Genomic DNA, 230,003 nt, shown 5'->3' with positions numbered 1-230,003 from the left:
TTATTCCGGCCACATGCTCTGTCCTGGAGCCACGAGCTGCTGCGACACCCCATTAAGTATGAACTAGGCACATTAACGTTCTTGAATAAGTCAATGAATGTTTATCTCTGACCTTATGTGATAAAGGTTATTTGAATTTAATAATACAGGTGCAATTGAATAATACAGGGGATACAGTACCTACCTCTCTTTTCCTTCTCGTTCAGTGCTCATAGGGTTTGGTTTTGGGCCAATTGCTTTTGGATTTCAGTTAAACCAGACAGATTACTTTTGGAAATGATGCTTATTCAAGTCTGGGATCAGATTCAATTTGGGGGTTTGATTTACCGTGGGCGTGTGTTTTCCCAATCCTCTAACAGTAATGGCTAAGATTTGGTGAGGGTATGATGATCCTGGATCTGAGAAAAAGGACAACTTCTACCCAGAGCTTTCCAGTCGATCACGAAGTAGAAAGACCAGTAGGATAGACAGAGGTAGAGCAACCATGACCACGCAGTTTACAATCTGTCGACTTCAGCTCTATCTGGTGGCCATACACAGGAAGTCCAGGGAAGAGTACATCTCTCACATCTCAAATCAAATTGTATTTGTCACATGCGCTGAACACAACAGGTGAAATATTTACTTACAAGCCCTTAACAAACAATGCAGTTCAAGAAATAGAGTTAATAAAATATTTATTAAATAAACTAGTTAAAAAAAATAGAATCAATCAAAAAGTAACACAATAAATGTACATAACAATAACGTGGCTATATACAGGGGGTACTGGCACCGAGTCAGGGTACTGGCACCGAGTCAATGCGCAGGGGTACAAAGTGACTATGCATCTCTCACTGACTTTAACTTATTTTTAGCCAGACTGAACATCTCAACCTGCAAGTTATTATGGCTGTCACTCTGCAAACCAAAAACAACACAATCATAAACATAAACACTAACATAAACACACATGCAATATCTTCATGTTCTAATCAACAGACAACAAGTCAAGTATACATTAATTAACTATAAATCACCAACTTATTGAATTCACAGTCGTCTATTTGTCCGTAACTGTACTATCATGACCTACATAAACACGCTTGTCAGGGAAAACAACAACATTTATTTACAAAGTAGAGGTGATAAAGTACCATGTTCAACACCAGAAAATGTTGATAGTTGTTTGCTACCATATTGTATAACCTTGTACATACGAAATGTAAGCTATGACATTTTTATTGTGCCCATTGATTTAATATTGCGGTCACCATTGCATTCCACGTGCTTTAGCACTGTCTTCCATGTGGTTTAGCCTGATGCCAGAAAGGGTTTAAACATATAAGACAATATGTTCTGAACATACTGGGCGAGATGTGAGGAAAACCACAACATTACTGTGGGGTGAATCAGGGCATCCCTTCGGGAATAGAAACAATGACAGAAAGCTTGGCAGCTCCACAATGCTTGATGTATTCACAGACACCTCATCAACATGCTGTTACTGACATGGGCTTGGGTCAGATGTCAAGCATGGTGTATAATAGGTTTAGTGTTTCATCGTTTTTGTTTATTTACTTGCTTGTTTTTTTCCATGTATGCTTATATGTCCCCTTTACATGAACTTCTCACACCTGCCCTTACATACAGTGGGGCAAAAAAGTATTTAGTCAGCCACCAATTGTGCAAGTTCTCCCACTTAAAAAGATGAGAGATGCCTGTAATTTTCAAGTGTACCACTTCAACTATGACAGACAAAATGAGTTTTAAAAAATCCAGAAAATCACATTGTAGGATTTTTAATGAATTTATTTGCAAATTATGGTGGAAAATAAGTATTTGGTCACCTACAAACAAGCAAGATTTCTGGCTCTCACAGACCTGTAACTTCTTCTTTAAGAGGCTCCTCTGTCCTCCACTCGTTACCTGTATTAATGGCACCTGTTTGAAGTTGTTATCAGTATAAAAGAAACCTGTCCACAAGCTCAAACAGTCACACTCCAAACTCCACTATGGCCAAGACCAAAGAGCTGTCAAAGGACACCAGAAACAAAATTGTAGACCTGCAACAGGCTGGGAAGACTGAATCTGCAATAGCTAAGCATCTTGGTTTGAATAAATCAACTGTGGGAGCAATTATTAGGAAATGGAAGACATACAAGACCACTGATAATCTCCCTCGATCTGGGGCTCCACGCAAGATCTCACCCCGTGGGGTCAAAATGATCACAAGAACGGTGAGCAAAAATCCCAGAACCACACGGGGGGACCTAGTGAATGACCTGCAGAGAGCTGGGACTAAAGTAACAAAGCCTACCATCAGTAACACACTACGCCGCCAGGGACTCAAATCCTGCAGTGCCAGACGTGTCCCCCTGCTTAAGCCAGTACATGTCCAGGCCCGTCTGAAGTTTGCTAGAGAGCATTTGGATGATCCAGAAGAAGATTGGGAGAATGCCATATGGTCAGATGAAACCAAAATATAACTTTTTGGTAAAAACTCAACTTGTCGTGTTTGGAGGACAAAGAATGCTGAGTTGCATCCAAAGAACACCATACCTACTGTGAAGCATGGGGGTGGAAACATCATGCTTTGGGACTGTTTTTCTTCAAAGGGACCAGGATGACTGATCCGTGTAAAGGAAAGAATGAATGGGGCCATGTATTGTGAGATTTTGAGTGAAAACCTCCTTCCATCAGCAAGGGCATTGAAGATTAAACGTGGCTGGGTCTTTCAGCATGACAATGATCCCAAACACACCGCCCGGGCAACGAAGGAGTGGCTTCGTAAGAAGCATTTCAAGGTCTTGGAGTGGGCTAGCCAGTCTCCAGATCTCAACCCCATAGAAAATCTTTGGAGGGAGTTGAAAGTCCGTGTTGCCCAGCAGCAGCCCCAAAACATCACTGCTCTAGAGGAGATCTGCATGGAGGAATGGGCCAAAATACCAGCAACAGTGTGTGAAAACCTTGTGAAGACTTATAGAAAAAGTTTGACCTCTGTCATTGCCAACAAAGGGTATATAACAAAGTATTGAGATAAACTTTTGTTATTGACCAAATACTTATTTTCCACCATAATTTGCAAATAAATTCATTAAAAATCCTACGATGTGATTTTCTGGAATTTTTTTCTCATTTTGTCTGTCATAGTTGAAGTGTACCTATGATGAAAATTACAGGCCTCTCATCTTTTTAGGTGGGAGAACTTGCACAATTGGTGGCTGACTAAATACTTTTTTGCCCCACTGTACCTGAGACGGGGTAAAAGTCAGCTGACTGCTCCCAATGGCCAGGTAAGTAGGGCTCGGCCGCCTCTTTACCTTATCAGTCCTACAAACACAAGTATGAGAATCTCTGACATGGTATACCTTACCAAAGCATACTTTACCAGGATGAAATGTCAGTGTGGCTGCCAAAACTATTCATACCCCTTGGATTTCTTCACATTTTTACAAAGTGGGATTAATAAAAAAGGTATACAGGTGAAGTCGGAAGTTTACATACACTTAGGTTGTTTTTCAACCACTCTACAAATTTCTTGTCAACAAACTTTAGTTTTGGCAAGTCGGTTAGGACATCTACTTTGTGCATTACATAAGTAATTTTTCCAACAGTAGTTTACAGACAGATTATTTCACTTATAATTCCCTATATTACAATTCCAGTGGGTCAGAAGTTTACATACACTCAGTTGACTGTGCCTTTAAACAACTTGAAAAATTCCAGAAAACGATGTCATGGCTTTAGACGCTTCTGATGGGCTAATTGACATAATTTGAGTCAATTGGAGGTGTACCTGTGGCTGTATTTCAAGGCCTACCTTCAAACTCAGTGCCTCTTTGCTTGACATCATGGGAAAATCAAAAGAAATCAGCTAAGACCTCAGGAAATAAAATTGTAGATCTCCATAAGTCTGGTTCATCCATGGGAGCAATTTTCAAATGCCTGAAGGTACCATGTTTATCTGTATAAACAATAGTATGCAAGTATAAACACCATGGGACCACACAGCCGTCATAGCGCTCAGGAAGGAGACGCATTCTGTCTCCTAGAGATGAATGTACTTTGGTGTGAAAAGCGCAAATCAATCCCAGAAAAACAGCAAAGGACCTTCGAAAGATGCTGGAAGAAATGTACACAAGTATCTATATCCAGAGTAAAACGCGTCCTATATTGACATAACCTGAAAGGCCACTCAGCAAGGAAGAAGCCACTGCTCTAAAACCGCCATAAAAAAAGCCAGACTACGGTTTGCAACTGCTCATGGGGACAAAGATCGTACGTTTGGGAGAAATGTCCTCTGGTCTGATAAAACAAAAATAGAACTGTTTGGCCATAATGACCATCATTATGTTTGGAGGAAAAAGGGAGAGGCTTGCAAGCCTGGGGAACACCATCCCAACTATGAAGAACGGGTGTGGCAGCATCATGTTGTGGGGGTGCTTTGCTGCAGGAGGGACTGGTGCACTTCACAAAATAGATGGCGTCATGAGGATGGAAAATTATGTGGATATATTGAAGCAACATCTCAAGACATCAGACAAGAAGTTAAAGCTTGGTCGCAAATGGGTCTTCCAAATGGACAATGACCCCAAGCATACTTCCAAAGTTGTGGTAAAATGGCTTAAGGACAACAAAGTCAAGGCATTGGAGTGGCCATCACAAAGCCCTGACCTCAATCCTATACAATATGTGTGGGCAGAACTGAAAGCGTGTGCGAGCAAGGAGGCCTAGAAACCTGACTCAGTTACACCATGTAACGATTCTGACGAAGAGGAGTAGTAGGAAGGATCGGAGGACCAATGCGCAGCGTGGTAAGTGTTTATTTGCCTGAACACTAAAATACAAAATAACAACGTGAACAAACAAAACAGTCCTGTGTGGAACTGACACGGAAAATAATCACCCACAACTCAAAAATGAAACCAGGCTACCTAAGTATGGTTCTCAATCAAGAATAACGATTGACACCTCTGATTGAGAACCATACCAGGCCAAACACAGAAATCCCAAAACATAGAAAAAGGAACATAGACAACCCACCCAACTCACGCCCTGACCATACTAAAACAAAGACATAACAAAAAAAACAAGGTCAGAACGTGACACACCAACTCTGTCAGGAGGAATGGGACAAAATTTATTGTGGGAACCTTGTGGAAGGCTATCCGAAACGTTTGACCCTATCAAGGGCCCGATCAAGACAAAACATGCAATTGTGTGTCAATTTACTGTACTTAGTTTTACCGTACACACACTTTAATGACAGTCAATGGGTGAACTGAAAGCAGCCATTACATAACAGAGAATAGAAGGGGAGCCATCATTCCATAAGGTCCTCTCATTCCATAATCCAATTATGACCATCACACATTCAGGAGTAAAACAACACCACTATAATGAGATAGTAGCTGTACAAACACATAGCTTCCCTTCTGATTAGCACTGATAGACAGTACATGGCACTGGTTACATCCCCTGCACTCAGTGTGGTGGCAGCCATCACAGCACTATGGAGTGTAATGAATCATTAGGGTGACACACAGAGTGTTGTAAATAGCTTTTTTAGTCTGCTGGGAGGACGAGTTCTGTCCACAGACAGCTGATGGAGACCTCTTCACGTCCCTACCTACCTGCCACTGTGGCTATTGGCTTCCATCTTCACTGACACGCTGCCATTAGCGCCCTCCAGAGAGCCACTCTCAGCGGAGACAGAGAGGAACACACTGGGGCTGATTAGAGAGTCAAATAGCCTTAGTATCCCGTTCCACCACAGAGGTTTAATAAACCACAGATTGAACCTGATAAAAGACTAATATGGAGGGGACCACTTCTCTCTCTCTCACAGTACTAGGCCTTTGTATCTCCACCAGCTTAGTTATCCCAATGAAAGCACCGAAGGAAAAAACAACAACAGTAATGTTCTCTCGATGCCCTCTATTTAGCTTGCGTTTATGTCCAGGTCCAAAATGTCAAAAGGATCTTTGGGCTTTTCCTTGTGTAGGCATGGGTAAAAGACTGAATGGCACAGTTGAGTTCAGCGTTGGTTTGTTTGTCGCTGCTGGCCAGGGATTGAATCAAGTTTATTTATAGAGTGAAGCCAATTGTCCCTCTCTGCCCCCTTGATAAGCCACAAAGCCACATATGATGTAAATCTGTTGAGCATCATGAGAATAACTAATTCATCGGGGAGCCAGGAAAAAAATGAGGATGCGTCCCAAATAGCACCTTTTTCTCTAGTGCACTACATTTGACCAGAACGGGCAAAAGAGAATAGGGTGCCATTTGGGAGGCAGACTTACACTGCCTTTTTGCCACTGCGTGACCTACTTTTCAACAATGGTGAAATCCTAGCAGGCTTGTTGCCCTATTGATATCAGAAAAGCTTTGGGTTATCTGTGCTCCCTTGGAAGAATGGACAACAGTTTGATTAAGCCAGTGTGTAGTCAGTTATTTGAAATACATCCACAACATTAGAGGCATCAGATGTTATCAAGTCCACATTTCCAAACATCGATGCCCACACATTTACATTTTAGTAATATTTTAGTAGCAGACAATCTTTTTCAGATTAATTTACAGTTAGTGCAATCATCTAAAGCTAGAATCCTTAAACCAAGAAACCAAAAGCTGATTTACCAAGCTAACTCAGTAAGTCAGAGACCAAAGGAATTTCCAGTTTGCCATCCCTTAACCCATTCCTATACGCTTACTATCTATAGTGCCCCTTGACAATAGTATCTTCTGGCCAGTAAAACACATGGCTTTTATTACGGTTTTGGAAACATAAGGTATATTTCATAACAGTGAGAAACCATTAAAAAACAGAAGTTTAAATTACCACACACCTTTATAGGTTTAGGGTTTTTTACATGTTACAGCGCTTGATTACTGAAAACACAGTGGAATATCTGTGTTAATTATCTATCATTGTCTCTTAACACCTGGTTGTAAACGCACGAAGGACGCCATACATGTGTTATCGAAGAATACTGTTGGCTGTAACTGCGTTAAAACAGTGAGTAAGTGTTACAGTAAGTGTATATACAGCATTTGTACTATTATTTTGATGTGATATGAAAGTAAAGGGCTTTACGTTTCTATAACTGGACCCCAATTCAAAATCGATTTTAGGTTTACATGGAATATTTGGCTGTTTTGGCTTCCAGAACCAATTTGCCTCTGAACAGAACATGTAAGGTCCATGGACTATAAGGAGTAACATAGGCTCCTTTGGCCATTTATTGGGCTAGACATCCCTGAGACCTGGTGTGACAACCCATATGTCTAAAGGTTTGAATACTAACCAAGTTAAGGTGTCGTAGAAATTGCATGCAGTGTTCACATTTTGGGAAAAGTGTGTTCATTTGATGACATTTACACCGCGCATCGAGAAAGTGCACTGTTCCAATCCAATGTCCTTGCGGTTTCCCCCCTGTGGAGGTACATGACGTCACTGTAGTTGTGTCGAGAAGAAGAGAAAAGCACAGACGAAAGATTTACCCCTTAATAACACCGTTTCGATAGATTTGTATGACCAAAGTATACGTTCTTACGCTTTGAATCATGTCTACTCCCGCTAGAAGACGACTTATGAGAGATTTCAAAAGGTAATGCAGTGTTTTAGCTCTGCGTTTTTTTGTATTTAGCTAGCTAACGTTATCTAACTACAGTAACGCTTGCTGGAAGCTAGCTAGCCACTTGGCTCTAGTTAGCTAACAGTACCGTTCATTTGAGGCGTGTACAGTGCAGAGTTGGCTGTAGCTAGCTATCAATGAGCCAGTCATTAATTTAATACCTAGCCACGTTGTACTGTCTGGTACCTAGCTAGCTAGAGTAAGATGTAACAATGTTGCTTCAGTTAGCCAGCATGCTAGAGCCACACAGATGTGCTACTAGCCAGTTAACTTGTTTTTATTCATCAACATGTGTAGCTAGCTAGCTAAATATACTTGTATTTAGCTAGCTATCTAAGTTAAAGGAGTAGTTACCAATTTTACAACTTGATGTTATATGGTTCCTCACCCTGAATGTAGTCTATGGGCCAGGATAAACTGTAGTCCATGATTTCGTTATTTAATAACGGAAGTTTGGAATGGCATTTAACTTCTGCCACCACTAACTGAAATACTGAATCCTAGGAGTCGAGTCCAAACTGAATCTTGACACTCAGAAATGTCCGACGACACCGGGAGTTGACTCTCCACGTATGTGTCATTGTTGTTAATAACAGTAAGGACAAATGGCAGAGAACGGCAAGCGACCGCAGTGAAGTCCTGTATTGCAATACTTTGAGAAGGAAATACAAACTTTGCGAGGTCGAATTGAGGTACAGGTGCAATGCTTAACCATCTGAAAGGGACACCGTGAGACCCAAGCCGTTGCTGGCAGGTGTATTGTGAATTCACATGGATGTTTTGCTATCGTTTTAACGGAAAACATATTTTTTTAAATGGCAGTTTAAACTTTCAGAATTGTATCATTTGTCACATCTCTATTCCTACTCTACCTGGCTTCCTCTGCTATCAACTGTTCTTGTGTGTAAACTAGACCAATGGAGCATTTCTTGATAAGCATTGTGACTTTGGTAAATGCTTAGTTTAATTCAGTCTCACACAACACCTATTTTTAGACATGCATTGTTCATAAGATATTTTATTAGTTCGTCTATTTGTAGTCTACGTCACACAGCAAGTATCTGGTTGGCAACATCAATATTTCCTTACAGAGAACTGTAAGCTATAAAGACAAAGAGTCGCACACTCCATATTAGAGGTCGGCCGATTAATCGGAATGGCCGATTTAATTAGGGCCGATTTCAAGTCTTCATAACAATCGGTATAAAAAAAAAAACAATTTTATTTAATCTTTATTTAACTAGGCAAGTCAGTTAAGAACACATTCTTATTTTCAATGACGGCCTAGGAATGGTGGGTTAACTGCCTCGTTCAGGGGCAGAACGACACATTTTCACCTTGTCAGCTCGGGGGATTCAATCTTGCATTATTTAAACCAAATTGAACATGTTTCATTATTTATTTGAGGCTAAAGTAATTTTGATGTATTATATTAAGTTAAAATAAGTGTTAATTCAGTATTGTTGGCATTATTACAAATAAATAAAAAATATTGGCCGATTTAATCGGTATCGGCTTTTTTGGTCCTCCAATAATCGGTATCGATATCGGCATTGAAAAATCATAATCGGTCGACCTCTACTCCATATATACACTACTCAAAACAATAAAGGGAACACTTAAACAACACAATGTAACTCCAAGTCAATCACACTTCTGTGAAATCAAAATGTCCACTTAGGAAGCAACACTGATTGACAATAAATTTCACATGCAGTTGTACAAATGGAATAGACAACAGGTGGAAATTATAGGCAATTAGCAAGACACCCCCAATAAAGGAGTGGTTCTGCAGGTGGTGACCACAGACCACTTCTCAGTTCCTATGCTTCCTGGCGGATGTTTTGGTCACTTTTGAATGCTGACGGTGCTTTCACTCTAGTGGTAGCATGAGACGTAGTCTACAACCCACACAAGTGGCTCAGGTAGTGCAGCTCATCCAGGATGGCACATCAATGCGAGCTGTGGCAAGAAGGTTTGCTGTGTCTGTCAGCGTAGTGTCCAGAGCATGGAGGCGCTACCAGGAGACAGGCCAGTACATCAGGAGACGTGGAGGAGGCCGTAGGAGGGCAACAACCCAGCAGCAGGACCGCTACCGCCGCTTTTGTGCAAGGAGGAGCACTGCCAGAGCCCTGCAAAATGACCTCCAGCAGGCCAGAAATGTGCATGTGTCTGCTCAAACGGTCAGAAACAGACTCCATGAGGGTGGTATGAGGGCCTGACGTCCGCAGGTGGGGGTTGTGCTTACAGCCCAACACCGTGCAGGACGTTTGGCATTTGCCAGAGAACACCAAGATTGGCAAATTCGCCACTGGCGCCCTGTGCTCTTCACAGATGAAAGCAGGTTCACACTGAGCACATGTGACAGACGTGACAGAGTCTGGAGACGCCGTGGAGAACGTTCTGCCTGCAACATCCTCCAGCATGACTGGTTTGGCGGTGGGTCAATCATGGTGTGGGGTGGCAGTTCTTTGGGGGGCCGCACAGCCCTCCATGTGCTCGCCAGAGGTAGCCTGACTGCCATTAGGTACCGAGATGAGATCCTCAGACCCCTTGTGAGACCATATGCTGGTGCGGCTGGCCCTGGCTTCCTCCTAATGCAAGACAATGCTAGACCTCATGTGGCTGGAGTGTGTCAGCAGTTCCTGCAAGAGGAAGGCATTGATGCTATGGACTGGCCCGTCCGTTCCCCAGACCTGAATCCAATTGAGCACATCTGGGACATCATGTCTCGCTCCATCCATCAACGCCACATTACACCACAGACTGTCCAGGAGTTGGCGGATGCTTTAGTCCAGGTTTGGGAGGAGATCCCTCAGGAGACCATGCGCCACCTCATCAGGAGCATGCCCAGGCGTTGTAGGGAGGTCATACAGGCACGTGGAGGCCACACACACTACTGAGCCTAATTTTGACTTGTTTAAAGGACATTACATCAAAGTTGGATCAGCCTGTAGTGTGGTTTTCCACTTTAATTTTGAGTGTGACTCCAAATCCAGACCTACATGGATTGATAAATTTGATTTCCATTAATAATTTGTGTGATTTTGTTGTCGGCACATTCAACTATGTAAAGAAAAAAGTATTTAATAAGAATATTTCATTCATTCAGATCTAGGATGTGTTATTTTAGTGTTCCCTTTATTTTTTGAGCAGTGTATATACCTTCAGTCATTTATTGGTTAAAAAAACACCAATGTTTCAGCATCACTAGGTTATGTAGACAAACAGTGCAATTAGTAGATTGTTTGTCTACATAACCTGGTTCAAGCATTCATGACATTACCCTGACGAAGGCACAGTTTGGTTTTTACCAAACAAATTACTTTGAGGTTATACATATGGAGTGTGCAACTCTTTGTTTTTATAGCTTACAGTTTATTCGCAGTTAGTCAGAACATCTAAATAATGTTCTCTGGGTGTGCACCAGCTCACCAGTGCGTGAAGGTAAGCTGTTGAAGTTCGTTTTTTAAATGTATTGCGGTGCGCTTTGGAATGGTACTGCTGGATTTAGAGTTACCAGAGAACACTGGGGTTTGGTGATAATAAGCGGCAAGGAGGACCGATATTTAAGGTTGTAATAATGCCGTTTGGGTTGTTTTGTATGTTGAAGCCCACAATGGACACAATGGACAATAGAGTGATTGTCATGCATGGCTGTTGTTTTGCAAACAAGCAATAACACTTCTTTCAGTTTAATAGGATGCACACTTGTCGTCTTGTTTGCTCCAAAATATTTTTGATGTTTAGAAAACCAGTCGTTGGGCCAGGGTTTAGGTTTCATTCTATTGTTTCCTCTCGGTTTTTCTGTCCTCAGACTTCAAGAAGACCCCCCAACTGGCGTGAGTGGTGCTCCATCAGAGAATAACATCATGATGTGGAATGCTGTTATTTTTGGGTGAGTGTTCTAAAGCCACCCTTGTTATTTTGCCAGCAGCATACCACCCTGCATACCACTGTTGGCTTGCTTATGAAGCTAAGCAGGGTTGGTCCTGGTCAGTCCCTGGATGGGAGACCAGATGGTGTTGGAGGGCCAGTAGGAGGCACTCTTTCATCTGGTCTAAAAAAATATATCCCAATGCCCCAGGGCAGTGATTGGGGACACTGCCCTGTGTAGGGCGCCGTCTTTCGGATGGGACGCTAAACGGGTGTCCTGACTTTCTGAGGTCATTAAAGATCCCATGGCACTTATCGTAAGAGTAGGGGTGTTAACCCTGGTGTCCTGGCTAAATTCCCAATCTGGCACTCAAACCATCACGGTCACCTAATAATCCCCAGTTTACAATTGTCTCATTCATCCCACCCTCCTCTCCCCTGTAACTATTCCCCAGATCGTTGCTGCAAATAAGAACATGTTCCCAGTCAACTTACCTGGTAAAATAACGCATAAATAAAAAAAAATAAAAGTTATTGTGCCAGTGTGATCATCCTGGCATGGGCATCAGGACCATGTGGATATGGGCAAATTGAGCTGTGGTTTTAGGCTACAGTCAGAGTGGGAGCCAGAGGTGTGTGTTGGCTGGGGGTTAGTTTAGATGGTGACATGTAATTGTTGAACTGTGGAGGCTATTTGCCACACAAATATTCCCATTTCCAATTAACAAAATAAATGTATCTGAAACCTGGAATGTATTGCATAGTCATACTCATTATTTGTATTTATTAGGGTCCTTGGGGTCCAAACAGGATTAAAACAACCATCACAACGTAACAGCCACATCATATATTAAACTTCTTTGTAATGCAATGTGCTATTTAATAGTCTGTATCAACATTCTATTTGTTATAAGGAGGGTGTAAAGAGCATCTCCTGGTGAACAAAAGTGAGAGCAGGCCTTGATCATATCAATCAAAATAATTTACATTTATTACAATAATTCAGGGAGACCATCTCCAGAGCAGAGGCTGACAATTGTCTAATTTGCCTTCTTTAAAGGGATGCTTTTGGCAATGAGGCCTTTAATCTGACTCTGGGGAAGTAGATAAACTCATGGATACTGTTATTTTGTGTCTGCTTGCAGTATGAAGGAAGCCCTTATATTCTAATATCACAGCACCAATGTTCTCTAAACAACAGCTGGGAGGGGGGGAATAAAAATAAATAAATCTCTGCCTTTTTTTGTTGAGTGCTCCAACTCCTTTCAGCCTCAAATTAGTCCTTTTGGAAGTTTTTCTTGGTAAGCCATTCTCAACTGCCAGAGAGGCTTGTTCAAAGTCACAACAAAATACAGACTTTTTGCCAGCAGCTACAGAATCACACAATGTTCATACGGTCATCAATATCAGTGTACCTCCAGTCTGACGTCAATCACTATCAACAAATATGAGTTTAATACATAACATACAGCATCAAGTATGAGTTTAATAAACAAGCAAAGTGTCAATACAGGATTAAGATTGAATCCTACTACACTGGCTCTGACACTTGTCGTATGTGGCAGGGCTTGAAAACTATTACGGACTACAGAGGGAAACCCAGACGTGAGCTGCCCAGTGACGTGAGCCTACCAGACGAGCTAAATGCCTTTCATGCTAGCTTCGAGGCAAGCAACACTGAAGCATGCAGGAGAGCACCATATGTTCTGGATGACTGTGTGATAACGCTCTCGGTAGCCGATGTGAACAAAACCTTTAAACAGATCAACATTCACAAAGCCGCTGGGCCAGACGGATTACCAGGACGTGTACTCAAAGCATGCGCGGACCAACTGTCAAGTGTCTTCACTGACACTTCCTGACTGAGTCTGTAATCCCTGCATGTTTCAAGTAGACCACCATAGTACCTGTGCCCAAGGAAGAGAAGGTAACCTGCCTAATTGATTACCGCCCTGTGGCACTCACGAATGAAGTGTTTTGAAAGGCCGGTCATAGCTCACATCAACAGCATCCTCTTGGAAACCCTAAACCCACTCCAATTTGCATTCCACCCCAACAGATCCGCAGATGACGCAATCTCAATCATACTCCACAATGCCCTTTCTCACCTGGACAAAAGGAACACCTATGTGAGAATGCTGTTCATTTGACTACAGCTCAGTATTAAACACCATAGTGCCCACGAAGCTCATCACTAAGCTAAGGACTCTGGGACTAAACGCCCCTCTCTGCAACTGGATCCTGGACATCCTGACGGGCTGCCCCCAGGTGGTAACAGTAGGCAACAACGCACTGCCACGCTGATCCTTAACACTGGGGCCCCTCAGGGGTGTGTACGTTGTCCCCTCCTGTGTGCCCTGTTCACCCATGACTGCATGGCCAAACGCGACTCCCAACACTATCATTAAGTTTGCTGATGACAACAGTGATAGGCCTGATCACTGACAACGATGAGATGGCCTATAGGGAGGAGGTCAGAGAACTGTCAGTGTGGTGCCAGGACAACAACCTCTCCCTCAGGCCCCCATTAACATCGACAGGGCTGTAGTGGAGCGGGTCGAGAGATTCAAGTAGAGGTCGACTGATTAATCGGCATGGCCGATTTTAATTAGGGCCGATTTTCAAGTTTTCATAACAATCGGTAATTGGCATTTTTGGACGCTGATTGTGACCGATTACATCACAATCCACGAGGAGACTGCGTGGCAGGCTGACCACCTGTTACACGAGTGCAGCAAGGAGCCAAGGTAAGTTGCTAGCTAGCATTAAACTTATCTTATAAAAACAATCTTAACATAATCACTAGTTAAAACTTCTTGTGACTCTCAAACCCGGATCCGGGAGCGTAATCATCGCCTGACACTAATTAGCATAATGCAACGGACATAAATTTTCCTAGAAAATCTTCCTATTCATGAAAATCCCAAGTGAAATATATTGGAACACAGCTTAGCCTTTAGTTAATCACCCTGTCATCTCAGATTTTCAAAATATGCTTTACAGCCAACGCTAGACAAGCATTTGTGTAAGTTTATTGATAGCCTAGCATAGCATTATGCCTTGATAGCAGCAGGCAACCTTGTCACGGAAATCAGAAAAGCAATCAAATTAAATAGTTTACCTTTGATGAACTTCGGATGTTTTCACTCACGAGACTCCCAGGTAGACAGCCAAAGTTCATTTTTTTCCCAAAATATTATTTTTGTAGGTGAAATAGCTCCGTTTGTTCTTCACGTTTGGCTGAGAAATCGCCCGGAAATTGTAGTCACGAAAACTGCAAAAAATATTCAAAATTAGCTCCATAATATCGACAGAAACATGGCAAACGTTGTTTATAATCAATCCTCAAGGTGTTTTTCTAATATCTATTCGATAATATATCCGTCGGGACAATTCGTTTTTCCTTAGGACCGATTGGAATAATGGCTACCTCTGTATTTTATGCGAGAATCTCTCTCGGAGCCACCATGTGACCACTTACGCAATGTGGCCGCCTACGGCTATTCTTCAACATAGATGCGTAAAACTACGTCACAATGCTGTAGACACCTTGCGTAAGCTCGTTGATGGCACATTCACAGCTCAATAGGGACTCATTGGAACGCAGCGCTTTCAAAACCTGGGGCACTTCCGGATTGGATTTTTCGCCTGCAACATCAGTTCTGTTATACTCACAGACAATATCTTTACAGTTTTGGAAACTTTAGAGTGTTTTCTATCCAAATTATCAATTATATGCATATTCTAGCATCTTGTCCTGACCAAATATCCCGTTTAAAACGGGAACGTTTTTTTTATTTAAATACTGCCCCCAGAGTCGCAACAGGTTAACTACACATGGTTGATATTACTAGTTTAACTAGCTTGTCCTGCGTTGCATATAATCAACGCAGTGCCAGTTAATTTATCATCGAATCACAGCCTACTTCGCCAAATGGGTGATGATTTAACAAAGGCACATTCGTGAAAAAAGCACATTCGTTGCACCAATAAACATAACCATAAACATCAGTGCCTTTCTTAAAATCAATACACAAGTATATATTTTTATAAACCTGCATATTTAGTAAAAATAAATTCATATTAACTAGGGACATTTGTTTCTTCTCTTGCATTCAGTGCAAGCAGAGTCAGGGTATATGCAACAGTTTGGGCTGCCTGGCTCGTTGCGAACTGTGTGAAGACCATTTCTTCCTTAACAAAGACCGTAATTAATTTGCCAGAATTTGACATAACATTGAAGGTTGTGCAATGAACAGCAATATTTAGATTTAGGGTTGCCACCCATTCGAATAAAATACTTAACCTCTCTGGGATCGTTCGGGACTCTAGCGTCCCACCACTCCAACAGCCAGTGAAATTACAGGGCGTCTGTGAGTATAACAGAACCCATATGGCAGGCGTAAACCTGAGACAAATCCAACCAGGAAGTGGGAAATCTGAGGTTTGTAGTTTTATTTAAGTGATTGCCTATCCAATATGACTCCAGTCACCCAAGTTATAGACTTTCCTCTGCTACTGGACAGCAAGTGGTACCGGAGCTCCAAGTCTAGGACCAAAAGTCTCCTCAACAGCTTTTACACCCAAGCCATTAGACTGCTGAACAATTCATAAAATCGCCACCGGACAATTTACATTGACCCCTTCCTTTTGTACACTGCTGCTACTCGCTGTTCGTTTGTTATTTATGCATAGTCACTACGCCCCCACCTACATGTACAGGTTACCTCAACTAACCTGTTCCCATGCGCACTGGCTCGGTACCGGTGCCCCCTGTATATAGCCTCATTATTCTTATTGTGTTGCTTTTTATTGTAGTCTACTTGGTAAATCATTTCTTATTTTTGAACTGCATTGTTGGTTAAGGGCTTGTAAGTAAGCATTTCACGGTGTAGTCTACACTTGTTGTATTCGGCACATGTGACATATAAAGTTCAATTTAATACATAACATATAGCATCAAGTATGAGCTTAATACATAACATACAGCATCAAGTATGCATAGTGACCATCAACTCTTGATGCAAATGTTTCACAAATAGAACACTTGAAATCATATGTATTACATAAAGGGGAAACACATAAATATGCTAAGCATTGTGTTAAATAAAGTTAATTTCAGTTAAGAGTAATTATCTTTAAATATTCCCCATTGGGGCAATATGTTTGTTTTGTTAGTCGGGGTCTAATTACTAGATATGAGCTTGTTACAGTACAAGTAATTGTTCCTCTCTTTATTTGCAGGCCTGTGGGTACACCATTTGAGGATGGTAAGATAAAAAAAAATGTCTAATTCAGTTTGAGTTGGCTTACAGGAATGTAAATCATCAGTTTATCATAACACTACTGTAACCCATGAACTGGTTGAAAACAATAAACTTGGCTTTCTTACTTTTCCCAGTCATGCTAGCCAAGAGCAAAGACAGTCTTGGTATTCCGAAGTGTGATCAGTTTGAACAGGTGCATGACTCCGCCTCCTTTAATTATGCTGTGTGGAATCTGGAGAAAGTGCTGAGTCAGCCTTCATATTCAGGCTTATATTAGTCATGTGACAGACTGTTAGCTGTGGGGTGGACCACTTTTCTTTCTCCCCTCCATAAAGGTTTAGTTTGATTAATGAGGAACGGATGTTTCTTTTTAGTAACACTAATTGTCTCTCTCTCTCTGCAGGAACTTTTAAACTTGTGATAGAATTTTCAGAAGAGTACCCTAACAAGCCACCCACGGTTCGATTTATCTCCAAAATGTTTCACCCAAATGGTAAGAGAGTCCCTATGGACACATTTGAGATGTCCTAAATACTTTGGTCACGTTATTGATGGGAAAGTGAACTTGGTATGAACTTTTCAGCATTTAGCTCTTCCAGCGAGTAAGCTATTCTGTGTCATGTGATTGTGTATACATCTTTCTTTGAAATTAAAGCAATCCTTTTGATCTTGCAGTCTATGCAGATGGAAGTATATGTTTAGACATCCTTCAGAATCGTTGGAGCCCCACGTATGATGTGTCGTCCATTTTGACGTCTATCCAGGTAGGTTTGTAATCCTCTCCTCCATCAGTCTGACATCATGAGACTACTTTGTCTGTGTGCATATTACAAATGCAACACAGGTTCTTTATGTAGTGTACTTAATTTGTGTTTTGCAGTATGCTCTGTATGACCTTTGTTGTAATGTAGCATTGTCGTGTTATTTCTGCTCCTGGATATACTGTATGTAAGACTCAGACACCTCACTAAAAGTGTAGTCGAAGAACTACACACGTTCATACCGGTACATTCAATCACAACTTCTTTTTTTTGTGTTCACAGTCCCTGTTGGATGAGCCGAATCCTAACAGTCCAGCCAACAGCCAGGCTGCACAGCTCTATCAAGAAAACAAGCGGGAGTACGAGAAGAGAGTTTCTGCCATCGTGGAGCAGAGCTGGGTAGACTCCTAACACATCTCCCCCACCCCCCCATCACTCCTATCAAATGCTTCAATCGGTCATTTACCTCATCAAGAAAATAAGCCGACATCAGAAGAACTTAAGTGCCACCAGAAAGAGAAAGTAGGGACTTTTACTTGCTTGCCAACACATTTGAAGAAAATCAATCTGATACTTGTGTTCTTGTTCCAATTTTTTTGTATTGCATGATGTGAAATAAGTTATTGCTAACAGAATCTGTAATATATATTTTTTTGTTGGATTGATGCTGTTATTGCTTAGTTTCTACAGAATAGTTTATTTTTTAACATCTCTTGGTTTAAACCATTTGAGAGTATTTTGTCATATCGGCAAATTAGTAGAAATCCATAAAACATGACGACTTGGTTAAAATAATGTATTTTCTGGGAAATTCTACAGTCTGTTGTGTAGCATAAATGTAAGATCAATTGACCAGCTATAAAGCAGACATATTCTTTTGCACCCATCCTGGCAGTAGTTTCAAATTACCGCCCTGAATGGAGTCAGTACTATTGATGAGTGATCAAGGTAACTATGGCATTCTGCTTGTCGATTAAAAAAATTTAAAAGAAGAAAAAAAAGACAAGTTACAAACACAAAAGATGTCTCATGTCATGTGTTAATTGTATGAACTTTAAGTACAGTGGCACTCGTAATAAGAGGATAATTTGTCTCATCTAGGAAAATGGACAGATAGTAGGCTGACTCCAACAAAATCCTACTGTTTGGATCTATAATTGAACAACACATCTGCTAAGCCTTTTTCACATTTTGTTAGCCTTATTCTACAATTTTTACATTTATTTTAAAATTCTCTCCAATGCCCCATAATGACAAAGCGAAAACGGGTTTAGACATTTTAGCAAATGTATTTAAAAGAAAACAACATACCTATTTACATATGTAGTTCAGACCCTTTGCTATGAGACTCGTAATTGAGCTCAGGTGCATCCTGTTTCCATTGCTCATCCTTGAGATGTTTCTACAACTTGATTGGAGTCCACCTGTGGTAAATTCAATTGATTGGAAAGTATTTGGAAAGGCACACCTGTCTGTATAAGGTCCCACAGTTGACAGTGCATGTACGAGCAAAAAGGAATTATCCATAGAGCTCCGAGACAGGATTGTGTCGAGGCACAGATCTGGGGGAAGGGTACCAAAACATTTATGCAGCATTGAAGGTCCCCAAGAACATAGTGGCCTTTTTTGGAACCACCAAGACTTCCTATAAACTGAGCAACTAGGGGAGACAAGCCTTGGTCAGGGAGGTGACCAAGAACCCGATGGTCACTCTGACAGAGCTCCAGAGTTCCTCTGTGGAGATGGAAGAACCTTCCAGAAGGACAACCATCTTTGCAGCACTCCACCAATCGGGCCTTTATGGTAGATTGGCCAGACAGAAGCCACTCAGTAAAAGGCACATGACCGCCCGCTTGGAGTTTGCCAAAAGGTACCTGAAGGACTCTCAGACCATGAAAAACAAGATTCTCTGGTCTGATGAAACCAAGATTCTTGGGCCTGAATGCCAAGCGCCACATCTGAAGGAAACCTGGCACAATCCCTACGGTGAGGCATGGTGGCAGCATCACGCTGTGGGGATGTTTTTCAATGGGACTGGGAGACTAGTCCGGATCGAGGCAAAGATGAACGACGCAAAGTACAGAGAGATCCTTGATGAAAACCTGCTCAGGACCTCAGACTGGGGGCGAAGGTTCACCTTCCAAAAGGACAATGACCCTAAGCACACAGCCAAGTGGCCGAGTGGCTTCGGGACAAGTCTCTGAACGTCCTTGCGTGGCCCAGCCAGAGACGGGACTTGATCCCGATCGAACATCTCTGGAGAGACCAGAAAATAACTGTGTAGCGACGATCCCCATCCAACCTGACAGATCTTGAGAGGCTCTGTATCACCAAATACAGCTGTGCCAAGCTTGTTGTTTCATACCCAATAAGACTCGAGTTTGTAATCTCTGCCAAAGGTACTTCATCAAAGTACTGAGTAAAGGGTCTGAATACTTATGCAACTCTTTATTTTTTAATTTTTTTAATTTACATATACATTTGCAAAAATGTCATCTGTTTTTGCTTTGTCATTATTGGGGTGTTGTGTGTAGATTGAGGTGGAAAAAGTCAAAGGGTCTGATTACTTTCCGAATGCACTGTATTAACGAGTACACTGTCCATATCCAACATTATTATGGAAGTCATTTTTCATATTTACTAGGGTAAATAACATCTGCTGAATATGTGTATGTGATAAATAACATTTGATTTGCTATATATATATTTTTTACAGGATGGGTCATATTGTGGCAAGTGGTTCATTTAACCTTATATGGAGAAGGGATATGTTATACATTTTTGTGAATTCACTCAATGTATATGCTGTGTAAACAAAATAAAACATTTTTCAGACTTTGAGATGATTTTGATTTCAGCTCTTCTGTGAAGAGTGCAGCTGTGGCATGTATAATTGTTTTGTCTTTGATTGTATTATGGACTAGGGTAAATAATCCTCATCCGCTGCAACCTCGATGGGTAGTAGCAGGCAACTGGGGGAGAATCTCATTTGGGGGAAAAGACAGTCCTCTGTGACCATAAGTTAGGTAAACGGAGGAGTGTCCTCGCCTCCCCCCGAGAAAGCACGAGTATCCTACCGGAGTCCTTTGCTGAAGAATTTTGAGATCTGTCCACCCCTCTGAATGAGCGGTTTTCTCAAAGGAGAAAAGCATGCACACATTTAAACGATACCCTACTTATCCTTTTATCTATAAAATGTATTGCACAACTATACTGAACAAAAATAAACACAAAACGCAACAATTTCCCAAGATCTTACTGAGTTAGTTCATATGAGGAAATCAGTCAATGAAATTAATTCATTAGGCCCTAATCTATGGATTTCACATGACTGGGAATACAGATGTTGATCAGATAGCTTAAAAATGGGCCTCAGGATCTCGTCACGGTATTTCTGTGCATTCAAATTGCCATCAATAAAATGCAATTGTGTTTGTTGTCCGTAGCTTATGTCTGCACATACCATAACCCCACTGTCACCATGGGGCACTCTTTTCACAACGTTGACATCGGCCACCCGCTTCGACTACACAACGCCATACATGCTGTCGGCCATCTGCCCGTATCAGTTGAAACCGGGATTCATCCGTGAAGAGCACACTTCTCCAGTGTGCCAGTGGTCATCGAAGGTGAGCATTTGCCCACTGAAGTCGGTTACGACACCAAACGGCAGTCAGGTCAAGACCCTGGTAAGGACGATGAGCACCCAGATGTGCTTCCCTGAGACGGTTTCTGACAGTTTGTGCAGAAATATTTTGTGCAAACCCAGTTTCATCAGCTGTCCAGGTGGCTAGTCTCAGACGATCCTGCAGGTGAAGAAGCTGGATATGAAGGTCCTGGGCTGGCGTGGTTACACGTGGTCTGCGGTTGTGAGGCTGGTTGGACGTACTGCCAAGTGATCTAAAACGACATTGGAGGCAGCTTATGGTAGAGAAATTAACATTCAACTCTCAGGTAATAGCTCTGGTGGACATTCCTGCAGTCAGCATGTCAATTTGCACGCTCCCTCAAAACTTGAGACATCTGTGGCATTGTGTGACAACTTCACATTTTAGAGTGACCTTTTATTGTCCCCTGCACAAGACGCACCTATATAATGATTGTGCTGTTTAATCAGCTTCTTGATGACACACCTGTCAGGTGGATGGATTACCTTGGCAAAGGAGAAATGCTCACTAACAGCGATGGAAACAAGTTTGAGAGAAATAAGCTGTTTGTGCGTATGGGACATTTCTGGGATTTTCTATTTCAGCTCATGAAACATGGGACCAACACTTTACATGTTGCGTTTATATTTTAGTAGTAGAGTAGACTGGTCTGGATCATCCCTGGCAGACAGGGGGCAGTGTTCCCCTTACTGCTCAGTGGGCAAGCACCAGGGCCATATACCAGCATAGACTTCAGAAAGCACATTGGAGCAGAAGATCTGAGGTTCTGAGAAGGAGGCAAGGCATGGAATCAAGGATAGTTCACTCTGGGATAATTAGGGAGAACTGAGGAATGTGTGAAGACCACGTGGAAAGCCCTTTTCTGTACCCCTCCCGTAAATCATCACATGGCATATTTCTGGCCTTACAATGTTTATTCTTGCAACATGTTCTCAGCCATGGTATTCAGATAATGGCCATTGTCAAGTACATTAGATATTGAAGCAGGCCAATCAACTACAATTATTTTAATGTATAAAATGTTTCAGAAGTTATTGCTCATGTTACATTTGTTGTAATACCCAATTAAAAAACAATAAGCTTGCATGTTAAGAAAACAATCCTATGCATCTGGTAAAAGGAAAGTTGGACAGTAAGGTAATCCATCCATAACAGACCAGGTCCTCCAATCATCGTTTCTGAAGGAGAGGGAGAGAGAGAATAGTTATTGTGGTGTGTCCTAACAGTGTTACCTTGCCTCTGTGTCTGCGATCACTGACCTGAATGAAGCGGATAGGAGGAAGTGATATGTTGGAAGGACTAGTCTAAGACATGACAAAAAGATGAGGAATTATTTTGGGATGAAATAGAATTTACCTGTTTGTTCATGATCTCATCTCTGGTTTTGAAAATAGGGGCATCCTCCACCACAATTCCTTCAGCCATTTCCTTCATTTTCTCCAGGAGGTCTGGACTGTATCTGAGAGAGCATGCAGAAACAAAAGTTAGTTACATTGCATGCCATACATTAGTTACATGATGCTATGCTAGAAGGCATTTTAGCTAAATAACATTTCAAGTACCGGTAGTCAATGCACATTAAGTGTATTATTGTTTACTCACCGACAGCCAAGAAACACGTTGTTGGCCCATACCATGGACAATGCTAGCAGCTGGTCAATGTGTGGGTCCTCAAAGTCGTTTATATTTCTGAATAGGAATTCCCTCCTGGCCTTCCAGTGTTTTTCACTCTCTGAGATGCCACGATATGTATCTACAAGCGTGGCCAAATGCCTGTTTTGATCAATGAATTCCTCGATTTCCACCTCGGCCATGTCGACAAGTAACGCACGCTTCCGTACTACAAAATTGCGTCTTGCAGAGCGGAAGGCAGGAAGCTCATGCGAAAGTCCCAGCAAAGACAGTACAGTATGAAGATCAGCTAAGACTTGTTTTTATTATTTATTATTATTAAACAGTAACATGCAAAACACAAAAACCAGAACAGCCAGAGGGATTACACAGAGAAATAATATAGACATGTAGCGAATAATTTGTTTAGACGTTTTATTTTTTTATGATTCTAAATAGTTTTCCAAATCAGATTTTTTATTCTTTTAAAAGGCCTTTTTTTTCATAAATGTTGGTTTGTGTATAAGAATGTTTCCTACTAAAATAAATACATGTATGACATACTGGAGTTCAATTGTGGAATCAGTGTAGTGAACTAATATGTCAAACTTTCAAAATTGGCCATTGGAATGCATTTTGTTGCCAAGATATATTTTTTTACATCAGTCCAGAACACATCACTATGTAAACAAATACACAATATGTGTTCAATAGATTAATTCACTTGTAACATCAGGTATATATTTAGAAATCAAGCTATTACATGGGTAGAGTCTATGGATAATCTTAAAGGAGAGCCAAGAGTGAGCCAAGCATGGCTCCAGTTCACATCAAATGATGAAGCCTAACTAAATATAGCATTTATAGAATAAATATTTTATCCCACTAGGTATAGCTTTTATTCGTGTCATTTTCCTTGCTTGAAACCTTAAAGTTGTATCTTTCCATAAATTATCTAAGTGTAAATAGATTCCCACTAATTCTATCTAATTGGCTGACAAGGATAATGTTTTTCGAGAACCAGTTACGGTAAAATAACATCTTGTTTCTATCGAATATCGACCCATTATTCCATATAAAACATTTATGAGGTGAAAAGTTGTGTTTATACAGCACGACCCAGCACGTCAAAGCCTGCTTGAAGATCGGCTAAAACTCAGTCTCCAATAGAAATGCCCTTCTTCTATGGGTTTTATGGCAGATTACAACCCCAAAACGTGTATTACCGCCACCAACTGGACGGGGTTGAAAAAAACAAGGTACAAATAAAACCCATACGTGATAGGGAAAACTAACTTAATCCACCCAAAATAAAACTATCAAAAAAACACATTGATAAAACCAAAACCTCCCACTTTTTCCTTCCTTCAAATCTCCATATCTCCCTTCTCAGGCTCCATGACCTGAGAGGGTGGTACGGTTTGTGACAATTTTTTATTTATTTTACCTTTATCCTCCATGCAACTCCTCCACTGAGAAGTCAACAGTCCCAGGAGCCGTTCCGCCACATCCATAATTATATCCATTCCCCACATTGACAGTGCCATTCATCACCATAGCTATAAAGACCACCTTCTTAACCTTTAACATATCTGGGTCCTGTGTTGAATGGCAACCCCTGTTAAAAGGGATGAAGGTTCGAATGGTGCTCCTGACGAGTCACTGAAGGCCTATACACCACAATTTGACTCTTCAGGAGCACCATTCGACCCTTCATCCCTTTTAACATTCCCAAAGACATGGCTTCATGGTTCCCACCATAATTGCAACATGTCACATTTTCATCACTTTTAAAACACATGCTATGATCTTTTCCACTGGTTGAACATCTCGGCTTCTCCCTTCTGCAAACACTTGAAACATTTCCAAAAGCTTTACAATGATCAACACTGCATTGGTCATGGAATAAATGCTCTGACTCTGTAGTTTGCACTTGAGAGACTCCATATAAAAACACAAAAGAACAGATAGGCTCTTCACTTTTTATTCGTTCAACACACGATTCATCCGATGAGCGTCAATCACTCCAGGAATATTTTTAATCTCTGCAACAACGACTTCCCACGAAACGCCAGATATTACCCTCGAGGGGTGCCATGTTCCGAAGAGACACATCAAACTTCTCAAATCGGGTGAGACTCATCACAACCTCAAACTGACCCACAGAAGAACAACAGCAAAAAGCCCACTTCTCGTGATAATAGAAATCCTTGACCATACTTGTTGGCGATGTCATGGCGACGTTGGATAGCAAAACTCATGCGTAGAACGGTCGTCTCGCACCAAACTGCGCATGTGCAAACTGTCAAATCAAAGGCACTCCTTCGATATAAAGTAGTTTTTTACGAAAATGAAAACGTGTCACTTTGTCACTTTTACGAGGTTGAAGTAATAATATATTTAAATAGTTAATACATTGGCTCGAAACTAGGTTGTGCCTTTAGATTTCGAGGAAATTAACAACTAAGGAAGAATTTGTCACTTCTCTCATTGACTTCTCGAACGCCAAACCCCGTTTGGTCTGTTTCGCAAGCGTCCCCGGAAGTTTCGCGATGTTGCGCCTCTGGGTTTAGAAACTCTGTGGTACCAGTATTTATTACAGCGCCATCCTGTGACCGAACAGAGAACAACATTTTCCAAATGTCTGCACTACTATTGATTACTGGATGATTTTTGGGGGAAATCATTATATTGACACCCGACTCTGTGTACAAATATACCCATAATCATGGTAGCATCCACATTAATGTAGAAGTGTTCAGAAACATTAATTATATTCTTATTTACAGTAACACTGACTCCAAAATGACACAATAGATTTTTGACCATTTCTATTTGGCACAACATAATCTGAAACACAACCAAAACAAACTGAAATGCAGTTTTAGAAAAAAGGGTTCCAAAAGTTTGGTCGACTGACCCCATAGAAGAACCCATTTTGGTTCTAGGTAGAACTCTTTTGGGTTCCATGTAGAACCCTCTGTGTAAAAGAGTTCTACCTAGAACCAAAATGGGTTCTTCTATGGGGTCAGTCGACGAACTCAAAAAGGTTCTTCAAAGGTTTTATCCTATGGGGACAGCCGAAGAACCCTTTTAGGTTCTAGAAAGCACCTTTTTTCTAAGAGAGTTGGAATATAGGACAACATACAAAACATTTGTCTACTTTAATACACTAAAAAATGAGTTTGTCCAAATACTTATGGCACCTTCAAATGGGGGGGGGGGGGGGGGGGACTAGATACATTAAGTGCTTTAATTTCTAAACAGTAAAACAGATATGTACGGATATACCCTAAAATAAAAGGCTGAAATTCTGTACTGTCGCCTCATACAATAATTGATCTAAAATCCAAAATGCTGGAGTAGAGCACAATTAAAAGTTTTAGTTTAACTGACCAAATAAATATGTAGGGGGGTGTACCTGGTATGACAATCTATGCCACCTAAAGCATTTTGTTTGGACTGCGAGTCTGTGACCTATATACAGTATCACTCTTACATCACTCCTTTACCCATTTGCCAAAAAAACATCAGATACAGTAAGAACCTATATTCTATTTTGTCACTTGACCTTAGAGAAAGAAAGCCTTTATAAATGAACATTGTGACATATCAAAAATAAATGATATCTTCCCAACCCCAAACTCAGGTTACAGGTTTACTACCAGGCTACAGGCCAAAATAAATAAAGGCCTTTTTTTTCAAAGGCAGGGTTGAATGGAAACCATCCAAGAACATACTGACACATCCTTGGCTGCCTCTTCATGTGATCAGGGCCCCCCTTACAGACATGCCAGGAACTAGATCAGAAAGAAATACTTTACAATTCCGTCAGTTCTGAGGGAGACCACCCTACCTCACTCTGTCTATATGAACAGGTTGGGACAGCATCCTGACAGGTATGAATGAAACAAGACAGGGGATGAAGGCAAAAGTGTAATAGAACATGTAGGTAGGTCTTCCCCTTCAATTGTTATGAGGAGGGTGTCACTTCACTTGACATCTCGAGAAGTCTCCCCTTCACAGTGTCAAATATTTTATATTAATTGGTCATTTTTGGTTATTCTCCGTGATCACGCTCTCCGTAGCCGACGGGAACAAGACGTTTAAACAGGTCAACATTCACAAGGCCGCAGGGGCAGACGGATTACCAGGACGTGTACTCAGAGCATGCGGGGACCAACTGGCAAGTGTCTTCTTTGACATTTTCAACCTCTCCCTGACTGAGTCTGTAATACATACATATTTCAAGAGGACCACCAAAGTCCTTATGCCCAAGAAAGTGAAGGTAACCTGCCTAAATGTCTACCTCCCCGTAGCACTCACATCGGTAGCCATGAAGTGATTTGAAAGGCTGGTCATGGCTCATATCAACACCATCATCCTGGAAACGCTAGACCTACTCCAATTCGCATTCCACCCCAACAGATCCACAGATGACGCAATCTCAATCACACTGCCCTTTCCCACCTGGACAAAAGGAACCTATGTGAGAATGCTGTTCATTGACTAGAGCTCAGCGTTCAACACCATAGTGCCAAGAAAGCTCATCTCGAAGCTAAGGACCCTGGGACTAAACACCTCCCTCTTCAACTGGATCCTGGACTTCCTGACAGGCCGCCCTCAGATGACAAGGGTAGGCAACAACACATCTGCTACGTTGATCCTCAACACTGGGGCCCCTCAGGGGTGCGTTCTTAGTCCCCTCCTGTACTCACTGTTCACCCATGACTGCGTGGCCAAGCACGACTCCAACACCATGATCACTGACAACGATGAGACAACCTATAGGGAGGAGGTCAGAGACCTGGCAGTGTGGTGCCATGACAACAACCTCTCCCTCAATGTGAGCAAGACAAAGGAGATGATCGTGGACTAAAGGAAAAGGAGGGCCAAACACGCCCCCATTCACATCAACGGGGCCGTAGTGGAGCGGGTCGAGAGTTTCAAATCCCTTGGTGTCCACATCACCAACAAACTATCGTGGTCCAAACACATCAAGAAAGTCATGAAGTGGCCATGACAATGCCTTTTCCCCCTCAGGAGACTTAGTATGGGATTTGGTATTGGTCCCCAGATCCTCAAAAAGTTCTACAGCTGCACCATCCTGACAGGTTGCGTCACCACCTGGTATGGCAACTGCTCAGCATCCGATCGTAAAGCGCTCCTCTGCCACTTCTGCTTGTAGGTGTGTGTGCACTCATTAGAAGGGGGAATCCCAGTGGTTAAAATACAATGAGGTGCACACATTCCTATCTCAATCTCCATCAAAAATATCTGCAATCTTGATTATGTTAAATATGGGCAGGTTACAACCCATTTGATCCCCATTCTGTTTATAGCCACATAGCACACCTCTTCACTCAGCATAAAATACACAATGATGCTGAAATAATACACTGTTCCAAGAGGCTTGGCAACACATATTTTTGATGAGTCATCTAATGTATGCTTAGTCAAGAGAAAACTGTAATTGGGAGACATGGAGACAACAGGTAGCCTTTTCAGCAGCATGCTGGGAATGAGCCAAGGAAGAAGTACCCCCACTCCAATATCACATGGGCCCTGGTCAAAAGTAGTGCAGCATATAAGGGAATAGGGAGCCATTTGGGACGCAACCTGAGAAGGTCACTGCCTCACAAATGGGACAAGTATGAGAGAAGTAAAGGAAAACACATGATGACTTGAATACAGATGGAGATAGTAGATCTCAATCATCGGTTTCTGACTCAGGAGACAATGATTACATCTTCATACCTCGGTTTAAAACATTGTACCCTTTTAAATCACTGTTATTTTTAAAGGCTGTACTATATCATTATACAATACTGCTGTGCTGATGATCTCTATAGGGATTTAAAGCATGAAAGGGCTGTAATGTAAAAAATCAACGGATGGCCTAGATAATTCTAGGAGTCTAGACCATAATGAAACAAATTTGAGGATCTGTCTTTCTTTCTGCAGGTGTTTCAGTCTGACAGTCTCCCAGGTTTGTCAGGCTGCACTAGAATAACCTCTGAACTATCAGAAATGGCACCAATTCTCCAGTCCCGACAAGCAGTTTGTTGTAATATTATCAATCATAAGATACAGTGGCATTGATGTAGGTAGCTGACATTTGGATGCCCTGGCCTGGCCTAATCAAAAGCCTATTGGATGCCACAATCAAACCGAAAGGACATACAGTACCTTGAATGAAAGAGAACCACAACGTACACTTACACAGGCCCTTCTAATGAGAGGAGGGTTGCGTCCCATTTGGCACCATATTCCCTTTAAAGTGTATATAGGGAATAGATTGGCATTTGGGACAGACATGATATATGTTGCAGCATGGATGAATTTTCTGCTAAATAAACGATGAGTCCAGCAGACAGTAAATTAACGGTCAGTACAATCAAATACCCATGGAGTGGCATTGTGTGTTTTCTCAAGGGACTTAATCCACCTGTGGTGCGGGGCAGGCTGCTACAGCAATTTTGAATCTGTGCCAGAAAAAGCTAGTGTGTCTATCATTTCACTTGGGGGAGGGGGGGGGGGGTATTGGTACACTAATACAGAACAATTAAATGCCCAGGGCACTACTTATGTGAAAAAAATATTTATTTCCAAAATACCTGTTTTTTTCCCCCTCAGATTTTTTCAGAGGGTGCACCCTCACTTCCCGCGGTTATGTGAGATGGGTAAAGAAAAGCCTGCCCCGCTTGTATATATATATATATATATATATATATATTTTTTTTTTAGAAATGCGTGCCAAGGGTGCAAATATATGATGTCAGAAACACAACAACAATCATTGATATAGAAAAAAAATACTGCCATGCATCATTGGCTGGGTGGCCACGCGCATTTACATGAAGGTGCGTGCGATTACTACCAGATACACAGTAACCCTCACCGGAAAATATACTAAGGTTAAGACAATCCAATAATTCCATGCAGAGCGTTTGATGTCGAACTTTCTGTAATGGTATTCACTTCTATTCAATTTCGCTCCGGCCCAGGTCCAATGATTTTGTTTATTTTCGAACGCTTCTGCATGGGAATTGTACAATGTCCCTTTTTTTAATCTTCAACCTAGACTGGTGGAGATCCGGCAAAATACAGATCACTCCTAATAGAAAGTAGCAAATGCTGTGGAATTGATATCACTTGTCTGTGTGAACTAACAGCATGGCTTGGCGTGGATTGAAATAGGCTATGAAAAACGTTTGAAAGTAAGCCTAACGTTATTTCCACGTTTCTTCAATGTCTTTCTTATTACGAAAGGAAATATGAATAGCCCATTTTTTTTCTCGGTAAATGCCCAATTATTGAGCAGATATTACCCGATTTAACAAACCGCTTACACTAAACGGTGGCGTTCACTTTCAAACGAGTGATAGGTGAAGAATATAATTCCATTTGATTTCCATGTCAGGTTTTTGGCGAAATGAACCCATCGTAAAGACATTTGAATCGGCTTTCAGTAACGGCAAAATGTAAAGTACGTCATTAATATGGCGCCAAAAGAGTTTAAAGTAGGAGCTTATTTTTGTTGTGAGGTTGCAGAACCCTCGCACAAGAGGGAGAACATGAGCGGGCAAGAGGGGAAACGAATGGGCAGGCGACTGGGTTTTTCCGGCAGAACGTCTCGAAACTAGCTTGCAACATTTCATTCCATGAAAATGAAGCACATATATATATTTTTTCTTCTCCCCTACTGGATCTGAAAACACACTCACGTGACAAATCGGGACCTGGGGGATATATCACATTGGACTATTTTCAAATGCGACATGGCTTTGAAAATTAGATTTGTTAGCTTACCTTGCTATACCCGGCATAGCTTTAGCTTACATTAGAACTGACTTGCTGGCTGCAGCTCGAGGCTATCTTGCAAGCCGTTAGACAATTTGGATTTACGGATGATACTCCAAAAGTCTGCTAAAGGTAGCTAACAGTTAGCTACATTTAACTGTATTTAGCTGATAACTGCGAAGGCGGCCATCGCAGTTTTGTGTAATAATGTTATGCTGCCGGATAGACTTTATAATGGATTAAATTAGTAAATTGCTACTTTTTATTTGGACTCTCTTGGGAGAGCATCTGATCGACGTGCTGTCACCACAGCCTCGCAGGCACGTCCTGTCACCAACGTGGATAGTCGGTGGGCTAACGTTAACTAGCTAACTAGCTAGGGTAGTTGCACTGGAATTTGACCACCGTGAAATTCACTGTCACTACATGTGGTTAACTTCAAATGATTTCGTGATTTCTCATCGTCCAGAGTCGAGGACGTTTTCGCCATCGGAAGCTGACTGCAATCAAGGTAAAAAGGTAGGTTCGATTTTGGTTTCTTCCCCCAAGAAGTACAGTAGTAGCATGTAACGTTAGCACAGGGGGGAAAAAGCACACTTCCAGAGCTGGTAGTGAAATGTGTAACGTTAGTGCATGTGGGTCAGATGGTTGTGATAGCCACACAAATAGTTAACGAGAAGAACGTTCAACTGCAACTTCTTATTTTCGAAAATATGAAAATGTCAGGTCCCAGTTCACAAGCAATGTTAGCAACGCCAACTACGCAGCGAGTATTATTTACAGGCGGGCGGTCATAGCTATGTTCACCGCTGTTATGAAATAATTACGGTAGCGGGATTTTCCTGAGGTGCTCTTGCGTAACATGCTTCAGTGAAACAAATGGCTAATTAATTATTTTGTTGAATTCGAAGCAATTATTGACAACTTATGCATGAGTCGTGCAAGTGTGTGTGACGCGAGGGACCGCGTCTCGCCAACATATGGCGCTGAAAATGCACATGCTGGGCTAATGACGAGTGATCGGATATTATCTGCCCGTTGAAAATATCAAATGAGCAGAATTTTTGGTAATAACGATTGCGCTATAAAACTGGATTTGTCTAAAGTTACTGTCGCCATCCAGTGTCGCTCGCTTGTGGGTTTGAAATCGCACGTGAATGCCAATTGCGTTCCCAAGAAGTGGAGTGTGTATTTCGGAAGGCTAAGCACGCACCTATCTAAGAATTAGAACAAGCTTGTTAACTCTCCTCTCCCTCTCCCCTCCCTGGCTCTCGCTGTGCAGTTCTAACTGTAGGGGGAGTGGCTATTGTTTACCTTCAGAAACTCTGTGCTCATAGATCGGTGGGGGGGGGGGGGGGGGGGGGTGTTGGTGCTGCGCATGGCGAGTAGAGGGGACAGAGCAGCATCTTGATGTTCCCATTTTAAGAAACGAGAACTGTTCATAATCAGATGTATTTGGGGTCAAGATATTTTCAGTGTTTTGAATTACACATTGAGACTCTCGTAAGTGCCACGCGCTGAAATCTTTGATAGTTGTGGGGGGGCTCACATTTTATATTTTCAGTTCTAATTGGGAGAGGGGTTTTGGTTTGTTATGGGGGGTGCCAATGTATGTGAAGTTTACTTTACAGCACATAACCTCGAGTACATCCAAATGTTATTATGTATTCATGGTCCTCTTTAACAACAAACAAAGAAGTAAACATTTCTTACAATCCATTACCTCCAGTGATTTAGAGTAGTAGACTGCGCAATCCATCCTGCTCCTCTTATTGCACACATGTAATTGAACTGGTCCCTTCCTTGAATCAATTAAGTCTGAATCATGTTGGGACCCCCCCCCCCCCATGAAACAGGAGATGAGTCATGGTGTGGGGGCATAAGAGCGCTCTCTCAATTAAATTTAAATTCAAAGGGCTTTATTTGCATGGGGAAACATGTTTACATTGCCAAAGCAATTGAAATAGATAATAAACAAAACTGAAATGAACAGTAAACATTACACTCACAAGTTTCAAACTAATAGACATTTCAAATATTATATTATGGCTATGTACAGTGTTGTAACAATGTGAAAATAGTTGAAGTACAAAAGGGGAAATAAATAAACTGATAAATATAGGTTCTATTTACAATGGAGTTTATTCTTCGCTGGTAGCTCATTTCTTGTGGCAAGATGTCACATCTTGCTGCTGTGATGGCACACTGTGGTAGTAGATATGAGTTTATCAAAATTTGAGTTGTGTTTCGAATTCTTTGTGGGTCTGTGTAATCTGAGGGAAATACTTTTGGTCATGTAGTGTATGTGGGCACCTGGTCGTCGAACATCTAATTCCAAATTATGGGTATTTAATATTGAGTTGCCCCCCCCCCCCCCATTTCCGCTATAACAGCCTCCTCTATTCTGGGAAAGCTTTCCACTAGATATTGGAAAATTGCTTCCATTCAGCCACGAGCATTTGTTAGGTCGCACTGATGTTGGGCGATTAGGCCTGGCTCACAGTCGGCGTTCTAATTCATCCCAAAGGTGTTTGATGCGGGTCAGGGCTCTGTGCAGGCCAGTCAAGTTCTTCCACATCGATCTTGAAAAAACAGTTCTGTATGGACCTTGCTTTGTGCACGGGGGCATTGTCATGCTGAAACAGGGAAAGGTGGCATCCTATGATTGTGCCACGCTGAAGGTCATTGATCTCTTCAGTAAGGCAATTCTACTGCCAATGTCTGTCTATGGAGTTTGCACGGCTGTGTGCTCGATTTTTATACACCTGTAAGCAACAGGTGTGGCTGAAATAGCCGAATCCACTGATTTATACGGGGTGTCCACATACTTTTGTGTGTGTGTATATAGTTTACGTGTCTAATATAGTCATACATTTGGCAGGAAGTTAGGAAGTGCATCTCTCTCTCTCGGTCAGATACTCTTACCTAGAAAAACACAGTTGATTACATAGAGGGGGGAGGTGGGGGTCGCTCGGTTGAGTGTGTACATGTGTGTTAGTAATCTATGTTACAGGTGCATGTGTGGGCGGGCTCCTAATCTGCGTATGTGTGTGTTAGTAGCACTCTCTGATTGAAAAAAGGGGGCAAGTACCTCACATGATCTGCAGTATGGTATTAACAGCTACTCCACAGGGGTTTCATGAATGGAGTCACTGACTGCTGCTCATGTCATTTTAACATCTCTCCAACTGTACACACACACTCGCCTCAGTAACCTCCCCAAGCAGTGTGTGTGTGTTACTGCTACGTGTCAAGGGAGGGAAATGACATCCACGCAGGGGGAAAGGAATAGGAAGGGTAAGAGTCTAGGTGGGCATTTGCGCTTCAGCAAAGGAAGAGGAAGTGATTTATTTATGTTCCACTTTTTTTAAACCTTTATTTAACTAGGCAAGTCAGTTCAGAACTAATTCTTATTTTCAATGAAGGCCTAGGAACAGTGGGTTAACTGCCTTGTTCAGTGGCAGAACGACAGATGTTTACCTTCTCAGCTCGGGGATTCGATCTTGCAACCTTTCGGTTACTAGTCAAACGCTAATCCATTGTATACGATGCGAACAGGTGACTGACGTTTCCACGACAAACTGCCGTCAACGTCAGTCACCTGTTCACCTTTTTGTTGTTGTGTGGTGCTCCAACTCCTTTTTTACCTCGAATTGGTCCCTATTTTGTACGTTTTTGTTCTCTCTTGGTAAGGCATTCTCGTGAATAGGGATGGTTGTTGGCTTGAGCTCATTTCATCGTCCTTGGCTGTTTTTCTCCTTACATGTGTAGCGGTGTGTGTTGTAGCCTGTGCGTGTGTGACCATGTACTTGCATGCTTGTTTGTGTGTAAGCGTGTGCATGCATCATGTTTATGTAAGAACGTTTGTGTGTGCTTTCATGTCTCTGTGTGTGTGTGTGTGTGTTCTCTGTTGCGGATGGCCCTGCTGTGGCCTGGAATGGATGCTCATTAACTGAGCCTGTCAAGGTCTCAGTGGGAGCCTGCTGTTCAGTGGGCAGAGGGCGGATGAAATCTCTGGAAACGCCAGGAGATGAATGTCTTTCACCCGGCCCGGTGACTCACGAATTGTTATTGAAATATAATTGCGGAGCAGGGTATGATGCAGGAGGAATGGAAAATGTAGTTTTATTATTTTTTTTCTCTTTTCCCCTCGGCTGTGATGCAGGACTGGAACACAAAACACACAAGCTAAACAAACATACATGCAACACATTTCAAAAGGCTTTTTTGGAATAACAGCTTTTCATGCTTTCTTTGACACTGTCCTTCTGAATAAGGGAAATAATAAAGCCCAGCTCCTGTGGCAGTCAGTGGTACTGAACAAATGACACTTGTCAAACTACTGGTTCTGTCCCAAATGGTACCATATTCCCTACATAGTGCACTACTTTTGACCAGAGCCCTATGGGCCCTTTATATAAAAATACAAAAAAGTAGTGCGCTATAAATTGATGCCATTGGGGACGCAAACTGTGTACCAGACCTTGGGATAGAACGCAAGTCCCCAGCCTGTTCAAGAAGGTAATCGGAGGCTTTGCTGATGGTGATACAGTCGGTGGTTGTCAGGTGGCTGTCTTTTTCCCCCTGCCCTTTTCACCTTGCATCAAAGCCAGGTAAATTACCCAGCATCTCTAGTTTCCCGGCACATGAAAAGGCTTGAAAAACGGTCCATTTTTATGTCTGCCGGCAGTGCCTGATTACACCAGTCAGTAGCCTCTGTAAAGCAAGGCGTCTTTAAAAAGCACCAAGCTTTGGGTTGGTATCTGTATTTACTGCTGTCCGCTAATAATCAACACAACACCAACCCTTTTACAAGGATACACATCCAAAAAGCAGCGTTCATTCTCTGATTGCAACAAATGGTAAAGGCCACAATTTGGGAATGAAAGGAAACGATAAACAACAGTCGGTCCCCTAGGTTTTAACTCTTTATTCACCTCAAGGTAACACAAGTGTCCAGCCAGGAAACTTAAATGGTTGGACATATGCTTGCTTGGGCCCCTGTTGTAAATGAGGGGTAGGGGGGGTAAACAGGGTGGTGGTGGTGGGAGGAGGAAGATAAACAGGGAGGTAGCCAGGCCCGTGTTAGTGTGAGTGAAGGGCAATGTGCACTCCTCCATCCCTCACTGGGGCTAATGAACTCCTGATGGCAGGGGAGGTGAGAGCAGGGGGATTAATCTCCTCTTTTCCTCCTGCAACAGCCCTCCTCTCCCTCTTCCCTTGTTTTGGCACTCAGGTCCCTTTCATTGTTTGTCAGCACTGTCAGGAGAGGGAGCGAGAGAGAGACTGTAGAAAATGATTTGGTTCTGCCCCCCCCCCCACCCCCCTTCCTGCTTCCACCTCTTTACTTATGTTATTTTTTTCCCCCCATAATGCAGCAGCGTCAATAAATATTGTCTTAATACCTGTGGCTGGACCGGAGCCGTGAAGGTGATGTTAAAGGAAATCCGTGATATTTTTGTTGTTCATATGTTGGGCTGGTCCCCTAGGGTCGCTGCTGAGGTCATTCCGTGAGGGAATGGTTGTGTCCCAACATGGCATCCTATTAGTTAGGGTCAAAATTAGTGCACTGAATAGTGATAAGTGTGCCATTTTGAAACCGCAGCAGAATCCTCATGGGAGAGTAGCCTACGACTATGCCACACAATGTAGCCATGGAAGGGCCACAGACCAAATGCACCCTCGGGAGCAGGCAGCAAGCAAAATGAGCAACAAACATATCATGGATTTAGAGGCTAAGTACACACGGCTGTGTCTCAATAGCAATAAAACACCGGTCTCATGAACAATCTTTTAAGCACCACAAGCCCACATGCTAGTGAGCGACCAGCAAATTTTCACATTTTATATTTTATGTATGTATGTATGTGCTAACAAGGGAGAACATTTGGAACTGTTATGAGTAGACCCTCCTGTCTTTCTCCAACTGTTTGAACAGCGTGTTACTGTCCACTTTGTTCAGATGTTGAAATCAAGTGGTCTACCTTATTTCTCAGAATGAGAATTAGTTGGCAATTCCTTATAATTGTTTCATGCTTATTGCACGTTTTTATAATACACAGCCTAGCTAGTTAGTATTAGAGGTCGACCGATTTAATCCGAATGGACGATTTTAATTAGGGCCAATTTCAAGTTTTCATAACAATCGGAAATAGGTATTTTTGGGCGCCGATTTACGATTTTATATAAAAAATAAAAAAAAACTTTATTTAACTAGGCAAGTCAGTTAAGAACACGTTCTTATTTTCAATGACTGCCTAGGAACTGTGGGTTAACTGCCTTCTTCAGGGGCAGAACGACAGATTTTCACCTTGTCAGCTCAGGGGTTTCAATCTTGCAACCGCACAGTTAACTAGTCCAACGCTCTAACCATTGCACTCCAAGAGCCTGTTATGCAAATGCAGTAAGCCAAGGTAAATTGCTAGCTAGCATTAAACTTATTTTATAAAAAACCATCAATCATAATCACTAGTTATAACTACTGATCCAATTTAGCAGGCAATATTAACCAGGTGAAATTGTCATTTCTCTTGCGTTCATTGCACGCAGAGTCAGGGTATATGCAACAGTTTGGGCTGCCTGGCTCATTGCGAACTAATTTACAATAATTTTATGTAATTATGACATACATGAAGGTTGTGCAATGTAACAAGAATATTTAGACTTAGGGATGCCACCCGTTAGATAAAATACCGAACGGTTCCGTATTTCACTGAAATAATAAACGTTTTGTTTTCGAAATGATAGTTTCCGGATTCGATCATATTAATGACCAAAGGCTCGTATTTCTGTGTGTTATTATCTTATAATAAGTCTGATTTGATAGAGCAGTCTGACTGAGCAGCAGCAGGCCCGTAGTCATTCATTCAAACAGCACTTTCGTGCGTTTTGCCAGCAGCTCTTCGCAAGCACAGTGCTGTTTATGACTTCAAGCCTATCAGCCTAATGTCTGGTGTAACCGATGTGAAATGGCTAGCTAGTTAGCTGGGTGTGCGCTAATACTGTTTCAAATGTCACTCGCTTTTAGATTTGGAGTAGTTATTCCCCTTGCTCTGGAAGGGCCGCGGCTTTTGTGGAGCGATGGGTAACTATGCTTCGAGTGTGGCTGTTGTCGATGTGTTCCTGGTTCGAGCCCAGGTAGGGGAGAGGAGAGGGACGGAAGCCATACTGTTACACTGGCAATAATAAAGTGCCTATAAGAACATCCAATAGTCAAAGCTATATGAAATACATATGGTATAGAGAGAAATAGTCCTATAAATACTATATTAACTAAAACATCTTACCTTGGAATATTGAAGACTCATGTTAAAAGGAACCACCAACTTTCATATGTTCTCATGTTCTGAGCAAGGAACTTAAACGTTAGCTTTTTTACATGGCACATATTGCACTTTCTTCTCCAACACTGTGTTTTTGCATTATTTAAACCAAATTGAACATGTTTCATTATTTATTTGAGGCTAAATTGATTTTATTTATGTTTTATATTAAGTTAAAATAAGTGTTAATTCAGTATTGTTGTAATTGTCATTATTACAAATAAAAAAATCGGCCGATTTTAATCTGTATCGGTGTTGAACAATCATAATCGGTCGACCTCTAGTTAGTGTAACAGTCTTTTGGCTAAAATATAGCTAGCGGTAGAGCAGTGCTGCACGCAACAAACTGAGCAGACATTTTCCAGAATGAATGTCCGTTGATACTCCTGTTTTAGTAGTGTCTGCTCTGCATGCAGTTTGAGGAGTTGAGACATAAAAAGGGTAACTTCTCTATTTCAGTAAAATAATGTTTGTCTTTCGGTGTCCATATGATTGATTTCGTTGGACAGAATCTCAAATACAAATAAGTTGAAACCGCTTGTCAGAGAGGAGGAAGTGATCACGTGTGTGTGTGTGTGTGTGTGAAAGAATGGGAAGGTGCACAATCGCAGCCGACGGAGACGAGACCAAAAAGACAACATGAGAAGAAGTGGACATAAATGCTCATGAAAATACCAACTTGATTCTGCCTCCCGAGTGGCGCAGTGGACTAAGGAACATCCCTGCCGGCCAAACCCTCCCCTAACCCGGACTGCGCTGGGCCAAACGTGCGCCGCCCCATGGGTCTCCCGGTCGCGGTTGGCTGCGACAGAGCCTGGACTCGAGCCAGGTTCTCTAGTAGTACAGCTAACACTGCGATGCAGGCTCTGTCGCAGCCAACCGCGACCGGGAGACCCATGGGGCGGCGCACATTTGGCCCAGCGCAGTCCGGGTTAGGGGAGGGTTTGGCCGGCAGGGATGTTCCTGTCCCATCGCACACTCCTGTGGAGGGCCGGGTGCAATGCACGCTGACATGGTCAAATCAAATTGTATTAGACACATGCGCCGAATACAACAGGCGTTGGTAGACCTTACAGTGAAATGCTTACTCACGAGCCCCTAACCAACAGTGCAGTTTAAAAACAAATATGGACAAGAAGAAAAGTAATTTTAAAGAGCAGCAGTAAAAAACAACTACATATACAGGGGGGTGCTGGTACAGAGTCAATGTGCTGGGGTACCGGTGAGTTGAGGTAGTATGTACATGTAGGTAGAGTTATTAGTGACTATGCATAGATGACCACAGAGAGTGGCAGTGGTGTGGGGGGGGGATGCAAATAGTCTGGGTAGCCGTTTGACTAGATGGTCGCCAGGTGTACGGTGTTTCCTCCGACACATTGGTGCGGCTGGCTTCCGGGTTAAGTGGACGTTGTGTCAAGAAGCAGTGTGGCCTGGCCGGGTTGCGTTTCGGAGGACGCACGGCTCTCGACCTTCGCCTCTCCCGTAACGGGAGTTGCAGCGATGAGACAAGACTGTAACTACCAATTTGGATACTATGAGATTGGGGAGGAAAAAGGATTTATAATAAAGTAACTTGATTCTTGCGATCCAGGCATTTGGAAAGTATTCAGACCACTTTACTTTTTCCACATTTACACGTTACATTACAGCCTTATTCTAAAAAGGGATAAAATACAAATCTCCAGCAATCTACACATTACCAAATAATGATGAATAATGATGACGAAAAACAGGTTTTTAGATTTTTTTTTGCAAATGTGTTAAAAACAGATACCTTATTTACATAAGTATTCCGACTCTTTGCTATGAGACTCGAAATTGAGCTATGTTGCATCCTGTATCCATTGATCATCCTTATGATGTTCCTACAACATGATTGGAGTCCACCTGTGATAAATTCAATTGATTGGACACGATTTGGAAAGGCACACACCTGTCTATACAAGGTCCCACAGTTGACAGTGCATGTACAAGTAAAAACTAAGGCATGAGGTCAAATGAATTGTCTCTAGAGCATCGAGACAGGATTGTGCCGAGGCACAGATCTGGTGAAGGGTACCAAAACATTTCTGCAGCGTTGAATGTCCCCAAGAACAGTTGCCTCCATCGTTCTTAAATGGAATAAGTTTGGAACCACCAAGACTCTTCCTATAGCTGGCCGCCCGGACAAACTGAGCAATCGGGGGAGAAGGGCCTTGGTCAGGGAGGTGACCAAGGACCCGATGGTCACTCTGACAGAGCTCTAGAGTTCCTCTGTGGAGATGGGAGAACCTTCCAGAAGAACAACCATCTCAGCAGCACTCCACCAATCAGGCCTTTATGGTAGGGTGGCCAGACGGAAGCCACATGACAGCCCGCTTGGAGTTTGCCAAAAGGCACCTAAGGACTCTCAGACCATAAGAAACAAGATTCTTTGGTCTGATGAAACCAAGATTGAACTCTTTGGCCTGAATGCCAAATATAACGTCTGTAGGAAACCTGACACCATCCCTACGGTGAAACATGGTGGTGGCAGCATCATGCTTTGGGGATGTGTTTCAGTGGCAGGGCCTGGGAGACTAGTCAGGATCAAGGGAAAGATGAACGGAGCAAAATACAGAGGGATCCATGATGAAAACCTGCTCCAGAGCCCTCAAGAACTCAAACTGGGGGCGACGGTTCACCTTCCAACAGGACAATGACCCTAAGCACACAGCCAAGACAACGCAGGAGTGGCTTCGGGACAAGTCTCTGAATGTCTTTGAGTGGCCCAGCCAGAGCCCGGACTTGAACCCGATCGAACATCTCTGGAGAGACCAGAAAATAGCTGTGCAGCAACGCTCCCCATCCAACCTGACAGAATTTGAGAGGATCTGCAGAGAAGAAGGGGAGAAACTCCACAAATACAGGTATGCCAAGCTTGTAGCGTCATACCCAAGAAGACTTGAGGCTGTAATCGCTGCCACAGATGCTTCAGCAAAGTACTGAGTAAAGGGTCTGAATACTTATGTAAATGTAATATTTTTATTTTTTTATAAATTAGCTAAAGTTTCTCATCCAGTTTTTGCTTTGTCATTATGGGGTATTGTTTGTAGATTGATGGGGGGGGGGGGGTGAGAAGTAATGTAACAATGTGGTAAAAGTTAAGGGGTCTGAATACTTTCTGAAGGCACTGGATCGCGCCAAAACAAATTCAAATGAATATGCTGGCACGGAGCTCTTGTACCGTCTCAGTTCCTCTTCTGCCGTGTGTACCAGTAATAGAGTGTGCATTTTCTTGTTCTAAGACCTCTTATTTTGTGTTCCCCCCCATACGACAGGTGTGCTGGATGCTCTCTGAATGAGACCCCCACCCCCCCTCCCTTAGGCTTTTTTCCTCCTTCTAGGTTTTCGTTGGTGTGTGGAGAGGAGAGATGAGGGTTTTTAGATAAATTCTAGATCATATCTTTAATTCATGTTCGTGTGTGTGTACCGTGTGCAACTTGTGCACTGTATGTGTGTTTGTCTGTATGCTTTTGTGTGTTATTTTTTTGTTGCCTTTCTCTCTGTGTGTTCTAGCTGGGGTAAAGACTCCATGACTCTGCACAGCTGTGCCTGTGATCATGTCATTCAGAGCCATAGCTGCCTCATTCAGAGGCTCCCAGAGCATCACAACCCCTGCTGGGCTACAGGGTGGTTTACGCCACAACTACTACGAACACACTGCTCTCTTCCTCTCCTCTGACATGCGCGCGCGCTCTCTCTCTCTCAACCTCTGCCATCCCTCTCTCACGCTCGCTTTCTCTCTGCTAGAACTCCCCATCTGTCCTCACTACACCCCTCTCCTTCTCCAAAAATAGCCGACTTGCCGTTTCGTTGCGTTCCGGGGAGGCAGAGGCGGGCGGGGGATCGGTCTCCCAGGGGTACTGCAGTGATACACTGCTCCCTCTTCGCCTGCCTTGTTGCTGCCTTGTTTTGTACACACAGCATTAACACTGCACAATGCACCCAACACTCATGTTGCATACACCCTCCTCTCCCCTCCCCTCTGCTTTTTCCATAGAGGGAGAGAGGAGGAAAAGGACTGTCAGTAAAATAAGAACGAGGGAGAGTGGAGCTTGGTTGCCTGGCTCTCTGGCAGTTTTGCCAGTGGCTCTTTTTACACATTGGCATCTTGTTTAAACCAGCCTAATGACACTGCTGCATCTCCCCTTCATACACACACACACACACACACACACACACTGGCTGTCACAAACCAGCCTCAGAAACAGTCAGCCCCAGAGAGATGTTTATGAAGCAATTTAAATGCAGGGATTCTTCATCAAACAGCCTGACCTACTGGATTCTGAACAAATGCTTGGTCATTCTGTGTGTGTGTGTGGTAATTGCAGATTGGTGCCTGTTATTAATGACATATCAGCTGCCTGACTGTTAGTGCTGTAAATGCCAAGGCATCCTCTCCCTCTATCCTGGGACCTGAAAGTGGCTTGTTGATGGACAGAAAGGGCAGACTGGACAGGCTAGGCAGGCAGGCAGAATGGACAGGCAAGGCAGGCAGGCAGACTGGACAGGCAAGGCAGGCAGGCAGACTGGACAGGCAAGGCAGGCAGGCAGACTGGACAGGCAAGGCAGGCAGGCAAGGCAGTCAGGCATACTGGGCAGGCAAGGCAGTCAGGCATACTGGGCAGGCAAGGCAGGCAGGCAGGCAGACTGGGCAGGCAAGGCAGGCAGACGGGGCAGGCAAGGCAGGCAGACGGGGCAGGCGGGGCAAGGCAGGCAAGGCAGGCAGACGGGGCAGGCAGGACAGGCGGGCAGTAACTGTATCCATTTCAGAGGCTCGGTGTCAGAATTAGCCATCTAATGGGCTTGGCAGTCATCTCTCAGCACTCTGAAAGACCAAGCACACACACACACACACACAGAAATGACCGGGCAGCCCCCTTTGGCACTGGCAGACAGTTTTGGGATGCAGCCTTTTTAGCCTGCGGCCTCTCCATCCATGCAGCTCAGTCATCACACAGCCCTCCCCAGTGAGTGAGTCAGAGGTTTGTGTGTGAGGGTCTGGAGAGTGGGCGCCTCTGTGCCACACACACACACACACACACACACCACCGGGGCAGCAGAGCTAAGGGCCACAGCCCTGTGTGGTGACTCCATGGAAGGACTCTGTGTTGTGGGAAGGACCCGGCGTTGTTTTGGCCCGTCTGCTCTCCTCTCTGTGTAGCAAGAGCAGGCATGAGTACACAATACTATCACTTCTACTCCCATTACCACTACAGATGGAGTGGCACTGCCAGTTTTGCTATGCCGTGCCGCCATTCGGAAGTTGGTGATTTGAGGCATGCGTGAAAAGGGGGGGAGTTGTGATGTCACAGGGCAGTAATGTAATCCATCTTGGCCACTGCAAGGCATGGTATGCCAACGAGTTCTCCAGCTGCACCATCGAGAGCATCCTGACCGGTTGCATCACCGCCTGGTATGGCAACTGCTCGACATCTGACCATAAGGCGCTACAATATTTACACAAGAAGCAATCTAATATCACACAGTCAAAACTCTCCGTCGTTTAGTTAAGTTCACCATTCTGCGACTCTCACTGTTAATAAACATCACTGGGGCCAAGTTTCCTGCAATCTAGGACCTATATAATAGGTGGTGTCAGAGGAAAGCCCATAAAATTGTCAGACTCCAGTCACCCAAGTCATGGACTGTTCTCCCTGCTACCACACAGCAAGCGGTACCTGATCATTAAATCTAGGTCCAAAAGGCTTCTTAACAGATTCTACCCCCAAGCCATAAGACTGCGGAACAATAATAAAATTAATACAATTGTAAATAAACTATTACATTGCCCCCCCCCCCCCCCCATTTGTTTTTACACTGCTGCAACTCGCTGTTCATTATCTATGCATAGTCACTTCACCCTTACCTACATGTACAAATGACCTCTAACCTGTACCCCCGCACATTGACTCGTTACCGGTACCCCCTGTATATAGCCTCGCTATTGTGTTATTTTTTTCATTTATTTGTTAAATATTTTCTTAACTCTTCTTGAACTGCACTGTCGGTTAAGGGCTTGTTAAGTAAGCATTTCACGGATTGTCTACACTTGTTGTATTTGCAGCGTGTGACATACAGTTTGATTTAGATCTCTCTGTGCTGTGGAGCACTTCGTTTGTTTTATGGTGCGAAGTCGTCACCAAGGGGACGCCTCCTGCAGGACTGTTCCTCCATTCCTACAGTACAGCACCTCTGGGGGAATCCTGCTCTGCATTTTAAGAGTTTTAACTGAAAATGGATCTCACACTGGATAAAAAAAAAAAATGTTGAAGTGGAAAATGCATTCTTTATACATCTGTTATTCCTCTTTGGCACCTAGCACAGACTTCTTCCTCTCCATGGCCATGGAAATGTCTCAATCTTAACAAGGATTTTGTTTGATGGAGAAAAATAGGGGGGGGGGGGGGGGGGGAAAGGGAAAATCACACAGGTTTTCTTCCCCGTTGAAAAGCTGTCGGTCAGGCACGCCAGTGTTTTTCCCCTCTGATGTGGAGGGGAGGCGATGAGTCGCTGTCTTCAACCTACAGTATGAAACATGACTCCCACCACCCACTTTTATTGCTTTCTCTATGTCTTTGATATGACACTGAGGGTAAAACAATAAAGGAAAAACAACACATCCCTGAGGGATACCTCGGTCACTGAACCTCCAGCGAAGCCAGACAGAGGAAGTCCATTATGTACTCACCACTACGTAGCAAGTTATTCTAAAGCACAGGGAGTATGAGAGGCAGCTCTATTTCGAAGTCTAAATGTCACTAGTAAAGTTTACGGCAGGCTGAGCAAGGCAACAGGAAGAGCCCAATATAAGAGGGAAAAGCCCTGTTTTATGGCCACATAAATCTGCGCTCAGTCATTGAAGGCCATAACCCGCTTTTTCCTCTAGTTGTCTTTTGCTGGCTCACTGTACTCTTTCTGTGGATTGATGGGGGAATCAGACATGCATATCTACAGAGCAGATATCCTCATAAAGTCTCGCCCTTCCCCTGTGTTATAACCACCGCTCTGTCTCTCGCGTGCGCTCTCTCTCTCTCTGCTGCTTTCTCTCTTTGCTCATCTCTGCTTCTTTTTCTCTCTCTAGTTCAGACTCACTCACTCACTCACTCTGTGGTCTAGTTTGACTCTCGCAGTATAGTAACTGTAGCCTGTACTGTGATTGCTGCTGTATACTGATGTGTCTCTTCTTCTCTTCCCTAACAGATGGAGAGTGAGAAGAAGAGAAGAAAATACTCCACCAGCAGCAATGACTCGGACACCACTGACAGTGAGCTGAAACTTGTGTAGTTAGAGATGATAAAAAGGGCTGGAGAGTGAGGGTAGTGGGTGGGGGGGATACCGGGGGGAGGTTAATGGAGAGCTAGAAGGGCGGGATTGTCACCATTGGAGACAAATTAGTTAGGAGTGAGTCATGAAAGCTGTACTCCGACTAAACGGGAGAGATTAGGACAGGGCCGACGCGCGCTCTGCAGCCAAACACCAAACAAACAGGCGGAATAAACTACAGAGCAGCTTGGCAGAACATTCTCAGCGGCAGGACCCGTCACTAGTCTGGCCTCGGTTCTGTCCCTAATGGCACCCTATGAGCCCTGGTCGAAAGTAGTTCTCTGTAGGGAATAAGATGCCATTTGCAACACTGCCGATGCCTGGAACAGTCAGTAGCCTGGCCTCCTCTCTACTACTCTGACAATCTGCTGCTTGTCATCTTGTTTTCTCCGCTCGCTGCATCCCTGACTCTTTGTAGTGGCCTGTGCTCCGATTGAAGACCCAGGCAGTGTCTAGATGTTTACGCCTGCATCACCACAACGGCTACTTCCATTAACTGACTGACTGATCACTGTGAGCCACAATGTTGGTGGCCAAGTGATGGACATATGTATGCTTGTGAAGAAGTAGGATGAAATTACCACAAGTCTCTGATCTAAGGTCAGATTAGCTTTTTTTATTTTCTTCAATTTGATTAATTAATGATTGGGGGAGGAAATCTGATCTGAGATGTGTGCCTACGGGCAACTCCTACCGCTGGACCAGTGGCCTTAGCTCTGGGCCATGTGCCGGGGGCTACGCCGCTTGATGCTCCCTAAACCAGTGCTTCTGAGTCCCGGTAACACGCCAGTGTCCCGGGCTCGCCTGCATCTGTTCCACATGGGTTTGGGTTATCATGTTTCTAATTGAAGGATCCCAATGATCATTTTTGTCCCTGTGCTACCCCTGGGGCTTGTCATTAAAACAGGCCTTGATGGGTAGCTCTGATTTGCGGTCGCTCTGCAATGTGTGGAGGTACCACACCACAGCCATATCATGTGGACCACTCATAGCCATCCCAACACACACACACACTGAGATTACATCATGACGTGGCTCCGAACTCCCTCCTGGTAGTTGGAACAGCACACATTTAAAATAACAACCTGTCACCGTGTACAAATGGAAATGTCAGTTATTGAGGAGATTAGTGTCTCTCCCTTCTCTCCTGTGTTGCTACAAGGGACTTTGTGGCTGGCTGAGGTGTGATCTTGGTCTATAAATACAATGACTTGATGACGACCACCTCTCTCCACCTGCCTGCTCGTCTTGACTCGTGGACACACACAGCACAGCCAAGCGGAGGATTCATTCTAGGCCTTTGACTTAAACCCACTCATCACAGAGTGACTCTGAAGACTGGGATGACGAGGTCTGCCTCCAGCCCTGTTTAACTCCATCCCTAGATATTGGCTGCTTTCCAAACGGCACCCTATCCCGTTATGCACTTGGGCCCTTGTCAAAAGTAATGCACTATAGGGCATTTGGGACGTTACCCACCACTAGCATGTTGGCTATGGAGGGATTAGGAATATGTTTATCACAAATCAAGTTTCTTCTGATGGCTTAAATGTCTCCTGTTTTGTTAATTACCATTCGGTTCTGGGGTGATGTGGAGGGAAACAAGAATGGACTAGTTGGTGGGAACTGATTATCATTTCACCCGTAGGCTATCAAATGTAAATCATATATATGACCTAAAATACAATAATATCAGTACTTCTATTCCTTCTAGTAAGTGATACTGACTCGTCGTTGAAAGGTTCTTCAACCCATTAGTGGCTATGACCTTGTGCCTCTCTGTTCTCAGTCTTCTCTGCTTGTATCACCATCTCTATCCATCCACCTGTCAGTTGTTACTGAACCAAACTAATTATGATATCGAGGCAAGTCAGTCAGACTTTCGGAGCTCCTAAGTTGTGCTCAGTGATTTGAAAATGGCAGTCTCCTCTGACTGTAAGTCACTCTGGGTAAGTTAAATGGATGCTCGATGACCAACATGTAAATCTGAACCGTAACTGTTGCCGTGTCATTGTTTGCAGGTCAAGTGACATCCTGGTCCAGGTCCTCCAAGAACACCGGGACCAGCAGCACCTGGGTCAGACTGGAGCACAAGAAACCATCTGAGGTAAGTCACTGCCAACTCCATGCTATGCACAACTCACTGGTGAGTCTCAAATGGCACCTTATTTCCTTTATAGTGCACTTCTTCTTTTCTCCAGGGTTAGAAATAGTGCACTATATAGGGAATAATGGGCCCTGGTTTATAGTGTGCCACTTGGGATGCAGACACAGACTAATAATAAATAATACATGGGATTTAAAGTGCCTTTTTAAGAAATCCAAGGCGATTTGTACAGCAAGAGAGTAAAAAACAAAACGAGGATAAAACTCTAGAATTAAAAAGAAATAAAAGTTACACAGGATTTTTTTCTGGATCAAAAATATGCTTAAGTGGTGTCTGGGGGCGTGGCAAGGGGCGTGGCAATGGGCGTGGTCGGCCTGTTGCATGGATGAATTTGAGGCCCTCATCTTGGCGGTGTGGAGTGTTGCATTTTTAAAGCACATTTTCTGCAATATCACATATTCTGCGATGGAGCTGAGAAAATCTATTTCATGCATTTGTCTAATGCTGTGTTTTGCTCAAACATAACAAAATCAATACTGCGAAATGAATTATTTTTGAGAATTTTTAAATCTCCCTGACTGTCTAGCTTTTATTTTGGGGATTGTTAATTCTCAGTATAATATTTTCAAGTATTAAGGGTCCATTATCATTTCTACATACTTTAAATATCGGTTTTAGTCGTTTTAAGTTTACACTGAAAGCGTTTTTCCAACCCGAAAACACATTTCTTAGGAGTATAGACAGATATTTTACACCCTTAGGTGGCCCGCCCAAGGATTTCAATGGCAGAAAAATCCTTGGCTACTTAACTTAAGCTAAAGCTGAGTAAGGGCTGAGGGGAAAGCCAGACTGAACTAGTCGGTTTTTAGTCAATCACACTTATTTATTAAGCCCTTTTTACACCAGCGGTTGTCAAAGTGCTTATATAGAGACCCAGGATGGGTCGAGGGATACTGTGGCTGGCTGGGGGCAGAGAGTTGCAGAGTTTGGGGGCAGCAGCGCTGAAAGCCCGGACCCCATGGTGTGCAGTCTTGTTTTTCGGGGAGGGGGAGTATTCCAGCAGGTCAGAGGTATGAGGGGCAAGGCCATGGAGTGCCTTGTAGGTGTGGAGTAGGATCTTGTAGGTAATGTGGAATTTGACAGGGAGCCAGTGAAGGTGGTGGGGCTGATGTGTTCCCAGGGTTTGATGTATGTGTTGACCCCCGGCAGTGGAGTTCTGGACGTACTGAAGCTTATATAGGGCTTTGCCCGGACACCCCGAATAGGACTCCAATGCAGTAGTCCAGACATGATGTAACAAAGGCATGTATGAGGGTCTCCACTACCTGGTCCGTGAGGGATGGTCAGAGTCGGGAGATGTTGATGAGGTGGTAGAAGGCTTATTTTGGTGATGGACTTGATGTGTGACTCGAAGGAGAGAGTGGGGTCCAGGATGACACCCATGTTTCAGACCTCTGTTGATGGGCAGATGGAGCAGCTGTCAATCGACATCATGACACACTTTCTTGAGGGGAGTCTTTGGAGCCATCAGCATGACCTTGGTTTTTATTGCTGTTGAGTTTGAGTAGTTTGGATGTCATCCAGTTTTTGGTATCCTGGGGAGGGAGGTGAGAGGTGGGTTTAGTTTGGGTGTCATCCACATAGCAGTGGAAGTTGAGAACATGGCAGCGGATGATGTGGCCCAGGGGAAGCATGTATATGATGAACAGCAGGGGTCCAAGCACAGAACCCTGAGGCGGGGGATTTGGAGTCTCCAAAGGACAAGTACTGTTTTCGGTAGCCGGGTAGGACTGGAACCAGTTGAGTGGCGTTCGGACCGTATCCATGCGGTTGTGGAGGATGCAGAAGCTGTCAAAAGCAGCAGAGAGGTAGAGTAGGATAAGGATATTGAAGTGGTGAGAGTTGGCTCTAATTAGGATGTTGTTGAACACTTTTACCAGTGCAGTCTCTGTGCTGTGCTTGGCCCGGAACCCTGAGTTGAAGAGGTTCATGCATGTCATGGCTGGTAATTGTTCTAGTTATCGGGGTCCAATCCTTGTTTCTTTAGGATGGGGGTGGGGGGAGATAACTGAAGCTGCTGGTAAATGGAATATATTTTTTGACTGAAAAAGGTCCAGAAACATATTGCACACCTCAAGAGAGCCATTGATGGAGGAGTAATCCAGGGGCTGGAGTAGTCTGATAGTTGAGAAAAGGGTTCCAGGATTGCCTTGGCCGTTATTGATGAGGTTGTAGTATACTGATTTTGCCTGGGAGAGAGCATCCTTGTAGTCCTTGACATGCTCCCTGTAAGCCTCTAAGTGATCTTTGAGACCAGATTCTTTATAGACCGTCTCCAGTTGTCGGCCAGTGGACTTCAAACAACACAGCTCAGGGGTAAACCCTCGGGGGGCAGATAAGGAGACAGTCCTAGTTTCCAGATGGGCAACGGCGTCAAAGCTGGAGGAGAAGAGCGTGTCATAGTGAGACACGAGCTCCACGGCAGAGGACGGAAGAGGATCGGGGCTGTTGTGTTTTTGAGGCCTGTTTCCTAGGACGGATGTGCTGACAGTTTTATTGTTCCTGTATGTAATGTTCCGTTATTGCCGCAGCTTGGAAAGATCCAGGCCACGCAGGTTGGAGGGTGTAAAGCCTGTCGAACACGAGGTCCAGAACATGGCCTTTTGTCAATGTGTTGAAACCTGTACATGCAGTGTAATGTTGAAACAGTCCAGGAGAGACAGGAACTTGGCAGAAAAGCCACTATTGTTGGCGTTGACATGGATGTTGAAGTCACCCAACAGTAGGGTAGAAGGTGACATGGCGCAGACGGACATGAGGACCTCTGAGAGTAACACAGAGGAGCGTTTTGGGAGGGCGGGAGATGAGCACAACTTGCTGAGGTTGAGGAGCAGCCATGCGAAATGCCAGACGTTCAAAATATGTGGCATTCGGTATGGGAAGCACTTTGAAGTCTGTACCATGAATAACAGCAAGCTCCCCGCCCGCCCGACCCACAGAGCGAGGTTTTTGTAGGTACACACAGCCTGGTGGAGTAGCTTGATTAAGCACCAGAAAGTCATTTGGCTGCTGCCAGGTTTCTGTTAAGCACATCACGTCGATATCTTTATCCACGATGGCGTCATAAACCAACAGTCATTTGTTATTGGAGAGAGCGAAAGTTGAACAGCGCAATCAAGCTGTATTGGGTAGGAGAGGAGGAGGCATGGTGAACAGAGCTGGCCACAGCTTAGATTTGCACCAGGGCAGTTCATGTTACAGTTCATTTGACTCACTGTGTGTGTGTTTCCTGTGTGGTGTGTGTATTTCCTGTGTGGTGTGTGTATTTCCTGCGTGGTGTGTGTATTTTCTGCGCGAGCACTATGGCAGTAGGCATTTTTAAAAATATATTTTTAATTTATTCATTTTTTAAAAACATTTATTTAACTAGGCAAGTCAGTTAAGAACCCAAATTCTTATTGAAAATAATTGTTAACTGCCTGTTCAGGGGCAGAACGACAGAATTGTACCTTGTCAGCTCGGGGATTTGAACTTGCAACCTTCCAGTTACTAGTCCAACACTTTAGCCACTAGGCTACCCTGCCGCCCTCGGCATCCCGACACACAATCCCTTGGTCGTGGTGCGCCCGTAGGGAAAACAGGCCTTTAATCCGGGTAGACAAAGTGGTAGAGTTCGGCAAGGAGTACCTTATCCGTGTCATGATGGCATCCCCATCCAGGCATGGGGCAGGCCAGTGAAAGGTCCTGGGGTACAGTAGATCCCCCCCCCCCCACAGCAGCCAAGGCAGTAGTAGTAGAATCCACATCACTGTACAAAAACGGGTAGGAATGCAGAAAACGTGTGGGGTCTACCTGTATAGTTATCCGAGGAAGGCAACTCTGCTGGTAGACAACCCGTAAAACGAAGGTCTAGTTGGTAGTAGTCAGGTAAACAGACCGGATGGCTTTTCACAAACTAACGCTCAGCAAGCAAGACTCCGCAGGCATCAAAAGGTGGAACTGGTAGGCAACAAATCCTGTTAAGCAAAAATCACAATGATCAACACTAAGTAGCAAACAATATCGCAGTTTCAAGAGGATAAGCGGTAGCCAAAGCATGCCAGCGTACTCTCACGGAAATGGCTGACTGACCTACTGACTGACTGTGACTGGTGACTAGGTTGTTGGAGTCCCATGAGGTAATGATAATGTGACTGATTGATTGCTGATTTATGTTGTGAGCCTGTTGCTGTAATGGTGGTGGGATAATGGTCGATGATGTCCTCATGAGTTTACTGGTGTTTATGGTGTGGTGGGTCCATTGAGGTAATGATAATCCACTGAGGATAATGACCGTATGATGATGACAGTACAATAATGCAGTGTTTGTTCCTACAGTAGATGTCCTTGTGAGCTGTGCATTGTGGGATGTGTTGGAATCTGTACACCATGTGTGCATCCCAAATGGAACCATAAACCCTATATGGTGCACTATTTTTCACTGAAGCCCGATGAGTGAAAAGGATGCCATTTGGGATGTAACCCTATGACGTACCTGGGTGGTCCATTGCAGTAGGCCTTGCTTTTTAGAAGAATGTCCTCCACTTCATATTTTGGTTTAAAAACTAACAATTTAACAATTTGACTAAACCAAGTGAATCCAGTGATGATATGATTATGGGTTTGCCGGCTAATTATCAGGTTGGGTGCCCATAGGTCCATGAAAGGTAGGCACTACGGGATTTGAAATGACCGGCCCACATAGGACTCCAGTCAGAAGTAGTGAACTATGTAGAGTATAGAGTGCCATTTGGGACTAAGCCCTAAATAGAAAGATGGCAGGAACCTCCTAAAAAGCAGTACCTACGCTTCCTTCCAGATGATATGTTAAGAAGCGCTCTCTCACCACAGGGTAGGCTGCTGAAATGAAAACCACTCTCAGTAATTACAAGGTTTCTCCTGCAGCCAAAGCTGAGCCCTGTTAGCCTACTTTTTGCATCAGATGTTTGGCTTGGGAAGTGTGGAGGATGGTATGGGAAGTAGGCCCTAACTAGACTTGCACTAGTCTGTTTATAAGAAGGAAGGAGACTTTTGAGCTCTCCATAATTTTAAGTATATGAAAAAAATATACAAATCCTTAAAAAAAAAAAAAATATATAACTACAACAGTAGACTATATTTGTGCCATCTGTTATGTTGCCATGTTATTATGCAAGGATCTTGTCATTGTTTCGGAGGGATTTGATTTGAAGTGTCGTTCCTTAGACTAGTCTGAGAGCAAGGACACTGAACCAGTCGTGTGTTCACTGGCTTTGACAATTCAAAATCAGGGCTTTAGCGAGATCCCTTTGTTGTGTCTCTGGAGGATGCTGTGACAGTTGTCAACACGTTACCAACATCGGCAAGGGCACACAGAGCCTTTCCTCAGGCTCTAACAGTTCTACAGACTGAACAAAAACAAATGTTTTTATTCATATGGCTCGTGTTCATTTGGGATTCTTTGGGGAACTTTGCTTGTTTACCGCTTGATAAATAGCTGCTGGCTAAAATATGGAAATGTAATGACAATGTTGTCCTCCTGTGTGTGTGTGTGTGTGTGTCATGATTGAGTAAATGTAAATGACCAGGTTGTAATTTATTGTAATGCTAAATAAAGGATTGTTTGTCTTGAATGAGGTCCATAGGTGTAAACGTGTTTAGTGTGCGTTATGTAGATTTTATTAGCGCTCAGTTCAGTTTCCGTATGCTTCCTAGCCAGTATTTTCAATACCTACGTACTCAGTGGTTTCAAGAATGACTATTAGGAAACAAGATCTCTCCCACTCTACGCCCAGAGGAAGGAAGTTGCCTTTGCAGAGCATGCAGGTGTGAAACTCGCTCACACAGGGGAAGGGATGGGTGGGGTGTCCGAGTCTCCGACAGTCGCCCAGCTGCTGGAGCTCATTAAGGCGGGTAGAAACAGCTGTGCAGATCCACAGCAACCAGATGCAAACAGCTGCAGGAATGCGTAGATAGGGGTGCCCTGTCCCCCCCCCCCCCCCGCCCCCGAGTGAGCGGCTGCCAGTGGCTGCCAGTGCCAGGCCCAGTGAATGGCTGAGTGGCCTGCCTAGCTGGTTGGATGTCACTGGTCCACATGTCGACACCAACCGGAAGAGAAACGGGCTCCAAGATCCCTTCCAGCCGCCCTATTAAAATATCAATGTAGGCACTGTGGTCTGGTGCCAGGTAGAGGAATCCTTACTGCTGCATAGAAACCATCTGAAATCATCAACCGATGCCAAGAAGACTAGAGATGGACGAGGAGCCTGGATTCTCTGTTCTCAGGCGCAGGCAAGCCAAGCCCCACTCACTGGTAAAATGGAGATGCTTATCCGAGTGCACGCATCCAATCGCGCAGTGTGTTTTGTTCTTCGGTCATGCGTGACACCTCTATTTTACTCTGCAGTTTTCCGTGATCTTCATGGCAACATATTTGATGGTTGGATACCTGGGTGGGGTAGGCAGCTCTGGCTGGGCTTTTTGGTGCTGGGAGGGAAATGGAGAAAGAGTTCTGGCACATTAAGTGTCACAAACAGCTTCTTCAAAGCGGCAGTCTAGGTTTGACCCAGGAACTGGTATCTGTAGGGGAAAAGCGGCCTAATGTTTGCTATTATCTCCCTCCCGGTACTGCTGGCTCTGCATGCCTAATTGATCCAGAAGAGGCTCAACTCTTTGTTTCTCTCTGATAAGTGCAAATCATTCTCCCTCAGCCAATTCTGCATTGTTGCTGCACTAGCCACTCAAGGACATTGTGAGCTATTCAAGGGGCCAGAGTTTTCCTTAATCTCTGTTTTATTGAAAGTTTATGGAAGGAACTTTTTGTAGAGTAACTGAATCTTAGCCAGAAAAGCAAAAAAGGGAAGACCATTTAAGTTGACATTGGATGTCTCTGCAGCATCTTGCCATGTATTTTCATAGCTTACATTTAGGATGCAGTCTACCCAACTATGGCCTCGTGTATTTGACATGCCAAACCTTTTTTGGGACAGTTGAGTTGGCCTTTCTTAATGTCAGTGACATTCTGTTCGCCTGCACCCCCTGGATTTGTCCTCCGGGTTTGCCTTGTTAGCTGCACATTCACCACGCTCTCTCAAACGGCTAACTCTGCACTCTCGCTAGTAACGCCGTGGGCCAGCGAGACGTGAAAGGAACTAGCCCGGCTCGGAGCCGGGCACAACAGACCGACGGCAAGTGGCTATACAAGAAGGGAACTATAGACACCGCTGACAGACTATCGTTGGTTTGCAAGATGCCGGACATAGCCAACAAAAAACCAAACTCTCTGAGAATGTATGCACAACTGGTAAATAAGCACTTATAGGCTATGTCAGCCAGGTGGCTAGCTGCCAGCAGACTTCTATTAGCACTGCGGTAGCTAACGCTAATAAAGTCTAAAGGCCCAGGGTAGGATTTACTTAGCTAACATATGGAATTGTTTTAAGATGGTTATACCAAGGATCATTTAGCGATTTAAAAAAAAATAATAATAATAATTTTGAAATAGGGATTACTGCTATTAGACCATAGAAATGCATTGAATAACATATCGAACAGTCTGAAAAAAGGAATCAAAAGGAGGTCAGTTTTGAAGTGTCTGTCCTATCTATATCTGAGAGAATGCTCAGAAAAAAGAAAATGTTTTGCCGTGGAATTATCCGTATACCTTTTTGACGTGGTAATGCCCCAATCACTTCCATACATTTTTCAGCCCGGTACACGGTTACCTTCAAAGGAGTCCAGTGATACAGTGCCTTGCGAAAGTATTCGGCCCTCTTGAACTTTACGACCTTTTGCCACATTTCAGGCTTCAAACATAAAGATATAAAATTGTATTTTTTTGTGAAGAATCAACAACAAGTGGGACACAATCATGAAGTGGAACGACATTTATTGGATATTTCAAACTTTTTTAACAAACCAAAAACTGAAAAATTGGGTGTGCAAAATTATTCAGTCCCTTTACTTTCAGTGCAGCAAACTCTCTCCAGAAGTTCAGTGAGGATCTCTGAATGATCCAATGTTGACCTAAATGACTAATGAGGATAAATACAATCCACCTGTGTGTAATCAAGTCTCCGTATAAATGCACCTGCACTGTGATAGTCTCAGAGGTCCGTCAAAAGCGCAGAGAGCATCATGAAGAACAAGGAACACACCAGGCAGGTCCGAGATACTGTTGTGAAGAAGTTTAAAGCCGGATTTGGATACAAAAAGATTTCCCAACCTTTAAGCATCCCAAGGAGCACTGTGCAAGCGATAATATTGAAATGGAAGGAGTATCAGACCACTGCAAATCTACCAAGACCTGGCGGTCCCTCTAAACTTTCAACTCATACAAGGAGAAGACTGATCAGAGATGCAGCCAAGAGGCCCATGATCACTCTGGATGAACTGCAGAGATCTACAGCTGAGGTGGGAGACTGTCCATAGGACAACAATCAGTCGTATATTGCACAAATCTGGCCTTTATGGAAGAGTGGCAAGAAGAAAGCCATTTCTTAAAGATATCCATAAAAAGTGTCATTTAAAGTTTGCCACAAGCTACCTGGGAGACACACCAAACATGTGGAAGAAGGTGCTCTGGTCAGATGAAACCAAAATTGAACTTTTTGGCAACAATGTAAAACGTTATGTTTGGCGTAAAAGCAACACAACTGAACACACCATCCCCACTGTCAAACATGGTGGTGGCAGCATCATGGTTTGGGCCTGCTTTTCTTCAGAAGGGACAGGGAAGATGGTTAAAATTGATGGGAAGATGGATGGAGCCAAATACAGGACCATTCTGGAAGAAAACCTGATGGAGTCTGCAAAAGACCTGAGACTGGGACGGAGATTTGTCTTCCAACAAGACAATGATCCAAAACATAAAGCAAAATCTACAATGGAATGGTTCAAAAATAAACATATCCAGGTGTTAGAATTGCCAAGTCAAAGTCCAGACCTGAATCCAATCGAGAATCTGTGGAAAGAACTGAAAACTGCTGTTCACAAATGCTCTCCATCCAACCTCACTGAGCTCGAGCTGTTTTGCAAGGAGGAATGGGAAAAAATGTCAGTCTCTCGATGTGCAAAACTGATAGAGACATACCCCAAGCGACTTACAGCTGTAATCGCAGCAAAAGGTGGCGCTACAAAGTATTCACTTAAGGGGGCTGAATAATTTTGCACGCCCAATTTTCAGTTTTTGATTTGTTAAAAAAGTTTGAAATATCCAATAAATGTCGTTCCACTTCATGATTGTGTCCCACTTGTTGTTGATTCTTCACAAAAAAAATACAGTTTTATATCTTTATGTTTGAAGCCTGAAATGTGGCAAAAGGTCGCAAAGTTCAAGGGGGCCGAATACTTTCGCAAGGCACTGTAGTTGTGGGGTTTGCACAGCAAAACACCGTGTTCGTGAAAGTCTGATCTTTCCATATTAGTTTCTAGACCAAACCTTTCAGACACTACAGACATTTTCGTGAGAATACCATAAAAAAAAAAACATCTTTATTTATTTGGATGTCTTCTGGTCTGACAAGCAACGGTGTAGCTCTACCACCTTTCACCACAGATGCAGGAGGCCGACATTGGCGGATGTGGTTTGAGAGGATTGAGAGGCAGCCCACACACAAACAAAACGTTCTCTAGCTTAAACAGATGTTCTGTTATCTTTTGTTGATGTACTGTTTTGTAATTTGTTTTATGTATGTTGTAAATGGACCCCAGGAAAAGTAGCTGCTACCTGGGCAGCAGCTGATGGGCATCCCTAATACATTCAAATAGATTTTGATGGGGATTTAGAAAATGTATTATGCTAGTTAGATTTCCACCGGGGCACGGACATCGAGTTTAGGGGGACGGCTGTGGTTAGTGTGACGAAGTAAGAAGCTAACGTTAAATGGAGACAGTCCTCCGTATGAGCAAAATATAGGCTACTAAGTTCATCATAACTTTGCTTTACGGAGGGTACTAGTGAGACAAAGTGGTGTGGCAACTGAATCTTAGCCAGACAAGCAAAAACGGAAGACATTTAAGTTGAGATTGGATGTCTCTGCAGCATCTTTGCCATGTATTTTCATAGCTTACATTTAGGATGCAGTCAACCCAACTATGGCCTCGTGTATTTGGCATGCCGAACTTTTCGGAACAGTTGAGTTGGCCGACCTTCACGTCGCTGACGCTTGATGTTGGGTTAAATGCAGGAATTTATTGGAGGGTGAACGCCGTTTACACATCTTTTTTAATTTGTGGTGAGGCTGAGGCAGGCTGCAATGCATGCAGAGGAGACACGGAGAAAGTGGTAACAACTCAAGCAAGCAGATTAGAGGGGTTAGTACAGTGGTTCCCAAACTTGGGGTCAGGGCCCCATGTGGGGTCCCTTGAGAAAATCTGTACAGTTCTAAAAATGCCATGTTTTCGTTTATATCGATAGTTGTTCGTCTGCAGCATCTCACTGCTGGCTTGCCTATGAAGCTAAGCAGGCTTGGTCGGTTCCTGGATGAGAGCCCAGACACTGCTGGAAGTGGTGTTGGGGGGCCAGTATGAGGCACTCTTTTCCCACTGGTCAAAAAAAATAAATAAATATATATATATATATATAAAATATCCCAGGGCAGTGATTGGGGGCATTGCTCTGTGTAGGGTGCTGTCGTTCAGGTGGGATGTTAAACGGGAGTCCTGACTCTCTGGTCACTAAAGATCCCATGGCTAAATCCCCCCCCCCCTCTCGCCTGTATCTATTCTCCAGGTTGTTGCTGTAAATGAGAATGTGTTCAGTCAACTTACCTGGTAATTTTTATTTTGTCTCGATCGCCCACAATTTGTTATTTTTAATTTTTATACCATACATCACTGGTTAAAAGGTATATAAAACTTGGTTCAACCATCTAGGCAGAATAGTTTTTTGTTCCATTTAAGTAGGTGTTCTTCCCCTCATTTCAAGCAGGTTAGTGTTATTTTTGTTATGAACCTTGTTCTGGAGGCACAAAGTCATAAAATTAGATTTAAAACCCAACCTTAACCACACTGCTAACCCTAATGCTTAACTCTAACCTTTTATTTTCAGATGAAAATGTTTGTTTTCAGAAATCTTTACAATATTGCCAATTTTGACTTTGCTGCTGGCCTATCTGAAGAGAAATCGCTCAGTTTTGCCTTCAGAACAACACATGACAATAAACATCAACCAGGTCATTTCAATGCCATTTTAGAAAATGCAGACAGTGCCGACATATTACGCATGGTGATATTTTCATTCCCTATGTTGTGTGGGATATTGGCCCATTGTTGTACCTCTGTCTCTTTTTGATGCACTTAAAAAAAAACGTGAGTGTGGGAGAGTTGACCATCGGGATCTGTTTGCATTGCGCATGCTCTCAAAGAGACGTATACAGGAAGGCTACTGTGTTACTGAAGGACGTGACCTTTGAATGAGGCTTACAATTAAAGTGATTTAGAAGAGCTTTTCTCAGTCAACCATAATTCACAGCGATTTGTGAAGAAGCCTGTCATTCACTGAAGAAGACTAAATGGGCTCATTTTCAGAAGTGGATTGTTTTAGAAATGACACTAAAACTAAACCAAACTTTTTTTTTTCTTTTTTTTTCTTCCCCCCCCCCCCCCGAGTGCTTTTGGGGGATCGGGGACATGCCCACCCTCTCCACCATCATATTTATTTTGTAAACAAATGTGAGAAGGTCAACTCTTACTAAAAAAAAAAGGACCTTCTACTCCAAAATGCATGAAAATGTAAATGTGTTGACACCATCTGAAATATAACTAATGCGCTGTAGGGAGATGAGGAGCAAAGTGATGGCTGTGTGCTCGTGGCTCTCACTTGCACCACTGCTCGCTCTGTTTGCTACAAATATACTTGTAACTTGTCACTCTGACCTTTTATTTTAAGGGAGTGTTCCTTCATATTGCACGCAGACATAAAAATGGTACCCAGAATTAGAATAACTCCTGGATATGTAAAAAAAGGGCTTAATTGGCAAAATCTCGCACTATCCCCTTTAAAAGTGCAAAAAATTATAATAATAATTAAGCGACGGTGCCGCTGCTAAATGAATATAGGGTAAACACTGGTGACTGTGGCTTTTCTGTCCGACAGTACATGCTCTTCTGTGGTTCTGTAAAGGATATAGCTATAGCCTAGCTGATCTCTCAGCTCACTCGCACGCACACACACATCACATCCACCCTGAGCCAGGGGTTATCCAGTGAGCCAGAGGAAATCCTCCCTGCCTCTCCAGAGGGAATAACCTCACCTTGGGAATGGGAAAAGGCGATCTCAGGGACGGTTCAGCGCACACAGCAACCCAACCTGGCAAACATGCTGTCCCAGCAGTCCCTTCTTTTTCTGTCTGTCTCCCTGCCCCGGCATATACTATGTTCCATGTCCAAGAGCTTGCTGTGGTTTACACACAGAAGGAAAGTTATTGGAAGAACATCAGGCAGTGAAGCTTCCCAGTTGGAGTTTGTCTTGGGAAAGAGGGAATTTTTTATTTTCTCTTTTTTGCTGTCTCACGCTCTCTCTCTCTGGTTGTATATGACATGATCAAATGCTGTTTTTGCCGGCCATGTATAGTAGAGGGTCCTGCCCTTGGTCTCTTCCTCTGTTGGGTACTGACGCCAAGACGGCCCTGGTGCCTGGGCCTGCGGCTCCGTGATAAGGTCAGATGTGTCCAGCGACTGAGGATCAACTCTCAACCGCTGCTCTGGAACGGCAGGGCCCTAATCGTCTCTGGAATGGCCAGGGAGGGGGAGCTGGGGGGCTGGGTATGCTGCCTGCTCTGTGGCATGTGGAGCTTCCAGAGTTATCAATTATATTTGAAATCGGTTGATTTCAGGAAGGGAAAACATTTAAAACAGGGTTTTATATGGTTAGTGTTCCATTACAAAGAACATATTTGTCGCTTTTTTTGTTGTTGTTTTAAAACATGATACAGTAAACCCTCAGTAACTCTTCAACGTCTAAAATGGCGAGACTGACTAGCTACCAAATGGACAGACCTCATTAGTGTGTTTTTGTCGTGAGCAACACGGTCTAATTAGTCAGGCAATGCCCACATTATTCTGACATATTTTAGAATGTAAAGATTATGTGAATGTCAATGTATAATGCCATTGTGTAGGCCTATATATTCCTGTAGTGGTAATGCATACTTTATTGCATACATTTTGGAGGGGGGGTGGTTTTCTTCTATAGGCTATTACAAGAATAAAATGTAGGTCCTTAGAAAATTCCTTGAAAGACCTTGAATTTGACTTGCCAATGTCGGTATGAACCATATTTAGGCTACTTGCTCGGCCCGCAAATGAAAGCGAGAATCACCTGCTGTTGAAATTATGCGTGCATAGTTTGATTTCCTGTCATATCTTGACCCGGGCCAGTATGTATTTTTTCCATTTGTGCCAGTAGCTTTAAGTTGTCACTGGCTAATTGACCTGAATATGGAGACCTGCTGTGTGCGGTGCACGTAGGGCCTACTTGTCTACCGCTTTGTGTAGCTGTTAGGGGTGGGGGGCACTTTTCCGTGAGAAGAACTCGAGCTCTGCCACCTTCCACCGCACAGATCGACATCGGCGGATGCGGTGGATTGAGACAGATCCAAAGCTAGATATCTCATGTGCCCGGCCCGCTACAGGAATCACTAGAGCGTGGGACAAGGACATCCCGGCCAGCCAAACCCTCCCCTAAACCGGACAACGCTGGGCCAATTGTGCGCTGCTAGAATGGGTGTCACGGTCGGCTGCGACACAGCCCTGGATCGAACCCGGATCTGTAGTGACGCTTCTAGCACTGCGAACCAGTGCCTTAGACCACTGCGCCACTCAGGAGGCAACGTCGTCTACTGATTTGAGAATCTCAAGTCTGTGTATCAGCACAGCCGATGTCCCCTTATAGTGCGAGGGCACCGTGGCTGCTCCACTTACTCATTCCTAGCTCTTACCACTTACGCTGCACAGAAGTTAACACACTTGAGTAATTCATAATGGCAACTATGTCCATTACAGGCTAGAATGCTTATGCAAGAAGATACTGGTAGCGTCCAGGTTTCTTTCATAGCTTACAGCTGAAGCTTACATCAATTCACTATCCTAGTACCTTGTTTGGGATAATAGGCAAACCATGATACAAAATATTGTTGATTTTCAAAGTTGATTGTCACTAGAGTTGCAAAGGGTCGGAAACTTTATTCTGGAATTTTTCCGGAAGTTGAGCCCTGGAATTTGGGGAAGTTTGCTTAAAGTTAACCTTTTTTGTTGGTTACACACAAGGCAGTTCTAGGTCTTGTGGCATATTTTGGTTAAACTATCCCCAATTCAATGGAATAGCAACCCTCTGCATGCACAGTGCATTCTTCCATCACATATGCAGTGCACTCTTCCATCATGTACAGCTGATTCTCAAGATCTTGCACACTAATGAGATGCTATTGAGCACTACAACACTGTCTGAGCCAAGGACTACATGCTTTCTGGTAAGGTTGGATTACAATACTGGGTGGGGTGAATATATTTTGACATTATTTTTTGTTAACTTGTAAATAGTAGACTACAGCAAAGTGTGTTTGAATCATTTCTAACTTGTTAACAATTTCTGCTAGTAGTTTTTGCTACCATGTGGGTTTAGCTTGCTTGAGCCTGCTAACTGAGTGTTAATTCACCTGATTCCGTACATATTTCATTTTAAAACAATTATCTTACATAGGAGTTGTTTAATCTAACTGCTTAACTATTTATCTGTACATGGAATTGTTTTTATTGGGACTTTCTTTGAACTAAAAGAAAAAATCTTTACAGGAAATGCCACGGTGTCTGATGTGTGGAGACATTTTACTGGAGCTAAAATGGGGAAGGAAAAGCTGTGTACATTTGCAAATACTGTGCCAAATCATATGTGAAGAATGCAACAAAGATACAGAATCATCTGGCCAAGTGCATCAAGTTCCCTCAGCGCTCACAACAAGCAATTTCTGACAAAAGTCCCTCTACTTCTATTCAAGGTGAAAATGATGAATCTGACACGTTTTCGATAGCAACAGCTCATGGTCCTCGTGGAATCAGAAGTTTTTTTGAATCAATGGAGGAAATGCTGATGAATGTCTTGCTTGAGCTGTGTATGTGACTGGTTCACCTCTGCTCACAGGCAGTGTGTATCAGAAGAGATTTCTGAATGTTCCTCGCCCAGCATACACCCCTCCAACCAGACATGCTTTATCTACTCATTTTCTGGATGCGGAGTTCAAGTGGAGGTCAAGCAAATCGTAGAGAAACCAGACTGTACTGCAATCATCTCTGATGGGTGGTTGAATGTTTGTGGAAAAGGAATAATTAACTACATCACCCCTCAACCAGTATTCTACAAGAGCACAGACGCAATGGACAACACACACTAGTCTACATTATAGATGAGCTGAAGGCAGTCATCAATGACCTTGTACCACAGAAGGTATTTACACTGGTGACAGACAATGCTGCGAACATGAAGGCTGTTTGGTTTAAAGTGGAGGAGCCCTACCCTCACATCACACCCATTGGCTGTGCTGCTCATGCATTGAATCTGCTCCTCACGGACATCATGGCACTGAAAAAAATTATACACTCTGCAAGAGAGCCAAGGAAATGGTTAGGTATGTGAAGGGTCAACAAGTTATAGCAGCAATCTACCTCACCAAGCAAAGTGAGAAGAATAAGAGCACCACATTGAAGCTGCCCAGCAACACCCGTTGGGGTGGTGTTGTCATCGTGTTTGACAGTCTCCTGGAAGGGAAGGAGTCTCTCCAAGAAATGGCCATATCAGTCTGCCGATATGGACAGCCCCATCAAGAGGATACTCCTGGATGATGTATTTTGGGAGAGAGTGGTAAGCAGCCTGAAACTCCTGAAACCTATAGCAGTAGCCATTGCACGGATTGAGTGAGACAATGCCAATATGTCTGATGTTCAGACTCTGCTTGTAGATGTAAGAGGAGAAATCCATACTGCCCTGCCCACTTTACTGTTGCTCCAAGCAGAGGAAACTGCAGTTCTGAAATACATCTAAAAGCGTGAAGACTTCTGCCTGAAGCGCAAGCGCATCCTGTCTGGTGCAGAGATCATCAAGGCCTATGGTGTCATCACTACCGTGTCTCACCACCTTGGCCTGGATGAGGGCAAGGTTCTTGGCAGTCTGGCGAAGTACACTTCCAAGCAAGGGCTTTGGGATGGAGATGCAATATGGCAGTCATGCCAACATATCTCATCAGCCACCTGGTGGAAGGGACTTTGTGCATCGAAGGCTCTTTCCCCTGTTGCCTCCATCCTTCAAATCAGCCGCGCAACTGGTCTTTGTTTGGGAACACACACCAAAACACGCAACAGGCTGACCAATACAAGGGTTGAAAAATTGGTGGCCATCCAGGCAAATTTGAGGCTTTTTGAGCCTGACAATGAGCCATCCTCAAGGTTGGAAAGTGACAGTGGAGATGGTTTCAGAGTCTGATGTTCAAGAGGTGGACATTGAGGAGGTCCAGGGAGAAGACATGGAAGCCTGAGAGGAAGACAACCAAAGCTTTAGTTTCTAGACTATCCTTTTACAGATGTATGTTGAAAATGTTTTTGGGAGATGCGATGGATCTTTGGGGTTAATTTAATATTCCCTTTTATTGTTCAGTGAAAACATCCCATGTGAAGATTCAACTCAATCAATTAAAGTTAAATTCGTAATACATTTTTTTTTTCTATTGGAAGGATTTAATCATTTGCAATTATGTCTGCTTATGATAAGGTAAAAGGTTTATGTTTCTGGCTCTATATGATGTGGTAAATAAATTCAATGCGAAAAAAACAACATTTTAAATGGTATGAATATTAATTTGCATATTTCAGTTAATTCCCACGGAAAGTTTCCACCTCTGAATATTCTGCAAAATGTGCAACCCTAATTGCCACCAAAAATATTATTCATTAATTTCATCTCCACCGCCTCGCGTCTCTCCCAGTCATGATCATCTTTGCTCGAGCACCGAACTGTGTGTGTGTGTGTGTGTGAGACTGTCATTGGTCTTAAAGAGACAGCGCACACTTAAAAAAAAAAATATATATATATATATATATATATATAAATATATGTTTCTTCTATGGAAATGCTGTTGAACAGTACAATAAAGTAGTCTGTAGCCCCATGACATGAGCCAAAACAAGCTCAATAACTCAATACTCTTATTGAATATGCATTCACCTGTATTTGCCCCCCCCCCCTCAGTATTGTCATACTAAACCTGGTTTCTGTATCTGGTAATTAAAGGTCAATACACCCCATGTAAAATTATTCATAGGCTAACTATAAGCCTTCCACAACCATAATACCCACTAATAATTTAATGATTTTTATCAAAATAAAACGTCCCTTTTTCAGGACCCTGTCTTTCAAAGGTAATTCGTAAAAATACAAAACTTCACATATCTTCATATGACAGATTTTTATTTTATTTTTATGACCGATTTGGAAAATAAATTAATATTTGTGTTTATATATATATATATATACATACATACATACATACATACATACATACATACATATATACATACATACATACATACATACATACATACATACATACATACATACATACATACATACATACATACATACATACATACATACATACATACATACATACATACATACATACATACATACATACATACATACATACATACATACATACATACATACATACATACATACATACATACATACACAGGGGCAAAAAAAGTATTTAGTCAGCCACCAATTGTGCAAGTTCTCCCACTTAAAAAGATGAGAGGCCTGTAATTTTCATCATAGGTACACTTCAACTATGACAGACAAAATGAGAAAATCACATTGTATGATTTTTAATGAATTTATTTGCAAATTATGGTGGAAAATAAGTATTTGGTCAATAACAAAAGTTTCTCAATACTTTGTTATATACCCTTTGTTGGCAATGACAGAGGTCAAACGTTTTCTGTAAGTCTTCACAAGGTTTTCACACACTGTTGCTGGTATTTTGGACCATTCCTCCATGCAGATCTCTAGAGCAGTGATGTTTTGGGGCTGTTGCTGGGCAACACTGACTTTCAACTCCCTCCAAAGATTTTCTATGGGGTTGAGATCTGGAGACTGGCTAGGCCACTCCAGGACCTTGAAATGCTTCTTACGAAACCACTCCTTTGTTGTTTGGGATCATTGTCATGCTGAAAGAGCCAGCCACGTTTCATCTTCAATGCCCTTGCTGATGGAAGGAGGTTTTCACTCAAAATCTCACGATGCATGGCCCCATTCATTCTTTCCTTTACACGGATCAGTTGTCCTGGTCCCTTTGCAGAAAAACAGCCCCAAAGCATGATGTTTCCACCCCCATGCTTCACAGTAGGTATGGTGTTCTTATATACATACACACACATATATATATATATATATATATATAAATAAATACACACACACACACAAGATTTGTTTTTTTTTCTTTAATTATTTTTCTCTTTATTTTCTGTTGTCCCAAACCTCAAATGCAAATAGCGATTCTCAACCTCTTCCCCAACAACAAGCAGTTATATTTTGTCGTTGTTGAGAGTGTCAAGGGGAGGGGCTCGGTGTCTGCGAGTGGGAAGGTGCATGCAGGACAGAAGGGGTGAAGGAGACTAAAAGACGTAGAATGCCTCTAAAAAAACCCAACAAATATTAAAACCTTGATTCTTGCGATTTACAGGAATTTAGAACATCGTGCTAAAACACCTTTGAATTAATCAAATTAATTTGAAATATCGCCCATACCTAATTTGAGTCGAACCCATTTTTATTCCGGGGTTTGGGCTGCTCTGCAATGGGACAGACTACAATCCCTCCCTAAACACGGCGCCTTGTCCACAACCATCCTATTCATGATCTCTCTTGGTCTCGAAGTAATGGCTTCATGTGTAGTTCCAGTGAGGAGAGGGGAGATGCCTGGTGCTGATGTGGTCTGTGGAGATGCTACTGTGTCGTTTGGAGTCGACTGGGGAGTAGTGGCCAGCCGCTCACGGTTTGGACCCCATTGGATGCGTCCCAGATGGCAACCTATTCTCTATAGTGCTCTACTTTTGATCAAAGCCCTATCGGCCCTGGTCAAATGTTTTGTACTACACGTGGAATAGGGGGCCATTTGGGAAGCAGGTTTCTGTCTGTAGACGGCCAGTCTGGTGTGTTTTGGCAGATGGCAGCAGCATTGTGCCAGCCTGGTTTAGACGGGTGTAGAGTTTGGCATTGAGACTGGTGTGGAGGTGAAGGTGACCAACCTTGTTTACAGACCTGTCTGGATTCAGCTGAGAGATGGGGGATGGAGGAACGCTCTTGAAGTGTGTGTGTGTGAGGTGTGTGTGTGTGTGTGTGTGGGATAGAGGAAAGGGTGGGTGTGTGTGTGTGTGTGGTTGGTTGGGGAGGTGTTAAATTCATCTCCAGTGTGGTTCATGACCCCTGCTGTGCCTCTCCCTGCTGGTCCTCTCTCTCTCACTGGGCCGTGAGTCACTAGGCTAATGCGGTGAGTGTAAATGGTGAGACACACCCCCCACCCTAAACTCCTCCAGACCGTCAAAAACACCAATCATTAAAGCCACGCGGGCGCTAAAATTAGCCGCGGACATCTGTCATGACGCTGAAGGAGGTAGTCATGGCTCCTAGTGCTAATTTGTTGTTGCTCGCTCACTCACTCAATTGAAGGGCTTTTTTGGCATGGGAAACATATGTTAACATTGAAGTAGATAATAAACAAAAGTGAAATACAAAAATGTACAGTAAACATTACACTCACAGAAGTTCCAAAAGAATAAAGGCATTTCAAATGTCATGTCAAAGTGTTTTAACGATGTGCGAATAGGTCAAGTGCAAAAGGGTGCCCTTTTCTTGTGGCAACAGGGTCACACATCTTGCTGCTGTGATGGCACACTGTAGTTTTTCACCCAGTAGATATGGAAGTTTATCAAAACTGGGTTTGTTTTTTAATTCTTTGAATCTGTGTAATCTGATGGAAATATGTGCCTCTATGGTCATACATTTGGCAGGAAGTGCAGCTCAGTTTCCACCTCATTTTGTGGGCAGTGTGCACATAGCCTGTCTTCTCTTGAACTCTCTGTGTGTCTCTCTTTCTCTGCTTCTCCCTCGCTTTCCAGCCTCCTGTAGTGTAGCCTTAAGTCAACATGAGCCTTTTTGAAATGTACGACACTTTTCAGAATTCAGTTAAATCCGTTGAAGTTGTCAGTTTGTTTTTCCCTCTACTTAAGTCGTGTTTTTTTTTCTCATCCTAAATGGCCTTGAGACTTGATGCGGGCAGCAGCACTGTAGCAGCAGCAGTTTTCATGCTCATCATTTTCATTGGTGTTTGGTGACGTTTAAGATAAGGCAGGACAATTTTTTTTTAAATGAGCACGGCCTTCTATTACAGCATATTGGATGACTGTCATTCATATTCCATTCACCCAGCTCAATATAACATTGATAGGTTTAGGCTACTACATGATACTCCCTATACCCATCATGAGGTTGCTACAACCTAGCCTATGAATGGAAGTTTACAACGTAGGTGCACACAGGTCGAGAGAACAATTCAAGTAATCAAGGTGACAAACGGTGACATTCAATACCGCTTTTCACACTTGCCTGCATCGATACTGAACAAAAATATAAACGCAACAAAGTTTTGGTTTCATGAGCTGAAATAAAAATAAATACAAATAAAATGTCTCAAATTTAGTTCACAAATTTGTTTATATCCCTTTTAGTGAGTATTTCTCCTTTGCAAATATAATAAAACCTATCCACCTGTGGCATATCAAGAAGCTGATTAAACTGCATGATCATTACACAGGTGCACCTTGTGCTGGGGACAAAAGGACACTCTAAAATGTGCAGTTTCATGACACAACGCAATGCCACAGATGTCTTGTTGTGAGGGAGCATGCAATTGGCATGCTGATTGCAGGAATGTCAGACAGAGCGGTTATCAGAGTATTTAATGTAAATTTCTCTACCATAAGCCGCCTCCAACACCACTAGAGAATTTGGTAGTACATCCAACCGGCCTCACAAACACAGACCACATGTAACCACGCCAGCCCAGGACCTCCACATTTGACTTCTAAACCTGTGGGATTGTCTGAGGAGGGAGGGAGGGAGGGGAGGGGGGGGGGGGGGTGCTGAGGAGTATTTGTGTCTGCAATACAAATTCTGACTGGCTGAGCCTGGCTCCCAGGTGGATGGGCCGATGAGGGCACAGTCATAAACCCACCCATGACTGCGCCCTTTCCCAGGCATTTGAAATTCATAGATTTGGGCCTAATTAATTAATTTAGATTGACTGATTTCTGTAACTCAGTCAAATCTTTGAAATTGTTGTATGTTGAGTTTATTTTATTCTTCAGTATAATTGATCTCGGGTGTGATCATTAGTCCAACAGTTGAAAACGAGAGTTTTCTATTGGACAAATTCAGTATGTGAACTCCTGTATGTCCAATGTCTCATTCCAAAATCATGGGCATTAATATGGAGTTGGTCTCCCTTTTTGCTGCTATAACAGCCTCTTCTCTTCTGGGAAGGCTTTCCACTAGATGTTGGAGCATTGCTGCGGGGACTTGCTTCCATTCAACCACAAGAGCATTAGTGAGGTCAGGCACTGATGCTGGGCGATTAGGCTTGGCTCGCAGTCGGCGTTCCAATTCATCCCAAAGGTGTTCGATGGGGTTGAGGTCAGAGCTCTATGCAGGCCAGTCAAGTTCTTCCACACCAATCTCGACAAACCGTTTCTGTATGGACCTTGCTTTGTGCCCGAGGGTATTGTCATGCTGAAACAGGAAAGGGTCTTCACTGTTTCCACAAAGTTGGACACACAGAATCATCTAGAATGTCATTGTATGCTGTAGCGTTAAAAATGTCATTTTACTGGAACTAAGGGGGTTAGCCCAGAGCATTATTTCTCCTCCACCAAACTTTACAGCAGGCACTATGCATTGGAGCAGGTAGTGTTCTGGCATTTACCAAACCCAGATTTGTACATCGGACTGCCAGATGGTGAAACGTGATTCATCACTCCAGAGAATGCGTTTCCACTGCTCCAGAGTCCAATGGCGGCAAGCTTTACACCACTCCAGCCGACACTTGACATTGTGCATTGTGATCTTAGGCTTGGCTGCGCTGCCATGGAAACCCATTTCGTGAAGCTCCCGACTAACAGTTCTTGTGCTGATGTTGTTTCCAGTGGCAGTTTGGCATTCTGTAGTGAGTGTTGCAACTGAGGAGAGACGATTTTTACACGCTACATGCTTCAGCACTCGGCGGTCCCGCTCTGTGAGCTCGTGTGGCCTACCACTTCGAGGCTGAGCCGTTGTTGTTCCAAGATGTTTCTACTTCACAATAACAGCACTTACAGTTGACCGGGGCAGCTCTAATAGGGCAGACATTTTATAAACTGACTTGTTGGAAAGGTGGCATCCTATGTTGGTGCCACGTTGAAAGTCACTGAGTTCTTCAGTAAGTCCATTGTACTGCCAATGTTTGTCTGTGGAGATTGCATGGCTTTGTGCTCTATTTTATACACCTGTCAGCAACGGGTGAGGCTGAAATAGCCAAATCCACTAATTTGAAGGGGTGTCCACTAGAGGTTGACCGATTAATCGTAATGGCCGATTTAATTAGGGCCGGTTTTCATAATTGGAAATCGGTCATATTGGACGCAGATGTTATTTAAAAAAATATTTTTATTTAATCTTTATTTAACTAGGCAAGTCAGTTATGAACACATTCTTATTTTCAATTACGTTCTAGGTACGGTTGGTTAACGGCCTCGTTCAGGGGCAGAATGACAGATTTTCACCTTGTCATCTCAGTGATTCAATCTTGCAACCTTACGGTTAACTAGCCCAAAGCTCTAACCACCTGCCTCACGAGGAGCCCGCCTGTTACGCGAATGCAGTAAGAAGCCAAGGTAAGTTGTTAGCTAGCATTCAACTTATTCAATCATAATCCCTAGTTATAACAACACATGGTTGATGATATTACTAGTTTATCTAGCGTGTCCTGTGTTGCATATAATCGATGCAGTGCGCATTCGCGAAAAAGGACTGGCGTTGCTCCAACGTGTACCTAACCATAAACCCCAATGCCTTTCTTAAAATCAATACACAAGTATATATTTTTAAACCTGCATATTTAGCCAAAAGAAATCCAGGTTAGCAGGCAATATTAACCAGGTGAAATTGTGTCACTTCTCTTGCGTTCATTGCACGCAGATTCAGGGTATTTGCAACAGTTTGGGCCGCCTGGCTCATTGCGAACTCATTTGCCAGAATTTTACGTAATTAAGACATACATTGAAGATTGTGCAATGTAACAAGAATATTTAGACTTGGGGATGCCTCCCGTTAGATAAAATACCGAACGGTTCCGTATTTCACTGAAAGAATAAACGTCTTGTTTTCGAGATGATAGTTTCCGGATTTGACCACATTAATGACCTAAGGCTCGTATTTCTGTGTGTTATTATGTTATAATTAAGTCTATGATTTGATAGAGCAGTCTGACTGAGCGATGGTAGGCACCAGCAGGCTCATAAGCATTCATTCAAACAGCACTTTCGTGCGTTTTGCCAGTAGCTCTGCTGTTTATGACTTCAAGCCTATCAACTCCCGAGATTAGGCTGGTGTAACGATGTGATGTGAAATGGCTAGCTAGTTAGTGCTAATAGCGTTTCAAATGTCACTCGCTCTGAGAGTTGGAGAGGTTGTTCCCCTTGCTCTGCAAGCAGGTAACGCTGCTTCGAGGGTGGCTGTTGTCGTTGTGTTGCTGGTTCGAACCCAGGGAGGAGCGTGGAGAGGGACGGAAGCTATACTGTTACACTGGCAATACTAAAGTGCCTATAAGAACATCCAATAGTCAAAGGTATATGAAATACAAATGGTATAGAGAGAAATAGTCCTATAATTCCTATAATAACTACAACCTAAAACTTCTTACCTGGGAATATTGAAGACTCATGTTAAACGGAACCACCAGCTTTCATATGTTCATGTTCTGAGCAAGGAACTGAAACGTTAGCTTTCTTACATAGCACATATTGCACTTTTAATTTCTTCTCCAACACCTTGTTTTTGCATTATTTAAAGCAAATTGAAGATTATTTATTTGAGGCTAAATTGATTTTATTGATGTATTATATTAAGTTAAAATAAGTGTTCATTCAGTATTGTAATTGTCATTATCACAAATACATGTAAAAAATTGGCCGATTTTTAATCGGTATCGGCTTTTTTTTGTCCCCTAATAATCATAATCGGTCGACTTTTGTAAATATAGTGTATGTTTCTCCCTGTTACGTTTTGCTTCTGTTTTTTAAGAAACATTTTAACACAATCGGCAGAATGAATACACCCCTGATCACATGCAAACACAGTTCACTTTCATAGCATGATCATTTTGCTTGTTGTATAATTTCTTCTCGCATCTACATGCTCTGCTCTCACCTTTTCCCTTCGCTTGTGGACTTCAGTGCACAACACATCAGCTGTCTGTGACCAGGTGAAAAACCTTTCCAAGCCAAACCTTCATTTCATATCCGCTAACTGCTACATACACAGCCTACATCGTTGCCACCATATTCACTAATGTCATAGCAGACATAGCTACTAGAACTAACTAGTTTGTAAACCCATTACAATCATGCAGTACAGTCAGCAAGCAGTTTAGCAGTTACATCGGCGGGCCCCGGTGGCAATAAATTAATACAGCCGAAAGCTTAGCTTGACTTGGAAGAGTTTGTGTTGGATAGCCTTACCCAGCTAGCTAACATAGCATCCCTGTCTGTTTGAGCCAGGTGTTTTAAGTAGGCTAAACTAGCTAGTTGCATTCAATAGCTAAAAATACAACGAAATATACGTAGCTTGCTCTTTCTCGCTCTTTTACTTCGCCTTCATTTTTAAAGAAATCAATTTGTTAAACTGTTCAACTATCTATTGAGTCTACTACTCACCACATTGTATGCACTGCAGTGCTAGCTAGCTGTAGCTTATGCTTTCAGTATTAGATTCAATTCATGCGGCAAGATAGGTTGGAGGCCATCCTCTGGAAGTTGTCATAATTAATGTATTAGTCTATGGCACGGGCCCAATTTTTTTTATTTTTATAAAATATTGAATAATAATAATAATAATAATAATAATAATAATAATAATAATAATAATAATAATAATAATAATAATAATAATAATTAATTTTTTTAAATAAAAAAATTCTACTTATTCTTTTACCACAATGCTGAATGCAAATTTCCTCAAAACAATAACAAAATGCACCTGGGAATGGCCAGTCACCTTTCGCGGATCTCAGCTTTGAGAGAGGCCAGTTTGCGTGTCTCTTTTCATTCAAGTATGCGTATGTTTCTGCAGACAGTGTTCTCCAGTCTGTTTCTGCTCTCTTGACAACTCCATATGGACTTGTCATGCAAAAAAAATGGTTTGGCTTGACAATGACTATGGAGTAGGCAAAAGCACACACCGATATAGGACCAGGCTACAAAAGTAGTGCATTACATAGGGTGCCATTGGGGACACAGCCTTCCATCTTGGTGCGGCTTGGTCAGGTGTGCATTTTGCCACTTTCCCATTCAATACCGTCACTATTCTCAATTCACATCTACCTTAATGTAGATGATTATAAAGGTGTGCGAGACCAGGTGAGTCAGTCAAACCTGCACACATTCCTGTTGCAGTGAGGCAGATTTACATTACTGAGGTGAACAGTGTTCTGCTCTGCAGATCTCTCTCTCTCTCTCTCTATGTGTGATTTGTAATCCCTCTCGGTCTGTCATCCCCTCCTTCCCCATGTCATCACTTAAGCACTAGATTGGAGGTAATGAGAACCCTGCTCGCTACAAAACATAACTCATATCCATCCTGGGTTTACATCCTCACTCCGCAACAGAGAGGTGTGTGTGTTTTTACCTGATGATGCTGACGTAAGTAGCTGTAGGTCATTGAGGTGACCTATCCCTGACTGTTACTGCTGTGTACAGCACGAGTGCTGGGAACGACACTGTCCTCCTGTCATCATTATCAGAGCCACTTGACAAGCCCCTGCCTGGGAGTCGCTCATCCTCAACACTAAACACACACATCATCTTGTATGTGTATACTGTATTCTATACTATTCTGCTGTAGCTTAGTCCGTTCCGCTCCGACATCGCTCCTCCATATGTGTATAGTCTTAATTCATTCCTTACTTAGATTTGTGTGTGTTGGGTATATGTTGTGTACTTTGTTAGATATTACTTGTTAGATATTACTGCACTGTTGGAGCTAGGAACACAAGCATTTCGCTACACCCGCAATAACATCTGCTAATCACGTGTATGTGACCAATAACACTTTATTTGATTTCCACAACACACTGTTTGATATAAGAAAGGGGAATAAAGGGAGAGGGGAAAGAGAGGAAACAGAGGTGGAAGTAGAGATGTGGGGTAAAGGGGGAGGGAGGGAGAGGGGTGGGGTGAAATGAGAGATGGATGGGGTAAAGGGGGAGGGAGAGGAGTGGACATTAAAACCAGGGACCTTGTAATTCTGTTTCCCTGACATTAATTAGCTGTGGTTGGGTTGTATAAACACAGCAGTAAAAATGAATCACTGACACACCCTCTCCTCTCCTGCTGGGTGTTGGAGAGCGAACAGGAGATCATCCCGACTGTCCTCCCCCAGTTCTGCTCTGCTGAAGGGGAGGAGGGTTCATCTTGGCCTCGGCTCACTGTCTGAGACGCACACATCTCACACACACACACACACACACACACACTTTCTCTTTGCTCTCTCTGTCCCACACACACACTTTCCGTCCCCCACACACTGTCTCACACACACTCGCTACATTGCATTATTTATTTGCGCTGGCAGACACCCTGGTCGACCAAGGCGACTTTCACCCGGCTGTCTGCCTGGGTTTTTACATATGGCCTTTTCATATACAGCCTAGCACTTACTGGGGCTGCTGCGTTCGCTTTCTCAGCTTCTCCACATTAATCTCAGGAAGAGAGAGCGCTCTTCTAGATAAAGGCTTGTGTCCCAAATGGCACCTTTTTCCCATATAGTGCACTACCTTTTGACTAGAGCCCTATGGGCCCCGATCAAAAGCTGTGCACTAAAAAGGGAATAGGGGGCCATTTGGGTCTCAACCAGAGAAATCTATCCTTCCTGCCCTCCGGTCATAAAGGTCAACTCCCCTGTGACCTAACCATTACTCCCTCTCTATCTACTCCCTTCCTCTTCATTTAGCTTTCTCCAGTCTCTCTTTCAGCTGTCTTTCAGCTCGCTCGCTCCCGCTCTGAGACACTTATCCTCCCTCCCTCTGTTTATCAACTCCCAGTATCCCTCCCCCTGTTTCTGAAGTAAGAAGAAAATACCTATGCGTGTTATATCTATGTGCTAGTGAGAGCATCAGCAGAGGAATGGAGGATAACGGAGAGAGGGAGGGAAGTAAGGATGTAGGAAGGGATGGGTACAGGCAGCTAACTAGTAAAGCAGGGGATAAGCAGGGGCTTCTTAAGGAATGATAACGTGTATAATGAAGTGGGTGTCAAAGCTCATCTGCCAGCCTGCTCTGCATGGCATGGTGGGCCCGTGCCTGATGTCCTTGAGGAAGGTTGGTGTACGTTTGGGGATCAGTGCCTCTTATGGGACTGATCACACCAGTGTTGCTCCGCAGGCCCCCGCCAGGGCACAGGCTTGAGACTCACTGGGTTCATCCCAAATGGGACCCTATTCTCTTTTTTTTAGTGCACTACTTTTGACCAGGGCCCTATGGGTAGTGCACTGTAAAGGGAATAGGGTGCCATTTGGGACAAAACCCCTCGCCTCATGCCGGGCTCTGAGGCACTGAGCATCCTGAAGCCCAACTGTTTCTTTTCTTTCATATTTCCTATGACATCAACAAGTTGTTGGTCTGCCGGTGGCCTTTTGTCGGATGTTGAAATTGAAATCGCCCGTTTTTATGCAGGCTTTTCATACACAGACTGTAGCGTTAGTTGTAGCGGTTATTTGACCTGGGCTACCGGATATCAACACCACTGCCACCTGCAACAGTACAACCTTGATCGCCATGTGACTTCGGCTTGTTTTGTTCTTACAATATAAGTCTAAAGGACTGCCCTTTCATACAACGTGAAGCTTTTTCCTCAAATGGCACCCTATTCCCTTTATAGTGCACTACCCATAGGGCCCTGGTCAAAAGTAGTGCACTATAAAGAGAATAGGGTGCCATTTGGGATGCACCCAGTGACACACTTAAAATGGAGATTCCCTGTTGACGATGCTTTTTGAGTTTGAGATCTGCTATACCGACGCAAATGATTGGTATGATGATAATTTGACAGTGACAAACTCTTTCTGTTGTGTTTTTCCATGTGTCAATTTGAGTGAAACCCTGTTTCTCTCGCCGTCTTCTTTCAGGTGTTCTTTATAGCGTTCGTTGTAAAGTAGTGCTGAGCGATTAACTGAAATAATAGTTTTTTGGTTATTAAACAACTAATTGACTGATGTCGATTCAGTTACTTAAACCGTTTCTCTCTAGAGCGAAATCGAATCATTCATGAGAGAAATTAAGTCTAGAACTATGTGGGATACTGGTTTGAAGGGAGACGTAATTTTCATTAAGCAACTAATCAACCTAGTTCAGCGCAGAAACGTGATAATTAACTACAATGACAATCCATTGCGCCTTCTCTTTCCGGCTCGGACAGAGATGGACACACTTACACCTGCTACGTTAGGTTCCATACAGACCGCATGAAAGAGGAATGTACACAACACAATGAGGAGAGGGCTAGAGAAGGTTTGTGAAAGTATGCCTTATCTACTTTGAAGAACTAGTAAAATGATTCAGACAGATCTGCAGCGTAGGCTATTTAGGCAGACTAGCTAAATAGGATGACTAAAGACAGTACAGTATGGGGAGCACAGAGATGACGTTAGATGGTCTGGCTGACAGACTGCTACTGACTGAGCAGAGATGCGATGATGAAAAATAATACAGTAATCAAATAAAAACTAAGTGATATTCACTAATATTTAATTTCATAGTCATTTCCTATTTTTCTATTGATGTCTACCCAATGTGAACCTGACAGAGACCATGGCATATTTTCAATGTTTTGGCAATTGACTGTAAACTATTTTTGGCATTGAAATTTCCATTAAAAAGCTGTAAAATATTTTCTGTAATTTCCTTTAAAAAATTTTTTTAAACAAACCGAAACGGAACCAATCTCAAACACTAATCACTCAGCACTTTTAAAGGCTCTTTCACCTGTGCTACTTTACATCCCCTTCGACAATACTTAGTTCGCCAAGTGATGTCATTGCGTATTTTTTTTGTGCTCACAATATCACCCTAAATGGACTGCCCCCCCCACCACCCACCCAGCCTGAGTGATGGTAATGTTTAGGTTGCAATGTTTTTAGCCTGAAACCTGTCGTCATGTTTTCTCAAATTCAAACTGCTATACAGATGCAAATGATTGTTATCATAATCATTTGACTCAAACGCTCTCGCTTTGCGTTGTGAATGGTGTCCGTATGACTGAAACTCTCCTCTGTCTGTGTGTGTTTCTGGTCAGGTGTTCCGGACGGACTTCATCACGGCCATGAAGCTGCCAGACTCGGCCCAGTTGGGCCCTGATGACTTCTACGTGCTGTCTGACCCCTGGAGACAGGAGTGGGAGAAGGGGGTCCAGGTCCCCGCCAGCGTAGACGCCATCCCAGAACCTGTCGTCAGGTAGGGAGGATGCTTACTGTTTGAGGGCTCTATTAAAATCCACTTGATTCCATTCTGTTTTTCCAGGGTTCTGTTTTGTTAGGTTTTCGCTTTCAAAATCCCCCCCCCAAAAAAAATGTCAATAGATTAACAATGCTTTAAACACATCAGGAGACTACTTTTGAGCTTTAGGGAAAATGTGAGACGAATTCCATTGCACACCTAGCAAGAGGCTGTTGTTTTAGTGATTGTTTTTGTAACGCACATGTGATGGTAGAGTTTGCAAAACAAAACTAGCCACTGGATGCAAATAATCATATAATTCTGCCAGGTAAGCTGAGGATACTTTGTATGTCACATTTAATTGAGAAGGTTTTTGGGAACGCCTTTCCATCTACCAGAATATTTTTCATGAACCTCATTGCTGATGACGACACAAAGTGCCAGCTGCCCGGGGAAAATCTGTTTGCCTATTCAGAAAGTTGCAGGAATCATGAATCACATTCTGTTCGTGTCTTATGATAGACTTGGGCAAATTTTAAAGAAATATTCACTTCATTTAGTTTATTCCCCACTAAGTTCAATACATGTTTTGAATATTGTTGAATTCCATTTTTGTGATTCCGTCCACGTTTTTAGGGCCCTACTTTTTGAATGCTTTCACTGCTCTGAGAGGACACACACACACACACACACACAGACCTGTGTGCTTAGCTTCAGTGTAACGTTGCAGCACGTTGCGTTGCCCGGCTCTTGGCTATCATCATCTCCCACAGACAGACCACACACACACACACACACACACACACACACATACATACACACACACACACACACACATGCCCCATTCCCCACCTCACACATTTGACAGGTTTTACTGGAAGTGATCACAGCAGCACCATGTGTTCTAGGGGTCAGGTCAGCTGCATTGTGAGAAAGGGTTTGTAGTGGGGCCCTTAAGTGCTGCTCAGTGTCCAGGGTTCATAGGCTCACACACCGTCCAGGGTTCATAGGATCACACACCGTCCAGGGTTCATAGGATCACACACCGTCCAGGGTTCATAGGATCACACACCGTCCAGGGTTCATAGGATCACACACCGTCCAGGGTTCATAGGATCACACACCGTCCAGGGTTCATAGGATCACACACCAACCAGGGTTCATAGGATCACACACCAACCAGGGTTCATAGGATCACACACCAACCAGGGTTCATAGGATCACACACCAACCAGGGTTCATAGGATCACACACCAACCAGGGTTCATAGGATCACACACCGTTCAGGGTTCATAGGATCTGGGAACACGGAGATGTTGGTCGGAGTTCGTCAGATGGGGGGGACTGGATTGTAGGCTTATTCATCTCCCAGAGGGAGGATGGGAGACTGGGGCGCACACACACACTCATGCGGAGACACACACCTACACAGAGACTCACGGAGTGAGGCAGAGGTAAAGTGGGGGGTAGAGAAGTCACACCAAAGGGACTGGGTCACAGGGAAACATCAACAAAGTGCTTTACTCTCCGTCTGCTCATGCAGGAAACACAATGTGCAAAGATGGATTGGATAGATAAGCTGTGTGTAGAGCTGGATAGATAGCCTAGTGGTTAGAGCGTTGGGCCAGTAACCGAAAGGATCGAATCCCCGAGCTGACAAGGTAAAAAACGGTCTTTCTGCCCCTGAACAAGGCAGTTAACCCACTGTTCCCATCATTGTAAATAAGAATTTGTTCTAAACGGACTTACTTAGTTAAATAAAATAATAAATAAATAAAATAAAAAAAAAAGGTACAAATTAGGAGAGAAACAGATAAGGCTAACTAGATGGATGGATAGATTCACAAATTAGCATGTGCTTGCCTTGATTGATTGTGTAGAATGTGGGGAGATGGAGGGATAGAGGGTTGAAGGTAGATAATAAGTGAGTTGACTGCACTTAAAAATAATGACATCTTCCAAACATTGTGGAAAGGAAAAGCTGCAGGGCCTGTCGGTCTCAGCTAGCCTCTCTCGGGCTCGCAGTCCTCCTCCTTCTCGTCCACTGTGCGGCCCTCGCTCGGTCTGTACGAGCTCACTGTGCCGTTGTGGTTTCCGCTAAACACTTAATGGTCGAAGAGAAAGACCGAGATAGCTCGGTCCCTGTGTTTGTGCTCCTTTTCAAAGAGCGAGAGAGACCCCCCCCCCCCCCCCCCACTCCCTTGGCCAAGTGGAAGTAATTAGCCGTTGCATAACAGTCTCATTCGGCAGACAGAGAATGACGAATTGGCACGGTATCTTTAGCCTCAGTCCCCATTGAAACGCAGGGAAAGAAATCATTACATGTACGAGAACCTTCTTTTCTCCTAATAAGAAAAGGCTTGACGCAGCAGCAGCAAAGGCAAAAATGGTTTTATTCTGTTGACTGTGGTGGCGGCGAACTGGAAACCGTCATACTTCGAAAGACTTTTGGTCTTTTGGTTTGGCCTGAGGGGAAGAGGAGAGGAAAACCAAACAGTAGCTGAGAAAAAGGGCGAGCGAGTGCATGACTTGGTGGCTCAGTGGGGAGATAAAATAAGTTTGGGGTTCAGAGGTCAAGAGAGCCGAGGAGCAGGGCCTTGGCCTAGGAAACGAGCATTGCTTCCCCAGGGAACAACCTCCTCTCAGTCCTAGGCTACATCCCAAATGGCACCCTATTCGTTATAGTGCACTAACTGTGGCCAGAGCCTTTGATCAGCTCAAGGCAGCATCCTTTCCCAGCAGACCAGGCTTGAAGTCACAGTACGCTATTTTATGTCCACTTCAACAACTGGAAACTCCCCAAACTCCTTCCATGCAAGACTCCTTCAATGATGATGATTGACATTATAAAGAGACAGGCTTTCGGCCAAGGATGAGCATGGGTCAAGGAGGTTTTAAGAACCCACTGTTCTGTACCACATCATTACCAAACTGACTGGTTCTGCCTGGCCTGGGTCACTGGGTTCAGGATTGACTGAGCTTGGCTTGCTGCTCTCTGGCCTGGCTCTGCTTGGCTTGGTAATGGTAACTCTGACCGCAGCCTGCCTGCTGTCTGTCTAATCCCAGTGCCTGGGCCGGCAGGCCTGCAGTTTCCAGAGCAAACCTGGGTTCAATACTATTTGAAAACTTTCAAAATAGTTTGTTTGCTTTAGTCAGCCTGGAGTGCCGGGGGTGGGGTCCATATGCGTCAGGAAGTTCAATCAAGCCCCGCTAAAGTACTAGAAGTGGTTTTGAATAGTATTTACCCTGTTCTCCAGAGCTGCTGTGCAGACCAGGCTTTATTAGAGTCCAGTCATGCTGTTGGAAGCTCACTCACCAGGGTGGCTGGATGGAGTGGCGCCATCACTTCTAGACCTATACTCTCCTGTTAACAATGTCACAGGGATGCCCTCTCCTTTCATTGTCTTATCTATGGCTTGGTGAACTCTGGCTCAATCCCACATCCACCCCTTGCCCCTACCCCCTATGCACTGAAAATAAGGGATAATTTTAAGCAATACGAAGGTAAATATGCTCATGTTTGGATTCTCTGGTCCCTTTTTCTCTGCGCCAGTAACCCATCAGTGGATTGGTAGACCTCGCTGTAGTGGTACACCACCGATTGAGTCGGAAGACTGGTTTGGTAAAACGGAAGATGAAATCCATGCGAGCTGGGCTTGGAATCGTAAGCACATAGATCACTGAAAGAAGGCTATTAAGTCATTTGTATTACATCCTAAAGCACAACATTCTCCAAAGGATGTATGTGTGTGTATAAACTGTCCCCAGTGTGTGTGTGTTTGTGTGTGTGGGGGGGGGGGGGGGGGGTGCTTGTGTGTGTGTTTTACAGTAGTGATCCCTTGGGTTGTATTAGTTTGTGCGTTTAGTTGCGCGTGCGGGTGTGTGTGTTATTTCTCCCTTGGGTGGTGCAGCTGGATCTCTTTGCAAAGAAACGCAGTCTTCCCACCAAAAGCAGTGTGCATGCCACAGCTATGAATCCACCCTACAGACGTACACACTCACCCTCCACACCAGTACTTGTGGTTGGACCCGTGTGACGGATTAAAGCTGTGTGCTATGCATCGTGGGCTGAGCAACATCTGGGGCATTAAAGGATTCCCTACGAACTCCCATCTGCCTGCCCTCTCTCCTGTGCCTGCATGTGTGTTTCTATGTGAGCTCATTGTGCGTCTGTCTACATGTATGTATCACGTGTTGTGGACCCTGCCACCTCAGACATACAGACCGCTTTAGGGGGAAAGCTCTAGTTGTTGATCATCCCACATGAAACAACAGGCAGCTCCGTTGTTATCAGTTCCGCTGCTGCCCTGTGGTGCATGTCTCAGTGGTGTTTCTCTTTGTGGTTTGGTGAGGGGCCCCTCATGCCAATAGCTGTGGCCACTGCGGGCTGTGCAGGTGGCAGCAGGACCTTCAGAGCTTGTGTCCCAAATATCAACCTATTCCCTATATAGTGCACTGCTTTTGACCCCTATGGGCCCTATAAAGGGAATAGGGTACTCTTTGGGACACAACCTCTGCTCTGTTTTGCCTGGGTGACTCATCCTCACTCACTTCCCACTCCTTCTCACAAATGACGCTATTTCCTGCTCATCAGGGACCAGGAGACTGTTGGTTCAGCAGCCTTTTCCTTTTTTTGAACATCTCTGGTAGGGAGAAGGAGACTAGGAGACACATGCTCTAAAGTACACACTACACACATGCTAGCTAGCAAGCCAATCAATCCACAGCGGGTGTTAGCAAAACGGACAAAGCCTATACAACTGTCTCACCTAGGGATGCGCCGATATCGATATCCAATATTTTCCTAGCCCCCCAAAAAATGATGTTTACATTTTTTGAGGCTTTTTAAGCATTCTAGTACAGTTAAATAGTCACACGTGGACGCAGCGGACTAAGGCACTGCATCTCAGTGCAAGAGGCGTCACTACAGTCCCTGGTTCGAATCCAGGCTGTATCACATCCGTTCATGATTGGGAGTCCCATATTGCGGCGCACAATTAGCCTAGCGTTGTCAGAGTTTGGTCGGGGTAGGCCGTCATTGTAATAAAGAATTTGTTCTTAACTGACTTGCCTAGTTAAATAAAGGTCACACACACACACACACACACACACACGTACACACAAATACCACACAAAGACCCCCAAAACGTTTTTTTTTTTTTCTCCATTTACGTGTGTCCCCATTACCAGTAAAACATAATCTAAACCTATCTTTCACCTACTTGCTGTGCTGTTTCGTTGTTCATTTGTTCAGTCGTTTCATTCTCAACCAGGATTTCATCACGCATGTCAAGCAGTAAAGTTTCAGCTCTGTCTGTCCGTGGCCTTTCTTCCTCGGTGTGCACTGTTGCTGTGTCCGTTTCCATCTTGTCCAGCTGTGTATGTAACATTTCATGTTAACCCTGTTTCGTGTCTGCATTGAAGTAGCGGTCCTTGTACCTAGCATCGAGCCTGGTGGCGACACCGTAAAGAGGCTCAGAGAGAATGCCACCGGCTCACTTGTTCACAGCCTCAAGTACTTTTGTAAGTTTTAACCTCGCGGTCTGTGTCGGCAGTTTTGTTGAGCAGGCGTTTCAATTCCACGACGGAGGATATCACATCTGCTGCAGACACAGTTGATGAGTTCATTTCTCCAGTCTGTTGTTCAAATGGCACAAGGAGTGTGTTCAAGTTTCCAAGTTTCAAACATGTTCTCAAAAGCCTTTTGAAATGGCAGCATTGGCATGAGAACCAGCACATTCTGGAACATGCAATACGGCTTTCCTCAGTACGAAATCCTCATCCACCCACTGTGTGGTCAGACTCAGCATGCTCATCGGGCTGACGTTGCGGGTCCAAATGTCAGTCGTGGCGTTAATAGCAGTGACGCCCATAGTAAGTAGCTCATAGATGTACGTTTCAACAATACTGTGTAACTCCAGTAGGGCAACATCTGAAAAAGCGATTCATTTTTTTATTTGAACCCCCTATTCGCCCTGTTTTCGTGGTAGCCGGCGCCAAGTGATTTAAAATGTTGTAAATCTGTTCCAAAGTATTCCCACACATAACAAAGAGATATACAGTACCAGTCAAGTTTGGACACACCTACTCATTCCAGGGTTTTTCTTTATTTGTAACTATTTTCTACATTGTAGAATAATAGTGAAGACATCAAAACTATGAAATAACACACGGAATCATGTAGTAACCAAAAAAGTATTAAACAAATCAAAATATATTTGAGATTATTCAAAGTATCCACCCTTTGCCTTGATGACAGCTTTGCACACTCTTGGCATTCTTTGTGGGAACTCCTTCTAGACTGTTGGAAAACAATTCCAGGTGAAGCTGGTTGAGAGAATGCCAAGAGTGTGCAAAGCTGTCATCAAGGCAAAGGGTTATTATGTTTGTAGAAATACAAAACTTTCAATCATTCAATAGTATGTCATCACTATACTTTCCATTCCGACATTACATGTATCCATCGCAGTGCTGTTCTATACCTTTGATGTACAGTTCTAGGTCATTGTGCATACCATATGTAGGTCATATGAACTTCATCCACAACGACTCTGACGATTTAGGAGTTGTATAGGAATGAGGCCAACACATCTCTCCCAGGTATCCCCAACCAGCTCTCCGGACTTCTGAAGACGTGGTCGCATGCACCCTCACGTATAGCGCGCTTGTCAGGGCTGTTGCTTTGCGGGTTTTGTCATCCGTCCACTAAAGTCTTTAGCCGGAAGACGACTGTCAGAATTTGAGGTTGTTTTCCGAGCTTTTTGAAGACTAGTACTAGCTAGCTGGTAAATTAGACTTTTCCCCAGAGCCCGTTGGCGAGACCACCAATCCATCTTCCTCTCGCACGAAGGCTCGAAAATGCTCCAATTTAGTCCTGTTTTAATTAAATCTCTAAGCTGGTCATTACTATGTGGCAGTGTCGTCTCTCCATCTCCTTTTCAGAAAGCTCCATCAGAGTATTTCTCCCCACAGTTTTAGTCTAGTTGGGCAAGCTAGCTATCTATCTTTAGCTTGGCTTGTTTACTTCTAGTGGCGGCGTAGAAAATTTACAAGGAAGTGTGGGGGGTGGTGCACATGCACATATCGTGCATATGAGAAACAATCAAAAAGTTTGCTCAAATTCTGAGTGAATATTGAATTTTACACAGTGGGTCACAGCTCCTTTGTTGTGTAGTCTCATCAACTAAACTTGTTCGGTGTGCGATTTTTTAAAAATAATCGGTTCAAGGACATTAATCTGGTGTAATAGAAGCAATGATTGTCTTAAAAAAAGTTTTATTTACACGAAGATTGCTATTTTCCTTTTCACTATAATGGGGGATCCTACAGTGCCTGCAGTACCGCGGTCGGCCTTGAACTGATTGGCTTCAATGAGAGGGGGCAGTCCTTCTCGCCTGGTTTAGATTTAGGCAGACTGGAAATAAAACACTTACATTGGGAAGAAAAAGTATGTGAACCCTTTGGAATTACCTGTATTTCTACATAAATGAGTCATAAAATTTGAAGACATTAAGTCACAACAATAGACAAACACTTCATCTAAACTAATAACACACAAAAATTGTGATTTTTCATGTCTTTATTGAACTGTATTCACAGTGCAGGTTGGAAAAAGTATGTGAACCTTTGGATTTAATAACAGGTTGACCCTCCTTTGGTAGCAGAAACCTCAACCAAATGTTTTCTGTAGTTGTGGATCAGACCTGCTTAACGGTCAGGAGGAATTTTGGATCATTCCTCTTAACAAAACTGTTTCGTTTCCACAATATTCTTGGGATGTCTGGTGTGAACCGCTCTCTTGAGATGCTGTGGCATGACCTCAATCCGGTTGAGGTCAGGACTGACTGGGCCACTCCAAAGGCATATTTTCTTCTATTGAAGCCATTCTGTTGTTGATTTACTTCTGTCTTTTGGGTTGTTGTCCTGTTGCATCACCTGGCTTCTGGTGAGCTTCAATTGACAGACCGATAGGCTTACATTCTCCTGCAAAATGTCTTGATAAACTTGGGAATTAATTTTTCTGTCTGAGAGCAAGCTGTCTAGGACCTGAGGCAGCAAAGCAGCCCCACACCATGATGCTCCCTCCACCATACTTTACAGTTGGGATGAGGTTTTGATCTTGGTGTGCTGTGCCTTTTTTTTCTCCACACATAGTGTTGTGTGTTCCTTCCAAACAACTCGACTTTAGTTTCATCTATCCACAGAATATTTTCACAGTAGCAGCGTGGAACATCCAGGTGCTCTTTTGCAAACTTCAGACGTGCAGCAATGTTTTTTTTGGACAGCAGTGGCTTCTTCCTTGGTGTCCTCCCATGAACACCATTCTTCTTGTTTAGTGTTTTATGTATTGTAGACTCGTGAACAGAGATGTTAGCATGTTCCAGAGATTTCTGTAAGTCTTTTGCTGGCACTATAGGATTCTTCTTAACATCATTGAGCATTTAATTTCTCCATTTATAGACAATTTGTCTTACTGTGGACTTTATTTTAGAAATACTTTTGTGACCGTTTCCAGATTTATGCAAGGCAACAATTCTTAATCTTAGGTCTTCTGAGACAACTTTTGTTTGAGGCATGGTTCACATCAGACAATGCTTCTTGTGAATAGCAAACTCACATTTTGTGAGGGATCTTTTATAGGGCAAGGCAGCTCTAACCAACATCTCCAATCTCATCTCATTGATTGGACTCCAGGTTAGCTGACTCCTGACTTCAATGGAGAAGTCAGTCGCCTAGGGGTTCACATACTTTTTCCAACCTACACTGTGAATGTTTAAATAATGTATTCAATAGACAAGAAAAATACAATAATTTGTGTTATTAGTTTAAGGAACACTAAGTTTGTCTATTGTTGTGACTTAGATGAAGATCAGATAAAAATTTGATGTCAAATTTATGCAGACATCCAGGTAATTCCAAAGGGTTCACATACTTTTTCTATACTGAAAAAATCTCACTCACTCCCTACACTTCCTCATCCAGCAAAACATAGCTGGCAACGGGAAGCCATTCTCTTTAATGACCTCATCAGGGATGCCAAAGCACCCTGGCCAGTCACTCTTGCCTCCCCGCTTTAAGGAGAGTAAATGCTGTTTACGAGGGCTGTGTTACCCAGCAGACCCCAACGTCTCAGCTCTCTCTTTTAAAGAACCAGCCACCCAACACTACCATGCACTGCTTTGCAGTGTTTCGTTTAGCCTCGCCTTCTCTTCTCTTTATTTTCTCCTCCTCCATCCTCCCATTCTCCTCTCCTCCTTCACTCAAGGTTTGGTGTTGTTTTTTTCTCTTTTTAGTAGTCGTGTTTCTTCGTTTTGCTGCAGTTGTCCACTACTTTGTTTTGGATGACCTTGTTCTAAGCGACCGACCCGCCCCTCGCTGTGTCTTTGGATAGAGGGAGAAAGATTAGAGGGCGAGGGATGACAGAGGAAAGGTAATGACGGTAGTGGTTAAAATGACAGGACTGAAGGACTGAACCACAGCCCAGACAGACTAAACGCGTGCCACACAGCAGCCTTCCTTGAGTTGTTGCAGCTCTATGGTCTGAAAGTGGCATCAATTCCTCTTCCTGGTCTCCCTTCACCTTGCGTCACTCGCTGTTGAATGCGGAACAAGGGAGAGTTTGTTGTTTTGAAAGTCTATTGAAAAAGTTTGGTTACTTGCTAGCTACCTAGTTTGGTTACTTGCTAGCTAACAACCGCAAAGCGGTTGGCATCAGTTGCTGGGACCGCCACTATCTGTCCAGTGATCCTGCCGATCTGAGGAGCTGCTTGGCGTAGCAGCTAGCCTAGCTGCTAGCTAGCTGCCTATCAAGCTAGCAGGTTTTTTTTTTTAGGGCTTAAACACAGCCCACGACGCCTGGCTGGGACCGCAGATTGCCCTGGGCTTGTGGCTCTCTAGATGTCTTCTGTTGTTTCCAGTCTACCCTGCGACGTGCCCTGTCTGGAACTATGAGGTGTAACAGCGTAACCTATGTTGCTACCATGACAAAGCTCAAAGCCGACGGGAATAACGTTGGCGACAATGGTGTCTCTTTCACAGGTGAGGGATCTTTTAAACTAACAAAGATAGTTCTACAAGCAGTTGTTAACAACAAGAAAATAGCTTCAAGTGTTGTCCAAATACGGATGCAGTCCACTAATAAAAGAACGGACGACTTGACCAGAGAGGTCCAGGACCTGAAGAACAGTTTGCAGTTCTCCCAGGCTCAGCTTGACTAGTTTAATTGCGTACTTCCGCTACGACGGGCTTTCTACGCCAATTTCAGTGCACTCTCGTCTGTGTGCCAGAGCGCATAATACCTGACGGATTTACAAACGCTCAACACGTTTTGAATATGGCCGGTGTCAGTAAACGCTGGCAAAATAGAAAATTGTTGCCAGCAGCACAGTTGCAGTCACCTACACTCTGGATAACATAGCATCCTAACCACGTCTGCTAGGGCAAGTAAAATAGTCAGTGAGCTGTACTCTAATTTGTGTATGGAAGTAGCTGGCAAGGTAGCCAACATTAGCCAGTTAGCTTGGCTGCTTGACTGTTGTTTTTAGAACAAAACGCTCAGATCATCCCTTAAAGAATTGGATGGGGTGTGAACGATGCTGAATGAAAGCTCTCCAATAGGTACCAAAACATTCAAAGGCCATTTTCTCAAAAGTGAGGTTACAAGTTTATCAACTAACTTTCAAAGCAGAATTACTTTCCCATTGTTCCTCAAATATAGTATATGATATACCGTTTTGTCGCTCTGTTTCTGATTTTATCCAATGTAAAAATAAAAACACTTTCAAATTTTGCTACATAAGACCAATCAAGGCGGTCGGTCATAAATTACTTGGTGTTACCTTCGATTGTTAACTGTCATGGTCAAAACATTTAGATTCAATGGTTGTAAAGATGGGGGAGATGTCTGTCCGTAATAAAGATAGGCTCTGCTGTTTTGACACAACACTCCACAAAGCAAGGCCTGCTGCAGGCTCTAGTTTTATATTCTGTTGATTATTGTCCAGTCATAAGGTCAAGTGCTGCAAAGACAGACCTAGTTAAGCTGCAGCTGCCTAGAATAGTGCGGCACGTTTTGCTCTTCATTTGTAATCAGAGGGCTAATATTAATACCATGCGTGCCAGTCTCTCTTGGCGTCACTTCTTGTTTTCATAAGAAACATTGTGTTGGAAATTGGAAATAGTTTGCATAGTCAACTTACACACCGATTTACACCACCAGACATGCCACCAGGGGTCTTTTCAGTCCCCAGGTCCAGAACAAAGTCCAGGAATTATAGAGCCATGAGTGCATGGAACTCCCATCTTTCATATAGCGCAAGTGAACAGCAAACCTGGTTTCAAAAAATAAATAAAGCAACACCTCATGGCACAATGTCTCTCCCCCATGTGACCTACTTGTTGTGTGTATGTATTGACATGTATGCAGTGACGACCCCGTCATTCAGAGCCCCACCTGTTTTGAGCCACACGTAGCTAAGAAACGTGTCACATATCAGTTTGCAAACAATGTAAATAAAATAAAAAATAAAACAATATTTGAGTTAATAAAGCCTCCAAACAAGCATGGTCTCTTGAGTAAGGCAGCTCCAAAATGCAGGTGTTTCAGCCCAGCTCAGTGCTTTCTGTGGTGGTGGGGCAGCCAGCGGAAAATACAGAGAGTAGGGGTTGGTAATGTTCTTTTAGTTGTGCCGTGATCGGCTCAGTGTTCTGTCACTCATGGGGACATTACGTCACTGCCGAATCTAAAGGTAGAGCTCAAAAATTCAACCCCCTTGGGTGCTGCCATAGAGTTACATTAGAAGTGCCCATCCAAGAAGGCTCAAGGTTATTGGCCACAGATAAAATTACGCCAAATCACGTTATATCTACCTAGTAGCTTTGATTGGACTGATAATGTCAACATCATGCTTTCAAAATCTTAGCTAGCAGTCATCATCATGAATCAAGTCGACAATCTACTGGTAAATCCTTTTTAATCTTTGTCATTTGAAGAGACATTTATAGATAAAACGTATCGGTGCTCATTGGACATCAACATTAACCAACAAATTGGAAATTGCAAATTCAACATGAATGGTTTGGAAGGAATCCGTGGCTAACTGCAAGCATTGCAAAGCAATCACTAGGTTGCTATTCAGTGTAGTGGGTGTGTGTTCCCAATTCTGGGGACCACAAAAGGGTCTTTTTTTTTTTTTCCCCCCCAATCTTAAAATGATAAGCATTCAACATTGTCCATGCTGTCAATCCACCATGATTTCTGCCGCACTCAAAACAACTTAACTCGGAACTTGGAAATCTGACTTCACTGAGTTCAAGACAACTGGGAACGCGGGAGAAAACGAGCTCAGTCTGGCAAAATACATTTTGAACGGTCATCCAACTCGGAATTGTAAGTCGGGAACTCGGGCATCTTTCTTGAGCTACGACCTGAAGATCACTGACGTCGTGATTCTTTTCCGAGTTCCTAGCAGTGGAAAGGTGTTGGGACTCTGCTGTTGGGACGTGCTAATGTTTTTACATTTATGTCAATTGTAAATTATTTTGTTTGTAATGCATTTTTTGTTATATGTCGGACCCCAGTAAGACTAGCTGTCGTCATTGGCATCGGCTAATGAGGATCCTAATAAATCAACCTGCATGGATGACTATTCTGCTTCATTGATGACTATTCTGCTTCATTGATGACTATTCTGCTTCATTGATGACTATTCTGCTTCATTGATGACTATTCTGCTTCATTCAATGTAAAAAAAAAATAAGATAAATGCTCTTCTGTTATTCACTATTGACAACATCAGTTTAACTTTTGAATTCCATGTTCTTTTTTTTTGTGAGCTCAATGCGCTGTTTCTCAAGAGATCGATCAAGTGTGAACTGTGCGACAAGGTTTAGCGTTGAAAACATGGTAATTAACTACAGTGACCATAACCCGTTGTGAGCCTACTTGTCTGCGTGGGGCAGACATGGACAATGAGAGGGACAGAAGAAGCGCGATTGAGAGGGATAGAGAGCTGTTGCTTCAGTTACAGTATCTCTTCCTGAAAAACGTAATTAATAGTTGGTATTCAGCAGTCATAAAAGTATGCTTTTACTTCGAACTACAAAAATAGTGATTTTGTCAGACCGCATAGGAAGCAGCTCTATAGAGATGACAACTTGGGATGAAATAGTTAAGTCATCAAATAAGATAAATGTTGTATACAGAACTGAAGTAATGTGAATAAATTGTTTAAGATGGCTATGCAGAAATGGATCTGCCATTTCCTGGTTGCTAAAATTCAGTTAGTGACAAAGAAAGCAAGTCTAGTGTAGAGAATCATTGTACCATCTAAACCGCTGTGAAATATCTTTTCCATAATCAACAAATATTGCATTTTCAGCTGTTTGAAGCCAATGCACATAGAACAGATATACAGCTCCTTAGACTTGGTTTCAATGACCGACATATCTATAATTCACATTTCTATGTAAATTTGGTCAGGTCGCTAAAAAAGTTAGATATTGCATCTTTAAGTGATAAGCAGTAAGGGCATGTATTCATTGTTTTATTCTGTTACAGCATTCATCCCACATAATGCATAGTGCATTTAATGAAGAAAAAAAAAGATAATCTAAATCGGAAACCATGATCATTTTTTATCATCGAACTGAAAACGAACCGACCTCAAACAGCACTAATCGCTCAGCACTATCGTTCATACAGTACCGTAGCCTACATCCTCAAACTAGAAAAGTACTTCTGCACTGAGTAAGGTCTTTTTGTTCATCTCAAAGGGTTCAGTTGCTGAACCCCCAAAACAACACATTTTAAACCGGTGTGGTGTGGTGGGCTGGCTGGATGCTGGTGGGCTGGCTGCCTGGAAGTGTCTCAGACAGGGAGAGGAATGCAGGAAGAGGGGGCAGAGACTGCTGGTGGGACCCCCCTCCACCCCAACCCCTCTTACTACAGGCCAGGCCAGGTGTTGGTTAGCACTTTACTGTATTGCAGAGTGGTGTGCGTGCATGCGTGCGCGTTCACACGCTTGAGTGCTGTGCCACAGCTGCATAGGAAGAGGTTAGGGTGGGGGAACCAAAAACACATACCAAGCAACGTGACGACGCTGCATGTGGGTTAGTTACTGTGCCCCATTATAAGTGGGGTATTGAGAACGTCTGACTGTGACTGAACCCCAGGCAGCTCATGAGATGAGAGGCTAATAGAGAAAGCAGTGAGGAGAGGGGCAGACCTGGGTTCAAATACAATTTTAAAATCTTTCAAATACTTACATTTTGCTCTTGCCTGCCTGGACTGCCAGATTGGCAGGGGTTGCAGTTTTGGGATGATTCTATTAGTCCATTAAACCAGGCAAGCTCAATCAAGCACTGAGATAAAGTATTATAAATGATTTCCAGCAGTATTTGAACCCAGGTCTAGAAAGGGGTAATGCTGCTACAGTGTGCTCTACTGTATCATTATACTGAATAACTAAACAAACCAGATTCATAGAAATGGATGATAAGGCAGTTGGAAACGTGGCGGATCGGATGACACCGTTAGGTCTGTGACCACCTGCTCCGCCATGCTGCTTCTGACCACTGTGTTATGGGCAGTGTGGGGTAACGAAAGTATTCACACCCCTTGACTTTTTCTGCGTTTGGTTGTGTTACAAATTGAGATTAAAATGTATACTTTTTTTTTATCGACACAAAAGACTAAAATGTCAAAGTAGAATTTGTAAAAAAAAAAAAACTTCAAATGTATGAAAAATAAAACCCTAATATCTTGATCAGTATTAAACCCCCTGAGTCAATACATGGTAGAATCACCTTTGGCAGCGTTTACAGCGGTGCGTCTTCTTGGGTAAGTCTCTAAGATCTTTGCATACCTGGATTGTACAACATTTGCCCATTTTATTATTTTGAAACTCTTCAAGCTCATTGCTAGACAGTCATTTTCAAGTCTTGCCATATATTTTCAAGCTGATTTTAAGCCCGAACTGTAATTGGGCCACCTAGGAATATTCAATGTCGTCTTGGTAAGCAACTCCAATGTATATTTGGCCTTGTGTTTTAGGTTATTGACCTGCTGAAAAGTGAATTTGTCTCCCAGTGTCTGTTGGAAAGCAAACTGAACCAGGCGTTCCTCTAGGATTTTGCCTGTGCTGAGCTCTATTCCGTTTATTTTTATCCTAAAAAACTCCCTAGTCCTTGCCGATGACGAGCATATCCATAACATGATGCAGCCACCACCATGCTTGAAAATATTAAATTAAGAGTGGTGCTCAGTGTTGTTGGATTTGCCCCAAACATAATGCTTTATTTTCAGGCCAAATCGTACATTTCTTTGCCACATTTTTTTTGCTGTGTTACTTTCCTTATTGCAAACAGGATGCATGTTTCGGAATATATTTTATTCTGTACAGACTTCCTTCTTTTCACTCTGTCATGTAGGCTAGTATTGTGGAGTAACTACAATGTTGTTGATTCATCCTCAGTTTTCTCCTTTCACAGCCATTAAACTCTGTAACTGTTTTAAAATCACCATTTGCCTCATAGTGAAATCCCTGAGCGGTTTCCTTCCTCTCCGTCAACTGAGTTAGGAAGGACACTTGTCTTTGTAGTGACTGGGTGTATTAATACACCATCCAAAGTGTAATTAATAACTTCACCATGCTCTAAGGGATATTCAGTGTCTGCTGCTTTTTATTTTTACCCATATACCAATAGGTGCCCTTCTTTGCGAGGCATTGGAAAACCCCCCTGGTCTTTGTGGTTGAATCTTTGCGTGAAACTCGCTACTTGACTGAGGGACCTTACAATTTTCTGTATGTTTGGGGTTCAGAGTTCGGGTTGTCATTCAAAAATCATCTTAACCCCTATTATTTCACAGAGTGAGTCCATGCAACTTATTATGTGACTTGTTAAGCCATTTTTACTCCTGAACATATTTAGGCTTGATAAAACAAAGGTGTTGAATACTTAAAAATAGCTTTTAATTTCTTATTCATTTGTAACCATTTTGAAAACAAAACTCTGCTTTGACACACGTGGGAAAAGTCAAGGGGGGGGTGAATACTTTCTGAAGACATTGTATGTGCATCACATTTTATTTCTGCCTGCCCCCTCTCTCCCTTGCGCTGGCTCGCTTGTGGTGTATTCATTACACTGATTCTGAATTTGTCCAGTAGAAACTCACGTTTTCAGTTGCAAATCATTCTAGTTTTGCAACTGTTTGGACTAATGATTATACCCCTGCTCTTTCTCTTCGCTAATGATGCGAGTGTGTGTTCAGTCTTCGGTCTGTAGAATATCCTAGCCTATTCATTGATGATGGGCCCTACTTAACTGAAGTTGCGAGGCATTGCAAGCCAAGACCTTGCGAGATGCAGCTTAAGATTGCCGTTAGATAGGCCTAGTGCACTCTTCTAACTGTCTGACTGGTGGCCGACCTGCCTCTACTGTGCCCCGTCCCTCGCTAGCTCACTATGAAACATACAAGTGTTTGGTCTCGGTAGTATGGCAACTCATCAGTCTTTTCCTTTCCAAAAATAGTCGATTCCTAGGGGCCTCGGGGAGTCGACGTGCAAGGAGTCAAGGAATCAATTATTTTGGAGTCGACTCCCCACCACTTCATCACCATCCATTAAAAGTTGGGCAAGAACGGCAAGCGACAGCAGCGAAGTCCTGTATGGTAATACTTTGAAAAGTTAAGAAGGAAACGCAGACTTTGCGAGGTGGAATTGAGGTACAGGTGCAATGCTTAACCATCTGAAAGGGACACCGTGAGACCCAAGCTGTTTCTGGCAGTAGCACAGCTGCATTGTAAATTCACATGGAATTGAATGAGTTTTTCTTATTGTTTTAACGGAAAAGCGAGTAAAAAGAAATGGCAGTTTAAATGTCAACACGTCTCTTCAGTCCTCACCACCTGTGCTCCCCAGGGATTTGACCAGTTGTTAACGTGTTCACAATGACGCAATTAAGGAGGACAGCTTCTTGCGAGTTTAGATATTCCCACCACAAACTCCCATGCAAAGGCCCTTTTACTATGACGAAATGAAAAGAGCTCAGCGTTTTTAGCGCTCCCTGTTAGTTAATATTCACGTTCGGCAAATACTTTTCTCTCCAGCTAAACCCGGAGCCTAACGCATAATTGAATGGACCTCCACTGGTTCAAGATGCTCCCAAATGGCACCTTATTCCCTTTCTAGTGTCGTACTTTTGACCAGGGAACATAGGGGCCCGGTACTCATTTTGAGTGCCTGTATTTTTTTTTAAACCAATATTCTATATGAGGTGCCAGTACTCAAGCGGTAGAAAATTCCAGGTTGCAGTACTTTTGTACCCGGCCCAATTCAATAACTCCACTCTTTATGCCACACATTTTCATCAACTTTCTGCTTGTGTGGAGATGATTGATGATGGAGACTGGTGGATGAATGCAATGCCTGGCTGTTGTTATGGTGCTTTACCTGGGAAAGAGCAATAATGGGGAAAACAGCTTTCTGAGAACTGTTAGATCACCATCTCTACCAGGAAGCTGTAACATGTAGCCTAATCACTTATACAAACAGGCAGGCGCGTGCACACACATACATGGAAACACAGCGCACACACTTACACAACACACACACACCAATTTGTGAATACTGTCCATACATGTAATGAGGACTCGGGCTCTCAGAACATGAGCAATAGCTTGCTTTCTCTTGCTATCACTAGACAACTACACGCAAATGTGCAGGTGCATTGAATAGAAACTTGTGGTACATAAGTACTGACACACTTTCATTTTCATAAACACCCTGTACACACACACATCATGCAGTGCTGATAGATAAAACCACTCAACATGTTTTCCAACGTCTTGCATTCCCTTATTTTCTTCCACCTGTTTGATTGAATATGAATGGTGGAAAATATATAAATGAGCTGTACAGCTGCTGCACACAGAAATGAATGTGGGTCCTGCAATATGGATTTGGAACTGGCAGAAAACAATGGAGGCGTTTCCCCTTTCTCTCTCTCTTTCTCTCTCGCTCCATCTTTCTCTCTCTCGCTCCATCTTTCTCTCTCTCCATCTTTCTCTCTCCATCTCTCTCGCGCTCCATCTTTCTCTCTCTCCATCTTTCTCTCTCTCTCTCGCTCCATCTTTCTCTCCCTCTTTCTCACTTCTCTTGCGGACTGATGTTGCATAATCGTTTATGTAAAGAGGTATTCGTTCTTCCTCTAGAGGGTTTGTGTCTTCAACACACACTGACCTGCCGTTAAGCGCTAGCTAGCTAGCAGCCTGACTGTTAGCATACGTGTAGCCTGTTTAGCAGCTAACTCGACGCTTCCCTGCCTGCTTGCCTGGCACTCCCTCCCTCCTCTTTAGCCTCCTAATCAAGGGGACAAACACAGGGACGCTAGCTCTCTGCTGAATTTCTTCACACTGCAGTGTTTTAGCAACAAAAAAGGAGGGGGGGGGGGAGACAGAAGGGAGGAGGTGGATGCAAACACTGAGGGAGCTGTGAGACCTGAAGCAAGGTCCTGGCGCGGTGCCAGTCCTGCTCTCTGGGCAGCAGCAGCCTCTCAGCCTTCCCTTCCCTGTCTCCTGGCTCGCAACTGACTCAGTGGAAAATGTGAATGAAAACATTCCCCAAGCCCCTAACACAAATCACTTTTCTCCCTACCCCACTCCACCCCTCAAAACCCCCCAAGCGGGATTATTATGTTCCTTTTTTTGGGGAGTGGGAAGGGGGCTTGCGATTTAGTGTTTTTCTGTGTAGAGTAACTGCCAGAGTTTTGGGAAGAAGAAGAAGAGAAAACAAATGGGGACGAAAACAGATAAAAGGCTAGTAGGAGGAGTAAAACGTAAAACCCTAGCCGGCTAGACTGATTCTTCTTGTTGTGAGAGTGACTCTGTAGTAAGGAGGCACAGGAATATGGCTCTTAATAAGGCTCAGCCATATCCATGACAACACGCTTGGCATTCCTGGGCAGACCGCATTGGCATCTGAAGGAATCACAAAATGGCAGCACACAAAAAGACTCAGTCGGGGCTCCGGTTAACCCTCTGTGTGCCACGCCTGACGACTTCGGAGAAAGAGACACTGTTGTTATCTGCTTTTGTCTAGTGCTTGATTTAAAATAAAAAAAATGATCCCCACATTCTGATTCGGTTTAGGCTAGTTGTCATTGTGAGAGAGGCTAAATTGTTTTGTTCTCAAAGTGACTATCCAGCAATAACATCTAAAGTGCAGAGTCATTTTTAATTTATTTAAAATATATATATATTTTATACATATCCTGGTTCCTCATAGAATGAATAAAATTCCACATTTCTCTTGACCCCCTCAATTCATTCTGTTATCAGTGCAAGCTATTTCACTAGAGGTATGAGTGCCAAATGGCACCCTACTCCCTACATACTGCACTACAGTTGACCAGAGCCCTATGGGTCTAGGGCTTTCATCCATTGTGTCACTGGAACATTTGAAAGTCATATCTGACTGCGAGGGTTGCTATGACTCGCGTTAAACACTGTGCCATTTGTCTATCTCGGCGGGGACTTTACTCTGCCGGGGGAAGATGCTGATGCATAACAGTATCTTTCTGATGATTTCAGTTTCTCTGTCTCGATCTGTCTGGGTCTTCCGTCTCTAATTATCTTCCTCTCCTGCATAGGTCAGGTCAATGTTGCAGCTAGTTTAAAAAACACAGACACACACACACACACACACACACACACACACTAGTGATGCGCGGGTTGAATCATGTAGTGCGGTCCCAGAGGTTACATCCGCTGGGCGGACGGGTTTACGGTCATTAAATATCGTGTGGCTGAAGGACATGTGAGTGGTGGTCGGATTGAATAAAGAGAAGCAAAACCTTAAATTCCTTAATGTATAATTGTGCAATTTTATATAGGCTACATTGAGGTTTTTATTTTTGGCTATCTGGTATTACTGCATGAGCCTACATTTTAGGGTTTTAATAGTACACGTGCCAAATAGCCTACACAGCCAATCTTCAGATAATGTTTTTGGGAAGGGCAGAAAAAGTTTACGTCAATCTGCGGAGGCAAAAAGGAGTTTGTCGGAGTGTAATTCAATAAGACAAAAGCTGCGAAAGGTGAGTTGAATATAAAGAGAAGGGAGGGCCAGAAAAGTCATGTCTGGGAAATATTTGGTGAAGTGGTAAAAGAGGATGATAGCAGTGGGATAGATGTGATGATTTATGAGACTCTATCCCAATCTGACAGGATTCTGAATAGGGCTATGGCATGTCAAGGGTTAATGCCTGCCGTTTTAGATGGGTTAAATGGAAACTAAAATCTGGACATTGACTAACCAGAATAGACTACTGTTTGTGGGTAAACTAAAGTCCTCTGATGATACTAGTCCCGTGCGACTCAACATCCCTGTGTTTTGAGGAAATGTCTTGAGTTTGACAGGTGTTACTCGCGGTTTGAGCAAGAAGACAATAACTGAGTCGATAAATTGAACGCAATGCTGTGCGTAGTGCATTCGGAAAGTATTCAGACCCCTTGACTTTTTTTTACATTTTGTTACGTTATTCAAAAATGTATTAAATGAAAAATATTCCTTAATCTACAAACAATACCCCATGATGACAAAACAAAAACAGACTTGTAGATATTTTTGCAAAGGTACAAATAATAATACAAACTTAAAAACGATCACATTTACGTAAGTATTCAGACCCTTTACTCAGTACTTTGTTGAAGCACCTTTGGCAGCGATTACAGCCTCGAGTCTTCTTGGGTATGACGCTATTAGCTTGACACACCTGTATTTGGGGAGTTTCTCCCATTCTTCTCTGCAGATCCTCTCAAGCTCTGTCAGGTTGGATGGGGACCGTCACTGTACAGCTATTTGCAGGTCTCTCCAGAGATGTTAGATTGGCATCAAGTCCGGGCTCTGGCCCTGCCACTCAAGGATATTCAGAGACACCAGAACAGAGAATCTTGTTTCTCATGATCTGAGAGTTCTTTAGGTGCCGTTTGGCAAACTCAAAGCTGGCTTTCATGTGCTTTTTACTGAGGAGTGGCTTCTGTCTGGCCACTCTACCATAAAGGCCTGATTGGTGGTGTGCTGCAGAGAGGATTTTCCTTCTGGAAGGTTCTCCCATCTCCACAGAGGAACTCTAGAGCTCTGTCAGAGTGACCATTGGGTTCTTGGTCACCTCCCTGACCAAGGCCCTTCTCCCCTGATTGCTAATTTTGGCTGGGCTGCCAGCTCTAGGATGCACTGTCAACTGTGGGACCTTATATAGACAGACAGGTGGGTGCATTTCCAAATCATGTTCAATCAATTGAAGTTACCACTGGTGGACTCCAAGTTGTAGAAACATCTCAAGGATGAGCAATGGAAACGGGACGCAACTGAGCTCAATTTCGAGCCTCATAGCAAAGGATCTGAATACTTATGTAAATAAAGGCATTTCTGTTTTGAATTGTTAATACATTTCGCCTTGTCATTATGGGGTATTGTGTGTAGATAGAGGATTTGTTGTAATGTAACAAAATGGGGAAAAGGTCGAGGAGTCGAATCAATGAGATGAGATTGGAGATGTTGGTTAGAGCTGCCATGCCCTATTAAAAACCCTCACAAAAAAAGAAGCATTGCCTGATGTGAACCATGCCTTGAACAAAATAGTTCTCAGAAGACCCAAGATTAAGAATTGTTGCCTTGCATAAAGCTGGAAAAGGTTACAAAAGTATTTACTGTTGCTACTCTCCCTAGGAGTGGCCGTCCTGCAAAGATGACTGCAAGAGCACAGCGCAGAATGCTCAATGATGTTAAGAAGAATCCTAGAGTGCCAGCTAAATACTTACAGAAATCTCTGGAACATGCTAACATCTCTGTTGACAAGTCTACAATACCTGAAACACTAAACAAGAAGAATGGTGTTCATGGGAGGACACCACAGATGAAGCCACTGCTGTCCAAAAGAAACCCCATTGCTGCACGTCTGAAGTTTGTAGAAGAGCACCTGGTTTTTCCACAGCGCTACTGGCAAATTCTGTGGACAAATGAAACTAGAGTTGTTGTTTGGAAGGAACACATAACACTGTGTCGAGGGGGGAAAAAGGCACAGCACACCAACATCAAAACCTCATCCCAACTGTAAAGTATGGTGGAGGGAACATCATGATGTGGGGCTGCTTTGCTGCATCAGGGCCTTGACAGCTTGCTATCATTGACAGAAAAACTTGGGAATTCATTTATCAAGATAGTCTAACATTCTCCTGCAAAATATCTGCCAATTGAAGCTCAACAGATGTTGGGTGATGCAACAGGACAACAACCCAAAACACAGAAGTAAATCAACAACAGAATGGCTTGAACAGAAGAAAATACGCCTTCTGGTGTGGCCCAGTCAGTCCTGACCTCAACACAGTTGAGATGCTGTGGCATGACCTCCAAGAGCAGTTCACACCAGACATCCCAAGAATATTGCTGAACTGGAAGAGTTTTGTAAAGAGGAATGGTCCAAAATTCCTCCTGACCATTGTGCAGGTCTGATCTACAACTACAGAAAACGTTTGGTTGAGGTTATTGCTGCCAAAGGAGGGTCAACCAGTTATTAAATCCAAGGGTTCCCGCATTTTTTCCCACCATGCACTGTGAATGTTTACACGGTGTGTTCAAAAAAAGACATAAACATATAATTGCTTGTGTGTGTTTTAGTTTAAGCAGACTGTGTTTTGTCTATTGTTGTGACCTAGATGAAGATCAGATAAAAATGTATTGACCAATTTATGCAGAAATCCAGGTATTTCCAAAGGGTTCACATACTTTTTCTTGCCACTGTACATAACCAATGTTCTCTGGTAGTATTAGTCCCGTGCGACGAATAGGGCTGTAGCCTTAACCCCTGCAGAATGAAGCATTCACACCAAATGTAGGCAAAATGTGGACTTTGGAACAGAAGTGGAGAAATTATAATTGATTTCTTTCTGCTTCTTGAGAGAATGCAATGCTCAGTTAGATATCATCTGTAGAGGTGCTGTCTTCATCATAAAAGCTGATCATATTTCAAGCACATAAAATATGCATCGAAGCCGAACTGAAATCTTATCAGAACACGTTGGGTCGTTTTCACATATTTCTTCACTTACAACCAGTCAAACTAATGTCATTTAGACATTTTCCACAGAAAATCTTTCCCGTTTTTTTTTTTGCTTTATTGTATTTTCTCCCCAATACATAAGTGTCTTTCCTCCGTGAAAGATGAGAGAATTCACCGACGTCAACTGGATTGAAGCATTCATTCTATCCATCTATTACATTATTCTGTTGAGTAAGGGTTTATTTAGTCTTCTAGGGCGACATGTCATGACAGAGAAGAGGCTACCTGTATCTAATAATAGACATGTTGACTAACACACAGCCGACCAAAATGTCTGAAATTATAAGCAGAAACGTATCTACATCAGGCACCCTCTGTCAAAAAATTGGTCTGCCATCTTTGGCTGTAGCCGACAACACATTTTCTATATTTGCAGGTTGGGGTCGGGTGCGGGCCTCAGATTTTCATTTCATCACATAGTCGGGTGGTTGCGGATGGGTTATTAGCAATTGCAAACAGCTGACCCTTGCACCAGAAACACACACACACAGACATCTAAGCCAGTCCCAGACATGGGTGCCCCTGCCTTTGTCACTCCGGGGTAGGTTGGCTGCTCTGTGGATGTAGGTGGGGGTGGGAATGGGGTCATCTGAGGATGAAGGGCAGGGGTGGGCACAGTGGAACACCTCATACGTCCTGGCAGAGTTGGCACAAGAGATTGGGAAAGAGACATGAAAAGATGGAGATGGGAGGGGGGGGGGGGTGTATTATGAGACAGAAGCAGAGATTTCCCACAGTGTTTTACTGCAACATTTCAATGTACCGTTGTGCTGTTGTAGTTCAGTCTCTTAACATTGTCTAGCACTACGGTGAAAACTGTGAGTGGGAGTCTCCACTTTTTCCATTTCCTAACAAACACCAACGCGCACCTGTAAATGACTAGCTTAAGATAGATCTACTGTGTTTTCCCTTCCTCTGACAGAACAAAAACAGAACAGAAACGGAACAGAAACATGAGCCGGTGTTCCCATGCCTGCTGGTGGCCTTGTCTGTCCATCTCTGCCCCCACCGGGTTGAATAAAGCACTGTGTTGTTTCTGTCCCTCTGTGAAATGTCATTCACATCAGAGGTGTTGGGGGGGAAAAAACATGTTATCCAGGAAGATGATAAATCAGTGGGTGGTGTTTTGAGCTGAGTCCCAAATGGCACCCTATTCCCTACTTAGTGCTGTTTGGGACGCGGCCCTTTTGCACTTGCTGTGGTGTGAAGTACATTTACTGTCTGTTAAACGCGGCGACACGCTTGCAACCTTCTGGTCATGACATTAGCTCTCCGCATATCTTCAACCCACATCCCACCCCTGGTGAAGGTTGCTGGCCTAACTGTGCTGAGAACTGCCCTCGAGGTAGACGTCTAGGATCAGGTTACCCAACACCGAAACTAAACCACAACCATGAGGGGATGATCACATATAGTACCCGTCAACAGTTTGGACACATCTACTCATTCCATCGTTTTTATTTTATTTTTAGTGTTTTCTACATTGTAGAATAATAGTGAAGACATCAAAATGATGAAATAACACATATGGAATCATGTAGTAACCAAAAAAGTGTTAAACCAATCAAAATATATGTTATTTGAGATTCTAGTAGAAAGTAGCCACCCTTTGCCTTGATGACAGCTTTGCCCACTCTTGGCATTCTCTCAACCTGCTTCACCTGGAATACTTTTCCAACAGTCTTGAAGGAGTTCCCACATATGCTGAGCACTTCTTGGCTGCTTTTCCTTCACTCTGCAGTCCAACTCATCTCAAACCATCTCAATTGGGTTGAGGTTGTGTGATTGTGGAGGCCAGGTCATCTGATGCAGCATTCCATCACTCTCCTTCTTGGTCAAATAGCCCTGTGTTGGGTCATTGTCCTGTTGAAAAACAAATTCTAGTCCCAGTAAGTCCAAACCAGATGGGATGGCATATCGCTGCAGAATGCTGTGGTAGACATGCTGGTTAAGTGTGCCTTGAATTCTAAATAAATCACAGATAGTGTCACCAGCAAAGCACCATCACACCACCTCCTCCAGGCTTCACAGTGGGAACCACACATGCAGAGATCATCTGTTCAGCTACTCTGCTTCTCACAAAGACACAGCGGTAGGAACCAAAAATGTCAAATTTGAACTTTTCGGACCAAAGGACAGATTTCCACCGTTCTATTGTCAATTGCTCGTGTTTCTTGGCCCAAGCAAGTCTCTTCTACTTATTGGTGTCCTTTAGTAGTTATTTCTTTGCAGCAATTTGACAATGAAGGCTTGATTAACACATTCTCCTCTGAACAGTTGAAGTTGAGATGTCTGTTACATGAACTCTGTGAAGCATTTATTTGGGCTGCAATTTCTGAGGTAGGTAACTAATGAACTGATCCTCTGCAGCACAGTAACTCTGGGTCATCCTTTCCTGTGTTGGTCGTCATGAGAGCCAGTTTCATCATAGCGCAACTGCGCTTGAAGAAACTTTAAAAGTTCTTGAAATTCTCCACATTGACTGGCCTTCATGTCTTAAAGTAATGTTGGACTGTCGTTTCTCTTTGCTTATTTGATCTGTTCTTGCCATAATATGGACTTGGTCTATTACCAAATAGGGCTATCTTCTGTATACCACGCCTACCTTGTCACAACACAACTGATTGGTTCAAACACATGAAGAAGGAAAGAAATTCCACAAATAAACTTTTTAAAAAGGCACACCTGTTATTTGAAATGCATTCCAGGTGACGACCCCATGAAGCTGGTTGAGAGAATGCCAAGAGTGTGCAAATCTGTCAAGGCAAATCTGTCAAGGCTACTTTGAACTATCTCAAATATAAAATATATTTTGATTTGTTTAACACTTTTTGGTTACTACATGATTCCATATGTGTTATTTCATAGTTTTGATGTCTTCACTATTATTCTACAATGTAGAAAATAGTGAAAATAAGGAGAAACCCTTGAATGAGTAGGTGTGTCCAAACTTTTGACTGGTACTGTACATTATAAATATCAAACCCTCTATCACTGGTTAGGGGAAACTTCTATCTCCCTGAAGTTTGAACCAAGGCCCTGTCCAAACACGTTTTAAAATATGCCATTCCTTCCTTTTAGAAATCGCTCATCTGTTATGACATTGGTTAAGAGTTGTGGAAGCTATGCTGTGTGAGAACCTATCCAATCATTTCTACATCAGTGATCATCTCAAGGAAGGATGCAACTTCAGAAGTTTTCCAAACAAGGCCGTAGTTGTGTGGGGTAGGAAGAGAAAATGAGAGCTGACAGTGTAGCACCCGAAATGTTCCTGTGGGTTGCAGACCGGCTGATGGAGTCAGCTCTCTCTGCTCTGGCCCGGCAACATGCTCGCCCACTTTCTCGTCCCCGGCCAGACCCAGCCGTGACTGGGCAGGTTCGGCCCCCGGGCCCGGCGCGTCTGCCACCTGATTGGCTTAGTGGGGGTGGTGGCCAGAGGGGGTCACAAAGGTCTGCTTTGTGCGTCTGCTGCCTGAGATGCTGCGGCCCCTCTATTTTCTCTCTCCACACTAGCCCTCTCTGATTCTATCTCCCGTCCTCCCTCTTCACTCACTAGCACTCCTAACACACTGCCCCTTTTTTGTACAGTAGCTCGCTCTCTCTCTGAGCCTCGCACGGAGGGTACAGTAGCCGCAAGATACACACACTCCAGATCCCCCAAGGCCAGTCAGTGTGCAATAAAACCCAAAGCCACATCCCCTCTGGGTCTGGGATGGCGTGAAGGGAAGCATGTACTGGTGTTCGGTCGGAGGAGCTGAGAGTCTGAAGCCCTTTTGTTGTGTAATTCAGCTCACCCCACGCTCCAGATAAATATTCCACAGGGCAAAGAAGGATCAAAAGCTGCCTCTGCTGTGAAGCCAGGACTCAAAGGAGAGCAAGGGAATATCCAAATATTTTTAGTTTCCCCACTTCTGTCTTGGGCACTTACTTTCCTTAGACAGGAGTGATGGTAACTTGGAACCTAGGATTTAGTCAATAATATAGCAATGATGAACACTTTAATCCTTACGTGACTTCCATTTACAGTGAGGGCATACATTTCAGTACATGTGATCACTGCGGGAGTTGAACCCACAACCTTGTTGTTGCTAGCGCCACACTCTTACCAACTAGACCAGTGTTTCCCAACCCTGGTCCTTGAGTACCTTCAACGGTATACATTTCTATTGCAACCCTGGACAGACGCACCTGATTCAACTTGCCCACTAAATCCTCAAGCCCTCAATGAGCTGAATGAAGTGTGTTTGTTCAGGGATACAACAACAAACAAAAAAAACGTGTACTGTTGGGAAAAGCTGAACTCGACCACGTGACACCAGACCAGCATGCATTTGTCTGCCAGTGATGCCATGTAAGGATTGCGCAACAACAAAATAACAACAGTCACTACAGCTCCCTTCGTAGTCAGCTTATTGAAGACGGATTTCCAGTTAACTGAAGATGGGTAGCTAGGACACATTTGCCCCTCTAATTTTACTGTCTGTCCCCTCATATCTAGAGTTAGATCTGTCTGGATTTGTTGTTTGTTGTTTCATCATCTCTGTTGACCTGAGTCATCTCGCCCTCCTGCCCACATCGCTGTGACTCCACCCAGTCTGGCAGCCCAGAACAACTCTTCCCTCCTCTTCTCTTTCGCTCTGTCCTCTCTTACTGTCTGTTTAATCTCTCTGTCATCTTACTGTCTCGCTGTTTTCTCTCTGTTCTCTCTTACTGTCTCTCTGTTTTTGGCTCTCTTTGTCCTCTCTTACTGTCTGTTTAATCTCTCTGTCCTCTTACGGTCTGTTTTCTCTCTCTCTGTCCTCTTACTGTCTGTTTAATCTCTGTTCTCTCTTACTGTCTGTCTCTATTTTCTATGTACTCTCCCATCCCTCCCTCCCTCTCGTTCGCTCATTGTTTATGTAGCCTGTGTTCAGGACATGTGACCCTGGCCAGAGAGAACACACCGTTCTCTCACCTCACCCCTGTGGTTTCCCTCCACTTTCACAAGATATCTACAGTCAGCCACTGTACATACAGTGGGGCAAAAAAGTATTTAGTCAGCCACCAATTGTGCAAGTTCTCCCACTTAAAAATATGAGAGAGGCCTGTAATCTTCATCATAGGTACACTTCAACTATGACAGACAAAATGAGAAAAAAAAATCCAGAAAATCACATTTATGAATTTATTTGCAAATTATGGTGGAAAATAAGTATTTGGTCACCTACAAACAAGCAAGATTTCTGGCTCTCACAGACCTGTAACTTCTTCTTTAAGAGGCTCCTCTGTCCTCCACTCGTTACCTGTATTAATGGCACCTTTTTGAAGTTGTTATCAGTATAAAAGAAACCTGTCCACAAGCTCAAACAGTCACACTCCAAACTCCACTATGGCCAAGACCAAAGAGCTGTCAAAGAACACCAGAAACAGAATTGTAGACCTGCACCAGGCTGGGAAGACTGAATCTGCAATAGGTAAGCAGCTTGGTTTGAAGAAATCAACTGTGGGAGCAATTATTAGGAAATGGAAGACATACAAGACCACTGATAATCTCCCTCGATCTGGGGCTCCACGCAAGATCTCACCTCGTGGGGTCAAAATGATCACAAGAACAGTGAGCAAAAATCCCAGAACAACACGGGGGGGACCTAGTGAATGACCTCCAGAGAGCTGGGACCAAAGTAACAAAGCCTACCATCAGTAACACGCTACGCCGCCAGGGACTCAAATCCTGCAGTGCCAGACGTGTCCCCCTGCTTAAGCCAGTACATGTCCAGGCCCGTCTGAAGTTTGCTAGAGAGCATTTGGATGATCCAGAAGAAGATTGGGAGAATGTCATATGGTCAGATGAAACCAAAATATAACTTTTTGGTAAAAACTCAACTCGTTGTGTTTGGAGGACAAAGAATGCTGAGTTGCATCCAAAGAACACCATACCTTCTCCATACCCATGTGCATGGGGGTGGAAACATCATGCTTTGGGGCTGTTTTTCTGCGAAGGGACCAGGACGACTGATCCGTGTAAAGGAAAGAATGAATGGGGCCATGCATCGTGAGATTTTGAGTGAAAACCTCACATCAGCAAGGGCATTGAAGATGAAACGTGGCTGGGTCTTTCAGCATGACAATGATCCCAAACACACCGCCCTGGCAACGGAGGAGTGGCTTCGTAAGAAGCATTTCAAGGTCCTGGAGTGGCCTAGCCAGTCTCCAGATCTCAACCCCATAGAAAATCTTTGGAGGGAGTTGAAAGTCTGTGTTGCTCAGCAACAGCCCCAAAACATCACTGCTCTAGAGGAGATCTGCATGGAGGAATGGGCCAAAATACCAGCAACAGTGTGTGAAGACTTACAGAAAACGTTTGACCTCTGTCATTGCCACCAAAGGGTATATAACAAAGTATTGAGAAACTTTTTGTTATTGACCAAATACTTATTTTCCACCATCATTTGCAAATAAATTCATAAAAAATACTACAATGTGATTTTCTGGATTTTTTTCCTTCTCAATATGTCTGTCATAGTTGAAGTGTACCTATGATGAACATTTCAGGCCTCTCATCTTTTTAAGTGGGAGAATTTGCACAATTGTTGGCTGACTAAATACTTTTTTGCCCCACTGTAGATGCACTATGCTGGAAATGATAGAGACAGAGGAGCATTAGGTTAGCCACCTTCTGTCTGCGTCTTTGCAAACTTCACGATGTGAATCTCTCTGATCACCACTTCAGACAATTCACACTTCCTGTAGCTCTGAACACCTTTTAGGCTAGCTTATCTTGCCTGGGGATTTAATTACAGTTATTGAAGCTTGGGGGGGGGGGGGGGGGGGTGCAACGGACAGTAGAAGGGGGTTATCTAATGAAAAGATAACCAACGTAATAAGGCACAACAACTCTGTATGAAAATGTACGGAATGATTCTCTTCCCCCGCGTGCGAATGTAAGGCACTCACATTTGATATTTTCCTGTTTTTCAAAATATTTTTAGATGGAGATCACAGTGTCTGTGGTGGCGGAGGGATGGAGACAACAGGCTGCTAGCAGCAGTAAGGCAGCTGTAGGGGGATTTCTCAGGCCTCACACTATTTGCATGGTTTTTACATCAGATGTGTCGGCCAGGGAAGTGGAGGAAGTGTGGGGAGCAAAGTGTCTGTGCGTCCCAAATGGCAAGCTATTCCCTATACTGTGCACCACTTTTGACCTGAGCACCGTGAGGAATATGATGCCATTTTGGGACACGCAGCGTGCCTGTGTATAAACAGCCTGTACGCTACCCACCCTCCGACGCAGTTAGGCAGGAGCCATGGTGATGTTGAGGATATGACCCGTTTAAGATTAGAGACCGAATCTGTCATTATCCCGTTGGCTTCCCACTCACTCAAAGGTCACGATTTGAGTACAGGTGGAGGAGATGACGAGGTGCGAGTGTGTGTGTGTGTATCCATCCGTGTGTGTTTTTGTTTCTTTGCGCACTGATAGGACTGGAAAACCCTAGGTTGTGTACCGGTCTGGGAACAAGCGTTGATGTGTGTGGTAACTGGGCGGGAAAAAATAGTCCGGCCCAGGAAATAATTCAAGTAAACCTATTTGACCTCAGTCTTGCAATGTCGATAAGTAAAAAACGCTGCGTGTGTACAGCCATTCCCAACATCAGAATGCAATGTTCCCATTCCACACAAGCATACTAATGATTAGGATTCACAATATATTAGTAGTCCCCAACAACTCGTGTTAACCAAACAAACCCGAAGTAGATCACAATGACAACAAATGTAAATCATTTGTTCAGCTAGTTGTGTCAGTTAATTCTGTCCATTGAACTCCAATGGAGAAAAACATAGATTTGACTCTGTGTGTGTGTGAGAGCGGGAGATCCTTACAGAAATGTTTACGCTAATGGGCTCCCCTCCCAGTGGGTCAAGTGGTGTTCCCTGACCCCATTTCCCATGGCATAGTAAGAAGGGCATGAGGCGCCGTGGGGAGGGAGGAGAGTGACACACTGCTCAGACAGAGAAGATGATGACTCCAGCTATGCCCCCCCCCCCCAATGGCCTAGGGCTCCCTGTGCGCTGCTGACATACCCCCATGTCTGGGCAGACCGACACAACACAGGGCCTGTGTATTGAACAGAGGGCTGTTCGGGCTGTACTGTAGGAATGTCAGGATGACACGCTATGGTCCCAAAGGACACCCTGTTCCCTGTGTAGTGCACTACTTTTGACCAGAACCCTGGTGGGGCCCTGATCAAACGATTCCTTTGACTGGCTCATAAGTCCAAGGAAATGTTTATTTCCTTCACTGTACGTGTTTCAGTCAGTTAATGAAATAGAAAGGGAGTAAAAGTTAAAACGGTGTGTTTTCTCTTGCTGTCTCTCTCTGTGTGTGTTGACAGGATGCTACCGGAGGTGGGGCGTATCCCGTTCTACTGGCCTGTGCAGGGCCAAGGCCGGGGGTGTGTGCTGGGCCTGGGGCTGAGCCAGAGGGACATGAAGACCACCGATGAGCCCCACAGTCGCTATGACCTGGATGACATGGACGTGTCCTGGCTGGAGCTGGTCAACCAGGAGTTCAGGGAACTGGGTGAGAGACTTCTTCGGAGTCCTAACCCGGCACCGTTTAGAGTTGCACTACTTTTGAGCAGGGTCCATAGGGCTCTGGTCAAATGTAGTGCACTATGTAAGGGAATAGGGTTCCATTTGGAATGAGAACCTTCAAGTCAACGTCAACAGGACTTTATTAGCCTATCGATCTGTTAGTTTGAGCATTTAGTCTAGAATGTGACGCAAAAGCTCGTAAAACAACTCACACACACTTACTGGGCTACTGTGGATAAGCATTTTACGAGCTATTGTATGACCATCCTGCAGTATGACCGTACTATTGTACCTCTACTCCATTGTGAAAACTTGCGTCCTCAAAACTATAAACTGCAGACACATTTTAAAGGAGAAAACGCATCGCACCGAGTGACAGTCTGCCGTTCGCCATTTCGGACGCAAGCCAGGGCCTGTGGCCAGGGAGGGTTGGTAGTACTGGTCAGAGAGGTTCATTCTTTCACCGTTCGGCCGGCGCCGTGTGTTTCAGTGTTTTACTGCCGACATTTTCTCCTGTTTCTCGATGTAGAATCGTGGTTTTGCAAATTACGGGCCGGCACTCTGTTCAGAGGTGCTAAGTACTCTCGGCTGGCCAACGCTACCGGGGTGTCCGTGCCTTAACACTTCACCCTAACACACACAGTCCTCCTCTCCACAACTCCACTACTCCTCATCGCTCTTTTATTGTGGAGTAGTGACATTGGAGAGAGGCGTTTTGGGGGTCAGAAGGGTGCGCCTCCCTGCACTCTGTCCACACAGAGGGATATTCCCACTGTTGAGCCCAGTCTCTATCAACCGCTCTCTAGCTGGCCGGCCGGGGCTACTGTAGCTGACCCTGAAGCTCGCTCTCTCTCCACATCACAGACCCAGTTTATTTACAATCTGATCTTGTGCTCATAGATAAGAAATATAATTGCATTATTAAATCCCTCAGGCCCGGGCTTATTTACTCTGCTTTTTAAATAGTTTTTCCTCAAATGGGCTGCTTCTCATAACCCCAATGTCTAGACCAAACAAGCACTTGCTTGTTGCCGGGTTACAGTATAATGCCATATCGCAACACCGATAGGCTGATGGAGCATGCTCCATCTTTTATTTTGATCTCTCTCTCTCTCTCTCTCTCTCGCTTTACCAACATGCCTCACTCCATTTCTCTTTCTCTCACTCTCTCTTTTCCCCACATGAAGTTATGTACTTACACACCCGCGTTCCCACTGAAACGTTTGTTCCTCTAGCCTCTCCCTATTTACAAGATGTAAATGTCACTGGCTCCGAAGTGAATGGTTAACTAAACTCAGCTTCTTCCTGGTTTGCTTTTAAAAACAACTCTTTAATCACTGAACACTGTACAGTATGTAACCCATGGGAGGCCTTTTCCCAGTACTTATAAAACACGGTCTGATACATGGCCGTTTGCTTTCGGGCTGTGGCTGTTGGAATTTGGCAAGAATCCGAAGAAGTACAAGACCAATTTATAGCCGGGGTTTAATAGTACAAAATGTTCTGCGAATGAAAGACAAACAGTTGAGTTAAACACAAAGCACGTGCCAATCCAGTTACTTGAGTTCGATATGAATTCCCATAGGTGACGGCTTAGCCTGAGCCATGTGACTAACTGTGCCCCTCTGTTCCTTCTCTCCCAAACGTATGACTCTGACCCTCCCTCCCTCAGCGCTGCCGGAGCTGGACGAGCTGACCATGGAGCGTGTTCTGGTGGAGCTGGAGAGCCAGTGTGAGGAGAACATGCAGCAGGCCATAGAGACGGAGGAGGGTCTGGGCATCGAGTACGATGAAGACGTGGTGTGCGACGTGTGCCGGTCCCCCGAGGGAGAAGACGGCAACGAGATGGTCTTCTGTGACAAGTGCAACATCTGCGTACATCAGGTGCAGATCAGGGTTGGGTGGAGGTGGGATAGAGGAGGGGACAATTAGAAGTTGTAGGGATATTAAGAGTTGTCTTTTGAAAGAGGGTGTACGTGTTTAGTGAGCGTGAAGTCTGTTTGGGCAGTATTACGGGTGTTTTTGGGGGTCAGGATGCGATTGGGCGGGGGGGGGGGATTTGTAGTTCTTTTGGATCATGGAAAGATTTACATAAAGGTCAAAGGTGGTCATTTAGGTTTGTTTATAGTTGTGGGGAGAAACTGGATACTCTACTCATTTCTTTCTTTGACTACTTACTTCCAACTGTCAGATCATACAGAAACTCTCCCTGTTAATGGAATTCTGGGTATTAGACGACTATAAACAGCAAGAAAAACACGTCCCAGAAATAGAAACATCAACTTCATGTTTTTCGTTTTTTAGACTGGAGTTATTTTTTTGTTTGGGTGGAATGGTGTTAATTGGTTTGACAATCCCCTGACAGTTATACAGCTCTATCAACCTCTTCCGTTCACCACTGTTTTGACATGTTTGAAAATAGTCCCTCATCCTCTCCATCTCCTCCCAATCCTTCTCTTCCCCAATCCCTCTCTCTCCATCTCATCTTTCCCTCTCCTCTCCCTCTCTCTCCATCTCATCTTTCCCTCTCCTCTCCCTCTCTCTCCATCTCATCTTTCCCTCTCCTCTCCCTCTCTCCTCCATCTCATCTTTCCCTCTCCCTCTCTCTCCATCTCATCTTTCCCTCTCCTCTCCCTCTCTCCTCCATCTCCACCACCGTCTTTCCCTTTCCCCCACCCCTCCGTCTCGCCTCCCTCCCTCTCTCACTCTCCTCCCCATCCCTCTGTCTCTCCCCAGGCGTGTTATGGGATCCTGAAGGTCCCACAGGGGAACTGGCTGTGCCGAACCTGCGCCCTGGGGGTGCAACCCAAATGTCTGCTGTGCCCCAAGAGAGGCGGAGCCCTGAAGCCCACCCGCAGTGGAACCAAGTGGGTCCACGTCAGCTGTGCCTTATGGATCCCAGAGGTGAGCCCACTGGGCACACACACCTGCACAGACACACACACACACACACACATACGCATACATATTCATACGCACCCCCACATTATACACATGCACACACACATTTATAGACCTTCAATACATGCAATCATATTAATGATTAATATATATGCAAATGCACACGCTCCCACTCCTAAACAAGACAAGCACACACACCTTGAGCATCAACATTACTGGGACAATAAGACAAACATGTGGTTATGCTAAGGCCCGCTGCTCAAAGCGGCGTGAAGCGCTTAGGTCCCTGTTAATGAAGTGCCTTTTGGTGTCCTGAACCCTTTTAGCAATAATTGTATTCTGTCACATTGATTGGACTAATTCTTATCGTTGTTCTTGTTTGTTTTACTTCCCCCACCAACGTCTTTGAATGGAAATTAATTTGCGTCCTGCTCTCTCTCTCTCTCTCTCTCTCTCTCTCTCTCTCTCTCTCTCTCTCTCTCTCTCTCTCTCTCTCTCTCTCTCTCTCTCTCTCTCTCTCTGCACTAAAGACACAGGCAGGGAGGGGTAGTTAATAAGAAGCTGTGGCGGAGATGGGAATTTCACGGGCGTCAGGGGGGCTTTCAGCTTTGAGAGGGTCCGGCATCAGCTGAGGGTGTATCTCTCTCACTTAGTCTTCAAATGCTCGAACCTCCCGCCGTTCTATACCTCTCTCCCCAACCCTCCAACCTCCAACCCCCCCTCCGCCCTTATTCCAAAATAAGGCCAACTTCAATTTTCCGCCTTTCCCTTCAGGCTTTTGATTTCCTCCTCATTTCCAGTTGTCACTTTTAAATGAAAGCTTTTCATTGCCTTTTGGTAATGTGAACTAATTGGAGCCGGAATAAGGGGAAGGAGCGATTTGAAAAGTAACGCGCGTGCGCGCGCACACACAGAGAGAGAAAGACACTTGGAAAGAGACCCAGTCCTCCATCTTGAGACTTGAAGACTCTTGGATATCCTAATCAAGAGAGGACAAAAGCTAGGGAGGGGAAGGAAGATGGTGATGCCTGCATAGAGCGAGAGAGCATAGCCCTCCACTCTGTGTGAAAGGCCTGGTTCAATGGCTGCAATCAGAATGGGGGAGGATTCACGCAGCATTTCATGGACTATCAGGGAGGGGATGGAGGAAGTCCAGATTGTCTGCCAGTTATTAGGGCCTGGGCATGAAGGATGAGGCCTTTACAGAAATACTCTTTTCAGAGAGAGGAATATGAATGTGGGGGAATGAATGTCGGAAGCTGGGCGGAAGGGAAGAGCCTTTCAAGGGATGACACTGGGCTCTAGGAATATAGACTTCGCAGAGAACGTGACATTCGGTGAAAGAACTACTTACAATCTCAAAGTCTGTATTAACGTCTGTGAAGCAAAGTGCTTGATGAGCATCTGTCAAAACTGTTCTGTGTGTATTAATGTCTTGTAAGACACATCTGTTTTGACTGTGTGTGTGTGTGCGTGTGTTATCTAGGTGAGTATAGGCTGCCCGGAGAAGATGGAGCCCATTACCAAGGTGTCCCACATCCCCTCCAGCCGCTGGGCCCTGTTCTGCAGCCTGTGTCGAGAACACACAGGCACCTGCATTCAGGTGAGCCACACACATTACCAGAAAACACCACTTTACTGCACCAGTACACACAATCGTATCACCAGACAGATGCATTTCTACACAAGCACAAGCACACACACACACACACACACACACACACACACACACACACACACACACACACACACACGCAGTAAGCCCCCTTTTTCATATTAGCATTTCAGTGCACCTGCGGGTGTTAAAGATGCCATGAAGGTGTGATAAGGAGTTCTTTATTTTAATTTAAGTTTCCCATTAGCAGCACATACGTGACCCACCATCTATTTTCGGTCTTATGTTTAAAAAAACAACATGTAAATGGTGTTTTTTTGCATTGGATAAAAGTACAGACTCGTAGCTTCAAAATGGCATATCATACATTGTAGTTAGAGGAAACATGAGGAAGTAATACTGCTTTAAAAGTTGATACATTTATAATCGCATTTAGGAGAAAAAAGCATTCAAACATTTTGCTGTGGTTTTCACACTTGCTCTACATGAGTCCTTGGGAAATTTTGGTTTTTAGAAACGTAACAGTTTAACTAAATTCCCCCAAATGATTTTTGTTCTCACCCCTTTAGGCAAACCATTTACAGTATTAAAGTGCCTGTTCTTGTATAATAAAGATAACCTTACACATTGAAGAGCTACAGTGCTGCTCTTTGTTTACGCCCATGTAGCATCGTTCTGAGGCTCTAGACCCACCCATGTGACTGTGGCCATGTGCTGAAGCAGTGAGGTAATGCTTCAAAAAACAACAAAGAAAAGTGATAAAGGCGGTAGCCTAAATTTAGGAAAACTTCAAACACCACAAGGTAAAAACAATATTTAGACCTAGGCCTATATCACAAGGTTATTTCAGTAACTTTGGTTCAGGTTAAGAAGATATGAACAAACGAATCTAGCCTGAGAGCATACTGTACATTCGGAAAGTATTCAAACCCCTTGACCTTTCCCACGTTTTGTTACGTTACAGCCTTATTCTAAAATGGATTTAATAAATAAAAAGAAGCCCTCCTCAATCTGCATACAATACCCCATAATGACAAAGTGAACAACTGGTTTTTAGAAAGGTTTGCAAATGTATTAAAAATAAAAAGGTATTCAGACCCTTTGATATGAGACTTGCAATTGAGCTCAGGTGCATCCTGTTTCCATTGATCATCCTTGAGATGTTTCTACAACTTGATTGGAGACCACCTGTGGTAATTAAATTAATTGGACATGATTTGGGAAGGCACACACCTGCCTATATAAGGTCCCACAGTTGACAGTGAATGTCAGAGCACAAACCAAGCCATGAGGTCGAAGGAATTGTCTGTAGAGCTGTGAGACAGGATTGTGTCTAAGCACAGATCTGGGGAAGGGTACCAAAACATTTCTGCAGCGTTGAAGATCCCTAAGAACACAGTGGCCTCCATCATTCTTAAATGGAAGAAGTTTGGATCCACCAAGACTCTTCCAAGAGCTGGCCAAACTGAGCAATCGGGGGAGAAGTGCCTTGGTCAAGGAGGTGACCAAAAACCCAATGGTCACTCTGACAGAGCTCCAGAGTTCTTCTGTGGAGATGATTGTACTTCTGGAAGGTTCTCCCATCTCAGCAGCACTCCACCAATCAGGCCTTTATGGTAGATTGGCCAGACGGAAGCCACTCCTCAGTAAAAGGGACATTACAGCCTGCGTGGAGTTTGCCAAAAGGCACCTAACGGACTCGGACCATGTGAAACCAGATTCTCTGGTCTGATGAAACCAAGATTCTTTGGCCTGAATGCCACGCGTCACCTCTGGAGGAAACCTGGCACCATCCCTACAGCGAAGCATGGTGGTAGCAGCAGCATGCTGTGTGGTTGTTTTTCAGCGGCAGAGACTGGGAGAGTAGTCAAGATCGAGGGAAAGATGAACGGAGCAAAGTACAAAGAGATCCTTGATGAAAACCTGCTCCAGAGTGCTCAGGACCTCAGACTGGGGCAAAGGTTCACCTTCCAAAAGGACAACAACCCTAAGCACACAGTCAAGACAATGCAGGAGTGGCTTCGGGACAAGTCTCTGAATGTCCTTGGGTGGCCCAGACAGAGCCCGGACTTGAACCCGATCAAACGGCTCTGGAGAGACCTGAAAATAGCTGTGCAGCGACGCTCCCCATCCAACCTGACAGAGCTTGAGAGGATCTGCAGAGAAGAATAGGAGCAACTCCCCAAATCCAGGTGTGTCAAGCTTGTAGCGTCATACCCGAGAAGACTCAAGGCTGTAATCGCTGCCAAAGGTGCTTCAACAAAGTACAGCGTAAAGGGTCTGAATACTTATGTAAATGTAATATTTCAGTTTATTTAGAATACATTTGCAAAAAATGTTTAAAAATCAGTTTTTGCTTTGTCTTGATGGGGTATTGTGTGTGGATTTTATTTATTTTTTTCATTTGTAGAATAAGGCTGTAACGTAATGTGGAAAAAGTCAAGGAGTTTGAATACTTTCAGAATGTGCTGTATATCTGTCCTGCCCTTTGACAGGACAAGGAGGAAGGACATCAACAGTGCACAGCAGCTGAAACCTAGTGACATCTGAGTGAAAGCTCCTTGGCCACAACAACACCAGGCTCCAGACAATTAAAGCTATAAAGGAGGAAAGCAGACAAAAAATAGACAAGACATTAAAACCTTGCATACCAGCAATAATATTCATTGACTCCCAAACAATAAGCTCGAAGTACAAAGACTATTATGGGTTTAAACATGATTTAATTAATGCCCTACAGCTTGTTATTTCCTGTTGACTGCTACAGCTGTATTAAAATGCCCTGTGCACGCTTAATCTGCTTCCATTCCAATAATGGCAATGAAGACAACTAGCTAGATTTAGCTTCGTAATTACCAACTGGCTAGATGTAAATGGTATTCATCTAGCTAGCCAGCGAGTTGAACATGCAAAAAAACCAGTAGCTAGCTATTTAGCGATCATTTCATCGTGGCTATCTAGCTAGCCAACTTAGCATGTCCCTATAACGCAACATGCGGTTTGATTAGCTTGCTAATTGATTTGCGTTCGCACCGCAGTGGCTATTTTCAGTAGCTAGCTAGTTAAACATGAATGACAAACTGGCAAAATGAAAAAGATTGAGGATTATGATAATCAAAATTAACAGCAGAATGCAACTGGCCAGCTCAGCTAGCCGTGTAAACAATGGCTCGTTGCGGGACGAAGCAAACTAGAACGGTACCTGTATGCAACTGTCTAGCTAACTAGCTAGCCATGTAGCGAACAATGTCTAGCAACGAAAACAACTTTTTGATACAATTGAGATAGCTACATGTACATGCGTTATTATCTTGCCATTTTAATTGTAGACTATTACTTGTGTATGGATTATGATGGTTCACGGAAGACAAATCCCCAGATAGCAAGCTGGGCCCGTTTTGACACCAAACAGCTGAAATGGCTACACTAACTAACTGTGTGTGTGTGTGTGTGTGTGTATTCAGTGAATTGCTGTCTGACAAATTATGAATTATGTTTTATTGGAGGATTATTATATTCAAATACTCACTTAAAAAATAAATAAAAAAGTAGCTCATCAATAATTACGTGGTCCCAAATGGCACCCTATCCCCTACATAACACACTACTTTAAGTGCACTATATATGGAATAGGGTGCCATTTTGTGATGCTATGTATGGCTATGGTGCCATAACGTTGATATGTCCAGGAAGGGTACAGTGAAGCAGCAGAGCTCCGTACTTGTATCTTTATCCACTATCCACCAGACAGTGTGATATATTTGGACCGAAAATAACTACTTCCATTTAATGTTTAGCGGACTGACAATGGGAGTCAGTGTGGGGAGCTGGTATTGAGGGCATAACCAAGCTGCAGGGTAAAGAGATGAGGAATAGTGGTTTCCAGTTCTGGCTTATCTCTCTCGCCTCATCATGGCAGACAAAGCCGTATGGGCTCTCAACCCTCAGGAGGGAGACAGCCACTGAGACAAGTGGAATACTCTACTGTGATGAAGAGGGAAAGCATGGAAAGGGAGAGCCAGAGCCACAAGTTCTCTGCTTCAGTGATGGGAGTGCGTTGGGCCTCTGGAGAATGGCGAGAGAGAGGGAGGGATAAAGAGAGAGAATGGGCACAGGAGAGGGCCAGAGTGACAAGTGGGCTGTGATATCTTCTATGAGTTGGGCCTCTGTAGACAGAGCGAAAGAAAGGGAAAGAGGGAGGACGCGACAGAGGAGAGCCAGTTCCCAGGCAGCCACAGGGACACCTTGGCTTTGTCCCACATGGCACCCTATTCCCTACATAGTGCAGTACTTTACCAGAGCCGTATGGGTGTCCCTGTGGGCCCCGGTCAAAAGTACTGCACTAGATAGGGAATAGGGTACCGTTCGGGACGCAGACCCTGAGCTGAGCAGGCCTGTCATTGTCATCCCAGGCCCTTAGAGAATGTGGGCCTCTTGTTCTGCTGCTCTCTGATGGCATGGAAAACACTGCTATAACCCATCCTCCCCTCGTCCCCACATGAGACCTCTCCCAGAGGCAGTCTTTGGTGAGGTCTGAAATGGATAGGCCTGAGGAAAGGCAACAACAGAGGTTTGATTTTTAGACTGCGGTTGTAATGTAGGGAGGCACGGACAGATCTGGGTTTCCTTGTTGTTCTCTGTGGCTTCTGATACTTATAGGAACCAAGATTTTATGTGGATCGTGTTGCCCACAGGCCAGGAGATAGCGGAGCTCCTGTTTGTCTGGGGTAGACAATATAAAGGCAGACCGAGGAAATTTAGCTGAACACTAATTTCTCTGAACACTATCTCTGTCACACATATTTCTCTTTGTGGTGGCAGAGGAAGGAGTTGTGACAGTATTGCGAAGCAGTCATTACCATGTTTGTGTGAAGACAACATCGTCAGGGACAAACTATTGTTTCCCCTACAGATTGCGGGACTGTGTGCCCGTCTTCTGGATGCGTGTTTAACAACTCTGAAGCAGTGTTTGACGTGACACTCATATTGAAACGTATCTTTCCTTTACTCCCTTGTGCTTCCTCTCCTCCTCACCTCCCTCCCTCCCCAGTGCTCCATGCCGTCCTGCATTGTGGCCTTCCATGTGACCTGCGCCTTTGACCATGGCCTTGAGATGCGCACCATCCTGGCAGAGAACGATGAAGTGCGCTTCAAATCCTACTGCCTGGAGCACAGTAGCACTACCGCCCCCGGCAACAGTAACAACGCCATGGCCGGCAACAGTAACCACACCAACAGCGCTGGTGCCAGCAGCAAACCAGACTGGGCTGGACACGGCAACGACCACAGAGCCTCCGTAACTGCGCCGGACCACCACCAAGCGACCAGCGAGCGGCCGCCGGCAGAGCGTCCAGACCGGGACCAGATAGAGCGGGAGAAGGCTAGCCAGCGCAAACAGAAGCTACAGGAGCTGGAGGACGAGTTCTACCGCCTGGTGGACCCCAAAGACGTGGCAGAGAGCCTGGGCCTGCCGGACGCCCACGTGGATTTTCTGTACCAGTTCTGGAAGCTGAGGAGGAAGTCCAACTTCAACCGTCCTCTGGTGACGTTGAAGAGAGACGAGGTCGATAACCTGGCACAGCAGGAGCAGGACGTGCTGTACCGACGCCTCAAACTGTTCACGCACCTACGCCAGGACCTAGAGAGGGTGAGTGGCTGGCACAGGGAAGGTGGGGACAGTGTGTGTGTGTGTGTGTGTGTGTGTGTCGTTTGTTGTTATAATGACATGTGCGTTGGTCTCTCTGTCTGTCCAGCTGTATGGCTTCCACAATCCTGCGTCATCCATTGGGGAGATGGTGAAAGGGCTACATTTGCAATGTAGTCATTTAGCAGACAATCTTATCCAGAGCAACTTACAGTTGTGCGTCCATCTTAGGATAGCTAGGTGAGACAACCACCTGTCACAGTTATAGTAAGTCAATTTTTCCTCAGTAAAGTAGCAATCAGCAAAGTCGGTGCTTGTAATAATAATAATAAAGAAATCCGTAGAGATACTTTACGTCTGTAGTCTGTTAGGCTTTATACCTGAATGATGTTTCAGTAACACTCACACCAACTCTGTCCATAATGTAGTTTGACTGAGACCAGGGGTAGCCTGCCCTGTGCTATCCGCTCAGGATGCCCCGTGCAGCCTCCCCGAGGAAAACAATCAGGGGCTACGTCAGGCAAGGCTCCCGTAAAGTATGTTGTATAGAGTGGAGAGAGGTAGGCAGCTAACTAGGTCCAAATGGCCGATTTAATTACCAGGATGGAGAGGGAGGCTGAGCAGAGCAGACAGACTCAGTGGTCCCCTGAGACACAAACGGGCACGTACACATACAACCTTGCGCGCACACACAGACACACCACAAACGCACGCACATACACACACACACACAGCGCACACCCTCTGTGGTAAAGGCCCACTAATAACCTCAAACGGCAGATCGATGTGTCCAGAGCTCCTCTTTCATTTGAGCCCGCCACTTAGCAACGGGGCCTTTAGATTAAGTGATGCCCGTGTTTGTCACGCAGTTGCTGCCGATCCCATTTCCCTTCTATAGACCTCCCTCCTGAGTCCTGCCACTGCAGGAACATGCGTGGGCCGGGTCTTATCGGGTTATCGCAGCTCTCTATATGCTGCAATACACAACGCTGTCAATGTGCTGGAGTCCCCCCCCCACGCCACAGTACAGAGAATAACAAAAACATGTGATGGTACTAATTTATTTATCCATTAGTCTTAATTGAGTGGTTTTGGTGGTTATAATTAAGTTCGGGGACAAGGGTCGGGTCAAAGGGGAATTGTGCGGGTGGCTCTGTCAGGGGAGGGTTAACAGGCTATTGGAAATACATTTCTATCCTCTTAACCTGAATCATTGGAGTAGTGGAGGATTGGGTTTCTGGGTTGCAAATCCCAATTGGAACTCCTATTCCCTTAATCATGAACTACTTTTGATTGACCGTATGAGCCCTGGTCAAAAGTAGTTGCACTATCAAGGGAATTGGATGCCATTTGGGATTCTTCCCTGCTGCTGCTAATCGGACGGCCACCCCTCCACCTGTTCTCTATCCCCTCACCACCCTGTTTGTTGTCCCCCACGATGAAATCGGTGAGAAGACTGTGGATCTGTTTCCGTACGCTCATACGTTAGTCACAAGCGATATCTCATAGCCGAATCCACTAGTTTGAAGGGGTGTCCACATACTTTTTTGTATATATAGTGGACTTTGCATCCATAGACAGGTCTCTCAACACAATATTTTCCAGGCAAGTACCTTAAACAACATGGCCGCTATTGTCAAATAAACATTCACGTGGGCATGGTCTTGCACATAAATGCATATAAATCAGTCAAGGTTATTTTTATTGTAACAAAATTTGGTGTACATGATGAAAACACTGTCAAGACTCAACAAATCCAAGAACATTCATATCGACCATACAGTGGGGCTATTACAAACTCATGTTTATATCTCTTGATCTGATTGACTCAGAGTAACGAAATTTGGCACACATGCTCAGGGATATGAGTATTTAACCCACACAATATCCCAGACACAACTCGCCCAATGTTGACGAAACTTGGGTGAATGGTGCGTCTTGCCATATAGATCTGACATTTGCAAAATTACACTGATTGGCCCAAGGGGGCGCTGCGTCATTCGTGGGGGGGCGGTGACATGTTGACTGTTACCTTGTTTTAACAGTGGTGGCTTGAGGGCTGGTGCTGGGAAGGCCTAGTCAATGATACACCCCTCAGCAAGAGACAATGGTTGAGCTGAGCAGGGAGTAGGAAGTGTTTAAGTAGACAGGTTTCCTCCCTGCCTTCCCAGTGGCGTGGCAGCCGGGCGGACACTTGGCAAGGAGCTCTTTTTTAAAATTTGCCACGCTCACTGGTTAAATGAGCCAGCCAGGGAGACGTGAGAGTTGAGCGATTTCAGGGGCTGTGATTTCTGTGTTTGCTGTCTGGATTAAACAGCCATGCTGTTACTACTGCTGAGTGATCCTCCAGGCAGGTTCATTGATTCTGTAAGCCCAAGATTTTGAACATTCAGAGCATTGTGTCTTGATAATGAGCTGATTTTTAAATAGAGATTAAAAGGTGTTTTCAGGTGAACGCGGAGCTGTCTACCTTAGTGTTCAGTTCTCCCATAGTGAAATATCTGATGTAGGCCTAGTACTTAGTGTAATAGGCCAGATTTAATCAAATTTGCCGAGCGATATTTAGGCTATGTTGTGTATTTCTTTGTCAGCTAACTAGTCTGCACTCACGTCTTCGTATACCTAGTTCCAATTCATTTGAACGTAGGTAAAAATTATATGAATTTAATTGAGCCCTTCAGCCCTATATTGTGCTTTTTGGTTGCTGTTATCACCAACTGAATTTTGCTCTGTCCGGACTACCAGATGTTGTCTGCCCACTGACTCAACATGGCACTTGTACCTATTACCTTATGGTGCATCTGGGACGGCAGGTAGCCTAGTGGTTAGAGCGTTAGGCCAGTAACCCGAAAGGTTGCTGGATCGAATCCCCGAGCTGACAAGGTAAAAAAAATCTGTCGTTCTGCCCGAGCAAGGCAGTTAACCCACTGTTCCCCGGGCGCCAAAGACGTGGATGTTGATTAAGGCAGACCACTGCACCTCTGATTCAGAGGGGTTGGGTTAAATGCGTAAGACATAATTCAGTTGAATGCATTCAGTTGTACAACTGACTAAGTATCCCCCTTTCCTGTTCCTTTCCTTCCCCATAGGGGCACTTCTCAGTGGGTTCCTATAGAGTAGATTGCCTGTGGACAGGTGTTGGTCCTCTTCGATCAAAGAAGAATGAAGAATTGTGACTGCGAGTTAAAGGAAAATTCCACCCAATAACGATTTGTTTCATTAGACCATTGTTGACATAGTCCCAAAGTGTTTTGCTTGTCAGCAATCAAGTTTAAGATACCTCACTTTAACAATACAGAAATCATTCCCATATGATGCATTTTGATTAATATGATGTATCTTGAAAACTTGATTGCTGACAAGCAAAACATTTTGGGACTATGTCAACAATGGGCTAATGAAACAAATACCGAAAGATAGATTTTGGGTGGAATTTTCCTTTTTAAGGGCTAATTAGCACATTTCTGGTCCGTTTCTGTCATGTTACACTCCCACAATATGTTATGAAAGGGACCACTCATTCGTTAGCAACGTGCATAGCAACAAGACAGAGCAGAGCAGTAGAAAAGAACATCAACGTGAACACCGTATTTATAGGTTGATGTCAGTCTCTAGTGATGAGGATGTATTTCATTTAGCACCTACACTTAGAACAGCCTCAATTTGTCGGGGTATGGACTACAAGGTGTCACGCGTTACACGGGATGCTGGCCATTGTTGACACCAATGCTTCCTACAGTTCTGTCAAGTTGGCTGGATGTCCTTTGGGTGGTGGACCATTCTTGATAAACAAGGGAAATTGTTGAGCGTGAAAACCCCAGCAGCGTTGCAGTTCTTGACACTCAAGCCGGGGCACCTACTGCCATACCCTGTTCAAAGGCACTTAAATATTTTGTCTTGCCCATTTACCCTCTGAATGGCACACATACACAATCCATGTCTCAATTGTGTCAAGGCCAGGGCTGTGGCAGTCATGAAACTTGGTCAGCCGGTCATTGTCAAGCAAATAACTGTCGGTCTCACGGTAATTTACTGTTAATTAACATGTAGCATCTCCTTGCTTCCACGCACAGCCTACAAGCCACGTCTACATTTGAAAAAGTCTAATAAATCCATGTAATATAGCCTACACCTAATTTTAGCCTATAGCCTAAATCCATTGTGTATTTTGGACAGGTCTAAAGAAGCATGATATGAATAAAATGCAGTCTATTTCAGAAGAACAGAATAGCATACTCTGAGTTGTCCTTATGTTAGGTCCTGATCTGGCCATGCCATATTGCTGTTGTCTACACTTGTTTATTTAGCAGAAAACATTTGCTTAGAATTCCATGGCATTATTTGTGTATTTGTATTCCAGGCCTCAAATTTCCCGCTGGCATCCCCCTTGTGTGGCTGTATTGCACCCTAAAAACCCATTCCTTTTGCGGCGAAAGTCGCCGTTGTGCCCTTGAATATAATCATTATAATTCCCTTCTCCCGGCTGCCGTGCTCCGAAGCACCTCTCACTCACATAGATCTCTGATATCTCAATTCTTATTAGCCAATGCCCATCATAGTCCTTCTCACAGGCATTTCAGCTTAGAAGTAGGCCAGAAGTGTATGAAGAAAGACACATCGGGGATGCAACCGTGTGCTTCCCTCTTATTGAATTCCAAGGCGCATATTAAAAATGTTAGAACTGTTCACATTTAGCCTACTTTTTTGACAACTCTAGTCAAGGCTTAAAAATCCTTCTTTAACACTACAACCGCTGGGCCTCGATGGACTGCAATATTCTGACTCCCCCCTACAAACTAATGCGCCGTCATTCTGACTGCAACATTCTAACAGTGTAATTAATATATTTAATATATGCTATTGCAAAACTAATCATTTGTTTGTCTTTCTGAAGGCCTTGGGTAACATTAGAATACGATTTGTATTTTATTTCAAATAACACAATAGCACTTTTAGTAACAACCTTATTCTGAAATGGATGGAAAAAAACTAATGTGTCTTCAATCTACACACACTACCCATAATGACAAAGCAAAAACAGGTTTTTAGACATTTTGGCATATGTACAGTATTACAAATAAACTGAAATACCTTATTTACATACAGTTGAAGTCAGAAGTTTACATACACCTTAGCCAAATACATTTAAACTCAGTTTTTCACAGTTCCTGATATTTAATCCTAGTAAAAATTCCCTGTTTTAGGTCAGTTAGGATCACCACTTTATTTTAAGAATGTGAAATGTCAGAATTATAGTAGTTATTTATTTCAGCTTTTATTTCTTCCATCACATTCCCAGTGGGTCAGAAGTTTACATGCTACCAAATACTAATTGAGTGTATTGCCTTTAAATTGTTTAACTTGTGTCAAACGTTTTGGGTAGCCTTCCACACGTTTCCCACAATAAGTTGGGTGAATTTTGGCCCATTCCTCCTGACAGAACTGGTGTAACTGAGTTAGGTTTATAGGCCTCCTTGCTGGGCTTTGTGATGGCCACTCCAATACCTTGACTTTGTTGTCCTTAAGCCATTTTGCCACAGTGTTGGAAGTATGCTTGGGGTCATTGTCCATTTGGAAGATCCGTTTGCGGGAAACTTTAAATTCCTGACTGACTGAGATGTTGTTTCAATATATCCACATTTTCCAACCCCATGATGCCATCTATTTTGAAGTGCACCAGTCCCTCCTCCAGCAAAGCACCCCCACAACATGATGCTGCCACCCCTGTGCTTCACGTTTGGGATGGTGTTCACCGGCTTGCAAGCCTCCCCCTTTTTCCTCCAAACATAACGATGGTCATTATGGCCAAACAGTTATATTTTTGTTTCATCAGACCATTTCCCCAAAAAGTACGATCTTTGTCTCCATGTGCAGTTGCAAACCGTAGTCTGGCTTTTTTTATGGTGGTTTTGGAGCAGTGGCTTCTTCCCTGCTGAGCGGCCTTTCAGGTTATGTCGATATTGGACTCGTTTTACTGTGGATATAGATACTTTTGTACCCGTTTCCTCTAGCATCTTCACAAGGTCCTTTGCTGTTGTTTTGGGATTGATTTGCACTTTTCGCACCGATGTACGTTCATCTCTAGGAGACATAACGCGTCTCCTTCCTGAGCGGTATTACGGCTGCGTAGTCCCATGGTGGTTATACTTGTGTACTATTGTTTGTACAGATGAATGTGGTACCTTCAGGTGTTTGGAAATTGCTCCCAGGGAATGACCCAGGGTTTGTGGAGGTCTACAAAAAAAAATCTGAAGTCTTGATTTCTTTTGATTTTTCCCGTGATGTCAAGCAAAGAGGCACTGAGTTTGAAGGTAGGCCTTGAAATACATCTTTAGTTACACCTCCAATTGACTCAAATGATGTCAATTAGCCCATCGGAAACTTCTAAAGCCATGACATCATTTTCTGGAATTTTCCAAGCTGTTCAAAGGCACACAGTCAACTTAGTGTATGTAAACTTCTGACCCACTGGAATTGTGATACAGTGAATTATAAGTGAAATAATCTGTCTGTAAACAATTGTTGGAGAAATGACTTGTCATGCACAAAGTAGATGTCCTATTCAACTTTCCACAGATTTCTTGTTAACAAACAATAGTTTTGGCGCGGTTGAAAAAAACACGTTTTAATGACTCCAACCTAAGTGTATGTAAACTTCTGACTTCAACTGTAAGTATTCAGACCCTTTGCAATGAGACTCAAATTTGAGCTCAGATGCATCCTGTTTCCATTGATAATCCTTTGTTTTTACAACTTGAACTCCACCTGTGGTAAATTCGATTGATTGGGCATGATTTGGGAAGGCACAAACTTATCTATTTAAGGTCCCACAGTTGACAGTGCATGTCGGAGAAAAAAACAAACGATGATGTCGAAGGATTTGTCTGTAGACAGGATTGTGTCGTGGCATACAGTGGGGAGATCAAGTATTTGATACACTGCCAATTTTGCAGGTTTTCCTACTTACAAAGCATGTAGAGGTCTGTAATTTATCATAGGTACACTTCAACTGTGAGAGACGGAATCTACAACAAAAATCCCAAAAATCACATTGTATGATTTTTAAGTATGACAAAAGTATTTGATCACCTACCAACCAGTAAGAATTCCGGCTCTCACAGACCTGTTAGTTTTTCTTTAAGAAGCCCTCCTGTTCTCCACTCATTACATGTATTAACTGCACCTGTTTGAACTCGTTACCTGTATAAAAGACACCTGTCCACACACTCAATCAAACAGACTCCAACCTCTCCACAATGGCCAAGACCAGAGAGCTGTGTAAGGACATCAGAAATAAAATTGTAGACCTGCATAAGGCTGGGATGGGCTACAGGACAATAGGCAAGCAGCTTGGTGAGAAGGCAACAACTGTTGGCGCAATTATTAGAAAATGGAAGAAGTTCAAGATGACGGTCAATCACCCTCGGTCTGGGGCTCCATGCAAGATCTCACCTCGTGGGGCATCAATGGTCATGAGGAAGGTGAGGGATCAGGCCAGAACTAAACGGCAGGACCTGGTCAATGACCTGAAGAGAGCTGGGACCACAGTCTCAAAAGAGAACCATTAGTAACACACTACGCCGTCATGGATTAAAATCTTACAGCGCACTCAAGGTCCCGCTGCTCAAGCCAGCGCATGTCCAGGCCCGTCTGAAGTTTGCCAATCTGGATGATCCAGAGGAGGAATGGGAGCAGGTCATGTGGTCTGAGACAAAAATAGAGCTTTTTGGTCTAAACTCCACTTGTTGTGTTTGGAGGAAGAAGAAGGATGAGTACAACCCCAAGAACACCATCCCAACCGTGAAGCATGGAGGTGGAATCATAATTCTTTGGGGATGCTTTTCTGCAAAGGGGACAGGACGACTGCACCGTATTGAGGGGAGGATGGATGGGGCCATGTATCGCGAGATCTTGGCCAACAACCTCCTTCCCTCAGTAAGAGCATTGAAGATGGGTCATGGCTGGGTCTTCCACAGTCAGGGCACCTAAGGAGTGACTCCGTAAGAAGCATCTCAAGGTCCTGGAGTGGCCTAGCCAGTCTCCAGACCTGAACCCAATAGAAAATATTTGGAGGGAGCTGAAAGTCCGTATTGCCCAGCGACAACCCTGAAACCTGAAGGATCTGGAGAAGGTCTGTATGGAGGAGTGGGCCAAAATCCCTGCTGCAGTGTGCAAACCTGGTCAAGAACTACAGGAAACGTATGATCTCTGTAATTGCAAACAAAGGTTTCTGTACCAAATATTAAATTCTGCTTTTCTGATGTATCAAATACTTATGTCATGCAATAAAATGCAAATTAAATGCAAATTAATTACTTAAGAATCATACAATGTGATTTTCTGGATTTTTGTTTTAGATTCCATCTCTCACAGTTGAAGTGTACCTATGATATCTACATGCTTTGTAAGTAGGAAACACTGGCGATTTTGCAGGTTATCAAATACTTGTTCTCCCCACTGTATATATACGTATATATATTTGTATGTATAAATAGACCGTCATGACCGTGTTATTATGGATATAGTACATTACATTGCAAATGACCTCCACTCAAGTTGCACAGGCAATTTTAATCTGCGTGCTGGACTGTAGGCTTATGGCGTATGTGTACTGTACTAGTCTATAGGCTTAACGCATTGATTTGCCTGGATAACCTTCTACTGATCTCCTCCAGCCTCTCTCTCTGTTATCTGGCCTTGTTCTCTCTTGGTGGACGTCAACATATCACTTGTTGTTCCATCAGAAAGTCCCAGTGACAGCCCCAAAGGCTCTATTTATCTTACCGCTAAGGCCAGTGAGCCCTGGGGAATTGATAGTGGGGGGAAATCATTGAGTTTGAAGTGTCAGCCAGGCACTGATCAGGTGTATTGATCCTTTAATCTTCTATTGGCACCTTATTGGTAGGAGGGTTTATAGTATACTTCCCATCTCGGTGATATTTACTGTCATCAAGGAGGAGGACATTCAATCCAGAATATTTTATGTTTGATTTGAGACTCTTTCTCTGACTAGAAGTGTATTTTAGCTTGTCAGTATGGTAGATATCAAGGGAAGCTGTTGAAATGTCAGTGTGTTTCAGAGTGAACTGGCACTGGCTTCTTGTTTCTTCTCTATTTGTTGCTACCACTAGCCTGGCCCCAGATCTGTTTGTGCTTTTGCCTACTTCATTGTCAAGCCAAACATGTTTGCATGACAATTCCATAAGGAGTTGACGAGAGAGCAGAAGCAGACTGGCACCCAGGCTACCACACCTTCACTTTCATTGATATTTACTATCAAGGAGATACTATGCTGAAGATCATTAGTGGTTCATTTGAGACCTTTTCTCTTACTTGAAATGTTTAGCCTATGAATGGGTATCATAAAAGGAAGACAGTTTATGGTGGTACAGTAGGTATCTCTCTCTGCTGCCAGGGAGACGGGCGCATTCCAATCATCTCTGATTTACTGGCAAAAAAAAAATCCCTCCATCTCCCAACCCCAGCCTTTTCTCTTCCTCCTCTCCCTCCACCACCTCCCAGTCGTTGTTCAGGGGAACCTCTGCGGACGGAAGATTCCGGGCTAATGTTGGGGCGGATTATCTCTGCCTCTCCTTTGAAGTTCTCTGAGTGGAACGAATCGTACTGCGATGTCCCTAATGCACTGTTGAGCTTTTGCCGCTGCTCTCCAATCCCCCACCCAGCCCCCGTTACCCCCACTCCCCTGGCCCACTCCCGAAACCTCAGCCCCTATCCCTGCCCCGCCCCCCTGACGTCCCATCACCCCCATCCCTCTACCAATCAGGGTCGCTCATGTCGGAGATATGTGTGGCATGATGATTGGGTAGCGAATTCTCGCTGTTGTTTTTTTTCTTCAGAACAGGATGTCTAGCGCTGGGGCTGCGTCCATCCCTGTGTGTGTGGCTGGAGAGGTGAAGTGATGAGTGAGGGATTGTGAAAGCGAGGGCGTTGAGACGATGTGGAGGGAGATAGCCCAAAGCTGAGCCTAAGACTCAGTGAGTGTCCATGCAGGGATGTGGTCGGGGTTCCAGTCGATTAGCCACGCAGGCTTTGGGTCTGCAGCTGGGCTATACTGCTGGGCTATACTGCCGGGTTAGGTTCAGTACATACACTGGGGCTGCATGGGAGAGAGGTCTTGGTAGGATTACCCCAGCGCACAGAAAGAGAAAGAGATGGATAGAGAATCGGGGGGGTAGAGGGGGTGGCTTACCAGACACAGACTGTCCGCGGGGAGGGAGAAGTCCTCCTCCTTTTCCATGAGAAAAGTACAGAGAGAATGAGGGTGTACAACTTGATATGATAATGGACATAGATGCCTAGATGCACCAGCCATTCCAGAACACCTTCTGACACACATTCCCTCTGGATATTCCATGCAAGGTTCCCTCCCTCTCTTCCTCCCTTGTGTTCCATTGCTGGGTGGCACTGAGCCCTCTCTGCTCTGCCGTGTCCTCTCTCTGCCTTGGCAGTCTTGACTGTACACCCAGCCCAGCAGGTCACCTGCCCCGGCCATAGAGGAGCCAATCGGAAAGAACACTTATGAAACAGTGTTTGCGAGAGAGGAACAGGGTGTGTCGCGGCAAAAAGTACAGCCAGGGCAGCACAGGGGCTCAGGGAAAGCAGAGCAGAGCAGGACTAGGGGTTCGGCCGGTACGGTCAGGTACACTGTGTGCCATGGTGAGGAGCGTCAGCAAAGTTGTTCTTGGCTGCACTTTACAATTTCACAGAGCCAGCCTGTCCTGCCCCCCCCTCCCCGTCTACAGTACTTTGCAGCGGAAAGGAAGCTTGTGTTGCTACGGGGGGGGAGAGAGAGCAAGGGCTATTGGAAAAGAGAGCGAGGATATGAATGAAATGTGACTTGACTCGCCCTCGCTATTTATTTTCCCCCACCATGATTCTACAAAATTTGTCGATTTTTGTTTTTGATGTGCATACCCACCCCCACCCCACCACCACTGTCTCGCACAATGTTCCTGGTGTTGCGCAATTAGAGAGGGGTTCACCGGGAGGACAGAGGCACAGAAAGAACGAGTTGTGCTTTTACCCCTGAGAGGGGGACAGAAGTTGGCTCTGGCTGCTCTCTGTGCCGGCTCCGCCTCTAACACACACATACACGGTCTGTAGCTGCAGGGGGGTCTCTTGCTGCGGGCCAGACAGGCCGGGTCACACAGCAGACAGGCCCGCCCTACTGAACAGGTTTCAAACTGGCTCCCTCTACTGCCTCCCAGGCCTACTGTACCACAGACTCTCACTTTTCCTTCCAGGCCTCTACAAGCCTGACTCACTCAGCCTCACTGCCTCATTTATCAATCATGCGTAGGCACAAATCTGTGTGTAAACCATGCGTGGGATCATTTCCATGCGAAGTGTGAGATGTATCAATATGAATGTTTGCTTGAGTGTGTAAATGTACACACAGCCATGACCATGCGTATGCACAGTGCCAAGTGGTGGAATAAGGGAATTGCTTGTCAAGCATATAATGGGGGAAAAATAAACACAACATTAGGAACTTCCTAATGTTGAGTTACACCCCCTTTTGCCCTCCGAATAGCCTCAATTCGTTGAGGTGTCGAAAGTGTTCGACAGGAATGCTGGCCCATGTTGACTCCAATGCTTCCCACAGTTGTGTCAAGTTGGTTGGATGTCCTTTGGGCGGTGGACCATTCTTGACACACACGGGAAACTGTTGAGCGTGAAAAACCCTGAATGGGGACAACATTTGGTGAAGAGGCTGGTTCTACAAACAAGTCGCTTGTTACTCCTCGGCCTGAAGTCCTGGAATAAAACTAGCAGGATCTGCTTGAAGCTCATTGTCTCTTTTGTACTTGTACACGATTTGTGTTGGTAAAAGGCATGAACTTGGCATTGCTTAGCCTGCTTCTGACTTATTCATCCTACTTTACTAGCAATTGGCAAGCTGTATTTAAATGAAAAGGGAAAACGAATAGCTATATTTGCTGAGCTTATCCGTCTGATTTAATAAAAATGCCATTAGCTAGCAAACTAGCTAGATTGAAACTGCTGGGGGGAAAGTTAGCTAACGTTACTTAACCCCCACCATCAGTCTGAGTTCAACACCTTAGCTAGGTAAGTGGACTGTAGCTAGTTTTCTAGAAAATAACAACTATATACAGTGCCTTGCGAAAGTATTCGGCCCCCTTGAACTTTGCAACCTTTTGCCACATTTCAGGCTTCAAACATAAAGAAACAAAACTGTATTTTTTTGTGAAGAATCAACAACAAGTGGGACACAATCATGAAGTGGAACGACATTTATTGAATATTTCAAACTTTTTTAACAAATCAAAAACTGAAAAATTGGGCGTGCAAAATTATTCAGCCCCTTTACTTTCAGTGCAGCAAACTCTCTCCAGAAGTTCAGTGAGGATCTCTGAATGATCCAATGTTGACCTAAATGACTAATGATGATAAATACAATCCACCTGTGTGTAATCAAGTCTCCGTATAAATGCACCTGCACGGTGATAGTCTCAGACGTCCGTTAAAAGCGCAGAGAGCATCATGAAGAACAAGGAACACACCAGGCAGGTCCGAGATACTGTTGTGAAGAAGTTTAAAGCCGGATTTGGATACAAAAAGATTTCCCAAGCTTTAAACATCCCAAGGAGCACTGTGCAAGCGATAATATTGAAATGGAAGGAGTATCAGACCACTGCAAATCTACCAAGACCTGGCCGTCCCTCTAAACTTTCAGCTCATACAAGGAGAAGACTGATCAGAGATGCAGCCAAGAGGCCCATGATCCCTCTGGATGAACTGCAGAGATCTACAGCTGAGGTGGGAGACTCTGTCCATAGGACAACAATCAGTCGTATATTGCACAAATCTGGCCTTTATGGAAGAGTGGCAAGAAGAAAGCCATTTCTTAAACATATCCATAAAAAGTGTCGTTTAAAGTTTGCCACAAGCCACCTGGGAGACACACCAAACATGTGGAAGAAGGTGCTCTGGTCAGATGAAACCAAAATTGAATTTTTTGGCAACAATGCAAAACGTTATGTTTGGCGTAAAAGCAACACAGCTCATCACCCTAAACACAACATCCCCACTGTCAAACATGGTGGTGGCAGCATCATGGTTTGGGCCTGCTTTTCTTCAGCAGGGACAGGGAAGATGGTTAAAATTGATGGGAAGATGGATGGAGCCAAATACAGGACCATTCTGGAAGAAAACCTGATGGAGTCTGCAAAAGACCTGAGACTGGGACAGAGATTTGTCTTCCAACAAGACAATGATCCAAAACATAAAGCAAAATCTACAATGGAATGGTTCAAAAATAAACATATCCAGGTGTTAGAATGGCCAAGTCAAAGTCCAGACCTGAATCCAATCGAGAATCTGTGGAAAGAACTGAAAACTGCTGTTCACAAATGCTCTCCATCCAACCTCACTGAGCTCGAGCTGTTTTGCAAGGAGGAATGGGAAAAAATGTCAGTCTCTCGATGTGCAAAACTGATAGAGACATACCCCAAGCGACTTACAGCTGTAATCGCAGCAAAAGGTGGCGCTACAAAGTATTAACTTAAGGGGGCTGAATAATTTTGCACGCCCAATTTTTCAGTTTTTGATTTGTTAAAAAAGTTTGAAATATCCAATAAATGTCGTTCCACTTCATGATTGTGTCCCACTTGTTGTTGATTCTTCACAAAAAAATACAGTTTTATATCTTTATGTTTGAAGCCTGAAATGTGGCAAAAGGTCGCAAAGTTCAAGGGGGCCGAATACTTTCGCAAGGCACTGTATTTACTAGCTATAATACTGACTATTGTGAACACTTTTTGTTAAACTACTTCGTTCCCCTGCCTGTTTATTGATGCGAAGGTGATTGAAAACTTGGCAAGATACATGCCCCTTTTTATTTCACTGCAAGTTGGCTGTTGATTTGGTATAATTTGGCTGAATAGGCTTGTGCACATTTACATGGGTGTTTCATTAGTTAACTAAGTTACTGACTGACTAGGATCATAGTTATTCATGATTTTGGTGCTGTTGCATTTCATATGAAGAGAGGGGCCCCAGGCCTCTACAAGACTGGCTTACTGTACTGCTTCATTCTGTCTTCCAGGCCTCTACAAGACTGGCTTACTGTACTGCTTAATTCTGTCTTCCAGGTCTCTACAAGACTGGCTTACTGTACTGCTTCATTCTGTCTTCCAGGTCTCTACAAGACTGGCTTACTGTACTGCTTCATTCTGTCTTCCAGGTCTCTACAAGACTGGCTTACTGTACTGCTTCATTCTGTCTTCCAGGTCTCTACAAGACTGGCTTACTGTACTGCTTCATTCTGTCTTCCAGGTCTCTACAAGACTGGCGTACTGTACTGCTTCATTCTGTCTTCCAGGTCTCTACAAGACTGACTCTCTTTACAGAGACTTCTCTAAGACTGGCTCGCTGTGTTAGAGTACTATGCATCTGCCTCCCAGTCTAAGGCTGTGTTCAAATACCCATACTAACATACTGTATACTACATACTTAATGAGTATATCCTACATACTATACACTATTTCATTTTAGTATACTGGAAACAGACAGTATCCTTTCAGTTGAGCTTACTAGTGCTACGCCTGTCTACAGGAAGTTGATTCTGTAGCTATGCAACTTCTTGCTAGCTTGTTAGTATAACAAATTACTATCTAGACAGTTTGTTGTTCGTAAATTCAATCTGGAGTGCTAGAGTGCGCTCTGGGTGTTCTTAAATTGAGAGCGTTGTCAGATTGTCAATTTGTAAATTCTGAGCGTTTTCCCCTCTTGGAGCATTCAGAGCGTAGGTTGAGTGTTCTGACAATCACAACGCCAGTGCAGTCAAGCACCCAAGCTTACTGGATAGTGAATTTATGTCCATTGTGAACGCACAATGACTATACCACTTAGCTAAGACCGATGTGACTATCAAGTCAATAAACATTGGGTAATTAGTTAGATAGCATATAGTTAAAATAATGGCAAGTTCAATGTATTTGTAGCCAACTAATGAGGTAGCTAGCTAACATACCGGTAGTACCTACTGCTGTAATGATATGCGGTTTGTAAGCATACCATAGCCAACACATTGTCAGCCAACATAATGTGTAGAGTAAATAATTGAAAGTCATTACTTAATTACATTGCTCAACATTTTCTTTACATTTGTCATAATTAGTTTAAGCAATTAATTTGTATCGCCTCTCGTCGCACTTTGGCTGCTTATTTTCCGCCATTTTCTTCAAATCTGAAAACGTTGAAGTCACGCCCATTTCCTGAAGAATTGCATTATGGGCCCTAAAAGTACAGAAATAGTTTCCACTGCGTGTACACTTCGTATTTTGGCAAATGTAGTACGACATCTGGGAACTTTTGGCATACTAACTGTATCCATACTATTACCAATAAGCATACTACATACTCAATTTACGACACAAATAGCACTGTTAGTGCTGTTAGTATGAGTATTCGAACACAGCTTAAGTCTGGACTAGGCCTAGCCTATATTCAGGACAATCATCCAGCAGCCCAGACCAACTTCCCTTCAGTCCCAGTCCTTATAAGACCCTCTCTTCCCACACCTATGCCTTACATGGCATACTACATAATAGGGCTGCACAATTCATCCAAATTGCATGTGCAATATCCATATCGCAAGAGAGAAACAAGCACGTTTTAACGTACATTTTTTAAATACCGAACAAAAATATAAAAACTCATTCTGCGCCCCTTCCCAATCATGTGAAGTGCATAGATTAGGGCCGAGTTTATTTATTTAAATTGATTTCCTTCTATGGACTAACTCAGTCAAACTTTTGAAAATGTTGCATGTTTCATTTATATTTTTGTTCTCCCTCTCTCCTCTTGCGACTGCTTCCCACACACACCCCCTCTCACTCGGGCAGCGCAGTTCCTCCTCCTCGCTGTTACATCCACTATAAGTTTACATGCCTTTTCTGTTAGGTCAAATGCTGTTAATACATAGGTCCAAACAACAACGATGCTGCTTTCCACTTTACTTCTTAATATAAATCATTCTATTTTTATGATTCCAGAAGTTCACTTAACTGTTTTGAACTACAGGTAACTGACAAAATAAAGGAAACGCCACCATAAAGTGTCTTAATTAATAGTGCGTTATGAGTTGGCATGACAGCTTCAATGCGACATGGCATAGATTCTACAAGTGTCTGGAACTCTACTGGAGGGATGGGACACCATTCTTCCACAAGAAATTCCACCATTTGGTATTTTGTAAATGTGGCTGGAACTCTGTCTCAGGCGTCACTCCAGAATCTCCCATAAGTGTTGAATTGGGTTGAGATCTGGTGACTGAGACACACACACACACACATACCCACTATGCCCCTTTGAGACCAAAGAATGTCAAAGTCACTGAGATCTTTTCTAGCCATGGTAGCCAAAATAATGGCAACTGGGCATTTTTGTACCCTAAGCATGATGGGATGCTAATTGCTTAATTAACTTAGGAACCACACCTTTGTGGAAGCACCTGCTTCTTATATACTTTCTATCCCTCATTTACTGACGCGTTTCCTTTATTTTGGCCCAGTCCACTCTGAGTCTGCCACACTGAGTCTGTCTGCCTCTGATGCATACGACAGTCGCCAGTCTGAACTGTGCAGTGCTTTATTTTCCCTGACATTTCTTTCTGCCATAGTCCTGAGCTGAGCTGAACGCCGAAGGCCAGGCGACAGACCGCGGCAGGGCCCTTTATCTCAGTTAAGTGTCTCATCGCCCTGAATCCTATTGTGTTTCAATGCCAGCTGGTCAGCCTATTCAATGACACCCACCGATCCCGAGTGGCTTCTGCCTTCCTCTTTCCGCCTCGCAGGCTGCATCCCAAATAGCACCATATTCCCTATATTAGTGCACTACTTTTGATGCAGTAGCCTCAGTCTCCCTCGTTCTTCCTTTCTCTTTCCCTCTTCAGAGTGGCAGCAGTGTGAGCAGCTCACATCACACAAAGACCCCTCTGATATCAGCCTGCTTGATGGATGAAAAAAATATGAGGCGGGGGGAGACATCAATATTTATACCTGCTGGCCCAATGTATAATTTTGCGTGCCGTATATTCTTTCACACCCGGCGAAAGCGTGGCCGGGGATTCCAGGGTGGTCAGATAAATAATTCAAGTTGCAAAACCTTGAATTCAAAATTACTTTGATAAGACAGTGAGACCAGAGCTGAGACGTTGTCGAAACTTCACCCTGAATGGCTCCCTTGACTCACACATACGTACACACACAACGTGTGAGGCCTGTAAAGCAGCTCATCTTCTCTGAAGCTTTGTGACTGTGTATGGATGACCCATGTTGTCTCCGCACTACAGGACGTTCCCCATTCCTGAGGTTTGTGCACAGTGTCTGTCTATCGGTCCACCGCCTGAGGCAGCCCACGGTTGGCCGTGTTTGCCCGACCCTCCTACAAACACTAACTCAGTTACACTTGAATGGGGGGGTACATGAATAAGTAATGAGAGCGATATAAGCGCCCCGAAGTTGACCCAGCCGTTTAATATTTTACAGTGTGGGTTCTGAGACAATGCTGCACGCCACTAAACGAGCTCAACTGTGAAATGGGACTGCACTGCACTCAACACACATGGTAGTCCACTCCTCCCCACGCTTAAGTTGAATTGAATCATTTCTCTGGGGGGAAAAAAAGTTGAGGTACTTGGATCATACTTAAAAAGCTAGTCCGCTTAACGTTCAGCTATGTCCTGAATATGAAATGGTACTTGATTTGCCCCTCTCTTGGCTTGGCACATAATGTCTTGTGAGGTTTAGGACTTTTAAAAGCCTGTATGTCAGAGTTCCCCGACTGGAACCCTGCTGCACGCAGAGACTCCTGGCTAAGTAGGGTAAAAGGCTTACTTGCCTAAATCCCAAAATATCCCTTTAAAGAAAGAACATGTAGCTTTGTAATTCTTGGAAACGGGAGGATCTGAAACATGTATGTTATATCATGTTCATATCCATGTCTTCTCTAAGTCGACGCAACCGAACAAGCTCCTCCATAACTTGGCTGTTATTGTGGCAACGTGTTGTTTACCTCCCTGCATTGTCTCCCAGTCAGGTTGGATAGCATCTAAACCTCCATCTCAAAATACTCTACTGACAGAGCACACAGCAAACCCACACATTAGCAGCCTTGGAGAGATAAGAGCCTATTAGCTTTTGTCTGAAATATAAACAGACTTGAGGCTGCATTCCAAATGGTACCCTATTCCCTATTTAGTGCACTACCAGAGTGCCATTTGGGATGTGTCCATTAACTAAAGCAGCCGCAGGTGTGTGTGTGCGCGTGCGTGTGTCTTTATTTTTCTTCTGGGACCTAATTGTGGAATCACTGTCCACACTGTATGAAGACAGGGTTTGGTTGAAGAAAAGGTGGGATAAATAATTTGGTACCTGTGTGTAGAAATGGAGAGATCTAATGGGGGAGTGTGATCCAGGGATAAGCTTTTGCATAAACAGTCTTGCTTGGTTTGTTTGATGAAATGATTGCAACAGTTTCACGTCTTATCTTCACTCTGTTTGGATTAAGTTTAGGAAGGTTGCTAACAAAAATTTCTCAGCATAACCAGTACAATAATAGCATTCTGAAACATGTATGTTATATCATGTTCATATCCATGTCTTCTCTAAGTCGATGCAACCGAACAAGCTCCTCCATAAATTGGCTGTTAGCGTGGCAACGTGTTGTTTACCTCCCTGCATTGTCTCCCAGTCAGGTTGGATAGCATCTAAACCTCCATCACAAAATACTCTATCTTAACTTGGGATTTAAAGCAAAATACATGGGTTAACTGTTGGAATCATGGAAATATAATGTATACTCTAATTATATAGTTAGAATATAATAGTGGACACTTTTAATACAGTGTTTGACAACGAATGAAAATGCCAGGGAGGAATTATTGTGACATGGTAGGAACTAAAGTGTTGATAGGTGTTTCCTAGGGGACCCTATAATCTTTACCAACATTTAATGTTTTCTCTTAGCTACTTCATGTAGCTAACATATTCTTGCTTTGCGTATTCCTTTTTCATTTAGAAGGTACTGTTGCACAAACAACATGCTGATTTAGGTCTACACCATCACTGGTATTATCAGGCTGTATAGCTAATTACGCTTGCTCTGACTCAGTACATTTATTAGCTAGCGATTAGCATTAGCGGCTAACAATCAGCAGCTAACAAGATTTAGGAACAACTTGCTAAGAAAAGACAAACTAGCTGTTTGCAGACGTAAGAAACACAAGCTAATAGGGTAATTATAGAATGTTGGTAGATTTATATAAGAAGTGACAACTGCATCGTTGTCATCAAAATGGTTGCATATGCTGCATTGACCATGCAGAATGAACACAAGTGTCTCGTGGTCGAGGAACAACAAATGCGCTCCTTGATTGACAGGAGCCGGGGCTAGGTCTGTGTGGAAAGCGGCATGGAGAGAGATTACTCAAGAGGCGAAGTAAACTATAAAAATTGACGTTACTCACTGCTTATCATATCTAATAAACCAGACATTCAAATACCATTATAGAAAGTAAAGTAAAAACCCAAACCGGTCCGTGCATCAATACCGGTATATAGTAAAATACGGTATATCGCCCAGCCCTAGTAGCGCTGCCTTTGCAAATAGTAAGCGTCACACAGTTCAGCCCATAGGTAGCTTACATTGCAGATGACCAATTTGGACAACAGTAATGGTCACAAGCATTATCCCAGAGATATGAGCTACTATCATTATTATTCTCATTATTATTCTCATTGGGACTGATTATTTCGATTCATTTAAACGGCTAACCACGGTATATGGACTTCTCACTTACCCCCTGACTAGTGGCAATAAAAATGCTCAATTCAACTTTAACACGTAGCTGTGTGAAGCCTCTCTCCTGCTGGATTATTGCTTTCTACTATAGGAGTATTGCTGATTTTTAGCTTGATTAACTCCTTTCCTCTCTGGTCAAGGGAGTGTGGAGCAGAACCTCCTTGCTGTGTTCTCACAGGCAATGATGCTAACAGGCTTACAGAGATGCTGACGGGCTGTGCTCCTATTGTGGAGGATGCTAACAGGCTGATGGGCTGTGCTCCTATTGTGGAGGAAGCTAACAGGCTAATGGGCTGTGCTCCAATAGTGGAGGATGCTAACAGGCTAATGGGCTGTGCTCCAATAGTGGATGATGCTAACAGTCTAATTGCTGTGCTCTTACAGTGGAGGATGCTAATAGGCTAAAGCCCTGGGTCAGCCAATCAATCAAGTGAATGGCTTTTTCATAGCACATTAAAACGCTTTAGAGGCAAATGCGAAGACTTAGGTTTGGATCTGTCTGTTACAGAAACCTCCCTACTGTCTGGCTGCTGAGGTGCATGTAGGCAGTGGAGCACACAGGAGGTTGGTGGTACCTTAATTGGGGAGGACAGGCTCGCGTTAATGACCATAGCGGAACAGGTGGAATGGTAACGAATACAGTGCCTTGCAAAAGTATTCATCCCCTTTGGACTTTTTCCTATGTAGTTGCATTACAACCTGTAATTTGAATGGATTTTTATTGGGATTTCATGTAATAGACGTACACAAAATAGTCCAAATAGGTGAAGTGAAATAAAAAATAAAAATACTTGTTTCAATAAACTGCCCCCCCCCCCCAAAAAAATAAATAAAAATAAACAGAAAATGTATTCACTCTCTATGCTATGAAGCCCCTAAATAAGATCTGGTGCAACCAATTACCTTCTAAAGTCACATAATTAGTTAGATCGCACACAGGTGGACTTTAAGTGTCATATGATCTGTCACATGATCTCAGTATATATACACCTGTTCTGAAAGGCCCCAGAGTCTGCAACACCACTAAGAAAGGGGCACCACCAAGCAAGCAGCACCATGAAGACCAAGGAGCTCTCCAAACAGGTCAGGGACAAAGTTGTGGAGAAGTACAGTTCAGGGTTGGGTTATAAAAAATATCAAACTTTGAACATCCGACGGAGCACTATTAAATCCATTATTAAAAAATTGACAGAATATGGCACCACAACAAACCTGCCAAGAGAGGGCCGCCCACAAAAACTCACGGACCAGGCAATGAGTGCATTAATCGAGAATCTGTGGAAAGAACTGAAAACTGCTGTTCACAAATGCTCTCCATCCAACCTCACTGAGCTCGAGCTGTTTTGCAAGGAGGAATGGGAAAAAATGTCAGTCTCTCGATGTGCAAAACTGATAGAGACATACCCCAAGCGACTTACAGCTGTAATCGCAGCAAAAGGTGGCGCTACAAAGTATTATCTTAAGGGGGCTGAATAATTTTGCACGCCCAATTTTTCAGTTTTTGATTTGTTTAAAAAGTTTGAAATATCCAATAAATGTCGTTCCACTTCATGATTGTGTCCCACTTGTTGTTGATTCTTCACAAAAAAATACAGTTTTATATCTTTATGTTTGAAGCCTGAAATGTGGCAAAAGGTTGCAAAGTTCAAGGGGGCCGAATACTTTCGCAAGGCACTGTTCATTGCTGTACACCAGCAGAACCCATCCAACTTGAAGGAGCTGGAGCAGTTTTGCCTTGAAGAACAGACAAAAATGTTCCAAGCTGATGGAGATATTCCCCAAGAGACTTGCAGCTGTAATTGCTGCAAAAGGTGGCTCTACAAAGTATTGACTTTGGGGGGTGAATAGTTATGCACGCTAAAGTCTTTTAATTTTTTTGTCTTATTTCTTGCTTGTTTCACAATATTTCATGCTTGTTTAACCCCCCCCCCCAAAAAAAACATTTTTTTTTTAAATTCCAGGTTGTAAGGCAACAACATAGGAAAAATGCCAAGGGGGTGAATACTTTCGCAAGCCACTATACAACGAATACATGGTTTCCAGGTGTTTCATGCCATTCCATTTGCTCCGTTCCAGCCATTATTACAAGTCGGCCTCCCCTGGTGAAGCGGTAGCCCCCCACCCCGCCCCATCATGTGTCTGGTATTTTCTCAACTTCCCACAGTCTCTGATACTGTAGAAGCAGCATGCACTAGCCTGAAAAACACATGCTCAATACATCATCAAAATGGGAGAGGAATCACAACTTTAATCTCCCACTCCTGTTTTTGTTTGTGCGCACAAAGCATTTTGACTGAGTAATATTAACTCTCCACTCCTGAGAGGCTTAACAAAACAGTTAGCTAGTTTCATAGCCAGAGTTTTTTTTTATTTTCACATCTGCCATGACATATGTGCTTTGCTGCTGCTTTCACTTTAATTAATTCCAAAAACGACCTTGGTGAGGGCTTAGAAAAGCAGTCTGTTGATGATCAAATTGCACCCTATTCCCTATATGGTGCACTATTCCCTATGTAGTGCACTATATAGGGGATAGTGTTACATTTGGGACTGTCTGTGACTAGGTCAACCAATCAGAAGAGAACAGAGCAGAACAGTATCATTCTGTTTATTAAAGGGATACTTGGGGATTTTGGCATTGCTCAGGGAGATCTCCAGACACATACCGGCCCTGTGGGTCTTCTCTGACACAGCAGTCAAAAAATTCTGAGCCCTGATTGTATGAGGATGTCTCCCTGGGCTTGGGTGTAGTGTCAGTGCGTGATTAACAGGAGCTAATCAATTCTCCTCCTGGCTTGACTCTCTTCAGGGAGGAGGAATCTGGTAGGGAGGATCTCCTGATGGCTGTAAGCAGCATGGCACACTACAGAGTTGGCCTCTCTCACAAAATCTCCTCACCCACTACCGTATCCAGCTGTAACAGCCTGGGCTGTCTGTCTGACCCACTTTTCAGCTCTCCCTCCCTAGTTCTCTCTGTCCCTCTCCCTCCCCCTTTCCTCCCCTGTGTGTTGTGTGTCTTTTGATATGCGGTGCTTTGGTTTTTGGCAGGCGTGTGTTGACGAGTCACAGTATTTCTCTCTCTCTCGCTGTATAATATAATATATGTTAGAGGCCTTTTGCGGGTCCAAGAAGTTGGACCTGGGGCTTTCCCATCAGGACCCAATATGCATAAATACATTTTTGAAACCAAGAATCGCGCTCAGAACGGACCCGTGGACAACTGCACCCGTTCCTTATAGACCTTGTCAGCAGCAGGAAAGTTCCGACAAACAGTTCTTGTGCTGACGTTGCTTCCAGAGGCAGTTTGTAACTCTGTAGTGAGTGTTGCAACCGAGGACAGATTATTTTTTACGTGCTTCAGCACTCTGCCAATGCCATTCTGTGAGCTTGTTTGGCCTACCACTTTGTGGCTCAGCTGTTGTTGCTCCTAGACGTTTCCACTTCATAATAACAGCATTTACAGTTGACTGGGGCAGCTCTAGCAGGGAAGAAATTTGATGTACTGACTTGTTGGAAAAGTGGCATCCTATGACGGTGCCACATTTGAAAGTCTGAGCTCTTCAATAAGGCCATTCTACAGCCAATGTTTGTCTATGGAGATTGCGTGGCTCTGTGCTCAATTTTATACACCTGTCAGCAACGGGTGGGGCTGAAATAGCCAAATCCAGTCATTTGAAGGGTGTCCACATTCTTTTGTATATATAGTTTTAATCCTAACTTTAGCCCCATGCGGAGGATCTATGACTGCTATGATGACTTACGATTGACCAACAACAACAAGCTACACACGCCACTCTCGTTGAAAAGCAAAGAGCAGCAGCACAAACTACACAATTTCTCTCTCTCTACTACAGCAGGTGCTTTCGAATACGAATGGGTCCTTCCAAACAAGTCCGTTAAAATTACACATACCCGTGACAATCAGAACTGACCCAGACCGTGACATTATTTAGAATTCTGGATCTGGACCCACTCTGGTCCCAGATAGATTCTTGGGTATTCGGGTACTGGTGGATCCTTGAAGACCTCTTTTATATTTTATGCCATGTAGCAGATGCTTTTATCCAAAGCGACTTAACAGTGATAAGCGCATACATTTTACGTGTTGGTAGCCCCGGGAATCAAACCCACAATCCTGGCGGTGAAAGCGCCATGCTCTACCAACTGAGCCATACAGGATCTCTCTCCCTCCCTCTCTGTCTGTCTGTCTGTCTTTCTCTCTCTCGCACTGCATCTTTCTCCTGTCCTGTTCAGAGAACTAGCAGCAGAGTAGGTTGAGAGTGAGCGGGAGAGCTTGTCCGTCTGTCTGTCTATGCCAGAGACCCACATTGCGCCGCTGTACTGTCCTCTGTCTGCTTTAGCGCTCGGGCTCAGTAGCACAATGGATTGGGCCGAACCAGAACGTGTTATTGTCTAGTGTATGAGCTTCTATTTCATGTGAATGTCAGCTAGTGTTTTGTCGTCGGACCTCAACGGATAATGAAGTCCTCCACGTCCCCACATTCACCTAGTATGCACTGACACTCTGCTCTAGCCCTGTTGACACGCTTTCCTGAGAGGGATATGTCACACTAATTAAAGTAGTCTCTGCTATATCCATGTAGTCAGCCAGTGGGGAGATGCTGTTGCTCTCCCTCTCCAGGGTGTTGCTCAGTGATATTGTTACAGTCACCAATGTACACGTGTATCCCTCTACTCATTAGTTGTGTATCAACTGTTTTATTAACTGTAAAGCCCTACAGAGAGTCAGTGGTGAGGGCTGCATCCCATATCGCAATATTATATCTGTACTTTGATTCCAAGCGTCGATTTGTTAAAAAAAATGTCAGCATTTCTTCCTAGGTAGCGTTAGCTAGCACTAATCGGCTGTATCTGCAGCAAAACTCTGGTATTTTTCATCCAATAGCATGTTCTCCATCTATTTAACCCTTGTGTAGTCTTCACATTCTGTATACTCCCCTTGTCATAAGGGTAAAAAATGACCCACCTTCACTAAACCCCTAAAATGAAGCAGCTTAATTGAATTTTAAACCCCAAATCTATTTTGCATGAAGAAACCTCACACACCTTGAATATCTGGGTTTTCCCTCTTCACAGTGTAGAAAGACTGCATTTAATTAGTGGACACCACTCGTTTTTATTACAACATACCTGTCATAATTGTTTTCTTTACTCAAGTAGAGTAAGTAGTGTATTTATTATTATTATTATTGCTAAAGGTACTGCATAGGTGTAAACATACATTTTAGCATGATATAGCACTTTTATAGCCTAAGAAAGTAGCAGAAATGTGCAGAAAGTAGTTATGAATGCATTTTATTGAAGGAAAACAATAACAGTCTTGAACTTTCTTGGAAACATAGCGATATATTCTTATACTGTACAATGAGGGATTCAACTACAAAATACTAGTCTTCTCCCATGCATGGACTTTGCAGATGAATTTCTCACATGTGCAGCACATAGTATTTGTTTTACAGTCCTTTTGGGGGCAGAATTGGCATCTCCTCCTCTTACCTGCCCCAGCTGCAGCCTCAGGTGGATCAGGACAAGCCCCCTGAACAGCTTTCACAAGCGCTGCAGAGGCTGCTGTGTGGACGAGGCGCTCCCTTCTTTGAATGTGTGGGGTTACAAGTGCTTTTCCCAGCTGCTCCAGGAACACCCTCCTCTTGCATCAGGCGTCCAGGTTGGGTTGATCTTGTTCCATATCACAAAAGCATTCTATGAGGACACATCAATGATGTTATGGAAGATGACCAGGGGCCATTTGGACAGTCATCCTCCTGCAGCTGTAAGTTCCAGTCACCTTGTCCAGGTCGTCCACACCTCCTTTGTTGTAGTACAGGATGATGGCTGGCTTCCTGTCCTCACGATCACTTTTCTCAGCCATTTCGTGCAGTGTGCTCAGGAAGACGACATTCTTGTTCCTCTTTGGGAGGTAGAGTGGGGGTGAAGGCAAACTTTGATGAGAAAGCCTCTCTCCCCCTTGTTGCGAGGAGTGCAGGGAGGAGCTCAGGCTTGTTCGTTCTAACTGTGCCAACCATGGTGATCTTCCTCTTCAGGAGCTGCTGGCTGAGTTCATAAGAGATTAAGAAATTGTCACACGTGACATTGTGCCCCCTCAGTCCATCTGTCACATCAAGCACAACCCGCATCCCCTGGTTCTTCTCTGGGCCTCCACTGGTCGGCTTCCCTGTGTAGACTTGCATCTTCCAAGCGTAGCTGGATCGTGCGTCACAGGCCACCCATATCTTGATGCCATACTTTGCTGGCTTGCTGGGCATATACTGCCGGAAAGGACAGCGACGTTTTGACAAAAAAAAGATTACTATCAGTAATTAGTATCCGTGTCACAGAAAACAATCACATAAATCAATGATATTACAGCAATACATAATAAAAATGAACAGTGAAAATCACTTACATTACAGATATGAAAATAAAAATGTACCTCCTGAATGGAACCAGTTGCTCATCCACTGTTACTTCAGGCCCAGGGTTGTAGAGGTATGGCAGACGCTATAGGTTTGTCTCTCTCGCGTGTCTCGCAGGTCTTGACTCACGGTTATCAAATCGTGAGTGGCACGGAAAATTGTGGCACGGAAAATTGCCCTTCCACTCTCTGCATCAAATTTGTCAATTCCAGGATTATTTTTTTGATGGCTGGTGTGATGAACATGTAGAATGTGGAGGCGATGTCCTGGGCATGGGCAACTGCGTGTCTTGTGGGCCCTGGGGTCATCCTTATGACATTTTGTGCTGCCATCCTGCCCTGGTTGTCAGGAGGTGTCAAGGACCATGTTATTTTGCTGACAAAAATGTCTCTTTCAGCTTGGGGGATTTCTTCATCTGAAAATGATGCATCGCGCTCTGGGTTGTAATTCCTCCCCATCTTCTTTCTTCAGATACCTCCTCCTCTTCTAAATCATTGTTCTCTTGTTCCTCCTGGACATCTGAAAAGAATCAGATCTACGACCTGTTGGGCACTGAAACGTGCAGTCATGGCTTCAGCAAAAGAGAGAACTGGGGGGACTGTCATCTGCAGCACCTTTATAGTCTCTGACTGTGTTCCCCATTTAGTAAACAATGCATTCAATAAATGGTTGTTTTGTCCGAATTTTTGTTTTTTTGTCTGTGAACTTGAGTCGTGTGGGGTCGAGGAGGGGAGATGCTGCACGTGCACAAGAGTTCAAACCGTAGCACACAATCTTAATTTCTCATTTTGTGTGTGTGGTTTTTATGGTGTGTAAATGATTTTTATAACTGCCGGGTCAAAAATGACCCTCCGACAATCTTTGTACCCTGGTGGTGTACAGCTTACATGGAAATATGAACAAATGTTTCACTTTTTCTAATGTTAGGATCACTCTAGCAAAAGTCATCCAATTTCAAGTTGGAAATATATCATTTAGGGCACATATGTCAGAGTCAAGGCCCGCGGGCCACATCCGGCCCGCAAGAAGGTTTTTTACGGCCCCTGGGATGATCTTGATTTATTATTAGAACCGGCCCGCAGCAAGCCGGCAGCCCGCAGATCTTTTACACGCACCAATACTACATTTCCCACAATGCAAAGGTGACGCACCGAGCAGTAGGCTGCTTCATTTCAATATTTATTGGCACAGCAGTCGTCAGCATCACAGTAAAATTAACTTTCAGATACCCATCAAAAATGGCAAAACGGAAGGTGGATACTGAGAACCGGGGGTTTCAAACAAGGTGGGAGTCGGAGTATATGTTCACGAAGGTAGCTGGAAAACCTGTGTGTCTTCTGTGTGGAGAAAGTGTGGCGGTACTGAAAGAGTATAATCTGAGACGACATTATGAAACGAAACACGCGGACAAAAACAAGAATATGGACATGGAACAAAGGCTACAAAAGGCCAGTTTTATTTTGGCAGAAGAGATCGCTAAATCAGCCCGGCCATTTACGGAGGGGGATTTCATCAAAAACTGCATGATTAAAGTTTGTGACGAAGTTTGCCCAGAAAAAAGGCAACTCTTTTTAAATGTGAGTCTGAGCAGAAACACCATTGCCGAGAGAGTAGACCAGTTGTCCATCAATCTAAAAGAGCAGCTTGTGAAAAAGGGAAAAGATTTTATTGCATATTCCTTGGCTGTGGATGAGAGCACCGACATTTCTGACATTGCCCAGTTGTCAATTTTCATCCGCGGAGTGGACTCCAACCTAAGCGTGACAGAGGAGTTTTTGGCTTTACGTCCTATGCATGGCACAACTACGGGGCATGATTTGTATGAAGAGGTGTCAAGATGTGTAAATGAGATGGAGCTGCCTTGGGAAAAACTCGTGGGTTTGACAACCGACGGAGCACCTGCGATGTGTGGACACAGGAGCGGACTGGTGGCGAAGATACGGGAAAAGATGCAAGAGGAAAACGCGACAGGTGAGCTGACAGCTTATCATTGTATCATACACCAGGAAGCGTTGTGCGGTAAAGCCTTGAAAATGGAGCATGTAATGAGCATCATCACGCGCACAGTTAACTTTATCAGAGCCAAAGGTTTGAATCACCGCCAGTTCAAGGCATTTCTGACGGAGTTAGAAACGGAGCATGGTGATTTGCCTTATCACACAGAGGTGCGATGGCTAAGCCAGGGAAAGGTGCTTCAAAGATGTTTCGAGCTTCGTGAGGAGATTTGTCTGTTCTTGGACAGCAAAGGGAAAGACACAACACAACTCCGAGACGAAATGTTTCTGTGTGAAATGGCTTTTCTGTGTGACATTACGAGTCATCTGAATGCAATAAACTTGCAGCTGCAGGGTCGGGATCGTGTCATCTCTGATATGTACAGTACAGTGAAGGCATTTAAAACCAAACTGACTCTGTGGGAGACGCAGATGCGGAAAGAAAATTTGAGCCACTTTCCCAGCTGCCAGACCATGAAAGAGAAGCTCTCTACCAGTGCGTTCCCGAGCACACAGTTGGCTGATAAAATAGGTATGCTTGCCGCTGACTTTCGACGCCGATTTGCTGACTTTGAAGCACAAAAAAGCAGGTTGGAACTGCTCGGTAACCCATTTGCTGTTGACGTGGAAAGCTCACCACCAAACCTCCAAATGGAGTTGATTGACCTCCAATGCAATGATGCACTGAGGGCAAAATATGCGGCAGTGGGTGCTGCGGAGTTCGCCCGTTTCCTCCCCGGCACAATGCCCCAGCTGCGCATCCAGGCTGCTCAAACGTTGTCTATGTTTGGCAGCACATACCTGTGTGAACAACTGTTTTCTTTGATGAACCTGAACAAAACATCACACAGAAGTCGACTTACTGCTGAACACCTCCACTCAATTCTGAGGATTTCTTCAGCTCAGAGCCTTACCCCGAACATTGATGAACTTGTGGAAAAGATGGGACACCACCAAGTATCACCCTCAACCTCAAACAAGTGAACATTACTGTGCAATCACATATTTAGAGTTTTTACTCAGTTCAAGTTTAAAAGTTAAAATGTAATATTTGTTTTCACTGCATGTTACTTCTCCTTAAACAAAGTGTTGTTTTTGATTAATAGATTTTTGCACTTTATTTTTTTGTATTTCAATCCAATTATATTTTAAAAATATTTCAGTTGAGTGGATGATAGAAAATTGCTATTATTGTTTTTTCTTTGAAGTAAATTTAGCCCACTTTTGCTAAAATAGAAAATATAGTCTACTGATGGTGCCTTGAATACCGGTTTCTTTCATTTAATGTTCATGTTATGGGGATATTTATATAAAGGAAATTTGTCTTTTGTGTCTGTTGAAAATTAAAGATTACTGACAGAGCCATAAGAAAATATTGCTTTATTTATCTGATCATATTGTAATATATTTGTTAGGTTTTCAGTAGGTTCAATTAGGTTCACTAGACTATATGCGTCATTTAAAAATTTTTCAATGAACATTCGAACAGTCCGGCCCTCGTCTTGTAGCTGATTTTTTTATTTGGCCCTCCGTCCATTTGACTTTGACACCCCTGATTTAGGGGGTTTTCTCTGTTGTTAAACATATCGGCAGGTCACTGATCAAAACACATTTTCTCATACTGTCTTTTGCCTCTGCAGCAGACATGTAGTGAGCAATATATCAGGACATCAAATACCAATAAAATCGCAGTATAGAATCGCAATCCAGATCGTATCTGCACTTAATTATCATGGTAAAATCGTATTGTGAAATCCCTGGAACTTCCCAGCACCTATTCCTTACATAGTGCACTACTTTTGACAATACACTATACAGGGAATAAGGTGCAATTTGGGATGCAGCCGAGGTGTTCTCGCCTCTCCCTCTCTGGGGCTCTGGCCAGCCCTTCTAGGATCAGTGGTGGGATCGTCTCTGATGCACACGGTGCACCTTCAGCCCGGGGCAGCCGCATTTCCACGCCATGTCCCATGCCTGGTTGTCAGGGGAGTGGCGTCGGTGCCGTGCATGTGAGCACGCAGACCCGTTTCACGCCACGGTCCCCGAGACCTGGACCGCGAGCGCTCACCCGACGCATCTGCTGTCATCGTGCCCTAATTAAATCAACAGGTGTCTGGCAGGAGAGGAGCGGAGCGGCCCCTGTTCAGTCCACTTATTACACCACCAATACTCACTCTATCCTCGCTGTTTCTCTGTGCTACAGAGTCAGGGAGGAGGGAGAGATGGCGTGAGGAGAGATGGTGTGTGTGTGCGATTGGGGAAGTGATCAGAGCGAGAGGGAAGAAAGTGAGAGACATCTGTTTACTATGTGGTATGGGAGCAGTTGGCCCTGCTCGGCACAGTAAATGCACCACCAAGGCCTCTGTGTACGGAGGGAGAGAGGGAGCGAGGGGGATGGATGAAGGGATAGAGGAGGGAACAGATAAGGATGTAGAGAGGGAGAAAGAGGAGAATAGAAAGTAGGTGAAAAGCTGTTTGCTCTGCCTGTGCTATGGAAGAGTGGCCCCTTAGCAGTTATCTGTACTCCTGTCCCGGGGCCGAAGGACAACATGAGGGAGGGAGGTAGAGAGAGGGGATAGTATGGATTGGAGAAATTGCAAAAGATGCGAGAGGTTAATAGGGTGTGTCCCAAATGGCCCCCTGTTCCCTATATTGTGCACTCTGGTCCCAGGTCAAAGTGCATTATAAAGGGAATAAGGTTCCATTTGGGACGCAGGCACATATTAGAGCGGGAGGGAAGTGCCCCCCCCCCCCCCCCCCCCCCATTTGAAGGCCTTCCGTTCCTCATCCCCCCTCAACTTGTTGTTAAAAACAGCCCTCCCACCACCACTCGTAATCTAACACAGTTACTGAACATTGTGTCCCACATGAAAATCTATTTTTATCCTACTTAGAAGTAATAGAATACTTAGGATAGCTGGCTACCAGACAACTTAATAAGGAAACTAGCAGCAAGCGATACCAAACATTAGGCCTTTGGTTATCTCCTCCCACACAGCGGCAGTGTGCTGGCCGTGTCTCCTCTGTTAACCGTTTGTTAATGTAATATCCCCATCAGCGGAATACATTGGGACACTATTAATGTTTTGTTCCTGCTGGAGCTAAACGTAGCGGGGAGAGGAGAACAGTAATGTGTGTGTGGGGGGGGGGGGGGGGGGGGGGGTGGTTTCTCAACAGAAATGGATGCTGTAGTAGTGCTGGTATTCTATTGTTCTTCTCAGACACTGTTTGCACTCTCCTGTTGGCTGGTGTGATATACCGTGTCATTGAGAGATGCCAGTTGAGTCCTTGGTGATGCCAGATCAGATGTGTGCCTTTTTTTGTTGTGCGCTGTTGTGTGCGCGTTCTTGCGTTGTCTATGCGCGTGTGCTGTCTGCGTCAGTGTGCGAGACAGGCGGGCGGGACGGCGAGAACAGATCTGTCCTTTGTGGCGTGTCTGGGTGGCTCAGCTCCGTCGTGCTGTACCATCTGAGTGACAGAGCGGACGCGTCGCACAGCACAGCCTGGCTGGCAGACAAAGACAGTGTTTTCTTTCTGACTGCGCAGTAATTTTCATCCTCTGTCATTACACTCTGTCCGTCTGTGTCTGTCGGCGTCCGTCTGTCTGTCGGCGTCCGTCTGTCTGTCGGCGTCCGTCTGTCTGTCGGCGTCCGTCTGTCTGTCGGCGTCCGTCTTGTCTGTCTTTTTTTTCTCTCTCACATATCTGTTTTCTTGTCAGCCGTATCCCCTCCTCTCTTGCCCCTCTTCCCATCATCACTGTGACTAATCCTTAGTCACACACTCTCATTGATAAAGATGCACACTTAAATGTGCTGGAGAAGGGGGAAAAACACACTCTCACACAGATGTGCTTTGACACAGGACACACTGGGAGCCCTCAGATGTGTGTGTGTGTGTATCCTGTTCCTGGCTGTGAGCCAGCCTCTCTCTGTTTTACTGGGGACTACTCCAGAGTGGGTTGGCTATGGCCTAACCCAGCAGCTTCCCAAGGGGGAGGCTAGTCGCTCCAGCTCTCCACAACACACACACACACACACACACACCGCTACTCCTTCGACAGCCACATTGTCCCACTGCCAAACCAGAGCCCCATAAACACACATGAAAGTGATTGGGGGGGGTGGGGGGTGATGATGCTGCTAAGAGAATTAGTCTAGCTGGAGTTTCTACCCTGGCTGCAGTCTAGTTACACCCCTCCCCTTCTACCCCGCGTCTGGGAGGTTGAGACTGAATAGAGACGGAGAGAGAGGGAAGCTGGGTGGTTTTAGTGGGGCGTGGCGTGTGTCTCTCTGGGTGTGACGTGTGTCTCTCTGGGTGTGACGTGGTCTCTCTGGGTGTGACGTGTGTCTCTCTGGGTGTGACGTGTGTCTCTCTGGGTGTGACGTGTGTCTCTCTGGGTGTGACGTGTGTCTCTCTGGGGTGTGACGTGTGTCTCTCTGGGTGTGACGTGTGACGTGTGTCTCTCTGGGTGTGACGTGTGTCTCTCTGTCTCTGGGTGTGACCTGTGTCTCTCTGTCTCTGGGTGTGACGTGTGTCTCTCTGTCTCTGGGTGTGACCTGTGTCTCTCTGGGTGTGGCGTGTGTCTCTCTGGGTGTGGCGTGTGTCTCTCTGGGTGTGACGTGTGTCTCTCTGGGTGTGACGTGTGACGTGTGTCTCTCTGGGTGTGACGTGTGTCTCTCTGGGTGTGACGTGTGACGTGTGTCTCTCTGGGTGTGACGTGTGTCTCTCTGGGTGTGACGTGTGTGTGTGTCTCTCTGGGTGTGACGTGTGTGTCTCTCTGGGTGTGACGTGTGTCTCTCTGGGTGTGACTGTGTCTCTCTGGGTGTGACGTGTGTCTCTCTGTCTCTGGGTGTGACGTGTGTCTCTCTGGGTGTGTCGTGTGTCTCTCTGTCTCTGGGTGTGACGTGTGTCTCTCTGTCTCTGGGTGTGACGTGTGTCTCTCTGTCTCTGGGTGTGACGTGTGTCTCTCTGTCTCTGGGTGTGACGTGTGTCTCTCTGTCTCTGGGTGTGACGTGTGTCTCTCTGTCTCTGGGTGTGACGTGTGTCTCTCTGTCTCTGGGTGTGACGTGTGTCTCTGTGTCTCTGGGTGGGTCGTGTGACGTGTCTCTCTGTCTCTGGGTGTGACGTGTATCTCTGTCTCTGGGTGTGACCTGTGTATCTCTGTCTCTGGGTGTGACGTGTGTCTCTCTGTCTCTGGGTGTGACGTGTGTCTCTCTGTCTCTGGGTGTGACCTGTGTCTCTCTGTCTCTGGGTGTGACGTGTGTCTCTCTGTCTCTGGGTGGGTCGTGTGACGTGTGTCTCTCTGTCTCTGGGTGTGACGTGTATCTCTCTGTCTCTGGGTGTGACGTGTATATCTCTGTCTCTGGGTGTGACCTGTGTCTCTCTGTCTCTGGGTGTGACCTGTGTCTCTCTGTCTCTGGGTGTGACCTGTGTCTCTCTGTCTCTGGGTGTGACGTGTGTCTCTCTGTCTCTGGGTGGGTCGTGTGACGTGTGTCTCTCTGTCTCTGGGTGTGACGTGTTCTCTCTGTCTCTGGGTGTGACGTGTATCTCTCTGTCTCTGGGTGTGACCTGTGTCTCTCTGTCTCTGGGTGTGACCTGTGTCTCTCTGTCTCTGGGTGTGACCTGTGTCTCTCTGTCTCTGGGTGTGACGTGTGTCTCTCTGTCTCTGGGTGTGACCTGTGTCTCTCTGTCTCTGGGTGTGACGTGTGTCTCTCTGTCTCTGGGTGTGACGTGTGTCTCTCTGTGTCTGGGTGTGACGTGTCTCTGTCTCTGGGTGTGACCTGTGTCTCTCTGTCTCTGGGTGTGACGTGTCTCTCTGTCTCTGGGTGTGACCTGTGTCTCTCTGTCTCTGGGTGTGACCTGTATCTCTCTGGGTGTGACCTGTATCTCTCTGTCTCTGGGTGTGACGTGTGTCTCTCTGTCTCTGGGTGTGACGTGTGTCTCTCTGTCTCTGGGTGTGACGTGTGTCTCTCTGTCTCTGGGTGTGACGTGTGTCTCTGTCTCTGGGTGTGACAGGTGAGGAACCTGTGCTACATGGTGACACGGCGGGAGAAGATGAAGAGTTCCCTGTGTGACCTCCAGGAGAAGATTTTCCACCTGCAGATCCAGCTGCTGGAGGAGGACCTAGCTGGAGGTGAGTGGCACACACACACACACACACACACCCGCACACACACGATCAGAGAGCCCAAACACAAGCCACCAGCTGCAGTGTAGGGCTGTGTTTGACAGAAACAGACATACATACAGTATTACACTGCTGTGACTTCCTTCCTGTTATAACCTCACAGGGTGAATTCAGGACAGCAGTATGTGGCCCTGTTCTAATACTTTCAAAATGCACCTTATCTCCTTGTTCAATATTTTTAACATGCATCCTTCCCTCCTTGAGGTAATATGGGAATGGGATGGAGCCCTTGGTCATGATTTAGGGAATACTTCAGGTTTCCATTCCATTCCCATGTGACTTCAAGGAGGGAGGAGGGAAGGATGCACGTGTAAAGTATTTGAACCGAGCCCGTCCCAGCTTTGCAGAGGCAGATGGGCAGGGCCCTCCCTGAGTTAGTGCCTACATGGACTGCTGCTCTTCAGCAAGGCTGCGTTCAGCCTTAAAGCCCAGTTACTCTGTCTAGTGGATTCACTCTAAGGACGAGATGGTAGACACAAAGCAATATGCCATCACTGTGGAAGCTGAGATCATCCAGACACGGCCTGCGTCCCCATTGGCACCCTATTCCCCACATAGTATACTACTTTTGACCAGGGCCCATAGGGCTCTGGGCAAAAGTAGTGCACTACCTAGGGTATAAGGGTGCCATTTGGGACGCAGCCGTGTTATGCGCTCTAGCTATACTCGGCGTTGGTTGGCTGTCCGTCTGCTGTGCGGGTGGAACATGGGAATAGCCCCGTGTTCTGTGTTGGGAGTCTAGCCGTGACGTGGGGAAAGAGAACCAGTCTCCTCTCCCTTCGTGACAGGCTAACTGATGGTTATTGTGAGCTGGCAGGGGAGGGAGGGAGAGAGAGATTCATAGAGAAGAAGAGAGGAGAGAGTACCTGACCACTGTGACTGACCCAGAAAGCTTCTGACTATGTACAGACTCAGTGAGCATAGCCTTGCTATTGAGAAAGGCCACCGTAGGCAGACCTGGCTCTCAAGAGATGACCGGCTATGTGCACACTGCCCACAAAATGAGGTGGGAACTGAGCTGCACTTCCTGCTGAATGTATGACCATATTAGAGATACATATTTCCCTCAGATTACACAGATCCACAGGGAATTCAAAAAACAAAGCCAATTTTGATGAACTCTCATATCTACTGGGTGAAATAACACAGTGTGTCACAGCAGCAAGATGTGTGACCTGTTGCCACAAGAAAATCCATATTTGTTTATTTATTTTCCCTTTTGTACTTTAACTATTTGCACATTGTTACAACACTGTACATAGAATAAAAGACAATGTCATATTATGTCTTTTGGAACTTCTGTGAGTGTGATGTTTACTGTTAATTTTTGTTTATTCACTTTTGTTTATTATCTACTTCAATTGCTTTGGCAATGTTAACATGTTTCCCATGCCAATAAAGCCCTAAATTGAATTGAGAGAGCGAGAGAGAGCGAGCGCGATGTGGAGGCAAAGAGAGGGATATGAGAGAGGTCGCCCAGTCATTATGATACTGACAGCCCCCATCTTTCTCCATCTAAGCGAGCAGGGTGCAGGCAGAGGCCCCGGTCTTCTGCGTCCCAAATGGCGCCCTACTCCCTTCACTAGTGTGTGCAGACTTTTGACCAGGGCCCACGGGTGCCCTGGTGAAGTAGTGCTCCACATAGGGTGTAGGGTGCCATCTGGTTGCAGCTACTGGAAAGCAGTGTGTTCTATCACGGAGCTATCTGTCCCCTCCCCCGGCTGTGTGTCGGCCCCTCATTTCCATGTGTGGAATAGATATGGCTGGAGCGCCGGGCAGCCAACACAGGCCCCTGATAGCGTGAGAAGGTGCAGTTGGGAGGTCCTGACACTACATCAGCGGGCTTTGGAGGCTTAGGAATGATGAACACTGCAAATTGAGTACCGGCTGAGAAGATTCGCAAAACTCCCCAGGCTAACACACACACACACACACACACACACACACACACACACACACGGACAAGCGTGCCACACAGACATAGGTAAAAGGACACACACGCGCAAGGACTCTACATACGCACACACATACACGCTTCCTTTCCCACACACAGACAGATCCCAACTCCAACACACACCTGAACTAACATAGCCAATTCCTCTTTCAAATGTTAATATGCACATAAATTCCCACCCAAACCCCACCCCTCCCCTTTTCCAAGAGACAGTACATCTTCTCTTAATAGTTTCTCCTTAAGACTCTAGAGAGTCCTGGCTAGTTATTCTGTAACAGGGTGGCTCGTTTCCCATTCCTTGACAGACACAGGGGAAACCCTCAGACTCTTTGCCCTGGGCCCTTTACTTGGCCAAGTGGAGTAGTGTGTAAAGACTATTGTCATGCCTGTGAGTGTGGTTACTATGGGCCCAGTACTGGGGCCAGAGGGAGGACATGGACACTGCAGGTTGACTACCACTACACCACAACTACTCACATGACTGGGGGCTGTAATGGAGTCAGTGAGAGTCCCAATGGCACCTGTTCCCATGGGCCCTGGTCAAAACTGTTGCGTTATAGGGTGCATATTTGGAATGCATATTTTTCTGTTGCAGGATATCCTACATTCAAGTCTAGCCTTAAAGGTTCCTTTCTACTGGCTTACCTTCCTGTAGACGTGTGTGGAGGGGACTCTGGGCTGAGCTCTTTGTCTTCTCAGAGCGAGAAGGAGAGGATGTGGTAGAGGGAGCAGGAGAGTGAAGGAGAGGAAGTGGTAGAGGGAGCAGGAGAGTGAAGGAGAGGAAGTGGTAGAGGGAGCAGGAGAGTGAAGGAGAGGAAGTGGTAGAGGGAGCAGGAGAGTGAAGGAGAGGAAGTGGTAGAGGGAGCAGGAGAGAGAATGAGAGGAAGTTGTAGAGGGAGCATGAGAGAGAAGGAGAGAGGAAGTTTGTAGAGGGAGCACGAGAGAGAAGGAGAGGAAATGGTAGAGGGAGCATGAGAGAAGGAGAGGAAGTGGTAGAGGGAGCAGGAGAGGAAGTGGTAGAGGGAGCAGGAGAGGAAGTGGTAGAGGAAGCGGGAGAGGAAGTGGTAGAGGAAGCGGTAGAGGGGGAAGAGCAGGAGAGGAAGTGGTAGAGGGAGCATGCGAGAGAAGGAGAGGAAGTGGTAGAGGGAGCATGCGAGAGGAAGTGGTAGAGAGGGAGCATGCCAGGAAGTGGTAGAGATGGACAGGGCGAGTGGTAGAGAGGGAGCATGCGAGAGGAAGTGGTAGAGAGGGAGCATGCGAGAGGGAAGTGGTAGAGAGGGAGCATGCGAGAGGAAGTGGTAGAGGGAGCATGCGAGAGGAAGTGGTAGAGGGAAGTGGTAGAGAGGGAGCATGCGAGAGGAAGTGGTAGAGGGAGCGTGGTAGAGAGGGAGCATGCGAGAGGGAGCATGCGAGAGGAAGTGGTAGAGAGAGGGAGCATGCGAGAGGAAGTGGTAGAGAGGGAGCATGCGAGAGGAAGTGGTAGAGAGGGAGCATGCGAGAGGAAGTGGTAGAGGGATCATGCGAGAGAAGGAGAGGAAGTGGTAGAGGGAGAATGCGAGAGGAAGTGGTAGAGAGGGAGCATGCGAGAGGAAGTGGTAGAGAGGGAGCATGCGAGAGGAAGTGGTAGAGGGAAGTGGTAGAGGGAGCATGCGAGAGGAAGTGGTAATAGAGAGGGAGCATGCGAGAGGAAGTGGTAGAGAGGAGCATGCGAGGGTAAGTGGTAGAGAGGGAGCATGCGAGAGGAAGTGGTAGAGAGGGAGCATGCGAGAGGAGGAGAGGAACTGGTAGGGCAACCCAAAAGTGGTAGAGGGATCATGCGAAAGAAGGAGAGGAAGTGGTAGAGGGAGAATGCGAGAGGAAGTGGTAGAGAGGGAGCATGCGAGGAAAAGTGGTAGAGGGAGCATGCGAGAGGAAGTGGTAGAGAGCGAGCATGCGAGAGGAGGAGAGGAAGTGGTAGAGGGAGCATGCGAGAGGAGGAGGTAGAGGGAGCATGCGAGAGGAGGAGAGGAAGTGGTAGAGGGAGAATGCGAGAGGAAGTGGTAGAGGGATCATGCGAGAGAAGGAGAGGAAATGGTAGAAGGAGCATGAGAGAAGGAGAGGAAGTGGTAGAGGGAGCAGGAGAGGAAGTGGTAGAGGAAGCGGGAGAGGAAGTGGTAGAGGAAGCGGGAGAGGAAGTGGTAGAGGAAGCGGTAGAGGGAGCAGGAGAGGAAGTGGTAGAGGGAACATGCGAGAGAAGGAAGAGGAAGTGGTAGAGGGAGCATGCGAGAGGAAGTGGTAGAGAGGGAGCATGCGAGAGGAAGTGGTAGATGGAGCATGCGAGAGGAAGTGGTAGAGAGGGAGCATGCGAGAGGGAAGTGGTAGAGAGGGAGCATGCGAGAGGAAGTGGTAGAGGGAGCATGCGAGAGGAAGTGGTAGAGGGAAGTGGTAGAGAGGGAGCATGCGAGAGGAAGTGGTAGGGAGCGTGGTAGAGAGGGAGCATGCGAGAGGGTGCATGCGAGAGGAAGTGGTAGAGAGGGAGCATGCCAGAGGAAGTGGTAGAGAGGGAGCATGCGAGAGGAAGTGGTAGAGAGGGAGCATGCGAGAGGAAGTGGTAGAGGGATCATGCGAGAGAAGGAGAGGAAGTGGTAGAGGAGATGGTCAAGAGGAAGTGGTAGAGAGGGAGCATGCGAGAGGAAGTGGTAGAGGGAAGTGGTAGAGGGAGCATGCGAGAGGAAGTGGTAGAGGGAGCATGCGAGAGGAAGTGGTAGAGAGGGAGCATGCGAGAGGAAGTGGAGACAGGGAGACAGGAAGTGGTACAGGCATGCGAGAGGAGGAGAGGAACTGGTAGAGGGAGAATGCGAGAGGAAGTGGTAGAGGTATCATGCGAGAGAAGGAGAGGAAGTGGTAGAGGGAGAATGCGAGAGGAAGTGGTAGAGAGGGAGCATGCGAGAGGAAGTGGAGAGAGGGAGCATGCGAGAGGAAGTGGTAGAGAGGGAGCATGCGAGAGGAAGTGGTAGAGAGCGAGCATGCGAGAGGAGGAGAGGAAGTGGTAGAGGGAGCATGCGAGAGGAGGAGGTAGAGGGAGCATGCGAGAGGAGGAGAGGAAGTGGTAGGGGAGAATGCGAGAGGAAGTGGTAGAGGGATCATGCGAGAGAAGGAGAGGAAGTGGTAGAGGGATCATGCGAGAGGAGGAGAGGAAGTGGTAGAGGGAGCATGCGAGAGGAGGAGGTAGAGGGAGCATGCGAGGAGAGGAAGTGGTAGAGGGAGAATGCGAGAGGAAGTGGTAGAGGGATCATGCGAGAGAAGGGAGAGGAAGTGGTAGAGGGATCATGCGAGAGGAGGAGATGAAGTGGTAGAGGGAGCATGCGAGAGGAGGAGAGGAAGTGGTAGTAGGAGCATGCGAGAGGAGGAGAGGAAGAGGAGAGAGGGACATGAAGAGGAGGAGAGGAAGTGGTAGAGGGAGCATGCGAGAGGAGGAGAGGAAGTGGTAGAGGGAGCATGCGAGAGGAGGAGAGGAAGTGGTAGAGGGAGCATGCGAGAGGAGGAGGAAGTGGTAGAGGGAGCATGCGAGAGGAGGAGAGGAAGTGGTAGAGGGAGCATGCGAGGAAGTGGTAGAGGGATCATGCGAAGAGGAGAGGAAGTGGTAGAGGGCGCATGAGAGGAAGTGGTAGAGGGATCATGCGAGAGGAGAGGAAGTGGTAGAGGGAGCATGAGAGGAAGTGGTAGAGGGATCATGGAGAGGAGAGGAAGTGGTAGAGGGAGCATGGTCGAGAGGAGAGGAAGTGGTAGAGGGAGCATGAGAGGAAGTGGTAGAGGGAGCATGCGAGAGGAGAGGAAGTGGTAGAGGAGCATGAGAGGAGGTGGTAGAGGGAGCATGCGAGAGGAGAGGAAGTGGTAGAGGGAGTGTAAAGAAGCTCTGGCGTTGTGCTAATGAGCGCAGGGGCACGGTTCAACAAACACACACACACACACACTTACACACTCTCTCTTTACACACACACACAGACACACCGCAGCTGAGTGCTCCCAGAAAGAGAGGAAATTAACCACAGACTTCCAAAAGACGAATCCCTTGGAGGCACTGCACCTAACTGACAACGCCAGAAAATGTAAATGAGAGGAGGGGGGAGTGAGAGGGGGGAAAGAGGAAGAAGTGTGATAGGGGGGAAAGAGGAAGAAGTGTGATAGGGGGAGAGGAAGAAGTGTGATAGGGGGAGAGGAAGAAGTGTGATAGGGGGGAGAGGAAGAAGTGTGATAGGGGGGAGAGGAAGAAGTGTGATAGGGAGAGGGAGAAGTGTGATAGGGGGAGAGGGAGAAGTGTGATAGGGGGAAGAGAGGGAGAAGTGTGATAGGGGGAAGAGAGGGAGAAGTGTGAGAGGGGGAGAGGGAGAAGTGAGAGGGAGAGAGGGAGAAGTGTGAGAGGGGGAAGAGGGACAGGTGTGAGAGGGGAAAGAGGGAGAAGTGTGAGAGGGGGAAAAGAGGGAGAAGTGTGAGAGGGGAAAGAGGGAGAAGTGTGAGTGGGGGAAAGAGGGAGAAGTGTGAGAGGGAGGGAGAAGTGTGAGAGGGGAAAGAGGGAGAAGTGTGAGTGGGGGAAAGAGGGAGAAGTGTGAGTGGGGGAAAGAGGGAGAAGTGTGAGTGGGGAAGAGGGAGAAGTGTGAGTGGGGAAAGAGGGAGGTGTGAGTGGGAAGACGGAGAAGTGTGAGTGGGAAGACGGAGAAGTGTGAGTGGGGGATAGAGGGAGAAGTGTGAGTGGGGGATAGAGGGAGAAGTGTGAGTGAGTGGGGAAAGACGGAGAAGTGTGAGTGGGGGATAGAGGGAGAAGTGTGAGTGGGGGATAGAGGGAGAAGTGTGGGAAGGGGAGAAGTGGGGGAAGGGGGAGAAGTGTGAGTGGGGAAAGGGGGAGAAGTGTGAGAGGGGGAAAGAGGGAGAAGTGTGAGAGGGAGAAGTGTGAGAGTGGGGGGAAGAAGGAGAAGTGTGAGAGTGGGGGGAAGAGGGAGAAGTGTGAGTGGGGAAAAGAGGGAGAAGTGTGAGTGGGGGAAAGGGGGAGAAGTGTGAGTGGGGGAAAGGGGGAGAAGTGTGGGTGGGGAAGGGGAAGAAGTGTGAGAGTGGGGAAAAGAGGGAGAAGTGTGAGAGTGGAAGAGGGAGAAGTGTGAGAGTGGGGAAAGAGGGAGAAGTGTGAGAGGGGAGAAGTGTGAGAGTGGGGAAAGAAGGAGAAGTGTGAGAGGGGGAGAGAGGGAGAAGTGTGAGGGGGAGAGGGAGAAGTGTGAGGGGGTGAAAAGAGGGAGAAGTGTGAGGGGGTGAAGAGGGAGAAGTGTGAGAGGGGAAGAGGGAGAAGTGTGAGAGGGGGAAAGAGGGAGAAGTGTGAGAGGGGGAAAGAGGGAGAAGTGTGAGTGGGGGAAAGAGGGAGAAGTGTGAGAGTGGGGGAAAGAGGGAGAAGTGTGAGTGGGGGAAGAGAGGGAGAGTGTGAGAGGGGGAGAGGGAGCAAGTGGTGAGAGTGGGGCAAGAGGGAGAAGTGATGAGTGGGGGAAAGAGGGAGAAGTGTGAGTGGGGGAAAGAGGGAGAAGTGTGAGTGGGGGAAAGAGGGAGAAGTGTGAGTGGGGGAATGGGGGAGAAGTGTGAGTGGGGAAAGGGGGGAGAAGTGTGAGTGGGGGAAAAGGGGAAGAAGTGTGAGTGGGGAAGGGGGAGAAGTGTGAGAGGGAAAGAGGGAGAAGTGTGAGAGGGGAGAAGTGTGAGAGTGGGGGAAAGAAGGAGAAGTGTGAGAGTGGGGGAAAGAGGGAGAAGTGTGAGAGTGGGGAAAGAAGGAGAGTGAATGGGAAAGAGGGAGAAGTGTGATTGGGGGAAGAGGGAGAAGTGTGATTGGGGAAAGAGGGAGAAGTGTGAGTGGGGAGGGAAGAAGTGTGAGTGGGGGAAAGAGGGAGAAGTGTGAGTGGGAGAAATGGGGAGAAGTGTGAGTGGGGGAAATGGGGAGAAGTGTGAGTGGGGGAAAGGGGGAGAAGTGTGAGTGGGGGAAAGGGAAGAAGTGTGAGTGGGAAAGGGGGAGAAGTGTGAGAGTGGGGAAAGAGGGAGAAGTGTGAGAGTGGGGAAAGAGGGAAGTGTGAGAGGGGAGAAGTGTGAGAGTGGGGGAAAAGAAGGAGAAGTGTGAGAGTGGGGGAAAGAGGAGAAGTGTGAGTGGGAAAAGAGGGAGAAGTGTGAGTGGGGGAAGGGGAGAAGTGTGAGTGGGGAGAAGGGGAGAAGTGTGAGTGGGGAAAGGGGGAGAAGTGTGAGAGGGGGAGAAGTGTGAGAGTGGGGGAAAGTAAGGAGAAGTGTGAGAGTGGGGGAAAGAGGGAGAAGTGTGAGAGTGGGAAAGAGGGAGTAAGTGTGAGTGGGGGAAAGAGGGAGAAGTGTGAGTGGGGGAAAGAGGGAGAAGTGTGAGTGGAGGAGTGAGTGGGGAAAGGGGGAGAAGTGTGAGAGGGGAAAGGGGGAGAAGTGTGAGAGTGGGGAAAGGGGGAGAAGTGTGAGAGTGGGGAAAGAGGGAGAAGTGTGAGAGGGGAGAAGTGTGAGAGTGGGGGAAAGAAGGAGAAGTGTGAGAGTGGGGGAAAGAGGGAGAAGTGGGGGAAAGAGGGAGAAGTGTGAGAGTGGGGGAAAGAGGGAGAAGTGTGAGAGTGGGGAAAGAGGGAGAAGTGTGAGAGACGGAGAAAGAGGGAGAAGTGTGAGTGGGGGAAAGAGGGAGAAGTGTGAGTGGGGGAAAGAGGGAGAAGTGTGAGTGGGGGAAAGAGGGAGAAGTGTGAGTGGGGGAAAGAGGGAGAAGTGTGAGTGGGGGAAAGAAGGAGAAGTGTGAGAGTGGGGGAAAGAGGGAGAAGTGTGAGAGTGGGGGAAAGAGGGAGAAGTGTGAGAGTGGGGGAAAGAGGGAGAAGTGTGATTGGGGAAAGGGGGAGAAGTGTGATTGGGGAAAGGGGGAGAAGTGTGATGGGGAAAGGGGGAGAAGTGTGAGAGTGGGGGAAAGAAGGAGAAGTGTGAGAGTGGGGGAAAGAGGGAGAAGTGTGAGAGTGGGGGAAAGAGGGAGAAGTGTGAGAGGCGGAGAAAGAGGGAGAAGTGTGAGGGAAAGGGGGAGAAAAGTGTGAGAGTGGGGGAAAGAAGGAGAAGTGTGAGAGTGGGGGAAAGAGGGAGAAGTGTGAGTGGGGGAAAGGGGGAGAAGTGTGAGTGGGGGAAAGGGGGAGAAGTGTGAGTGGGGAAAGGGGGAGAAGTGTGATTGGGGAAAGGGGGAGAAGTGTGATTGGGGAAAGGGGGAGAAGTGTGATTGGGGAAAGGGGGAGAAGTGTGATTGGGGAAAGGGGGAGAAGTGTGATTGGGGAAAGGGGGAGAAGTGTGAGGGGAAAGGGGGAGAAGTGTGAGAGTGGGGGAAAGAGGGAGAAGTGTGAGAGTGGGGGAAAGAAGGAGAAGTGTGAGAGTGGGGGAAAGAGGGAGAAGTGTGAGAGTGGGGGAAAGAGGGAGAAGTGTGAGAGGGGTGGAAAGAGGGAGAAGTGTGAGAGGGGTGGAAAGAGGGAGAAGTGATAGTGGGGAGAAGAGAGGGAGAAGTGTGAGAGTGGGGAGAAGAGAGGGAGAAGTGATAGGGGGGAGAAGAGAGGGAGAAGTGATAGGGGGGAGAAGAGAGGGAGAAGTGATAGGGGGGAGAGGGAGAAGTGTGAGGGGGGAAGAGAGAGAAGGGGGAGAGGGAGAAGTGAGAGTTGGGGGAGAAGTGAGAGGGTGGAGGGAGAAGTGAGAGAGGGGGGAGAGGGAGAAGTGAGAGGGGGGAGGGAGAAGTGAGAGGGGGTGAGAGGGTGGAGGGAGAAGTGAGAGAGGGGGGGAAGAGAAAAAAACAACTGATCTGACTACAACGTTTCCAAATGTCTCACCAAGTTGGTCCGTTGCAGAAAATGAGTTTTTTTTCTTCTTTCCGACAGCACACATATTCACAAAAATAGCTAACACATCACTCATACATATGACCTTCTATCCTACACACACTTACCGGCAGTGTTCAGGCACGCACACACCCACACAACAGATCTGTTGAAAACAACATGGACACATGTGTACACACACACACCCAGGGTAGCCTCCGTGTGAAACACAACCCTCCGGGAAGACACAGTGAGGTACCACTCAGCCCCCCCCCCCCCCCCCCCCCCCCCCCCCCCCCGTGCATGTCCTGCTCCTCCATCAAGGGGAAGCGTGATGGAGGGAGACCCTCAGTGCCCCCACAACTCAACTCGGCCTCTATTATAACCAGCATGAGAGGAAGTCAGGCGTGCACACCACCCGCTCCACTGTTGGTCTAAGCAGCGGGAGCGTGTTAAAACATGTCCCCCAACAATAAGTGTGGAAGGGGGGCGCCAACCCAACCGCACAGCTAGTGGGACGGTTCCTCAGCGGTGTGCTCTCCCTCTGTGTTGTATGTTTCCGTGTGTGTCCAAAGAGATGCTGGTGCAGATGTACAGTACCAGTCAACAGTTTTGACACACCTACTTGTTCAAGGGTTTTTCTTTGTTTTCTACGTTGTGGAATAATAGTGACATATGGAACCATGTAGTAACCAACAACAACAAAAAACGTTAAACAAATCAAAATATATATTTTATATTTGAGATTCTTCGAAGTAGCCACCTTTTGCCTTGATGACAGCTTTGCACACTCTTGGCATTTTCTCAACCAGCTTCATGAGGTAGTCAGTCACCTGGAATGCATTTCAATGAACAGGTGTGCATTGTTAAATAGTGGAATTTCTTTCCTTCTTACTAATGGGGAATTCGTTTTGTGTATTTCATTTCCTCTACATCATTGTATGACTCCTTTGAGCCAATTAGTTGTGGTGTAACAAGGTATACAGAAGATAGCCCTATTTGGTAAAATACCAAATCCACATTATGGCAAGAACAACTCAAATAAGCAAAGATAAACAACAGTCCATCATTACTTTAAAACATGAAGGTCAGTCAAACCGGGAATGGCAAGAACTTTGGAAGTTTCTTCTAAGTGCAGTCGGAAAACCATCAAGCGCTATGATGACGACCACCACCGGAAAGGATGACCCAGAGTTACTGTGCTGCAGAGGATCAGTTCATTAGTTACCAACCTCAGAAATCGCAGCCCAAATAAATGCGAGACAGATTTCAAGTAACAGACATATCGCAACATTGTTCAGAGGAGAATGTGTGAATCAGCCTTCATGGTCAAATTGCTGCAAAGAAACCACTACTAAAGGACACCAATAAGAAGACGACTTGCTTGAGCCAAGAAACACAAGCAATATACATTAGACCAGTGGAGATCTGTCCTTTGGTCTGATGAGTCCAAATTTTAGGTTTTTGGTTCCAACCGCCATGTCTTTGTGAGACACAGAGTGGCTACTTTGAAGAATACAGTATAACATTTGTTTAACATTTTTTTTGGTTACTACATGATTCCATATGTGTTATTTCATAGTTTTGATGTCTTCACTATTATTCTACAATGTAGAAAATAGTACAAAACAAGAAAACCCCTGGAATGAGTAGTTGTCCAATTTTTTTAACTGGTACTGTGTATTTACTGTAAGTGTGCTTGTTTGTGAGCGTATTTGTAGTTGTGAGTGTGGGTGGGTGGGTTTCCTGCGCCTCATAGTCCCCAATGACTATATTCAAGAGCTGTGAATAGAGGAGGGTGAAGGTTTTGACTGTGAGGGAGTTCTTTGGTCTGAGCTTTTCTGAGAAGTGGGACAGTTTCTCAGTTTGGTCATGGTTCATTTCTCTCATCACAACGATTAGTCCAGCTGGTGGGGTAAAAGGTGCCATTCTGGGGTCAGATTGCTCAGTTTCTCAGTGTAAGGTTCACTCTGACTGGAGGAGAGGGAAACTAAACCAGGAGGGAGACAAGGAGCCTCAGGGTACTGTTCACTGCTTAGTACTGACCCCCAATTTAGTTTAGGATAATGAAATCAAACATTGACTGCTACATAGCCTCCTCAGTATTTGACTGTGTTAACATTATGCAGCTGTATTTAACTGCTACACAGCATGTGTTCCAAATGGCACCCTATTCCCTATATAGTGCACTGCCTTTGACTGCAGCCCTGCAGAATATAGGGAATAGGCTGCCATTTGGGGCGCACGCGGTATGTCCCCAAGGGCGCACGCGGTATGTCCCCAAGGGCGCACGCGGTATGTCCCCAAGGGCGCACGCGGTATGTCCCCAAGGGCACAGCCAATCAGTTCAAAAACACCAGTAGTTGATCTAGCGCATGAGAAGAAATATCCCGGTCTTGACCTGCCTCTCCCTGACTTCATGCTTGGCTGGCTCCTCTGCAATGTTGCTCTATTTCCTCTGCAGAGAAAACCATGAAGGGCCATAAGGGAAGACAGAACGGGGTGAAGGAGAAGGGGAAGGAGCGGCAGAAAAGCAGTCCGGAGAAGAAGAAAGAGAGGTGGAAGTCTGACAACGGCTCCCTCCTCAAACAGCTAGGTAGGTCTGACACACCACGGGGGTTTGTGTATGCGCTGCGAGTTTCCAGTCGAGTCGATGACGTGTATGACACCCACTCCCCCCTGAGTTGCTATCACACCTCCCCCGACTTGTCCAGGCTCGCACCATCTAGATCTGGGTGCTGATTCTACACCCTTCTTCTGAAGTGTGCACTTGCACACACTCCCTGTCATGGATTTAACAATGTTGGAGAGCCAATGCCTACACCAATCCAAAGCATTCAAATCAATTACTGGGAGTGTGCAAGTGCACACTTTGGGCGAAGTGTGGTGAATCAGGATGCAGCCTAGGTCTCCTCTGTGGATACCATCTCTGGAGAATGTGTCGGTGCTGAGCGATTAGTACATTTTGAGGTTGATTCGGTGTGATTTATAATAAAAAAAATATTGCGTTTTTCGGTTTCGATTATTTTGGTTGAATGCTGTAAACACAGAATAAAATCATTTTAATAAAAGTCCCATGATGTTAGTGACTGCCCATTGCTGCTTATCACTTATTAACCATCATTTATTCACATGACTTTATTTAATAAAATAATTCATTTATGTATACATCTTTTTTTTTTTATACATTTTTTTTGGTGACTTTTTTTATTTAAGTCTACAGAGCTGCTGCCTGGGGGGAAAAAATCACTATTGTAGTAGTTCTTAAAAGTAAGCCTTATTTACTTTGATGACTACTGAATACCAACTATCAATCACTTAGATCATGTATTTTCAGGTAGAGATACCTCCCGAAGCAACAGCTGCTCTCTATATCACCTCACGTTCGCATGTTCTTCTGTTTCTTGAGTAGCAGACCTAAAAGAAACAAAGCCCGGACAAGTAGATGCGCAATGGATTGTGGTCATTGTAGTTAGTTTAGCACGTAAAATGTTGTAATTATGTCAAATATTATCCTGTTGGAAACTACAACTCCCTACTACATTGCACAGTTCAGGCTGGATCTGATTTATATCTAAGGAAACTGCAATGTGCGCATTGAGCTTAGAAAACTATTCGTTTTAAAAAAACAAAAAATAACCGACATTTCGGTTAATCGCTCGGCACTAATCAGTGTCCAAACTCTCTCCAGATCACGATGAAGATGCTTACAGTATCAACATTCAGGAGGAAAAGTCTTCCCACGGTTACACATACTCAACTAGAAGCATCCTTCATCCCCAGACAATCTGTAGAACCATTAACAGGGAATCGACTAGGAAACCGTTAGCCACTGTTGACGTCTGTGGTTGTCCTGCAATGTTTCACTTTCTGCGTCAATACCGATCTTTTAGCGGACATGACTACGACGCCGATGTGAGGCGAGTGGCTTGGCCCCTTTATTGAAGCTGAGAAGCGACATGTGGACAGGGCCGGAGGAGCCTTTATGTCCCCAGCCTTGGTGAGAGTACCAAAGAAGAATCGTATCCCACGTGTGTCCACAGAGCCCTCGGCTCTCTTCAAGAGCTCCCGTGGGACCGGTGCTTCCCAATGCCCGTCCTTATACTTTACTTTCAGCTTTCCGTTGTCTTACCCACTCCACAACCAGTGAGCAGGTGGACCTGGTGGCGAACTTTCACGTGGGAATCGTATTGTTTACATTATAAGCAGTGCTGTATAGCACTACGGTGGTGAAAACACACACTTCAGGGTCCACCTATAGTACGCCACACAGCGACGATAGACGGTAACATCACGTTCAGTAGGCAGAGCGCTGACCTTTTTTTTTTTTAGGTCCAGGTAAATAACAAGTCTAACAGTGGCTAGCTGGGGGTTTCTTCCTGAATGTCCTTCACTGTTATGTCAACGCTCCACAGTGCTGTGATAACAGAACATGTAACGGAGGACTGTTTTGTTTTTTCCCCTCCGCCTGACTGGTTCCTCAGATGTTATCTCCTCAGCCTACCTCATCGTGTTTTGTGTGTGAAGGGCCTTTTTGCGGGCGACTGAGGACGGTGTGTGTGTGTGTGTGTGTGTGTGTGTGTGTGTTTTGAGTCCATCTGCTCTCTGTCAGACTGCTCAGTAGTGCTCTGACGACTCACAGGGCTTGACTGCATGTGTACCATGTAGGAGCAGGTTGGTATACACTCCAACTCTACCTTTAAGCACTTAACCCCAAGTGTGTGTGTGTGTGTGTCAACAGAAATGGATGCTGTAGTAGTGCTGGTATTCTATTGTTCTTCTCGGACACTGTTTGCACTCTCCTGTTGGCTGGTGTTATATACCGTGTCATTGAGAGATGCCAGTTGAGTCCTTGGTGATGCCAGATCAGATTTGGCCAGGCAGAGAGTTACTGAGAGGAGTTGCAACTATAGCCATGGAAACGCATCTGTTTGCATGGCTTGGTGCAGGTGTAGCTTCTCAGGTGTACATAAAACATTTTTTAAAACAATGTCAATATTATTTTCAGGGTAGAAGGGGTAGAGGTTAATCCTCATGGTGTGGGCCCAGTGTCCCTGCCCGCCACCTTGTTTTTCTGAGCGCCGTGGGTGGGCTGCGTGGCGTTGCGTGCCCCCCTACTAAGGCAGAGCTGCTCTCTTAAATCCCCGGGCTTTAGCGTGTGTGACCTTCCCTCACGGAACAGGATCACCTGGGGGGTCAGAGGGTAGGGGAGAGCATCTCCAGATAAGGCAGCGGGACAGAGGCTGGGAGAGTCGCAAATAGCACCCCTTTCTCTATATAGTGCACTAGTTTTGACCAGAGCCCTTTGGGAATAGGGTGCCAATTGGGACGCGGACGGATACGGGCATCTGACCACCGTGATAAGCCTGTTGTAACGTGACCCCTGGGTGGCAGACAGAGTAGAGTAGAGTACATCTGAGTGTTGTAATGGTGAAATAGACTGCAAGACCTTCTGGGTGTTGATATTGAGAGGGCTGGATAATTACTAACTCTCTCCCCAGACTGATACTTTGGGCATCATTTTAACACTTCATTTGTGTTTCCGCCTCTAAGTTCTTCAGGCATGGAGTTTACAGTGCTCTCCGTCGCTGACTCGCACTGCTCACTCCCCTCTCTTTCCCTCGCTCCGTGCGTATGCGGGGTTGTCAGGGCGACAGTTGGCACCTGAGAACAATTGGCACACTGTAGCGGGGCCTGCACAAACACAAGTCTGGCTCTGCCCCAGCCAGCGCATTCCTGGCTCTTTCTAGCCTAGCTCAGCCTCCCTCCCTCCTGTCCCTGCCTATCCTAGCCTTGCTTAGCCTCCCTCCCTCCTGTCTAGTCTAGCTTAGCCTACCTCCCTCCCTGGCCCTACTTAGCGTAGCTTAGCCTGGTCTGGCCCTGTCCCAGCCAGCGCATTCCTAGCCCTACCGGGCCTCACCTAGCCTAGCATGGGCTGCTACCATACCGCAGCAGCCTAGGCCCCGGGCCTGCTTTCACCGGGTCCACGGAGCAGAGACAGGAGAGGGGCTGCAGCTAGCAGACATGCGCAGCGGGGCGGGTTGGAGATGAAGAGGAGAGGTGGAGCAGAGTGGGTCACGACCAGCCCCCGCCCTCCCTTCTCTTTTCCAACTCTGCTCCCTCCCTCCCTTTCTGTTCCCCCTCCCTCCCTTCTCCCTTCTCTCTGTTCCACCACCTCTCAATACCTCCTCCCCTCTCTAGTCTCCTGTCTCCAGCAGAGGCGCTGGTGCTGTTGCTGCGTCATGGAAACGGCTGGCCTGGGGATGCTGATCCAATCACAGCAGCTCCTCCTGACCTCCTGGTGGGCACAGTGCCTTATGGACTGAAGGGGGAGGAGGGGGGGTGACTGGGTAGAGGATGCATCCCAAATAGCACCCTAGTACCTATTTAGTGCACTACTCTGCCATTTCGGATGGACCCAGTGCCTTTCCAATAGGAGTAATCCGTTGCCGGGTGAATGACAACGGCGATGCGTTGTCCAACAAAAACACCCAAACCGTCTGTCTTTTTAAATAAGCAACTCGTCGGAGAATACTTAACTTTAGTTGTACTGTTGATGGACAAAAAAAATGGACAGTGATGTCGGTCATAGACCCATGAACACGGATGAAATCGTGTGAGTGTGGCCATAGCCTTAGAGGGGGGGCTAACAGGAAGATTTAACAGGTGATGACTCGGTCAGGAATGTTGAGGGTTGTGTTGGTGTGACCGCCTGGGCCCTATGTGGTCTATAGGAATCCGGTACAGTTGATGGTAGTGGGGAGGTAAGATGTGCTGACTAGCATCTCAGTTTGCGGGGAGAAGTACACTTGTTTACCAATCTTCTCTCCCTCCCTCCGTCCCCACACCCCTACCTCGTGTCTCTGTGGTAAGATGTTGACATGCCCAGCAGAGAGCGTCTCTCAAGTTGATCCTCCCTGCCTCCTCTCCTCCCTCTATCCCTCCCTGCCTCCTCTCCTCGGTTGTGTTCCTCCCATACTTCAATAGGGGCTGTGGTGGAATTAGCCCTCTGTTAATGACTGTGATTTAAAAATGCTATTCTAAGTAGGAGCTTCATCTCATTAAACAGGCAGGCTGGGTGTGTGGAGCTGGAGCCAATTGCACCACTGCTAATACTCTGTCCCTATGCCAGCCAGCACCTTACTCATCACCTGAGGAGATTGACACCACTCCACACCAGACAGAGAGACACACATGTAAGGAGGTTATTGTAGCTCATTGAAACAACACAACACCTATAGGGTTTAAATGTATTTTCAGCAGGTCTACCTTTTTAAAAGAGGTGTGTGTGTGTGTGTGTGTGTGCGCGCGTTCAAGCGCCGTTGTTGGAAGGTGTGTGTAGGTGTGTGAAATCCTTTGTGAACAGTGGCTCATGATGTTTTGGGTTGACAGGAACCCAGTGTGTTTCTGGTTTAGGGGCAGGGTTCGGGGAGTGGAGAGTGTTACCCAGCGTACTGTCCCCTGATGCATCTCCCAGACCGTGGGAGAGGGACTTCATGGGATTGGAATACGGGTGGTGGATGGAGCTCTGTCTCTAGGTGTGTTCTGAATAGCGCCCTATCCCCAGGCCTATGTAATGCAACCCTACAGGCCCTGGTCAAAAGTAGTGCACTACATAAGGAATAGGGTCCCATTTGCGACACCGCCTGGCACCAGTGCGTTTCCCTCCCCCTCTCCCGCCTTCTCTCTATTTCCTGTGAGAATCGGTGTTCCCGAGCTGCAGAGAGGCTCTGGCAGCCAACTCTGGGCCTTAATGACAGACAAGGAGCCATGCAAATCTCGTAATTATATACACACACAGCATGCATTGTCTCCAAAAGCTGCGTTTGACAGTGAACGTCCCTGGTGGTGGTGGTGACAAAGCACAGACAGACAGACCGACGCAGAATGGGGCTAATGCATTGTTTAAACTCACACAGGAAGTGGGGTAGATAGGGGGTTTGAGTCCCAAATGTGCCCTTTTCCCTATGTACTGCACTACTTTTGACCTGGGCCCATAGGGGACTGGTTAAAAGTAGTGCACCATATAGGGAATATGTTGACATTTGGGACGCACACCCTACCGCCTGTTAAATGATTGATTCGGTGAAGGAAAGTCTGGTCAGGTTTAGCATCACGACTCCGACCACAAATCCCCCGTACTGTACTTTGTCACCCAGCCCTACGCTGTGTCTTCCTATGTTTTACAGGTTTGTTCCAGACTTCTTCCCGGAAGGCTTTATGTTTTGGACGGAACAGTTGATCCTACTATCCATCCACAGACATTCATGAGATTTCAGAATCGTCTGTATAACAAGGGCGTCAAACTTTATTCCTGGGAGTTCCGTGTGCCTGCAGGTTTTCAATCCTCCCTTGTTACTTAAGTGATCAGTTAAGGTCAAGGATTCATCAAGCACTCCCATTTACCTGGTTCTCTAGGTCACGAATTGAAAGGAAATAACACGGCCCTCCTGGAGTTGAGTTTGACGCCCTCGCTCTAGACTGGTCCTCTATGGTCCTCTCACCTGTCCGTCTCTTCCCCCCAGGTTTCCCCAAGACCTTCCCTCTGGACAACTCGCTGTTTGACAGCTGGCTGGCCCAGTCGGTTCAGATCACGGCTGACGACATGCTGAGCCAGTGGGCCCTGGACGCCGGGCAGCACCGTGACAAGACGGCCAGCTTGCTGTCTGACCAGCTGCTGCAGGGAGAGGAGAGCCTGCTCAGCCTTATGATGGACCACTCCATGAAGTCCACCTGGAAAACCCCTCAGCTGGGCCGCAAGACCCGGGGCAAGCCCAGAGCCCGGGCCCAACACTCCCCCGCCGCAGCAACCACCCCGCCTTCTGCCACCGCTGTCAGTCCCGCTGCTGCTGCCACCGCCTCCTCCACAGCCACAGCCAAGGGGACTCTGCTGGCAGATGACAGGCCAGGCCACGGGGCCCGTAGAGGGGAGAGGTCCCGGGGCTCCAAGGCCCTCCACCACCACCACCACCACCCCCAGACCAGGAGCACTGAGGCACCACTGGACCCGCCGCCGCAGCCGCCCACCTCCAAAATGGACTCCTGTCACATCTCGGAAGAGCGCGGCCCCTGGGACAGCCTCACTGGTACAGCGGCAGCGTCCGCCCCCACGCCGCCCCCTCTAGCCTCCTGCTCCCCCCCACAGCCCTGCATTAGTCCCGGGACAGTGCCTGAGGGGAGGTCAGGGGGGGGTCTCGGTCACCGCACGGCCCTGCGCCTCCGCCTGCCCCGGCAGGGTAAGTCCCGGGGGAAGGGTGGGGGTGGAGGGGGGAAGGAGGTGGCAGAGCGTCCCCTGGATAGGGAGAGAGAGAGGGACCCCCACCCAGTGAAGGAGACGTCGTCGCTGCTGGACCCCGAGACGGATGGCTACTTCTCTGACGCCGAGCAGAGCGACTCGGACACGCACTCCAGCGGCCGCAAGCTCCGCCTGGCCCAGTTGCATTCTGGGAGCGAGGACCTGCTGAGGAGGAGCGTGCTAGCGTTGTAGAAAAAAAACTGAGACACTCTCTCACACACACACACACACACACACACCATCGTCCAGAAGACACACTGATTTCTCAGACTGACCGGAGCTCCATCCCAGCTCCCGCTACCATGGCTACAGTCTGTCTGTCCGTCTGTGCTTTTGATATTATACATGCCGTTCTTTTCTCTCTAGATCGCTTTAATGAACCAAATCTCTGTACTTCACTATAGTCCTAAATCAGTCTCTCTGCTCTGTTCTGGGGATTTGAACGTAGCTGTTAGTCAGATAGCTACATACACAACGAGACCCTAGATGTTAGTAGTGCTTGTTAAAGTAACAAATGCTGTATGATGACGTAGGAAGACAAAGAGGAAATGGATTTTGGACAATGTTACATTTGAGGTTTTATTTTTGAAGTATAGCATGGCGGTGATCCATGCCATCGACCCGTCCTAGTGGTGTGGTCAGTGGTGACTAGCCGCTAGCATTGGGGTGAATACTTTGTGGGCATTATAAGCTGGTTCAGACGAATCTCTTCCTTTCTCTTGACGTAAGATGGATCCCGCGAGGCGATTTCCTGGGATCTGATGTTTTTAAAAAGCCTTTCAGTTCAGCATCATTCTGAGAAATGTACAGAAAATATCAAACAAATATTAGCCTTTTAAAAGCACAAATAGCTAACAGGAACTGTAACACAAACATTGCGGCATAAACACGCACACTCTTTCAGACATGCACACCAGACACATTACACACACACACGCATACTCTAAACGACTCTGTCTACATCCAGCCGTTGTAGAAACACACTGGTTGATAATTACTTCAGCTCTTCACTGACTCCTCCCTCATCTTCCGTTTGGGCCTGAATCATTGGAGAAACAGTATTTTATCGTGTGCCTTCTGTCGCTCCCCCAAAATAAGTTTATCAATCACTTCTATAATCAGATTTGTTACAATCAAAAAAGGAACATCTGTTGTATTGGCCATCAAGCGTACTGAAACAGAGGGCTTCTCGGACCTTAATTGTAGTGCCTAAAAAAAGATATGTAAATGCAGCTTTTGCCGTTTAATCAACCCAACCGCATGCAAAGCCACACAGTTCTACCATATTTGTGCAAAGTGCTGCCCCAACAAAGCAACTTCTGGAGTCGTCGTTGCTCCATTCAGACGAATCGTATAGTCAGCTACAGCACAGAGTTCTGGATTCTGACTACTTTTTTGAGTTCTTTGTAAATTTATGTTTTAGTTTTTTTTTCCGTCTCAGAGAGTTGTATTTTGTACTAAAAGCGGTCCACAGTATTTTCTCAGGGTTTAAAAAAAAATAAAAAATAAAAATAAAAAAAATGTTTTTGAAGGCGACGAAGAAGGGTTGAAAATGTATTGAAATCAAAGTTAATCCGTAAATATATAATACCATATACAGCCTTTTCTACATATGATGGGTATGTATAGAAAAGGTTCCTTTGGCAATGCTCACTGTTTAAACTCTGACTACTACTGTGCTGAGAGCTTTTCTCATGTCTCAGTCAGTACACTACTACTACCCACCTGGCTGTCTCCTGAGTTGATAATGCCAAAGAACAGTGTGTATAACAGACAGGGCACCATGCACTTACTCAGTCTGCGTCCCAAAAATGGCACCCTATTCCCTGCTTAGTGCATAAGGTGCCATTTGTGACGCAGCCTCACTTGGGAGTTGTGCATTGCTCAGGCCTGCGCTGGCATGGTGTGACTCGGCCTTTTTTAAGGGGGGGGGGGGGGGCGTCCTGACACCCACCACCACTATTCCACCTTGGACTCTCCCATTCCCTGCTCCCACAGGTGTGTTACTTACTGGCCCTCTGTGCCACTGACCTACTCTGGATGGAGTGGCCTACGTCCCCGTCCCCGTCCCCCCAACCTGGAGAGAGTTGAATGCTGCTGAACCGTGTGTGGATGGGCAGCTGATGGCTGAGCCCGCTGACAACCCCCAGCGCTGGTATAACAGGGTCGTAATATAGAAGATGACTCGTTTTGTATGTTTGTTTTCCTGTCCCAGAGGGGACACAAGGATTCAGGATGAAACTTCCTAAAGCAGCGTATTGGTCAGGTGACACTGTCTGTCTACAGCCAGTCTGGCTCCTTCCTTTCCATCCACCGTAACCCTTGGAGGCAGACCATTACAACCATAGAAACAGAATGAGTAGCACATTCTATTCATTTCTTATTCTACAATCACATCATAATACCATAAGAACAACAATGCTCATCGTTGTCTGCAGATAGGTCGTCGGGGTGGGTGAGTGGGGTTAGCACTGTAGCAAAACCCACAGAATCCACCCCACCACCTAACCGTTTACGTGTTGCTAAGACAATGAAATGTAAACTTGGTTTCAATATTCAATATATACACAGATTTAGACTAGGCTGTGTTTTAGATGGGACCCTTCATATACGGCCCCCAACGTAGTAGAAAACAGGTTGTTATTATTATTATTATTGGAGAGGGGCGTCTACGCCCTCTTCCTCCGCTTCTTTTCAGAAACAGTAGGCTGGAGTTCTAGTGAGGTGGTGAGGAATTTCGGTCCAGCAGGCAGCAGGTGACAGCACTTTTCATGCAGACGTATGGATGGATGGTATTATCCTACAGAGTATGGATGGATGGTATTATCCTACAGAGTATGGATGGATGGTATTATCCTACAGAGTATGGATGGATGGTATTATCCTACAGAGTATGGATGGATGGTATTATCCTACAGAGTATGGATGGATGGTATTATCCTACAGAGTATGGATGGATGGTATTATCCTACAGAGTATGGATGGATGGTATTATCCTACAGAGTATGGATGGATGGTATTATCCTACAGAGTATGGATGGATGGTATCATCCTACAGAGTATGGATGGATGGTATCATCCTACAGAGTATGGATGGATGGTATTATCCTACAGAGTATGGATGGATGGTATCATCCTACAGAGTATGGATGGATGGTATTAACCTACAGAGTATGGATGGATGGTATTATTATTATCCTCCTCAAGCAGGGTTTCTTTGCCCCATTCCCGACGACCCACCTGATTTGCATGTTTTATTCCAGCCCTACACTTAACGCCCATTATTCTGCTAATCAAATTGATGATCAGTTGAATAGGTTGCGTTAGTGCTGGGCTGGAACAAAACGTGCATTCAGTCCCCCTGGAATTGGGTTGAGAAATGCTGCTTTGGCGTTTGCTGTGGATGAATGTCCTCGTGCTGTCCCCGTACCACCCAGCTGCTGCTGCTGCTGTTGTCTGTAGCGTGACAAAGCCGTCAGCACACTAACAGAACACAACGGCGACGTCATTGAAAAGGATCTCCTCTTCTGTGTTAGTTGCTTTATCCCTTAGGGAACTGGTTCAAGGCTGTAGTAGTTTGACTGCCGTTTACTCATGTTTGTTTATTTTTATGCACCAACAATAATGTAGAATACTGTACTAGAAACCCTTTTTGTTTCCGTGTTAAAAGCCTTCGCAAGCCGTTTTTGTAACGCTTCAGCCGCGGCTCATATAACTAGAATGCTGACTCATAATCAGACCGACTGCTTCCTTACTAGCGCTTCTCCGACCGTCGACTGACTGCTTCCACACTGGGAAGTATGGTTCCAATCCAACACCCGCCCCGCAGACCAGTGCTCTGTCTCACTTCCCTCCCCTTCTTCAGTGTTTCCGACGGCCCGCCTCAGCTCCTTCAGAGTTTTGAAGCACGGGCGGGTCAAAGGAAGAAGCTTTCAGGACAAATAATGACGTGCATGTGTTGTGTAATGGAGAGAGCGTTTGTCACTGCTGCCGCTCTGGGCAGAAGAGGGAGAGAGAGAGAGGACAGTTTGTTCTTTCCTCTTAGTGTTTGCACCCTGTCCACAGTGAACTTAACAGACAGGGAATCTAAACAACACCCCTCCCTCTCTCTCTGTCCCTCCCTCTCTCCCTCTCTCTGTCCCTCCCTCTCTCTCTCTGTCCCTCCCCCCTCTCCCCCCCCCCCTCTCTCTGTCCCTCCTTCTCCCTCTCTGTCCCTCCCTCTCTCTCTGTCTCCCTCTCTCTCTGTCTCCCTCGCTCTGTCCCTCCCTCTCTCTGTCCCTCCCTCTCTCTCCGTCTCCCTCTCTCTGTCCCTCCCTCTGTGGGGCTCACAATCGTAAAGAGCAAACACTTCTCTGTTTTCACTGGAGCTGGGGATTATTTACTTTCTCTGGTTTTGTTTTTTTATGCAGAACCAGAGAGAAGTTGATTTGATAGGTGGGAACTGCATAGCCAGTAGTGAGTGTGTTTGTTTTAGTGTCTGTCCGAGTCAATGCTTGTGTGTGTGTGTGCGTGTTTGTCTGTGTCTGTCGAGTCACGAGTGTGTATTTGTGTGTGTGTGTGTGTGTGTGTGTTGGCTAATTGAAGTTAAAATGGTCAGGCCGGCTCCCCAGTGGGCTGATCAGCGTGCAGCTGAAGCCTGGGAGAGACCTTTTGTTCTCTCACTTCCTCCATGGAGAACACTCACAGAAACTAACCGCTGCTCTCTGGCAACACAGCGTCTGTATCTCAAATGGCATCCTATTCCCTATTATAGTACCTACGGCCCTGGTCAAAGGTAGTGCACTATGAAGGAAAAAGGGTGCCATTTAGGATGTACTCGAGCTATTTATGACCAGCAGGGTCACAGAATGTGTTCCTCTCATTAAATTCAATAGCATTTCAAAATGTTCAAGTTCCACAGTTCAAACAACTTGCTCCCATGTTTGTTTGTGATTGCCGTTCCGTGACTTGTATGAATACACATATGAATCCATTTCCAGGAGAGAAGGTTTATCCATGACCATCGCTGCTCCTCCTAAGGTCGGGCTAATTTACCGGTTGTGTCTCTGCAACAGAGCCGAGCTCTGATGCTTAGCAGGTTTTGTTTTTTGTAGTTGATCTGGCATCACTTTTCTGACGTTGACTTACACCGGCACTAATTGGTCTTTTGACCAATCACATCAGATCTTTTTTTCAGAGCTGATCTGATTGGTCAGAAGACCAATTAGTGAAAAAAGTATATCAGAATCGGGCTGCCTGTAAACGCAGCCAATATGCCTGTCCTGTATCTCCTAATGGTCACATTCATAATTTTGATGGGAGTACGTGATCTCTCTGATCAAAGCAGACTCTGACATGGTTCCTCCTCCCTCCACCCTCCACGTCTTATTTGTCCTTAAAAGGCGCTGAAATCTCTGCTGCCGTATACAATTCAATTCCACACCCAATTAGGCTCGATCTGCATCAGTTCTACAATACGATAATATGAATGTTGCAGGGGTTTATCCTTCTGTATTCTTTGTTTCAAAGAATGTTGTGCCATTTGTTAATAGCAAAGAGAAATATTGAACATATATTAAAAAGAAGAGCTATTTTAAATTATTTTTTGGCTTTTTTTGCAATATTTATTTTCTTGTATTAGAGTCTTTGTAGGAGGAAAAACAAAAAATGTATTTTTCATTAGTGCAAAAAACCTATTTTTTTCCTTTTTGTACACTTTCAATGTTAAGCAAAACGTTAAAAAGCAATATGATGATGTTCCATGTGACTGTATCTGCATGCTGTTTGTGTTGCCTTAAAGACGGCTGCGTCCACTATGACCCCCCCCCCCCTCCTCCCCTCCTCCCCCCGGCACTATGGTGTGGTTGACCAGTGTAGTCAATAAAGCAGTGCTTTCTGTGTACCCATGCTCTGGACCGTCTCTCTGTTCAGTTCACCATCCCAGGAGCTCATTTTTAAGGGGCAATCTGGGATTCAAATAACAACAAATATACTCCGCCACTTTTTTTTGGTGAACAGTTGAGGGATGGGGTACGACAGTTGAACTAAGCTCATTTCTAAGTGATATTCTTAAAGAATCAATGGCTGTTTATCGTTGAATTAAAAGTTGTTTTTTTAAATGGCTGTACTAATCCCAGATTGCCTCTTTTTTTATTTGTTTTATTTTTTTAAGCTCTGTTCAAGGGTTGATTGATTCAGTCACACTGTGTTGAATCAATCTGGGTCTCTACAGACGGACCCAGAGGTAACTAGGCTAGTTACTCCATTTTACATGTATTGTAGGTTGGGAGATAAAGGGCCAGTAAAAGGTGACGCTTGTGCCATCAAACCCTTGAAATTTATCCAGAAGGTCGCAGCCTGGATTTAAACCTCCCCAAGTTCTCCCATGTCACCCCGCTCCTCCGCGCTACTCCATCAGCTTCCAGTTGAAGCTCGCATCCCCTGGTGTTTGCCTACGGACCTGCAAGGGGAATGCCCCTCCCTACCTTCAGGCTAGGCTCAATCCCTACTCCCCAACCCGGGCACAATCCACACAACTCTGGTTTCGTGGCCCTCCAACCTCCTACAGGGGTCACCTCTGCCCAGTTAAAGCTTTTCTCTGTCCTAGCTGCCCCCCCCCCTCCCCCAATGGTGGAACAAGCTTCCCATTAACATCAGGGCAGCGGAGTCCCTGCCAATCATCCTAAAACCCTACCTCTTCAAAAAGGATCTTAAACCCCAAGTCACCCCTGCCCCCTTCACCTATCTTAAGAGGAATGTACTAATTGTAAAACGCTCTATTATATCAAATCAAATCAAATTTTATTTGTCACATACACATGGTTAGCAGATGTTAATGCGAGTGTAGCGAAATGCTTGTGCTTCTAGTTCCGACAATGAAGTAATAACCAACAAGTAATCTAGCTAACAATTCCAAAACTACTACCTTATAGACACAAGTGTAAGGGGATAAAGAATATGTACATAAAGATATATGAATGTATGTATATTATATATGAAACGTCCCAAGTTGTAGCTGAAGGCGATGAATAAGTTATCAACACATTCATCTTCAGGTGAACATAACCGTAGTATCCTTATACAGCTAGTTCCTCTGTGTTTGATAGCTCATACTGTAGCTCACTACATACCATGTGCCTATGTCAACCGTTAACATTTCCAAGTAACATCAAAACCAAAAACATGGCGTACTTTAAAGACTTGACGAAGCAGAGAGAATCTTTCTAACAAAATGTTAATGGACTGCTGCCGTGTTCCTGTCAAATGTACACCACTTTCAGACACTTTTACAACTCATTTCCCAGGACATCCAGTAAGCAGAATAACTGGGTAGGAAACATTTTCATCCCAAATGGCACCCTATTCCCTTTTGCACTACTTTTGACCAGACCCCTATGCGCCACTGCACTATATAGGGAATAGGGTGCCATTTGGGACGGACCCAACGGGTAGTTTATCCAAATCATCCTTAAAGTATCCGAAATCGTCTGTTCCCCTCCTCAAATGGCGAATGTTAAGAGCGTGACCTTCAGTGTTCTCTGGGAAGAATTAGGGTCTCCCGCTGCTCTTAAAGAAACAAGCGTTGACTTTGTGGAGGACTTGTTTAAAAGTGTCCTACCCACCAGCTCGCAGGAAATTAAAGATAGTTTATTGTTGTTCATGGCTTGGGTCCAGGGCACTTTGCTGTAAGTGACGTACTGTATCGCTTCCCGAGTAAATATCCACCATGACAGGGCAGTGCTGTCGATCAAATCTACATTTTGAAAACTAGTAGTAGAGTAGAGCAGCTATATTGGGGGTAAACTTGTGTGTGAATTGAAAAGACCAATTTAAAAGTTGGTTGATTTTAAAAAGTAGTGGTATCTTGATAGTCGCACAAACGCATAAGGCCACCATTTAAATGTTTTTCTTTTTAAATCATTATTTGATACCATCACTGCTAGTTAGACTCATTGCTACCTCTTAGCTATGTCTGTCTATATGAACAAACAGTTGGTAAATGTGATATGATTATGTCACTGTAATGTGGACAGTTGCCATGTTGGTGAATAATCCCCCATGACCTCTTCTAACTCGTCTGTAACGTTCTGCCCAATACAGAAACAGATTGCAGTTGAGTCATCCTGCCACACGAGGGGGCAGCTGTCATTTTGTCTCCTGCAGGTAGACAGCTGGAAAAAAACCTCACTTCTGAGGGGCATTAGTTGCCAGTTTATGTCAATGCTACAACTGGGCATCCCTTAACATGGTGGTGTGGGAGGAAGGGGCTGCTACCATGATAGGATGTCTACATCAACCGGCCTGACTTTATGGCCCAGCATATTAAACCATTTTGGAGGAGACGAGGCAACTAGAGAACACTGTTCTGCCAGAGCGGATCTGCAGAGTGGAAGCCGGACAGGAGGAGTTGACAGTGAAACACTCAACGAGTGACCTCTTGTGGCCATATTAAATTACATCAAAATCAATTACTCACTAGGCTACAGTAACAGTACACAATTGAGGACAATTACAATCTTGTCCTAATTTTGAGTGGAGCTCTATTGACAATCACAAATCCGATACTGGATCTATATTGTTAACCCAAACTAGCACTTTCAAAGATGGCTGTCCCTGTAGACTTAAGTCAGTGTTTATTAAGCTGTAGAGTAGTAGGTTAACAGGTCGTTCCACGAAGAGTGCCTTTTGAGTCCATTTTATATTTACGGGTTCAAGTAGTGAAGCTGGGTGAAACCCTATTTGTTGGCGTTCATTATTCTGGTTCTCCAAAGATTTTGTAGAGAAAAAAAAATGCAAATGCCTGTGAGATGGTAAGGCCTAGAAGGGTGCCACTTGGCATGATGGTAAAGGCCCACGGGCCACAGCCTCTCATGCGATGCCGTTTGGCCAGATGGTGGTGCTATAACAAGCAATTTAAAGCAAACTTTGAAAGGTCATGCCCCTCACCCCGTTTGAACTAGAGTCATGAAATTCAGTACATAGATCCCTCTCCTCACAATAAACAAATTTGCCTCGTGGACCCATAAGGTCTGCCAAGATGGATCTTCTGCCATTAAACATTTTGTGAAAAGCACTTAAAACAGTACTATTCTGTCACTGAATGACCGATCTACACAAAACTTAACATATAGCATCTGTGGACCAAGGTCTCTCACCACATCATTTTCCAGGTTAGCATCTCAAACAACATGGCCACTACATATGAATAACCACTCACGTGGGTGTGGTCGAGCACACAAACGCATATAAATCACACACAGATATAACACTAGAAACACATGTTCCAAACATGTCTTATATCGACATAACCTGAAAGGCCGCTCAGCAAGGACGAAGCCACTGCTCCAAAACCGCCATAAAAAAGCCAGACTACGGTTTGCAACTGCACATGGGGACAAAGATTGTACTTTTTGGAGAAATGTCCTCTGGTCTGATGAAACAAAAATAGAACTACTTGGCCATAATGACCATCATTATGTTTGGAGGAAAAAGGGGGAGGCTTGCAAGCCGAAGAACACTATCCCAACCGTGAAGCACAGGGGTGGCAGCATCATGTTGTGGGGTTGCTTTGCTGCAGGAGGGACTGGTGCACTTCACAAAATAGATGGCATCATGAGACAGGACAATTATGTGGATATATTGAAGTGAAATCAGTCAGGAGATAAAGCTTGGTCGCAAATGGGTCTTCCAAATGGACCCCAAGCATACATCCAAAGTTGTGGCAAAATAGCTTAAGAACAACAAAGTCAAGGTATTGGAGTGACCATCACAAAGCCCTGACCTCAATCCTATAGAAAATTTGTGGGCAGAACTGAAAAAGCGCGTGCGAGCAAGGAGGCCTACAAACCTGACTCAGTTACACCAGCTCTGTCAGGGGGACGGGCCAAAATTCACCCAACTTATTGTGGGAAGCTTGTGGAAGGCTATCCGAAACGTTTGACCCAAGTTAAACAATTTTGAAGGCAATGCTACCAAATACTAATTGAGTGTATGTAAACTTCTGACCCACTGGGAATGTGATGAAAGAAATAAAAGATTAAATTAATAATTCTCTCTAGTATTATTCTGACATTTCACATTCTTGAAATAAAGTGGTGATCCTAATTTCTACTAGGATTAAATGTCAGGTATTGTGAAAAACAGAGTTTAAATGTATTTGGCTAAGGTGTATGTAAACTTCCAACTTCAGCTGTACATTCAAATGATTAAGTTGTTTTGTGACAGAATGTTATTAGGTGAAATTAAGTTAACATTTTTACACTTCTAAAAGTGAATGAATTGGTGGAACGACCTTTAACAATGAACAACAGTGTCTCTTCTTCTCAGGTTATTATCAGGGGAGGGTGTTTCAGCCGGTTGCATTATCCTCTGTTATAGCCGGGGGCTTTCTCCTTCTTTTCGGCTCTTTTTGAAGTGTGTCTGGGCTGACAGAGCTCCGAGTCCCCCTCCACTATCACTGACTCCACTGTTTAAGTTTGTATATTTAGGGGCTGTGTCCTCTGGGAGTGCGTGCGTGTGTGTGTTGTGTGCGAGAGAGAAAAAGCAGGCAGCATTGTTCCGAGCACCATCGCAGCTCTGTGACCTATCTCCCCTTCTCTAAGATAAGTTCCCTTCTCTCTTTTTTTATTTTTTTTAAGTCGTTCTCTCCCGCTCCAGTCAGACAGCATTGCTCCAAGTATGTAAACATTTCATGTCTATTTATGGTTACCGTGGGGCAAAATCAGTGCCGCCCCTGGAGTGAATTAAGTTTTGTCTCTCTGGTTACGGCTCCCAGTTTCCAAATGGGTCCTGGCTTCAGCACATACTTCAGCACAAGGTGTACCAAACCTAGGAAGTGGATGATAGGATCCCAGCCAAAAGGGTCCACTGTTGTTTTTCTACACAGAAAGTAGGTGCTGTGTTTGTGTGTGCGTGCACGCATGTACTTTTCACCTAATGTAAAGTTGTAAAAGTCTGAACTTGATTCTGTCATTATGTTTCATTGCTAGGCAAGAAGACATGTCTTTATGTGCGTCTTAAAGACTAGGTCCGGCCTCAATGTCTTTGTAGTGTTGGCCCCGTATGCCAACATTGACTGCCAGCCTTAGTAAAGTACAGTGTCCTTTCCCATCAAGAAATAAGTATAGTATGTGCAAACTCACAAATCTCTTGAAATATCAGTTATTCAAGACAATAGGCTTTTTGGTCCAGTATGTTCTCCTACTTTTGCCTCAGCAAATGGTTAGGCTCAAGTCAAATCAAAGGTATTTGATAATGCCACAAAATGAAAGTCATGCCCACACTGTCAAATTTATCAAAAAAATTTGACAATGCAGAACTTAATTTAGCTCAATAAACCACAAGCTCATCATTACATTCCCATACAGAATTCACTTGTCATCACAAACCTAGACGGGACAATCATTCACACGAGTGTCATCTTCACGTTTCGACACTTTCTATTGCACTTCCTCTAACATTCCAGCCACTTGTGTTTGTGTCTGGCTTGTTGAACTGGGAACAAGGGACACATGCCAGAATTGCCCGTTATCTTCTCACCCATCAACTACTAGAACCAGATCAATCAGCTACTGTAACTGTGTGTGTGTGTGTGTGTGTGTGTGTGTGCACAGACTGAATCCATACTCAAGAGTACAGTACAGAGGCACACATGAGGTCAATCAAATGACTCCCCAGACAGCAAAGCATGTCTGGCACTGAATGGTTGTCATCTCACTGGTGAGGTCATCCTACGTTATACTTATATAACATATATAAATAAAGTTGTAAGTAGGTACATATATATAGCATTCACCAGCACAAGGAAAAAGAGGAAAACATTTAAAAGATGTATTAAAGGAATATTGCCAATGTAGCTAAAAATGGCAGAAATATATCAAATGTGTATTTTACGTTCAACCATTAATGATGAGTCTCATGTATTCATGGGTTTCAAAAACTGTCATGGACAGTTTTTCGTAAGACCATTAGAGATGACCTTTGTTATCCAATATCATTTGGTAATAAAACACAGACAGTGCGAATTGTGGAGGACGGATGGTGCTCTCTTCTCATTGTTGTTAGTATGAAAGTTGTTTTAATGCTGATTTGATCAGAAATGGGACAGAGGTAATGCCATCAGCAATTGGAAATCACTTTGTCCTGTGCTGTCACCGTGAAGACAGCATCACAACAGCCACACTACGCTCCACAACAGAGCAGACTCGCAGAGGTCGGTGGGAATGCTTTTGGGTCTTATCCAGTTAAAACAATTTGAAATGAAAACATTTAAGGGTCCTTTACATGACATTCTGTAATAATGACAGAAACATTGTAATCACAAGTTTGCACACATACAAGGTTATGTACACGAAAAGTCATGTGTATAGAGATGGTAGAGCTGGTTTGTGAAGACAATGAAGTTATAATTGTGTTCTTGTTTAATCTTCAAATCAAACCTTTCAACATCATTCAACCAGCACCAGCTGAGCCATTCTCAGTTGGTTCTGGAAGTGGACATTGCCCACAGTCTTGCCTGGCCAGAGGAAGCAACTGATCCATTCCCAGACCAGAGATCATCCTCTCTGCGTACAGGTGAGACCGAGGCCAGCCACACACGTGAGCGGTGTAACACAGAAGTCTACCATCAGGGGATTCTGCATCAGACCAGCCAAAGGAGGAAAGACCACCATTGTTCCCATTAAGGAGAGCCAGAAGTGTCGAGGACCTCCATCTCCCAGCCCAAAAACTGTCCAACCCTGTGAGGGGGCAGTGGAGTTGGTGGTACCGCTGTGAGTGGAACTGTGGAGGGGCCTGGAGGTGGCAGGGCTGAGAGGGACAGATGTGCCCAGAATCAAATCAAATTTGATTGGTCACATACACATGGTTAGCAGATGTTATTGCGAGTGCTGTGAAATGCTTGTGCTTCTAGTTCCGAAAGTGCGGCAATATCTAACATGTAATCTAACAATTCCACAACAACTACCTAATTCACACAAATCTAAGTAAATGAATGGAATAAGAATATATACTGTACATATAAATATATGGATGAGCAATGACAGAGCGACATAGGCAAGATGCAGTACATGGTATTTAAAATACAGTATATACATATGAGATGAGTGATGCAAGATATGTAAACATTAACAAAGGCCAGAGGCGATGTGGGAAGTGTGGCCTCATGGTCCTGATGCTAGTCCTGGCTGTTTTCTCCTGTCAGTGGGAGTCTGCATGGTCAACATTGTTAAAGGGGAATGGTGTAAGCTGGATGAGAAGGACACATACTCGATTGATAAATTCATTTGAAAAGAAAATGGAAATCACTGTGTACTGCATATGTTTAAAGAGTGAGATATGGGACAATATACTCTTCTCAGTCAATACAGTTCCTCAGGGTAAAAAAACAACTGATCTGAACCACATATTATTGAGTGTCTCAAATGTCACATATGGCTCTGGTCAAATGTTGTGCACTATATAAGGAATAAGGGTGCCATTTGGGACGGATACATCGAGTCAGTAGAAAAATAATAACATGTCCTGGTCTGGTGGTATACATTGGAAATATTGGAGACATATTTGCGAACATTACAAACAATTGAAATGTAAACTGTTTCTCCGTTTCAAAATCCGCATCCGCCAATTAAAATTGTTGACGTAATTGCACGTGATAGAACGCTATTTTCCATATCCTGGCGTACTTAGTGGTTGTCACTAGTTACCACCGCCACAAAGTCTAAATTATCGTAAACATGCATCATTTTTATTGTTGCTTTTTGGTCGCAATTTAAGGTTAGCAGTGTGGTTACCATTAAGGTTCGGTGGTTTAAAATATGATTAAAAAAAATATAAATTGTAGAAATAGGCACGGGGGTTAGCCATAATTATGACTTTGTGACTGTGGTAACTAGCGACAAACAAACCAAAAAACAGCTGAATGTGATTATTTTAGTGACAATGCTCGAGAAGACGGTGTTTGGAGGATATATTGGCACGGGTGTTGTTAGGCCCGAGACGAAGTCGACACACTCCGGTTTCGAGGGCATTATCACTTTATATATATTCATTAAACACGTTATTTTGATTAATTTATTCATACTATTTCATCCTTCCACAAGATATAGTCCCGACACAAATATAGGGTTGCTACCCAAGCTGGCTGGTCGTTCTATAGGTTCGGTTGCCAGAGACACAGGCTAAGTGTTTTTGTTCTGTATCTATAGACGCGACCCAGTCATTCCTTTTAAATGTTCTATTGCCATACCGGCTGGCAACGTTCTTATCCTTTGCTTGCTAGCTAGCCAACCTCGGCGAATTTACAGTCAAGTCAAACAGTGCAGCCAGAATAACAACACATTAGCTTCATTTGCATTTGTTTAAGATGTTTTCTTGTGACATTTGAGATCATGTCTAGGTTCAGATGCTTTTCATAGTGATCAAGTTTATCAATTGCCTGGCAGGGCTGACGACAATGGATTGCCAGTCAGACAGAGCAGAGAAAATATGCAAATTTGGAAGACACTGGTTGGAATGCGGTTTTGACCAATCAGCATTCAGGATTAAGACCCACCCAGTTTATAATGCCAATTGTGGTAATGGCTAGAAGGGATACCGATACTGTCAAACTTACGTCATATTCTCGTTCACTACGAGAGTTTGCGTCATGGATTGAAAGTATACCGATTTTGTCATAGTCCTGTTCACTACGAGTTTGCGTTTTACACATCGTCGAGTTCTACAGCAGACTGGACTTGATTTCCACAGGATCGCTAGCTAGCATAACTATTGGGGTACTTTCTACGGAGCACATTACATTACTACATGGGCTCCAGAGTGGTGGAGTGGTCTAAGGCACTCCATCTCAATGCAAGAGTCGTCACTACACTACCTAATTCGAATCCAGGCTGTATCGCATCCGGTCGTGATTGGGAGTCCCGTCCCATAGGGCGGCGCACAATTGGCCCAGCGTCGTCCAAATTTGGCCGGGTTAGGCTGTCATTGTAAAGAATTTGTTCGTAATTGACTTGCCTAGTTAAATAAAGGTTCAATAAAAAATATATTTATTAGTGTTATCAGCTAGTAATTTTGCCCTTGTGGAACTTAAGAGGACAGTGGTTAGAGGTCCATGTATAGTTTGAGTAGTTTTTCTGTTCTACTTGATTATTATTGCACCAACCTGGTGTCCCAGCTCTACCAGTCCGTGATGTGAAGAATGGAAATATTGTCTTATTCTTTCTTTTCATATACTAACTGGCCACCAGACTACAGAAACTACAGCAATGGAACTGAAGTAATGGAATAGCAATAACTATAACGCTAGCAATAGGAATATGGCATGAGAGATGCCAAAAAGAAAGTCATTGGCTGCTTAGATTTCATTTATTCTTATTTTTTCTATTAAAAACACAAACTACAGCAAATATGTGGAACTTTAAAAAGAGTGGAACCCTCACTCTCCTAACATAAAAGTTGAACCCTATCCTCTCCCCTCTCCCTTTTTTCTCTACCGTCTGCTCTCCCTTTTTTTTCTCTTCCGTCTAACCTTCCCTTCCTACCGTCTCCTTCCCTCCCCACCATCTCCCCTCCCCTCTCTACCGTCTCCTCTCCCTTCCGTTTTCTATTTTGTCTACTGTCTCCTCTCCTAGATGTGTATGCCATTGTTTTGTATGTTCAGATGTGTTTTGATATTTAGATGTGTGTGTGTGTTAACGCTCACTGATGTTCCTTTGTTTGAGTTTTTTTTACTTTACCTTGTTTTTTCTCCTCGGTCTCATGTTCTGTGAGAGACAAACCACACCAAAAATACAATTTTGAGAAAAATATTGTAGAACGGAAATGTTAAATGTACCGTAGATAATCACAGAAAACAATCTTCATTATGATTGTATTCTGGAATAATCTCAATCTCATTAGGGGTAGGCAGACCCAGTGGAGGGGGAGGAGCTAGGACTAGACACACCCAGGGGAGGAGCTAGGGGTCCTCGGCCACAGTCCAGGATCAGCAGCATGTCCAGGTAGGTGTAGGGCCAGGCATGTCCAGGAGTTATTAGATGTAGAAAAGGACAAAAGAAGGGGGCTACTGGGAGCATACTTATGTACATCAGATAAGACACAGTACAATACACCAGATGAGACAAGCTGACCATGGACCCTAGGCAAATAAAAACTATTGCAGTATAAACACTAGAGACTGGGACAGGGGGATCGAGAGACGATATGGCCCCGTCCAATGCCACCACTGAGTGCTACAAGCCAGGGACTCCCCCATAATAGTCAGTGGTATGGTTCATCAGTCCAGTGCAATGGGACCTGATGCTTCTCTGCTTGGCTCTCAACTTTAAGGAATTAGGGAACTAGCGTCCTGTCCAGGGGGGGAACAGGCTACTTGTACATCAAGTTGCCTTACATGACAGAAACAGGAGATATACTTCTGTCCATATGGGCCGTTCATGCCCAGACGAGGATTATTTGTCCAAGGCTTAGGTACGTAACGTCACTTACAAGACTGAAACCAAGTCTGACTCTCTCACATAAAAGAGGAACTCTGTAGGAGAAAGCCCTGTATCCATCTGTTTTCTTGGATATTTGGGGAACAAAGAGTCCTGCATCTTGTGGTTCTCTTCCCTTTCTAACACATACCCTCCTCAACCTCTCACCTCTCCCTTCCTGAACGACATCCCCTCCTCACAACATCAGTCAATCATAATCACCTTTACTGTGCCTCTTTGTAAAACATTAGCTAACGTACCATTTGTGTTTCCCTCTTACTATCACTCACATGTTTATCCTTGCCATGGTGGCAAGCGTACAGTAGGTTCTCCTACCGAACACCAGGGAGGTTGTTCCATCATGGGGAACAGGAGTTCCCGATGCAAGTTTTTTCACGATGCGAGATCTGAGGTGTTAAACAAATGACAAGTTAGAATAGCAGTTAATCTCTATAGCTAATCTAAAATCGATTAATAACACACACGTCTGTCTACTATCTAACCTTAGTCAACGGAGTTAGCTATTTTACTAGGTAACGACCTAGATTAATATCACTTCTTGATTAAATTCGAACTCAGCCTTCTGTCCAGATGCTGTATCCTTTTTGTTTACAATACATGTGGTCCTTGTCTTCTGTTTATAATGGTTTAGATGGTCTTCAAAAGCTTGTAGGCTAGTAAAATACTGAAGACCAGCAGTGTTAACCACCATCGTTGTAAATGAGTCATTACAAAATTCCTGAGACATCTCAAGCTACGAGTGGAGCAGACGGGACTATGACGCCATTTTAACACAATCGGTATCCCTTCTAGCCCAGACCGAAAGGTCTATTTCCTGCAATAAATTCTGTTTCAGCCAATTACAACTGTTGACGTGGCAGAACCTTTTTCATAAATCACACCGCAGCGGGGTAACGTTCAACTCGATTATATCGAGGCGGAGTTGAGTTTGGACGCTGAAGTTGCTAGCAACAACAACGAGCCACCATCAGTCGATTCTTGTAAAAAAATAAAACTTACACGTACATCTTTGTCATATACAAGTGCCCTCTTCCGCGTGCTTCTGAAATGTATACTTTTAATTACATATTTTAGCGAATACAACCACCAATCCCTTGTTGCTCGTACAACTTGAAGTGAGATTCAATTAGTTCCGGGATCCTTGGGATCCTTACCTACCCTAACCATTTAAATTGTCAACTTCCATTATGACAGCCCAGAAAACGAAGGTGTCATTTCTAGTGACAGTCAAGCGACCGAGCCACTCCAAAATAACTGTTGGTTACGGACCACTGTTAACCTGTTATTCATTGCAAACATTTATTACAATTTATGATGCAAACAGAGTCTCTCTCTTATCGGAACAGCTCATGGAATACGAGAGATTAAAGAGACGCAAAGGGACAGAACAAAAAAAAGTATTATGCGCCATTCAATTATGGTTCTGAAAAAAACAAACACGTTTTGAGATAAGCACTCAATTCTTAACATTGTAATTTGGCATTTCCTCCCTCGTATTGTACTTCTGTAGATGGTCATTCAAAATCAAAGAACAAGGCATGCATAATAGTTTTTTTTTATAATGCACATTGATCAAGGAAACCGCTTATAAAAAAAAAAAATCTATGGTGGGCATGTACATTCTTTCTTATAGGGGTTCATATGCCTATCCATTCCCACTCGGACTATTCCTCATATCTTACTTGGTCAATATATTCATCCTGTTCGTGTCTGCTCAGGGAACTCATCAGTAAAATGGCTTTATAACATTGACAACTACTAGATGTTACATGAAACCAACCACTTTTTACTGCATGTTATTTTCAATCATTTAATTCACAGTTAAATATCTTTCTGATCTTGTCTGCTAGCTAACAATTTCAACTTTGAACCTCAGACTCAAAGAGATGGTTATATAGCCAATAGTTACTTTCCTTTTCCTTCTTCGGAATTAAAATGTACCTTTCCATTGTGGTCCATGGTCCTTTCTACTATCTTCTCACACCATGCCTGAGGACCACGAGAGGTCCATGCTGCCTACAACCCGTTGGCCTACCTACACTCATGTCTTGGAGCCTGGGAATAGTCATTGCAGTGTTGATGAAATGTGATCTTGAAATGCCATTAAGTGACATCTTAAGGAATTTAACGTTTCCCCCAATACATTAATGTAGATCAATGCAGGGCTCTGTATTATAAGAGTATGACAGAGCCACAGAAGGGCGAGTACTGTGGTCTACATTTCTTTCTATGTTTACTGAATGTAAAAAAATAGATATAGGATGAAGAAACAAAAATGAATGAAACATGATTAAACACGAGTCACATCTGCATGTTTTCTTTCAAGTTTAAAAAAATATGTATTGCGACGTGTACAACTACTCAGCTCTGTCTCACTGCTCAAAATGTGTCGGAAGGGTACGGTGGGCCTATACCATTAGATGAATTTACAGATTTAGAGTTAGAATGCATTTACCACACGGGGGAGGCGAAAAGATTGAAACAAAATAGAAAAGATTCATCAGTTAGATTTTTTTTTTTCAACGGTTCTGCAGAATCAATGCTATGTTAATTCTCTTAGAAAAAGAGAGTAAAAGGAAGAGAAAAAAAGCCACACAAAAAATGTTCCGGAGACCAATAAAAGTCTATTGGGTTCAAGTTGTACTGTTTTTTTCTGATAGTGGAGGCAGACTTTATAAACCAAACATGGGACTGAGTGTGGTGGCGGTGGTGGTAGAAGTGGGGAGTCTCCCTGTCGCGCCTCCTCCTGCCGGGGTTCTAGTCGATGTACTGGGAGAGCCAGCGGAAGCCCTCTCCGTAGCCCTGCCTCTTCAGCACGCTGCACATGAACAACTCCAGTGGTCTCGTGTTCAACTCCTTCATGGGAATGTTGCCCTGGAGACCAGACAAACAACATCAGGGAACATCATTCAAATGCATGGTTGTTCTTACCACCTGTGGCTCTGTTTTTGTTCTTCCTTTGTTTTAAAAATCATATCTATGTTAGAGGTAGGCTGTTCAACAGGATATTGCTTTGGTTACTGCTAGGGCCAAGAGTTCCCCAACATGACCTGACAGGGTGAAACTCTTGTGATTTGTTGTACAGTTCAGTAGTTGCACTGTGAGGAAAGAAAAGTGGGTGGCACAGTAGTATCAGTAGATGTGGGTTAGTGCAGTGATCTCCTCACCTTGCCCGTTGTCTGTCCATACAATCCAAACAGCTCACGCAGTCTCTCCTCGCTGATGGCTTCGTGTCTGTCAATCTTGTTGCCAAGGACCAGGATCGGCACGTTTCCAATGGTCTCATCTGTCATTAGTGCCTGTGTGTACCACAGGACGGAGATGTCTGGTTAGTTGTCACATTAATCCACACCAAACATGTCATGATGTAAGACATGATCTACCCATGAAGGTTTTAGCAGTTACGACTTTGGAAACGGTAAAGAAACCATTCTCTCGTCGCACATATCCAAAGAAATCAGTACAAAACTGATGAACTGCTTATGAAAAGGCCATTTGTTTGGATAGAACATGTATGGTGGGTTTTTAAGTTGAAATCGTTTTCAGCCCCATTTATCTTATTCATGGGGCCTTTTCAATGTCGTTGTGAAATTCATGATTACGCACATCAAGTTCTGTTTTGGACTCAGCCAATCTCGGGATGTCAAAGCAATCCACAAGGAAGACGATGCCGTTGATGGCGGGGAGGTAGTTTTTCCACACTCTGCGAGCTGTTTGAAAACGCGCACAAAGCAAAATAAATTAGTGCAGTACAGTTTTGTTGGGAACCACAAATGAACAGATCAACGTTCTCTCACACACAGACAGTCAGGCACACATACATACCTTGTGCATGGCCTCCAAGGTCAAAGGTGGTGAAGGTCATGCCAGCAATCGTCAGCTCTTCCGAGGCTGGTGGGTAAAATGGCTCATAGTTACATTGGAAAACTACTACTCAAGCTCAGTCAACTGGGTAACCATCAAATAGGTAGGACAATAGTAAAAGTAGCCAGCGCTAGCTTTTTATGAACATCTGAGGGGCAGTGTTCATTTTGGCACTCTTTTGGATTTAGTCATCTTAGTCATTTTGTCACATTTTTGTCATTTGAATTATGATTTGGTGTAGTTGTCAAAATGGCGAAAACAGCGTGCCATTTTAGTAAACTAAATGCCCTTTCATTTTAGTCACATTACATGTGTATTGCCTCAATGACCGAGAGTAAACATAAATCACCAACTTCCATATCCTTGTCCTACCAATATTTTTCTGCATAACATCAGATTCTCTTCCCAACAGCAGAAATATGACAAACAAAGAAAGAAAAATCTGTCCATGTAAATTCCTATTTTAGCCTACATAGATATTGCACATTACATACAAAAACACACAGAGACAGACAAGAGAGAGGAGCAATCAGCAGATGGCAAAGTATTGTGTGACTGGTTAGCTATGGGGAAGCAAGAGAGTCGCCTACGCAATGTGTCTAATCGGAGGCAGAGCGGAGCATGTCTGCCCATATTCATCGCTTGCTCTCCAGCCGATGTAGGCTGTGCGCGTCCTTCCCACCGCTGAACAGAACTGAGAAGCACATCTGTGCTGCTAAAATCAAAAAAATTGTACTCATCACTGAAAAGCTCTTAATCTCTCAGAAAAACTCCTGTCCAGTCCACTTAGTAGTCAGATTTTAGTCACAGAGAAGTTAGTCTCGTCTCAGTCAACTGATAGGAAAAAATCATTTTCATTTATATTTTTGTCAGTCTATTTATTTAGTCAGTCATAGTCTAGTCAATTAGCACAAATTATAATAATAATTTTTAAAAAATAGGTGTTTGACAAATATTTTAGTCACTATTTTTGTTGATGAAATTATCACAGAGGAGAAGATCATATTTAGGATTGATTGTTGAACTATTAGGCCTGTTCATAAGCACTGACTGTTTCCTTAGCTCTCGATGGGTACGGTTATAGGAAAATTACACAAATGTGACTATAAAAGATTTACTCACTTGGATGTAAAGTTGGCACATGCTGTCCCAATCTGTCATCTTTGAGCATGTGCAGTAGCGTTGTCTTGCCAGCATTGTCCAGTCCAAGAAATACTAACTTGCCCGATTTCTTGTACAGTCCTAAAATATAATAAATGTATCAAACAAATATTTGAGAAATGTTTTTGTACATTGAAAGTGAAGAAGCTGCGACTTCCTATCACCTTGCCCTGTCAATAATGGTTGACTTTCCTTTGCCTAACAATGTATTCACAATGAAACCTCTTCTCAGCAACAAAATAAGTCAAACATGAAAGTGTTGAAGTAACAAGTTTAGACTTGCTGTCAGGTATGCATAACCTATAGTGAACAAGCTTTGTCATTTCTATCCGAGTGAGCTGAGGCCTAGCCGTCATCATTACTCCACACCACTGGAACATCAGCACTACCTGTTTAACAAGTTAAGCAGGAGTGTCACCACGCCTCTTGGGGATGAGAGCTAGCTAGTGTCACAGAAACTAGAGGGCTCTGGAGAGGGAGGCTAAAGCGAGCTGTAGCAGCAGCCTCTTGTTTGTGTTTCACTGTAGCTTGGCAGTGGGCACGCACACTTTCAAACACCTAGGCCTAGTCCTATACTACTCAAAATCAGTTACCACGTTCAACCACAAGAGGGACAAGATGGATTTATAGGAACGACAGACAGTACCACACTCGTTGGCATTCTTTAGAACAGGTGGCGATTGGGAAAACCAAGAAATAAACAGAAAAGGTATCAGTACTGAGTAGCTTAAGAACCATCTTCCTATACAAGCCATTCAGAGGACAGTACTGAAAGTGTAATAGGTGAAGTTTAGATAGTACTTACCTAGAAACTGCAGTACGCTACTGAAACCACTATAAATCCAATCAAATATGAAGGACATATCCGGAGCTGGTGAATCCTGTAAGACCGCAAGAACAGAGGCTATGAACAACAGGCATGCAAGAACAGAGGCTATGAACAACAGGCATGCAAGAACAGTACATGTTAAAACATTTGATTAATTACTTGGCCCTGATCTTCCTTAGACACAAAAAATATTAAGATCTAGGCCTACTGGAAGCTAGAACACAAGAGCAGAATCCCCAATCTCAAATAAGGAGCCATTTTAGATCAACAAAAAAATAGTTGGTGCTTTCAAGACAACTGGGAACTCTGAAAAAATACAAGGTCAAATCATGACATCAGTGATCTTTGTCGGAAAGCTCCACAAAGAGGCCTGAGTTCCCGAGTTAGATAACCGTTAACTACTTCCCCCCCAGTCTGAGCTTGTTTTATTCAGAGTTCCCAGTTGACTTGAAAGCACCAACAATTTTTTTATTGTTGATCTAAAATGGCTGTTGTTTTGAATGTGGCATGACCCAACAGTGAAGAGATAAGGCTATTAGATTAGGCTATCTATCAGTCATGGGCACCTTCCTAATATTGAGTTGCGCCCCTTTTGCCCTCAGAACAGCCTCAAGTCATTGAGCATTGACACTACAAGGAAAGCATTACACAGGCATGTTGGCCCATGTTGACTCCAATGCGTCCCATAGTTGTCAAGTTAGCTAGATGTTCTTTGGATGGTGAACCATTCTTGATACACACGGAAAACTGTTGGGCTTGAAACCCAGCAGTGTTGCAGTTCATGATACACACAAACCGGTGCGCCTGGCACCTACCACCATACCACGTTCAAATAGCACTTTAATCTTTGTCTTGCCCATTCAGTCTCTGAATGGCACACATACACAATCCATATCTCAATTGTAACACGACTTAAAAATCCTTTAATCATCTGCTCCCCTTTATCTACACTGACTGAAGTGGATTTAACATGTGAAATTAATAAGCGATGATATCGTCCACCTTGTCAATCTGTCACGGAAAGAGCAGGTCTTCCTAATGTTTCGTATACTCAGTGTATAAGACACCATTATTATAATGTATTTAAATGTAACATATTACAGAAAGGGGGAGTGGCCATACACAGTTGAAGTCAGAAGTTTACATACACAATAGCAAAATACATTTAAACTCAGTTTAAACTCTAGTAAAAATTCCCTGTCTAGGTAAGTTAGGAGCACCACTTTATTTTAAGAATGTGACATGTCAGAATAATAGGAGAGAATATGATTTATTTCAGCTTTTATTTCTTTAATCACATTCCCAGTGGGTCAGAAGTTTACATACATTTAATTAGTATTTGGTAGCATTGCCTTTAAATGGTTTAACTTAGGTCAAACGTTTTGTGTAGCCTTCCACAAGCTTACCACAATAAGTTGGGTGAATTTTGGCCCATTCCTCCTGAGAGCTGGTGTAACTGAGTCAGGTTTGTAGGCCTCTTTGCTCGCACATGCTTTTTCAGTTCTGCCCACAAATGTTCTATAGGATTGAGGTCAGGGCTTTGTGATGGCCACTACAATACCTTGACTTTGTTACCCTTAAGCCATTTTGCCACAACTTTGGAAGTCTGCTTGGGGTCATTGTCCATTTTGAAGACCCATTTGCGACAAAGCTTTAACTTGATTTCTTGAGATGTTGCGTCAATATATCCACATCATTTTCCTGCCTCTTGATGCCATCTATTTTGTGAAGTGCACCAAATCCTCCTGCAGCAAAGCACCCCCACAACATGATGCTGCCACCCCCGTGCTTCCCGGTTGGGATGGTGTTCTTCGGTTTGCAAGCCTCCCCCTTTCTCCTCCAAACATAACGATGGTCATTATGGCCAAACAGTTCTATTTTTGACCAGAGGACATTTCTCCAAAAAGTATGTATCTTCGTCCCCATGTGCAATTGCAAACCGTAGTCTGGCTTTTTTTAATGGCGGTTGTGGAGCAGTGGCCTCTTCCTTGATGAGCGGCCTTTCAGGTTATGTCGATATAGGACTCGTTTTACTGTGGATATAGATAATTTTGTACCCGTTTCCTCCAGCATCTTCACAAGGTCCTTTGCTGTTGTTCTGGGATTGATTTGCACTTTTCACATCAAAGTAGTTCCTCTCTAGGAGACCGAACACGTCTCCTTCCTGGGTGGTATGACAGCTGGGTGGTCCCATGATGTTTATACTTGCATACTATTGTTTGTACAGATGAACGTGGTACCTTCAGACACTTGGAAATTGCTCCCAAGGATGAACCAGACTTGTGGAGGTCTACAATGTTTTTTCTGATGTCTTGGCTGATTTATTTTGATTTTCCCATGTCAAGCAAAGAGGCACTGAGTTTGAAGGTAGGCCTTGAAATACATCCACAGGTACACCTCCAATTGACTCAAATTATGTCAATTAGCCTATCAGATGCCCAAGAATTTAATGTTAATTTCTCTACCATAAGATGCCTCCATCAGTTTAGAGAATTTGTCAATACGATCAACTGGCCTCAGACCACGCAAACCCAGGCCCTTTTGCAGGGAAAAACTCATTCTGATTGTCTGGGCCTGGCTCCCAAGTGGGTGGGTCTACGCCCTCTCATGCCCCTGCCCATTAAGTATGTGGACACCTGCTCATCCAACATCTCATTCCAAAACCATGGCATTATTATGGGTTTGTCCCTCCTTTCCGAACCATGGAAAACATCCCCAGATCATTATTCCTCCGCCACCAAACTTTACAGTTGGCACTATGGATTGGGACAGGTAGCTTTCTTCTGGCATCCGAACAAACCCAGATTTGTCAGTCAGACTGCCAGATAGCGGATGGCCATTGTTGCTCCTTGACGTTCCCACTCCACAATAATAGCACTTACATTTGACGGTGACAGCTCTAGCAGGGCACAAATTTGATGAACTGACATCCTGACATCCTATGCCACATTGATAGTCACTGAACTCTTCAGTAAGGCCATTCTACTGTCAGCAACAGGATTCATTCAAATAGCCAAATCCACTACTTTGAAGGGGTGTCCACATAAATGAAAACATACTTGCGTATAAAGGCCATTTACAAAAAGTCCCACGGTACCTAACATAATTAAAAACTGTAAGCATACAAGTTACCACACCCGGTCTAAGGGATTGCCAACTATGGAAATTCCTCTATCGAGTTAGGTAAATCAGCTTTTAATTTCCTTCACCTTATTTTAAATGTTCCTATATTTGATGTTTCGGGTGCAATTCCAAAAGATAATTGAGGACTTTATTATTGATGAATGTGTTTATGACCATGTTATTTTTCCCGCTTGCATTTTGTATTTATATTTTGATGCGTGTATTTTCTGTAATTTATGTCATTCAGGCCTCATCCACAAGAGACCTTAGTGTCAGTATGACTCCCTGATAAACTAAAGGTTAAATAAAATATGGTATCTGAGTGAGTAACAAAATCTAAATCTGGAACCAGGGGAAGCATCAGTGACACAGGCAAAGTAATATGGCATAATTAGTCTATTAGCCTATATGTGTTTCCAAAAGTAGACTAACAACCATCCTAGAATCCAGGGCCTACAATCCCTGCAATCCGAGTTCAGCATGTGGAACGCGGTGCGTGTCACATCGTCGCAAGGAGAGAGTCTCATCTGAAGGATTTAGCAACATGTGATAAGAACAATGACAATGAATGGCAACCCTCAGGAAGTATAATCTTGTTCCAGTGAGATTCAATGGACAGAAGTACAGGCAGTTCAGACCAATGTTCACAGTCTCTTTCCTAACAGCCAAGACACGTGCTCATGAACATGGCCTCAACGACACTGACTCAGAGCCTGATGATGTGGACCATGGGCCTTGTAAATGGATAATCCCAATCAGGTTTAGTTTGCTAACATTAGCCTATTGTACTTTCCATTAAAAAATACACGCAAGATACAAACCTAATGTTCTGCCATAATCATTCTAGCATGGAAACGCTGCACAGGGAACCTTTTAAACTTAATATTTAACATTAACAATTTGACTAAACTAACAAACCAATGGCCATCTATGTGCATGCAGCTTCAGTAATGCAAAATAAAATGCCATTCACAGTCAAAAGGTAGGTTCCCAACACCTCTACATAAATACCTCCAGTGAGCACGGAGCAGGAGATTTATATATATATATTTTTTTTAAAGGTCAAAATGGACATGCCCACAAGGGTTTTTATTTTTTACTAATTTTCCACATTGTACAATAATAGTGAAGACATCCTAACTATATAATAACATGGAATCCTGTAGTAAGCAACAAAAAAAGTGTTAAATCAAAATATATTTGAGATTCTTCAAAGTAGCCACCTTGATGACAGCTTTGCACACTCTTGGCAATTTCTCAACCAGCTTCATGAGATAGTCACCTGGAATGCATTTCAATTGACAGGTGTGCCTTGTTAAAAGTACATTTGTGGAATTTATTTCCTTCTTAATGCGTTTGAGCCCTTCAGTTGTGTTGTGACACGCTAGGGGTGGTATACAGAACTGTTGGCTCAAATGCATAGTTTTGAAGTCTTCACTATTATTCCACAATGTAGAAAACAGTAAAAAATAAAGAAAAACCCTTGAATGAGTAGGTGTCCAAACGTTTGACTGGTACTGTATATTTGAAATAAAAAGAGGCCTCAGTGGCCTGGCTGGCTGGCTGAGCTGGTAATTTTACTGTGACTTTTGTCTCAGACTCAACTGTCTCCCCGTCTAGCGTGCACCACAATGCGCCCGGCAGGCTGGCCCGATCTGTGACCAGTTATGCAACGTGCAAACAGCTCCAGGGCTAAAGTATATGGGAGCCAAAGGTCAAGACCATGCAAATACAACTGAACTACACATCAGCAGGAGCTCTCCCCTTTGCCCTGGCTGCTGCTGACACACTGTGGGTTGGAGGATGTGTGTGTGACGTGATCCAGTGGAGGCAAAAGATCTACTGGCAAAATTTCTGAATTGGAGTGCCTGTGTAAACGCAGCCAAGTAAATACCCTACTCTAGAACAGTTTAGCAGGGAAGCCAGGATATTTGGTAGAGATGTACCACACCGGCTTCTAGTATTTTCCAACTATCAAAGCAAGAGAGCAGAGCCCTACGCTAAACAACCTCTGATTTATCCATACCAGTCTGATTTTACATGATTACGTCAATGGATGCTCAAAAAAGTCACAACAGTAGTCGTCATGGAGATAGTATTCTATGGTGTTATATGTTCAACTTCATTCTGTTAATTCCCCTGAACATCAGTCCTTTTAAACATGTAATTGATCAATCTAGGCCCAACAATAATATTTAGAATTTACAGCATCTAGCCTAGCCAAAAGAAAAATCAGAAGTAGTGACACCCCGGCAAAATGTTTTATGATATTTCAATATTAAGGCCAGAGGGCATTGAGGTGCAGGAACAGAAGTGTACTAAGATTATAGAAAAAAATATACTTCCAGTAGGACATCAGACTACCTTACAGATCTATTTGCCAGGCCAGCTGGCTCGTGTTCTCACCTTTTTCCTAGAGTCTCTTAAATAGGAGAACGTGTATTCAACTCAAACATAACCTACAGGTTATGACAGCTAGAGATAACTTACAAACACTGATCAATCAAGTCACTGTTTTCAGCTCAAAGCTTTCTATCCCTAACAGAAGTTGAGGTGAGAGCAGATTGCTCTAGAAAAGCCATAGCTACTATATATGTGGGGGAAAGAAAATACAATAAATAAATCCAGATTATAAAACAGGTTTTTGGGATGCTGATTGCCATAACTCCAGCAGAGTTATGGCACCACAATCTCAGCATTCTCCAGGTTCCATTCATCAATGCACACCCACACCCAATGCCCAGCCAGTCAATTTATAAACTTCATCTCCCCTGGAAAAAAGCGTTGAGACAATATTTCTCTATGCTACTAGGCTAACATTTGGGTTGTCTTAACCTTGCTGTCTGCTTCTCTGACCTGTGGAACAATGTTGCAGTTTTTTTGACAGCTTCTCTGGCCAGGCGAATTCATTTATCAGGATAATTTTTTAAACCTTTATTTTACTAGGCAAGTCAGTTAAGAACAAATTCTTACTTACAATGACAGCCTACCGGGGAACAGTGGGTTAACTGCCTTGTTCAGGGGCAGAACGACAGATTCTTACCTTGTCAGCTCGGGGATTCGATCCAGCAACCTTTCGGGTTACTGGCCCAACACTCTAACCACTAGGCTACCTGCCGCCCCAGACATATTTAATTATAAATAAACTAAAGCGCACATATCTTGCCGTCATTTCGGCTGCTTGTGTTAGCTTTAGTTGGCAAGCTAGCAAATGAGAAGTAGCTAGCCTGCATAGCTACATGTTAATGATTTGTTTACTATAACAACAATTGCAAATACAATGGATAGAATGAACGACCAGCCCATAGATAATTTTCCTGACATAGTCAGCTAATGTGTGTGGGCGCATCCATGGGGCAGAAGTCAGCGTGTTGTGATTCTCGGTGGCTAGATTGCTAGCAAGAATGACAAGAAACTGCCATTTGGGGAATCATAAGTGGCTCGTTTCATCTTGTTCTTGATACCATGTCTTGTTTTGACAGATTTCATGTCAATGCTAATAGGGCCCAAATTCGCTAGCTAGCCAACCAACTACTGTAACTATTTATTTGAGAGGAAACAAGTGCTCATTGTGCAAATGTATTTATAGTTTCAATAAAATATTGGAGACCAAATATAGCTTACACGTTGTCAACAATCTAAGCCAACCCTGTCTGTTTTGCACCATAGTTGTGCACACGTCAGTTTTGTTGATAAACAACCAACCCGTCTATTTGGCTAGCAACTTGAGAATCTGTAAACTAACAACTGGCTTTTGCCCAGACTATTTTGTATGGTGGAAGGATAAAATAAAATGAATTTATTCAATATAATAATGTTTTTCATATTAACGATTTTCACCCTCCAGACATTATTTCCTAAAGGACAATGATGAAATGCCTATGTATGTAATGTTGTGAATTTCAACATGATTTATGTGCCTATTTAAGATTACTCTGTTTTTCGTACGATGACTTAATGACTTATGAAAACTTGCTATGTCCTCATTGTGGTTTTACAGATGTGTTTCATACATCTTATTTATACACTTTTGTAATATAAATGAAATGCACATTGTTATAATGGGTAGACTTATTCATTTTTCCTTTGTCTCCAACCCCCTTCGATGTGTGGAACGGATGTGGGTGGGACTAGGTCTACATAAGGGTGCAAATTACAAAAAATTAACAAAAGCTGACGGAGGCCGTGAGGCCAATACGTAAGCTTATTAAAGATCAGTGGTACTGTCAAGAGCAGTGTGTGGTTTCCTGTTTCCTTCATTGTATGGTGGAAGGATAAAATAAAACTAATTTACTCAATATACTAATGTTTTTCATATAAACATCAAATCGTTGAACATGTTGGCAAGCGTTTTATAAAAGCAATAAGGCCCTCGAGCACAGGAATTATCAAAAATAACACCCCCTCTAAGGGCTCTTTACACGGCCCTTGGCTTCGCCTCAGGCCTAAAAACAGCCTTTAGTCAGGAGTTATTCACACGATAATTCCCATGTTCTCACGCTTAAGTATAATCTGTATCAATCTAATATGAAATGCTTAACAGTCATAGTTATAATCAGAAGACAAAAGACAATTGCACAGTGTCAGACACTAAATATATTAATCTCAAATGCCCACTAATTAATAGTAGTTGTCATAACATTGTTGATCTCACTCCTGTTCTAATCAATGATCATTTAGAAGTAGGGGGGGTTCAATATATGGCCAATAGAATTCAACATGGAGGAGAATCTGGGGTTATTTGACTGATTTAGTTATTTCTAGTTTGGTGACTAACCTTACTAGGAGAGGATATTTCTGTTAAGGTATCAACGTGTCAGACACATTTTGGCTAAAGGTAATTGGGTTCAACATTGCATATGTACCGCGCACCTCACAAGAATTCACCAACTCACACACCTCAAACGAATCTTATGTCACCAATACATATTGAGTTTGATTTGATTGACTCCAAAAAAATATAATTTCAGCTCGAACGTGATCATAGCTATCAGATTTTTACGGCCTATTGTGATGCTCCATTATCCGCTACTGGATATGTCCTGTTTGAATGTAGGAAATGTTTCATCATGAAAACGAATCCCTTTTTTGTTCAATGAAGTAAACCAAAAATGTGTATACACCACCAGGTGTAGACACGTTTAGCCGATTTGAGAACGAAGATACTGTAGTATTGCCAAATTAAGGTTGGTCGAAAGTTCTGTGTTATGCCGAACAGTAACTTACCAATGCTGTAACAGCATCACATTATCCCGTTACAATCCGCTAACTACCTGACATTAAGGCATTTGTTTAATTGACAGTGCAAAATCACCATGATGAATAATATAGCAACGACCACTATAACCAGTTGGCTAGCTAACGCTTGGAAGCAAAGCCAAGAGGATAGCGAGCTGTGAAAGTCACAAATTGTATTATTACGTTTAGCTGGCAGCGGAGGAGGAGTTGGTTTTATTCTCATTTAGCTAACTGGTTAACATTAAAATCAAGCTAACGACAACGTGGACATACACACGTAAGTTGCCATAGTGATTGGTTGGCCCTCTAGCTAGCTAAGTGTATTTGAATTCATAGATACGTGTCATTTTCAAAGTTAGCTACAGACATTAGCATCGAGCTAGTAGTGGGAGGGAGAAAACTAAAGTTAGCTGTATTGGCGTTAACAGCGAAGCGGTTTGTCACAACTAGAGAGCATTTCTCAAGATAGTAAATCACATACTACTAATGGGCCTAATTTAAGGTTACCATATTATATTTCAAAATAAGACAAAACGTTAGCTAACTAACGTCAGCCGTAAACTACACACTTTGTTTTAGGCTTCCTGCTCAAATGACGTTAGCGTAAAGCTAACGTTAACAAGCAGTGTTGCCGTACGTTCAAATAAACTCACTGGCGCAAACGACATATTTGAAATAATTAATGCGAAACACTTACCCGTTAGCTATCTAAGTGTATATCAATTGACTAAATATGTTTTCTCTTAAAATCATGAAAATCGGCCTTCTGGTGAAATGAGAGTCCGCAATTCGCGTCTTCCTCTATACCTAAGTGTTTTGTTACAGAGCCACGACACAGCAATGGCTGTCCTCAGGCCTAGCCGCTTCCTGTTTATGTTTCACAATCATCTTTCCGGTAGGGGAACAACAATATTAATAAAGTTCGTGCTCTCCTGTAATGAGAAGGTGTTAACATTTCAATACTCATGTTCATCAGGCCATATTGTACAAACAATCTGACGGGGCAGTTTGTATGTCCACATTTCTGATCTGAACAATAACGACTTCCAGTCCAAAATCTTCATCTCCAGCAAAAATCGCGCTGGAGATAAGTATTTATTAAAAAGTTAAACATTAGTCTGGCTTTATATAAACTCATTTTATTTGTAAACGCCAGTCTGTCACCGTGTATTGAACTGATCCCATGTTTTTGGACTCAAACATCAAAGGAAGCGAAGGCAGTACAAAGTTGTGAGCGTTTCACTGTTTCCAGTACTGTCGAAATTAACTATGCACAGGAAGTGCCACGTGTACCAACTGCGCATGCTTGAAGAGGTTTGACGTTGTGCCTGCTGGGTGGGACTAGAATGGGTACAGTTTATGTCATAATTGACTTTTAATATAATTTACACTGCAGGTTTGGATAATTAATCGTAACAGGTTCTGAGAATTAGGTTATGTTAAGGGTTGGCTAAAATGCAACACAAATTATTTTGGACATAATCTGTACCCCATCTAGCCAATGTCTACTGGGTGATCCCAACTTCCTGTGCAAGAAGATAAGTGATTTCAGTGGCCTCACATGATTGTCTTGACAAGTCCTACACCCGTAGTTGAACGGGGAACGGCCCAATCATGGTCCTGTGATAGCTAACAAGTGGGCTAGCTAATTAACTTTTTGTTTTACTTGAAAGCCTGTGTGGTGAAGTCGCTCCGTTAACCAAACATCTAACGTTACCCTGCTAGCTAAACAGCCAACTTAGCCAAGTAAGACGCAGTTAGCTATTCGTCAACCAAGCATTTCTGCAGTATATTTGATTACGGTTGGTGTCTATTTCATAATGTCAAGTACAGATTTTAGTTCTCAGAATGGGGCAGGAGGACCGCCGTACGCAAATGGTGAGTACTTTCGCCACGGGTTAACTATCTTTTGGCTTTCTACCTAGATAAAATAACGTTAACTAACTAGTAAGATAAGATTTTATCCGACCTTATCTGACTTGGCTTGTTAGCAAGATGGCCAGATTACAGCATTAGCTTGCTGCCTTGGTAATAATGCTAGCCATGAATGATGGCTGCTAGTAGTGGGCTAATTTAATATTGCTCTTATCGAGACCACAAGCACACATGTTCATATAGATAGCTACGTTATTTGGATAGCTTTAAGTTAGCGTTTTGATTCCCCAACTACGACAGGTAGCTAACATTTATCTGGCTCAGAATAGTTGCGACAAGTCAGATAAGTTTGCTAACTAGCTAACGTTAGCTAGCTTAACTTGGTTATCCTCTAGAGACACAAATTTCAGTTAGTTGGCAATTCGAAATCAAATTGTATTTTTCATATGCTTCGTAAACAGACCTGTGTATATAAACCCTCGATTGCTTGTACTACGTATTGGCCAATAAGAGGCTTTGAAGCCACCTGTCGGCCATATTGGCACTCCTCAGAAAAGCAGTCGTCCATACGAATGAATTGACTTCTACAGTATTTCGTTTAAATGTTTGTAGATGTATCTTTTAACTTATGGTAGCGAAATTAATGTTCCATTTTCTACCATAAACTGCCTCCAATGTCGTTTTAGAGTTCATCCATAGATTATGGCTTATAAAATGTATTTCAGTTGACTGATTTCCTTATCAACTGTAGCTCAGTAAAAATGTTGCATTTGTTATATTATTCAATATACAATGTTGATCCATCCTCAGTTTTCTGTCACAGCCATTCAACTCTAACTTACTATTAGCCTCATGGTGAAATTCTTGAGTGGTTTCCTTCCTCTCCGGCAACTGAGTTAGGAAGGATGCTTGTGTCTTTGTAGTGACTGTATTGAAACAAAATCCAAAGTGTAATTAACTTAACCATGCTCAAACCTCACTGGTCTTTGTGGTTGAATCTGTTTGAAATTCACTGCTCTGAGGGACCTTACAGATAAATGTACATGTGGGGTACAGAGATGAGGTAGTTATTCAAAAATCAGTTTCAACACTTATTGCACATAGACTGAGTCCATGCAACTTATGTGACTTGTTAGACATTTTCACTCCTGAATTTATTTAGGCTTGCCATAAAGGGTTGAACACTTACTGACTCAAGACATTTTAGATTTACATTATACATTTTAAAAATTAAACACAATTCCACTGACATTATGGGGTGTTGTGCTGTCACTGGCCTACACACCTCAATTTAATCCATTTTAAATTCAGGCTGCAACACAACAAAACGAGGAAAAAGTCAGTGTGTGTACTTAATGAAAGCACTTTGTTGTGCTTGCTAAACATTTGGCTATGAGCTAGCACTGGCATTATGGAGACTGAATTAAATTAAGTAATCTTGCTAGGTAGTCAGCTAGCTGTAGCCATCTGGCAAGTATCAACAAGGGCTTTCTGCAAAATAGCAACATTAGCACAGCTAGCTAGAGAACATCAGAATCTAGACCATAGACTAAGCAACACACACGGGCATGTATTGCCAAACAATGCTACTGCCACCTTCTGGTTTGGAGTATTTAACAAGTCTGAGTGGCTGACGACTTTAAGGTCTTTGCTGTGTGAACATGCAATTCTGATTGCTGACACTGTTCAGAGGTGTTAAGTGTTGTCAAATGTTCGACAATCCTACTGGTGTATGAACTATTACGATTAAACTCCCTAGGCTAATCTGGCTTTGTGTTTTCCTTCTCTGCATTTGTTGGTATAATTTCATTATTCCAATATGTTTTCATTAATTGTATTCACTTGGTTTATTTTATGAGAATTTGTAAGATTCTTATTTGCATAAAATAGACAGAACAGTCTTATCAAAAATAGGTAATAGTATTTATTCTCGGAGTGCGCTGCCGTGTAACCACAAACAACAGTTTATATACAAAATATGACGTAACCGGTCATAAAATATTCTTTCTCCAACAGTTCAAAAGTTCATTTGAGAACTTAAGAAGGTTTTTCATCCATCACCCTTCAGCAGACAGTTCCAGCTAATGGAAAACCTAAGAAAACACACAATGCCTCATCTGAACATTCCAGTGCTAAGTTGAGTCGGCTCAACCATAGGTTAATTACCCTTTCTGCTTACTTAAAAAAAAACACTTCCAATCTTCTCCAACCTGGCTGGAATTATATTTATTTAATGTCATTACCCCAGTGTTATATGCTCCACAATCCCTCACTTATTAATTCATATTGTTAATCAGATATAGGGTATACGTTTACTTAGTTACAGTTCTATTTGAAATGGGGATATTGTTTATTCATTTATTAATAAAATTCCTCAACTCTAACATTGGTCTTTCAACTCTGATCAAACCAAGATGCTGCAAACATCCATCTTACTAAAAGAAGGCTTTCCGTATGTTCACTAAATTCCTGTCCTATTATGTTGGTAGCAAAAGCTAGCACTCAAGTGTTAACTTTAATGCCAAAGTGGATTTAATCTCTGCTTAATTCATCTAACTTTGCTTACTGTTTCCACTTTAAAACTATAGACCTTCGTTGCTGTACAGGATCTACTTCCTGTGACTCCTATTCTTTCCTGTCGTGCTCATTTGCCTTGTCTTACTCTTTAATTGGTTGAGCAGTTGTACTCTCCCCAGGCCAGATTCACTGTTATTGGAGGAAGCCCTCAACATGACAGCTGTGGCCTGCCGTTAGCTTCATTTTGGCTATTTCCCCGGGGCTGCTTAGAAATGCTGGGATTATGGGTTTTTGTCTTCACTATTGAGACGTTCTCTAATCAGTCTGTTCCTCTCTGTTCACACTCAGTGTCAGTAAAGGAGCAGCATGCTTTAAATCCAGGTGAGAAGATTGTCCTTCTCTGTAAGTGTGTTGAGTAAAGTTATTGCTTTGTCAGTCTGTTCACAGATTGTTTTCCTTATTTTGGAGGCCTGGAGTCTATTTAAATCCTAATTTCCCTTGCTGCATTTAGCCTAATACTAATGTTGCTGTTCTCAAAGTTATCTAGCCTATATCTTCCTTCAGAGAAACAAACGGTTGTAGGCTGAGTCAATCAGTACTGCCATGCAGTTCATAGTGTAGTAATGAAACATTGGTTGTAGAGTGAGATTTTCTTCATCAGCGTTAACTGGCATGCAAATGAGGCAGTGGGCTATTATTGATGTAGTTTGTTTTGCATGTCCTGGGGGTGGAGATTTCACTTAAGGACCAATGGAATGGTCTAAAATGTGCAGACTCTGCCCACCCTAAGCACTGTGCCATGCAAAATGAACCTCCATGGTTTGAATGCAGATTATAGGGACATTCACGTGGGATGTCAGAGTATGGTGCTTGTCTATAAGTGAAACTGCTTGGAGTCATCTAACCTCATCATTTTCCTGTCTTCCAGGTCCCTCTCAGAATCCAGTAGCGCTGCAGCCACCGGGACCGGGTTACATGGCCCACCAGACTCCATACAACCCAATGCAAGCCAAGGGCCCTATGCCGCCCGGCCCTGGACTCTATAACTCTGGTCCATACCAGCCCATCCCACCAGTCAGCTCTAACCAGGCCCTTCCAGGTCAGCCCATGTTAAAAAGGCCTCCTATGGGACCTCAACATTCCATGACCCCACCTCAGTCTGCCAGCCCTAACCCAGGCTCCAGGATTCCCCCAGCGCATGCCACCCCTCCACCTGTGTCTGCTAACAACTACCAGCACGCCCCAGCCTGGCAGTATGGGGGGACTCCACCAATGGGGGCACCGCCTCCTATGGCCATGCCTCCCCTTCGGCCTGCGGGTAATCACATGACCTCCTCGCCCAGCCTGGCAACCCCCCAGGCCTCCTCGGCAGAGTACCGCGCAACGCCTCCTGTCTTCCATAATGCCATGCAACCCCTGTGTCCTCCCACCTCGCTCCAGGGATACACCCAGCAAGGTAAAACAGTGCTGGAGGGAGCATTACAAAGGCTGCATGATTAAGTGTTAGATATTCCACAGCTGTTTGTTTCCACAATGAAGAACACTTTGTTGAAAACTTGAGATATCATTATGATGTGTTTCATGACATGTTATCGTTGTTTTGTCTGTGTAATGACACTCCACGTCGGTGGCACCGGTGGTGGTTCAGCCTAAGATCTTTTAGAACTAACCCAAGACAGACCACAGCATGTCGTTTCCAGTGGGGGAAAAAAGAGTGGCAGAACAAGCAAGGAGGTGGGCGGAGCCAAGCACGAGCTAGCAAGATCCTATTGGCACTTTCTAGCATGGCATGTCCAGTAACTATTTACCCTTGCACTCCTAAACCACATTTAAAAATATAAACAAATTGGCAAAGGGTGAAGTCTACAAAACTTAGTTCACTCTGTTCGTAACAGATTCTAGTTTTGTGAATAGCGCTCTATTGAGATGAAATGTTCTATCGATGAGCAGAATGTTGACCAAAGTCAATCTCACTCCATCTTCTCCCACTGTCGGCCACTGGGCTTCCCCTCAGCCATATTTTGTGGGTAGTGGAAATGCCTACCCGGATGCTTCAGATTTGCACATCCGGTGAAACATCTGGCTCCTTGTTCTGTGGTCGCGCTAACTGATGTTGAAAGTGGACATTGCCCCCTCCTGCTCCCATTCCCACACGAACAGATCAGTTTGGCAACACCTATCTCCTTGGCAGACACTCAACTCAGAAATACTTGTTCACAGGCCAAATTAGTTTTAGTAACTTCTGGTGAAGTTATTGGAAATCTATAATTTCCAGAGTTCTGAGTTTAGTCACCACTTACCACCACTGTAGCGGTATTTGTGGTGTGTGGCTTATTTTTGGTCAGAAGCCATCAGTGATTCATGACCAAAGCCATTATTGCATTATACAACATTGTGGTCTAAGAAATATCACATTATCTGGCTGACATAACTGTCTTCCTGACTTCTGTTTTAACATTCACTCTAATCTGTCCAGTTTACTATTTTCATTCAAGTTGATTTGATTGAGTATTTATTCATACTTGCAATCTCTGAATGACAGATCTTTGATATTGGAAGCAACATCAGATTGCTCTTATTTGGAATGCCCCAGTGTAGTCTCAGTAGTCACCTAGGGGTGTCTTCCAGTTCATTGACATTAGCTAGCTCTGGGTCAGCCTCATCAGCTGTCGTCAGACCTGTCACCTCCAGTGTAGGGTTATAATTAGAGGTTGCCCGATTAATCGGAATGGCTGCTTTAATTAGGGCCGATTTCAATATATCAATCATAATCACTAGTTAACTAGTTGATCACTAGTTGATGATATTCCTAGTTTATCTAGCGTGTCCTGGGTTGCATATAATCGATGCGGTGCGTATTCGCAAAAAAGGACTGTCGTTGCTCCAACGTGTACCTAACCATAAACACCAATACCTTTCTTAAAATCAATACAAAGAATTATATATTTTTAAACCTGCATATTTAGCTAAAATAAATCCAGGTTAGCAGGCAATATTAACCAGGTGAAATTGTCACTTCTCTTGCGTGCAATGAGCGCAGAGTCAGGGTATATGCAACAGTTTGGGCTGCCTAATTTGCCAGTATTTTATGTAATTATGTCATAACATTGAAGGTTGTGCAAGGTAACAGAAATATTTAGACTTAGGGATGCCACCTGTTAGTGAAATACGGAACCGTTCGGTATTTTATCTAAAATAATAAACTTCTTGTTTTCGAGATGATAGTTTCCGGATTCGACCATATTAATGACCTAAAGCTCGTATTTCTGTGTCATGTTATAATTAAGTCTATGATTTGATAGGGCAGTCTGACTAAGTGATGGTAGGCACCAGCAGGCTCGTAAGCATTCATTCAAACAGCACTTTCGTGAGTTTTGCCAGCAGCTCTTCGCAATACTTCAAGCCAATCAACTCCCGAGATTAGGCTGGTGTAACCGATGTGAAATGGCTAGCTAGTTAGCGGGGTGCGTGCTAATAGCGTTTCAAACGTCATTCGCTCTGAGACTTGGAGTGGTTGTTCCCCTTGCTCTGCATGGGTAACGCTGCTTCGAGGGTGGCTGTTGTCGATGTGTTCCTGGTTCGAGCCCAGGTAGGGGCGAGGAGAGGGACGGAAGCTATACTGTTACATTGGCAATACTAAAGTGCCTATAAGAACATCCAATAGTCAAAGGTATATGAAATACAAATGGTATAGAGCGAAATAGTCCTATAATAACTACAACCTAAAACGTCTTACCTGGGAATATTGAAGACTCATGTTAAAAGGAACCACCAGCTTTCATATGTTCTCATGTTCTGAGCAAGGATCTTAAACGTTAGCTTTCTTACATAGCACATATTTCACTTTTAATTTCTTCTCCAAAACTTTGTTTTTGCATTATTTAAACCAAATTGAATGTTTCATTATTTGAGGCTAAATTGATTTTATTGATGTATTGTATTAAGTTAAAATAAGTGTTCATTCAGTATTGTAATTGTCGTTATTACAAATAGATTTGTAAAAATCGGCCGATTTAATCGGCATCGGCTTTTTTTGTCCTCCAATAATCGGTATCGGCGTTGAAAAATCATAATTGGTCGCCCTCTAGTTACAATACTGCTTGTCACGGGACGTTTTCCCTCTTATGCACGGTAGTTCTCATATACCCCCATGTCTTATAGGTTACATTGTCATGATGTATAGTTGCCAGTTTTGTCTAAGGTTATGTAATAGGTTAGCCTTGACCACAGCCATTGTGCCACAGCCAGGATGATGTCTGGGCTGGCAGCACAGTACTATGTAGGTGCCATTGATGTAATATCCCAAAATGTCAACCAAACAATTGTACAACGTTTTAGTTGATGGGTGTCGTGATAGGATACTGTGTAAGACATATGTGTAGCTAAATGTTGTTGTCCAGGCTCTGCCCCTCTTCTGATGAACCCCATGGCGGCTCCTCACTCATACCACCCAGGTATGAGAGCACCTTACGGCGGCCCCCCACCCTCTGTGAGACCCACCCCACCCACTACTGGACCCCCCATGGGCAATGCCACCCCTCCCCTTGGCCCCAAAACTGATGGTAAGGAAATATCAGTTTTGATACTGCATGAAAGGTCTGAGTAGGAGTGCTGATCTGTGATCAGTTTAGCCTTTTAATGAATAAGAGGGGAACCTGATCCTAGTTTGTTTACCTTACTTGTTGAATTATCCACATGTACTGTGGTTTATTTGTTCAGTAGTTGTATAATAATTGTATAAATAGTTATTTTTTCCTCTGGGGTGGCGGGGTCTAACGTGGGGTTTCTCAGTAGTGGAACTAGCTCCCAACAGCCACCCCCTTTGGGTCTCATTGCCTTCTGTCTTCCCACCATGCCAGCTCAGTGTGGGAGTGATGCTAGTGATGCTTCCCACACTGAGTACGAGAACCAGGAGAATGATTTTGAGTGTCCAGGTGTGGTGTAGTCTCTGTCAGTGTGTTGTGTCCCCTGTGCAGTTTTGATGACGATCACATTTGATCCATTGTCTTCTATTAGATTTGTTAACATGGTTTCGTAAGGAACAGAAGGCCTCGAACTTCCATGGATATGTCAGATCTCACCTGTTTACATCTGACACTATTTCCAAGTTTGTCTGTCTGTCGTTGTCCCCCTCCCCCCCCCCCCCATGTGTCCAATTTATCACGTTGTCTTACTGTCTGTTATTGTGACTGTGAATTGGGTACCTTGAATGCATAATTCATATGTTCTCAACCCTTTGGCAATGAAACAAAGTACAACTGACCTGAAACGTAACACAAACATGTATGCTAAATCAAGTTTTCGCAAATGTACAGATTGTGCCTTTTAAGTACTTACACAAGTAGTAGTGTTTTGTTTGTTTTAATGCATCTTTATTCTGACCCCTAAATGTTATGTTTGCACTGTAACAGGACACATGCCCACACCTGGTAATGGTGCTCAAGTTCCCAACAGCTTTGATCACTTGGAGATGGGCCCTAAAATGGGTCAGTCCTCCACTACATTATAGTTTAATCAGAAATGAATAACTAATGTAACTTTATAGTCCCCTAGATTTACTGCTAGCAACACTAAGAACTGAAACGAGGCCTGTTTTGGTGCTTGTCCCTATAGCTGGCCCACTCCCACCCCAGCAGCCAAGCCCCCCTACTCGACACATGGGTCTATCCTACCCCTCTTTACCCCCGGGGTACCAGAACACCTCGGCACCCCCTAATGCCGCCACCATGCAACATCCCGTGCAGCCCTCGACGCAGCCTTACAGCCATCCTCAGCCATACCAGCAGGTAAGTAACAAGACTTCCATCTCTATGCTTTGCCAATTCAGGTCTTGGATTTTGTTTGACAGTGTTTGAACTACTTTGCAGATATGAAACAGACAATCATAATATCAGTAATAAAAAAATATCAAAATCCCAGTTTATGCCTCAAAATTTTAAGCAATGTTAAAAATAGAACCTATCTATTTCATGATGTATGTACTGTAAGGCATTGTTGGGAGAATAGGTGGATGCAGTTATAGATGGGTAGTAGTCCACAAATGATTGCTGTTGTAAATCATAGCTGGCCTGGCATTCAACCCCACTGGTGATCCATGCAGTGCAAAAAAATGAAAAACATGTTTAAATGTTGCAATAAACCTATAGCGACGATTTGATTGTTTGGAGTTACTAAATACCTTTTTGATTAGGGCCGCAGCTTATTATGTACATCTGCAAGCATAGCAGCAAAGACTGGACATATCTCTTTAGTTTCAATATATTAAAGTGCTGTATACAGCATCCAATAAGTGGACATCACAAAGGGCTGTATTTCCAATAAAACAATGGGCAGTTTGGGACACAGTTGCTCTTTCTTTTAACAAATAGGCTGTCTAACCTGCAAATTCACTTCTTTTTTTCAAAATGTCTGCGCCGATTGAGTTCGACTCCCCTGAGCTAGTGTATCTATTTAGTAAGCTAAAAACCCTGCGCCTAACACTAGCTGCTGGGAGGATGTCATTGGAGGTGTGACTGACCTTTTCCCCTCACCTTTTTTCAGTGGCAACAGCTCGAGGCAGGTGTCATTTGGTTAGCTAGAAAGAAATGTACATCGCTTTCCCAGGTAGCTATGCTGAGCTTGAATGAATGCTAACTGGATAACAGATCTCTTAGTTGTCAATCAAATGTATTTGACATCGATCAAATGAGAGGGCAAGCAAGTTTCCCATTCAGTTATCAGAAGGTGGGTTGGTACAAGCATGCATTGGCAGGCAAGCTGCAGAAGGACGAGCATGATTTTATTCCACATTGTTTAAGTGCAATTTTGACAGCCAACTATTTTTTATTTTGATTTATTTTAAAGTTTGAGAGGGTTTATCTTATGTTCCCTCGTTAGATTTTAGCTTATCTCGCTCTGGCTAGCATTAGTTGTTGATCTTGTTGATGTGCATAGGCAACTGAGAGGAGGGGAGCTTAACTTTTCATGGTGGTTTGATCAATAGGACTGTGAAGATCCCAAATGTGAGGACTCCCGTGGTATTTACATATGTGCAGAAATCCATTCAGGTGTATTTTGTGGCTTTTGACGAATGCGTTCTGATCTAAAATTGCGCTGTTGCTACTGCCTGTAATCACACAGTCCAGTTCAAAGTGATTGATGGAAGGCACGGGTTGCAAATGGCTTATTTGCATATATGCCTACTGAATCTCTGATTGGCTATGGCGCACCGGTCTGCGTCGACTCCGGTTCTGATCAAGACGGATGTTTTTATTAGGTTTATTTACTGCAGTGTCTGTTAATTGTCTAAATGCACAGCTGCTTTCCCACTCTATTGCTATTGAATTTTCACAAATGCCTTACTATATGTCATTCCCAAACATTCTATACATTTGTGAAAGTGACCATATCGAAGTGCTAAGATAAAAAATTTAAAAAATCCTGGGGGTATAGATGAATTTATTTTAATATTTCATGATGCTAAAATGCTGTCAGTTCCACTTTAAATTCTACAGTTCATAGCTGAACTTTCTGTATGATATTGTCAGAGCTTAGCGCATGTCTGACTTGAACACATTTTAAAAATTAACTCTATGTTGAAATAGGACATGCATAGACTGAAATATTGAAACTGACCAGGGATGCACCACAAGTGCACAAATTTTTGATCAGACCTTCAAGGGTGCTGCCCTCGTTCATTGTATTCACCGGTTAACTGTCCTAATTTCCCTCCCCAGCCCTCTGCAGGTCCAGCCCAACTGAGCCCCTCCTTGTCTGGTTTGAGTCTGCAGTCTCAGACCCCAGAGGCCCTGAGGGTGGTCAACCTGCTGCAGGAGAGGAACCTGCTCCCTCTGGGCCCAGTCACCCCTCCTACGCCCTGCCTGCCCCAGGACCTGCAGAAAATCAACTGCCACCCAGAGTGCGTAGTAGTTTGTCTGGCGTTGTTTCCCAACATCAACCCTCCCCACCAAAATGTTGAACATTTTGTGTTAATGTGCTTGAACTTGGCCCTACATGTAAATAATATGTACTGGTTCTGACCTGGTGTGCATCTCCCCCTCACTACAGGGTCTTCCGCAGTACCCTGACCAGCATCCCCCAGACCCAGTCGCTGTTAAACAAAGCCAAGCTCCCACTCGGCTTGCTCCTCCACCCCTTCAAAGATCTCTCGGTAAGACGTTGCCCACTCACTCCATGCAAAACATGCCCAACCTTCAGTATAATCTTCCTTCTACCAATCCCACTTCTGGTGAAAGATCAAAGGATACATATAGCCTAGAATAATTGTCTTCAATCTACACATCTGTGATCATGTCTGAATTGTAATTAGATTTTTTTTTTTTTAAGATTAGTGTGGAACTTGGCATTGATGATAGGCTATGACAATCATATTCTTTCTCTGTGCACTGCAGAAACCAGTTGTATTATAAGTTAAATTATTCAAGAGCCGATGGGTGCATATACAGTATTTCATTTAAATGTATGTACTAATCCCAGATTGCCCCTTAATTGTTTTTGTTTGTCTGTGCACTGCAGCAACTGCCTGTGGTCACCTCCAGCACTATAGTGAGGTGTCACTCCTGCAGGACGTACATCAACCCCTTTGTGACCTTCCTGGACCAGAGGAGATGGAAGTGTAACCTGTGTTACCGGGTCAACGACGGTGAGGACCACAGCCACCAAGCTCCTCTCAAATGACACCCTATACCCCATATATGGCACTTCCTTTGACCAGATCCAATGTTCATTATTTAAACACTAAAATTAGGTTCCAAGTGAGAAGTTGGGCTGGTCTGAAGCTGAAAAAATAATGGAAATTCACACGAGCACCACAAGGACTAACTTCACCCATGCTCTATCAAGGTTTTCAAGCACACCGCTTTGACCTAAATGTCCAGAATATCGTTAACCTGCCGATATTAGTACTGATGGACAAGCCTGGTGCTGCTCTTTTCTGACTGAAGATAACCTCCGTCTTTGTTTGGTGTAGTTCCGGAGGAGTTCATGTACAACCCAGTCAGCAGATCGTATGGCGAGCCACACAAAAGACCTGAGGTCCAGAATGCTACCCTCGAGTTCATTGCACCATCAGAATACATGGTAAATTCAAATATGTAGTCTTTCAGGATTGTCTATATTCTGCCTGAAAATATTTCTTATCTATGTGGAATGTTGCCCCCTTTAATCCGCTAATAAAATGCAGATGAAGTGAGCTGGGTGCTACTGCTGCTGTGTTCATGAAGTGATTCCATCAGACTTTATGATGCTCTTAAGTTTTAAATCATTTGCTGCAGTTTTTCTAGGAAACATTTATGTTTTTTGTCTGCGTGTTTGTGTTAGTCTATGTATTGACGTGGTGAAACCTGTCATACTCAGCTGAGACCCCCCCAGCCTGCTGTTTACCTCATCGTGCTGGACGTATCCCACAATGCCGTGGAAACAGGATACCTAGATGTCGTCTGTCAGTCACTGCTAGAGAACATCAATGCGTATGTATGATCAACGTCACCACAGACACTAACAAAAAAGCTGATTAGGCCTTTGCAGCATGGTCCATTGTCTTATGTTCTGGGCTTCATAAACTAACATTGTCTGGAAGTTTTAGTCAAAACTTGCTAACTTTAAAGTGTTTCGTCTCCAATAACCCCAAAACAATGTAGCTTTTAACAAAAAAAAATAGTGTCCTGTGACTGTCTGCTGAACAAGTCCTTCTGAATGCCTGTGTGTTCCAGGCTCCCTGGGGACTCGAGGACAAAGATTGGCTTCATCACATTTGACAGCACCATCCACTTCTACAACCTCCAGGAGGGCCTGTCCCAACCACAGATGCTCATAGTCTCCGACATCGAAGGTGAGAGATAAAAATAGAGAAGTTTGTGAACATGGGCCGGAGCTCTTTAAATTGCGCTGTTCAATTTGTGCTCTCTTGTAAGAAAAAAGGTGCAAGGGTTTACAAGCTTCATCTGTAGACTCATTCACTGCCTAGAAGTTATCAAATACTGAAAAAATAGTCTAATGGTCTTCTGTGCTGTCTTTTCTCCAGATATATTTTTACCGACACCAGACAGCCTTTTAGTGAACCTCAATGAATGCAAGGAGGTAAGGAGCTAATATTCCCCAGAGACAGGCTAATGTAAAACGAAAAGGTTGTGACTCAAATCTGTCTAACAACTCACCACATTGCCTGAATTAATCAAGACACACTCGCATTGGGTAACTTAGTTTTGCCTAAGCCTCTCTTTAGCTCTGTTTTGCATTTCAAAACTTTATGTAAATGCGTTATTTATTTTTGCAGCTGGTGCAGGATTTGCTGAGGAGCTTACCCCAGATGTTTGGCAAGACCATGGAGACCCAGTGTGCTCTGGGCCCGGCCCTGCAGGCAGCGTTCAAGCTGCTATCGGCCACCGGAGGGCGTGTGTCCGTCTTCCAGACCCAGCTGCCCAGTCTGGGTGTGGGGGCCCTCAAGTCCAGAGAGGACCCCAACCAGAGGGCTTCTGCCAAGGTGGAGACTAGAGACCGGTTCACACTGGTTTATACATTCTGTATCTGAAATTGCACCCTAAAATGTCCCATATGTAGGGAATACTGTGCCGTTTGGGATGCACACATTTCTAGTTGTATAACATGTTGCATGCCTGTTGTGCAGTGATGGTTGAAACAACTTCAATCCCGAAGATAGGGTTTCAGGAATGTGTTCTGCATACTATACCCACTTTTTATTTATTTTTTTAACTATTGTCTGTGATGCTCGTTGTGTGGTGATTCCCCAGGATATCCAGCACCTTTCTCCTGCCACAGACTTCTATAAGAAGCTGGCCCTAGACTGTTCAGGACAGCAGGTGGCTGTGGATCTGTTCCTACTGAGCTCCCAGTACTGTGACCTGGCCTCTTTAGGTGAGTGGCGCCTTCAGCCGCATACACCTGCACTACAATGTGCGATTGTTTACGAAGTCACCTTATTCCACAAGCAATCAGTGCCCTGTGCATGTCTCTGATGTATGTTACAGTTATGCGTATGTTACTGTATGTGTCTTGCTGGTGACAAATCAAATTTCCCCTTGTGTATAGAACATCATACCTTGGCTGGATTCATGTGTGTAATCTCAATCTTCTCTCTCCTCCCGTCAGGTTGCATATCCAGGTACTCAGCGGGAAGTGTGTACTACTACCCCTCCTACCACCAGCAGCACAATCCAGCCGGGGTAGAGTGCTTCCAGAAGGATCTCAAGAGGTACCTCACCCGCAAGATCGGCTTCGAGGCTGTCATGAGGATACGCTGCTCTAAAGGTGACGACTTTTTTTCACTGTGCTGGTTTTATTGTATTATGTGAAAGCAGCAGCGCTTTAATTGTCTGAAACAAATTTCCCTTCAGGGACAATGCATCTGATTTCATCTGAAATCTGTGTAAATTATTTGCTGATCATCTCAATGCTCATTGATGGAGGGTAATATTAACCCTGTGAACTTGTGAGTCTGTCCCTGCTCCAGTAGATTACTTTATCTGGGAGGATGAACTTGGAATGAATTCAACTCAAACCCCTTAACCTCCATGTAGGCTTGTCCATCCACACGTTCCATGGGAACTTCTTTGTGCGCTCCACGGACCTGCTGTCTCTGCCCAACGTGAACCCGGATGCAGGCTTCGCTGTGCAGATGTCCATTGAAGAGAACCTGGTGGACATGCAGTCTGTCTCCTTCCAGGCTGCTTTGCTCTACACGTCCAGCAAAGGTATACTGACTGTCTGGAGCTGCTGTGGTGGGCTGGGGTTTTATTTTTCTGTGGGATTTACTTGGTTGAGACTCATTGTAAATGTCCCAAATATCACACTATTCCATGCATAGTGCCCTACTTTTTACCAGGACTTAAAAGGCTCTGGCTATAAAATGTAAAAAAGTGCACTATATAGAGAAGTTCCATTTGGGACTCGGATTCCATGTTTGTAAACGTGAGCCATGAAAGGGTGAGATGGAACACTTTTTAAACTGAATACCAAATTGTAAACATGCTCTTGCTGAAGTGCAATTGAGTTAATATTTTTTGTTTCCATTGTAATGCTGAAACAGTAACTTGTTGCTTGGTGTTGTATTTCTACAGGAGAGCGACGAATCCGAGTCCACACCATGTGTTTGCCTGTTGTCAACTCCCTATCCGACATCTTCGCTGGGGCTGATGTCCAGGCCATCACTTGCCTGCTGGCTAGCATGGGTAGGTAGTTTGTTGGTATTTGTGTGGTTATTAAAGGCATGTTTATTTCCATCACGGTGAGGTCCTTATTGTGTTCCATCATCCTGTGATCATTAATGTCTCATAGTGAGAGCAGGATTGTCATCCCCACCCTACCATTGCTGCCTAATTTGCATGGACAGATGGTTAAGTGATATCAGATGGTTGCCTGGTTACCGTGACCTTTGTGGGATCCAAGTGGCTACATGAAACTGACTGTGGACTAATCTTCATATAGTGTGTTGATGGGGGTTTTACCCAGGTCTATTCCTTCACTGATGAAATGTTAGTCTTCTAAAGAGAACCTACTGTAATAATATTATACCATTATTATTGATAGTTTACCCTAATATAAAGTAACAAATGATTTAACCCAACGGTTGCTCTTTTGTAAATAAAGGCCATGACTACAAACATGTACTGTACATTCATGTAACTTGTGAATCACAATCCCTGAGACAAACGTAGCTGAGGTTTGAATTGGGTTATTTTTTTCCTGATGTGTGTCCTCTCGCTCTCCAGCTGTGGATCGCTCTGTGACGGCCAGTTTGAGTGACGCCAGGGACGCGATGACCAACGCATCCATCGACTCTCTGACGTCCTTCCGCACCTCTGTACTCACCATCCAGCAGCCTGGCCTCCTGGCCCCCGCCTGCCTCAGACTGTTCCCCCTCTACATCCTCGCCCTGCTCAAACAGGTACGCTATCCACCCACTCCCTCCCTGGCTAGTCCCCTGGCAGTCTACGGCTTCGTCTCAAATGGTACCCTGTTCCCATAGGGCTCTAGTCAAAAGCAGTGCACCATTGGCCTCCCGAGTGGCGCAGTGGTCTAAGGCACTGCATTGCATACAGTGCTGCAGCCTTTACTCCAGACCCGGGTTCATTTCCCAGGCTGTGCCTCAACTGGCCTGATAGGCCCATAGGACGGTGCAGAGTTGGCCCAGTGTTTTCTGGGTTTGGCCGGTGGACCTCTACTTGGCTCTAGCGACTCATTGTGGCGGGCCGGGTGCCTGCGTGCTGACCCCGGTCGCCAGTTGAACAGTGTTTCCTCCGACACATTGGTGCAGCTGGCTTCCGGGATAAGCTGGCGGGTGTTAAGGAACGCGGTTAGGTGGGTTATGTTTTGGAGGACTCATGATGCCACCTTCGCCTCTCCTGAGGCCTTTGGCGAGTTGCAGCGCTGAGACGCCCCCAAAAAAGCAGTGCACCTTTAAGAGGATAGGATGCCATTTGGGACGGAGCCTACCTCTCACCAAACAGGCTATGGAACATAAACCAGCTTCAAGACACCATAAGAAATCTAGTCATATCAACTGATAATGTAAGACCCAGCTACTGCGATTTGTTTCTCTCCTTCATGCTTTGCTCATATGTCGTTTTTGTTCTCTGATCCACAGAAAGCCTTCCGAACGGGTACAAGCACCAGGCTGGACGACCGTGTGTATGCCATGTGTCAGCTGAAGTACCAGCCCCTGGCCTACGTCATGCTGATGATCCACCCAGCGCTGTACCGTGTGGACGATCTGACTGACGAGGTCAGGGCTAGGGGAAACCCTGATGTTCACGCAGATAGATAATGCCAATAATGAGAAGCTAGATTTTTCTTTTAGTTTATATTTGAGCATGTCTTAAATTATATAATGCATACACTACATGGCCAAAAGTATGTGGACACGTGCTCGTTGAGCATCTCATTCCAAAATCATTGGCATTAATAGGGAGTTGGGGCAGGTAGCGTTCTTCTGGCATCCGCCAAACCCAGATTAGTCCGTTGGACTGCCAGACAGTGAAGCGTGATTTGTCACTCCAGGGAACTCCGCTCCAGAATCCAATGGCGGTGAGATTTACACCACTCCAGCCGGCACTTGGCATTGTGCATAGTCATATTAGGCTTGTATGCAGCTGCTCGGCCATGGAAACCCATTTCATGAAGCTCCTGACAAGCAGTTAATGTGCTGATGTTGCTTCCAGAGGCAGTTTGGAACTCGTAGTGAGTGTTGCAACCAAGGACAGGTTTTTACAAGCTTCAGTACTCTGATCCCGTTCTGTGAGCTTGTGGCCTTACATGCTGACCAGACCGGACACGTCGCGTGCGCGAGCGTCGCAAATTACATTTAGAAAGCCATGTTATTCAATTATTGCACCCACACTGCTAGCGCCCGCCAACGAGCGTCTGCGACACCAAGGGCTAAAATAGAACTCATTCCTATTTCTGACGCAGATCGCGCTGAAAGTCCTGCCTCTCCCATCTCATTGGTTTATAGAAGCAGGTACCCACTTGCCATCTCATTGGTTATACCCACGTGGGTGACTGAAAGACTAACTGTTTTGCCGGTAGTTGTGGTAATGCAATGAAAGTTTAGATGCGATCACCATATAAGTTAAACGGTGAAAAAGCCTGGAAGGAGGAGAGATGACTAGAAACAAATAAATGTATGCACGAAGGCTCACGCGCGCAGCTGGTTTGGGTTCCGTGTCACGCTTCGCGACTGAGCCTTTTGTTGCTCTTAGACGTTTCCAATTCACAATAACAGCACTTAGTTGACCGGGGCAGCTTTAGCAAGGCAGAAATTTGACGAACTGACTTGTTGGAAGGGTGGCATCCTATGATGGTGCCACGTTGAAAGTCACTGACCTCTTCATTAAGGTCATTCTACTGCCAATGTTGGTCCATGAGGATTGTCTGGCTGTGTGCTCGATTTTATACAGCCGACTCCACTATTTGAAGGGGTGTCCACATTTGTTTGTCTATCCATGGTTTTGCTTCCATCTGACATGTGGATATATTGTACGTTTCCCCTTTATAAACTTTTATTTTATTAGCTTCTCCCCTCTTCTCCCTCTACAGGGAGCCCTGAACGTCAGTGAGCGCACCATCCCCCAGCCCAGAGTCCAGCAGTTGTCTGTGGAGAAGCTGAGCAGAGATGGGGCCTTCCTCATGGACGCTGGCTCGGTTAGTAGAATGACCATGATGCATTTATTTGTTATGGACAGATGCAATTCAAATATTGACATATGAATAATCCAGAGTCTGATGCATTACACCATCATGCTTTAGCTTGCCCTCATTTACATTTTTTTTAAAGGAATGTCATTTGGCGTACAACCTAAAATAGACATGCAACCATATCTGCAGTGGATTTTTCTGGAGAAACGGGCCGATGGATAAAATGAACACAATCTTGACTGACTTCTCCTTTGTCCTAACAGGTAATCTATCTCTGGATTGGAAGAAACTGCAACCCCAACTTCCTCACGCAAGTCCTGGGGCTCCCAAACTACGCTGCTGTGCCCCTGAACATGGTAAGGAACCTAAACACCTGCTCCCATTTTTCACTCTTCGCCCAGCTCCTCTGCTCCTGTCAAGGTTCTGTATCGCTCACCAGGACCTCTGTGTATTATACTGTATTTACATGTGCTAGTATCTTTTGTTTGGCGTATATATATTTTAGTAGTGCATCTCATTTAAAACAGCACAACAGATTTCCTGAAAGGGGTGCCATAAAGATATTTCATTATAATGGTGTTGAATCTCCCAGAACATGCTCCCAGAGTTGGACACTGCAGAGTCCCAGAGAACCAGAGCGTTCGTTGGCTGGCTGAGGGAACAGAGGCCCTTCTTCCCCATCCTGCATGTCATCAGGTAGGCATTAGGAACAGTGGTGTGGCTTTACTAGACCAGAGCACTGGTAGAGATCAGAGGCCATGTCTGTGTTCCAAATTGCACCCTATTCCACTTAGTTCACTACTTTTGACCAGGGCTGTTGAGCTTTAGTCAAAAGTAGTGCACACTATGGGGAATAAGGGTGAAATTTGGTTGCATACAATGTTTGATGATTTCCTTGGGTAAACAAAGGCCAAAATAGAATGCGTAGTATTTAGATCTGGTTGAACTCATTGACAGGGTTGACAGCCTACTGAGTTTTGTTGAGCTGTCAACCGGCTCAGGTCAATTCTGCAAGAGACTATGCGTTAATGTTGTGGATCCAACCTTCATTTTCTGTTCCCGTTCAGGGATGAGAGTCCACTGAAAGCCAGCTTCTTGCAGAACATGATAGAGGACCGGACAGAGTCGGCCTTGTCTTACTATGAGTTTTTACTCCACATCCAACAGCAAGTCTCCAAGTAAACCCAGCGTATTGAGTCAGTCCTGGGAACATCAGTGTGGGAACCTGTCAGGGACTGCTTGCTGCCTCTCACAGGATCTTCGGTGGTGGCTCACCATTTTTGTGTGTATCATTGCCTTTCCTGAAGATTTCCCCCAGCTGCAGACTTTCAAACGAATCAAACTTTGTGTGGTAAACAGGACAAGGACAGAGGTGACTAAGCGAGGTCTGATTTTGCTGCTGGTTTGACTATTTTCAAGCTGGAACAACTTGTCAACCAGGGAACTCATGATACGTCAATGATTGAGGACATCAGTGTTTATTCTCAAAGAACAAGGTTTTCTTAGATCTTTTCATATACAGTTCTGGCTATGGATGTCAAGTCTTTTGATCAAAAGCATAGTTGTATTTGCTAATAAAATAATAGAAGTATCATGCTAAAGGCAATGTTGGAGTATCGCCTGCCCTTAAGGACTTATAATTGGATGTCACCTTGATTGAGCGTAAGAATAATATCTCAGCTACAATAATAATGATCTACTGATTTTAGTTGTGAAGGACAGATGTGTGCTTTATTTTGGTTATTGTGTCGAACAAATCTAGGATTAATGCAAAGGCAGAAATGTAGACGTTTGAAGGCGAACTAACCTTGTTATAATTTGCTGCCTTTTGAATGTTGACGAAACAATGCAATGCTGTCATCTCTTGGGTCTGGTTTGTCCTTCTCTCAACCTGTCTTTCCTGTATCTTCTCTCTCACTTGTCATGGACATTCAACACCTCTGAAGACGTTGCTTTGTTAAATATGAGAATCCCGATCTGATTAAATCCTCTAATTGCCTTCTATGGGACATTTTTATTATTAAACCTCTGTTTAAATACAAACGCTATATATGAAATATTTTAATATAATAGGATATGGGACATTCTTGAATACAGACATAAAGCCATTGTGATCTTTTAATCATGCTTATTGATACTTGTGTATTGAAAAGACTACATTATGGTAAAGAATTGTTGATTTTAGTATGAACATATTAAGGTGACATGACGCTAATAAAATGTTCGGAACTTTTTAAACTTAATTGTGGTTTGTCGTGAATGAGCAGGGTACGATTAACGTGGATGTTGTCTCAAATGGTATACCTTTTCAAATTCCACTGTCGTAACATAGTTAATGTGAAAAGGAATACGAACATATCAGAATGTTTTCTGATGCAAAGAGAATATATAATATCTTAGAAGTAATGACGAATAAATAGTGACTAAAGGTGTCACTCTTATTGTACTTAACTGCAGGAAAGGTATGAATTGTTAACGTTTATACATTTGACAATGCCAGAGGATGTTGCTGTTCTGGTCTCAATCGTTCTATGGTTTTAAGATATTATTTGTTCTTGTGGAAGTTTCCAGAATTAAACAATAGTCATAAAATGTTTGCGTGTTTTATTCCTAAAAAATGTTGAAGTAGTTTGCCTGAGAAACGGCAGGTAGGCTAGTGGTTGAGAGCGTTGGGCCAGTAACGGAAAGGTTGCGAGATCGGGTCTGACAAGGTAACATTCTGTCTTTCTGCCCCTGAACAAGGCAGTTAACCCACAGTTCCTAGGCCGTCATTATAAATAAGAATTTGTATTAACTGACTTGCCTAGTGAAATAAGAGGGATCAATTGTTTAGAGTACCTACTTAAAATATTTCCTTTTGACTGATTGTTGCATGAGTTAGAATTGATTGGTTTTCACTTGAAGGGGAATCATGGATTTCGATACTGGAATACTTTTATAACCAACCATTGATTTGACCGCCATCCCCGGCAGCCGTGATTCTTTGGCTAAACTGACCTCAACCATTTCCCATGCACTGTCAATGGGGTTTCTAAACCAACCCGGCTGTAATAATTCTGGAAACTGGTTAATTTTGTGGCTAGTCGGATTTCCCCATGGGGAACTGTAAACCGAAAGGTATATTTCTTCGCCCAACACCGGTCACTGAGTTAGCAAGCTGAAGTTGGCTAGTGAGTCACAGAAATGTACGTTCAGCCTATTCATTATTTCAGTCCGATTGGCCTTAAAGTAAATTAATCAGCATGGCTTAACATAGCACTGTTGGCGGTATAAACACAATTTCGCTAAACGTGTATGTAACAACATTTATTTGATTAATTTCGTTTTTGACCTCGACATTCTTGCTGGATAGACACTTTGATAGCTAACATGCGCTGCTAACTAGCTAATGCTAATGGCGCTAGCTAAACTCCTATGTTAGGCTGGACACATTGCATTTTAACAACGCTTTTCTAAAAAGTGGTTCATTGCATCCGCGGTGGAGCCCAGTTTCATAATATATCCCAGCTGCCTGTCGTAGTTGAAGTAATCACGAAAAAGCAGGCCTTAATTTAGGGCATTTTATCACCCTGCCAGCTCCTATGAATTCTATTGAGCACTGTGGTACCAACTCGCCTTCCGAACGTTCGTGTAATGTGTCCAGCCTAACATAGGAGTTCAGCTAGCGCCGTTAGCATTAGCTAGTTAGCAGCGCTAGCTATCAGTGTCTCCAGCAAGAAAGTACAACAAATGGGACAATGGTAGTTTCGCTATAGTTGGCAATGGAGACCTGCTCACGTTAAGTTAAAATGTAAACAACAAATTACTCATGTTACTCTGAGGTCGTCCCATTGTTTACTATAGGGAAATGTAGGTATGGCTGTCTTATTTTGCCAAATATCTCGCGATGTGCATATTTAGATTTGTATTTTTTGTCATTTCGGACACCATGTTAATCAATATCTTTCTAATTATGTAAGGCTGGGTATTGTATCTCGTCATCAAACGCTAGACCTGAAATAGTCAGTTGCCATTTTTCCCCTACTTCCTCGCTATGCAGACAAGCACAATTGGCTCCACTGAGGTGCAGATGTTTCCTTTCTACACTAGTTATTTCAGTTTCGTCCTAAGAACAGATTGTAGTGTTAAAATAAAAATGGATACTTTTTTGGTGCCATTTAGGCTAAATCAGCTAAATTAGCTAAATCTAAGCTTCACTCCAGTCAAAACAGTCTGCGAACGTTCGATTCCATTAATTTGATATGGGCTCGCGCTAGTTTTAGCTTAGCCAACGTTCTAAAGCCGTTTTCAGCCTTGGGTGAATTTTGACTCGTTCTTTTGTCCAGCCGACCTATGCGGATGTTTATCTAGTTCCCAAGAGCAGCAGACCGGTAAGTCAACTTTTCTTTCGAACTTTAATCATCTGTAAAGTTGTTTTACATGCAATCATGCTAGCTAGCTATATTTTGACACGTCTGCACCTGCTTCACCGGCAATGACGGGTGATGCAGGTAATTATCACATGCATACTCTCCTTCACTTGGGGCTCTATTCAATCACATCCGCATAGCGGTTGTTTTGGTGGTGTCTGAGGTGGAACTGTATTAAAGCTGTCAAATTAACAAGCGGCTCCTGGCCTTATACCTAAACCGCACATTGCCGTTGGCGGCAGGGAGTCGCATTAACAGAAATCTCATGCATCCCTGTTTACAAGTTAGAACAGTGGAATTTGAGATGTAATCTACACCTCGATTAGGCTGATATAAATCCTCATTTAGTTTACTTTTGAATTTGAGCGTCATATTTATATATAACCTACACTTTTTCGTTTACGGTGTAGATTCGTGACAATGATCAAGAGCCGCTGCTTGCCGATTTGACAGATCCAACATCAGACACCGATAAAACATAAGCAATGTTGGTGTCAGCTATCGCTGGTTAACGCTTGATCTTATTGACTCTAGGCCTTATACTCATTCACTCTGTTTACTTGTATGATTATTGTCAGTTAAGAAAATTATGCCTCTTTTAGATCTGCCACCCCCAGTAGTTCAGCTGTAGTCACAGCAGTCCTCAGCTGTGGTTTTTAATTTACCAGCTGCACCAATTCTTAGTTCACTGGCCTTGAAGGTAGAAACTTTTGAGGGTTCCCAACTGGATACAGGTAATTCATAATTATATTACATGCATATATGCTCAATCCCACCAACCGATGTGCACACAAACATGTTGAGCTGTATACTTACTGCCACTTTGTGTCCTTTTCAGATCTGCAATGCACTCCACCACTGCCTGACAGCCTCACCCAGAAGTGCATACACTGGGCCTATCAAGACTGACAAAGCAGAGATGGGTGGGTGACAAGGAAACTTAAAACGCAACATGCACACACACACTCCCTCTCTCTCTGTCACACACACATAATCCCCAATGTAAATACATTGTAGTTTATTTTATGTATGCTCCATTTTATTTGAGGAAAATGTCTGCAATAAAGTTTGTTCACAGTTAAGCAATGTCTTTGTTTTATTGTATATTTCTCCGTATTAAATGTAACCAATAGAAAGTCTGCAAACCTGCAGGTTTTGTCATCTGAGCCTGAAACTTAAGAGAGATGGGAAGAGTGCAGTTTAAAGGTTTATCGTTAACTGACACAATTTATAATGAATACATATGTGACCAACAGTTACTGTATCATGATTTAGTGTTTTAATTACTCAAGTAGTGCCTCAAGGTAGGATTGAACCGTTTCTCAAAAGAAGCAGAACAGGTCAAATAAGGTGACCAAAAAAACGCAATATTACTTCGCCCAGCAGCATTCATTGAGCGAGCAAGCTAAAGTTAGCAAGTCACAGAAATGTACGTTCCAGTGGCAGTCAGTGCCGTTTAAGATGAGGGAGGACAAATGTTTTTGTTTTTTTAAGCATGGCGTTATTTCTATTACAGCATATTGGAGGACTGTCATTCATATTCCATTCACCCAGTTCAATGCAATAGGTTTAGGCTACTACATGATACTCAAATGTTCCTATTCTCATGTCCTATACCCATCAACCTGACCTATGAATGACAGTTTATAACATAGGTGCACACAGGTCGAGAGACATTTAAGGTGACAGACGGTGACATTCAATAATGCCTTACACACTCTTACCTGCATCTAGCTGATATAGGGTGTATTCATTAGTCCAACAGTTGCAAACAGTAGTTTTTATTGGACAAATTCAGGTATGTTTATCCCCGTTTTGTTACATTTGCTTCTGTTTAAGAAACTTTTTCAACAGAATCAGCAGAGTGAATACTACACTGATCACGCGTAAACACAGTTCACTTTCATACCAGCCACGTTGTATTCCATCTCGCATCTATGCGCTCACCTCTTCCCTTGTGGATTTCAATGCACAACACATCAGCTGTATGTGACCAGGCAAAAAACACCTTTCCAAGCCAAACCGCTGCACACAGCCTACATCGTTGTCACCATATTAGCTATATTAGTAACATCATAGTCAGCATAGCTAATAGAACTAACGCGTTTGTAAACCCGCTACAATCCTGTATTAATGGTGGCCCCAGTGGCAATAAATTAGTAAAACCAAAAGTTTACCTTGACTTGGAAGAGTTCCAGACTTGTGTTGGAAAGTCATAGTCAGCTAGCTAACATAGCATGTTTGCGGTTTCAAATACTAAATGTTCAGTGAATGTGAATATTTAGGTGGTTTAAATTAGGCTAAGGTTCCTACTAACCTAAATTGACAGTGACAAATTCTTGCCTGTCCATTATTCTAGAACTAACGATGACTGAGTGTGAGGAATGTTTTCCATAATGTACATTTCATGCATATACATTTGAACAAAGAACATCACATTTAGCGTCTCCATTTATTGAGTATGGAGACTAATGGCAAAGGTTTCTCAGGCAGTGTCTCAGGCAGTATTTGATCAATCTAAATATTGTGTAACCTACCAATAAATGTATATAGAGGAGTGCCGGGTGGGGGGCACAATGTTAGTCCAGAAATTTAAATTTTACCTTATGCCAAAAGCCTGAGCCTCTGATGGAGACAGAACTGTCATCAACGTATGCTTCAGTAATCCCCCCTCTCTAGGAGCATTTGTGTGCCCTGGTTACCAATGTAGCCAACCATAGAGAAATAGAAATGCCTAAGCAGTATGCAATCTTAAAATTGCGCGGTCTAGTGAAACTATAC

At 44.2% G+C, this 230,003-nt stretch overlaps 5 protein-coding genes and 3 long non-coding RNA genes across 15 annotated transcripts; 5 read left to right on the top strand and 3 right to left on the bottom strand.

Moving 5' to 3' along the window:
- Nucleotides 1–7,325: 7,325 nt before the first annotated feature.
- Nucleotides 7,326–20,364, top strand: LOC110537727 (ubiquitin-conjugating enzyme E2 B). 2 transcript variants are annotated; one of them, XR_016485110.1, is made up of 7 exons: nucleotides 7,326–7,592; nucleotides 11,437–11,517; nucleotides 16,740–16,765; nucleotides 16,897–16,955; nucleotides 17,166–17,255; nucleotides 17,438–17,526; nucleotides 17,806–20,364. XR_016485110.1 is itself a non-coding variant. In XM_021624062.3 (6 exons), the coding sequence occupies exons 1-6, from the start codon at nucleotides 7,549–7,551 to the stop codon at nucleotides 17,932–17,934; spliced, it is 459 nt and encodes a 152-aa protein (XP_021479737.1). In that variant the 5' UTR covers nucleotides 7,326–7,548; the 3' UTR covers nucleotides 17,935–20,364. The 2 variants fall into 2 exon arrangements, 1 of the variants encoding a protein (XP_021479737.1); XM_021624062.3 differs by lacking the exon at nucleotides 16,897–16,955.
- A 1,722-nt stretch (nucleotides 20,365–22,086) lies between these two features.
- Nucleotides 22,087–23,097, bottom strand: LOC110537726 (XRN2 binding domain-containing protein 1). Its single transcript, XM_021624061.3, has 3 exons — nucleotides 22,794–23,097; nucleotides 22,548–22,650; nucleotides 22,087–22,369 (listed from the first exon to the last, which is right to left on the bottom strand). Exons 1-3 carry the CDS (start codon nucleotides 23,003–23,005, stop codon nucleotides 22,361–22,363), a joined length of 324 nt encoding a protein of 107 aa, XP_021479736.1. The 5' UTR covers nucleotides 23,006–23,097; the 3' UTR covers nucleotides 22,087–22,360.
- A 6,576-nt stretch (nucleotides 23,098–29,673) lies between these two features.
- On the top strand, nucleotides 29,674–174,119 carry LOC110537725 (protein Jade-1). 2 transcript variants are annotated; one of them, XM_036937730.2, is made up of 12 exons: nucleotides 29,674–31,124; nucleotides 45,152–45,215; nucleotides 47,296–47,381; nucleotides 77,046–77,203; nucleotides 108,676–108,863; nucleotides 110,550–110,761; nucleotides 111,614–111,781; nucleotides 113,265–113,381; nucleotides 118,444–119,040; nucleotides 153,329–153,446; nucleotides 165,757–165,888; nucleotides 171,818–174,119. In XM_036937730.2, exons 1-12 carry the CDS (start codon nucleotides 31,032–31,034, stop codon nucleotides 172,777–172,779), a joined length of 2,895 nt encoding a protein of 964 aa, XP_036793625.1. In that variant the 5' UTR covers nucleotides 29,674–31,031; the 3' UTR covers nucleotides 172,780–174,119. The 2 variants fall into 2 exon arrangements, with proteins under 2 accessions (XP_036793625.1, XP_090048855.1); XM_090192729.1 differs by lacking the exon at nucleotides 165,757–165,888.
- Nucleotides 158,880–159,646, top strand: LOC149979206 (uncharacterized). Its single transcript, XR_016485109.1, has 2 exons — nucleotides 158,880–159,239; nucleotides 159,294–159,646. It is a non-coding gene; the product is annotated as an uncharacterized LOC149979206 (long non-coding RNA).
- A 13,788-nt stretch (nucleotides 174,120–187,907) lies between the features above and the next one.
- LOC149979205 (uncharacterized) lies at nucleotides 187,908–189,842 on the bottom strand. Its single transcript, XR_016485108.1, has 2 exons — nucleotides 189,539–189,842; nucleotides 187,908–189,442 (listed from the first exon to the last, which is right to left on the bottom strand). It is a non-coding gene; the product is annotated as an uncharacterized LOC149979205 (long non-coding RNA).
- Nucleotides 189,843–190,330: 488 nt separating this feature from the next.
- LOC110537724 (small COPII coat GTPase SAR1B) lies at nucleotides 190,331–204,082 on the bottom strand. Its single transcript, XM_021624058.3, has 7 exons — nucleotides 203,969–204,082; nucleotides 194,887–194,962; nucleotides 194,043–194,162; nucleotides 192,882–192,947; nucleotides 192,663–192,766; nucleotides 192,224–192,355; nucleotides 190,331–191,930 (listed from the first exon to the last, which is right to left on the bottom strand). Exons 2-7 carry the CDS (start codon nucleotides 194,942–194,944, stop codon nucleotides 191,814–191,816), a joined length of 597 nt encoding a protein of 198 aa, XP_021479733.2. The 5' UTR covers nucleotides 194,945–194,962; nucleotides 203,969–204,082; the 3' UTR covers nucleotides 190,331–191,813.
- Nucleotides 204,083–204,182: 100 nt separating this feature from the next.
- Nucleotides 204,183–225,056, top strand: LOC110537723 (protein transport protein Sec24A). Of its 6 annotated transcripts, XM_021624054.3 has the most exons (24): nucleotides 204,613–205,149; nucleotides 208,012–208,044; nucleotides 208,592–209,119; nucleotides 212,064–212,225; nucleotides 213,075–213,149; nucleotides 213,277–213,449; nucleotides 215,379–215,560; nucleotides 215,710–215,812; nucleotides 216,178–216,304; nucleotides 216,632–216,741; nucleotides 217,018–217,130; nucleotides 217,374–217,492; nucleotides 217,685–217,740; nucleotides 217,937–218,143; nucleotides 218,412–218,535; nucleotides 218,770–218,928; nucleotides 219,198–219,371; nucleotides 219,738–219,848; nucleotides 220,389–220,564; nucleotides 221,264–221,401; nucleotides 222,715–222,819; nucleotides 223,077–223,169; nucleotides 223,406–223,509; nucleotides 223,881–225,056. In XM_021624054.3, exons 1-24 carry the CDS (start codon nucleotides 205,092–205,094, stop codon nucleotides 223,993–223,995), a joined length of 3,345 nt encoding a protein of 1,114 aa, XP_021479729.3. In that variant the 5' UTR covers nucleotides 204,613–205,091; the 3' UTR covers nucleotides 223,996–225,056. The 6 variants fall into 6 exon arrangements, with proteins under 6 accessions (XP_090048852.1, XP_090048851.1, XP_090048853.1 ...); XM_090192726.1 differs by lacking the exon at nucleotides 208,012–208,044 and having other exon boundaries at nucleotides 204,183–204,621; XM_090192725.1 differs by lacking the exon at nucleotides 208,012–208,044 and having other exon boundaries at nucleotides 204,541–205,149.
- A 1,765-nt stretch (nucleotides 225,057–226,821) lies between these two features.
- LOC110537722 (uncharacterized) lies at nucleotides 226,822–228,304 on the top strand. Its single transcript, XR_016485107.1, has 2 exons — nucleotides 226,822–227,183; nucleotides 228,061–228,304. It is a non-coding gene; the product is annotated as an uncharacterized LOC110537722 (long non-coding RNA).
- The last annotated feature ends 1,699 nt before the right edge of the window (nucleotides 228,305–230,003 follow it).

The sequence above is a fragment of the Oncorhynchus mykiss genome, chromosome 12 (genome assembly GCF_057628025.1).
Source record: "Oncorhynchus mykiss isolate SJ-2025 chromosome 12, ASM5762802v1, whole genome shotgun sequence".
Classification (NCBI taxonomy): Eukaryota; Metazoa; Chordata; class Actinopteri; order Salmoniformes; family Salmonidae; genus Oncorhynchus; species Oncorhynchus mykiss.
The sequence above is the reverse complement of the archived record's forward strand: the minus strand, read 5'-3'. Positions and strand labels throughout refer to the sequence as shown.

Bases quoted from the DNA above. Each gene is read 5' to 3' on its own strand.
- LOC110537727 (XM_021624062.3), top strand. From the start codon at position 7,549: ATGTCTACTCCCGCTAGAAGACGACTTATGAGAGATTTCAAAAG. The intron at 16,766-17,165 runs GTAAGATAAAAA...CTCTCTCTGCAG, and splicing joins GGGTACACCATTTGAGGATG to GAACTTTTAAACTTGTGATA. The intron at 17,256-17,437 runs GTAAGAGAGTCC...TTGATCTTGCAG, and splicing joins CAAAATGTTTCACCCAAATG to TCTATGCAGATGGAAGTATA.
- LOC110537726 (XM_021624061.3), bottom strand. From the start codon at position 23,005: ATGGCCGAGGTGGAAATCGAGGAATTCATTGATCAAAACAGGCATTTG. The intron at 22,651-22,793 runs GTGAGTAAACAA...ATGCTCTCTCAG, and splicing joins AACGTGTTTCTTGGCTGTCG to ATACAGTCCAGACCTCCTGG.
- LOC110537725 (XM_036937730.2), top strand. From the start codon at position 31,032: ATGTGGTTAACTTCAAATGATTTCGTGATTTCTCATCGTCCAGAGTCG. The intron at 111,782-113,264 runs GTGAGCCCACTG...TGTGTTATCTAG, and splicing joins GTGCCTTATGGATCCCAGAG to GTGAGTATAGGCTGCCCGGA. The intron at 113,382-118,443 runs GTGAGCCACACA...CTCCCTCCCCAG, and splicing joins ACACAGGCACCTGCATTCAG to TGCTCCATGCCGTCCTGCAT.
- LOC110537724 (XM_021624058.3), bottom strand. From the start codon at position 194,944: ATGTCCTTCATATTTGATTGGATTTATAGTGGTTTCAGTAGCGTACTG. The intron at 192,767-192,881 runs GTATGTATGTGT...GTTTTCAAACAG, and splicing joins CCTTGGAGGCCATGCACAAG to CTCGCAGAGTGTGGAAAAAC. The intron at 191,931-192,223 runs GTGAGGAGATCA...TCTGGTCTCCAG, and splicing joins ATGGACAGACAACGGGCAAG to GGCAACATTCCCATGAAGGA.
- LOC110537723 (XM_021624054.3), top strand. From the start codon at position 205,092: ATGTCAAGTACAGATTTTAGTTCTCAGAATGGGGCAGGAGGACCGCCG. The intron at 208,045-208,591 runs GTGAGAAGATTG...CCTGTCTTCCAG, and splicing joins GCAGCATGCTTTAAATCCAG to GTCCCTCTCAGAATCCAGTA. The intron at 217,131-217,373 runs GTATGTATGATC...TGTGTGTTCCAG, and splicing joins CTGCTAGAGAACATCAATGC to GCTCCCTGGGGACTCGAGGA.